This window comes from Schistocerca cancellata, chromosome 9, assembly GCF_023864275.1.
Source record: "Schistocerca cancellata isolate TAMUIC-IGC-003103 chromosome 9, iqSchCanc2.1, whole genome shotgun sequence".
NCBI lineage: Eukaryota > Metazoa > Arthropoda > Insecta > Orthoptera > Acrididae > Schistocerca > Schistocerca cancellata.
In genome coordinates this window covers 319,171,556-319,448,110 of record NC_064634.1, presented here as the reverse complement: position 1 = coordinate 319,448,110, position 276,555 = coordinate 319,171,556, and the positions used below count along the sequence as shown (strand labels likewise).

The 276,555-nt window shown below is 42.5% G+C and overlaps 2 protein-coding genes and 1 non-coding gene across 3 annotated transcripts; 2 read left to right on the top strand and 1 right to left on the bottom strand.

Moving 5' to 3' along the window:
* Positions 1-43,432: 43,432 nt before the first annotated feature.
* Positions 43,433-85,309, bottom strand: LOC126100937 (gonadal protein gdl). Its single transcript, XM_049911601.1, has 4 exons — positions 85,174-85,309; positions 84,832-84,992; positions 73,633-73,766; positions 43,433-44,805 (listed from the first exon to the last, which is right to left on the bottom strand). Exons 1-4 carry the CDS (start codon positions 85,278-85,280, stop codon positions 44,668-44,670), a joined length of 540 nt encoding a protein of 179 aa, XP_049767558.1. The 5' UTR covers positions 85,281-85,309; the 3' UTR covers positions 43,433-44,667.
* A 360-nt stretch (positions 85,310-85,669) lies between these two features.
* On the top strand, positions 85,670-249,830 carry LOC126100465 (uncharacterized). Its single transcript, XM_049911072.1, has 5 exons — positions 85,670-85,895; positions 190,159-190,310; positions 220,773-220,906; positions 238,230-238,404; positions 247,433-249,830. Exons 1-5 carry the CDS (start codon positions 85,872-85,874, stop codon positions 247,635-247,637), a joined length of 690 nt encoding a protein of 229 aa, XP_049767029.1. The 5' UTR covers positions 85,670-85,871; the 3' UTR covers positions 247,638-249,830.
* Trnas-cga (transfer RNA serine (anticodon CGA)) lies at positions 133,649-133,723 on the top strand. The gene has a single exon. It is a non-coding gene; the product is annotated as a tRNA-Ser (tRNA).
* Positions 249,831-276,555: the final 26,725 nt, after the last annotated feature.

The window sequence follows — 276,555 nt, the reverse complement described above, 5'->3', positions numbered from 1 at the left end:
GAAAATGAGAACCTGCTAGATGATAATGAAATATTTCAGTAAAATTTTCATTCACTGTGTTTAATTTCGTTGAGTGTCCCAGTGGCCGCTTAAATTTTTGGTTTTAGCTAAGAAATTGAGTGAAGTTTTGGTGGTAGTGGTATTACTTGTGGTTTGGCAGTGTTGATAAAAGTAGTTGCTTTCTTAGTAGAGAGAGAATTTTGAGACCACTATTGTTAATTCTTTGAATGTTCTACAGTCGTAACTGAACTTGGGTAATGTCGACATTTTGTTTTTTCAGTAACTGTCAAAATTTCATCATGAGTGAGAAGTGTGGGCTTTGTCATAGATTTGTGAGTAGTGGGTTACAGTGTGGGATTTGTTAAAAGTATTTTCATTGGAGGGAATGCAGTGGGTAAGCCACAGGGCATACTAGTGATATCCTCTCCTGGAAATGAAGAATTTTTAGGAGAAATAAGTTGATACAGGAGCAGGAGCTTGAGATCTGTGCCCATCAGGTGCAATTAAAAGATGCAATAGAGGAACTAGATAGATTAAGGAGGGTGAAGGGCACTAGTGAATGTGAACTGACAGTTGGTAAGAAAGCAGCTAGGAGGAAGAGATATTCAGACAGTTGCACTTTGTGTATAATCAATACATTTGACCAACTGTTAGAGTTGAATGGAGAGGAGCCTCTTGTAGTTGTAGGTGTAGGAAATCTGCAGCAGTCCTCAGCAGTTAGGGAGCCCAAGTCAGTTTCAAATTCTAACAGAAAGAAGAAAGTTCTGCTGTTAGGTAGTTTGCATGGCAGAGGTAAGGGCCAGCAGATGCAGGAAGTTTTGGGAAGTGACTACCAGGCCACCAGCATTGTGAAGCCTAGTGCAGTGTTGGCTCAGGTGGCTGCTAACGTAGGGGAGTTACGTAGGAACTTTACAAAAGAGGATCAGCTAGTGATTGTGGGTGGAGTAGACTTGATAGGAATGGGGAATGTGATGTAGGTGGTGACCTGGTAAAGTGGCACTAATGTGCACTTCGTGCAGCTGTTTCAGCATCATGATTGGCCTCATCTTAATGCTACTGTTAGGCATGTTAGCATGGGGCTGGGGAGAGCACTGATGGCAGGAGGCATGGCTCACACTGCAGTGGTGCCAGTTGGGTCCATCAATAGATCAGTTTCTCTAGGCATGGCCTGCTCCTTAATAGGTAGGGGAAGGGGATGTTGGCAAAGCTTGTAGGTGACAATGTAGTGGGTGATGGTGGGATCACCCATGGAAAAATTCCTGTAGTAGTTGGAGGTAGAGCTGCACCTTTTATAGATTGAAGTCAGCTGATAGGAATCCCTGCTTAAAGGAAGTCCCTCCAACAAAGGAATCACTTTCAGAGGATGTCAGGAATCCAAGTAGAGAAGGAATTAGCGTATTTCATCAAACATAAGAGGTATTAGAGAAAAAGTTAGTGAACCGCTTATAGATGTTAACTCTGGGATTATTGGTATATTGGAGCACCACTTAAAAAATTTGACAGTTCAGAGGCTTCCTTTACCAGGATACAAATTAGCTGGCTGTTTTTCAAGGAGTTCCTTGTGGATTGGGAGAGTGGCCATGTACATAAAAAAACAACAACATTCCATTTGAGTCCATAGACATATCACAGCACTGCAGTGAACAGGTATTTGAATGTTAATCTTGTTGTTTACAGGTCTCCTAACTCTGACTTCAGAGCATTTCTGCTCAAGCTAGAGAGGGTTCTTGATTCACTTCATATGAAGTACCAAAAACTAGTTATATGTGGTGACTTCAATATTAATTTTGTATGCAATTGTGCACGAAAAAGGCTGTTGGAAGATCTGATAAACTCATCTGATGCAGATTGTGTTTTTTTTTCAACCAGGGTGCAGGGGAACAGTAGCACAGCCATAGACAATATTTTTATTCTTCACTAATGGGCATGCTGTTAGCAAAAGGATGAATGGCCTTACAGACCATGATGCACAAATTTTAACACTAAAAGGTTTTTGTACTCAAACAAATGTTATATATAATTACAAACTATGTAGAAAGGCAAATCCAATGGCAATAGAGTGTTTTTTAAACCTTGTTAAGGAACAAGCATGCCAATAACATAGATGACAAATATAATGCTTTCCTTAACACATTTCTTATACTCTATGAAAGTTGCTTACCATTTTAATGTTCTAAACAGGGTAGTAACAGTAAAAGGCAGCCTGGGTGGCTGACTAGAGGGATAAGAATATCATGTAGAACAAAATGGGAATTATATAAAAATGGATGGATCTCAGGGTCGAATCGCGGCCAGGTTGAGGATTTTCTGTGGTGTCACCGCCAGACACCACACTTGCTAGGTGGTAGCCTTTAAATCAGCCGCGGTCCGTTAGAATACGCGGGACCCGCGTGTTGCCACTATCAGTGATTGCAGACTGAGCGCCGCCACACAGAAGGTCTAGAGACACTTCCTAGCACTCGCCCCAGTTGTACAGCCGACTTTGCTAGCGATGGTTCACTGACAAATTGCGCTCTCATTTGCCGAGACGATAGTTAGCATAGCCTTCAGCTACGTCATTTGCTACGACCTAGCAAGGCGCCATTACCAGTTACTATTGATGCTGTAAAACATGTACCGTCAAGAGCTATGTTCACCAATTATGGATTAAAGTTAAGTATTCCAACAGCTGCGACCTTTTTTGCTAAAGTCTAACTTCCTTAACTGTTCCAGACCTCACGCCAGCCTGTGTGAGCTTAAACGCGTGCCTTTCGGCTTCCTTCTAGTGGATTGATTGTCTTGCCAGTCCACAACATTTTCTCCACAGGGGGACTGGATGTTTGTGTTGTTCTCATCATCATTTCATCATCATCCATTAAAAAAAAGATGGCAAGATGGACTGAGTGAAGATTGGGAATTTGTATGGGCGCTGATAACTGCGCAGTTGAATACCCCACAAAGCAAACACATCATCAGAATCAAAATGGAAAATCTAGAATGGAAAAGGAAAGTTGCTGCTCACCATATAGCAGAGGTGCTGAGTCACAGATAGGCACAACCAAAAAATACCACACACACACACACACACACACACACACACACACACGATTGCAGCCTCTGATAGCTGAAGCCACACAGCAAGCAACAGCAGCAGTGCATGATGGGCGTGGCAACTCAGTGGTAGTAAGGTGGAGGCTGCAGTGGGGAGGGGGAGGGATAGCAGGGTGGGGGTGGGAGACAATGAAGTGCTGCACACAAGAATGAGTCAGAGAGAAGGGAGGGCAGCTAGCTGCAGTCGGGAGGTTAGATAATGAGCAGGGGATGTTGCGGGGGGGGGGGGGGGGGGGGGTTAGTGGAAAAGGAGAGGAGTAAAAAGACATGTTGTGGAATGAGGGCTATGTAGACCTGGAATGGGAGAGAAAAATGACTAATGGAGGTTGAGGCCAGGAGGGTTATGGGAACATTGGATATATTGCAGGGAAAGTTCCCACCTGTGCAGTTCAGAAAAGCTCGTGTTGGTGGTAAGGATCCATATGGCACAGACTGTGAAGCAGTCATTGAAATGAAGGATGTTATGTTGGGCAGTGTGCTCAGCAACAGGATGGTCCACTTCTTTCTTGGCCACCATTTGTCGGTGGCCATTCATGTGGACAGACAGCTCGTTGGTTATCATGCCCACATAGAGTGCAGAACAGTGGTTGCAGCTTGCTTGTAGACTACATGACTTTCCTAGATGTTAATCTTCACCTCAAAGATGGCTACATCAGTACCTCTGTCCTATCAAACCTACTAACCATGAGCAAGACCTCCACTTTGACAGCTGCAACCTGTTCCATACCAAGAAGTCTCTTCCATACAGCTTAGCCAGGTCATCACATCTGCAGTGATAAGTGGTCCCTCTTGAAATATATCGAGGGTCTTGCTTTGGCCTTCACAGACCGTTATTATCCTCCCAGCCTTGTATAGAAACAAATATCTCATGCCTTATCTTTCCAGTCGCCCACAACCTCCCAACCGTCCGGCTACAGAAGAGCATTTCCCTCATAACTCAATACCACGCAGGACTGGAGCCACTAAATTACATTCTCTGCCAGGGTTTCGACTACCTCTCATCATGTCCTGATATGAGAAATGTCCTGCCCACTATCCTTCAAACCCCTCCCACAGTAGTATTCCTCCGAACCTACGCAATATTATACTCGTCCATCCCTACACAACCCTTCCTCCCAACCCCTTACCTCATGACTCATATTTCTGTAATAGACCTAGATGCAAGACCTGTCCCATATATCCACCACCACCACCACCACCACCACCTACTTCACAAATATCACCTATCCCATCAAGGTAGGGCTACCTGTGAAACCAGTCATGTAATCTACAAGCTAAGCTGCAACCACTGTGTTGCATTCTATGTGGGCATGACAAACAACAGTCTGTCTGCATGAATGGCCACTGACAAACTGTGGCCAAGAAACAAGTGGACTACCCTGTTGCTGGGCATGCTGCCCAGCAAGACATCCTTCATTTCAATGACTGCTGCACAGGCTGTGCCAGCTTTTCTTAACTGTGCAGGTGGGAACTATCCTGCAATATATCGTATGTTCCCATAACCCTCCTGGGCTCAACCTCTATTAGTCATTTTTGTCACCCATCCAGCCCCTTCCCCGTTCCTATTACAGCACTACACAGCCCTCATTCCACTACACACCCAGTTTTTTGCTTCAGCCCTTTCCTGCTACCCCTGTCCCCCTCCCCACCTCTCTGCTCTCCATCTAACCTCCCAACTGCACCTAGCTGCCCTATCCTCTCTCCAACTCAGCCTTGCTTGCCCCGCAGCAGCACTTCACTGTCACCCACCCCTACCCTGCTATCCCTCCCATTCCCCACCCCAGCCTCCTCCTTACCCACACCCAGTTGCCACTCGTATCATGCAAGGCTGCTGTTGCTTGCAGTGTGGCTTCAGCTGCCAGAGGCTGCAAGTGTGTGTGTGTGGGGGGGGGGGGGGGTCTATTTTTTTTTCATAGGTCTTGTTGGCTAAATGCTTATATTGTTACAGTTTTTTTATGCCTATTTGCAACAGCATATCTGCTATATGGTGAGTAGCAACTTTCCTTTTCATAATATAATTATATCAAAATATTAGTAGTCACAATCAATCTACAGTATCCCATTACAAACTGTATTGTGAGGTGTTTAAAAATGTTATTAGGAAGGCAAAGAATATGTGGTATGAAACTAGAATAGCTAATTCACAGGATAAAATTAAAACCATATCGTCAGTTGTGAAGGAAGTGTCTAGTCAGTAGCACAAGGTTGACTGTATGAAGTCAATTCGCATTCAAAATATTTCTGTTACTGATAAGTCAGATATGTGTACAGTAACAATTATTTACTGAGCATTGTTGGCGAATTAAATAAAAACTTAGTTCCTACAGGGAATCGTATAACTCTCTTCAAAAATGCCTTTTTAATCTTGATGTCTGAAATACTCCTCTGTGATACTGAAAGTCGGCAGATTGAGTCAATAAGACTCAACACTACAGACTCTCATGGATATGGCAGAGTGCCTAGCAGAATATTTAAGTACTGTGCTGCACATGTTAGCCCATACATAGCCATATTTGTAATTTTTCCTTTAAAAGTGGTCAGTTTGCTGAACAATTAAAGTACTGAGTAGTAAAGCAGCTTTATAAAAAGGGAGAAAGGGATAATATAGACAATTTTAGACCTATTTCTATACCATCAGTGTTTGCTAAGGTTATTGAAAAGGCTTCGTATGTAAAGTTAATTGATCATTCTGTTTCAAATAATTTGCTATCAAATATATGGTTCGACTTAAGAAGTGGTTTAACAACTGAAAATGCTATATTCTCTTTTCTCTGTGAGGTAGTGGATGGATTAAACAAAAAGTTTCTAATGCTAGGCATCTTTCTTTTTTTTATTTAACTAAGACATTCAATTGTGTTGATCGGAAAATATTGCTCCGGAAGTTGGACCCTTATGGAATCGAGGGGTAGCTCACAATTGGTTCACCTATTACTTTAACAACAGACAGCAAAAGGTCATTATGCACTGTGCTAAGAATGGCTGTGATGTGGGGCCTGAGTGGGACAGGATCACATGGGGGGTGCCCCAATAATCAGTGCTGGGGCCACTCCTGTTCCTTGTTTATATAAATGAATTGCCCTCTAGTATTAGAGATAATAGATAGTAAACTGTTGTGGAAAACCCACATTCAGGGTCTTGTTCATAGACTTAATGGTGCCTTTTTGCTATTGAAATAGTATCGGAAGTAAGTGATAGTTTGACACGAAAACCCACATTCAGGGTCTTGTTCAAAGACTTAATGGTGCCTTTTTGCTATTGAAATAGTATCGGAAGTAAGTGATAGTTTGACACGAAAAGTAGTCTACTTTGCTTATTCTCATTCACTTATGTCCTATGGTATTATATTTTGGGGCAACTCTTCCCATTCTCAAAGGATATTTTTGTCTCCGAAATGAGCAGTTCGGGCAATAAGTGGTGCAAGTTCGTAAACCGTTTGTCGAACCCTGTTCATTAGTCTGGGTATTCTGACGTTGGCCCCTCTCTACATATATTCTTTACTGTTGTTTCTTGTCAACAATGTCAGCTTATTCCCAAGAATTAGCATCTTTCACTCAGTTAATACTAAGTAAAAATCCAATCTGTATTTGTATCCCACTTCCTTGACACTTGTGCAGAGAGGTATGCAGTTTACTGCTGCATCCATTTTCAGTAAGTCGTCACAAGAATTCAAAAATCTTAGCAGTAATCCATGCAGTTTCAAATCAAAACTGAAGAGATTCCTCATGTGTCATTCCTTCTATTCTGTCGAGGGGTTCCTTGCAAAATTAAGCTGATTCCTACGTTGTATTGTTCACTGTGTTTACATAAACTTTGGCTTTTTTTTGGGGGGGGGGGGTGTTTATAAACATTTTATTTTATCTGTTATTACTTTGATGTTGTAATTTCATGTACCAACATGTTCCATGACCTTGGACATTTGCTCCTCAGTTTGGTCCTGTGGAACTAGATGTGTAAAATAAAATTTAAAAAAACAATGGTCATCTCGCAGCAGATCAGTATGCGGCCATCATGATACAGGCCATGGCGATGAGTGTGAGGATGCGCTATCCCAATGGACTGATACTGTTCCAGCAGTAAAAGTCACTGGTTCAATTCAGTCGAATTGTGCAACAATGGTCTTTGCAACAGGTTGACGTCGACCTGATCAACTGCCCTTCTCAAGTGCCAGACTTGGATCCCACTGAAAATACGTGGGCCAAAGTGAAGCAACTCATTAAATTACAATGACTGACACTGGTCCCACACAAATCTGATCAAGTGTGAGACCTAGCGTCGAATACATGGAAGAGTTTCAAGAATGATGAGAAATATTTCCAGAGGCTGACCGTTACTATGCCACATTGGATGAAGAAGGTAATTGATTCCAATGGTGGGTGGACCTCGTACCAGCCTCATACCTAATGCGAAACTTTTCTCAACTTGCGTTACCCCACTTTATATTACAACACTTGAAATGAGTTATGTTTCGTAATTGGAAATGTTATTTAATTGGATAAATAATAAAATCTACTCACAAAGAGGCAGCAGGACACACAAATAAGACTGTTGTGGTTGACAAGCTTCTGGAGCCAGTGGCTCCTTCAGGCAGATGGGTTGAAGGGGAAGGAAGAAGGATGAAGGAAAAGGACTGGAGAGATCTAGGTGGAAATCATTGTACTTTAAATTTTATTTATTGAATTTGTGCTACTAAACAGGGGTTAATTTGAATAAAGTACAAAGAAATCATTTTGAATCAGAAATGATGTCCTAATTTGGGACAGCCAGAAAAAACTCTTAATGCTGACCAATATAAGAACAGGTAAACCCTAAAATACTAATAATATTCTCATACTTACTACCTCTCCAAATTTTGTGAAAAAGAAGTTCAGTCCCAGTACATGAAATTTCTTTTTCACATTAACAATGTGCAGGTGACCAAGGATAACATTCCATGTGCTGTGTCTGGTATCCCAGTCCGACAAGTTCAAAATCTCACCAGAATGCATGGAACTAGATGACAAATGCTAGGTGGGGGTCCTAATATTGGTGAGTGTTGCTATCGCCACCTTAGCATTAGGTGCAGCCCCCCCCCCCCTCCCCCCCCACACACACACACACCAGTGAACTCCGGACTTGGCATTCTATCATTTTGTCTTGTTCATCCTTCGCTGTTGTGATCTTTTGTGGTTTTTGGTGACTCACTGTTGATGCCATCTGGTGGACAGCCAGCATCTCCTAATCATGTCCAATTCTGGTTACTATAATTGACAACGAAGAAAAATGTTAACAGGGTCTTATGGTCATGAACCTCATGAAACAACACAGCAAAAGCTGCTCCTGCAGCAGCAATTGCAACAGCAATTCCAAGTTCCAACAGCAGTAGCAACAGGTAACTAATTTTTTACATCAGGAAATTCATCTTTTGTCAGCACACTTGCAGGTGCATGGTTGACAACCTGTTCACGCTGTGGTCACTTCATAGGCAGAATCATGCCCACCTATATTTCTACATGACAGCATAGAATATAGGAACACGTATTTGCAGCAGCTGAAGCAGCACTTTGCCACTTCTCAGGTTTCTGATGATGCTCTCCAATACTTGCTCTTCATTTCTTAGGCTTCCCAGGAGATATTTTTCATACTATAAAAATTGGCTCAAATCCAGTTGCAGTTGCGCCCAAGGAGATGTGTTCATTGCTGTTGAATTATTATTCACAACAATTCCACATGATAGTGATGCATCTTGAGTTCCATCTTTACCAAAAACAAATGGGTCAGTCATATCGCTCATGGGTGATGCTTTTGCAAGGACTGAATCGACATGATTTGACTTTAGCAAACCCAACTTTCACAACCTCATATACAGATTCCTCGATCTGAGGCATGGTGAACCAATTGGCCCCTGATCCAGAAGTACACATGGCAGCCCTCAAGCTGGACCATCCTTCCTTAGAAGATATTTTGAAAATTGTGCATTCTTTCAAGATCACGCAGGCAGCAAAGGAACATCTTATGACTTGTCCTCAGGTAGCAGCAGCTCAACTGCCACCAGAGGGTCAAGATTCTCATGAGTCCTTCTCCTGATGGTGGCTTTCTGATTCATCACTTTTGGACATCTCAGTGGCCTCTTTGGAACTAGTCATACCATGTCAGTGTAAGCTGCAAGGTCTCCCATCCTGTCCTGTTTGTTTCAAAACACACCAATGAACAGACTGACCAGATCACTGGGTGCACTGCATCCATTGTTGAAAGGATGGGCATCTCCAGATGGTCTGCCATAAAACAACAGGACAGTTGAGCCCCACTTCACACTTGCATTAAGGGCAGTGCAGGGACCCCAGGCCAATTCTGCTAAGAAGTTGTTTATTGATCTCATAATTGCATAAGATGATGTTCATTTCCAAGTAGACACAGAAGTGATGTTTTACCTTATGAACCTCCCAACCCTTGCCTGTGTTACCAAGCATTGGCCCCATCCTCCTGCAAGTTGGTTCCATATGGTGGTAGGTCAGTTCACAACTATGGCAACTTATAAGACAGTTATATGGCCAATAATGTTGTTTGTTGCCCATAGTCACTCAGCTGGCAACACTTTGGGCCTAGATGCCTTCTCACTTTTCAGGTTTTCCACCATAGATGAGATTCAGGTCATCCTGGACATGGTTCCCTTTCAGAAACTTGATGACATTTGTGCCTCTTTCACATCTCTGTTCAAACCTGGCCTGGGGAGCACCACCAATTTTGAGGTGCATATTTCTCTCTGTCCAGATTCAGTGCTCCATTTTTATGTCAGACACACCCACTTCCAGTCTCCCTATGGATAGCAGTTAAGTTCAAATACTATCGCCTTCATGGAGTGGAGTAATTGAACTTATCAAAACTAGTGACTGGGCTACATCTCTGGTAGTGGTTAAGAAACCAAATGGCTCTCTCCGTTTTTGTGGAGATTTTGGGTCAACAATCAGTGCCCAGGCACACATGAAAACCTACCCCATACCACATCTGGAAGACCTCCTCACAAAGCTTGTCAGCAGTTAATATTTTTCTAAGGTAGGCCTTGCCAGTGCTTATTTGCAGATCCCACTGGATGAGAAATCACAATGCATTATTGTCATCAATACACCCTTTGGCTTGTACATATACAACTTCCACTCTGGCAATCTTCCAGAGATATCTGGAACAGTTAACCATGTTCATTAAAGCTTGAACCACTCATGTGAATGACTTAATAATTACAGGTGCTGCATGCTAGGATCACCTATGCAACCTCTGCATCCTCTTTACTATGTTGTGTGAGGCAGGGCTCAAGTACCACCTAAATAAATGCTGTATTTTTTAGGAGCAACTGGAATACCTTGGACACTTGCTCAACAAAGATGGGATTCAGCATGCAGACTGTAACATTTTGGCTGTTAATTCTCTCCCACGTCCCCAAAATCTACGGCAGCTGCAGACCTTTTTGGGTAAAATGAATTATTATTCTAGGTTCCTCCTGCAAACAGCACACATTCAACCAGCTGTGGAAGAAGGGCATTCAGTTCCAGTGAGATGCTTTCACCCAGCAGAAGCACATATCGTGCTCCGCGCCCTGCCTTACGCCCTTTTTTTCCATTACATCCTCTTGTTTTGGCTGCTGATGCTTCCCTCTATGGCATTGATGCATTGTTGGCACCCTGTAACAATGGTGGTGCTGAGAAACCCGTCACCTATGTCTCAAAGACACTGATGCCTGCTCAGTGAAACTGCTCACAGGATCAGAACCAGAAAGAGGCTTTGGCGATCATCTTTGCCATCATGAAATTCCACTTGCATCTCTTTGGGACTAAGTTTACCCTCATTACTGACCACAAACCATTGATAGTACTCTCTGGCCCCACCTGTGGCTTCCACAATGGACAGCTCAAAGACTCCAACGTTGAGCTTTTTTCCTTAATTCTTACAATTACACTGTCAAGTACAAAGCTACTGCACAACATGCAGATGCTCTCTCTTGTCTACCCTCAGGACCAGACCCATCATTTGACCAACAGTACATCTCCTGTTTCCACACTGACATAGTATGACAATGCACCTTGGATTGATTTCTCATTACTGATACTCATATCACTGCAGACATGTGCCACAACTCTATCTTATGGCATGTCACAAATTATGTGCAACATGAATGGCCCACTTACTTTTCAAAATTGGATGATCCAGAGCTTCTGGCCTGGGTTCACCTTTATCATTATTTGTCTGTTCTCTTCAATGTCCTTCTCCTGGATATGGAGGTGAATACCCACTATGTTGTCATCCTGACCACCTTACGTGCTCATGTCCTGGAACTTCTCCATTGAGGGCACTGGGGAATGTTGTGAATGAAAGCCCTTGCCAGGTGACAGGCCTACTGACCAAAGATGTGGAGGCCATTGTGCACAGCTGTTCTGCATGTGCCCAACATCAGGCTGCTCCTCCTCAGTCTTTTGCCCCTGGGACTGCATTCATCCAGACTTTGCTAGTCTTTTTCTGGGCTCTATGTGGCTCATTGTTGTGGATGCTTACTCCATGTACCCATATGTGCATAGCATGGTGTCCACCACTACAGCCGCCACACTCAGTGCACTTATCCAGATTCTTGCTATCAGAAGGTTTCCCAGCACCCTCGTGTCTGACAAAAGGCCCCAATTCACAGCAACAGCCTATGAACAGTTCTGCAATGCCAATGGTATTAACTATCTATTTCGTCCAACTTTTCACCCGATGGCAAAGTGGAGTGTATGGTGTGAATGTTTAAACAACAAATGTTGAAAGCAGTGGGTATAGGCAGTGGCACTCAGTGTTCCTGAGCACCTACAGGATCACCTCCATATCAATGACCACAACCTGGCAGAGCTCCTCCATGGCCAACAGCCACATACTCTCCTCCACCTCCTGGCACCACAGCTCCAAAAAACCCGCTGCTAGACAATATCACTCCCTCCCCTTACCCCCCTTACCCCCCTCCTCCCAGTTCTGCTGTCTCGGTGCATTCATAAGGAGCCAAACCTCCATCCCAAATATGATGGTGGCTGAACCGTGGCTGAGAGTTTTGGAGCATCGGCACACCCACCAACTCCATTCCCCATCAGTGAGTTGCTCAGAGTTGGAGTGCCTGTACTTGCAAACCCTTCAACCCGTGGGTACAGTTTGCAACCCAGGGCACCACTGGTGATTCCCATGAATGCAGGTATGGAGGGTGAGATCTCACAGCAACTTCCATTCATTCAATAGTCATCTCCCATGCTGCCATTCCCCAGCACATTGCCCGATGTCCTGTGTTCCTTCTCCCAGCTGGTGAGCTGCTCCAATGATACACCAAACATGCCACCAGTTCACCTTCTGAAACATTGCCCAGGTGCTTCAGCCCCTATGCGCCCATTTTGTGGTGGATAGTGTGGGGATCTGGTATCCCAACCAGACAAGTTCAAAAGCCTGTCAGGATGCTTGAACGTAGACAATAGCCACTAGATGGTGCTCCTAATATTTGTAAGTGCTTTGTCACTGTTGCACCACTAGGCACAGGCCACCTCTCCCACATCAGCCTTTTGGCATCTGTGGCCTTGCTATAAGGTTAGCAGTGCAAGGGCCCATACCTAAGTTGTGTTCCGGATGAGCTATCAAATAGTTCCTTGCTTGGTTCCAGATGTTGCTACATCTAGGCTCTTGGTTTGGTTTACATTCCAGACTTGTCTCTCAGTTTTGTTGTTAATCGTTCACTGTTGCAGTCTTTCATGGTTTTCAGAGACTCACCATCGACACCCTCAGTTGGCGTTTCCTCATCGTGTTTGATTCTTGCTGCTACAATGTGCCTGTTTCTCTATGTTAGTCTGCAGGGAAATGGATGAGTTTTAAATTGTTGGACGCTAAACAGCACGGTCGTCCGCTGCTCGTGGTCACACGGTGGTTCTTGCTTCCCGAGCACGGGGTCCCGGGTTCAATTTCCGGCAGGGTCAGGGATTTTTCCTGCCCTGAGATGACTGGGTGTTGTTGTGTCGTCTTCATCATCATCATTCATCCCCATCACGGTCAAAGGAAGGCAATGGCAAACCACCTCCACTAGGACCTTGCCTAGTAAAGCGGTGCAGGTCTCCCGCATCGTTCCCCTACGCTCTGCAAAGAAGCATGGGACTTCATTTCATTTCAAACAGCATGGTCATCAACGCCCTTTGTGCTGGTGATTGAGTAATTAGATACTCTTGTTGAAATGAAAGACAAAAGCACAGTAATAAAAAATTTCACATTTAATCTAGATCTATTCATACCACTGTCAAACATCAAAAGAATTAATAAAACAATGGAAGGCAATAAGATGGCTGACTGATTGTGGAACTAATAGGGTGAACCACACACATTAAAACCTCTGACCAATTAAATTGGGCAGGAGTCCTAATGCCACACAAAACATCAGCCATTTTTTACTGTTGTTTCATCATTGCCTATAATTGAGGGTAAGTCCCTAGATGGACTAAAAGCTTCCCTTCTATCAGTGTACAAAACATATAACATTAAAACATGATTTACCTCAAGTGGGATGCCACAAACACTGCTTTCCAGAGGTCATCATGCTGTTAGAGATAAGCAGGTGTTAAAGGGCAGTGTCCGATAGGAGGGTGAGTGAGGACCAATTCGTTCTTTTAGGTAGTTCAATAGGATGTGCACCCTGGCCAAATAGTGGGTTTGACCAACTGCAGTCTGTTGCATCGCTGCCTTTCCTACTGACCGAAAATTTTCCTTTTCACCCATGATGTGACAGCCTGTAGGGCATGTTAAGTCAAACTGTGGTATATTCCTGGCAAGAGAAATGACCACTGTAGAATATGTATTCAGTATTTTTTTCTTCAGGTTTCACATCTGAAGTGCTGTGCTTAGTTAAAATTGTATCAGACTCTGAATGGCTGCAAGATTATATTTCCTGTATTTTTCTCTTTTCCTTTGTCAACAAGAAAACTTTTGCTTCTGTCTCATTTTATTCCACTACAGCTTTCTTCTCTTTGAATTGTTTCAAACATTCCCTGTATGGAGATAACATTAACTACTTAACAGATTCAGAACATGCTGTTTTTGCTGAAGCTGGTCGCACATGGTGTGGCTTGCTGATCCATAAGTTGTCCATATACCATTTGGACTGACATTTACTCTATTGTTTGCATCTTGTATGTCAAACTTCTTGTACATTGTAAAGTCATTGTCTCTAAGTATATGCCAGTTTTATGGGAAGTGCACCTTTTTCTGTAGGATGTTTATAGCATTTTTCATTGTTACTGTTCTTTAGTAGGCCACTCCAAATAACACCATACTAAAAAAGAGAATATTACTTGATCTGGGTTATTTTGCCAACAGGTTTCTATTTCTTGGACAGAATGCACTTTTAACAGTCACTTGGATTCCACACAAAATATGGTGCTAAACAAATGATGTGGACAGTTTTCTCATGTTTTGTCTATCACAAAACTGTGAAATGGTGCCCAATGGGTATCAGCACAACAGGATCATTACCATTCCACTAAACACAATTCGTAAAATTGTCAAACCATTTAGTAAAACTATGAGTCTCAATCCAGATACAGGAGTGGCAAGCAAAAGATATCATAATATGACATAGCATCCTAATATGCAGTACTGCCACATCTTAGTGTATGCATTGTATTGCATATTAGGTATAAGCCATCTTGCACTAGATCGCTAACCTCATAGTTATGCTGCTCGGTTTGAAGGACAATTCATTAAAGTGAATGAAAGTGTACTTTGAGAAGATTATAATCATATGAGTAGAGGGGAACTTTGATTTTAAATTCTCCGATTTTACGTTTTTCGTGATTCTACACCATAAATTTGTAGCCCTGTGAAAAACCCATAAGATCAATGCTAAAAATTCACTGATTTTACATTTCTTCTTAGCAAGGTTTACCTTGATTCTAAGTTCTTACTCGACATCTCACTTGACTTTGTCCCATTTTCTTCCTATTGACAGTTGATGTGACCAAACAAGTTATAAGTGGATCAAAAGACAGTTGGTTCGCACCACGGGTGGTGACACAATTAAGGGAATATTTTAGGCCTTTGTGGAGAGGGGAAATATGAGAGAGGAAATGCTGACATAATCCACAATCAGTGTTGCCAACACAGCTTGCAACATTTACCTTCACTATGCAATTACGATACAATTACTACTAGGTTGTAGTGGTAATGGCAAAACAAGACAGTTGACCCGAAGTGTTGCGGACCAAGCCAATATGTGACGACAGGACCCAGCCACCACCTTTTCTAGCACCAAGTATAACTCAATCTCATCTTTTCCCATGTATTACCTATGTAATGTATTCTGCAACAATATCAGACATCACCCATTTTTGGCTTGTGAACTGTTATTAACTGGCAACTTGTTGAGTCACTCAACAGTCATTGCAGCCATCACACCACACTAACACACGTAAAATGTGTTCATCTACTGGATGTCTGGAGAGAGGGATAGGTCCTTCAGCAATGGGACTGCAGGTAAGGGTGAAAGCATTTCGTGGAGTGCTGAAAATACACCTTTTGCACAGATGACTTCCTATGACAGAGATGTCACACGTAAATAGAACAAGGGTTCTGTGATATCACATTTGAAAGACCTTTGTGTTAAAATCTGACATGATAGAGTTGCAGCAACTACATACACTTCTCATGTACAAATTTTGCACCACACACTGTAGATTGTAAAGACTGGCAGCAGTGATAGAAGGCATGAAGCGAAACTGTAGTACCTGAGCTTTCTTTTCCAATTTACATTTTACGCAGAGCATAGAAATTCACCAAAACAACTTATAATAAGCTTATAACATGAATTGGGAAAGTAAACTCATGTTTGCATATCTCTGTTTCTCTCATCGAGCCAAAAATAACTTCAGCAGTGGTAAGCGTATGAAGTGTGGCTCATAAGAAAAGCGTTCAACAATACCAGCAATGGTGACCAACTGTTCATTAAGCAGATGTCCGCATTTAAACTTATGATTTAACCATGCAGCTGCTGTGATGTTTTTGTTAAATTCAACATGTCCACCAATTTTTGCTTCTTTTCACATTTGATACACTACACATTTGATACACTACACAGCCCTCAGTTCCACCAATGCACCCAGTATTTTCACTTCTCTCCTTTTGCTCTACCCCTACCCTCCCTACCGTCTAACCTGACAGCTTTTTTTTGAAAAACTCTCTTCAAAGAGGAATGAGAATTCAATTATGAGTACATTAAATTTAACATTAACCTCATCCATCCCATATACTTGGCTTCAAACCATCTGCTGCAGTTAATGATTACAGATTTCAAGGGAGTCTTCAGTCATTCACCTTATAGATTCATAAGTGGGGACTGCTTTCTTGAGAAATGTAGTGCCTTGCAGAGTGAGGAGTTGTCCATTATGGACAGATAGCCCATTCAAGACATGCAGGACATCTACAAATACACACATCAAAAAACATTTTGCGTCACCTCAGTTTTGAAAGTTCCAGAACCTGTGCAGAAAATTGGAGGAGGTATCAACATAAACAGTATTTCTGTCCTTTTTATTGCTCATTAAAACCACACATTGCATGTTGTACCACCATATAGCGAGGCCTTCAGAGGTGGTGGTCCCAGATTGCTGTACACACTGGTAGCTCTAATACCCAGTAGCACATCCTCTTGCATTGACACATACCTGTATTCATCATTGCATACTGTCCACATGTTCATCAAGGAACTGTTGGTCCAGATTGTCCCACTTCTCAACAGCGATCGGCCTAGATCCCTCAGAGTAGTTCGTGGCTCACGTCATCCATAAACAGCCCTTCACAATCCATCCCAGGCATGTTCAATGGGCTTCATGTCTGGAATTGTTATCCACAAAGACAAATGCCTCACCAACATGCTGCCAATATGGTTGCACTATCAGTCAGAGGATGGCATTCATGTATTGTACAGCCATTACGGTGCCTTCCATGTCCACCAGCAGCGTACGTCGGTCCCACATAATGTCACCCCAAAAACGCAGGGAACTTCCACCTTGCTGAACTCGCTGGACAGTGTGTTGGGCCTGTCTGTACCACACTGCATGGTGTCATGGTTGCAAAGATGGACCTCACCATGGACATCAGGGGTGAAGTTGCGCATCATGCAGCCTATTGCGCACAGTTTAAGTCATAAGACGACATCCTGTGGCTGCACAAAAAGCACTATTCAACATGGTGGCATTGCTGTCAGGGTTCCTCCGAGCCATAATCTGCAGGTAGCGGTCATCCACTGCAGTAGTAGCCCATGGGCAGCCTGAGCGAGGCATGTCATCCACAGTTCCTGCCTCTCCGTATTTCCTCCATGTTTGAACAACATCGCTTTGGTTCACTCTGAGACGCCTGGACACTTCCCTCGTTGAGAGCCCTTCCTGGCACAAAGTAACAATGCGGACGCGATTGAACCGCAGTATTGACCATCTAGGCATGGTTGAACTACAGACGACACGAGCCGTGTACCTCCTTCCTGGTGGAATGACTGGAACTGATCAGCTCTCAGATCCCCCCCCCCCCCCCCAATCTAATAGGTGATGCTCATGGTTGTTTACATCTTTGGGTGGGTTTAGTGACATCTCTGAACAGTCAAAGGGACTATATCTGTGATACAATACCCACAGTCAATGTCTATCTTCAGAAGTTCTGGGAACTGGGGTGATAAAAAACTGTTTTTGATGTGTGTGTATTGTCAGTCATAGTCTCAGATCTGATCCTAGAGGGAATGTCAACCACTGATATAAGATTTTATAAATTCATTGGGTGTTGAAGCTCTACTTTCTTGCTGCTTTCAGTTGAAAAGTTAACATTAAAATCCCCAAGTATTATAATGTCACTATCTCTACAAAACAAACGAGATAAAAATAATTCAGTTTGTACCAGAAAGACCATAAAGTTAGCCCTAGGTGCCCTGCACATTGTTAATACTATTACTGTGGTGCAGTCCGCTCTTACTTCTACTGCATATCCTTCAAACTGTTGTTCTAAGCAATATTTCCTTACATCTATAGGTTCTATTAAATTGAGACCCACCTGTGACTATAACATCATTCACGCCAGCTGTTTTGTAAACACTCTTCAGTCTTCTACACTAGTTATCAGTTAGGATGAATGGATGTAAACAGAGGTTATACTGGGAGCCCACAGTGTCCTTTTTTGCACTCTATAATGACACTCCTGATATCAGTGACTGTTTCACCAGATGTGCCATCTAGATTCTCCCTCCTATTTCTCAGAACTCCACCAGTGGGAACTGGCTTTGCAACATATGTGTGGTTCTCATCTTTTACCTGCTCTAAATTTATATTAGTTTTTCTGGCCTCAGCATTTCTTTTCAGTAAGAAATCCTTTTTTCACTCTCTTTTATGTTACTTTTTTCTTAATAGTTGACCTGGACATTTTCCCTGCCCCCATTGCCCAGTCTATCTACCGTGTATAATGCACTCAGCTTACTGCTCATATTAACTCACTCACAATCTTCTTTCAGTAATCTCTTTCTTGCTTATTACTGTATCTTCCATCTTTAAGTTCTTAGGTTTTCATTTCTTGTGTGCGCAGACACCAATAGTCTCTCTTCTGTATTGGCAGAAGTAAAACCGTGAGGGCGGGGCGTGAGTCAGGTAGCTCAGATGGTAGAGCACTTGAGGTCCTGAGTTCGAGTCTCAGTTTGGCATACAGTTTTAATCTGCCAGAAAGTTTCTCAGTCACTCTTCGTTCTGTCCTGTAAGTCTCCCTGACTTGGAGTTCTCGGTCATTTTTCTATAACTCTTCCCATTTCCTATACCTCATTCCTCTTCCTTCCCCTTCAACCCTTCTACCAGAAGAAGGAGCTATTGGCTTTGAAAGCTCACATACTTCCTCATCTTTTAATGTGTCTTCTCTTACCACTGTTGGAGTGTAGACTTTTGTTTATCAGTATTATATTGTACATTGAACAGATTCATTACTATTCGCAAAGGACACATACATGTATTTCACTGTTATGCTGGAAAAACATTTTGTCACTTAAAGGGTAAATTTGTCCCCACAACCAAAATCCCATTGCAGGCAGTGCATAGAACTCAACATTTCACTCACTGTCCTGGGCAGCTGATGTCCAGAAATGGTGTACATCGCAGCTAAAATGTGTTGAGGCCTTATGACACATATGAGAGAGATGCCCCCTTAAAAAAATTAAAAAATGGGAAATTCATCATAACATCTTTATTCTTAATATTTTTACACCAAATATGCACTTCTTCAAACAATCATTCCAATGTTCAAAACAATCTAAATATTGGGATGTTTTTCATGCCTTCCAGTGATTTTTACCTCCTCCATAATGGCAAAACCCTTTTCTTTCATGCCCCTTTTGAGTCTGAGGAACAAAAAAAATCACAGGCGGGCTGTTTTTGGTCAAAAAACTGCTTTACGGAGAGGGCGGTGTGAGACAGCGCATTGTCATGATGGAAGAACCAGTTGCCTGTGCACCAAATACCTGCCCTTTCCTCCTGGATACTCTCCCTCACTCTTTTCAAACCTTGAAATAGACCTCCTGATTGACACTTTGACCCGGGGGAATGAGCTCCATGTGCACAACACCTCTGCAATCAAAGAAACAAATGAGCATTGTCTTGTTGTTTGACTTCACTTGGTGAGCTTTTTTCAGACGAGGAGAGCCATTTGTCTTCCACTAGCTTCATAGCCACTTTGTTTCAGGGTCATATCCATAGCACCATGATTCATCACTAGTAATCACCTTGGCAAAACATTCAGGGTCCTGTATGAGCTGATTTTGAAGCTCAGAACATGCCTGAAGTCCGTTTGCTCACCTATGAGAAGGAGAGGAGCAAATTTGACTGCGACTCTTTTTATGTGCAAATCTTTGAATAAAATCCTCTAAAGTGAACTCCATGTTCCAGACATCTCAAAGAGTTGATCAATGGTTCAGCGATGATCTTCATGAATGAGGCACTGATTTTGTCGATGTTTTCATCACTTTGTACGTTGAGGGACTGTAAGGTGGCTATAATTTCGCACCTTACAAGCACTCGTCCATATACTTTGCCGTGAACTACAACCACAATTATATACAATTTGATAGGTTGTACATTATATATATGACTACTTAAAGGAGACTAACATTGTCACATACGCCTTGTAAATAATTGTTAACACTTATTGCAAGAAAGGTGAAGGAGTGTCTTTATTATAAAAACAGCGTAATGAATGATTGCCTATACTAGTAGAGGTTGGAACGCCAGTGGAGATGAAACGGCAAGCAGAAATCAAGCTCTGGGTGGAAGGCTCACACAGGTGTTGGTCCCGCTTAAACACAGGAAGTAGCTAGACGGACATCGTGGCACCTGAGCTCTGGAGCACAATAGGGTGACCGGTGGCCACTATTGTAGTAGGGCCAGAAGGATAACCGGATAATACTTCCGAACTCTGCAAATTTTGGATGCAGGTGATAGGAACAAAGAAGCAGTTTAGATGCACTTTCTCAAGAACTGCAGTGTTGGTCACATGGTTCTCCCTCTTAATGTTCAAGATGTATCTCATTTTTTGTTGGTGGAAGCGCTCAAAATTTTTTTGATATCATAAAAATAGTATGTCCTAGTTTCATAGCCATATAGGAGTGTGGAAATAGCAATGGCTCTGTACACATGAGTCTGGTGTGCAGCTTTAAGTCTTTATTCATGAAGATCCTATGTATTAACCATTTGAATGCTGCATGGGTAATCGCAATTCTTTGATCAACATCCTGTTCACAGGTACACAGTTTTGACAAGGTGCTTCCAAGATATGAAAAGTGATCAACTTGCTCCAGTGTTGTGTCTAGGATGGAGGTATTGAACTCGTGCAGAGTTAATCATGGAGCAGGTTGTGCAAGTACCTTCTTTTTTCCTGTACTGATGGTAAGATCAAAGTGATGACATGCAGTTTTAAAGCAGTTGATTGGTTGTTTTAATTCTGCTGGTGTTAGGGCAGGAAATGCACTGTCTTCAGCATACTGTAGTTCTGTCACAGCGGTATGCCTTTACGAATGAAATCTTGCCAGATTGAAGAGATTTCCATCAAAACTTGATTCCATGCCTTGGTTGTTCGCAGATGATTTATACAGCATGGCAGCCACATACTGTGAAAAGAGTATTGAAGCAAGCACACAGCCTTGTTTTGAACTATTCAGTGATTGGAAATTAATCCAATGCAGAGTTACCGTGAAGAACCTGCCCAGACATGCCATCATGAAGATCTTGAACCAGTTCCACTGTGTTACTATCTTCCACATGACAGAGCTAGGCATTGAGTCAAATGCTTTTCTCCATGTCATAGAAAAACAAAATGTAGAGGCTTCTCTTGCTATTTTCTTTGTCTAGCACAAAATATCATATCTGCTTTGCTTCTGGGAGTTTGGAAAACGAATTTAGATTCAGCAAAATTTTGTCTGAAATAATTTGGAGCCAATTTAATAGAATTTTTACAAGAATTGTAATTGCAATAGACAATGGTGATATACCATGGTGGTCCCCACTTGCACTATGGTTGCATTTCTTGAAGATAGTGATGATGGTAGTATTCTTCAAGTGATCAGGTACTTCTCAGGTTTCCCAAATTAAGAGGATCAATGTAAAAAGTTTAGTCTTCAAGGGTATACCTCCATTATGTATCAATTCCAGAGGAATGTTATCAGTTTTTTTGCTGACAGCAGATGGAGTTAGCTGATGATCATCCACTAATGTGGTCTACACAGTGAATACAACACCATGCCTCATCTGCTCCCAGAAGCTCATGTAACCTGTACTGAACTCTATAATTTTACCTTCACTGGACGATCTGCTTTCACTTAAGGCACCAATATCAATGTTAATTTGACCAAGCTTATGGGTTACAAGCACTGTTCTTTTCTCAGGCCTGTTATTGTCTTTCAAACCAAATAAGGTTCAAACATTCCATGTTCCTATCATTACAGTTTTGGTAATCTTGGTTTTTGGACTGCATTAGAGGTGACGCACTGGGTACAGTGTCCCAGCCAACTGAGAGTGAGAGTACCAATGTTTAGCCCACAATTTCTAGGACCTTCTGTATTCTGGCTGGGCAGTGGTGATCCTAAATAGGCCTTCCCAAACACAGACGCGGGGCTGAACGTCTGAGTAGTCAAGGTCTCAGGGAGACAACCATCACACATCTGCTGCCAACATGCATGTCTCACCTACAGGTTTCTAGTTTCACCAAAAAACCTCTCTCCATTATTGTTATCCCATCACCAATGGTCTTGGATTGAAGGTGTGATAACAGGAAAAAGTGCCACAAATGGTACTAGAACTTGCACATTGTAATCTCCTCCTCCCTTTTTTGTTGTTGTCACTGCTATTGTTGATGGTAATGTCTTTTCATAAAATATTAGAGGAATAAGATTTACAATAAACTTGTTATTTATCTTCTTTTCTTGTAATTGGCTTCAGTTCTTCATGTATAGGGGGCTGATTCTTCAATCTGACATTTTCACATTTTAGGTTCTCATGTTCCAATTCACGTAAATAAGTTTGATAAATGCCTGTGCAGATTTTTTTGTTTCTTGGTGTCTATTTGCTTCACATTTTGCCATATCACACTGTCTTTTCAATTTTCACATTAGATCACATCCGAGGCATGCCCACAACTACTTCCTCTCTCTATGGTAATAACAACATTCCAAATGGTTTATTAATTTTCTTGACAAATTAATTTCTATTAATTTATAAATGAATCCAGAAATAAACATAATAAACACTGCCAGATTGTGTAATTACTAATAAAAATTTTAAGTGTGCCAAATATTTCATAATTTCAAATGTTTCTTAAAAAAATAATTTTAATGGTACATACAATGAGAATAAAGTAATTCAGTTTCATAGTTTTTAGCTTGAAATATAAGATATTGTGTATAAAATTGTATGAATTTTTTCAGATAAACAATTGAGATAATATTGACCTGTCCAAAATTCAAAAATTAATTCTGGTATCTATGTACCGACTTGAGAGAAAATCCTAGGAAGTTCTGATCTTACGTTAAATCAGTAAGTGGATCGAAACAGCATATCCAGACACTCCGGGATGATGAAGGCATTGAAACAGACGATGACACGCGTAAAGCTGAAATACTAAACACCTTTTTCCAAAGCTGTTTCACAGAGGAAGACCGCACTGCAGTTCCTTCTCTAAATCCTCGCACAAACGAAAAAATGGCTGACATCGAAATAAGTGTCCAAGGAATAGAAAAGCAACTGGAATCACTCAACAGAGGAAAGTCCACTGGACCTGACGGGATACCAATTCGATTCTACACAGAGTACACGAAAAAACTTGCCCCCCTTCTAACAGCCGTGTACCGCAAGTCTATAGAGGAACGGAAGGTTCCAAATGATTGGAAAAGAGCACAGGTAGTCCCAGTCTTCAAGAAGGGTCATTGAGCAGATGCGCAAAACTATAGACCTATATCTCTGACGTCGATCTGTTGTAGAATTTTAGAACATGTTTTTTGCTCGAGTATAATGTCGTTTTTGGAAACCCAGAATCTACTATGTAGGAATCAACATGGATTCCGGAAACAGCGATCGTGTGAGACCCAACTCGCTTTATTTGTTCATGAGACCCAGAAAATATTAGATACAGGCTCCCAGGTAGATGCTATTTTCCTTGACTTCCGGAAGGCGTTCGATACAGTTCCGCACTGTCGCCTGATAAACAAAGTAAGAGCCTACGGAATATCAGACCAGCTGTGTGGCTGGATTGAAGAGTTTTTAGCAAACAGATCACAGCATGTTGTTATCAATGGAGAGACGTCTACAGACGTTAAAGTAACCTCTGGCGTGCCACAGGGGAGTGTTATGGGACCATTGCTTTTCACAATATATATAAATGACCTAGTAGATAGTGTCAGAAGTTCCATGCGGCTTTTCGCGGATGATGCTGTAATATACAGAGAAGTTGCAGCATTAGAAAATTGTAGCGAAATGCAGAAAGATCTGCAGCGGATAGGCACTTGGTGCAGGGAGTGGCAACTGACCCTTAACACAGACAAATGTAATGTATTGCGAATGCATAGAAAGAAGGATCCTTTATTGTATGATTATATGATAGCAGAACAAACACTGGAAGCAGTTACTTCTGTAAAATATGTGGGAGTATGCGTGCGGAACGATTTGAAGTGGAATGATCATATAAAATTAATTGTTGTAAGGCGGGTACCAGGTTGAGATTCATTGGGAGAGTCCTTAGAAAATGTAGTCCATCAACAAAGGAGGTGGCTTACAAAACACTCGTTCAAACTATACTTGAGTATTGCGCATCAGTGTGGGATCCGTACCAGATCGGGTTGACTTGAGATAGAGAGGATCCAAAGAAGAGCGGCGCGTTTCGTCACAGGGTTATTTGGTAACCGTGATAGCGTTACAGATGTTTAACAAACTCAAGTGGCAGACTCTGCAAGAGAGGCACTCTGCATCGCGGTGTAGCTTGCTCGCCAGGTCTCGAGAGGTTGCGTTTCTGGATGAGGTATCGAATATATTGCTTCCCCCTACTTCTACCTCCCGAGGAGATCACGAATGTAAAATTAGAGAGATTTGAGCGCGCACGGAGGCTTTCAGACAGTCGTTCTTCCCGCGAACCATACGCGACTGGAACAGGAAAGGGAGGTAATGACAGTGGCACGTAGAGTGCCCTCCGCCACACACCGTTGGGTAGCTTGCGGAGTATGAATGTAGATGTAGATGTAGAAATCTCTTCCACACTATTTGCTAATTGTTCACACAGACTAATCTACATACATAGAGGCCTAGAAAATTAATTTACAATTGACAAAAAATACATACTGATTTAAAGTTACATAATGTATTGGGAAGTTAATCCCCCTACTTGAAAAAACATACATTTATGTGGAATAACACTGTCCAGGCCAGTGAAGTTTTTTCCAAAAAAATAGTTCCATGAATTCTTCATATAGGAACAAGTATACAGGTTTTACGTCAGACTGGATTAAAGAATGTTCACATAAGAAACTTTAATAAACAGAGCTAAATGCAATGAAAAAATGAACTAGTAAGGTGATACACACATATATACTAAGATACTATTCCTAATTTTTACATACAAAATATGAAAATTTATTACTAGATATTTAATGGGACTGTCCCATTTCAAAATTTTAAAAGGATCTACTCATTTAGTATCATGGCATATATGTATCAAATTCTAAATAAAAAATCTATCACAAAACATAGTTATAGTTATACGACTCTGCAAATATAGTGTGCCATAGATTTAAACTCAATCAATAGATAAGACAGAACTTTTGAAATTACATCATCTCACAAACTACATTCCTGATGAACAAAACAGAAGTATATAGTCCTATGAATCTGCAAACACAGTGTACATTTTCTTCCAGACTACGGATCATTATGCATCCATGTCCAAAGGTTTTGTCTTCTATACTAAAATTTAAAAGTACCTGAGATTTTACCAATTTGCTTTACTTACCTGTAGCTCCTCTTATCTTTACACCTACAATGGGCATGTCCACAAAATTTTTACTATACTTGACCTTGTCTCTAAATTATTCAGATATATCACAAATCGGGCTACCTGTATCAATCAAACAGTTACCTTCACACTGATCAATCTTAATTTTAATGTGAGGGCCCCAAAATCTGAATCATCTTCTCTGTTGTCAGACACTTCATCCAAAAGATCACTTTCAATTTCATCAAATGCTACATCCACACTGTCTTCACAGGGTGTCATCAACTTCACTGGTATCATAGTATTACTTCGGTTACTCATCTTGTCAGGTAAAGATTGAACACAATGAATGGATTCCATGGCACAACTAACATGACTTATTACAGATGGAACACAAAACACATTACTGTCAAAATTACACTTCGTGCTTAGATCTTCTTTCACTTCATCCCACCAGTAGGGGTACAGATTCTGACTAACTCTAGCAAACTAATTCCAGCACGCACATTTATCTATGTTGTCATCAATTTGTCCCCAAACAGACTTCAAAAAGTTTTCATCTTTATTCTCTAGACTCTCAGATAACTTACCTTTACTGTTTGGATCATAACTCTGCATGACATTAATGAAAAACTGTTTTGACTTGACTGATATTCCATGACTCTCACTTACAACATCACATACATCACTTACCTTACCTGTACTATCAACATCATTCACAAATAACTCTCAAAATTCATTATTCTTAAACTCCACAAATACCTGATACTCATCATCATCATCATCATCATCATCATCATCATCATATTTCTCCAAAATTACTTCATCAACATCACTAACAAGACAAATCTCATCTACATCAAAGTCACTTACCTCACCTAATCTGTTTGCAGTAAGCCACTAGTTGCAGCTTTACCATCCTCAGTTATTTCACAGCTCTCATTCACATCTACACCAAAAATGTGACCTAGTTCAGATCCAATACTGTCTTCACCTGACTTACGTACATCAATAACACTGTTTTCTGATGATGAGAAGAAATCATTAGAACATACTACATCAAAATTCCAACTACTCTCACATTCTGGTTTGTGATTAGTGCCTACATCACCATACTTAAACATAGTAGTCCAAAACTTTTGATCGAAACATAAATGAGAAATCTGATATTCCTTCTGTTTAATTTCAGATACATGTGCCATATCATTAACAATGTTATTATTGTCTAATTGCAAGTGAAACTTGGGGGTTCTGTGCTTGTTGTGTTTCCTCACCTCAAAACTGTGGACCTTAACTGAGACGAACTGCCATTTCTCGAGTAGTTACGTCTATAATTGTTTCTTCTATTAAAATGCCCATGATTACACCCATTATCCCTACCTTGCTGATGTTCAAAATTTCTCTCTCTATTGACACTTTGATCCTGACAGAAGTTACCATTACTTCTGTTTCTGTAATTACTCCCACTGTGATTTCTATCATTCCAATTATTATGATACATACTTCTTTCTGCTGCCTATCCAGCCTGTCAACATATCGTAAAAATTGTTCACGACAATCATCAGGTCCATGTATTAAATCCCATTGCAACCTTCCTGGTAATCTCCTTTAAAATGTATCAATCAAGATCATTTTGTCGAATGGTTTGTCAAGATGTGTTAATTTTTTAACTTGGTTCTTGCAAAAAAGTACCATCCTATTCCCAAAATTAAGACCATCAAAAATTCACTTTTCATTCTCCTCTGTTCAGCTTCCTACTAAAATTTATTTAAACAACTTTTCTCGAAACTTTGATATGTTTCCCACTGACTTAAATTAAATTTACCCACGATACAGCTTCGCCTTCAATAGATCTTTAACAAATTTAGTTTTTTGATTGTCATTCATGCCTGACACAAAACTCTCTCTATAGTGGTGCAGAAAATCCACTGGATGTAAATTGTCTGACGGAAAACTTTTGATAGGAGTGTTGGACCACACAATACCATTGTTTGCAGACAGATTTTTGTGAATGCAATTTTCCTGAACTGTTGAAATTTTTTTATCTAAAACAGTTTCATTAGTTTGCATATTCTTTTGAACATTTCAAATTTTTTGGTTTAAACTAGCGATTTTTTGTTCCATTTTTTCCACTACAGCCTTCTGTTCAACTCTGATGTCATCAACATTCTTCGATTGTCTCACTGATTCAACTATCAACTCATTTTCTAAGATAATAAATCTATTTTCTAAAACATCAGCCTTTTCATTCACACTTTTTAGCCCCTCTGACAACCATTTTTAGCTCTGAAACTTCATTACTAAGTTGGTCCATTTGAGCTTGTACTTTGTCTAATTTACTATTTTTATCTGTCTCCATTTCATCTATTTTTTACAGTTTCTTAGCTGACTATGATTTCACTCAGCTCAGACATGGTCTGACTCGATCCTACAGCTTCCACTTCTACCTCACTCCTACCCTCATCTCTCTTCATTTTGTTAACAAGTATACGAGTTCACAAACAAATTAACTTCACAAATAGTTTGTACTTATCTTTCCTTTTTGATGTCCCTAGTTGTAGTTGTAAAGTCCTCTTTTGTTTGATCCTGTCTGTCATTGTTGATCATCACTGTTGATATGATTTATTTTGTTGGGCAGCCCTTGGTCTTCTTTCTTTGTGTCATCGGAAATTCATTCATAGATAAATTGTAAATGCAATAAAGTAATATCTTTTCTGCAAGAGACAAAACTTCACATTAGTCAATTGATTCCGGATGACACCACCACAGGTAACCTCCCCTTCCCTCCTTTGTTGTTGTCACTACTATTGTCGCTGGTAAATTCTTTTCAAAAATATGAGAAGAGTAAGATTTACAATAAACTTTTTACTTACCTTCTTTTGTTGTAGTTGCCTCCAGTTCTCCATGTCTAGGGGTCTCATTCTTGAAGCTGAAATTTTCACATTTTAGGTTCTCATGTTCCAATTGACGTAAATAAATTTGATAAGTGCTTATGCAGATTTTTTGTTTTTTGATGTTTATTTACTTCACATTTTACTATATCACACTGTCTTCTGAATTTTCACATTAACAAAGCCAAAATTACATTGTTCTTCCAAAATTCAAAAACACATCCGATCACATCAGAGGCATGCCCACTACTACTTCTTCACTCTGCAGTAATAACAATATTCCAAAGTATTTACAAACTTTCTTGACAAATGAATTTCTATTAAGGTGTAAATGAATTTAGAAATAAACAAAATAAACAATTCTAGACTGTATATTTAATGGCAGAAATTTTAAGTGTGCCAAATATTTTGTAATTTCAAATGTTTCTAAAACAAATAATTTTAACTGTACATACAGAGCTAGTGCACATCAATTGTAACAACGAAAACAAAGTAATTCAGTTGCATAGTTTATTTTGAAATATAACATACTGTGTATGAAATTATATGAAATTTTCAGATAAACAGTTGAGACAATACTGACCTGTCCAAAATTTGAAAATTAATTCTGGTATCGACTACTTCTGTTAAGAAAAAATAATGCTAGGGGAGGCTGTCCCTTTACAATGTCTCATTTCATTTGATCTGTAGAGTATAGTCCTTAGATCATAGTGTGTGGGTCATTTCCTTGTAGGCTATGATCCATCTGAACCAAAATTAGTAACAAATGCTTAAACTCATTCTGCACAGCAATTCATTACTTTGTCATTCTACAGTGTCATATAAATAAAATACAAAATGAAATGTACTTATGTCCAAGTTTGCAGGCTCTTCTCTGCTGGGTGTATGGGGTACTATTCATATAACAGTATATAAAAGCTAAAGATATTTTTTCAGTAAAATGCTTGTTAATATGAGTATGAATATTTTCAGGAAAAACTAGCACCATGATAATCAAAAACATGCAACAAGACACACATATCATGAGGATTAGCTTCTAAGTGTATATGAGAGTATCGTGTAAGTTTCTGGTGCCACAAAATATGGTCTCACCAGTGATAGCAAGCAACAATACAGCGATTTAAATGTTTCATCAATGTTGTGGTTGGTTGCAGTTCTGCGGAGTGAATGCAGTAATATGGAGCAGTTGGCCTCCCAGAGCAACAACAGTCAACACAGTGTAATGTTCACAATGACTCTTGTCTTTCTCTTCCAGTTGGTGGCCACTGCATCACTGATGCCTTGTGCAAAGTCATTATTACAAATGACTCATTTAGTACTCTGAATGCTAGTTGGACAGTTGAGGACTGGAAAATTGTATTATGAGTCACAGTTCATAATCCTGACAAGGATGGGAGTGCACACACTATGGTGACAACCTGGAAGTTGAGAATCCATTATTCACAGTGCCAGTGGCAGCTTTTACATGTTGAAGCATTTTTAGAGGGACAAAAACTTGGATTTCTTTCACCAGTAAAGAATCAAACTACTGGATTGCAGCATCATTATTTCATAGCATCATTGGTGCATCTGAAAATGTTACATTGTTTACAAAACAGATACAGCACGAATCAAAATTATGATAATGCACCTAGCCAGAATACTCCTTCGGTATACAAACTAAGTGCAGAAAACAGCATAGTCTTTTTATAATTTTAGATGACCTCCAAAGTTAATACCTACTGAGTACTTCTGAGACACTGCAGAACAGTACATTATCTCACTCTGCATCCAAATAACATCACCACTCCACAACCACTATACATATTGTGGTTAAGAAACAAGGTGCAATCGTATTATTCTACCCCCCAACTGTTCCATTTGTGCTGCATGGGAAAAATGACTGTTGGTATCCTTCTGTGTAAGCTTTCCATGATTTGATATTCATTACATCACATGAGATCTATTTAGTTAGATGTAATAGATTTCTTTACTTGTCCGAGAATATATTATGCTCTCAGAGTTTTCATGGCAAGTCTTTTGTTGATTCACAATATGTTTTCTGTGTCATGTACCACTTTTAATGGCATTGCCCCATTTTGTCTACTGTCATTGTGACATTAGGCATTGGGGATGCACCGGTGACTGTTCTCTGATTTAGAAATCGGTAATTGCAGTAGAACATATAACCATATTTCCCATCTGATGACTTTTCAGGAAAGATTACTATTAGGTCTGGCCAGGGCTAGTACTTTCTTCTATGATTTGATCCCAAAGCTGTTGGACTGTGAACTCCTCCAGTAGCAGTTGCAAATAGTGAGTTCCTTGTATACTGGCAGCTCGTTCCCAGTGGGAATTCTGTGTTGTACTGGAGGTGGAGATGGTAGTGGTCCAAAGGGTTAAACAATCCTGAATAATCTTTTAACAGCTTCTTTGTATGTACTCCACCACATCCTTTCATCAGATGCAACACTTTCCCCCTTAGTGCAGTTAAATCAACAGATTGGCCCAGCTTTTGGTTTTCTGCATTGAAATGCCTTTGTAATTCATCCTATAAAACTACTCAGTTAGTCGTCAAGATTCCTTTGGTACCCTTGCCTCCTCTGAACCAAAATTATCTTTACTGACAGGTGCTACTCAGCTACTCTGTAGCTCTTCCATATATGACAAACTTTGTCATACAAAGCATTTTACCTGATCCAGTACCTCATTCTCTGGCAAGGGCTCTAACATAGTCACCTGTTAACTGGCAGATCAGCACCTATGTTCATCCAGACCAGCATTCCTGTCACTTTCAGTATCATTTCCATGAGTTCAGTCTAAGAGACCATGTACACAGTTTAACTGGCTAACTCAATGTCTCACATTTTCCTTTCAACCTTAAAATTGAAATGGAACAATGTCCCATTCAGCTCTACCATGCGTTGCTGTAGGTCAACATTAATGTGATGTGTACTCGAGAAGTCCAGATCCAGAATGAGGTCATAGCTAATGCCCATGGGAGGCAGAACTTCCATACCCATTCAGAAGTTTCTTCCTCCCACTCAGAAAGCCAACAACATGGAATCGAGACAATTCATACTTTTACCACCCACAACACATAACCTACAGTATGGTGGGTATAAATTCACTGCACTCAATATAATCTGGCTAGCCATGGATACCTGTGATTTAGTATCCAACAACAACTTACACAATCTTCCGATGATATAACCAAGTAGACTAATGTCTGCCACTGATTTTGCACCCGGGCATCCCACAGTCAAACTCTCTGGGAACATCGCACAGCGGTCACACTGCCCCCGTTCCATTTAACGCAGGGGCGTGAATGTTATATTGATTCCACTATCTATGCACCTGTGAACATTTTCGAACAGAGTGCCCCATTTGCTTGCACCTGTGATGATGTGTTTTCGTACAGAAATGTGGTGAAGCACCAGACCTATAACACACAATCTCTGCATTAAACCCTGCCAACTTTTCCCTTGGTCTAGTTACACAATCAATTTCAGTCGAAGCTAATGCAGTTGCCACTGCTTTGTCCATGGTTCTTGGAAATTCCATGAGCACTTTCCATCATATATCAGATTGCAGACCTGACAAAAACACATCAAGTGCCCTTTGTTCTGTCTCTGCAAAATGGCTTTATTGGCACAATCATCATTTGTTAATTCATATGCATTAATATATTTAAAAACAAAGATGATGTGACTTACCAAATGAAAGTGCTGGCAGGTCGACAGACACACAAACAAACACAAACATACACACGAAATCCAAGCTTTCGCAACCAACGGTTGCCTCGTCAGGAAAGAGGGAAGGAGAAGGAAAGACAAAAGGATATGGGTTTTAAGGGAGAGGGTGAGGAGTCATTCCAATCCCGGGAGCTCCCGGGATTGGAATGACTCCTTACCCTCTCCCTTAAAACCCATATCCTTTTGTCTTTCCTTCTCCTTCCCTCTTTCCTGACGAGGCAACCGTTGGTTGCGAAAGCTTGGATTTTGTGTGTATGTTTGTGTTTGTTTGTGTGTCTGTCGACCTGCCAGCACTTTCATTTGGTAAGTCACATCATCTTTGTTTTTAAATATATTTTTCCTTCGTGGAATGTTTCCTTCTATTATATTCATATGCATTAACATTGATTTGCCTGATGCTGACCATAAAACCTTCTATCGATTCTCCCTGTTTCTACGTTACATCATTAAGTTATTCACTATCAAACTGTGACGTATTTTTCTTCCAGTAACAATCCACTAGTACATTCTGAAAGTTGTCAAAGGCCTGAGATTTTTGCAATTTCTCATTGCACTTCACATAAGTCATGGTATCTCCTACAAATTTTAAATGAGCTACATTTAACAGCTGTTCATCACCCCAGTTCCCTAATTTTGAGACTATTTCCAAACTACCCATGAATACAAAATTATCTTTTCCCAGATTTACTGGAAAATGGTGTCACAAATGAAGCCATACCAGCATCAAGGATAGGCAAAGACACACCCGAAGATGACCATTCCCTTCTTTCACCCTTCAAACAATTCACTTTTCTGCACAAAACTACATTGTCATCTCTAAATTTAGCTAACTGATTCACAAGATTCTGAATTGCCTCCTGGTTTGCTGTTTACTCAGGGTCAGCCATTGAAGTACCACCACAATTATATAGTATAGCCAAAATAGGAAGGAAAAGACAAGCACAGAAAGACAGGTCCAAACTAAGACACTTGTTGCCTGCATTTACTTGAAAACTTGTGGCAATGACCACCACTGCTGTTGCACCTCCTTCTCTTCAGGGCTTCATTGGATGATCATTTCCAGCTCCAGCAGGTATCCTGACAGAAATACTGTTTCAAGCAACCATCCATCAACTGTGTCTTGAGCCAAGAGGTAGGTGGGAAGGTATGTCCCATACCTATGCTAACCGGCAACTGAATAAAGCAGAAAAACTATTCACCTATGGAAAAGGAAATGCTGGCATTAATTGGAATCACATATTTTTGTGGGAGGAATTTTAAGATCACAGCAGATCATGCTACACTAAAATGGCTTCTATAATTGGTGTCACGAACAATGGTGGTCAAGTTTATGCTGTTTTGTGCACCTATGTCATATATTCTCAGACAGCCAATGAGCATTCAGTAGTGTTTTGAGCACTCTCCTTTGAATGCCATAGCTAACATGAGCATTAATCATAATCGTAACGAGTTGTTTAGTGAATTTTGATTCCATTTGTTGCAAATTGTCATTGCTGATTGTGGGGGTAAGTGATTCACTCTGCATAAGCAAGTGAGAGACGCTTTCTTCAAGCAGAAAACACACACATGCATGTACCACAACTGTCGCTTACAATCATAAACAATGCAATCCCGTCCATGACTCGACATGAGTGAGCTGCCTTTGTTCGTGAATTGAACTATAGTATTAAAGAATCCAACCAACAGGCTAATCTGCTGGGCCTTAAGGCTTAGCGAATTTGATTTTGAGGTAGTGCATCATCGAGGGAAATCCCATGGTAACACTGATTGATTAAGCCCAAAGAACATGCTGTAGAATCCACAAGAAGAGTGGTGCAGACCTGGCCATTGACCCTGATTGTCAGTGCTATGCAAAACAAATGCAGTTCAGCCTTAATGACAGAGTACTTTACATGCAAATATGATGTGGATGCCATATTACTGTGCCAGCCTGCTTACAGGATGAAGTGTTGAAGTAAGCCTATGATTCCAGCTGGGCACAGAGGATGACAAGCCATGGACTGCCGCAGTGCAGAAAATTTCTGGTGGCTATGGAGGAAACAATATGTTGAGCACTACTTTAAGAACTACATCTCTTGCACTCAAAGAGCCAAGATGAGTCATCAGCGAATACCACTGCAAAGACTGTTTGAGGCAGAGAAACCTTTGCAATTAGCCCAATGTCCTTGACTCTTCTGCATAAACACCAGCGAGTGTGGTATCTACTAACGCACTAACAATAATTGATCATTTTTTTTCCATTACTTGGCCATGTACACAATACCAAACCAACAAGGAGACACAGTGGCTCATGCTTTCATTAAGCATTGGCTATTGAAATTCGACGCTCCAGAAGCAATAATAACAGACCCTCTGTCATGGTTCATGTCAATGATTCATGTCTGAATGGTTTAAGCAGCTATGTTGGCTATAGCATGTTATGAAGTTACGAACTAGCACCCTTTGTCTACAAGTGAATGGTAGGACAGAGAGATTGCATATGACACTGAGCAAAATGCTAAGTTATTATGTGAACAGTAGCCATCACAACTGGGTAACCCTATTACAATATGTCATTAATGCTCATAATTCAAAAACCCATGAAAAAAAGGGTCTTTCACCCCACAAGGTTGTTTTTGCTAGAAAAGTGCGCTCACCTTACATCAACCTTCCCCCAAGAGAGGATGTATCCTCTGCTCAGGACTTAACTAAAAGCTAAAACGGATATGATGTCAGGTGAAAAAAATTAACGCAAAGGCTCTAGGCAGACGGAAGAACACAAAGCAAAATTACCCAAGTATCATATCTATCAGTAGGTTACATTATCTAATCCTCATGTTCCAAAGGAGAACACAAGGAAGTTCATTCTGTGGCACCAAGGACCGTATCAGATAGTCGATATGACATCCCTAGTTAATGTTAAACTACAACACCCCATCCGAACCATGGTTGTCCATATGAGTATAATCCACCCATTCCTAGGTGAACCAGAAGCACTCCTTTCAAAGGGGGAAGGGAATTGGGTAAAGAAAGCAGAAGAAAGAAACGTGTAAATAAGACTGTGATGCAGGACAGTACCTGACATTGTTCCAACATATCCACACATTAAGACCAAAAGGTGGTCTCATGAGTTGAATGTTTGTAATTACTTATTAGTTATTAGAGTTGCTACAAGTTTCCCTAAGTGAAAGTCCCTGATATTTCCCTGAGTTCCAGACAAGTTTAGCATTTTTTCCTGACAAATTTTGAGATCTCAAGGGTAATAAAAGATGTAAGATGGCAAAAAAAAAAAAACCTAAGGACTTCCATATTTCTAATTGTGCATAGGTTTGAGTGAACAGCAAGTTGTGTCCTTTACAGGATTTACGATCTGAAGGGTAAGTAAACAGGCCAGTTTTGTAAATTAAAGCCATTTTTAGATGAATTGCTGTTTTTACTGATGAGTTAACTCTAACTTCAAATTAACAGCAATCTCATAATTGCTGACACTAAATTAGAAAAAAATTGAGACAAAAACATTTTATTCGAGAACTTTTCTTCTCTTAGCTTACTTTTGTAGTTGCTTTACCAGCTTCTAAATACGTAGATGGTGAACATTACATTGTAAAACATTCAGGTAAAATATCAGTCCTCTTCAGATACAGAACAAATATTGACACACATCTGTAGGTCAATGATGTATCCTTAAAAACATAAAATTAATCAAACCAAAGAAGTATAGTGTGTACAGAAAATTTTACGTAGCTAAAACTGTTTTTCATCTAATAGCTATGACAGTGACATATTATGAAATCATAATTTAACAGAAACTTTTATGGCAGAACCCAATATTTAATTACAATTTATCACTTCAAAATTTCATACATCATGTCAAATACTTTGATTTTAAGGTGTTTATATTAAGTCCATGTGATAACTTCCATCAGTGCTTAAGGATAAAATATATTTTCCATGGACTCAAACTTTTTAAAGATATGTGATGTCATCAAATCATCATACAAATTGTTTGAATCACATGCAAGAATTTAATATGAACAGAAAAATTTTCATCAAATTAAAATTGATGAACAAATCTGAAGTCTGTCAAAACTGTTCTCATATCTAAAACACTCACAATCTTATAATTAAATGATCACTAAACGTAAGTTTTGCCTTTTCATCAGGGGTTACAATATGTGAAAATTCCATAATTTTCAACAAACTGGATGACACTTTTAGCCCTTTCATGTAAAACTCAAACAAGTTTTAAGCTGTGAGAAAATACACTATATGTATAAAACAAGTAATCAAAGGATTCAGGCATTATGTTCAGTATTAAATGATAGTGTGTGTACTTTTACATAGCTGCAGTCCCAATAATTAACAGCTGTCCCAACAATTACTATCTGGGAATGGAACAACTATATGCAAGTGCTAAAGTAATATAAAAAGACCAACATCCTTTGTAAACAAGGATTATCACATATTTTATTAGGTGCAGGCATAGGAAATTAAAAATTTGAACTTGAGTTAACTTTCAGCAAGTACTGAATGTTTACCTGCCCAACATCTGAAAAGTTGTTAAGGAAGAAAACAAGAATTTTTAACAACTGTTCAAATCGTAAGTATAGTACACATCCTTGTAACACATTGCTGTAATTTGCTATTCAGCTGTGCATTAAGAATATTTACTGCTGTCATATTTTTAAGTCTTGTCCCAAACCATATAAGTCAAATGATGGGGTGAGGATAAATATTGCAGCAGAGATGACATCAAAAACTATTCGTTAGAATACATCTTTCCTTCCACAGAGGATTATCAGTTGTCACGCACCCTCCTGACAAATTAGTAGTGTGTGTTGGGTTAGGACGCAAACCTACACTCTTACAGAGAACTGCAATTGAATTTGGAAAGTTAAGATAGGTACTGACAGACTGAAGCATGATATGGGTAACAACGCATGCCTGAAAAGGCTGTGAAGTAAGAGGTTCATCCACAAAATGGTTGTGAGGCTTCTTCACAACAGATGGAAATGGAGTAACAAATGTTTTAATATACATGTCTTGGAATACTTTTTGGCATCTGTTTTGTGTCACACATGTTGTAACTAATTTCTTTATGAATTTTCTTTTCTTTGTGTGCAAATTACATCTGGCACATAAGTTACCTGGTGATTATTTCCCTAAATTAGCATGGAATGTTATGGGCTGTCTGTTACGGTCAAGATTCTGGCACTAAATATTACAAGGGGTTTGGAAAAAATTGATACAAACCAAAGTGTATAAAATACGTATTCATATTCTGACAAGCCTGGCAAACTGAACATCAAAATGTAGACAGAGGTCTCTTCAGTCACCTTTTTTGTTAGGTTTCATGCTTTGATAACACCATCATACCATATAGTATTCATGAACTTTGCAGGCAAGTTAATGCATTGGACCAGACAAACATAAGAGAAATATGTTGTATAATATAACATTAAAGTTTTTAAAAAATAAGAACACTGGGATATGTTTGGTGACTATTCTCTGCCAAATAACAATACTCTGTACTTCCTGATGTGAGCAAAAATAACATCAACTTCTTTTGTAATGAACTGATTTTAGATGGAGAATACAAGCCAAATGGTATGTGTGTTAAGACCACTGATGTTATTTTATTTCCGTAAAACGAAACACATTTGGTGGCAAAAATATGGATTTCCTTGGAGTTGCAAGACAGTTTTAAAAAAACCTTCACTGACTTCAACAATAGCCTCAAAAAAAGTGAGCCTCTTGAAAGAAGTGTATAAGACAGAGTAGAGTTGTGTAAACCAACACTGTAGGAGACCACCAATACAATATTGGTTCTACTATGTTCATTATTGTCAGTTATTACCCCCTGCGCTACGTCTTTTATTTTACAGGTACTGTGTGATTTTTCTTTTGAGAAATATATGAGTACATAGCGTACAAAAGTGCCAGCGACTGCCCCAATTTTCTATTTCTTGTCATCCATACTTTCTAATATACAAACTACTTTCAAAGTGCCAAAATGCACTAGAATAAATAAAATGCAAAATGCCTATAAAAACACCGCAATGTACAACATACTTGCAGTGAGATAGTCATAATTCCTGGAATCTGTCGCTCATGACCTCTGGCCTGTTGAGGAGCACAGCAATCCTGGGTCCATGGATATACCATGCACATCCACTGCATTACACCACACACAAAGAAATCCGGTCTGCAGGCAGTTCAATGCGACTAGATCCAATGGGCAGGGCTTACGTATCAGTGGGAAATGACAGTCTTCTGATCAGCACGCCCAATCCATTGGAGATACCCACAGAAATGGCCTGCGGCTTTGGCCCATCACAGAAATCCATTCATATGACAAGCTATTCACGAGTCACAGCCAGCATGTTGTTGAAATGAGACCACAGTGACCAATTCATGTAACAGGTAACTTGTGCGAATACTCTGGGAATTGAGAATAATGAGGATATGCAGCAACTCGCCATGAAGATGATCACAGAGCTGCTGACGGACTTGTAGAAAAGACAATCATACTCTCACAACTAAATTTTCGGCCATGTCTTTGTCAAAAAACGAGTGCACTCGCACATTCACACAATCACTCAGACACAGCTCATGCACACATTACCGCCATCTCTGGCCAGTGTGTCTACAGTCTCTGAGAATCAGATCCAAACAAACCACTCCTCATGCTTCCCTGCCTCTCGTTGGTAGCTGCTAGGCTAGTGGCATGAAGCGGCGGCAGCACTGACTGCAAATTAAGAGGAGTTGTAGGGAGGGGAGAAGCAGTAGAAATGAAGGAGCAAGCAGTGCTCATACTCAGCTGCTCCCAGCCAGTGACAATGCATGACATCTCAGTAAACAAATCATTTCATCTACTCAGACAAAAAATGAGATTTTTCCACTGCTTTTTTTTCTTTTCTTTAATTCCCTAAACTTGTGGCAGCACTGGTTATGTATTATGGTTATATGTATGTTGCGTTATTTCTATGAGAAAGCTTTATGGGGAACATCTATGTATAGGCAGTAGGATATAGAACTGCAACTAAAACATTAGCATGTCTCATTTAAATCATTTGTTTTGTTTTAAATGTAGTTTGTATAGAAGTAGATAAGCAGACAGGAAGTAAGTTGGTGGTAAGTGAGAACCAGAACAGATGTATGTGACACACTTTAGCTTGTAACTTTTAGATTGAATATTCTTTATAATGAATGTCTTCTAGATCAGTTCCATCATTTAAGATGATGAGAAATTTGAGAAAGGACTACTCTCCACTGTGGAGTCAGTGCAATGCTGAGCCAGACAAGTCACTGTTCGTCCCTCAAAGTGAAAACACATCATTCCGGTATTAGGGGAATATACTCTGTTTCAACTAAACAGAGTATGCTTGCAACTAAATGCCCCAGAGGTCATTACAAGTGAAACGGAATTTTTCCACAAGATAGGGTCTGTCACTCATCACCACATCTATAACACTGCCTCTGCCAGGCAGCGAACCAATGACTGCAGCGTGAGTGTCCATTCTAGGCACAGGGATGCCGCCTCGCTGCCACACTGCAGCCATCCGCCAGCATGTTGTGGTAGCCACGCCACAGCTACCACGCACAGGAAACCCGTCAGAACAGCCATACTGGTGTGCTGAACCATGTCTGTTAGTGTTCATCAATAAAGTGTTCTGTCAACTGATTGACCACCACCTCCACCACCCACTCCATTGCCAACCTTCAGCCTGAACCACTCGCCCACTCCTACTGTGCAGTAAATGCCTGTTGTATGCAGGAGACTTCCAAGCATTTTTGTGACACTCTCCCTCTGACTACACCAACCTGTGATGAAAGATGCTGCTCTTGCCTGAATTTCACAGTTTATTTCATTAATCCAACTTGGTAATAGGTCTTATCAGGGAAATAACCATAATATGGTGAACAGAAGCTACAAAACGTAGTAACTTTGAGACACATTGTAATTCTTTTGTCAGTGGTTCATACCCCTCTGAACAGTTACTCTGTATAATTCTTAGTCAGTGACATGTGTAAACTATGCATTATACAAGATTTCTATGGTAGCAAACTTCTGACTATTAACATAGTATTTAAGATGACCTTAGTTTACAACACACGGAGTGATAATTGCTCCTCATATATTGTAACATACCAGTTATTTAACTTGTAAAAAGCTTTTGCATGCAAAACGTATCCATGAAAATAGAATTTATATTTCATTTTAACTCCCCCCTGTTCCAAAGCTGGTATTAAATAACTATCTCTTATGTGCACCTTCTCTCTAAATCCTCTTCTTGTTGACTTCTATTAAGCCATTTTTCACAACATGTTTCTTTCAATTTGCAACTCAAATGCCATAGAATGATTCCCTTCTTAGTACATGGCATGTAGTGAATAATGAAAAAAACACACACAATTCCAAATTTTTGTGAACACTGATTGGTACTTTAGCAGCCAGCAGAGAAGACAAATGGGAAATTTGAAGAAAGTTAGAAAATGTCCAGAATGAACAGAAAGGTAGGGAACTCAATTTAATCCACTTTCACAGTAGTTTCTCAGATCTAACTGATCACTAGTGCAGACTGTATAATATTTTCAAAATTTACATTAAATATGAAATTTTGGTATCTGAGAATTAAACTGATGTCACAGAGGTAGCTGTGTGAGAACTTTGTCGTTAAAATTTTTTGCTAAGTTTACTATCACTGCAATCTTAACTTTATATTATTTCTGTAACTTATCAAGTTTCCGTTCTGTTCGAAAATAATTGTCCAAAGACACCTGCTGGCTTAAGGCACCCCTATGAGTGACTGCTGCTGATGGAAAAGGGGTGACGTGCAAAAATAAAAATACAAGGAAGACATAAAACTAACATGAATTCTTTTCCTGTAGGTAGAAAGGAGGTAATAAATGTTCTCCTACTAGGTGTGTTTACCACACACAGTTCTGAATCAACTGAACAACCACTATAGATGGCGAAGTGTCCGGCTGAAGTACTTGTTTTTATAAGTGCTACTTCTACTTCTGGAAGTCTTTGCAACTGCAGACATTACACAACAAAACACTAACATAAGTCATCTATTTCCTGTTAGCATAATCAGTAGCTCAAGCCATATGGATACAACATAAAAATGAAGCAACAACTGACCCAAAGAGAGCGGCTGCCTTGTCACAACCTCAAGATCACATACAATTTGGTGATCTGGGACAGTATTCGTAATGTGGAAAATAACAGCCTGCTACATACTGCAAGTTTTTGAAAGAAACTGCCAGATACCTACAATAATTCATTTTTCTAACCATACATTTTCAACATTTTTTATTATTCTTCCTGATTTTAAGAAATGCAGAAAAGCCACAAGTGTATGATGGAAAAAGGGGGGGGGAAAGACAACAAAAACAATCTCTAAAGATGCCAGCTAAGCTAAGTTTGTGTTTCTCGAAACTACCACAGCAAACAAATAGCTCTCTAAAGGTTAAATATCAAACATTAATACAGAGCACAGCGGATGTTTCACTAAAAACTTGAATTCCTAAATTACTCTAATAGATAACATTCTGAAAAAGGTGCTACCTTCCAGCCTCTAAACTCGATTCCCTGGCTGTTGATGGAGACCTACAGTTAAAAAGGCATCCAAACTGTGGTTGGAAATGGTTTTCTGGTTTATTCCAAATATGGAAGTCGCCTCTTTCTTTAGAGACAGGCAGATAGACTGACGGAGAGAGGGAGAGGGAGGGGGGGGGGGGAGGGAGAGGGGGGGGGGGGGGAGAGAGAGAGAGAGAGAGAGAGAGAGAGAGAGAGAGAGAGAGAGAGAGACTGCTATATGTAACAGTTTACCAGTAAATGTGACACCCTTTGTTTGTTGTTCTTACACAAAACAGTTCAACAATGATGGATTTTTCATCGCACCATTAGGTAAAATAATTTATCCAGTTCAGATATTGAACTAATAAAAATAAAATTGATTACCAGCATATATAAAACACCACATTCATGCCAAATAAAATGACAAAATACTAAAAATATTTATGACAAAAAAGAAACCAATATACACAACCAAATCAGGAAAGTCAATACAGTTCTGTTGAATGATTCAGGTATGGTCTTTATTGAAATGGTCTTTCTATGAAGCACATCAAAGAATATGAATATAGCCAGAAACTTTTCATTAGATGTGTTCAGTCACTGATATCCAGTGGGTGTACCATAAATAGATCCACTTAAGTTGGAATTTAACTTCCACATTAGCCAAATAAACTTCACTATGTTTGGTGTTAGAAACCAGTGGCAGTTTCCACAAAGTGACTATATATTTGCTTCCAAGATCAAAATCAATCAAATTTTAATCATTTTTAATGGAAAATGTAAGACGCTCTTCACCATACTTTGCTCCTATTCACTCAAGTTCCAAAATGGCAATCTTTACGTGTAGCATGTACTAATTTATCTTGTTACAAGTTCTGTTGCAAAAGTAAATCATGTGAAATGTTTACATATCTGTCTTTGCACCCAGTATTATTTAATGGTTATCCTTAATTAAGATAATAGCTATCGTAACCATGGTCTTGCAAGTGCCCCTTTGTGAAGTGTAAAATACTGCCATGATGAAGCTGTTAGAAACAATTCAATGTAGTTTAATGTACAAGACTGAACTGGTACAAACAGACGGAAAAAGACCCGAGAGAATTAGGGTCTCAAAATCTACATGACAGAAATGAAATCAGAAAAATCACAAAAACATGGGGTTTTGAGGAAGAAGAGAGAAAAAATAACCGACATTAGTGGTTTGCGCAACAAAAACTAGCCCGTTCGTTGCATATGAAGGAATACTGAATGAAAAGGAAGGCCAAAAAATGTTGATTACATGTGGTCGTAAGTGATCCATCCATGAAGAAGAAGAAGAATAACTTCATGTGTTTGCTACTGCATACTTCTCTGCCAAATTTCTGTTGATCAAACAAAAGTTTCAAGGCACATAAAATTTTCATTATAGTCCTGCTAACCTCCATACGACCTATTTTTTAACCTATCAACTTGGCAAAAGAATCATCAGTGTCATCAAAACAGATTCCCTTATGCAAATTCGAATCCTGAAGACTGCGCTGTATCATAGCATCTGAATGTTTCATGTTCTTTCCTGCAAAATTTGTGCTCTGTCTGTTTTTCATCATTGTTGGAGATGCTCTCAATTAGGTATTATAATAGGAAAAACATTTATCATGAATTATCAGTTATTTATTACAATATTTTTATCATACAAAAATAATATAAAAATTTGACAGACTTAAAACAGCTGTATTAGTATTTACATATCTTTCAATTTATGTCATCATCAACTGGCAGGTTGCTAAGGTGACAAAAACATAACATTAGTACCCTGTTTGATGACATTAAACAGAGTAGGCTTGAGTCTGTATATTCATACGTATATACACACACACAATAAGAAATAAATATGTCAGAAACTAAATATAAGTCATCTAAAAATCACTGATTGACTATTCAGTAAAATATTTATTTAGCTTATGAACAAAATGCATTTCTTCAGGATAATTTAGTTACTCAACAAACAATTAAAGAGTTTTCGTGAAGTAATCTGAAATAATGTCTATGGTTTTGCTACAAATATGTTTCTTTTTTTCCACAAATGTTATATTACATCAATGTAGATAGACCATTGAAAATTTTAACATATACTCTGTCAAAAGTTAAGGTATGAAAAAATGTGTATTTATGTCTCATCCTATATTCCCATTGGTAACACAAAACAATGAAACAAGATGACAAGTACAATATGTTGATTTTGTAATTTGTACTATACATGTTACTTAGAAATACAAGCAAGTTCTCTACTCATGTACAAATAGTCCATCTTACTTCTATGGTTACATGACAAGTTGTAAAAGAACATGAACAACAATGTAACACTAATAACACTAATTGCTTATGCTCATTTAGAATTTTAAACCAAATATCATGATTTATACATATGTACGAAATTTGTTAAAAATAATATCCCAAATATTTATATTGCTATAGCACTTTAAAATGTCTACTTTTCCTTTAAATATTGGGTGATGTACTTTACAATTGCAAATGACACTGTTACATTCCAACACTAGTATGGATTTCTTAATGATTGTAGTTTATCTTATGAACAAGCAAAGAGCAATGGTAACGGCCCATTTTAATACAGTGAAAACTCCAAGCTTTTGGTTACTTGAAAATATAATCTCTCAAGTGAACCAAAACAAATTGGCTGTCTGCCTGAACAGCAAGTGATCATGCTTGTGCCACCTAACTGTAATCTATTGTCCAGTTTAATTCATAACTACTACTTAATACTTCACATTTACCATTCACGAGGATAGTCACAGGAACCGGAAAGATCCGATAGCTTCCACTGACCAATGGCATTCTGCAATGACACCACGAAGTGTAATCACAGCAGAAAGCCATGTTCATCTCGTCAGGTGGGTGTTTTCATCTTGCTAAGTCGTAAAATGAAGTCAAGTAGATGCATTTGCACTTTCACTTCAAGTGGATTGTTTGTAACATAAAAACCTGGAACTCCAGCCTTCTCCAGAACCACTTGTTGGTCTGAAACCTGACAAATTCAACATAAATGAGGAAGCATTCAACAATGGAAAATCAAGGATGGAATGTAACAATATTATGAAAAGGATAGTTGCTACCCACCATATAAGGGAGATGCCGAGTCCAGAAAATGAGGTTTCTGCCAACAAGACCTTTGTCAGAGATAGAAAACACACACACACACACACACACACACACACACACACACACAGTCTCTAGCTGCTGAGGCCAGACTGTGAGCAGCAGCCTGTCTGGATCCTTCCCACCAACATAAGCTTTTATGAATTGTGCATGAGGGAACTCTTCCTTTAATATACCCTACATTCTCTTAATTCCCCTGGCATCAACCTTCATTAGTTTTTGTCCTTACCCTCTAGCCCCTTACTTGTTGCCAGTCCAGCACTACATAGTTCTCTATTCCACCAATGCACCCACAGTCTTTTGCCTCTCTCCTTTTCCGCAAACCCTCTCCGGCCCTCCATCTAAACTCCTGACTGCACCTAGCTGTCCAAAACACTCTCCACCTCATCCTTGTATGCTCCTGCTAAGTAGCACTTTACTGTCCTCCACCTATATCCTGTCATCCCCACCATCCATGCCCCAACCTCCTCCTTGCTCCCATCATGCGCTGATGCTCGCAGTGTGGCCTCAGCAGCCAGTGACTGCAGTCGTGTGTGTGCGCGGACGGGCCTTGTTACCCGATAGCTCATTTTCTGAGTCTTTTTGTTGTGCCTATCTGTGACTTAGCATCTCCACTACATGGTGAGTAGCAACTGCTCTTTTCATAATATTGTAACAACATTAAGTTAAAATATTCTATAACTACAATTACATAATCTCCAAGTAGATTCTCATACAGATCCCCATTACCATTTATTTATCTCTATTTCCTCTGTTCCATAAACTTGAAAAATAGTGAGGCTCTATTGTTTTCTTTCTTTCTTCCTTCCTTCTCTGTCTACCACTGTTTAATGGGCCGCAGATAAAACTTAATGCCGGTATGGTTAATTTTATTTTTTGTTTAATTAACAAATAAACTTGGGTGGAAAATTATCCCATATTATAATCTATTAATTTTTATGGAATATTTTATCAGTACTTGGGAAATAACACAGTAACAACTGAAATATGCAATACTTATGTTACACAATAATACATATTTTACAGTTTCTTGTGAACCAGTTTTTTTGCTTTCAAAGCCACCCTCAAACAACTTAAGAATAAACAGGTAGTCAATACATTGTCAGTGAGTGTTTATAGCTGTACAGAAATTGTTTTCCCATAGACAGATCACCTCTCAATATTTTTCTATGCGAAAATCACAAGTATAATGAAATACACATAGAAGCTATGAACAAATTAACAAGTGAGTACTACTATGTTATATGGGCAAAATGATTAGTGAATGTGATGAATAGACAAACAAGGGACAGAGGGTAGAGAGAAGTCAATGAAATGTCAGTGGGGAAATTACACTAGTTACATCACCCATATTACCTAATGGCGAGAAAAGACTGCTGCTAGTTTAGCAAGGGTAAATAACTGGATGACATGTGATCATTAAGGATTCAGACAGTATTTTGTGATTGGTGTTTACTGATAGCCACTATTTCAAGTGACGTCAGTTTTCTGGTTTTATTTGCCATAAGAATGACAATCCCTCACAACATGTACAGCAAAGGTGTACTCTTTCTTTTTCATTCTCCAACTACTATGACTAGTAGTTATAGCATAACCTGACCGATCTGCATATAACATGCCATACAAATTTCAGGAAAAATCTACGAATTCCACTCGGTTCTAAACATTGAATCTTTCCTTTCTTTTGAAGAGACTGTGGGCAACAGTGTTCCTAACACAGAATGATAGTGTATATTGTCTAGATTTTAGTTTCTGGAAGGTACCTGTGAAGTACTATCTACATGTAACATGGGGATCCATTTGTTGTCAGTGTTATTTAGCAGAACCAGGTGCTGTTTGGCAAGAAGCACTGATAATATACTGTAGATGAGTTTGTACAAGTTACTCGTGACAGCCAATTCTGACTATTTGCAAATGTACTGCCTGTATTATGTGTCAATACTTATGATGAAGACGATTGTTTGATAACAGACATCGTGTCTGAAAGTAATCCCTGCAAATACAGGGTTTTTCTCATTGCTACTCTTGTAGAACTACAAATAACAATTTTAATAAAAGTAAATTGCTAACCCATTTTTCCTGTACCATGCTGGACGTTCATCAGTATTTATTTGACTTCAATGGTTCCATCAAACGGGGTGATTTTGGAAGGTTTTGTCGTTATTTTGATTGTAACTTTCATATATATTGTTAGATTAAATTGCTTGATATGGAAGTGGTAGGGTATATGTGTAACGAATAAAGTATCCCAGAACCAGAAAGTGTATGTTTAGGTATATTTATCTGAGGCAGTTAAATATAGTGTCCAAAGTCACTCCATGGATTGAGGTGATTTCGGACACGTCTGTTTTTTTTTAAATCTCTGTCCGAAGTTACAGTATATAGAGGGTAAATTCGGACAGTTACTGCCTTTTTTTCTAAATTCTACATTGATTTTAACAGGAGAGCTAAAACAACTTAGGTCTACCCCGCCACTGCCTGCACCGAAACTAGGTTTATTGTGCGGTAATTCTACATGCTTTGGTGATATTTTACACATTTTAAGGTAGCCCTTTGTTACGAATAAGTGGTATGGAATGATATAATGAATTTTATATATTACAGATAAGTTTTTATTTTGCAAGAATTTAAATAAAAAATTTTTACGGTTCTTAACTGAAATATTATAACAGACAGAAACAAACAAAGTAATTTAACTAAAAGGTCAAAATAATTTTTCTCACTCATCATTCTAAATTAAGTTGCAAACACTTTAAATAAATGATTGTCTTCGAGTCTAAAGCACATCTTCTCGAAAAATGAACATTCCTCTCTTGTCCACTGGTGTGGGAAGTATTCTCGAAATTTGCAATTTTTGTATTGTATTGTGTCTTCATCGGGGACATTAGGAAACACAAATATGTTTTTACTGTTCTTGTGTGGGCGCAAGAATTTCACACTTACTTCCGTAGCACCAACATTTGTGGTCACTCCAACAAACTGCCTTGTTTTCTCTTTATTTCCATGTTTATATTTGTACTCTACAACAAGAAAAGCCTCTTCTCTCAGCAGTAAAAATTCACTGGATGATGTGTCGTTTTCACTTTCACTACTGCTAGAAGCACTGTCACTTGTTTCAGCACTGTTTTCGTTTCCTTGAAAATCTCGGCCAGTGATTGATTTTCCAGGTTGAACGTCTAGTTTGTGGCAGCAGTTGTAGATACCAAGCTTATTTGGAGGATAACAGGCAATTTTAGTAAGACATGATCTGGATCAAAAGGGATTAGGCTCATGGCGCAAAATCCGCACTTTATGTTTTTCTTGGAGTTTGCTGAAATCTTAGTCAGTGTCTGCTTCAGAAGAGATGGGAAGGCATCCTTGTAAATGGTCCCACAAGTGTGTTTCTTCCAATCAGTTGGTACAGCTCGCCATGCTGCTTTCATTGGCCTGAAGAAGCTTACATCAAGCGATTGGAGGTGCGTGTTATTGGGGGGAAGGAGAATGAATGAAATATTGTTCCGCTAACATTCTTCAATAACATGTAAAGACACGTGACTCAATAAGTTGTCTCCAAATCATGACTGTTGGCCCGTTTTGCCTCTTCAAATAGGGCAAAGTGATTGTAAAGAACCAGTCTTCAAATACCAGCAGGTCAAACCATCCACTTTTGTTCCTCTTGAAACGGGTTCCACATGGTCCACCTTCTTGCCACATGTCCCACAAATGCTCTGATTTGAAAAGGACGTACGGAGGAAGCAGTTTACCATCAGCACTAGCTGCCATCATTATTGTGACACTAGATTTTCAGGAGTCCATCACTTTTTCAGCAAGCTTACTCCCTCATTTCGTAATTATCTGCTGCTTGCCTGGATCATCTGACATGTTGGTTTTATCATAGTTAATCATGTCATTAGGTGGAAGATTTACCAGCTTTGCCTTGATACTGGAGAAAAACATCTTAACAGTCTCTCTATTCACTTCAGCACAAGCTCCTTTAATATTTTTGCTTAAGCGAACGGAAAGATCTTCTGACTGTTGTTTGAGGAATAAATGCACCCATTCTCCTGGCAAATTATTACGAAATTTCTTCTCTTTTCAGCCAGATTTATTAAGGTAGCCTTTAACTAAATATCTAATATCCAATTTAGTGAAGGGAAACCCCAATGTGCAGCCCTCAACATACCTTGCTTCGACATTTCTTCTTCTTCTTCTTCTTCTTCTTCTTTATTTAGCACTGGCTGTCCTCCCATTTTTTTTTTATGTGCTTCCTGCACTTTATTTTGTAGGGTTGATTTTGGTATACCATACAAATCACACGCTTTTCTGTACAAATCACACGCTTCTCTTAATATCACGAACAGCTTTATCTAAAAGTTCCGGGTCATAATTACACCGTACTGTAGCACCTCTCCTGCTCTTATACATTCTTGGCATTGTCCGAAATCACCCCACACAATACACAGTTTTACAAAAACCGTCATTATTTTATAACCTTGCATGAGAAACTCGACAAACTTGTACAGAAATTGTCTCAATGCTGTTAGCTACTGAGTGCGTCGACAATTATGGTTACATTAACTTCCCACTCGGTGCAACAACAGAAAGGTTCCACTTTACGATAATGGATGGATTTTTAACACTGAGACTGTTCATCAATTATTCACCTAGGGAAACAATTGATGCAAAATAAAAGTTTTGGAAAACGATAAATGCAATCTTGCGATAAAATGACTGGCGCATGGACGTTAAAATAAGTAACTCTTTGTTTCTAAGCAGTGGCAAAAAGCAAATAAGCCATACAGTCCGAATTTGCCCCGGTGTCCGAAATCACCCCGTTTGACAGTACTCTTTAAAGAAAATAATCACCTAAAACTTGAAATACTGAGTTTTATTTATAGTACATTACTACCTGTCATGCAGCTTTACAAGGAGCATGATTACTATGTAGCTAACTTAAATTTTCAGTTCTTCTGGACATTCAGATAATTTGTGACTCACAAGATACGTTTTTAACTTTCTTTTAAAATGGTCAAGATTTCCAATTGCCTACTTTATAGAATGAAATTTTCACTTCAGTGGAGTGTGCACTGATATCAATCTACTAGAAAGCGCCTGCTTCATGTTAGATCACTGTTTTCCAACCTGCGGTTCATGAACCCCCAGGGGGTTCTCAAAATATTTCAGTGGTTTTGCCAAAACTCTTTTCATGATGGTGGGTTTTTATGTTAAGCCTTTTATTGATTCCTTAGGTTCTGCATTATTATTATTATTATTATTATTATTATTATTATTATTATTATTATTATTTTAAATTAACCCTATAATGCCCCTTTTTACATACATGTAAAATCGGGAATTTATCATGATTTGCAAAATATATATCTATTTACTGTGAATGCCTGAATTACAGTTATGTAACAACGTTAGGAAAGCATTTGATTTTGCTATTAGGGAAATTTAGTTTGCAAGCATCTTTGTGTTCAACAATACCAACAACAGTACTGTGACCCAATTAAGGAATGGTTACATTGTGGTCAGCCTTTGATTTTCAACAATAGCCTACTTACTCTTCCCTTGTGACAAATGCAGTACGTTGTTACTTGTGTATCAGAGTCCTTCCCGTTCACATTAAAACAGATAACTGGCTGGAAACTGGAAGTTTGAAAGGTAAACAGGGTTTAACAAAATTGCAAGTTAGTTTTGTGTCAATAAGTCATTCAGCTTCTAGTGATGTGTGTAAATCCGACAAAACTGAACTGTGTGTAAGGAAAAGAAAGTACATTAGGTTTGGATTTTCATATATAAGGGACAAGAACTGTCCAAGACCACGGTGTGTTATTTATGGTGCTATTCGTGGTAGCAGTAGGTTGACACATTTTCTACTTTAACACCATTTAGAAACTAAAAACCATACCCACGTAAACAAATGTGCTGACTTTTTCTTTTTTACACAAAATGCTAATGAGTGGAAAAATGATTCAACTACTTTTGTATCCACTGCAAACACTGACAACAAGAGTGCTCTTGCTGCATCTTATTGCATTAACTACAGAATTGCTAACATAAGCCTCACAAATCTTTCACAAAAAAAGGAAATATGGTACCACTGTCTAACAATATGATCAACTGCCAGATTAAAGACATGTCACATTATGCCGAAAACGAAATTTTGGGTGGAGTCCATGCCAGTTTTTCTTTTGCAATTCACACTGATGAATTGACTGATGCCACTTTAACCATTGTGTTATTTTTCACCCATTACATTAATGGGGAATGTGTAGAAAAGGAGCTACTATTCTGCAGGCCCTTAAAAGAGAGAACTACAGGAGGAGATATATTTAAGTGAATCGATGAATACTTTTGTGAAAATTCAATAGTCTGGACTCGCTGTGTAGGCGTCAATTGCGAAACCTATCAAAGGGTTTTACGACGGTTTGTTGCCAAAGTGAGATCGGTTGCGCCGAATGCTTCTTGGACACATTGTTGCATTCATAGACAGGCTCCTGTTTCTAAACACATGCTTGATGGATTGAAATCTGTGCTGGACAAGGCAGTCAAAATGATTAATTTTATTTAGGCTTGGCCTACAAATTCCCGCATCTTTGCAGTGCTTTATGAGGCAAAGGAAAGCATTGGAAAGTGTTTATTGTGTCATAATGAAGTTAGGTATCTATCTTGACGTAGAACTATTTCCAGACCGTATGAGCTTAAAGACAAAGTTTACATTTTCTCACCATCCATGCCTTTCATAAAGCAAAGGGCATGCAAGATGAAACCTGGCTTCAGACTTTAACTTATTTGGTACATTTTCTCAAAAATTGACAGTTTAAACTTATCTCTCCAGGGGTCATGTATAAACGCTTATATTGTGCAAGACTGTATTGAGTTATTCATAAGAAACTTAATTTTTGGGAAACATGTTTCAATAGGAATCAAACAGAATGCTTTGATACCCGTCATGACTTCCTGGTGGAAAATCATATTTCTTTGGACGAAAATGTCAAGAACACAGTTAAAGAATATTTGAAGGGACTTAGAAAAACCTTCAGAGAAGATTTCCCTGCTCTGTCCAATAATAAGAACTGCATTTGCAATCCCTTTGAAGAGTCAACAATATTAGAATCTGTGTTAAGTGTAAATGAAAAAGAATAGCTTCTTCAAATTTCCATTGCTTTTCAGTCACAGAAAAGTTATAAATCATTGTCATTAATTGGTTTTTGGTCAAGCTTAAAGGAGTTCCCATTGTCAGCTAATAAAACTGTAACAGTTTTATTACCTTCTTCATCCACATATTTGTGTGAAAAGTCACTTTCCTCCTATGCCTATTTAAAAAATAAATACAGAAACAGTCTTTATGCTGAAAGTGATTTGAAACTTTATTTAACTTCCGTGATTCCTGAATTCAAAGCTCTGTGCCATGGAATGCAGGTGCAACCATGTCACTGAATTCCAAGGAAGAAGTGAGTAATTGTCATGAACACTTGTCTTTATTATTGCAACTCAGCCTACACATTGTGTGACTGCCATAACTAGAGTAACTTTAGGTTTTAATCATTAAGGGTTAAGTTAATTTAGGGTTATTTATTACAACTTTCACTTGGAATTAAATTTTACACATGTTTACAGTATGTATATTTAAAAGTCAGTTGTTCACTCAACTCAGATCATTGTAGAAGGGATACATTTTTAGACAACATAGTTGTGCGGAGATGACAGCGATTAATTTCCTTATACAAAATGACAGTCACAATGACCCCATCGCGGGTTGAAACCGGTTGGTGGCAAAATAAATAATGTGATTGTGACTGTCATTTTGAATAATTGATTATTAAAGAAGGGATTCGTGGGTCGAAAAAGATTGGGAGCTGCTGTGTTAGATGGGAACTTGTTGAATATCTTTTCACCAGAGTAGAAGATAGCTGGGTAAAACAGGGTATGCTAGTCAAACTAAGTGACTATGCTGCTGACAGTGATCTAGTAATGCTCGTAACTACGAGCAGCCACCATTTCAGGAAGTTGTAGATAACTGGCAATAGCAGATGCCTATGCCTATTCCTTTTTCCTTCTATACATTCCTAATGTTCTCACTTAAAGATTCTCCAAAGTTGATGCATCTTGGTGCAATGTTTTGAAAAGAAACATTACTTGGTAAGAAATATGTAAGTAATTAATTCAATTCAGTGTGTTTTTCAGAGTATTTCAGTACCTGTAGAATGAACATAAAGTGAATGCTGACTTTCCATTGTCATCTTTCTACAATTTTGCACTGTGGGGCGAAATCGGGCACATGAGTTAGGGAAAAATCGGACTGAACCTATTTTGCCAAGTACCGTCAAACAGGGTGATTTCAGACACTGGGGCGAATTTGGACAGTATGGCTTATTTGCTCTTTGCCACTGCATAGAAACAAAGAGTCACTTATTTTAACGTCCATGTGCCAGTTATTTTAAGCGCAAGGTTGCATTTATCGCTTTCCACAACTTTTATTTTGCGTCAATTGTTTCCCTAGGTGAATAACTGACGAACAGTCTCAGTGTTAAAAATCCATGCACTATCATAAAGTGGAAACTTTCTATTGTTGCGTCAAGTGGGAAGTTATTGTAACCGTAATTGTCGACGTGCTTCGTAGCTAACAGCATTGAGACAATTTCTGTATAAGTTTGTCGAGTTTCTCGTGCAAGGTTATAAAATAACGATGGTTTTTGTAAAACTGTGAACTGTGTTGGGTGATTTCGGACAATGCCAAAAACGTATAATAGCAGGAGAGGTGCTACAGTATGGTGTAATTATGACCCGGAACTTTTAGATAAAGCTGTTCATGATACTCAGAGTGGTAAATTACCATACAGAAAAGCGTATGATTTGTATGGTATAACTAAATCAACCCTACAAAATAAAGTGCAGGAAGCACATCCGAAAAAAAATGGGAGGGCAGCCAGTGCTAAATAAAGAAGAAGAAGAAGAAGAAGAAGAAGAAGAAATGTTGAAGCAAGGTATGTTGAGGGCTGCACATTGGGAATTTCCCTTCACTAAAATGGGTATTAGATATTTAGTTACAGGCTACCTTGATAAATCTGGCTGAAAAGAGAAGAAATTTCGTAATAATTTGCCAAGAGAAGAATGGGTGCATTTATTCCTCGAACGACAGTCAGAAGATCTTTCCATTCGATTAAGCGAAAATATTAAACAAGCTCATACAAAAGTGAACAGAGAAACTGTTAATATGTTTTTCTCCAATATCAAGGCAAAGCTGGAAAATCTCCCACCTAGCAACATGATCAACTATGATAAAACCATCATTCCGTATCATTTATTTGTAACAAAGGGCTACCTTAAAATGTGTAAAATGTCACCAAAATCAAATAAAAATCATGTAGAATTTTAAAAAATGGGCAGTAACTGTCTGAATTCACCCTCTATATACCGTACCTTCGGACAGAGATTTAAAAAACATGTGTCCGAAATCACCCCAATCCATGGGGTCACTTCGGACACTTTATTTAACTGCCTCATATAAATATACCTAAACATATTCTTTCTGGCTCTGGGATATTTTATTTGTTACACATATACCCTACCACTTCCATAACAATTACTTTAATCTAACAATATATACGAAAGTTACAATCAAAATAACGACAAAACCGCCCAAAATCGCCCCGTTTGACGGTACTTTAAAAGGGGGTCAGGGTGGAGGAAGAAAGAAAGAACCACAAGGCAAAGCACCAAAGGAATAAGTATCAGTAACTGAGACATTTCAAGATGGTGTTCCTAAAGCCAACGTGATCCAAGCTAAAGTCTCCAAATCTCCTACAACTGAAAGGGTTCCATAGGATGAAAGGGTTTCATAGGACTTCAAAAATGACAGGAACTGCATGGCCTCTAGATGCCATGTCATCAGTTATCATGCTGACAGTATAGCATGCATGTGCACTGTCATGAATGAGATCATCACTAACAATACCAAAACAGTGTGATGTCCCAAGGAAGTGAGTAAAACATGTGAATATTGATACCTGTGATGTGTGCCAGTACTAACTTTGAATTTCATTCTGCAAAGCAACAGACAAGTTCTCATCTAAGTCCAAATGAAGAACTAATGTGTCAGTATTCTGGAATGTGGCTGATTTTACTTTTGCTATAGCTTGTCTCTGAATACTGTGAATACGATGGTGAGCTGTCCCCTTCGTGACCAATGCTTAACCTCTGTAACAAATGTCTCTGGCTCTGCTGTATTCTTCCCTCCCACAATGCCTAGGTTATATCATTGTCAGTATCCTGAAGGTGTAATGTTTCAACAGTCGTCACTTCAGCACCAGGGCACATTGCACCCTCCTACAACTAATATTTATCTTGCAGCTCTTGACATATACACAAAAGCATCAGGTCTATCTCTGTGTACTTCTTTCCTCTGACACAGCTTATGGCGAAACACACAAATTTCAAATTCGTGAAGTAAATACATGAGCATACTTCCTTCACTAGCTGGCATATTACCCATTTTGGTCATAAGGAGTGGAATTTTGTGAGACCAGTTTTTAAATTCAGGTTCTCTTTTTTCATATGTTCCTCTTCTTGATCTTGTTGTGTATCTTTTTACATTTTTAACTTTTTCACCATTTCTATTAACAGAGATAACATCAGCCTGGTTAGGACTTTGCCTACTGGAATCTTTGTCATCACTTAGGTAATACTCCAGAGCAACCCACCTGATTGATCACCACCGCAGTATGCATATCATCCATATCATCTTGCAACTGATGTCCACAGTAAGAATTTGGGCATGCCCAAATACCTCTCTCAATCTTTATTTTACGAGCTTTTGAAATCAAATAATGTGAGGAAGTGAATATGTATTTCCGTATCTGATGCTCAGATTAGCTACCTGGTATCAGTGTCGGCAAGTGTAACTTCTCAGGATAGGTGGCTGCAGTGACAGCAGTATTTAGGTTTTGAAACCACACATCACATTTCGTGCACTGTCTTCAGCTTCTGTACCAACTGCATCTACATTACACACTTCATAAAGTTTTGAAGACGTTGCTTGTGTAAAATTCTTTCAATTTCTTCCGCTTTTCTTTTTGTGCTTCCTACCTTTCCTGGAGGTTTGTGGGAGGATATAGTAGGGGCCACAGTAGAAATGCTAACATTTAATGCATAAACAACTTCACACCCAGGAATATAAACATTTGCACACTCTTCTTCAGTTTCACATTTGGGTGATTATGATCGTTCTGGTGGACTGTCACTAAATTCCTTCTTGTAGTGAGTGTAGCAATTCCTGCACAGTGGATGTGATGCTACTATCTTTACTTTAGGACCAAGCTATTTCTGAAATACCTCTAAAAGGTTTCCAACAACTGTGCATCAAACAAAAAGTTCAAACCAAATACAAGACTTGATGCAGAATGGTTTATGTACAAGTCTTCACTCATCTGTTATAAACGGAAGAGCACTGGAAACGGTGTTGCCAACATGCATATTTTGCATTAGAAATTCAATAATGCGAAATATGCAGACTTTTGAAAAAATTTTAACACTTTACACAGAAAAATGTTTTGTGCTTGCACTGACTACAAACATATTAACTAAACAATATTTTGTGTAATTCTCAAAAGTTTTCAGATAGGGGTTTTAGAGTTAATGATTCATAAAAAATCATAACAATACAATTTTCTACATTTTTATTCATAAATATTTACATAATACAGATAGCTGGAGCAGAGAAGATACTTTTTATAATTACATCAGTAGTATATGGTAATGTAACAGAAAAGGCAGTGTTCTGTGACATTCCAAACTAGGAAAAAGAGAGAATTAAGAGGAAAAATTAACTTATATTTCATATTTTCATCTTAAATTTGTAGGTTAAAGAAGGTCCATAAATGTGCGGATGTCAACTAAATTTCAACACACTAAGAGGCAGGTCTACAGTACTTTTGATTTAATAGCTTTTTTTGTTCTCTACTGTTTTAAGAGTAATTTATAAAAAATAAATTTTTCACGGAACTATACTTACAAAAATTAAGATAAAATGAAAATACTTTATTTTTTAACATTATATGGAGGTCTAACACACATTTTTTCCAGAGAAATTCCTGACTATGATTTGAGACGAAATCACCCAGACTCATTATCGGAGGATGCTTGGATCCAGTGTTTAGCTTGTAGTGGCCTTTATCGAGCAAGGCACAATGACACAAGGGACTCACATTTGGGAGGACAATGATTCATATCCGCGACCGACTATCCAGGTCTAGGTTTCGGTGATCTCCCTAAATCACTCCACACTGGGATGGTTCCACTGAAAGGACACAGCCGATTTCCTTCCCCATCCTTGAAGAAATCTAAGCTTGTCTGCATCTTTAACAACCTCGATGTTGACAGGAAGTTAAATCTTGATCTTTCTTTTGTCACAGATGGGATCATGAACAATAGTCCAATGCTGAGGGAGAAGACAACTACTTTGTGAAAAATTTATGTTCTCATTTACATGCATTTTTGTTTCTTATTACAATCAATTACTGATAACTTTGCCTACATTGCTGTAATGTTTCAAAAATTTTAAGTTCTTTCATCAAAAAAATAGTTTTGGTACTTAAAATAGGTTTATCGTGTCCTTTCATAGCATTTTCTTAACAATCTGTATACGTTTTCATATATTTTTTGCAGTAGACTAAAACTGTTTTCTTGTTTTCAATTTCTTCCTTCCATTTACATATGTTCCCCATTTTACCCCATAGGTGAGACAAAACTGGATATTTTGCACTAATGAGATTATTATTTTTATACTGAAATGGTTTATTTTACACTGAAACCAAAGTAGTACCATGTTGTTGATTATAGAAGCAATCCGAATTTAAAATTAAAAATTTGTAAATGTACTGATCATTTATAAGAGCTAAACTACCCCCCCCCCCCCCGCCCCATGAACCATGGACCTTGGTGTTGGTGGGGGGCTGGCGTGCCTCAGCGATACAGATAGTCATAGTCGTTCCATAGGTGAAACCACAATGGAGGGGTATCTGTTGAGAGGCCAGACAAATGCGTGGTTCCCGAAGAGGGGCAGCAGCCTTTTCAGTAGTTGCAGGGGCAACAGTCTGGGTGATTGACTGATCTGGCCTTGAAACACTAACCAAAACGGTCTTGCTGTGCTGGTAAAGCGAACGGCTGAAAGCAAGGGGAAACTACGGCTGTAATTTTTCCCGAGGGTATGCAGCTTTACTGTATGGATAAATGATGATGGCGTCCTCTTGGGTAAAATATTCCGGAGGTACAATAGTCCCCCATTCAGATCTCCGGGCGGGGACTACTCAGGAGGACGTCTTTATCAGGAGAAAGAAAACTGGCGTTCTACGGATCGGAGTGTTGAATGTCAGATCCCTTAATCGGGTAGGTAGGTTAGAAAATTTAAAAAGGGAAATGGATAGGTTAAAGTTAGATATAGTGGGAATTAGTGAAGTTCAGTGACAGGAGGAACAAGACTTTTGGTCAGACGAATACAGAGTTATAAGTACAAAATCAAATAGGGGTAATGCAGGAGTAGGTTTAGTAATGAATAGGAAAATAGGAATGCAGGTAAGCTACTACAAACAGCATAGTGAACGCATTATTGTGGCCAAGACAGATACAAAGCCCATGCCTACCACAGTAGTACAAGTTTATATGCCAACTAGCTCCGAAGATGATGAAGAGATTGATGAAATGTATGATGAGATAAAAGAAATTATTCAGATAGTGAAGGGAGATGAAAATTTAATATTCATGGGTGACTGGAAATCGATAGTGGGAAAAGGAAGAGAAGGAAATGTAGTAGGTGAATATGGAGTGAGAGTAAGGAATGAAAGAGGAAGCCACCTGGTAGAATTTTGCACAGAGCATAACTTAATCATAGCTAACACTTGGTTCAAGAATCATAAAAGAAGGTTGTGTACATGGAAGAAGCCTGGATATACTAAAAGGTTTCAGATAGATTATATAATGGTAAGACAGAGATTTAAGAACCAGGTTTTAAATTGTAAGACATTTCCAGGGGCAGATGTGGACTCTGACCACAATTTATTTGTTATGAACTGTAGATTAAAACTGGAGAAACTGCAAAAAGGTGGGAATTTAAGGAAATGGGACCTGGATACAAACATCTCAAAAATGAGATCGACAGGAAGTGCAAAATGGCTAAGCAGAGATGGCTAGAGGACAAATGTAAGGATGTTGAGACGCATATCACTAGGGGTAAGATAGATATTGCCTACAGGAAAATTAAAGAAACCTTGGGAGAAAAGAGAACCACTTGCATGAACATCAAGAGCTCAGATGGAAACCCAGTTCTAAGCAAAGAAGGGAAAGCAGAAAGGTGGAGGGCCTATACAAGGGCGATATTCTTGAGGACAATATTATAGAAATGGAACGGAATGTAGATGAAGATGAAATAGGAGATATGACACTGCATGAAGATATTGACAGAGCACTGAAAAACCTTGTCGAAACAAGACCCCGGGAGTAGACAACATTCCATTAGCACTACTGACAGCCTTGGGAGAGCCAGGCCTAACAAAACTCTACCATCTAGTGAGCAGGATGTATGAGACAGGTGAAATACCCTCACACTTCAAGAAGAATATAATAATTCCAATCCCAAAGAAAGCAGGTGTTGACAGATGTGAAAATTACCGAACTATCAGTTTAATAAGACATGGCTGCAAAATACTAACACAAATTCTTTACAGACGAATGGAAAAACTGGTGGAAGCCGACCTCCGGGAAGATCAGTTTGGATTCCGTATAAATGTTGGAACACGTGAGGCAATACTGACCCTACGACTTATCTTAGAAAATAGATTAAGAACAGGCAAAACTACGTTTCTAGCATCTGTAGACTTAGAGAAAGCTTTTGACAATGTTGGCATACTCTCTTTCAAATTCTGAAGGTGGCAGGGGTAAAATACAGAGAGCAAAAGGCTATTTATAATTTGTACAGAAACCAGATGGCAGTTACAAGAGCCGAGGGACATGAAAGGGAAGCAGTGGCGGGGAAGGGAGTGAGACAGGGTTGTAGCCTATCCCCGATGGTATTCAATCTGTATATTGAGCAAGCAGTACAGGAAACAAAAGAAAAATTCAGAGTAGGTAGTAAAATCCATGGAGAAGAAATAAAAACGTTGAGGTCCGCCGATGACATTGTAATTCTGTTAGAGACAGCAAAGGACCTGGAAGAGCAGCTGAACGGAATGGACAGTGTCTTGAAAGGAGGATACAAGATGAACACCAACAAAAGCAAAACGAGGATAATGGGATGTAGTCAAATTAAATCGTGTGATGCTGCGGGAATTAGGCCAGGAAATAAGGCGATTAAAGCAGTAAACGAATTTTGCTACTTGGGGAGCAAAATAACTGATGATGGTCGAAGTAGAGAGGATATAAAATATAGACTGGCAACTGGCAAGGAAAGCGTTTCTGAAGAAGAGAAGTTTTTTAACATCGAGTAATAGATTTAAGTGTCAGGAACTCGTTTCTGAAAGTATTTGTATGGAGTGTGGCCATGAATGGAAGTGAAATGTGGATGATAAACAGTTTAGACAAGAAGAGAACAGAAGCTTTCGAATTGTGGTTCTACAGAAGAATACTGAAGATTAGATGGGTAGATCACATAACTAATGAGGAGGTATTGAATAGAAGTGGAGAGAAGAGAAATTTGTGGCACAACTTGACTAGAAGAAGGAATCGGTTGGTAGGGCATATTCTGAGGCATCAAGGGATCACTAGTTTAGTATTGGAGGGCAGCGTGGTGGGTAAGAATCGTAGAGGGAGACCAAAAGATTAATACACTAAACAGATTCAGAAAGATGTAGGTTGCAGTAGGTACTGGGAGAGGAAGTACCTTGCACATGATAGAGTAGCATGGAGAGCTGCATCAAACCGTCTCTGTACTGAAGACCACAACAACAACAAACAACAACAACAACAACAAGAGCTAAAACTTAAGGCACCCAAGTTCTATCCTACATCACAGTTAAGCTGAGACTGAGTTTCATTGTCAGCAACAAAAACCATCAAGGAGTAATTATATTGTGAAATGTGTGTAAAGCCCATCTCCAATGGAGTAAGGTTTGCCGCAAGTTTGCTAGATGGCATGCATGACTGCCACCTAGCAGGTGGGAGTGATGGCTATCTCACATACTGAACCTCACACAAAGTGTATGATTCAGCACTATACCTAGCTGGCTGGCTTTACTCTCTCAACGGCAAGGCGAGCAAGCCGACTGAACTACAACCTTCTCCAATCAACTGTAAAGAAACTATTCAGAAAAAAATTGGATTCTCACCCAATATACAGATTCATTCGTCAGCTTCATGATGAACTGCCCATCATTTTGTTGATGGTCATACTTATTTTAGGATTCAATAAACTACTGCTATGAATTCACATTTGGTGCACATTAGGTCATATGTTGCTCCATATGAAATGTAGCTGACATATGGAATTTTTCTTTAAACTTTGAAGTATATTGCAGCATATTGCTATATATCTCTGGAAAATGGATCAAATATAAAGCACTTCATCTTGAACCCGCATGCCGGCAAGAAATCCAGAACGATATATTCACTCAATTCCTCGTAGCTCTTAAGCGGTTTCAAATATATAAGTAACATTTTGACAAAAAGTAGTACGCAAAGAGGAGAGTGTTTTGCCATATGATTAACATGCAAAACTCCCATATCTGCTGCAATATTCAAGCGACTACAGATTTTCTTCAATGAAAATATGTAAAATTTAAGTGTCATCAATAGCTAGTGAAACGAGAATTACTGTGGGTTTGGAACAACATATGTTAACACATTCTAATGCAACTGAAACTGTGACAGAATCATAAAATGGCAATTGATGGAAAGACAAGTCATTAGTTCATGACGATGCCGATTCTCAGTATAAAAATAAACTGTAATTTCTTCAGATACAGGGTGAAGAAAAATTTAAGCACTCGGGCTTTGCAGCAAACAAAAAAATGTCTTTCATAAAATTTCAAATGTGCATATTTTTGGCAGTAAATGGATGCTAAAGACTGGGAATCTGGCAACACTGTTATCACATGTATGGTAAACTACTCTTGTCAGCACGTAGCACTAGTGCCGCACAGTTGGTGGTCCAGTGGATAATGTTTTGGGTTAGCATGCACAAGGTCAAGGGTTCAATTCTGGGTCCAGGTGTATTTGCTTTTATTCACCAATTTCATTCTATCATATACCATTGTTGACACACCGTGTCTTAAGTCACACATATCCAACATTTACAAAACACAATTTTTGTAACACTGAACATAACAATAACATGGTCAGAGAAGTCAGAAATAGACCACTGAAACAAATGACCTGTCATAGGGCAGAATAACTATAAAAACAGCATTAATTTCGAGTAGTTTAAGATTATTGTGCAGTTAAATAACTCATCATCTACTTGTCATTTATATTACATGTGGTATAGATGCTTAGATGTAACACATCAGCAACCGGTAACAATAATAATTTCCATATTTCGTTGTAAAAATACAGCAACCAGCCACTTTTTAATGCGTTTTATTTATGCCAATATGCATTTCGGGTTTGCACCCATCTTCAGCTGGCAAATTACATTGATCTTCAGTTACTACAGTAGTACAATCTCGACAGCAGTTTGGATGCTGCAGCAGGCCTGTGCAAAAGCAACGATTCCTATCATTTACTTCAATTTCGCGAGTTTAAAGTTACGCACTATCAGTTGTTCATTTTACTTACATTCTTCTCTCCTTGTTTTTTCTTGGCTTTTCTCCTTTCTTGCAACAACACAAACACTTTTTATCACATATTTTGCAGAGGCGCACTGCGTTATCCGCCATGTTGTCGACTGACAGTTTTTGTTTACATACAAATGGTTAATCTATGGGCAGAGTTATATTCCCCCCCCCCCGAAAGTTTTGAGGTTATAAGATAAGCTACTGTTTTCTAAACATTGACCTGGGTGACAGACGCATTCCAAGTACAATGTATACAATTTTTTTTTTCTTTTTTCTTTTTCTTTTTTCTCCCTTGTAGTATTGAAGATAATAAAGTAACACAACACATTTATACAACGCATCAATTCATACATTTACAATACAACAAAGATAGAATTAAGATTTTTATGTTTTATACTATTACATGCATTTGTCAGGCTTATATTAGATTATGTTATTACTTGATTGTGCTTAGTGAGTGGTTTGATAAGTAGAGTGTGGAAGTTTTTCAGAAATATTCGGTTTGGTAGCTCTGTTTGGTCGTTAAGTATGTCAGAAGGGGATGCATGTTTATGTGAATAAATTTCAATTTCTTCTAGGAGGTTCATTCTTTTTCCTTTGTTGGCTAGGTGGAGAACTTGTAGGTTATGGGATATGTCTGTTACTTGATGTTCTTCTTCTGCTACATGTTGGGCGAATGTGGATTTATTTAAGTTTTTCAAACGAAGGGCATCCATGTGTTCTCGAAACCGTATGCTGAAGTTTCTCCCTGTTTGGCCTATGTATGTTTTTGGACAAGAGTTGCAGTTAAGTTTGTATATTCATGATTGATTGTACGGTTTGGTATTATTTTTAATGTTATGGATAGCTTTGTCCTTTATTTTGTTATTTGTATAGTAGCTGATTTTGATATCTGTTCCTCGGAACAGCTTTGCTATTTTATATGACAGCTTTCCTACAAATGGCAAGCTTACATATTTTTCTTTTGGCTGTGTTGTGGCATTCTTTAATGTTGTTTTGTTATTGTACTTGTTTATGTGGGGATTTATCTTAGAGTTTAGTTCCTCTATTAATTTTGGATTGTAACCATTATTGTAAGCAATTGCTTTGATGGTGTTTAGTTCTTCTATTTGGTCAGCTGGTTCTAGTGGTATTTTGTGCATTCTGTTTAACAGTGCTCTGTATGAAGCCGTCTTATGTTTATCCGGGTGGCAGGATGATTTATTAATTGTGTTATCTGTGTATGTTGGTTTCCTGTATATTTGAAATTTGTGTTTGTTGTTGGAGCTACTTATGCAGAGATCCCGAAAATTTAAACCTACTTCTGTCTGGTGTTCTACAGTGAAGATGATGTTCTGATGCATTTTATTCATTTCTTTTGCAAGGTTATCAATTTCTTCTGCTGTGCCATCAAATAAGATTATTATATCATCAACATACCTTTTGTAATAAATTATCTTGTTTACTATCTGGGGTTTTTCTTTAAAAAATTTACATTCTAAGTTATTGATGAAAATATCTGCAAGCAAACTGGCAAGGCAGCTACCCATAGCCAGGCCCTCTTTCTGCTGGTATATTTTGTTATTAAAAGAAAAATAGTTGTGTGATAGTACTAGTGTTAATAGATCAATGAATTCATATATTTCTGGTAATGCCAAATTTTTATGTTTAAGTAAATTGTTTTTAATTATTTCTATTGTTTCTTTGACCGGTATGTTTGTGTAGAGGTTTGTGATGTCAAGTGCTGCGAACCTAGCAGTATCAGGAATCTGAATTTCTTTTAGACAATTAATAAGTTCATAACTGTTCTTTACTGAGTATGTCTCTTTAAATTTGAATGTGTTGCTAAGGATCTCATTCAGTTTCTTGCTGATTTTATAAGTTGGGCTGCTCCGAGAATTAACAATTGGACGTATGGGACAGTTAACTTTATGGGTCTTGGGTTGTGCTCGTAGACGTGGTGCATAAGGGTTCATAACAGTGCACTCATGTATATCTTTTGTATTTAAGAGGAAATCACTTTTTTTCATCATATTTTTAAGTTTGTTCTGTAACTTAAGAGTGGGATCAGACTGAATTTCTACTATATTATTGTTATTGAAAAATTCAATGGTTTTTCTTACATATTCACTTTCATACATTACAACAATAGCATTGCTTTTATCTGCTTTTACTACTAAAGCTTTATTGTCGCTTAGTTTCTTATTAACACTTTTAAGTATTGTAGTGTCATGGTGCTTTATACTATTATTATTATTATTTGCTTTCTCTATTTGTTTGGTGATAAAATTGTTAACTTTGTGGCCTATGGCAATCTGATCATTCTGAGTTAGTTTTGCAGTATCACAGGCTATTTTGGTGCCTACTATTAATTCTTTAATATTATTTTCAGTCAGAGGTGGGGTGATATTATGTTGAAGCCCTTTATTCAGCAAACTTACTTCTTTATCACTGAAGATGATGTTTGTTGAATTTACTAGACGTTTGGAGAATTTATGCTTAGTGGAAGGTACATTGTCATTCACCTTTGGAATTTGTGACATAAGCTTTTTCAACTTATTGTTATGCCTACATCTGACTTTATGCTGTTCTTTCATAGCTATTATACTGACAAAATCTAATGCATGGTTGAATTGTGTGGGAGTAAGTTGTTTACCTAGCTCTAAATGTAATCTATATAACTGGTTGTTTAAAAACTGCTTCTTTCTGTGTTGGTTTCGGATTTCAGATTGGAGCCATATAATTTCACTTCTTTCTTTAGCTATTTTCGCTGCTTTGCTTTGACTGTTGATGTTCACTTTGACATATTTTGGAGTTACATGCGCACTTAAACACTTTTTATTGAACTTGATACTAAGAATTGTTCTTTCTAACTTAGTTTTGTACTTTCTGAAGTCATGTAAAGCTCTTAGTACCTGGCTAGGTAATGTCAATAACAATAACTGAAGATCAATGTAATTTGCCAGCTGAAGATGGGTGCAAACCCGAAATGCATATTGGCATAAATAAAACGCATTAAAAAGTGGCTGGTTGCTGTATTTTTACAACGAAATATCATTATCCATGGCCACGGAGCTCAACAGTCCAAATATAATGGACAAATTGTTAATAATTTCCATATTAATGACTGCACTATGTTTACAAAAGAATATGTTGTCCTCAGAACAGGTGCTCTAAGCAACCCCCTGCATGTTCGAATAATGCGCGACCCGCTGGATCATACAGATCTTGACTCTTCGCAAAGTGGATGCAGCCACAGGTACAAGAGCAGGATGAACACGCACTATCAGTTCTTCCGCATCTGTTGGCAGATTTCAATATATGTGCTCCTTCAAGTGTCCCCACAGGAAGAAATCCAGGGTACTTAGGTTAGGTAAACATGGAGGCCATACAACTGGACCTCTCCATCCACGCTATTTTCCTGAAAATATTCTGTATAAATATTGTTGCACATTAATTCCAAAGTGTGGATGTGGACCATCATACTGGAACCATAACCTCTGTCAAACATGAAGTGGAACATCCTCCAGTGTGTCAGGCAAATACATGATAGCTTTGTGGAGCCAACCGGTCACGCAACAAGAAGGGATCCAAACTCTTGTCTACCAATATTCAAACCAGGACGTTGATGCCAAAGCAAATTTGATATCCATGGTCATGAGTGACATGCCTGTTAACGTTACAACAATGGTGGGCGTTGTTCATATTGAAGACACCCTCACAAATGAACGCTGTTTCATTCGACCATATTAGAGTGTTTATGAAGTCATTGTTGGTTTCCTGTTGTTGTTGGATCCATTTACAGAATTGCATCCACAGACAGCAGTCTGCAAGATGCAGGTGTTGTGTTAAAGAATAAGGATAGGGATGCAGCCCACGTTGCGAGGCATGCAGCTACTTCGCTACGCCATGTGTACTTCACTGGGGACCTAGGCGTATGATCTCCAGAATAGCTTAATCAGTAGCTGGAGTACGGTGAGTCCGTGGATGAGCTCTGTCGCACGATGGTGGAAAGAGAGAACCTGTCTCCCAAAAGTGAAGCTCCATATAACAAAATATATTTTACCTGAATGACATAAAACCAGGATATTCAGCAGCATATTCATAAGCAGTAATACCAGCCGGCTTATCAGATGCACCAAAGAACAGAAGCATATCCACATATTCATCGCTTATGTATGCCATATGACTGCCACACTATTTTAGAATAACACAAGAAGAAAATACGATATGTGTACGTATGTACATGGAGTCTGTCATGGGCACATTACTCTGCTAGCAAGTACTTACTGTCTGGTGAACAACGTATGCAGTATCAACATGACATTAAACGCAACCATCTGTTCCAGCTACTGCATGTCACGCCTCTTACAGCTTTTGCTCTGCACAATTCATACCCACACTGGTAATTGCCACCCTACTGGTGACGCAAGGCCCAATAAAGTGTTCTGGACTTGAATGTGGCAAGAATAATAGTTGGTACTAATTGATGGGATCATTGGGAGAGGGTACACAGGAAACAGGTTTGGAATCTAGTGGATGCAGTGGTGTGAAACACTTCACCTCCACGATGAGCAAAAAGCTTCTTTAAAATCTGACCAATGAAAGCGACTGTACTTCCATTTCTGTGTTCATAAGTATGTAAGTGCAAATGTTTTGTAGAAGACCTGCTGTAATCACTGTATGATGATTAAGACGCCAGATATCTAACCATGCAAAGTACATTTAGCTAATAAAACCAATTGTGCCTCGACCCAGAATTGAACTCCTGCATGCTAACCCAAAACGCTGTCCACTGCAGTAACTGCACAGCACTACTATATGCTGACAGAGGCAATTAGCATGCATGTGATTACAGTGATTACCAATGTTTGACATACATTTACTGCTGGAAATATGCACAGGATGAAATTTTGTGCGAGACATTTATGTATTGCTAATATGTGAGGAATCGCAGTGCGAAGCCTGAGTGCACAAATTTTTCTTCACCCTTTATAATGTTCCAAACTCACAGTAACTCTTTGTTTCAGCAGCTATTGATGGTGTTTAAATATTACATTAGTTCATTGAAAAAAATCTGTAGGCACTTGAATATTGTTGTAGATCTGAAAATTTTGCATTTTAATCATATGGTGAAATACCCTCCTTTTCGTGTACTACCATTTGACAAAATCTTATTTCAAGATCCGAAACCATTTATAAGATATGAGGAATTTTATGAATATTTCACTCTGGCTTTTTCGTCAGCATGCGAGTTCGGGGCGAAGTGCTTTACATACAATCCATTTTCTTGAAATTGGTAATAGATAACAATATCTTTCATAGCTTAAAGAAAAATTAAATATGTTAGCCACATTTCATAAGCACCAACTTATGACCTAACGCACACTAAATGCAAATTAATAGTGATTTCTATTTTTCACTGCAAACTTTCTGATATTTCTGCAGCGATTTGCTTAATCCTCAAACAACACAATAAAAATATTACCACTAACAGAATGATGGCTGGCCGGCGTGTTACATTCTGTTTGGTTTCGATGGTTAATAAGCATTGTCTGAGAGTTCTCACCCGATATGCTGTCATTTCAGTCGCCAAACATGACTCCCGATTGGCCACTGTACGTAGTATTCAGGAAATACTACTAGACCTCACAAAAATAAAAACCAGCAATGGACCTATCACAGAAAATATGCACACCTCCCTGTAGGGCAGCCGGCTAGCAGATGACAGAGCCCCCAAGGGAGCTATCATGTGAGCCGGCAAGTACACTTGCAGCTAATCTTACACCACACGAGACAGGCTTAAGGATTCCAATGCCCCTAAAAAGGCTTCTGAAAGAAGATTATGGCATTCAAAACTGATTCTTCTTATTGGCTGCTTTGCAGGTGGTAAAGCAATGGGTAGCGGTCAGAACAAATTAGATGAAACAAAACATGAGAAGAAGCATGTATCACTAAAGGAGAAAATCATTTTTTATTAACTCAGTGCAACTGCTCACTATGCATTGGAAGAAGGAAAAGTTAATGGATCTGATATACCTTCATCCTATTTAACAGATTTGACGCCTTCTGATTTCTACCTATTCCCACATACAAAGAAAAATCATCTGCTAAACATTTTGGAGCCACATAAAAAAGCATCGCATTAAACTGGAAACAAAAAATTAAAAAACACAATCTTTCACTGTCCTACTGACTACTTTCCTGTTTCCCTAGTATTATGTAAGAATGTCACGCAGTAATAAAAAGCAGGGAAATAATGTTTGGACAAGAGAAGATAAATCAGTTATCGTATGAGCAACAGACATGTTTAGAAACATGAAAATGTAAGAGTGAAAAAGATAGCAATCGATAAGTTAGGGAGATATGGGATGGGCTGACTGAAAACATATATTAGAAAAAAAACTTAGCAGCTTCAAAACAAATTGGGAAGGAAAATGGAACTGTAGAGAAACAGCAGTCAGGAAACTGAAAGATGAGAAATTGTAAAATATAAAGGCAGAACAAAAAGCTGAAACACATAAATAGAAAATAATAGTGAAGATGATAGGGAAGAATGGAGATACAGGAGTGCTATGTATCTGCAGACTGATGCTTTTTTATGCCCCCTACATACTACATATGCTTTTTCACTGAGGGCTCACACAAGTCAGCTCGAAAGCTGTGCTAATACAAATATAAATATGTGAAGATCTTTCATTTTATCACTGGCTGATTTAAGACTTTTCCCAGCACTGATACGAGTTACCCCTGGCAATGCTTCATATATATGTGGAAAAGAAAAATTAGTTGTGCTCTGGATTAGTGTCAATGTTAAATTTTAGATCTCCAGATATTGACTGGGTGAGCAAGTTGTTAAGTTAACAGAAGGGCATGAGAATACCACATGCAATATAGCATAGTATAAAACTAAGGTCTTCACCTGAGTTGACACGTTTCTTTTACGCTGCTAGTTACTAAATTTGCAACTCCATGAAGACGGCATGAAACATACATCAAAATGGCGTGAAGACTGCTAAATGTTTGAATATGTAAATGATTAGCATTTAAGCACAATCACACAAAGCAGGCCTGAGCAACACCATCTATGTTATGTATATAAGAAAAGATTAAATTATGAGTTTATCATTCACAAATTGCATTTGAATGTTGACTGTTTTCGAGAAGATTTTGTTGTCTTGCATAGAAAGGAGAAATGTCCAGCAACACGTCGAAATTTGACACGGCAGGATCATGAACTGTACAGAATGCAATTTATTGTTCCACAATACTAGTGCTTGCGTTGGTAGTAATTCCAATATTGGCATGCAAATGTGGACAATGAATGGGCTCAGGAAGACCACAGTGAACACCATACAAGATCTCAGCAGCCCCACCCAACTAGTGCTCATCAGACATGTTGTTCACTCAGCTGTGCAGTATCATACCTAGAGTCAGGAGACAGGCTTGTTTGAAGCAAGACAAGTGTCAGCACTGGCAGTGTAATGACATCTGGAGCCCTACTGACTGTCAGCATGATGACCATTGTTGAGGTTTTCCTGATGCTATAGCAAGAAAATGTGCTGACGACAACAATGAACACAGGAGTGGCATCCCATAGCCCTCTGAGAAGAGGACGGATTCTGTGGTATCACAATGGGCATATCCATGTGTGGAGGCTCAGAGGTGAATGAACACTGCAAGATCACATTCGTCACTGTCATCATCAGATTGTCCCAGCATCTTCCACGACAGTATGGGATGCCACTGAATACACGTGTTCATCTCTAATTCACAAGATAATAATTCGGATAGAAGCAATCACATTTCTGAAAAATGGCATATTTCCCCAAATTTGGCCATGTTAACCCAACCTATGGTCATTCTTCTCCCCACTTTTAACCTTTACACATTACAATAAAAGGGTGGCTCTAAATAACTGTAGAATTCGTTTGCTTGAAAGTAATTTGTTCAAGCACAAGAGACAACAAACATACATAAAGTAGAAAAAGTTACACAACTGAGTTAACAAAAAATGTTGGCCTATAAACTACTTAAATCAACCTTCAGACAAATTTATTTTTTATGTGGGTCAATGTACCAAAGAAACTTTGTTTTTAGTGTCCGTCCATCTTGCATCAAGACTGGATATTGCAATTTCCCTAAAATATCTTCAGCTGTTATAGACAAAACCTCATTTTGAATGTATTCAAAACAAGTTTTTGAGCATTAGAACTTCTTGGGCAATGAATTTCACATTCTGAATAGGAAAGCATTTTGAAAATAACAGACACATACATAAAAACTGCCGCTTTAGTTGTTTTGTTTCCTGTTAAACATTTTTATCAGAACAAAAGTCCTTTACTTTCAAGTTTTCACTGGAAGATGCTTTCAAATTTTCAGGCATTTCTTACTCATCATTACTAAACTGCTTCCTCTGTCTGTCCATCTTCCATCCTCAGAGTAAAGTGCTGCTTGTGGCAAAAATGTTTGGATAATTTCAAGATTTTGGATGGATGAAGGATTAGGTCTGTCTGTGTTTGATGAAATTTTATCTGCTGGATTGTTAACAGGGATAAGGACTCTGTTATCTGGTAGAACCTGATCAGTGTTACCACTCGCTGCTTGCATTTCAACCTCAACAGTTATTTTGCTCTAGAACTTGAAACGTAATAATGCCTCTGGATTTCCTTCCCACTCATGATTCATTTCCTTGCTTACTTTGGATTCAATAAATGATGGCATTAATTTGGTTTTCTATACACAAAAGAGACTCTTTTACTCCTCATATGACTCAGTTCCTTGTTATGCTGTTATACTATGAATAACTATCTTCCTATGATCGACGCCGTTTGCATTAAATGGAAACAGACCAACTGCCCTGAAACCAGTACAAATATTTGACACCATTTTGGGTCCTGAAGTAATTTGTAACATAATACAAGGTACATTAGATTTTGAAATTTCATTAACATTATTGTCAGCACGCCATTTCTGAACAGTATGCTTCCACATTTTCTTCATTGATCCGAAGATTGCTACATCTTGTAGTTGCAAGATATGTGTAGAATTGGGATGGAGAGCATGTTTTGTAGCAGTTTTTAGAATGCAAAAAAACAGTACTCACATGATCCAATATGCATGGCCACGACTGAGAAACAAGACTAAATATGGATGTTCATGTCCATAGAAGTTTGATGAAATGTTTTTAGGTTGCATAATATTTAACGTATACGAAATGAAAATATAATCCTTAACTTCACCTATTAAGAAATTCAGTTTCTTCTGATGCTTCATATAACATGTACAATATCTAAAACAGATTTTAAGAACAACCCTCAATTTTTTCAAAACATATCTTTCCACAAAATAGTGACACCAAATGAGAAGAAAGAATTGCTCATATAGACAACTGAATAGCACCTTTCATGTTTATGGTAAATTGTGGTAGGATTGTCTGGTATTACGAAGAAGCTTAAAAATTAACCCATTACATCAAAGCAGCCATTAGTGGGATAATAGCCAAAACTAGAGCCCTGACCTTACTTGTCATTAATATGATCAGTGCATCAGATCCATGACACCTATGAATCTACATTCTACAGAGAAAATTCTGAGTGTTGCAGGAATATTCAAAAAGAAACTAAATTTCATGAACAGGAAGATAAATTTCGTGAACAGATAATCAAGCAAGTACTCAAAACTAATGCACTTACAAACATACTACAGAAAATATACAGACAATATCGTATACAAACAATCTGTTCACTGAGCCGTCAACTGGGGCATTCTCAATAAACTGGTGTGTAAAGGTGTCCTATACTTAATATATCTGAAAATCAGTCAAGCATGACAATGCCACTAAGGAGCTGATCGTTGAATTTTCAGACAGGAAGTCAACAATTTAATGCACAGTATGTCAGGAGAAATGGAACTAGGACAATGTTTCACAGTGAGTAAAGATCACATAATTTACTCTTCCACAGGCACATTGGTGCAAAAATTAACACTTGATTATAACACTGTGGCTTGTCTCTGACAGAATTTTGCCTATGTGAAAAATGACGAGAGTTTTTGGTTCCACAATATAAATTTACGCGCCAAAATAATCGGCTGAATAATCTGCTTTAACAGAATGCTTTCTTGGCAGTCTACCTCTCCCTTCATTACGTCCTTTCACACTTTCTATTCGACTATGTTCAACATAGTACTGCTCCTGCCAGCCTCTGCCCAGGGAAGCTCTCGTTTGTACAGTATTATTAGCTAGCTGTCACTCCCACTATAATGTCTCACCTCTCTCTCTTCCTTATTAACATCACCTGCTTCAGCTGACACTTCCATCAACCCAGTTAGGCTACAGTGCCAAAGAGGGAGAGGGAGAGGGAGAGGGAGAGGGAGAGGGAGAGGGAGAGGGAGAGGGAGAGGGAGAGGGAGGGCCTCGGGAGGGAGATTCTGTAAAGAAAAAACATTTTAGGAAATTTAAAAATCTCTATAATATCACTCAGTATTTCTGTAATTGTCACTGCATGTGAAAATATTGTTAATAATCTATCCTGCTTGGTAAATTTAAGTCCTGGTGTTAGCAAAAGTACTTATACTCTGAATAGAAGTGCCTGTTTGTTGTCGAAGAACAATCTAACCAGTCATTTGATGTGCTTTATGAAAAGTCACTTCTTCAACAATTATCCCAATAGATAACTACCACACAATAGTGGTTGTAATATTAATATAAAATATACTTAATGCCAATTTCCCACCAATAATATTTATTGTATTTGAGTATCTTTATTCAAAATGAAAAGAACTGTTCCTACTTCAGTCTCAAAATTCTGTAACATTTAGTTTCAGATAATAATTCAATTTTCTGCATACAGAACACAGCTTCTCATTCTTACAGTAGGAAAACCAGAGAGAAGATTGCTGAGTATCTTTACTATGTAAAACATAACAATGGTTACATTAAAATTAAGAATAGAAGATGAATATCTCACCTTCTGATCTAGCTGAAGCACTAATTTCATATCTGTTTGCTTCATTTCTTCGCGATGTTTTCTGATCAACAGTAGCCGTTGAGCATTTCTTATTGTCTCATCAGTAGTCTGGGTCGTGATCTCCTGTAATTCCACTGAAAATAAACATAATTTGTATTTCATTAAATAATTCAAACTTATAGATTATGAAAATGCATTTTTCTTTTTATAACTTCCACAAAGTATGATTAACATGTCAAATGAAGGTGGCAATATCTCCTCTAAATTGAAACAAATTTCACTCACAAGATTTTTATACAATGCAGCATCTGTGAGCCTGGGAGTGCAATAGATTTTATAACATTTTAATTCAATTTAATTTCTACTGAATTCAATTCAAAATGTTGTCAACATTGTGTAAATTTCAGTTCAGACAACAACACAATTAGCAGGTACAATTGCTACAACCATGCGAAGAAGTAAGAGATATGTTGTTTCTATGTGAAATGTGTCTGCTACAAAAATAAGGAAAAAGTGGCTCAGAATCTGGGTTGAGAGGAACCTATACTACTGCCCATTGAAAATCCAAAACTAGGAATGATAGCAAATAACAAAATTTTGCTTTCCATGAGCATACAGTAGAGTCAGACAAAAAAAGGATTAAATTTAAAGGTCCCCCCCCCCCCCCTCCCAGTATGAACTATATGGAAATAAGACATTTTACAAGTAATAAATTCCAGTAGCTCCAATATAATATTTATCTGCTTTTCTCTAGATATTTGTGTGCAACAAGGTTGTCTGTTTTGGCTTACAATGCCATTTCCAAGTGTACCTGTGAGTGTTGTGAATAATGAAACTTTTTCACATCTTACTTATGACCGAGAAAGTATTTTTATAGATTACATTTCTACTGAAATCTAGGTGGAGTTGACGATCATATGGCATTCAGGGGCCACCTGTGATCATTCAGCTGTTGTAACACAAATTTTTTTCATGATAATAGTGGTTTGACAGCTATCTGACAATTGGGACCCTTCGATGCTATACGCTTACAGATTTTTTATCTTTGAGAGTCACGGATGGCGTGTTTGTTACACACATATTATACGGTTAAATTTTTGTGTTTGTTATCTGTCCTGTTTATCCTTTCTCATCGCAACAAATTTCAATAAAATTTTCTAAGTAGAGCTTGTGTTTCACTTCAGTTTGTTCACTGAGTAAGTCATTCAAGAAATTATTTGTGTGAGAGTATATCTCCAATTCTTCCAAAATATTCGTAGTATGGTCTTTAGATATTTTCTCATTCTCCATCTTAAAAATGAAAAGGAGCCACCAAGGTCTTAAGACACTTCTCTCCACTATCAAGTTGTTATGTTCAGAACAAAACAACACAAATTTATCACAATTTCAGGTAAAACAGATTATGTTAAAAACATGCTATGTAACTATCGTAGTGAAAACTATTACAGGGGTGATTAAAATGGTTCTTCTTATTTTCAGTGATGGAGAAATAATTATTGCTGCAAATGCTGCTGCTTTGAGATTATTATTTAAAAATACCTAAGAAATGGCTGGAAAAATATCAAAAGGTAAGGACTAAAATTTTAATTGAATGGGTGTGGGTCCTAATTTTAAATTACTCATGAAACACGATTATTATTTGACTGGCTTCACAATGTGTTGTGATGTCTTCAGTTTCACAAAAGAGACAAATTGGCATGTTCATCATTAAGACTCTGCTGTTCTTTCTTTAGATCAAGAACGGTTACACTATTTGACATTTAATTCACACATTAATATACACGCCAATATTGCTGGCAGTTGACTATAATATGTGCACATGATAAAAATGCTGATTATATGCCTCTTAATCTATTTAATTTTCACTATTCCTCTCACCAAACAGTGGCAGAATACAAAACAAGGTTTTACGTATGTAAGCTCTCGTAGCCAGTGGCTCCTTCTTCTGACAGAAGGGTTGAAGGGGAAGGAAGAGGGGCGAAGGAAAAATGGATTGGAGTAGTTTAGGAAAAGCAGTAGAGTTTGGAAAAGTCACCAAGAACTCCAGATCAGAAGAGACTTACTGGACGGGATGAGAAGACTGATTTCATAAGGCCATCCTTCTCATCCTGTCCAGTAAGTCTCCTTTGACCCGGAGTTCTGGCACACTACCTCACTGTAGGGCCTTACTTAGTATCCTGTCTTGTCAACTGCAGATATCTGATGATGATGATGATACTGGTTTGTGGGGCACTCAACATTGAGGTCATCAGTGCCCATACAAGTTCCCAATCTTTCCAGTTCCAATCTCGCCACTTCCTGCATGATGATGATGATATAAGGGCAACAGAAACACCCGGTCGCTGGCAGGGGGGGGGAAAAAAAGACTGCGGATATCTCTCATATGTCCATTTCTACTGTTCTAATACTCTCCCTAACTTTGTTTCTGCACCTATATGATTACTCTGCAATACACACTTAAATGCTTGGCAGAAGGTTCAATGAACTATTTTTCACACACTATTTCTTGACAGTTACAATCTTGAACAGCACACAGACAAAATGAACTCTTCATTCACTCCATCAAGCTCCGATTTCTTGTATTTCATTACAATGATAATTTCTCTGTATGTAGCTGGACGTCAACAAAATATTTTCACATTCAAAGTAGAAAACTGAAGATTGGAATTTAGTAAAAAGATCTTGCCAAAACATAAACTACCTTCGTTTTAATAATTGTTACTCCCAACTCATGTACCATATCAGTGACACTCCCTCCTCTATTTCGCAACAGTACAAAATGAGCTGCCCTCCTTGGAGTTCTTCATTGTCCTCCATCAACTCTATTTGATAATGATCCCATACCGCACACCAACACTCTAACACAGGATGGATAAGCTTATTTTAGGCAGTCTCTCTAGAGAAGTTGTGGCATCTTCTTAGTGTTCTGCCAATAAAACACTGCCTTTGGTTTGGTCTCACCACAACATTACCTGTGTGATAATTCCAATTTAAATTGTCTGTAATTGTTATCCCTAGATGTTTAGTTGAAATGAGAACCTATAGGGCCAACAGCCTTGCTGCAGTGGTAACACTGGTTCCTGTCAGATCACCGAAGTTAAGCGCAGTCGGGCTGGGCTATCACTTGGATGGGCGCCCATCCAGTCTGCCAAGCGATGTTGGCAAGCGGGGTGCACACAGCCCTTGTGAGGCAAACTGAGACTTTACTTGATTGAGAAGTAGCGGCTCCGGTCTCATAAACTGACATACGGCTGGGAGAGCAGTGTGCTGACCACATGCCCCTCCACCTCCGCATCCACTGATGCTTTTGAGTTGAGGATGACACGGCGGATGGTCGGTACCATTGGGCCTTTCAACGCCTGTTCGGAGGGAGTTTAGTTTTACAGGGCCCATAGGGATAACCTCAAATTTTTCATTGTTTAGAGTCAACTGCACTTTTTGTATCTTGTCTAAATCATTTTGCCACTGGTTATGATATTCTGATGACATTACTGGATGTTAAATGACAGCATCATCCACAAATAATCTGAAAGTGCTGCTCAGACTGTCTCCTAAGTCATTTATGTAGGTTAGGAACAGCAGAGGGACTATAACATTTTCTTGGCCAGATATTACTTCAATTTTACTTGATGACTTTCCGTCACTTTCTAAAAGGAAATCCCAAATCTAATCATACTGCCGTATCTCGAGTGATCACAACAGTAACTTGTAGACTGGGAAGTGGGAGACAGATCAGGGTAACTGGGCACACTACAGAATGTCAATAGACAGTGCTATAATTAAATAATCATACACATTTATATATCTTTTGAGAACTAAACAAGTAGAACATGACAAGCATTTCCAGTCTCTGAATAAAGTCTTTTGTCAACTCAACAGTGAACTATCTTCCTCGGTGTGTCCGTTCTCCCAGGCCTAACTATGACGGCAGCAGCCATTATTGTGCGGGGCTGAGCTGTCGAACAGAGAAGGCAATCTGCGCTGATGAACTGGCCCACGAGCCCTGTCGTTGGCATCCATTATGCAATGCCTGAGAGGGTGCTGGTGTTGTTTAGTCTTCCCGGAGAGTGAAAGTGCGGCATCTCACTCCTGTATACTGCCATCCTGGCGCCGCCCTTCAGGGTCCACAGATAATGACATTTGCATGCTTCTGACAGCCAGCACCCGAATGGTGTCTTACAATGACACCACACCCCACAAGTAAGGTGATATCCAATGGCATGCAAGCTGTGTAGAAGATACTTGCAAGGAATGGCACTGAAAGCCTTCCAGAGAGCTAGGCAGTCAATGTCAGTGATATGGGTCTGTAATTCAGTGGATTAATCCTGTTTCCTTTGTTGAGTATTGGTATGACCTGTGCACATTTCCAGTCAACTGGCACATATCTTTTGTCACGATAGGATCTATCTGTGATTGATAGGCATGCAGCTCTTATATTAACATATTCTAAAAGGGATCCTAATTGGGATATAATCATCCAGACTTGTCTTCATTAAGTGGTTCGAGCTGCTTTTCTACAATGAGGATACCTATTTCTGACTTACTCATGGTTAGTTGGTTGGTTTAAAACTGGGGGAGGGGGGAGGTGGGGGGATAGGGGGGAGGGGGGAGGGGGGGGGGGAAGGGACCAAGCTGCTAGGACATTAGTCCCTTGCTCTGAATAAAACAATGCCACATGGGTGAGAATAAAACAAGTGAGATTGACAACACAAAATGGAGAGACAGCAAAAACCACAACAACGACAGAAGGGCAACAAACACTTAAATGGACAAAAGGAGAGAAGAAAACCACAGAAACACAAGAAACAGGTAGAGGAGATTAAGACAACAAAACAGATTACCATGGCTGGCTGACCATGAGAATAAAAAGGAGAAGCCAGCCACTCTTCAACACAATAAAACCTCCACCCTAAAAGCACTAGGGTGGAGGACACAGGGGAACAAAGGACATGCACTAAAACTTAGATCAAATGAAAAAACCCACCCTCATGAATAAAACGTAAAACTAAATCAGCCGATCTGGTGTTGTCAGATAAAATTAGCGGCAACGAGTCCGGTAACCGAAGATTTCATCGCAGGGCAGTCAAAGTAGGAAAGTGCACCAGAATGTGGGCTACTGTCAACTGGGCGCCGCATCGACACTGAGGTGGGTCTTCACGGCACAGAAAGCAGCCATGGACCGCCCAAGCACGGTCAATGCGGAGCCGGCAGAGAACCACAGAGTCCTTGTGAGAGGCCCACACTGAGAACTGCCACACATTCGTAGTCTCCTTCATGGCACACAGTTAGTTGTGTGTAGTGTCTCCCAAAGCCGAAAACCTGGCAGTGTAAAAACGAACGCAGGTCAGTTATTGGAATGTCAATCTCCATAAGCAGTTTTCGTGTAGCCTGTTTGGTCAGCCAGTCAGCAAGTTTGTTGCCTGGGATTCCAACATGTCGTGTGGTCCACACAAACACCAGTGAATGACCAGACCATTCCAGGGTACAAATGGACTCCTGGATGGTTGCTACCAAAGAATGACGAGGGTAGCACAGGTTGATAGCTTATAGGCTGCTCAAGGAGTCAGTACACAGAAGAAACAACTCCCCAGGGCATGAACGGATGTGCTCAAGAGCATAAGATATAGCCACCAGCTATACAGTGAAAACACTGCACCCATTGGGCAAGGAATGCTGTTCAATATGTCCTCCATGGAGATACGCTAAGCCGATGCGACCATCAGCCATCGAGCCGTCTATGTAAACCACTTTATGATGTCGGCACATGTCAAGAATCGAGAGTAAGTGACAACGGAGAGCCGCTGGGTGAACTGAGCCCTTTGGGCCATGTGACAGGTCCAGGTGTAGCCACAGCTTAGGTGTACATCATGGAGGTGTACGCGAGTGGACCTCGAGTATAGGTGGTAAAGCCAAGGACTCCAGTTCAGATAGAAGGGATTGGACATGAACTGCAATTGTAAGCCCTAACCTGGGCCACCGATGCGGGAGATGAACTGCCATGGGTAGGAAAAGGAGACGATAATTTGGATGCGCAGGAGAACTATGGATGTGTTCAACATAACTGGCAAGCAGTTGCACACGTCTGATCTGCAATGGAAGGACTCCAGCCTTCGCCAGGACGCTGCTCACCGGAATCATCCTAAAAGCTCCTGTCACTTGTCAAACACCACAGTGGTGGACTGGGCCAAGTAAACCCAATGCTGAGGGCACCACCAAATCATAAACCAGACTCCGATAGTCAAGGAGGGATTGAACAAGCACTCTGTAGAGTTGCAGCAGCGTAGAGCGATCTACACCCAGTCGGCGTTGCTCAGATAGTGGAGGGCACTGAGGTGCTGCCAGCACTTCCGCTTAAACTGAAGAAGGTGAGGAAGCCAAGTCAATCGAGCATCAAAAACCAGTCCTAAAAATTGATGTCTCCACTACGGTGAGGCGATCATCAATAAGGTAAAGTTCTAGTTCCAGATGAACGGTACGACACTGACAGAAGTGCATAACACACGACTTTGTGGCCGAAAACTGGAAGCCATGGGCTAGAGCCCATGACTGCGCCCTGTGGATGGCTCTCTGTAGGTGCTGCTCAGCAACACCAGTACTGGGGGAGCAGTATGAAATGCAGAAGTCATCTGCATACAGAGAGGGTGAGACGGATGGCCCTACAGCTGCTGCTAGACTGTTAATGGCCACTAGAAATAGAGATACACTCAATACAGACCCCATTCTCCTGGATATGGGGGGAACTATGGGAGGCACCAACTTGGACATGGAAAGTACGAAGTGGCAGGAAATTTTGGATAAAAATAAGGAGCGGGCCTCGGAGACCCCACTCGTGTAATTCTGCAAGGATACGATGTCATCAGGTGGTGTCATACACTTTTTGTAAATCAAAACAGATGGCAACAAGGTGTTGGCATCTGGAAAAGGCTGTTCGGATGGCAGACTCGAGGGACACAAGTTTATCAGTGGTAGAGCAACCCAGGCGGAAACTGCCCTGCCACAAAGCCAGTAGGCCACGTGACTCCAGGACCCAAACAAAACGCCAACACACCCTAAGTTCCAGCAGCTTACAAAGAACATTGGTGAGGCTGATGTGCTGATAGCTATCCACATCAAGTGGGTTTCTGCCGGGTTTGAGCACTGGTATGGTGGTGCCCTACCGCCAGTGCGATGCAAAGAGACCGTCGCATCAGATGTGGTTGAAGATCACAAGAAGATGTCGCTTGTAGTCAAGCGAGAGATGTTTAATCATCTGACTGTGGACCCACTCTGGCCCAGGAGCTGTGTTGGGGCAATGTGCAAGGGCTCTGAGGAGCTCCCACTCTGCAAATGGGGTGTGTAGTGAATGAGAGGACTTTCCCTCCCATCCATCATTTGAAAGTGCGAAAGGCTGAGGGACAATTCTCCGACGCAGAGGCACGAGCATAGTGCTCAGCAAAATACTCGGCAATTGCATTTGCTTCAGTAGATAACATGCCATTTATGTTAACATTGGGAACACCTGGTGGGGTCTGGTACCCAAAAACTCATTTGATCTTTGCCCAGACTTGGGAAGGCGACGTACGGCACCCAATGGTCGAGATGTATCTCTCCCAACACTCCTGTTTCCGTTGTTTGATAAGCTGGCGAACACGGGCACAGTGTTGATTAAAGGCTATGAGGTGCTCCAGAGAAGGGTCTGCTTATGCCGTTGTAGAGATTGCTCCCAACGTAAGTGCTCTGGGAGCAATGGAGGAAGATTTTCCCCTACCACCAAGGGGGCAGATGCATTCTGGTGGCCTGGAGGACCCACTGTTTGTGGCATAGAGTGAGAAACCACAGGCACTTGGGACTGCGATGGTGACGTAGCTGCTGCATATGTCAGCGTCAACTGAATGTGGTGTAATCTTGATGGTCTAAATTGGCCCGGAGCTCGTTGACAGATGTAAGAGGAGATTGTGATGGAAAATAATCCCCTGGACCATGTTGATGCTTTTATGGGGAGTGATGGAAACAGGAATATCACCCAGCCTGTCACAGGCGATTAACACTCGGGATTGGGCTTGGGATGCTGTCTGAACCAAGACTGCGCCATTTTGCATCTTGGACAGTGCTGTTACTTCTCCATACTTATCATCAAGGTGTTCAACAAAAAATTGAGGCTTCATACATAGAAAGGTCTGCTACAGCCTAAAAACCGAGGCGAATATGGTTCTCTCCGTTCTGCAGCCCTATGTTCCTCCCATGGTATAGCAAGGGAGGGAAACGATTTAGGGTCATGCCTGTCGGCATTGGATTTTATCTTGCCCTTCTTAGAGACTGCTGGTGTTGTATGGTCACCAGCAGGAGACTGTCTGCTTCATTGCAGGTCATCCGCCCTGATGCCACCCACTCCGATCAGGGGCACTCACCATGAGCGCCAACCAGCCACAGCAAAGGCCAACTGGCATCATGGCCGTTACCAGGAGTTCTGATGCCCCAGGAAGATAGGCATCTACTCCTTGGGATATGTTGGGAGTTTGCAGCTCAGGCATCAGCAGTGTGATCCCTGTGTTGTCAGGGGGGCTACCACCAAATGGGTACATGAGGGCCCCACCACAAACGGACTGGCTACCATGCTGCATATTGGGCGCAGAGAAATCCAATATAGTCATGGGGGCAAAAGAGGACAGGATACAATGGAAGAAGATGACATACCCCAAAAAGTGTCCTCACCCAAATAGTTGAATCGAAGGTGGAGATGAAAAGCCATGACAAGAGATCCAGGAGATCGAATCTAAGGGCACTATGACTAACTCATGCACCATGTAAGGTGTCCCTTCTCATATGGCCCACACTTCTGTAGAATTTTGAAAGTGGCAGGTCAAACCATAGAATGGGACCTGAACTCAGGGTCTAAAAGTGTGAGACTCCTTTTAGTCGCCATTAATGACAGGCAGGAATACCTCAGGCCTATTATAACCTCCAGACCCATAGGTAATATATACTACTACTTCTTTGGAGAAGGAATTTAAGGAAACAGTATTTAGTAACTGTGCTTTAATGGCACTGTCATCAGTAACATTACCATTGCTATTGTGCAGTGAATGTAGTGATAATGTCTTACCATATCTCAGTTCCATGTAGAGCTATGTTCTCCAGCGCATTGCAGAATATTCTTTTCTTAGTGTCCCACTATTATTATTCCATACCATCACATGCAAAGCTTTAGTTGTTCTCTTCAGCATTGCTAGACTGGATCTAATCTCCTTGTCATGTGTACTGGAGTTATGTATTATTGTTCCCAAATATTTGTGGCTTCTGTTGGATGTTATTTCGCCTTCACTTGTGTCAATTTCCATCAAATCCTGCCCCATACACAAACATCCCACCTTCTCCACTCTTTACACTTTCTTGGGATGTATTCCGTATCTGTATCATTAGTGATGTAAATGTTTATTCACTTGTCTGTAATGTATATGACTTGCGTTTTTCCTTTTATTAAACTGAAAAATCCTACAACACTGTAAAATGATTTTAGATGAATAAAAATTACTAAAACTAATAGTAACTAGATACAGGCGCAAACAGAGATAGACCAGCCAGTGTCAAGTTATATTTTGGACCTATAATGATTTCTGCAATATAATTTATTGTGACTGATTGATCAGGTGGGTAACCTGAAATCTTAATTAGATTGGAAAATGAAAGGTTGTAAGTAGCGATGCCAATGAATATGATGTCATGAGAATAACTATAATTCTTGTCATCATATATCTTCCGAGTAATGGATTTAAATGAATAGTTTATGTGCACCATTTTGATGATGTCCTAGGTCAAAGCTGTAATAATAAATTCTTATTTGGATAGCAGGTTTTGATATGCAGCTCTTAAAAGTGTACTGCTTAATATAATGCTAACGATAAATAAATTAGTGATGAGCTTCCCACATGTAGTTGGGCACCTGGCCAACCACTGGATTTACTCACAGTAACCCATTCCTCTGTAGCACAAACTGAGAAATGTCCCACCAACCTCCTCACAGAAAAGAAAATGAACCTTCAGCCTATATCTAACATTTGCTTCCAGACAAGAGTAATCTGATCAGTTTCTGAAACAATGCTGCATATTAACAGCTATCCTTAGATTTGAAGAAAACTTCAGAGGTGCCTACGAAGGACATTATTGGTCTACTACTTGCATTCTGATTGTTTGGCACAACATTTTTAAGAATTAGTTTCTAGCTGTTTTGCATCATTTCAACAAGAATTGATGATACACAAATATTGGACTCACAGAGACTGTACTGTACAAAAGCAAATATCTCTTCTTCACGAGGTTACAGTACTACATCCCCCCCCCCCCCCCACCTCTTGGTATGAGAGAGGGACTTAACTGTAACTCTAGCTTTTGCAAGGCAACACTGTATTGGTCAATTAATTGTTCACACTAAGAAGAGTTACAGTGTGCTGGCTGACACAAGTAGCTGTTCTGATGAAAGTCAAATGGATTCAGCCAGTGCTGATGAGTTCCTGGTGTAGCCAACCTACTCAACTATAACTAGCAGGTGACCATATTTGTGAACAAAAGTAGCAAATAGATGGAGTTACATTTCACAAAACGTTTTATCTAAATTTGAATTTATTTAAATTTTGTTTAATGAAGATGTCCATCACACAAAGTATTGAAAGCCATGACTGATAGCGACTGAAAAAGTGTAGGCCTATATTGGTCTGAAACCATACACCTATCAAAGTAGCTACTTCGAGCAGCCATTATATTGTAGCTCTTAATAGACTGCACAATTAGTAATCATTAGTCTGGCAACACTATATTAAGAGTAATTTATCACTGTTAGTGAGGCGAAGTTTCAGTTTCATTTTAATGCCTGTAAATCATAATGAACTTTCGAAATGTTCCTTTTTAAGAAAGTCATGACACAAAAAGAAAATACAACATTAGGACTACATATAGGATGAATTAAAGACATTTAAGTAAAGTGGACCAGAAAACTGACCCAACATGAAAGATCTTCAGTTATTAACGTTAGAGCTTGAGGGAAACACAAGTGTATCAGTCACAACACAATATGTATAGCCATGTTATTTTCTACGTCTACATTCATATATTCGTGTCTACACCTTCAGTTCAGTCACAACTGAACTGACGTTCTCATCTCATCAAAAGTTTGCAACTTTCGAGTTGTGTCAGCTTTCCAATCAAGGGTACGTATTCCAGTCTCACTTTTATGTCGATGGAGCACTTGTAGTCGTTGTTGGTACAAATGTTTTTCTGTAACGTGTTGGATCTCCATTAAACCTTTAACTATTTCAAAAATTGTATCATTCAAGAGACAATTTGCTAGTCCCGACAGTAGTTCGCAAGGCAAACGCTGCTGGTACTTCCTGAAATCAAATGTAGAAAGGAGTCTTTATCTTATACTTACTTGGTAATACGTACAGCACTATGCTATTTATCACACAAAACACAATTCTCAACATGACACTTGTCATGCTAGAAACAGTCATTTACAAAAGGAAAAATATTATTGGGTACCATCGTGTAGTTTCATTTTATAGTACTTACAGTGGCAAACTGCTTGCCATTTCTTGAAGTTGTTCAAGCAAAAAATAAACTTTCTTTTGTAAGTCTACTGGCGTTAGTTCTTGTTGTTGTTCGTCTCCTTCCGCCATAATTTACAAATACACTTCGTGAGTCAAAGATAACTCTGTTGCACAGGAGCCTAATTTCTATGACACTTCAAATTTTCTTGGGAAAAAAATAGTAGGATCAGCAGAAATTAAGAACTAATAAAGTATTTGTGTTTGTTTGTCTCTTTATTATCTCCAATATTAGAAGGTAGCGTTGATTGTACAGAACTCGAAAACAAAAATAGGTTTTGAGATAATCAATAACAATTACCCATTCATCAAAATATAATTTAATTTTGTGTACTAAATGCAATAATAATATTTATCCTGTGGTATACAAATAGACGTGCTTACAAATACTGTGATCTCTTTCTGGGACGAGCTTTGTATGTCGTCTGCGGGGCAGCAGGTAGTCAGTTGTCAGGCGTCCTACTGAGCGCTCGAAAATCTAAACACTAGTTCAGTGCAAGCGCAAGAGCGCTGTGGATGTCCAGGAAATTTAACTCGTTTTTAAGACCTCGAATGAAAACAGTGAATTTAGAATTTATTATCGTCACCTCGTGATGTATCGCGGTGATTGAAGTGTCCCCTTTTAATATTTATTTTCATACGAGCGGAACTACATTTTCAACAATGAACATTGAACTATTGCTGAAGGTGAGTAGAAACGTTTTTATAGTCCCGTTTGCAATAAATATGATAATTTATCCAAATACACAATTTTTCGTAGTAAAATTGTCTGTATTAATATTTATAACGGGCGTTTCATGCGTAAAAATTATGCAATGACAGAAAATTTACTAAATGGCTTAGCACTTTTGCTTCTTTCAGCGAGAATTATGTTAGGTACGACGCTGGATACTTCCAAAGCGAATAAAACAATTTGAATCTCGTACGGTAGTGTTCTTTTCAGCACTATGGTATCAGGAGTCTTCATTACCGAAAAATCAGCGCGTTCGTGAATACTTGTTTCTGTCTTGCATTTCTTATGTTCATACAGCCTTCAACCTACAGAAGACTTGGAACCCGTGGGCATCGTAACCGTCATTGGATTTTTGTGAATAGCATATATTTTTCATAAGTTAATACGTTTGTTACTCTACTCTTTCGCTGCAATCAGATAAAAAATGTAGACGGCTTGGTCTCATGTAGCACTGTGCAAGCAAAACGAAAAACATGTTGTAGTTATGAGGGAGGAGCTATAATATTTTTTTCAATATGACGCTGGTCACATGTACTCATATATTTTGAACTGTGTTAAATCCAGTTTCTGCTGTGCTGGGCATTGGCGATTGTCGCGAAAGAGTGCGCTGAAACGTTGAATTACAATTTCTATTGTTGCATTTTAGCTACGGTGATTTTCTTTTTCTTTTTGGTAAAGTGTTTTCACTATTAAAGTACATTAGCTTCTTGGGCTGAAATGTTTGTGTCATTTCAACAACGCTACTCTTACTGCCGAAGTTGCGTCTAGTTTATTTTGAATAGCAGGATATGCTCTGGCTATAATTATTTTCTCATTCCTACTATATCACTTTAGCGACAAGATGCCTGATCTTTACTATGTAACAATTACATTGGCTATTGTTTGAGATATTCTTTTGAGGCGCTCTTTGAGCCCCTACTTTCACATCTATCAAATATTGCTAGGTAAGGTACGCGAAGAGCGTACGAGCCTCGTTTTCAGGAAATTGCAGAACCTTTAACGTTTTTTCCTTCAAATGAGTTATGTTTCCAGCTTGATATAGGTGACGAGCCTACCTTATGCCATTTTGAAATAATTTCGTACTTACTTACAAGATTGGGTAGTTAGCGTTGGCAAGAAAATACGTCTTGGACATATTCAGTGCGCAATACTGGCTGGCATCCGCACTAATGGATTTGGGGAAAATATGTAAAATCCAAATCAGGATTGGGCTTTGACCCCACATCTTCAGTTTCTTAATAACTGCCACGTCGTTTAGCAGAAAAATTTCATTTCCGAAGAATCAAGATAGTCGTCGCATTTGGAGTCTTCTTACCATCAATGTATTACGTATCACTGTCGTTGAGAAACACAGTATGTTCTTCGAGGAAACAAAATGTTGAGCTGTGTTGTATAAAGAAGCCATTCTTGGCAGAATGTGCCACTTACCGATTCGCCAGTGATGCGCAGTATGTTAAAATTCTTGTCCAACTAGTGCTCTACTGGCGAAAAGCAGGATCCAAGTGTGTCACAGCATATACTCGGTAGAGTAAATCAACATAACAGAAAAGTTATTCACCTGATATTTGTCTTACTCGACCAATCATCTTTCGTTCGTGTAGCTGCACCTGGTATAACGCTCTTCGTGATGATTTTCGTGTCCATAGATTCCATAGAAATGCATCTGTGATGAGCTGCTTCTACAATATAAATTGTAAATTACGTTTAAGATAGGCGGGGTTACATTGTAATTACATGAAAAATCACTACTGCTTTTCTAATTATTCGTTAGCAATTAATCTACTACCACATAATTAACATTGAGAGTATTTGATGATGAAGTCTTCACGGGTTATCAGCCGAGTTAAGGCGTCGTTCTCCGGCAACGTTTCAACAAGTTTCCTACTTGATATCTTCAGACTTCGCCTGTAGATGACAGGTAGGAAACTAGTTGACACGTTGCCGCATAATGCCGTATTAACTCGGCCGATTATCCGAGAAAACTTCAATACGGAGATTCGCCGAGAAAGTCTACATTCGCATAATGAGCATACCGGTACTTATTAATGTTGAAGAATAAGCAAATGTCTTTATTGTATAAAGCCAATTGTCGCTAGCAGTTCTACCAACAATTGATAAACCTAGAATCACAATATTGGGGTAATTTATAGGAGATGTAGTTAATATGGTAAGATATTTCTTAATTACACAGCTAGTCTTACACGTTCCAGCCGAGTAACATCCAAAAATGTTTTAAGTCTGGTAATTTGCACGCGTAACTATTTAATATACCTCATCTTTGTTTTCTTGGCTTCACGTCCACGGCAACAGTTTAACGAATAATATCATAGTAAGGTCTCTCGCATGTACAGTAACTCAAGGAAACGCATCAATACAATCTTTTGCGCATTGCAAAGAGCTTCCTTCAGTAGCCGTGCACAAATGTGATCAGTGTTGCCACGTCACATATTTGTAATGTTACAAAGCGTATAATTATTTTTAAAGTATTTTATGTGACCTTTGTATGTTTACAGCTTAGCTAGTATCAAAAAGCTTGTTTTTCAGATTGATGTACACATTTAACTCAAATATGCACTAAGATTCGGGAAATGTGTACTTCATTGTAGGAAGTGTGTGCTAAACATACGTAGACTACGCTACACCATGACAAACCAAAATAAAACACACTTTATTAGCATTTTCCTACATCATAGCTATTGGTTTCGCGTTACTAACAGCAGTTATTCATGTATATGAATCACGTGTCTCCGTGACAAATTTTTGCACACAGTATAACAGTGAACATGTTTCGGACTAACCAGTTTTCATCCGCCGCCGTGATACAATACAGGTATGAGAGCGTACATTAGCTTGGTGCTATTAACTCGAAAATGCATGCATGCGACAGTCCCTTAGAAAGGGGAGACATCGTGTTTGCAATACGGACAACTATAAAGATAATATGGAGTCCAAAATGTATAAAAACAAGAAATACGTTGCGTTAACAGCTTACTTGAAGTGTAGCCTTGGTGATATATTCTCATTTTCTCGATTCAGTATCTTGGTCTTGTCAGACAAAACCGGTTTCAAAATTCAAAAGGTTGCTTGTTATTTCCATTGCACATGACAGAGGAAAAAGTCTATGTAACAACGTCGCTATTAGAATGGCCAATCTTCTCTAAATTTCCCGGTCGCTCAAAGGTGACACGACATCAGCAATAAAACCAACACCATATTCCTGGACTCATTTTAACAAAAACTGAGCCCCGTTTGTGGTAACGGAACCACATTTTCCAGGGTAGACAAAAAGACTTACTGGCACAGTCGTTCAATCAACCACATTTCCTAAACCTAGCTGACAAATAGAACAATTTTCCAAATTCCTTTTGAACATACAAGAATACGTAATCTGGAATCACTTTTTGCAAGCTATTAGCTTGGTGCATAAGCTCGTAGCGTTTTTCCGTAAGTTTAATAGACACAACAGAGATCTTGGTCATCATCAGTAATATATTCGCCTCCGCTATTTACAAAAGTCTACCTACGCAGAGTATACTCTAGAGATCACATGGTTTTAGGCGAAGAACTCGTCGAGGAATGTTCGGAGCGCATTTTCATACGTAAAGGAAGTTCCTTAAAGGTTGTTAGTTAAGAGATCAGAAACAGTGAAAATCCGAGGACGTGAGACCGCGTGAATAAGATGGGTGCGGAATGACTTCATAACCCAACTCCTGTATGGTGTTTTTATTTTTATTTTATTTATTTTTCAGTGTAGCAGAATGCGGAAGGCCGTTATCGTGAAGTAGCGTCACTTCATGCAGTTTACCTGGTCCTCGTTCTTGAATGGCGTCTGTAAGCAGTGATGGTTACAGTTCATAGTATACCACACCGTCGCTGTTCCACCAGGTGCATAACATTATCTTTTATGGAAACGTGCACATCTTCGTACGGGGAGTTCCTACATTGTTTGGGTTCAGCCATTTCTTTCTTTTCCTTATTTTAGCATAAAGAGACCATTTCCCGTCACCAGTAACGATACAGGGTAGGAACGGTCGGTGCTGTTCTCGAGCCAATTTATGACGAGCAAGCAGAGATGCACATAGCATCACCCGCTGATTTTTGTAATTTTGGCTCTGAGCATGCGGTACCCATACGCCCTGTTTTTAAATCTTTCCCACTGCACGCGAATTTCGCACAGTGGTGGAATGATCACAGTTCGTTACATTTGCCAGTTATAGGGTACAATGGCGTGGGTCATTGTGGCTTAATCCGTTTAAACGATCTACCTGAACGTGGAGATTCATTAATACTAGAACCATCCTCCTTAAAAGGAGAGAACCATTTTATTCCCGTGCTCTGTTCGATGGCTTTATCCTCACACACGACGCAAATTTTTCTGGCTACCTCCACTGCTGTCATTCCTCTATTGAACTCAGATAGAAGACTATGTCGGAATTGTCCCTATTCCTCCATTTGGCATGCTCTTGTCTACGTCCATAGCGCAACTCACATCTCCCTATGATAAAATGACAATATGTAAACGCAAATTGCAACAGTGAACTACAAATAAAAAGTGACAATCGATATATAAACCCGTAACAGCCGGAATGCCAACATGCAAAACAAAAACGCTACGAACTTATGCATTAGCCTCATATTTGCATTTCGGTCCAAATCGTTTATTAACGCTTGGCTAGAATGAAAACTCCACTCCAGTGAATTTCATTGCTGACACATTCAACACCGTAGTGTTTATTTTCTTTGATTGCGCACGTTAATTACAGTCATATATATAAACCCAACAACTTGGTGTGATTAACACAATGGGAAGTGAGTGTTCGAGAGGATTTTCTCACGTTAACATTTGTGCATTGTAATTGCAAAACGCTGAACATTAGAAACACAGATAGGTCAACGGTAGGTGTCGTAGTTACTCCATCTCATTGCCGTGAAGCCACCACAGTTTTGGCTTAACACCCTTTTTATGGTTAGACCAACTAGATTTCGTTTGTTCTGGCTCACATTACCGCTGACAATAGTAAATCGAACTGCGGCGTAGCCGGTCTAAATGGCTAAAAAAGCGTTGTACCGCCGGCACAGTTACTCACGCTCTTATTGCAGGCGATCGCGGTCTGAGATTAAACATCTTGAGAATACTGGTATCTTTCTGCACCGAAGAACTTTTCTTGTCGCCATCGCAACCACAATGAGGCGACCTTTGTAAAGCCATCACACGCAGCGAAAATGACATTTTACATCAATGTGTACGATTCGCCTACCACGTTCTCCGCCGGTAGGTTAAAACCAAACTTGACTGTCGTGGAATTGCAAGTAAGCAAGAAAGACGGACAAAACACATCACGTTTGCCTGACCATGTGAAGATGTCAGTACTACACACCTCTTCACTAGCAGAACAATAGAAGTCCGGAAACGCTCTGCTGTTTGACATATGAGCGACAAATTTTTGTTCCCTCTTAAAATACTGTTGACGCTTGGCTGGGGGCGGTGGCCGGGGAGCGCAGTATGATGAGGCTGATACTCGACGAAGACAATCTGATTGTCGAATTTCATCCGTAAGAATTGAAAAAATCGCAACACCAAAAAAGGGTTGTGCGACGTAACAGGAAGTTGGTAGGCGTGTTTCTACACTACTGGCCATTAAAATTGCTACACCAAGAAAAAATGCAAATGATAAACGGGTATTCATTGGACAAATATATTATACTAGAAATGACATGTGATTACATTTTCACGCAATTTGGGTGCATAGATCCTGAGAAATCAGTACCCAGAACAACCATCTCTGGCCGTAATAACGGCCTTGATACGCCTGGGCATTGAGTCAGACAGAGCTTGGATGGCGTGTACAGGTACAGCTGCCCATGCAGCTTCAACACGATACCACAGTTCATCAAGAGTAGTGACTGGCGTATTGTGACGAGCCAGTTGCTCGGCCACCATTGACCAGACGTTTTCACTTGGTGAGAGATTGGTGAATGTGTTGGCGAGGGCAGCAGTCGAAGATTTTCTGTATCCAGAAAGGCCCGTACAGGACCTGCAACATGCGGTCATGCATTATCCTGCTGAAATGTAGGGTTTCGCAGGAATCGAATGAAGGGTAGAGCCACGGGTCGTAACACATCTGGAATGTAACATCCGCTGTGCAAGTGCCGTCAATGCGAACAAGAGGTGACGGAGACGTGTAACCAATGGCACCCCACACCATCACGCCGGGTGATACGCCAATAGGGCGATGACGAATACACGCTTCCAATGTGCGTTCACCGCAAAGTCGCCAAATATGGATGCTACCATCATAATGCTGTAAACAGAACCTGGATTCATCCGAAAAAATGACGTTTTGCCATTCGTGCACCCAGGTTCGTCGTTGAGTACACCATCGCAGGCACTCTTGTCTGTGATGCAGTGTCAAGGGTAACCGCAGCCATGGTCTCCGAGCTGATAGTCCATGATGCTGCAAACGTCGTCGAACTGTTCGTGCAGATTGTTGTTGTCGTGCAAACGTCCCCATCTGTTGACTCAGGGATCGAGATGTGGCTGTACGATCCGTTTCAGCCATGCGGATAAGATGCCTGTCATCTCGACTGCTAGTGATATGAGGCCGTTGGGATCCAGTACGGCGTTCCGTATTACCCTACTGAGCCCAGCGATTCCATATTCTGCTAACAGTCATTGGATCTCGACCAACGCGAGCAGCAAAGTCGCGATACGATAAACCGCAATCGCGATAGGCTACAATCCGATCTTTATCAAAGTCGGAAACGTGATGGTACGCATTTCTCCTCCTTAAACGAAGCATCACAACATCATTTCACCAGGCAACGCCGGTCTCCTGCTGTTTGTGTATGAGAAATCGGTTGCAATCTTTCCTCATTTCAGCACATTGTAGGTGTCGCGACCGGCGCCAACCTTATGTGAATGTTCTGAAAAGCTAATCATTTGCATACCACAGCATCTTCTCCCTGTCGGTTAAATTTCGCGTGTGCAGCACGTCATCTTCGTGGTGTAGCAATTTTAATGGCCAGTAGTGTAAATCTGAAAGGTGACGTCTATTCAAATTTCGCTCCAATCGCATAAGATTCACGCACCACTATGAGGATGCAGATTAAGTTTGCTTTAAGTACATGCTGTAACGGCCGTGAGCGTGGGATTGGACGTGGTGAGTCGATATTAGTCAAGTGCCTTTAAGGCACTAACAGTAAGTTTGAATGAGGTTGTATAATAGGGTTACAGGAAGCTGTATGTTCCTCCTGCGATCTCCTAGAAAGACTTTGCAGGAATGTAGCCACTGTACATGATTCCTGCCAGCTGTGGCCAAGGGATGTATGGTCGCAAGAAGACAGGGCTCCGGGAAGGAAGACCATGTTTGGCGTATGGCTCTGACACATCTTACTGCATCAGCAGCTGCAATTTGAGCAGCAGTTGTCATTACAGTAACACAACAACTGTTACAAATCTTTTACTTCAAGAACAGCTCTGAGCCAGAAGCCCTGTAGCGTGCATTCCACTGACTCCAAACCACTGCCATTTGCGGCTTCAGTGGTGTCAAGTGAGAGCTCATTGGATGCCATTCTGAAATAAAAAAAAAGACGTGCTAAGATATCTCAATAATTTTTACATGAAAGCCTCTACCTTAATCTGCTTTTCTACGTAATTTCCTTCAATATTTACGCACTAGTCATAACGTTGTACCAATTTTTGAATACCCTCCTCATAGAAGTCTGTCGCCTGACTTGTTAACCACTGCATCACCACTGTTTTGACTTCTACATCCACATTTATACTCCGCAAGCCACCCAACGGTGTGTGGCGGAGGGCACTTTACGTGCCACTGTCATTACCTCCCTTTTCTGTTCCAGTCGCGTATGGTTCGCGGGAAGAACGACTCCGCGCGCGCTCGAATCTCTCTAATTTTACATTCGTGATCTCTTCGGGAGGTATAAGTAGGGGGAATTAGGGGGAATCAATGTATTCGATACCTCATCCAGAAACGCACCCTCTCGAAACCTGGCGAGCAAGCTACACCGCGATGCAGAGCGCCTCTCTTGCAGAGTCTCCCCCTTGAGTTTGCTAAACATCTCCGTAACGCTATCACGGTTACCAAATAACCCTGTGACGAAACGCGCCGCTCTTCTCTGGATCTTCTCTATCTCCCCCGTCAACCCGATCTGGTACGGATCCCACACTGATGAGCAATACTCAAGTATATGTCGAACGAGTGTTTTGTAAGCCACCTCCTTTGTTGATGGACTACATTTTCTAAGGACTCTCCCAATGAATCTCAACCTGGTACCCGCCGTACAACAATTAATTTTATATGCTCATTCCACTTCAAATCGTTCCGCACGCATACTCCCAGATATTTTACAGAAGTAACTGCTACCAGTGTTTGTTCCGCTATCATATAATCATAGAATAAAGGATCCTTCTTTCTATATATTCGCAATACATTACATTTGTCTGTTAAGAGTCAGTTGCCGCTCCCTGCACCAAGTGCCTATCCGCTGCAGATCTTCCTGCATTTCGCTACAATTTTCTAATGCTGTAACTTCTGTGTATACTACAGCATCATCCGCGAAAAGCCGCATGGAACTTGCGACACTATCTACTAGGTCATTCATATATATTGTGAAAAGCAATGGTCCCATAACACTCCCCTGTGGCACGTCAGAGGTTACTTTAGCGTCCGTAAATGTCTCTCCATTGATAACAACATGCTGTGTTCTGTTTGCTAAAAACTCTTCAATCCAGCCACACAGCTGGTCTGATAATCCGTAGGCTCTTACTTTGTTTATCAGGCGACAGTGCGGAACTGTATCGAACGCCTTCCGGAAGTCAAGGAAAATGGCATCTACCTGGGAGCCTGTATCTAATATTTTCTGGGTCTCATGAACAAATAAAGCGAGTTGGGTCTCACACGATCGCTGTTTCCGGAATCCATGTTGATTCCTACAGAGTAGATTCTGGGTTTCCAAAAACGACATGATACTCGAGCAAAAAACATATTCTAAAATTCTACAACAGATGGACGTCAGAGATATAGGTCTATAGTTCTGCGCATCTTCTCGACGACCCTTCTTGAAGACTGGGACTACCTGTGCTCTTTTCCAATCATTTGGAACCATCCGTTCCTCTAGAGACTTGAGGTACACGGCTGTTAGAAGGGGGGGCACGTTCTTTCGCGTACTCTGTGTAGAATCGAATTGGTATCCCGTCAGGTCCAGTGGACTTTCTTCTGTTGAGTGATGCCAGTTGCTTTTCTGTTCCTTGGACACTTATTTCGATGTCAGCCATTTTTTCGTTTGTGCGAGGATTTAGAGAAGGAACTGCAGTGCGGTCTTCCTCTGTGAAACAGCTTTGGAAAAAGGTGTTTAGTATTTCAGCTTTACGCGTGTCATCCTGTGTTTCAGTGCCATCATCATCCCGGAGTGTCTGGATATGCTGTTTCGAGCCACTTACTGATTTAACGTAAGACCAAAACTTCCTAGGATTTTCTGTCAAGTCGGTACATAGAATTTTACTTTCGAATTCACTGAACGCTTCACGCATAGCCCTCCTTACGCTAACTTTGACATCGTTTAGGTTCTGTTTGTCAGAGAGGTTTTGGCTGCGCTTAAACTTGGAGTGATGCTCTCTTTGCTTTCGCAGTAGTTTCCTAACTTTGTTGTTGAACCACGGTGGGTTTTTCCCGTCCCTCACAGTTTTACCCGGCACGTACCTGTCTAAAACGCATTTTACAATTGCCTTAAACTTTTTCCGTAAACACTCAACATTGTCAGTGTCGGAACAGAAATTTTCGTTTTGATGTGTTAGGTAGTCTGAAATCTGCCTTCTATTACTCTTGCTAAACAGATAAACCTTCTTCCCTTTTTTTATATTCCTATTAACTTCCACATTCAGGGATGCTGCAACGGCCTTATGATCACTGATTCCCTGTTCTGCACATACAGATTCGAAAAGTTCGGGTCTGTTTGTTATCAGTAGGTCCAAGATGTTATCTCCACGAGTCGGTTCTCTGTTTAATTGCTCGCGGTAATTTTCGGATAGTGCACTCGGTATAATGTCACTCGATGCTCTGTCCCTACCACCCGTCCTAAACATCTGAGTGTCGCAGTCTATATCCGGTAAATTGAAATCTCCACCTAAGACTATAATATGCTGAGAAAATTTATGTGAAATGTATTCCAAATTTTCTCTCAGTTGTTCTGCCACTAATGCTGCTGAGTCGGGAGGTTGGTAAAAGGAGCCAATTATTAACCTAGCTCGGTTGTTGAGTGTAACCTCCACCCATAATATTTCACAGGAACTATCCACTTCTACTTCACTACAGGATAAACTAACTACTACTAACAGCGACAAACACGCCACCACCGGTTGCATGCAATCTATCCTTTCTAAACTCCGTCTGTGCCTTTGTAAAAATTTCGGCTGAATTTATCTCTGGCTTCAGCCAGCTTTCTGTACCTATAACGATTTCAGCTTCGGTGCTTTCTATCAGCGCTTGAAGTTCCGGTACTTTACCAATGCAGCTTCGACAGTTTACAATTACAATACCGATTGCTGCTTGGTCCCCGCATGGCTTGACTTTGCCTCGCACCCTTTGAGGCTGTTGCCCTTTCTGTACTTGCCCGAGGCCATCTAACCTGTAAAACCGCCCAGTCCACGCCACACAACCCCTGCTACCCGTGTAGCCGCTTTCTGCGTGTAGTGGAACTTCATCATCGTCTTGAAGGTGCTGACCACCCAAGTGTTTCTTGAAGTGCAGGTACAGATGGTAGTCACTGGGCGCAAGATTGGGGCTGTACGGAGGATGATCTAGAGTTTCCCACCAAAAATATGTGATGAGATCTTTGGTCTGATTCGCCACATATGGACGGGCATTGTCTTGCAGCAAAACGATTCCCTTGCTTACCACATATTTTGTTCTGAATTGAACAGAGCAGATTGTGCAATGTCTTACAGTAAGCTGCTGCATTGATTGTCTCATTATGAGGCAGAAATTCCACAAGCAATACTCCTTTTCTGTCCCAAAAAACTGTGCACATGATTTTCCGGACAGAACTTGTTTGCTTAAACTTCACTTTACTGGGTGAATCTGAATGCCACCACTCCATGGACTGTTGGTTTGATTCTGGTATGACGTAGGCCACCCATGTTTCATCACCCGTAACAATTTGGCTTAAGATATCATCTCTGTCGTTGTGGTACCGCTCAAGGAAAGTCAATGCACTGTCTAAACGTTTGGTTTTGTGCACATCCGTCAACATTTTCGTTACCCAACGTGCGCACAATTTTCAGTAATTAAAGTGCTCGGTCACAATACCATACAAAACACTACGAGAAACATCAGGAAAGTCATCCCACAAGGAGGAAATCGTAAAGCGTCTGTTTTCTCTCGCCTTATTGTCCACTTCCTGCACCAAACTTTCATTAACGATCGAAGGACTCCCACTCCGTTGTTCATCATGCACATTTGAGCGTCCATCTTTAAATGATCTCACCCAGTTTCTTGCCATCCCATCACTCATAATATTTTCTCCGTAAACTGCACAGATCTTTCGATGAATATCGATCGCTTTTAGGCCTTTAACACTAAGAAATCTTATAACAGCCCGTACTTCACAGTCGACGGGACTCACGATTATCGGAGGCATCTTAAACACGCAGTACACAACGTAAACAAGAAAGAATCAGACTGTGATGGCGTCAGTCCGTAGACAACAGATGAAGGTACCCAGTGCGCATCCGCAGAATGCCGACCGCAGCGCTGCGGCCGCGGTGTGGCAAAGCGGTACTTACTTAAAAAAACATGCCTCGTATGTTGCCTTTACTGATGATTACTTGTTCTACCTCGGTGCCAGTGATGGCCTTGCGTTGGTTAGGAGACCAATTGAGGGCCTGGAACCAACCTGTCTACATGCTAGACATACTGGATCTACACCTGGAGTAATTGTTTGGGGGTGAGATTTCGTATGACACCAGGAGCAGTCCCGTGGTTATCCCACGCATGCTGACTGCAAATTTGTTCATCAGTCTATTGATACGATCTGTTTCTGCCATTCGCCCACAACTGCTGTTGTAACCCAACTTGTTCTACAGAGTGTCGACATGTTATCTCGGCCTGCTCGATCACTGGATCTGTCGCCAGTCGATTACATATGGGACATCATCGGACATCTCCAGCGTCATCCACAAACACCATTAACAGTCCCTGTATCGACTGACCAAGGGCAAGAGGCATGGAACTCCAGCCCACAAACTGACATTTGCCACGTGTACAACACAGTGCATGGACGTCTGCATGATTGCATTCAACATTCTGGCGGCAACACTTGTCGATAATGTACCAGCATTTCAAGTTTGCAATAGCTTATATCGCGCTTACATTAACCTGTGATCTTGCAATGTTAATCATTTAAATACACTCCTGGAAATTGAAATAAGAACACCGTGAATTCATTGTCCCAGGAAGGTGAAACTTTATTGACACATTCCTGGGGTCAGATACATCACATGATCACACTGACAGAACCACAGGCACATAGACACAGGCAACAGAGCATGCACAATGTCGGCACTAGTACAGTGTATATCCACCTTTCGCAGCAATGCAGGCTGCTATTCTCCCATGGAGACGATCGTAGAGATGCTGGATGTAGTCCTGTGGAACGGCTTGCCATGCCATTTCCACCTGGCGCCTCAGTTGGACCAGCGTTCGTGCTGGACGTGCAGACCGCGTGAGACGACGCTTCATCCAGTCCCAAACATGCTCAATGGGGGACAGATCCGGAGATCTTGCTGGCCAGGGTAGTTGACTTACACCTTCTAGAGCACGTTGGGTGGCACGGGATACATGCGGACGTGCATTGTCCTGTTGGAACAGCAAGTTCCCTTGCCGGTCTAGGAATGGTAGAACGATGGGTTCGATGACGGTTTGGATGTACCGTGCACTATTCAGTGTCCCCTCGACGATCACCAGTGGTGTACGGCCAGTGTAGGAGATCGCTCCCCACACCATGATGCCGGGTGTTGGCCCTGTGTGCCTCGGTCGTATGCAGTCCTGATTGTGGCGCTCACCTGCACGGCGCCAAACACGCATACGACCATCATAAGCGACTCTCATCGCTGAAGACGACACGTCTCCATTCGTCCCTCCATTCACGCCTGTCGCGACACCACTGGAGGCGGGCTGCACGATGTTGGGGCGTGAGCGAAAGACGGCCTAACGGTGTGCGGGACCGTAGCCCAGCTTCATGGAGACGGTTGCGAATGGTCCTCGCCGATACCCCAGGAGCAACAGTGTCCCTAATTTGCTGGGAAGTGGCGGTGCGGTCCCCTACGGCACTGCGTAGGATCCTACGGTCTTGGCGTGCATCCGCGCGTCGCTGCGGTCCGGTCCCAGGTCGACGGGCACGTGCACCTTCCGCCGACCTCTGGCGACAACATCGATGTACTATGGAGACCTCACGCCCCACGTGTTGAGCAATTCGGCGGTACGTCCACCCGGCCTCCCGCATGCCCACTATACGCCCTCGCTCAAAGTCCGTCAACTGCACATACGGTTCACGTCCACGCTGTCGCGGCATGCTACCAGTGTTAAAGACTGCGATGGAGCTCCGTATGCCACGGCAAACTGGCTGACACTGACGGCGGCGGTGCACAAATGCTGCGCAGCTAGCGCCATTCGACGGCCAACACCGCGGTTCCTGGTGTGTCCGCTGTGCCGTGCGTGTGATCATTGCTTGTACAGCCCTCTCGCAGTGTCCGGAGCAAGTATGGTGGGTCTGACACACCGGTGTCAATGTGTTCTTTTTTCCATTTCCAGGAGTGTATGTTACCGAACCACGTATTCCCGAAATTTCAGTACTCTACAGTATTTTTAGATGTTGGAAATGTTTTTCGTCAGTGCATAATAGTGCTTTTCCTTTTTTGATTGTGAACATTAACTGTAATTTAAAGTATAAAATAATGATTGTAAATTCAACAAACACAGCTCTAAACGTTGTGTATTTCGTTATCAAATGTTAAAAAGAAGGTTATTAAATTACTAGATGGAAAATGCCTGTGAAGTTGAGGATTTAATGTTGCAATGTACATTTCGAATCACATATTCATTATCAAAGCTTCATCTGGCTAAAGAAGACCCCCACTGTGCTATCGACACACTAGTAAATCGACAAAATTCACAAATAACGCTTTTTCGGCTTATTGATACCAAAATGAAAGCTCCCCAGAAGCTATCTGAAGCCCTGATGGGGCCTGGTTTGCCATGTGTTCCCTTTTTTTTTCTACCGGATCGTTCGGTATTTCAACAGTGTGTTCGGTACCGAAGTAAGAGTAATTCGGCATTTTTAGAATTCCACTCATATCACTAATTTACTATTGTTTTGCAAAATTATCAAAATAATGCCTCAGCTGAATGGAGCAATGTCTATGTGGAAAGAGCCTTTCAGTCACATGAATCATTAATGCTCTGATGCTAGAAATAAACTATGTCGATATGTTAAGAGCAGGATTATGAATTCTTTGTAATTTGAAGTTTGCAGTGTGCAATGACACCTACTAAAAATTTAAAGGTACAAAAATTTGTTGAAATATGTAACTAGTAATTACAAACGTAATTTTTAATGTTTACTAAGTGTTTTATTGTGTGCAACTTCAGCGCAGCGCCTTAGGGACCGATGACCTCAGCAGTTTGGTCCCTTTATTCCAAAAAATTTAGCTCAGCAAATCCTTTCCCCCGGCTATGTTCGGTAATTTTGTCCATTTAACCTGGCAACTATAGATGAAGCTTTGCTTAGAAATGTACGTTGGCGAAATACAAACTGTATCAAAGTCGTCAGGCGCGCTTTATTGCGAAGTTTTTCTTTCACTTGCCTATCCCGATGTTGTCAAAATAGCCGCTGCCACGAAAATTAATTTTATTAGCCCAGTTTTTATGCTTAGCGCTTTGTTGCATGTCTAGCAGCGACCAGCACCAGATATTCACTCTGTGGTTGAAGCTGTTGCTCCGTTAAATCATCGAGGAAATTTATATAAATTGCCCTTTCCTTAGCCATATATTGGTCAGCCATGAATAAAGAGGAATAAAGCTTTAAATTTTACTAAGTGTATACACTGTAATCGTGAATAGTCTACTGAATAAACAATTTTTTTAACTACAACAATGGAAATGAGCCCCTTACGGGGCAGGTCCGGCCGCCTTGGTGCAGGTCTTCGACGCCACATTGGGCGACCTGCGCTCCGGACGGGTATGAAATGAAGATAACACAACACCCAGTCCCTGAGCGGAGAAAATCCCCGACCCAGCCGGGAATCGAACCAGGGCCCGTAGGACGGTAATCCGTCACGCTGACCACTCAGCTATCCGGGCAGACACTACAATAATAATCGTATCCTATATTGCCTCACAGAACTCGCTTTTTGAAATTTTCTCCTTTGATTGTTCGGTGAACACTACAAAGTGCTGCTATTGATGCCGGAGTTTTAAATGCACATATGCGTCTTACACTAGATTTTAAGAGTATCACCGAGCGAAGTGGTGAAGTGGTTAGCACACTGGCCGCGGGTTTGGGAGGACGACGGTTCAGTTCCACGGCCGCCCATCCAGATTTAGGTTTTCCCTGATTTTCCTAAATTGTACCCGGAAAATACCAGGCTTGTACCTTTAAAAGGGCATGGCTGATATCCTTCCACATCCTTGAAACAATCAGAGCTCGTGTTCAGTCTCTAATGACGTCGTTATCGACGGGACGTTATACCCGAATCTTCCTTACTTTTGCTAAACACATATGCACTCAAAAAGACGCACCACGAAGAAATTGTCCGAACGGGACGGAAATCGGTGGATGTGATGGGCGTGTACAAGCAAATGACTACAATTTCAGAAAAATTGGATGATTTATTCAAGAGAAAGAGCCTGTCTTCCTGCTTGCCGAACCCTACCCTGGCCAGCAAGTTCGCCGGATTTCTCCCCAATTGGGAACGTTTGGGGCATTATAGGCAGGGCCCACCAACCATATCGGGATTCTGATGATCTAACACGCCATTTGGACGAAATCTGGGATGGTATTTCTCAGGAGGACATTCAACAACTCTATCAATAAATGCCAAGTTGAATAACTGCTTGCATCAGGCTCAGAGGTGGAACAATTCATTATTGACTTGCTCAGTTTGTGAAGCTCTTTCTCTTGAATAAATCCAATTTTTCTGAAATTGTAATCATTTGTTTGTCTGTACATGTGCATCACACTGCCAATTTCCGCCCCGTTCGGATAATTCCTTCGTGGTGCGTCGTTTCTTTATGTTGCAGTGTGTGTTTTCTAAAAGTTTTTAAAATGCCCATTCTACGAGGCGCATCTAGAAAGTAAGTTTCCCGATGTTTCCTTTAAAGTAGACGCATTTCTACATCTACATAGATACTCCCCAAGCCACAGTTCAAAAAATGACTCTGAGCGCTATGGGACTTAACTTGTGAGGTCATCAGTCCCCTAGAACTTAGAACTATTTAAACCTAACTAACCTAAGGACGTCACACACATCCATGCCCGGGGCAGGATTCGAACCTGCGACCGTAGCGGTCGCGCGGTTCCAGACTGTAGCGCCTAGAACCGCTCGGCCACTCCCGCCGGCCCCAAGCCACAGTGCTGTGCGTGGCGGACGGTACCATTAACCACTATTAGTCATTTTCTTCCCTGTTCCACTCCCAAATAGAGAGAGTGAAAAGCGGCTGTCTAAGGTCCTTACGCGCAGTGTATGTCAGCGGCAGTAGAATTGTTCGGCAGTCAGCTTCAAACGTCGATTCTTTAAATTTTCTCAAAAGTGTTCCTCGAAAAGATCGTCGCCGTCCCTCCAGGTATTCCCATTTGAGTTCCCGAAGCATCTAAGTAGCGCTTACTTGTTCGAACCTACCGGTAACAAATCTAGCGTCCCGCCTCTGAATTTATTAGATGTCTTCCTGCACTCCGACCTCGTACACATCCCAAACACTCGAGCTGTACTTCAGAACAGGTCGCACCAGTGTCCTGTATGCGGTCTCCTTTACAGATGAATCACACTCCCCTAAAGTTCTCCCAATAAAACCGAAGTCAACCAATCGCCTTCCCTACCACAGTTCTCACAGGTTCATTTCATTTCGTATCGCTTTGCAACGTTCCTCCCAGATATTTAAACGATTCACTGTATCCAACAGGATACTACTAATACTGTGTCCGAACGTTATAGTTTGTTCTTGCTATCCATCCTCATTAACACACATTTTTTCCACATTTAGAGGTAGCTACTATTCATTACACCACCTATAAATTGTGTCTAATTCGTCTTGCATCTTCCTGCAATCTCTTCGATACCTTACCACACACACCACAGTATCATCAGCCAACAGCCGCACATTGCTGCTCACCCTGTGCACCAAATCATTTATGTATATATAGAGAGCAGCAGCGGTTCGATCACACTTGCCTGACCGGCCGGGGTGGCCGATCGGTTCTAGGCGCTACAGTCCGGAACCGCGCGACCGCTACGGTCGCAGGTTCGAATCCTGCCTCGGGCATGGGTGTTGTGTGATGTCCTTAGGTTAGTTAGGTTTAAGTAGTTCTAAGTTCTAGGTGACTAATGACCTCAGAAGTTAAGTCCCATAGTGCTCAGAGCCATCTGAACCATTTTGAACACTTGCCTGGGGCACTCCTGACGATACCCTTGTCTCTGATGAATATTCGCCGTCGAGGACAACATACTAAATTATATTACTTAAGAAGTCTTCGAGCTACTCTTATCTGTGAACTTAGTATGTCCGTATCTTCGTTAACAGTCCGCAATGATTTCTGGAAATCTAGAAATATGGAATCAGCTTGTTGCCCTTCATCCGTAGTTCGCAGTATATCGTGAGAAAAGGGCAAGCTTTGAAACTTCGACTTTAGTTTTGCTACCTTCAGCTGCCACCGTAGACTGGTCAACAAGGGACTGAATGGAAGCCTTAGGCCCGCTTAGCGATTTCACGGCCAGAATTTTCTCGGTTTCTGTGCCAGATCTTTTGCTAAGGTATGGTGGTGGTAATTTTATGCTTCGCGCATATTTTCACAGATCACTAAGCTTTGTTAACCTTTGCTTTTCGTTATTTATTGGTTCTATTTTGAACCGTGAATGCAACGGCCTCTGCTTCCTCCGCATCTTACGAATTTAATTATTAAACCATAGTAGGTCTTTTCCATTCCTTATCCACTTACCAGGTACATAACTCTGCTTCAACTTTGCCCATAATTCGTTTACGTCCATCTTACTGGAGCGAAGTGATGCCAGTTCACTGTCTAAGGTGCTAATAACGGCTTATCTGCTCTACCTAGCACAAACAGTCTCCTACCCTTCTTGACTTATTTATTAACTCTCGTAACCATATTTGCTATATTGACCTCATGATCGTTAATCTCCGTTTCTATACTTACACAGTCGATAAGGTCCGAGCTATTCGTAGCTACAACGTCTGCTGAAGACAGTTTTCAGAAAACGTGTTCAGAAGTATTTTGCACGACTGTCTGTCTGTATCCCCCACAATGAAACCATAGGCATCCCATGCGCGTGCACATCAGATCCATGACGTGACTATCAAAGTCTCTGCGAACATATCCCACCTGCTACCAGTAAGCACAGCGCCCATCGAAATTCATCGTCAGCTCTGTCAGATGAGCAAACAGAGGGTGCGATGCCGGCTTTTTTTCCGAAGATCGTCAAAGCGACTGATGTACAGCGCAGTGGGTGACCGTCCCTCAATGATCGCCTGGTCGAGCTGGTGCAGCAGCACATCCTGGAGAGCGTCGCTTCACGATTACAGAGCTCAGCAACCATATTCCTCAGACATCGCAATCATTGAAACTTCCTGGCAGATTAAAACTGTGTGCCCGACCGAAACTCGAACTCGGGACCTTTGCCTTTCGCGGGCAAGTGCTCTACCGGGCGTGAGTCGTGCTTCGGTAGCTCAGTTGGTAGAGCACTTGCCCGCGAAAGGCAAAGGTCCCGAGTTCGAGTCTCGGTCGGGCACACAGTTTTAATCTGCCAGGAAGTTTCATATCAGCGCACACTCCGCCGCAGAGTGAAAATCTCATCGCAATCATTGTTGCATGAAAATATAACTAAGCATCTGCTGTTCAAGAAATTGTATGCCAAGTGGGTGAGCCGGCTACTGTGACCGAGCGGTTCTAAGCGCTTCAGTCCGGAACCGCGCTGCTGCTACAGTCGCAGGTTCGAATCCTGCCTCGGGCATGGATGTGTATGATGTCCTTAGGTTTAAGTAGTTCTAAGTCTAGGAGACTGATGACCTCAGATGTTAAGTCCCATAGTGCTTAGAGCCATTTTGAACCAGGTGGGTGCCAGAAAACCTTACTCCCAAGCACGAAACATTACGCTTTTGAGCTGCACTGACATTTCTGCAGCGGTGTCATGGCGACGGAGACGAGTTCCTCGACAGGATCGTCACGGGAAACGAGACACGGGTTTCTCACTTGACCCCGGAAACCAAGCAGCAGTCAAAGCAATGACGTCACAGTGGATCTCCGATCAAGACGAAATTCACACAGATTATGTCGGTGCAGAGAGCGATGTGGACGGTTTTCTGGGACAGGAAGGGCGTTCTGCTCATTGACTTCCTGCCCAGAGGCGAAACAGTGAACGATGACCGTTACTGTGAAACTGCGACGTGCCATTCAGAACGAGAGGCGTTTAATGCTCACTGCAGGTGATGCGCTGCTCCGTGACAATGCTCGACCCCATACGGCTCGGCGCACAGCAGCTGTTTTGCAGAAGTTCGGCTGCGAGCTATTTGATCATCCAGCACTCACTCCCGATCTTGCTCCCAGCGATTTACATCTTTTCTTGCACCTCAAGAAATTGCTATCCTCCGGCCAGCGTATTGGCAACGACGAAGAAGTCAAGACGACTGTCTCACGCTGGTTCCATTCACAGGCGGCAGACTTCTACAACATAGGAATACAAAAGTTGATCCCACGATATCACAAGTGTCGCAGTTCTTTTGATGGTTACGTCGAAAAATAGCTCACACGTTGCTGTATCTGTTGCCAATAAAGTTTTTCGTGTAACTATATTGTCTTTGTTAAAAAAAAAAAAAAAAAAAAAAGGGGGGGGGGAACTTACTTTCTGGATGCGCCTCGTGCATTTACACTTACATACATACTTCGCAAAATACTGTGAAGTGCATGGCAGAGGTTACTTCCCGTTGTACTACATATACAGTTAATTGTCAGCCGTCTGAAGTGATGAGTGTGTCGACTGCGATTGAAAATGTAGAGAAAAGAAAGTAGTTTAGTGTTTCTATTAAGCATTTTCATTTGAAGGGTTTGACTGCAGAAGTGGATGATGTTCACGTGGACTCTGCACTCACTGAAGACCATTTGCTTTTGGGTTAATGAATTTACACACGGCGTACAACCATCGAAGACGAAGCGCGCTACGACTCTCCTCTTTAGGTCACCACAAAGGAAAAAATTGACAAAATCCGTGATATGGTAATGCAGCGTCTCCGAACAAAACTTCACGAGATTGTTGAGACTGTAGGCATCTCAAATGAGTGAGTGCTTAATATCCTGTACGGAGAATAGGCTATCAAGAGCCTGTGTGCGAAGTGGGTGCCGCCATTGTTCATAGTCTTACAAGAGCGCTTCCGGACCACTATTTCAACCCAATGTTTAATCATAATCCGCAAGATTTTTTTGGGCCGATTTGTGACTGTTGAAATCTGCATCCATTGTCACACACCAGTCATAGTGCACTGACGGGGGAAAGACTATTTTGTCAGCTGGTTAGGTAATGACCACTGTTTTTTGGAATTACCAAAAAATAATCTTCATAGATTACTTTGAAAAAGGTAGAACCATAATTGAACACTATCATGCTTCATTTTTGAATCGTTTGAAATTTGCTTTCGCTGTCGAAAGACCAAGACTAGCACTTAAAAAAGTGCTCTTTCACCAGGATAATACACCATCTTTACACATCAGCGATAGCAATGGCAAAAATACGTGAATTGAGCTTTCAATTGGTTCCTCATCCGTCCTATTGACCAGACTTAGCCCCAAGTGACTTCTTTCTTTTCCCAAACTTGAAACTTAGGCTCGTTCGAAACAAATTTTCATCAAATGAGGAAGTGTAAGTGGCAATCAACGAGTATTTTGCAAAGTTTGACAGAGCTTATTTTTCTGAGGGTTGAAAAAGCTGGAAGATCGCTGGACCAAGTGCATATCCCCAAAAGGAGACTATGTCGAAAAGTAAGGCAAGCTGTGTTGCGAAACATGTTTTTTCTTGCTGTTTTACCAGACTAATCAAACCATCTTGGTATTATTTCAAAAGTAGTCGCCCAGACTGTTCATACATTTATCCCACTGTGAGATAAGATGGTTATACCTTAATGGAAAATGTTTGCAGATGCCTACGGAACCATAATTGTACCCAGACATGCACCTCTTCATGCGAAGCAAATCGATAACCACGGATTTGTTTCTTCTGAGCTCCAAAAATATGGAAATCGAATGGGGAGAGATAGGAACTGTATGGAGGATGTGTAAGGCCTTTGCAGCAAAACTGCTCCAGCGTATTCGAAACAGCCTTGACAACATGTGGGCGGCGTTGTCCTGTAACAGTCTGTCAACTTCACTAGACGTTTGGACTTCATGGCACGATTCATGTTTTGCAAAGTGTCCACGTACCGCTGTGCGGTAATTGTGGTGCTGTATTCCAATAGTCAATAAGCAGCAGGCCCTTGCAGCAAAGAAAAAGATCATTGTAACTCACCTGGAGCTGGCGTGCCTGCTGTTTCGACTACACTGCAGAAGTTTGCACATTCTCCACGCAGTACCGATCTCTCCCGATACGATTTCCATTTTTTGGAGCCTGAAGGAAGACGTTCGTGGTAGTGGAATTGCATCGGGTGAAGAGGCGCACGCCTGGGTATAATCATGGTTCCGTACGCAACTACACACAGTTTTGCATGAAGGCTTTGACCGTCTTGTCTCGCAGTTGGATAACTGTATTAACGGTTATGGTGATTAATTTTGAGGTAATAAACAGTTTACTTTTTTCCAACTGTCTCGTTTTCATTTGACTGCCCTTATAATTGTGGTTATTTGAATTCCGTAAGCGCGCCTTTGTGGGATATTTGGCTCCATTTCCCAGCGTGTGCCAGGTCATGTTTTCCAGCATCCCCCTGACTCTCTCTCGTGTACCAAACAAACCGATTCTATTGGAGCTGCCCTTCTTTGTATATATTTAATATCCCCCGTTTATTCTATTTGTTATAGACCCCTCACATACGTGACCACAATTCTAGGATGTTAGAAGTCTTCCCCATTCTAGGATGGATCGCACGAGAGTTTTTTTAAAGAGTGTCCGCTACGAACTGACTGCAATTTCCCAGTATTATACTTATGAACCGAAGCCGGTACTTGAACTGCATACGAGTGAGCCTCTGTAATCATTCCATTTCATATCCCCACAAATTATTACATCGAGGTATTTGTGTTAGTTGACTAATCGAAATGAATGACTAATTGAATGAATATAAAAAAGAGCCTTCATTTACGAGAAAAGTAGCTATACCATACCCTCGTCATATTTACGTTCTGTAAATAGATGATGTCTGTTAACGTTTTAGTACCTTGTATGCTAGTTTCTATTACAACGTTTTTGTACTGTTGAAGTGAACAATGAAACGACAAAAAGCTTTCACGTCAGTCTATGTAGGATACGAAACTACCGCTTGTTATTCAATAGACGTAGCAGTATTGCGGCGCTATCAGTTAAGGCTTTAATTCTCTTTATTTATAATTTACGATTCCACTTCTGAGAAATTGCAACAAAAAGGAATTTACATGCGACATTGCGTTGGAATAGTCGCTGCTTTAACGACGGGTTGAGTAGCAGTATACACCCTTTCTCGGGTTAATTTAGTAAATTTTTCTTTCCAAATTGCAGACAGCTTGCAAGAAGTGATTTCAGATTACGGGGAAATATCTAAACTTTGTTGCATATTAACAGGAAACAGAGAAATTCTTCCAGTTGCCCGTTAACTTTAGGAAATGTGGCTGTCTAGTGGATGAATGTCTTTTCTTTTTCTTTTATCTCCCACTCGTAGGAAGAACTACACACTGAGATAATCGTTATCTGTGGTCGTGTAAAGGATCAAGACTTTTTTTGTAGTGTGAAAGGTATAATGGACATTCCTGTCGTTGCCCAAGGACCGCTAAATTGCTGAATACTAGGGTCAGTCAAAAAGTAATGCCTCATGTTTCCCTCCATAAATAAAGTTTAACTGGGAAATTTGACTTTGGTGCCATTCCGAAATGTTTCTTATCCAATCTCTTGTAGTAGTAACTTCGTGCATCAACAGATGACAGCGCTGCAGTCGCTTGCAGAATGGCCGACATCAAATGTACGTATTAGACAGTGTTCCATGATACAATGCTTGAATGCAGAAGGTGAAACGCCCATTCACATTCACGAAAGACTGAAAAATGTTTACGGTGATGCAACAGTGGATATCAGCACCATTATAGTACGGCTTCGTCACTGTAACCAAGCTGAAGGGCAACCCTGTTGGCTGATGAAACGCGAAACGGCAGGCCGTTGGCCGCCGGCACTCAACACATCGTTCAACGAACCGATAACATTATTCGTGGTGACCGACTTGTTACTGCAGATGATTTGTGTCGCATTACCTCCCTGAGTAAATGTAGTGCGATGATGATTATTCAAGAATTTGGCTACTCAAAGGCTGAGCAACTTGGGTATCAAGAATGTTAACCGACCAGAACAAAGACACAAGAAAAACAGATGTCTCCCAACACTTGCAGCACTTCCTTTTTGAGGGAGTGGACTGTCCGGAAACATTGTGCCTAGAGACGAAACATGAGTTAAATTTTTGAACCAGAACCAAAGACGCGGTTAATGGTATGGGTCACAAAAAGCACTGAAGAAGTAAAAGTTCAAAACTTTGCAGTTGACAGGGTAAATTACGGCTACAGTATTCTGGGGTGCAGAAGATGTGATTATGGTTGATATTTTGGACCGGGTATGCACAAAAAATGCTGTTATATGTTAGGAACCGCCACCCACCCCCACCCCCAATTAACCATGGACCTTACCGTCGGTGTGGTGCATGCCTCAGTGATACAGATAGCCATTTTTTGGCTTGGCACGAAGGTAACAAAACAAGGCGTAGACTCCTGTGCTGTGCCGTAAGGGTGCCGCAGATGATAACCAAAACAGTCCTGTTAAGGAACGAAATAGCTCCCTAGACCACCACTCCTGGTTGTCGGACCGTATGGTGGGTGACCGGTTGTTTTTCCACCACTGTCTGGGGCGTCTCCAGACACATCTTCACTGGTCATCGGGACCTGGAATCTCATTGACTGTAGCAGAATTGTCTTCAGTGATTTGTCCTACTTCGAACTGTCCCCCAATGATCAGCGAAAATGTGTCTAGAAACGCCATTATCGTTGTTTTGCTTATGTACGTCTTATATCCTCCTCTCAAGACAATATCCATTCCATTCAACTGCTCTTCCAAGTCCTTTGCTGTCTCTGACACAATTACAATGTAATCGGCAAACCTCAGTTTTTATTTCTTTTTCCTGAACTTTAATTCCTACTCCGATTTTTTCTTTGGTTTCCTTTACTGCTTATTCATTGACATCGGGAATACACGACATCCATGTCTCACTCTCTTCTGGACTCTGATCACAATTGCCCCTGGAAATGTCTTACGATTTAAAAGCTGGTTCCTAAATCACTGGACATCCATTATATAATCAACCTGAAATCTTTCAATGTCTCCAGGTCTCTTCCACATATACAACCTTATTTTATAATTACTAAACCAAGTGTTAGCGATGATTAAATTATGCTCTGTGCAAAATTGTAGCAGGCGGCTTCCTCTTTCATTCCTTTCCCTTAGATCATATTAACCTACTACTTTTTCCTTCTCTTCCTTTTCCTACTATCGAATTCTATTCCCCCATCACGATTAACTTTTCGTCTCCTTTAACTGTCTGAACAATTTCTTTTTATCTTATACATTTCTCAATATCTTCATCTGCAGAGCTAGTTATCATATAAACTTTTACTACTGTGGCATGTGTTGGCTTTGTGTCTATCTTGGCTAAGATAATGCATTCACTATGCTGTTCATAGTAGCTTACCTGCATTCCTATTTTCTTATTCATTATTAAACCCACTCCCACGCTACTCCTATTTGATTTTGTATTTGTAGCCCAGTATTCATCTGACAAAAAGTCCTGTTCCCCCTGTCATCGAACTTCCCTAACTCGCACTATATCTGACTTCAACCTATCCATTTCCCCTTTTTAAATTTTCTAGTCGACCTACTCAATTAAGGGATCTAGTATTCAACGCTCCGATCCGTAGAGCGACAGTTTTCTCCTGATGACATCCTCCTGAGTAGCCTCACCCGGAGATCCGAATGGGGCGGGGACTATTTTACCTCCGGAATAGTTTAGCCAAGAGGACGCCATCATCATTTAACCATACAGTAGAGCTGCATGCTGCTGCTGCATCCCCTTGTTTTCAGCTGTTCACATTACCAGCACTGCACGGCCATTTGGTTGGTGTTACAAGACCTGATCAGTCAATCACCCCTGCAACTACTGAAAACAGTGCTGCCTCTCTTCAAAACCACGCGTTTGTGTGGTTGTTCAACTAATACCTCCCCATTGTGGTTGCTCTGAGCACTATGGGACTTAACTTCTGAGGTCATTAGTCATCTAGAATTTAGAACTACTTAAACCTAACTAACCTAAGGACATCACAAACATCCATGCCCGAGGCAGGATTCGAACCTGCGACCGTAGCAGTCGCGCGGTTCCAGACTGTATCGCCTACAACCGCTCGGCCACAAGGGCCGGCCGTGCCAAGCCATCCTGGGCTTCCCCCCTGTGGGTCCGGGGTAAGAATAGGCCCGAGGTATTCCTGCCTGTCGTACGAGGCGACTAAAGGGAGTTTCAACCGTTTCGGCCTTCCATGTGATGGTCCCCCTTGGGGTTTGACCTCCATTTTTCTAAATTTCTACAGAAGTACGAGCCTTTTGGGGAAGGACACCTTACGTGGTGTACCACTGGTCCTAAGTGCACTCAGACCTTGGCACTCAGCATTGCACCGGCGTTGTAACCATACCCACTATTACTCAAATTGGGCCTAAACGCCTTTTGGGTTGTCCCAGTTACGCCCATAGTGCGTCTCCATCTGCACCAGCGATCATGATGGACTTTCCATGGCACCAGAAATCCAGCACGGTAGCCAGCCCGTTGTGGTGGGGTCGTCATGTACCCTCTAGGTTGTAGCCCCCTGACAACACAGGGATCGTACTGCCGATACCTGAGCTGCACCCTCCCCACGTCGGCCAAGGAGTAGATGCCCGTCTCCTTGGGGCATCAGGACTCCCGGCAATGGTCATCCTGCCAGGTGGCCCTTGCTGCGGCTGGGTGGCGCCCGTGGGGAGAGCCCCTGGTCGGAGTGGGTGGTATCGGGGCGGACGTTTCGCAGATGAAACGTCACCACGTATCGGGTCGCTCTGCGGCCGAGTCTTTCAAAAGAAAAGGTACCGTTTCTAGTTCTGGTTCTCCTGCCCCTTCCCCCTTGGCCACTCCATGGGAGGAGGGACAGGCCCGCCGGCTTGGAGCGAAGTACTTCCCCCGTTATTTGGTCTGTTCTCGAACCGATGGGGGGACATTCGCCACCTCCAAGCCCATGTTCTTTGTTCAGCACATTGAGGACATCATCGGGGAAATCGAGGCTCTCAGCAAGATGCGTTCAGGGTCCGTTCTTATCAAGACCACGTCCGCCACACAGTCGGCGGCGCTCCAGGCGTGCGACCGCCTAGGGGACATCCCAGTCTCCATTGTCCCACATCTGGCACTCAATAGGACGCAGGGGGTTATTTTTCATCGTGACCTCCTGCTACAATCTGATGAGGAGCTCAGGGCCAACCTGGAGCGCCGAGGCGTGCATTTCGTCCGGCGAGTCCAGCGCGGCCCCAAAGACCGTCGCATCGACACTGGGGCCTTTATCCTCGCTTTCGAGGGGGACGTTCTCCCGGAGAAGGTAAAGGTAATGTGCTACCGGTGTGACGTGCGACCTACGTTCCGCCTCCTATGCGCTGTTTTAGGTGTTTGCGCTTTGGGCACATGTCGTCACGGTGTGAGGCTGAGCCCCTCTGTGGCGATTGTGGACGTCCTCTTCGTGAGGAACATACATGCACCCCACCACCTCGGTGCGTTAATTGTCCTGGCGTCCACTCGCCTAGATCCTCAGACTGCCCCGCATATCAGAAGGAGAAGAAGATCCAAGAAATCAAAACTTTGGATCGGCTGTCTTATTCTGAGGCCAGGAAGAAGTACGACCGCCTCCATCCCGTGCCATTGACCACTTCGTTTGCCTCAGTTGTGTCCACTCCTTCTGCGGTATCCTCACCCCTCTCCTGTCCCCCCTCCGCCTCCGCCCATCAGGGGGCTCTGCCTCCGCCTCCCAAATCCCTCCCTTCCAAATCCTCCTCCCCCGTGGCCCCCACCCGCTCTGCCCCAGGGGCCACCCTTCCTCCTCCTCCTCCCCACACGCCACCTGAGAAGCGATCCTCTTCTCAGGCGTCCATCGGGGAAACGTTCCGGACCCCGGCTTCCGAGGTCCGGCGTTCCAAAACGGACCCCGCGCGTGAGGACCTTCTTCGGGTCCAGCCCACCATCCCTGTGCCTCCTCGGCCTTCCAAGAAGGCCTCCAAGAAGAAGTCTCTATCCCCCTCTCCACCCCGGCGCGTTTCGACTGACGCTCCATCCGTGAGTCGCCGCTCCCGGCCGTCCTCAGTTTCGCCAGGACGCTCTGCTGCCAGGCGCTCAGCTGGCCTTTCGTCGGCAAATGATGCTGCCCCTCCTACACAACCAGGGACAGCGGCCGCAGCTGGCGACCAGTCGATGGAACCGGATCCGCCTCCCGTCGGTTGTAGCGTTGTTCCCTCGCAACCTGGCCCTCCGCGGCCGTCGAGGTGACCAGCTCTTCCCCCGTCTCGTTCCCCCAACTTTTTGACTAGCGATGGCGTTGTTTCATTGGAACATAAGAGGTATTCGATCTCATCGGGAGGAATTACAACTGCTCCTCCGCCTGCACTGTCCGCTCGTGCTTGGACTCCAGGAAACCAAGTTGCGCCCGACTGACCGTATTGCCTTTACCCACTACACCTCGGAGCGGTATGACCTCACCCCTGTGGACGGTGTCCCAGCTCATGGTGGGGTCATGTTGCTCATTCGGGACGACGTCTATTACCATCCCATCCCATTGACCACCCCACTCCAAGCAATAGCTGTCCGCATTACTCTTTCTGCTTTTACTTTTTCAGTTTGTACCATCTACACTCCACCGTCGTCTGCTGTTAGTCGGGCTGACATGATGCACCTGATCGTTCAGCTTCCCCCGCCGTTTTTATTGTTTGGCGACTTCAATGCCCATCATCCCCTTTGGGGCTCTCCTGCATCCTGTCCAAGAGGCTCACTCTTGGCAGATGTCTTCAACCATCTCAATCTTCTCTGCCTCAATACCGGCGCCCCGACTTTCCTCTCGGACTCCACTCATACCTACTCCCACTTGGACCTCTCGATATGTTCTATCACTCTTGCCCGTCGGTTCGAGTGGTATGTCCTTTCTGACACCTATTCGAGCGACCACTTCCCTTGTGTCGTTCGTCTCCTGCACCACACCCCATCCCCACGTCCTTCGAGCTGGAACATACTGAAAGCTGACTGGGGACTTTACTCATCCCTGGCGACCTTTCCGGACCACGATTTTCCCAGTTGTGACAGTCAGGTCGAATACCTCACGGCTGTTATCATCCATGCTGCCGAACGTTCCATTCCTCGTACTACTTCTTCACGTCGCGTTTCCGTCCCCTGGTGGAACGAGGCTTGTAGGGACGCTATCCGTGCTCGACGACGTGCTTTACGCACCTTTCGCCGCCATCCTACGTTGGCGAATTGTATTGAATACAAACGACTCCGAGCGCAATGCCATAGAGTCATCAAAGACAGCAAAAAAGCTTGTTGGGCCTCTTTCACCGGCTCCTTTAACAGTTTTACTCCCTCTTCCGTCGTTTGGGGTAGCCTGCGCCGGCTGTCGGGCATTAAGGCCCACTCCTCGGTACCTGGCCTGACCTCAGGTAATGCGGTCCTTGTTGATCCGGTGGCTGTCTCCAACGCCTTTGGCCGCTTTTTCGAGGAGGTTTCAAGCTCCGCCCATTACCATCCTGCCTTCCTTCCCAGGAAAGAGGCAGAAGAGGCTCGGCGACCTTCCTTCCACTCGCTGAATCTGGAAACCTATAATGCCCCCTTTACTATGCAGGAACTCGAACGTGCGCTTGCACTGTCCCGGTCCTCTGCTCCGGGGCCGGATGACATTCACGTTCAGATGCTGGCACACCTTTCTCCGGCGGGCAAAAGCTTCCTTCTCCGTACCTACAATCGCGTCTGGACCGAAGGTCAAGTCCCCATGCGTTGGCGTGACGCCGTTGTTGTTCCTATACCCAAACCCGGGAAGGATAGACACCTTCCTTCTAGTTACCGCCCCATTTCTCTTACAAGCTGTGTCTGTAAGGTGATGGAGCGCATGGTTAATGCTCGGTTAGTCTGGATTCTTGAATCTCGACGGCTACTTACTAATGTCCAATGCGGCTTTCGTCGCCGCCGCTCCGCTGTTGACCACCTCGTGACCTTGTCGACATTCATCATGAACAACTTTTTGCGAAGGCGCCAAACGGTAGCCGTGTTCTTCGACTTGGAGAAGGCTTATGACACCTGTTGGAGAGGAGGTATCCTCCGCACTATGCACAGGTGGGGCCTACGCGGTCGCCTGCCCTTTCTTATTGATTCCTTCTTAACGGATCGAAGGTTTAGGGTACGTGTGGGCTCCGTATTGTCCGACGTCTTCCTCCAGGAGAACGGAGTGCCTCAGGGCTCCGTCTTGAGCGTAGCCCTTTTTGCCATCGCGATCAATCCAATTATGGATTGCGTTCCACCTAATGTCTCAGGCTCTCTCTTTGTCGATGACTTCGCGATCTACTGCAGTGCCCAGAGAACGTGCCTCCTGGAGCGCTGCCTTCAGCGTTGTCTAGACAGCTTCTACTCATGGAGCGTGGCAAATGGCTTCCGGTTCTCTGAAGAAAAGACGGTTTGTATCAACTTTTGGCGATATAAAGCGTTCCTTCCGCCATCCTTACATCTCGGTCCCGTTGTTCTCCCATTCGTGGACACAACTAAGTTTCTAGGGCTCACGTTGGACAGGAAACTGTGTTGGTCTCCACATGTCTCTTATTTAGCAGCCTGTTGTACACGTTCCCTTAATGTCCTCAGAGTTCTTAGCGGTTCATCTTGGGGAGCGGATCGCACTGTCCTGCTTCGCTTGTATCGGTCCATAGTCCGATCGAAGCTGGATTATGGGAGCTTCGTCTACTCGTCCGCTCGGCCGTCCCTCTTACGCCGGCTCAACTCCATCCACCATCGGGGGATTCGTCTTGCGACCGGAGCCTTCTACACTAGTCCTGTCGAGAGTCTTTATGCTGAAGCTGCCGAGTTACCGTTGACCTACCGGCGCGACGTACTGCTGTGTCGGTATGCCTGCCGGCTGTCGTCTATGCCCGACCACCCCTCTTACCAGTCCTTCTTCGCCGATTCTCTCGACCGTCAGTACGGGTTGTATGTGTCTGCCCTGCTGCCCCCCGGAGTCCGCTTCCGTCGCCTGCTTCGACAATTGGATTTTGCCCTCCCTACCACCTTCAGAGAGGGTGAGAGCCCGACACCACCTTGGCTCCAGGCTCCGGTTCATATTTATCTCGACCTCAGCTCACTCCCGAAGGATGGTACTCCGGCTGCAATGTATTGCTCACGGTTTGCCGAACTTCGTGCTCGACTTGCCGGTCACCCCTTTATTTACACCGATGGCTCCAAAACTGACGATGGTGTCGGCTGTGCCTTTGTCGTCGGGGCCGCCACATTTAAATACCGGCTCCTCGACCAATGTTCCAGCTTTACGGCCGAGCTTTTTGCTCTCCATCAGGCCGTTCAGTATGCCCGGCGCCACTACCATTCATCATATGTACTCTGCTCTTCAGAGCCTTGGAGCTCCCTATCCGGTCCATCCCTTGATTCAACGGATACAGCAGTCCCTCCATTCTTTCGCTGATAACGGTGGTTCTGTCAGCTTTCTGTGGGTTCCCGGACATGTGGGAGTGCCTGGGAATGAGGCTGCGGATGCTGCAGCCAAGGCTGCAGTCCTCCTGCCTCGGCCAGCCTCCCATTGTGTCCCGTCATCCGACGTTCGTGGGGATGTCTGTAAGAGGCTTGTGTCGTTGTGGTGGGATGCTTGGTCATCCCTCCAAGGAAACAAGCTCCGGGCAGTAAAACCGCTACCAACTGCTTGGACAACATCCTCCCGACCATCTCGGCGTGAGGAGGTCCTTCTGACCAGGTTGCGGATTGGGCATTGCCGGTTTAGCCACCGCTACCTGCTCTCCGGTGACCCAGCCCCGCAGTGCCCTTGTGGTCAGGCATTAACAGTGCGCCATGTTTTATTGTCGTGTCCCCGTTTTAGTCAATTTCGTGTTGTCCTGTCCCTGCCATCTACTTTACCGGATGTTTTAGCTGATGACGCTCGAGCAGCTGCTCGTATTCTGCGTTTTATAACTTTAACTGGCTTGTCCAAAGACATTTAATCTTTTTACTTATTTTGTGTGCATCTTTGTCGGGTCCTTCTGGTGTCCCCTCCATCCCCTTGAGTTTTACCAGATTCCATGTGCTCTAACAACAGTGACTGGGCGCTAATGACCTCAGCAGTTGAGCGCCCTTAAACCCAACAAAAAAAAAAAAAAAAATCCTGGGCTTACATTTCAGCAATAGAATGTCCGCCCGCACACGGTTAGAGGTTCTATGCTTGTTTTCGTTCTTGCCAAAGTCTACCTTGGCCAGCGAGGTCTCTGATCTCTTCTCAATTGAGAATGTTTGGAGCATGATGGACAGAGCCCTCCAAACAGTTCGGGATTTTGACGATCAAACTCGCCAATTGCCCAGATTTAGGTACGATATCCCTCAAGAGGACATCCAAAAATTCTGTCAATCGGTGCCAAGCCGAATATTTGCTTACGTAAGGGCCCTTGCTCAGTTTGCGAAGCTGTTTCTTTTGAACAAATCATCAAATTTTTCTGACCTTTTAAGCATTCGCGTGTCTCGCATTTTTTTAAGTGTGTGTTATGTTGTTGTTATGGTCTTCAGTCCTGAGACTTGTTTGATGCAGCTCTCCATGCTACTCTATCCTGTGCAAGCTTCTTCATCTCCCAGTACCTACTGCAGCCTATATCTTTCTGAATCTGCTTAGTGTATTCATCTCTTGGTCTCCCTCTACGATTTTTACCCTCCACGCTGCCCTCCAATACGAGTGTGTTAAAGTCGGATCAAATGATGGCTATTACGTTTTTAGCCTTCTCGCTCTTACTGTTATGAATTTCCGGGCTAGAAGGCATTTTTACCCTGTAACCGTATTCGCCTTTAATCGGGTTGGCGGGAGTTCGGCTGCGAGTGGGGTTTCACTCGCCACAGATGAGCATTGGGAGCGATCCCTCGTCTGTTCTTACCTACATACTGGCCCGATCCATATACTATTGCTACTCGTTCAGTTAATTCTCAGCTCTGAGCTTTGGGGAAAACCCCTCGTCTCTTTTGACCTATGTACCGGCGGAACACACATACTTTTCTGGCAGATTAAAATTGGCGGAAGTAAAGCTGTGAGGACGGGGCGTGAGTCGTGCTTGCGTAGCTCAAATTGTAGAGCACTTGCCCGCAAAAGGCAAAGGCCCCGAGTTCGAGTCTAGGTGTGGCACACAGTTTTAATCTGCCAGGAAAGTTTCGTATCAGCGCACACACCGCTGCAGAGTGAAAATTTCATTCTCGAGACATATTTTTCCTTCTCCTTAATTAATTCTCAGCTCTGGCATCAATGTTGCTTTCGATGCCTCCGATTGAACCACTTAAGTTTAGTTTCATAATCCGCAGAAATTTCTAGCGGACGTCACTATCTCTAGATGAACTACCTCTTGACATGGGGACTGATGACGTCGCTGTTTAGTCCCTTACTCCCCCCAACTCTCGCGCTCTTCTGGGGTCCGCGCCTCTCCCCTGTAGTGTTCAGTCTGTCGAGATGTAAAAGCTATGATGGTACTTGGTCCAGCCGCCGTATTTGTCGAGCACGGCCGCCAGCGGAGCCGGCGAGCGGCGCGTCGGCGGTAATCCCAGGCTGGTGGTGAGGCGAGGCGGCGGGTCCCGTTAGGCGCCGGCATAGCTAGCGGGTAGCGGGCAGCGGGCACTCGGACAGCGCGCGTGGCTCCGCTCAGCCGTCCCGTTGCCTCCGCCGGCGCGCGCGGCTGCCTACAGCCCCACCGGCAGCCTGTCGCCGGTTCTGCGAACACCGCACCGCGCGACGCCTCCGTGGCATACTTACACACAGCCGCAGCACAATTCCACGCCGGCTACTCGCTTCCGCCATACTCGTTTCGGAGGCCGACCCTCCTGGCGACAACGGATCTTCCACCGAGATCAGCGGCATCACCCGCTACCACTAGCAAGTCGAGTGCTGCAAGTTGCTTTCAGAAGGTACTTCGGTGTACAAACAACACGAGCAAATACGCGGAAGCGCCAAAGAAACTGGTATAGACATGCGTATTCCAATACAGATACATGTAAACAGACAAAATATGGCGCTGCGGTCGGCAACACTTATACAGGGTGAAGCGCAGCGCGACTCCTCACATGCCAGCGATAAAAAAAATGTCTGTCACAAAATTCCATCCGGCGAGTACATATGGCAGAAAAAGGACGTTAAAGAGTGGCAATCTGGCAACACTGTAACTACATGAAGGGTAACTACCTCTGTCAGCACATTTTACTTGTGCTGTGCTGATGGTGCAGGAGGTTGAGGGTTCAGCCCTGGGTTGGGGTGCATTTTTTTATTTGCTAATTTCATTCTGCCATTTCATACTGTAATATATACCGTTTCTTATGTCATTGTATCCTAAATTTACAACATTTTGTAATGCTCAACACAACAGATAAGTGGTTAGACAAGTAAGAAATAGACAGTTGAAACAATTAATGGGACCATGGTGATAACGCATAGAAATAGTAACAGAGTTTGGACATTATTTGCAAAGCACGTTGCTAGTCCTACTGGTAACGTAAGGCCCTAACGAAATATAATTGACCTGAACGAGGCAGGAATAATAGTTGGTACTAACCTGTGTGAATATAGAGGGAGGTACAGAGAAAACAGGTTTCGCATCTAGTAGATGAAGTTGTGCGAATAAATTCGAGCCCACGACGTGGAAAGGGCTTCTTTTAAAGATGACCAGTCTCCCATTTCTACGATTGTAGTATGTAAGTGCAAATGTTTTCCAGAGGACCCGCTGCAATCGCTGTTGACGATTAAGATGTCAGACACCGTACCACTTGGACTACATTTACCAAATAAAAACATATGCTTGAACCCAGCATCGAACCCTCCTGCATTCTAACCCAAAACACTATCCACTGCACTAATTGTACAGTGCAAGTGATCTGTCTTGACAGAGATAGTTACTATACATGTGGTTACACTCTTAACGCCGTTTTTCTGCCGGATGCACTCGCCAGACGAAATTTTGTGATAGACATTTTTTTTATCGTTGGCATGTGAGGAGTCGCACTGTGGACCCCTAGTGCGCGAATTTCGCTTCACCCTGTATAAACAACTGTCTGGCGCAGTTGTTAGATAGCTTTCTGCAGCTACAATGGCAGGTTATCAAAACTTAAGTGAGTTTGAACATGCTGTTATAGTCGGCGATGGGACACAGCACCCCGAGATAGCGAAGAAGTGGTGATTTTCCCATACGACCATATCATGAGTGTACCGTGAATATCACAAATCCGATAAAACATCAAATCTCTGACACCGCTGCGGCCGGAAAAAGATCATGCAAGAACGGGACCCACGACAGCTGAAGAGAATCGTTCAACGTGACAGAAATGCAACCCTTGCGCAAATTGCTGCAGATTCCAATACTGGGCCCTCAAATGTCAGACTGCGAACCATTCAACTAAACATTACCGATATGGGCTCTCTGAGCCGAAGGCCCACTCTTGTACCCTTGATGACTGCACGACACAAAGCTTTACACCTCGCCTGGGCCTCTCAACAGCGACACTGGACTGTTGAAGACTGGAAACATGTTTCCTGGTCCGAAGAGTCTCGTTTCAAGTTGTATCGAGCGGATGGACGTGTACGGGTATGGAGACCACCTCATGAATGCATGGACCGTGCGTGTCAGCAGGGGACTGTTTAAGCTTGAGGAGGCTCTGTAATGGTGTGGGGCGTGTGCAGTTGGAGTGATATGGGATCCCTAATACGTCTAGATACGATTCTGACAGGTGACACGTACGTAAACACCCTGTCTGATCAGCTGCATCCATTCATGTCCCGTGTGCATTTCGACAGAGTTGGGCAATTCCAGCAGCATAATGCGACACCCCACATGTCCGGAATTGCTACAGAGTGGCTCCTGGAACACTTATCTGAGTTTAAACACTTCCGCTGGCCACCGAACAGACATAAACATATTGAGCTTATCTGAGATGCCTTGCAACGCGGTGTTTAGAAGAGACGTGCACCTCCTCGTACTCTTACGGATCTATTGACAGCTCTGCAGGATTCATGTGTCAATTCCCTCCAGCACTACTTCAGACATTAGTCGAGTCCATGCCACGTGATATTGCGGCACTTCTGCGTGCTCGCGGGGATCCTACAATATGTTAGGCAGGTGTACCAGTTTCTTTGGCTCTTCGGTGTATGTTTACACAAATTTCATAAGCTTCCGCAAGTTAGTGGAAACAGTTCCTTTCATATTGCTCCAATTACTTATCAGCTGTCGAAAGAGTGCGGAAAACTTGCAGGACTTTCGTGTATTCACTTCCGGCACGAAAACGTTAGTGTCGGAAAGAAGAATGTTAAAAGATAGATGGTCGGAAATAAATGTACCATTGAAACCCCTGATCATACCTAGCTGGCCACTGTTAGCCAAAGAAGTGCATAATGAATTTATCGATTTCTTTGTTTCACCAGAAGTAGTTTACCTACCTTACCACGCTACTTGCTGCAAGTTCCTGAAATTAAATTGCCCACGCGACTTGCAGAAATAAAGCTGGGCAAATTTTTTTCCAATGTAAATATCTCCGCAAGTACTTGCCGAAGTTACAGGTTATTGGGCACACGACTCCTTCAACCACACCCATATTACTTTATTTCTTAATGCATCCAGCGGCACGTCTCTATCAACCATGCAAACCCTTCCCGTAAATAGGAATTTGCATTTTACACCTTCGAACCATTTCACAGAAGGCTAAAACTATCAAGTGACCGAGCATGGGGACTAACTCCAGCGATCATCATTCGCACGCAAAAATCCTCACCTGCCCCATTCCCCTCTATACAAATGCTGCATGCGCCTCTGTTCTTTCGAAGTTCTGCCACACATTCCAGATCCGTGAACTACAAACAATCTGCAAGGAAGAAGTTTAAAAATGCTATCCTACAATCACAACGTAGGTTTCCTGTGCTCTTCCTATATTTGATGAGTGCCCGGATGGTTTTTGAAATGTCGCGGCCGATTTTCCGTTTCAACCTCATCCATTCCAAGCTTGTTTCCCTTCAATTGACCTCGTCGTCAATAGAATATTAACCCCAATATTTTTTCTTTTTACTCATTTTTTTTTGTTTTACTAGAAATGTTACACACTTCGTAACACTTACCTCTCATGTATCAGTTCGTTCCTACATACACATTCTACATAACTTTTCGTATAAAATGCTCGCATATTCGTGCAGCGTTCTTCTGTAGATGGCGGACAGATGGATCGTCGAAATGGCGAATCATGTTGATTTTAGGATCTGGCGGCAAACCCGAGGAGACTACAGAGAATTATTACGCCGAGAAACTCTGCAAAGTCACACAAATATGTACCTTGTTCTTTTCGAAACTACAGCTAACCGAAACTTACATTCGTCCAATTGGCACCACAGATTACGCTTATTGATGTTGCAGTACTTTGCTTTGAGAGTTCTGGAAGTAATAACGCCTTATCATAATCCTCTAAACTACTAGACAGCCTTTTTAATCATTTTAACGCATTACCAGAATTCTCCAAACCACTGAACAGTCTTTATTATGATTATTTTTTTATTATGAACACGAAGCAACAGAGCGTCTTGTTGGGTGTAGACATTAACACATTATGTAAAGAGTTGTATTGATACTCTCTGGATTTTACTACATCGTGTAATTTTTGTTTCGTATTCCGGTCCCCCTGTTTTGTGATGCTTTTTCAGTGTAGTTGCCATTCAGTTCAAGCCCCTTCTAGTCGCTCTCCACGCATGTCAATCTGAAGGAAAGTGCTACTGTGTAGCTTACCTAATTTTGTGAAATAACGTTTAGGTACCGTGGGAGGGCTTCAGCCCTTACTGAAGCATACACCTTGTTTCTTTTTTCCCTTCCTCCTCTTTGTACCCCCGTGGAATAGGCCAGAGAGTGGTTATCAGTAGAACAAATCACCTCCTCCTCACGATGAGAGTAGTGAAATTCATATAGATGTTAAATGTTTCTAAACAGAGTATTATGAGATAAGGAGCTAGTGGTCGAAAGTGAATAATTTCAGGCAGTACGAGGTCTTTGTATTGCTCAGCAGCTAACAGTTTATCAGTCTACAAATTTATAATATTTAGAGTATAAAATCTTCTTGTTGTTCAGGCCGCACAAAATCGGAGTTAAAACTCATGCTTTCGAAAAGCACCCTCATTTTCTTCGTCAGGAGATGACTGTCTGCTAGGAAAGAAGTCTACTTACTTTATAAGTGACGTTCAAGATTGTCATTGATCGGGTGACGCAAAATATACAGCTGTTGTAAAATCTAATTTTATAGAATTTGTGCAGTCCTGTGCCAGCGATATTCTGGCCTTAAATGTGGATACCTGCGGCAACAGTGAATCACTAAATAGCGTGGAAAAATCTATGATCCTTTGTTTCTAAGAAACCCGTCTCGCTGTTTGGCAAAGTACGACGAAGCTTCACAAGTTCTTGTAACAAGACTGTAATATATTCATATAGTCTGGCGCACCGAAATAAAACACGATGTGCGTCCTCTTCTCCACAAGAGCAGAAAGGCCTATGTACGATTTGCTTTAGGTGAAGATGTTTACGAAAACATCCGTAATTAAATTTGAGTCTGCCTATCGGAGACGCTAGGGTCTTATCTTTCGAATTTATATGAGATCGTGGAATAAAGGACCGACGGGTGAATCGTTCCGTACTCCTTGCCTTTGAGTCTTGTTTCCCCCCATGCCCATAGCAAGTCTTTTTGAGCCCACAAGTAGAACCAGCACACCGCTGGAAGTTGATTACGGGAAGGGAAAGACCTTTAATTAAGAAAAGCGTAACAGATCGGGTGACTAAAAGAAACTGCGTCCCCTCCATTTACAAGCTCGCGTTGCCGTAGTCTGCTGATCTGTGTTCACAGTCGTAGCGCTAAGAGAAAAATCGATAATGAGTGCGCACGCCCGCATCTCGTGATCGTGCGGTAGCGTTCTCGCTTCCCACGCCCGGGTCCCCGGGTTCGATTCCTGGCGGGGTCAGGGATTTTCTCTGCCTCGTGATGGCTGGGTGTTGTGTGCTGTCCTTAGGTTAGTTAGGTTTAAGTAGTTCTAAGTTCTAGGGGACTGATTACCATAGATGTTAAGTCCCATAGTGCTCAGAGCCATTTGAACCATTTTTGATGAGTGCGCACTAAATGATGACATTGTCAAAGAAGTGAAAGCTCATTGTTATTATAATTCTTCGATGGATTTCATGACATGTAAATTTCAAATTTGCCGACGAATGCTTTTCCAATTATGTATTTTCCTGACTTGTAATTTCTTGGAAGTCTTGTTAAAGGATCTGAAGTAAGCAAATAATTATTTTAAAAGTCACAGACATCTGCGACATATTGAAATAATGGGTGACTGGAAGTAATATATGGTGAGAGATAGGAGGCGTGGATGAAGAGCCAGTAACACAAATATAGCTCCCTCCTCCCTCGCCATAGTATCGATCCTGAATCCGAGACACACTTAAATCCAGAGTTCACTTCTGTTAATGGATCATTCGAGTTCTGTGGTCCCAAGCTTACTTCATTCTGTTCACTGACGAGGTTGTCATGATGCGTATATAATTTATCTTCTTGTTTTTCCTTTCTTCTTTTTCTTTTACCTTTGTTCCATATCTACGCGAGGTCGGCAACTGATTTGGCAGGGTTCATTTAAGGGGTGGCCATATGTCCTTCCTGTCGCCAGCTGGTTACCCCTCCGGGAGGAAGATGTGTACCCCAACTATTTGTTTATAGTGTTTTCCACGTGAAAGTGTTTAAACGCTTTTCTAAATGTTTGTGAATCGTGTAGCTGAGGCGAGACATGAGTACTAGCCTAGTATTTACCTAGTATGATGTGGGGAAACAGCCTAAAAACCACATCCAGGCTGGCCGACACACCAGCCCTCTTCTTGAATCCGTTGGTGCACCTGCCCAAATCCCGAAAGCGTTGCGTTAACACGTGCGGCTGTCCTGCTAGATGAGGTGTATATAGTTTACATCAATACTAAATTAGGAGGTTGGTTTGAAAAGGTAAAAAGCAATAAAAGTGTCTATTTCGTAAACAACTCACCTTACTTGCCGACAGTCTCCTTCGAGTGATATACACTTGGTCCAGCGATCCACCAGCTTTCTCATCCCATCCGAAAAAACGTTTTATCAAACTCTGCAAAATACTCATTGACTGCAACCATCACTTCATCACTTGATGAAAATTTCTTTCCTGCAAGACAAAGTTTAAAGCTGGGAATCAGAAGGAAGCCACTTGGCACTACGTCTGCTGAACAGGGTGGATGATGAACCAATTCACAGCCCAATTCAGGCATTTTCGCCATTGTTAACGCTGATGTGTTGGATGGCGCATTGTCCTAGTGAAAGAGATTACTTTTTTGCGTGCCGACCTTAGTCTTTCTTCAGCCAGCTCAAGTTTCAAACGATCCGTCAATGAAACGGAATAGGGTCCAGTCATGGTTCTGCTTTTTTCCCAGGGTCTGTGAGGATTATTCCTTGGGTATCCCCACCCCGCAAAAAGGCCACCTCTTCAGTAGCTGACAAAATGGTCTTTGCCTTCTTCAGTGCAGTTTCATCAGCCTTTGTCTGTTGTTTTAACTGCCATTTTGACTCTGATGTCTAATGATAAATCCAGGTTTTATCGGCAGTCACAAATTTGCGCAAAAAGTCTTACGGGTTGCGCTGAAACATCGCCAGACATTATGTTGAAATGTGCCTAATGCGCTGTTGACTGTTAGCAATCGCGGAACCCATCTCGGACACAGCTTCTGTATAACCATTTCTCCGCACACGATATTATGCACTCGTTCAGCTGAGACGCCTATAGTCTCAGCAATCACGAATTTTTATTTGGTGGTCTAACATTAGCGTACCATTGATTTTGTTAGAGATTTCCTTTGTGATAACATCAACTGGGCGGCAGGAGCGCGGTTCGTCTTCGGTGCTTGACCGACCACGTCTAAGTTCATGAATCCGAAAGTAAATGGTTTTCAATAATTGTGTAGAGTGTTTGCGTGAGCTTCCTCCAGTTCTGTTTTGATCTGTGCATCAGTCCAACCCGTCAAAAGAAAATGTTTAATAACAGCACGAAACTTGGTTTCTCCAATTTTCAATCGCAGTCGAGACATTGAGGTGGCTGTCAATAATGAACGTACGCTGTACATTGCTAAAATATTTTATACGATGCATGGAATAATCAAGCTTACCAGCCATGAAGGTGCATCAAAAATGTTCAATACTTTTACGGAAATTTACCAAACTTATCACACCACTCTCGTAAACGTTAATTCCGACCATTAGTTTTTGATCTCAAAACAGTTTAGAAAACTCTACCATTTGTACGCTAAAGTTCTGGGAGCCTTTGCTTGTAGGTGTGAGGGAGGTATGTTCGTACAATGTTCTGACTCAGGCCTTCGTCTCGTTGTTGTTGTTGTTGTTGTTGTTGTGGTGGTGGTCTTCAGTCCTGAGACTGGTTTGATGCAGCTCTCCATGCTACTCTATCCTGTGCAAGGTTCGTCATCTTCCAGTACCCACTGCAACCTACATCTTTCTGAATCTGTTTAATGTATTCATCACTTGGTCTCCCTCTATGATTTTCCCTTTACGCTGCCCTCCAATACTGAACTGGTGATCCCTTGATGCCTCAGAATATGCCCTACCAACTGATCCCTTCTTCTAGTCAAGTTGTGCCACAAATTTCTCTTCTCTCCACTTCAATACCTCCTCATTAGTTACGTGATCTACCCATCTAATCTTCAGCATTCTTCTGTAGCACCACATTTCGAAAGCTTCTACTCTCTTCTTGTCCAAACTATTTATCGTCCACGTTTCACTTCCATTCATGGCCACACTCCATACAAATACTTTCAGAAACGATTTCCTGACACTTAAATCTATACTCGATGTTAACAAACTTCTCTTCTTCAGAAACGCTTTCCTTGCCATTGGCAGTCTCCATTTTATATCCTCTCTACTTCGACCATCATCAGTTATTTTGCTCCCCAAATAGCAAAACTCCTTTACTACTTTAAGTGTCTCCTTTCCTAATCTAATTCCCTTAGCACCATCCGAGTTAACTCGACTACATTCCATTATTCTTGTTTTGCTTTTGTTGATGTTCATCTTATACCGTCCTTTTAAGACCCTGTCCATTCCGTTCAGCTGCTCTTCCAAGTCCTTTGTTGTCTCTGACAGAATTACAGTGTCATCGGCGAACGAAGTTTTTATTTCTTCTCCATGGATTTTAATACCTACTCCGAATTTTTCATTTGCTTCCTTTACTGCTTGCTCAATATACAGATTGAACAAGATCGGGGAGAGGCTACAACTCTGTCTCACTCCCTTCACAAACACTGCTTCCCATTCATGCCCCTCCACTCTTGTAGTTGCCATCTGGTTTCTGTACAAATTGTAAATAGCCTTTCGCTCCCTGTGTTTTACCCCTGCCACCTTCAGAATTTGAAAGAGAGTATTCCAGTCAACATTGTCAAAAGCTTTCTCTAAGTCTACAAATGCTATAAACGTAGGTTTGCCTTTTCTTAATCTAGCTTCTAAGATAAGTCGTAGGATCAGTATGGTAGCAGTGTAAATAGCAGTTGGAGCTATCTGCAAATGGGCTGCAAACAATTTTCTTCCCGTAATACGCGGATTGAGTCTCGGATTCAGAGCCTAAAAAGCAGTAGGATGGTCGCCCGCTTATGTGCGGAAAATGAATGGCTTTGGCTGTCGACGCGGAAACTTGCAATCCGTTCCGCTAGCAGAGCTGTCGCCTCGTGCGCCCGTGTGACGTTTTCCGCTGCTCGAGCGGATGGCGGCGACCCAGAAGTGTGCCGCTGCGCCGGACTGGCAGTCGGTAGCGTCCGGGTCGCCTGTCGGCTCGCGGCTTGGCTAGTCATGACGCATAATTGGCAGACACGACTTCCCTCTGGCAGCAGACGTCGCCGGAGGCGCCAGTTCCGCCAGCCCGACCAGTGGAGCAGCCTAGATTTCGATTTGCATCGAGGTTCTGCCACAGTTGCTGTAAATGGAATGAAATGGCTGCGTCTGGCGTTCCTCTGGGGCTACGTGTTCAGCGTGACGCGTAAAAGCCCCAGAGGACCACTTCCGATGTGCTGTAGACCTCAGTGCGCGAGTCATACTCGGACCTGGCCAGTATTTTCTGTAGACGAAGTCATCCACCGTGTAACTCAGCTGGATTCAAGCTGTTGTTGCGGGTACCATTTAACAACTGTAAACGTGTATGTTGTAATTTTACGCACGCTGTAGCGATAAAAGTAAAGTTTTGATCCCCACAATCCATCGGGAGATCGGCACTGCCTCCATGTTGTAGTTTTCGTTTACTTTTTTTTTTTGATCAGGTCTTCACTACTAAGACACCTTTTAATGCTTGTAAAGTTCACATACGAGGGTCACTCCAAAAGAAATCCACACTATTTTTGAAAAATACAGTTTTCATTCTGCACGTGTGAAAGTTTTACTGTGTATAGATACATCCTTCCCGCTTGTTTTCAAACTTAGTTCAACCTGTCCCCGTGAGTGAAGCCGTCACAGCATGTCTTCAAGATGGCTGCTACACGTGACGTTCGTCAGAAGCAACGTGCTGTCATAAAATTCCTGTGCTGTAAAAACGAGACTGTGGGAAACATCCACAAGAGGTTGAAAAAGGTGTATGGAGATGCTGCTGTCGATCGCATTACAGTTAGTCGGTGGGCAAGCAGGTCACGTGATGAAAGTGGGCACAGCAATATTGAGGATTGTCCTCGCAGCGGCTGGCCTCGTACTGCACACACTCCAGACAATGTGCAGAGAGTTAACGAATTGGTGACTGCTGACAGACGCATCACAGTGAACGAATTGTCACTCTGTGTTGGGATAGGGGAAGGAAATGTTTGCAGAATACTGAAAGTGTTGGCGTTAAAAAAAGTTTGTGCCAGGTTGGTTCCCAGGATGTTGAGTGACTCACAAAGAAAACAGAAAAACGGTATGCAGCAAACTTTTGGAACAGTACGAAAATGGTGGAGATGAATTTCTTGGAAGAACTGTGACAAGTGATGAAACATGCCTCCATCATTTTTCACCGGCGACGAAGAGGCAATCAATGGAGTGGCATCATGTAAATTCACCCAAGAAAAAAAATTGAAAACCACACCTTTTGCTGGAAAAGTTACGGCTACGTTGTTTTTCGATTTCGAAGGACTCTTGCTTGTGGACATCATGCCAGGTGGAACCACCATAAATTCTGATGCATATGTGACGACACTGAAGAAACTTCAAGCTCGACTGAGTCGTGTTCGACCATATCGGCAAAAGCAGGATGTTTTGCTGTTGCACTGCCACATGTCAGTCAAAAAACCATGGAAGCGATACAAAACTCGGATGGACAACACTGAAACACCCACCTACAGTCCTGACCTGGCTCCATGTGACTATCATCTGTTTGGGAAACTGAAACACTCACTTCGTGGAACAAGGTTTGAAGATGACTCCCTTGTGCACGCTGCCAAACAGGGGCTCCAACAGGTTGGTTCAGAATTTTACCGTGCGGGTATACAGGCGCTGGTTCCAAGATGGCGTAACGCAGTTGAGAGAGATGGAAATTATGTGGACAAATGAAAATATTGTTCCTAAAGGATGTATCTACACACTGTAAAACTTTCAAACACAGAATAAGAAATGGATTTTTAAAAAAAGTAGTGTGCATTTCTTTTGGAGTGACGCTCGTACATTTTCTGATAAACTGTGGAAAACAGCCTTTACTTTCCGTTAATGTGATCCACTACTGTGAAACTACACTATTGATGACAAATTGCTGAAAACAGTATCTACCGTAAAATATCTAGGAGTAATTATCTAGAGCGATCTTAATTGGAATGTTCACATAAAACGAATAGTAGGAAAAGCAGATGCCAGGCAGATTCATAGGAAGAATCTCAAGGGAATGTAGCTAATCCCCGAAGGAAGTGGCTTACAAGATGTTTGTTCGGCCGATTGTTGTGTATCGTTCATCAATCAGGGATCCTTACTAGGGAGGACTGAAAGATGGGCCAGAGGAGAACCAACGAAAAACAGTGTGTTTGGCTATGGGATCGTTTAGTCGGAGCGAGATCGTTATAGAGATGCCAACAAATTCAAGTTGCAGACTTTATAAGAGAGATGATGTGCCATGTGCATCAGGGAGATGCTCTCTACTGAAATTTTAACAGCTCTTTCAGCAAGAGCTGGACAACATATTACTTGCTGCTACATACATCTACGAGAAAACCACGATGAGAAATGAGAGAACACAGAGGCTCACCGAAAATCATTCTGCCCATGCGCCATTCGCGAATAGTACAGGGAAGGGGAATCAGTTAGTGGTACCAGAAGACCCTCCGCCACACACCGTCAGGTGACTTTTGGAGATTGATTTTCGCTCAGGTGGAGCTAACGTAAAAATATTCATTAAATAATGCAACTCCTAAATAGCACAAGTTTTATGCCGTGGTATATGATAGTTTCAAGAAGTTTCTATAAGTAAAAGATGGTATTACACGGAACCGCCGAAATATATATGATAATACTGTACCATTTTACTTTGATGAACTTTAAAAAATTAGTAGTTAGCTTTGCTATATAACAGAGGATATGTCGATTTTTTGGTAAATCGACACTTTCATGGAGTGACATATAGTCAGCGTAGAAAAGTTAAACCAGCCTGTCAGAATCTCTGTGGTAAACGTTTTCAATAAAAAAATTAAATGTGCTTCAATTTAATCGATAGACGTCCAGTTAATCTTTTGCGGGTAAACTTTTTTCTTCAAGTCAGTCAAAGTACTCCACTGCGGGTGCAATAATTGTATTCTTTTAGAACGTGCTTTATACAGGCTTTTACCTAGTTGAAATGTAAATAGGTTCAGTGGCGGAAGTAAAGCTGTGAGGACGACTCGTGAGTCGTGTTTGGGTAGCTCAGTCGGTGGAACACTTGCCCGCTAAAGGCAAAGCTCGAAGGTTAGAATCGTGGTCCGGCACACAGGTTTCACCTGCGGGGAAGTTTCATACCGGCACACGCTCCGCTGCAGAGTAAAAAACTCATTCTGCAAAAAGTTACTTCGAAGTAAACTCGAGAGTGATTCAAAGGGAGGTGCCTAATTTTACTTCTCCCTAATTTTTTTTTACTATCTTAACAACTTCTGCAGTTTCCGCAGTCGGTCGAAGCCGATCTTCTCGTAATCGCAGACTCGCGTCACACATTTGTCTGACGGGAAATTCTGGTGTTTGTTCTGGATGGATGTCGCTCCGCTGGAGTTTTGGGCAATGAACATGAAACAAAACACACAAATCATCTGCAACGGTAAACATAATAAAAATAAAGCATGTTGTTGTTGTGGTCTTCAGTCCAGAGACTGGTTTGACGCAGATCTCCATGCTACTCTATCCTGTGCAAGGTTCTTCATCTCCCAGTACCTACTGCTACCTACATCTTTCTGAATCTGTTTAGTGTATTCATCTCTTGGTCTAAGATTTTTACCCTCGACGCTGCCCTCCAATACTAAATTGGTGATCCCTTGATGCCTCAGAATATGCCCTACCAACTGATCCCTTCTTCTAGTCAAGTTGTGCCACAAATTTCTCTTCTCTCCACTTCAATACCTCCTCATTAGTTACGTGATCTACCCATCTAATCTTCAGCATTCTTCTGTAGCACCACATTTCGAAAGCTTATATTTTCTTGTCTAAACTATTTATCGTCTACGTTTCCCTTCCATACATGGCTACACTCCATACAAATACTTTCAGAAACGACTTCCTGACACTTAAATCTATACTCGATGTTCACAGACTTCTCTTCTTCAGAAACGCTTTCCTTGCCATTGGCAGTCTACATTTTATATCCTCTCTACTTCGACCATCATCAGTTATTATGCTCCCCAAATAGCAAAACTCATTTACTACGTTAAGCGTCTCATTCCCGCAGCATCACCCGATTTAATTCGACTACATTCCGTTATAAAGCATACCGTTACCGAATTTGGCGGAAGCGGGAAAGTGTATCGCACGCTTTACGTGTTCTGACACTGCAATACGCAAAAGGGACAGGGTGAATTTTTTGAAGGTGTGTTATAACGAAAGTGTAGATAATGTCTGACTCTCCCTCGTGTATGTGTATCGTTCGGTACATCAGTGCCGTTCCACTTCTGACGAATGGGAATGACACTCTTGCTTTAACGATTAAATGGGATACCAAATGTAGAAAAGAAAATAGTGCCCACAGTGCGACTGGGCCAACCGCACCTTTGGTAGATGCGAAAGAGGCGAAATCAGCTTTCACTGTCACGGCCACGTAATCCGTATAAAACGTGATGGGCAGAGTGGAGTGAAGTGCGGTGAAACAGCGGACGTGCCATGTGGCTGGCTCGGCCGCGCGACTGACCCAGTAACGGCCGGGGTTGCTGGCCTAGCGTGGCCTCGGCCGTGCGTCCAGCCAGCCACCTCGCTCCGCGTCTGCTCGCGTGTCCGCGCCGCGGAAGTTGCCACACTTCTTTCCAGAACTCAACTGCGGGGTGCGAAATTTTGAACGTTAGACTTGTCAACACTGTAGTGGCGGCAGTTGTTCGGAACCGCTGCGTAGCTGTGGACGCCATTGCCACTGGAGTCGTACGGGACGTGTAATTGCTGTGAGAGCTGCGACATAATGTTCCGTTCCACCGGATCATCTCGCGGTTACTTTTGATGTGGAGATCGACGGAGTGGAGTGTAGATTGGAAGCAGTTCCGTGCGAACCTACAGCACTCACTTGACAGCGTTCCTGATCCTAATGATGTCGAACCTGGTGTGGCTAAGGCTGTGGCTAAGCCATGTCTTCGCAATGTCCTTTCTTTCAGGAGTCGTAGTCCCGTAAGGTTCGCAGGAGAGCTTCTGTAAAGTTTGGAAGGTAGGAGACGAGGTACTGGCAGAAGTAAAGCTGTGAGTTGTGCTTGGGTAGCTCAGTTGGTAGAGCACTTGTCCGCGAAAGGCAAAGGTCCCGAGTTCGAGTCTCGGCCCAGCACACAATTTTAATCTGCCAGGAAGTTTCATATCAGCGCACACTCCGCTGCATAGTGAAAATCTCATTCTGGGAACTTCATGTCAGTTGATGATGTTATCGATGAAGCACACGTCCAGCCAGTGTAGCAACGTTTGACTCTCTTCCTTGCGACATAGCCGGCACCAGAAGATCCAATAGAAGCCATACTTTAGGAGGAGGTACAACAACAACTCGAAATCTTAAATCCCAAGAAGGTTGGAGGCTGTGACAAGTGGAGCATGCCATGCTTAGGCAGTTGTCACTTGCTGCTCTCCGACCTCTGGACAATATTTTCAATCATTTTGTAAGGACTGGTGACAATCAATCTGCATGGATACATGCAGAGCTGGCTACCGTCCCTAAAATCGGGAAGGACGCATTGCTGCAGAAAAATTACAGGGCTATAAGCTTTCTTTTCAAAAGTCTTTGAGCACCTATACAGCGTGGTCCATTTATCGTGACCGGGCCAAATATGTCACGAAATAAGCGTCCAACGAAAAAACTACAAAGAACGAAACTTGTCTAGCTTGAAGGGGGAAACCAGATGGCGCTATGGTTGGCCCGCGAGATGGCGTTGCCATAGGTCAAACAGATATCAACTGCATTTTTAAAAATAGGAACCCCCATTTTTTATAACATATTCGTGTAGTACGTAAAGAAATATGAATGTTTTAGTTGGACCACTTTGTGATAGATGGCGTTGTAATAGTCACAAACATATGCCTCACAATTTTAGACGAACAGTTGGTAACAGGTAGGTTCTTTAAATTAAAACATAGAACGTAGGTACGTTTGAACATATTATTTCGGTTGTTCCAATGTGATACATGTACCTTTGTGAACTTATCATTTCTGAGAAAGCATACTGTTACAGAGTGATTACCTGTAAATACCACATTAATGCAATAAATGCTCAAAATGATGTCCGTCAACCTCAATGCATTTGGCAATACGTGTAATGACATTCCTCTCAACAACGAGTAGTTCGCCTTCCGTAATGTTCGCACATGCATTGACAATGCGCTGACGCATATTGTCAGGCGTTGTCGGTGGATCACGATAGCAAATATCCTTCAACTTTCCCTACAGAAAGAAATCCGGGGACGTCAGATCCGGTGAACGTGCGGGCCAAGGTATGGTGCTTCGACGACCATTGCACCTGTCATGAAATATACTATTCAATACCGCTTCAACCGCACGCGAGCTATGTGCTGGAAATCCATCATGTTGGAAGTACATCGCCATTCTGTCATGCAGTGAAACGTCGTTTAGTAACATCAGTAGAACTTCAGGTAGGAAATCAGCATACATTGCACCATTTAGATTGTCATCGATAAAATGGCGGCCAATTATCCTTCCTCCCATAATGCCGCACCATACATTAACCCGCCAGGGTCGCTGATGTTCCACTTGTCGCAGCCATCGTGGATTTTCCGTTGCCCAATAGTGCATATTATGCCGGTTTACGTTACCGCTGTTGCTGAATGACGCTTCGTCGCTAAATAGAACGCGTGAAAAAATCTGTCATCCTCCCTTAATTTCTCTTGTACCCAGTGGCAGAACTGTAAACGACGTTCAAAGTCGTCGCCATGCAATTCCTGGTGTATAGAAATATGGTACAGGTGCAGTCGGTGTTGATGTAGCATTCTCAACACCGACGTTTTTGAGATTCCCGATTCTCACGCAGTTTGTCTGCTACTGATGTGCGGATTAGCAGCGACAGCAGCTAAAACATCTACTTGGGCATCATCATTTGTTGCAGGTCGTGGTTGACGTTTCACATGTGGCTGAACACTTCCTGTTTCCTTAAATAATGTAACTATCCGGCGAACGGTCCGGACACTTGGATGATGTCGTCCAGGATACCGAGCGGCATACATAGTCGCCCGTTGGGCATTTTGATCTGAATAGCCATACATCAACACGATATCGACTTTTTCCGCAATTGGTAAACGGTCCATTTTAACGCGGGTAATGTATCGCGAAGCAAATACCGTCCTCACTGGCGGAATGTTACGTGATACCACGTACTTATACGTTCGTGACTATTACAGCGCCATCTATCACAAAGCGAAAAAAGTGGTCCAACTAAAACATTCATATTTCTTCACGTACTACACGAATATGTAATAAAAATGGGGGTTCCTATTTAAAAAAAACGCAGTTGATATCCGTTTGACCTATGGCAGCGCCATCTAGCGGGCCAACCATAGCGCCATCTGGTTTCCCCCTTCAAGCTAGACGAGTTTCGTTCTTTGTAGTTTTTTCGTTTGATGCTTATTTCGTGAGATATTTGGTCCGGTCACTATCAATGGACCACCCTGTATATTAAGATACTTATGGACCACGTCAACAGAAATCTGACACCAGCCGAACTGTTTGCTTTTCTGCACAGGCGTCGCACGCAACAGCAACTACTGCGGCTTGTGGAGGACACTGTGGGCGCCTTGCAGCGTGGGAAGTACTCAGGGGCGGTACTTCCTGACATCTCGAAGACATTCGATAGTGTGCGACACTAGGGCCTCCTTTAGAAACTTTTTCTACTGGTTATACCGACGCGGAAAATTCGGCTTACCGCGTAACATTTGCGTGATCGCACTTTAAATGTCTGTGTCAAAGATGGCATTTCAACAGCTTGGCCTATACGAACAGAAGTGCCACATGGGTCTGTCCTTGCTCCTCTGGTGTACATCCTATATACCTCTGACATACGTAAGCGAAGAGAGCGTCGTTAGTGCTGTATGCGGACGATACCGCTCTTTTCGCGTGGTGCATATAGGAAGTTGTACCCCTCCGCCTATAGGCGGTGTCCGCAGCTCGTGGTCTGGTGATGTCAGTCCCACGATTTTTACCGGCACGATAGCTCAGCGTGTTCCGTCAGAGAGCTGGTTAGCCTCTGTAATTTAAAAAAACGAACAAAAAAAAGAAAAAGTGGCTAGCGTTGTTGCATCTGGTTCACGGGGTCCCGGGTTCGATTCCCGGTGGGTTGGGGATTTTCTCTGCTCGGGGACTGGGTATTTGTGTTGTCTTCATCTTTTCATCATCTTCGTGACAGTGGCTACATTGGACTGTGTAAAAATTGGGAGTTCGTACTGGTGCTGATGACCACGCAGTTGAGCGCCCCCCAAACAGATCATCATCCTGTAGGCAACCTGTGACGTCCTTGGGAGCCTGGGCCACGAAGTGGCAACTTAAGTTTAATGCCAACAAAAGCCAGGCTTGATTATTAGATCTTCAACCAGTGCGGATCATGGGAGACCTCATCCTGTTGTCTTGCACGGTGAAGTATCTCGGCGTAATATGAGACAGGCACCTCACTAGAGGGCCACATATCAGAGAGGTTAGGAGAACAGCGCTTAGCCGTTTGCAGGCACTTTACATACTATTAAATGCACCACACTAAGGAAGCACGCTGTATCTAGCATTGATCCAACCAGTGCTGCTACACGCGGTTTTAGTGTGGGGGAATGCAGCTGACACGCATATTCGGCGACTTCAAGGTCTGAAAAACAGCTTTCTGTGCGTCGCTTTGCATGTACCACGGGAATTACCTGTACTGGACCTGCATGAGGCCACAGCTGCCCCTCTGTTAAGGGACCATATCAGACTGACGGGGTAGCAGTTTTACGACATGTTGCGGCAGTCACGCAACAGGCTCTCAAATCTGGGCAACCAGAGGCACAGGTGAGGGGCCACTAGGTGGCCCGCCCTACTCCGACTGTAACCGCTGCCGGTTCGTCAGCAGTCCTCCCAGAGCATACATGGGCTATAAAAGACACACAAATCACTCTAGTGTATAGATGTCATACATTACAAGTTAGGACTCACGAATATACACGTAGGAAATGCAGGCGTAATACAGAGGGGTCCAAAAAAATGTATCCACTGTTGTCCATAACTTGCAAACTAATTGACGAAGTTGTCTCATTTTTGGTGAAAGTGTAGCGTAAAGCGCAACTTAAAGATATCACTGTAGGTGTTCGAAATGCTCACCATTAACATCCATACACAAAAGATGCCGCCGAATCGCAGCATGAACTACTGACTGCAACGTGTTCAGTTGGATATTCGTGCATGAATGTACGATGGATTCTCGAAGTTCATCCAATGTGCGCGGCTTTTGTCGATAAACGACGTCCTTCAGTGTTCCCCCACAGGTAAAAGTCCACAGGAGTTAGGTCTGTGGAACGTGGTGGATACACCATAGCATCTCTACGGCCTTTCCGTCTTCCTGGTAGATTTTCGTCGAGATACGCCCTAACACGATTTTGGTAGTGGGCTGGGGCACCATCTTGTTGAAAGTAAACTCTTCCGTCTCCATACAAGTCTCGGATGGCAGGTAAAATGGATGTCTGAAGCTTCTGAAGGTACATCTCACCGGTAAATGTGCCGTCAAAGAAGAATGGCCCAATCAAGCCCCGGTAAGACAACCCACACCACACATTTACTCCTGGCAAGGCCGGCCGGTGTGGCCGAGCGGTTCTAGGCGCTACAGTCTGGAACCGCGCGACCCTCCGGTCGCAGGTTCGAATCCTGCCTCGGGCATGGATGTGTGTGATGTCCTTAGGTTGGTTAGGTTTAAGTAGTTCTAAGTTCTAGGAGACTGATGACCTCAGTCGTTAAGTCCCATAGTGCTCAGAGCCATTTGAACCATTTTTTACTCTTAGCAAACTTGAGCGATTCACTCCAGTTAAACGGGCACACTGTCTCACAGACTTCTGTGGTGAGCGAGTGAATTGTAACACACGACGGGAGTTACCTGGACGTGTTACTGTTACAGGTCGTCCACTTCGTTGTTTGTGTACATCTTTAACACAGCCTTCGGCTTCAAATTTGTCTCGAATGCGACGAATCGTTAAACGTGTCGGTGGCTCTGTTTGATACTCATTTCGCCATTGCCATTGAACCTCATTAATGTTTTCGTACTTAAAATACCACTTCAAAACTGACTTCCTTCCATCGAACGTAAGCCTTGCGCCAGCCATGTTTAGTCGAGTAACTAGGTGCAACTAAGAACAAAACACTGACTATCTGGCAACTGTCATCTGACAAAACAAAACAACACATTACAACGCTTGTGTGGCGATTGCCGGAACTACAGACTATTACACTGCCAAAGATGAGACAACTCCGTCAATTAGTTTGCCAGTTAAGGACTTTTAAACAGTGGATATATTTTTTTGGACCCCTACGAATTCTCCATTTAACCTGTATAGCCGTGAGGGCAGTTTCTTTTGATGTTTCTGTCATGCCTCATTGGATTGGTACAGAACGTGCAATTGCTGCGAGAGCTTTTACAAGCAGGGTGACAATGTGATTGCTGCACAAAGTATTTCGACAGCAGTACCACCTAGAACGTCATGGACGTGTGTCCCATCTGCTCATGTGATTGCAAGGTGGGTGTGCGGTTCTGAAAGAAACTGGTTCAGCCTTGGAAAAGAAGCCTCTAGATGACGTTCGAACGATACGTATAGCCCAGATAACATTGCTGCTGTTAGTTTTCATCTAGACAACACGCATCTGCGTTAGTGTTCTTGCAACGAAGCTCATATAGAATATTGCATAAAATAAAGTTCCACCCTATAAGTTACAGATGTGCAAGAGACCTTGCGTCGGGTGGGGTGTTCAGCGAACCGGTCTTGGCCAAAATCAACGACGACGGCAAGCTTCCTTAATAAAATATGGACGTCAGACGAAGCCCACTTCCACCTTAACGGATACGTTACTAACGGGATTTCCGTTGCTGCGCACGGAAAAATCAATGGGAGTCTCACGAACGTCCGTTACATAGCGCCAAGGTTACAGTATGGTGTGCTGTATCATGTCATGGTGTCATTGCCCGTACTTACTGAACGTGAGGACAGTCATTGTAACAACAGTAACATAATGTCGTCTAAATTTATGAATAGTAACATCCGCTCGGTATGTTGATGTTTTTTACACCGAGGCTGCCCGATTTCAACAGCACGGAGCTACGTAGCATACTGCTCAATGATGAAAGCCATTCGCCAGCTGTTTGGAATGCGCGTCATTTCACGTAACGGTAACATTTCATGACCTGGGAGATCCGCTGATCTTAGTGTGCGCGATTTCTTCTTGTGGGGACATCTTAAAAGCAATGTCCGCCTCCTTAACTGAGTGATCAGCGCGGCTAACGGCGTTCCAGCAGGCCCGAGTCAGTTCCCGGCAGGGGCGGTGATTTTAACTACCCGAGGACAAGCTGTTGTGTTGTCCTCATCATCGACACTCAAGTCGCCGAAGTGGGTCAAATAAGAAGACTTGCACTGAGCGACCGAACAACCCCAGAGTGGCCTCCCGGCCAGTGATGCCGTACGATCGTTTTCGTCTTAAATGCAGTGTCTACTATCCAGGAGGTTGAAGAACGAAATCACCATCATTCGCCGGGGCATGCTATAACGAGCACTCCGGAGTTTCCATTGCTGGCTGTTAGAATGTGAACGCCAAAAGGGAGCACATCTTTCCAATTTCATCTTTAGGAAGTAGTCAGTTTATCATTTTGTAATGATAACGCAAGTGTTGTATCCTATACATGCGCTTTCCCAAATATTCTTGTATATTACGTTATTTCAAAATGTCTCGTATCCCTGCACAAAGGCCGGCCGGAGTGGCCATGTGGTTCTAGGCGCTACAGTCTGGAGCCGGGCGACCGCTACGGTCGCAGGTTCGAATCCTGCCTCGGGCATGGATGTGTGTGATGTCCTTAGGTTAGTTAGGTTTAATTAGTTCTAAGTTCTAGGGGACTCATGACCTCAGAAGTTAAGCCGCATAGTGCTCAGAGCCATTTGAACCATTTGAACCCTGCACAAAGAGAGTGCCCCTGCGGTAGTACAGACATTTTGAAACCACCTATATGGTGTGCTAGGTCACGGTCTCAGGTATCACACCTTGACCGTCCTTTTTTACAGGTAATCGACAAAAGAGAATTTTTCGTTACCCTCTACCCACTAAAGCCTTGAAAACAACGTATCCGTCGCTTGGGTGGTATATTAAAGATTATGGATTCGAAGCCCAACGAGTGTCACTTTTATAATTTTTTACATCTTTATCAAAATCACTGTGATCGTAATTTTTATTGAATTAATTGGTTTAAATATAATTTTGTTTGTTTATACGACTTTGCCGCGTTATTATAATTATCGTATTAACTTCATTTGGTCATTTTTTCTTCCTTTTATTCTTTTTAGTAGATTGTGTCGAATGTCGTGAACTATTGAAGCAGCGTTGCGTTTGTGCGTTGAAGAGTATCCAGGTCGTGTCTAAGCACTCACAATTTTTTTTGCATACATTATAGGAAGAATTCTAGAAGTTGGTAGTGTAAAGAATAAAACACGCTCAGGAAAAAGAAGAGCAGATGATGAAAGAAAAGAAACTCGCATTTTAGCAGCAGTAAAACAATGCAAAACTCACTAACAGGCATCTCGGAAGTACGAAAGCGATCCCAAACGAGTGTTCTGCGAACACTGGATTCCATCGCATTTCATCCTCTTCATATTTCGTTGCATCTACAGCTTCATAGCAATGTTTTTCATAGGTCTAATTGGTTACAGTTCTCCGAATGTTGTCTAGGAAAAGAGCGAAGTGAGGCGGCGTATCTATGCTAAATTTTGTTCAGGGAAGAAGCATCGTTTACAAACCATGGGTAAGTCAATCTTAGCAGTATGCACTAAGCATCAGGTGAAAATACACGTTCACTCACAGAAGTGGATGAAAACAACGCAACAATGTTCAGTGCTCGTTTTTCAAGACTCGTATTATTGGTCCCTATTTTTATTGATGGGCACCAATATGCACTCAAGTATATAGTTCGTAAGATATGCTGCTGCTCTTATGGGGAAGAGTTCCCACTGGAAATGAGAGTCAATATGGTACCAAGAAGATGAATGTCGCTCCCATTCAGCACATGTAATGAAAGGCCCCCTTAATAGATGATTTGGAGAGCACTGGAAAGATCGTTCAGAAAACTAAAAATGGCCTGCACACTATCCAAACATAAAACTTCTATACTTTTTATCTGCGGCGAAAATTAAAACAAGATGTCTATAATGAACAAGGACAACCCCTGCAATCGTGAAATGTCTCGTAGAACAGGCCTGTGTTACCATTGACTCCAGGTGAAATCCAACGTGCGGTAATGTTTCTCCAAAATCACTTTATAGCATGTAGCTGTGCTCAAGGTCATCATTTTGAACACTTTGTATGACAGCGGTGGTAGTAAACAAACGAACCGGATCTGAGTTAGATGTTTCGTTATATTTGGTACGGGACAGTGGCTTGTGGCGCTGTTATCTTGATACTTTTTGATCAATTCTCGTACATGTTATTTTGTTGAAGTTCTCTTACAGCTTGTTTCAAAATCCACATGAAGAATATAAGATTCCAGTAGAAAAAAAAGTGCATTCATTGGGCGACTGTAAATTGTAAAAACTGCTTGTGAACGTCAGCAAATTCTCCCTCTATAACTTGACGATAACAGCACCTCGATATAGACTGACGGGAAAAATTGCAATCCCAAAAAATAATTAATATAGAGTAATGAAATTTCGCGAATATGTTTGTCTAGGGAACATAGCAAAGCGATTAACATTGCAAGATAACATGTTATGGAAGTGCGAGATAAGCTACTGACGGTTAATACTAGCCGGCCAATGTGGTCGAGCGGTTCTGGGCGCTTCAGTCCGGAACCGCGCGACTGCTACGGTGGCAGGTTCGAATCCTGCCTGGGGCATGGATATGTGTGATGTCCTTAGGTTAGTTAGGTTTAAGAAATTCTAAGTCTAGGGGACTGATGACGTCAGATGTTAAGTCACATAGTGCTCAGAGCCATTTGAACTTTTTTTTTTAATTGTAATTGTGGACGACGCTGGAGTTCGATGATGTCTCGTATGTGGTCGATTGAAGACTGTGATCTAGCAGGCCGAGGCTACATGTCGAGTTACAGCAGCGGTATGTGGGCGAGCGTTGTCCTCTTGGAAGACATCTCCTGGAACGCTGATCACGAACGGCAACACAACGGGTGGAATAACCAGACTGGCGAATAAATCTGCAGTCACGGTGCGTGGGATAACCACGACAGTGGCCCTGCTGTTACACGTAATTGCACCACAGGCTATTGTTCCACGTATAGGTCAAGTGTGTCTATCACGCGGACAGGTTTGTTGCAGGCCGTCACTGGCACCGCAGCTGAACTAGCTTTCATCGTAAAATACAATGGACGTCCACCTTACCCTCCAATGAGCTCTCACTTGACACCACTTCAGTCGCAAGTGGCTGGGGTCAGTGGAAAGCACGCTACATCTACATCTACATCTACATTTATACTCCGCAAGCCACCCAGCGGTGTGTGGCGGAGGGCACTTTACTAGCCACTGTCATTACCTCCCTTTCCTGTTCCAGTCGCGTATGGTTCGCGGGAAGAACGACTGCCGGAAAGCCTCCGTGCGCGCTCGAATCTCTCAAATTTTACATTAGTGATCTCCTCGGGAGGTATAAATAGGGGGAAGTAATATATTCGATGCCTCATCCAGAAACGCACCCTCTCGAAACCTGGACACCGCGATGCAGAGCGCTTCTCTTGCAGAGTCTGCCCTTTGAGTTTGCTAAACATCTCCGTAACGCTATCACGCTTACCAAATAACCCTGTGACGAAACGCGCCGCTCTTCTTTGGACCTTCTCTATCTCCTCCATCAACCCGACCTGGTACGGATCCCACACTGATGAGCAATACTCAAGTATAGGTCGAACGAGTGTTTTGTAAGCCACCTCCTTTGTTGATGGACTACATTTTCTAAGGACTCTCCCAACGAACCTCAACCTGGCACCCGCCTTACCAACAATTTTATATGATAATTCCACTTCAAATCGTTCCGTACGGGTACTCCCAGGTATTTTACAGAAGTAAATGCAACCAGTGTTTGTTCCGCTATCATATAATCATACAATAAAGAATCCTTCTTTCTATGTATTCGCAATACATTACATTTGTCTATGTTAAGGATCAGTTTCCACACCCTGCACCAAGTGCCTATCCGCTGCAGATCTTCCTGCATTTCGATACAATTTTCTAATGCTGTAACTTCTGTGTATACTACAGCATCATCCGCGAAAAGCCGCATGGAACTTCCGACACTATCTACTAGGTCATTTATATATATTGTGAAAAGCAAGGGTCCCATAACACTCCCCTGTGGCACGCCAGAGGTTACTTTAATGTCTGAAGACGTCTCTCCATTGATAACAACATGCTGTGTTCTGTTTGCTAAAAACTCTTCAATCCAGCCACACAGCTGGTCAGATATTCCGTAGGCTCTGACTTTATCAGGCGACAGTGCGGAACTGTATTGAACGCCTTCCGGAAGTCGAGGAAAATGGCATCTACCTGGGAGCCTGTATCTAATATTTTCTGGGTCTCTCGAAGAAATAAAGCGAGTTGGGTCTCACACGACCGCTGTTTCCAGAATCCATGTTGATTCCTACAGAGTAGATTCTGGGTTTCCAAAAACAACATGATACGCGAGCAAAACACATGTTCTAAAATTCTACTACAGATCGTAGTTAGAGATATAGGCCTATAGTTTTGCGCGTCTGCTCGACGACCCTTCTTGAAGACTGGGACTACCTGTGCTCTTTTCCAACCATTTGGAACCTTCCGTTCCTCTAGAGACTTGCGGTACACGGCTGTTAGAAGGGGGGCAAGTTCTTTCGCATACTCTGTGTACGGTTCTACAGGGTGTCTGGCTCGGAGCTGTCATTGAAGTAAAAGATCTGTAACATTTCGTTGTGTCACCGTGGTGCCAACTACTGCTCAAATTGCTGCTACAGATGCAGCGAAGCCATACACCAAACACTATGGTCTTACCTCTCGGTAGTGTCACGCGGCCGTCTGGAGCCTGGTCTTCTTGCTACCGTAGATTCTCGTGACTATCGTTGCCAGCAATCGTATAGAGCATACTGTCAAGTGTTTCTGCAGTACCGCAGAAGGAACATCCACTTTCTAGTAGACCTGTTAGACGACCTCATTCAAACTCCATGAGATATTGATAACGGCGTCTTTGACACCTTTAAGGCATCCTTGACTAGCATCAACCTACCACGTCCAGTGTCAAAGGTACACTATTGGCCATTAAAATTGCTACACCACGAAGATGACGTGCTACAGACGCGAAATTTAACCGACAGGAAGAAGATCATGTGATATGCAAGTGATTAGCTTTTCAGAGCATTCACACAAGGTTGGCGCCGGTAGCGACACCTACAACGTAGTGACATGAGGAAAGTTTGCAACCGATTTGTCATACACAAACAGCAGTCGACCGGCGTTGCCTGGTGAAACGTTGTTGTGATGCCTCGTTTAAGGAGGAGAAATGCGTACCATCACGCTTCCGACTTTGATAAAGATCGGATTGTAGCCTATCGCGATTGCGGTTTATCCTATCGCGACATTGCTGCTTGTGTTGGTCGAGATCCAATGACTGTTAGCAGAATATGGAATCGATGGGTTAAGGAGGGTAATACGGAACGCCGTGCTGGATCCCAACGGCCTCGTATCACTAGCAGTCGATGACAGGCATCTTATCCGCATGGCTGTAACAGATCGTGCAGCCACGTCTCGATCCCTGAGTCAACAGATGGGGACGTTGGCAAGAAAACAACCATCTGCACGAACAGTTCGACGACGTTTGCAGCAGCATGGATTATCAGCTCGGAGACCGTGGCTGCGGTTACCTTTGACGCTGCATCACAGACAAGAGAGCCTGCGATGGTCTACTCAACGACGAACCTGGGTGCACGAATGGCAAAACGTCATTTTTTCGGATGAATCTAGGTTCTGTTTACAGCATCATGATGGTCGCATCCGTGTTTGGCGACATGCGGTGACACATTGGAAGCGTGTATTAGTCATCGCCATACTGGCGTATCACCCGGCGTGATGGTATGGGGTGCCATTGGTTACACGTCTCGGTCACCTCTTGTTCGCATTAACGGCACTTTGAACAGTGGACGCTACATTTCAGATGTCTTACGACCAGTGGCTCTACCCTTCATTCGATCCCTGCGAAACCCTACATTTCAGCAGAATAATGCACGACCGTATCTTGCAGGTCTTGTACGGGCCTTTCTGGAGACAGAAAATGTTCGACTGCTGCCCTGGCCAGCACATTCTCCAGATCTCTCGCCATTGAAAACGTCTGATCAATGGTGGCCGAGCAACTGGCTCGTCAGAATACGCCAGTCGCTACTCTTGATGAACTGTGGTATCGTGTTGAAGCTGTATGGGCAGCTGTACCTGTACATGCCACCCAAACTCTGTTTGAGTCCAGGCGTATCAAGGCCGTTATTACGGCTCGAGGTGGTTGTTCTGGGTACTGATTTCTCAGGGTCTATGCACCCAAGCCGGCCGAGGTGGCCGAGCGGTTCTAGGCGCTACAGTCTGGAACTGCGCGATTGCTACGGTCGCACAAAGGCCGGCCCGAGTGGCCATGTGGTTCTAGGCGCTACAGTCTGGAGCCGGGCGACCGCTACGGTCGCAGGTTCGAATCCTGCCTTGGGCATGGATGTGTGTGATGTCCTTAGGTTAGTTAGGTTTTTCTGTCCTAGGGGACTGATGACCTTAGAAGTTAAGTCCAATAGTGCTCAGAGCAATTTGAACCATTTTTATGCAGGCAAATTGCGTGAAAATGTGATCACATGTCAGTTCTAGTATAATATATCTGTCCTATGAATACCCGTTTATCATCTGCGTTCCTTCTTGTTGTAGCAATTTTAATGGCCGGTAGTATAACTAACGCTCACGGTCACTACAGCGTATATTTGAAGCAAACCTCATTTGCATCCTCGTAGTGGCGTTAATAGCGTCGCTCTTTGGGACTGGCGCGCCTTTTTAATAGACTTCATCTTTCAGATGTAGAAACATGCCCACCAACTTCCTTTTATGACGCACAACTCGTAGTGCTGGAATTTTTTTTCCCTCATTGTGTGAACTCGTGCTCGAGGTGGCCTGTCTCAGCTGCGTCGCCCTGTATAATGCGGAACGCGCGTGCAGCAGTGTGTAGCGGAAGGTGAGTGTGCGCTGGTGCGCCCGTGCCGGCCCGGTGTACCCTTGACACGGGTGGCCGGGGTCACGCGGCGCACCTTGCCGGGCTGAGCTCAGCGGCGAGCCGTTGACCGTGCGGCGTCGCCAGGAACGCCGGGCCTTGGCGTGGGACCAGCCGCATGCCTCGGCGCGGTCGTCGACCCGGGCACGCCGCCGGGCCCCGCCTCGCGCCGATAGCGAAAGTGCCGGCCCGGCCGGAACCCGCCCCCAGGAATGCGCCGGGGGTGGCGGCGACCCTCGGCTCGCGGGGATCGTCAGGGCCCGCTGCAGAAAAAACGGCTAATGACCTGACCTGCCTGCTGGGGACTGCCCCACTACCCTTTCTCAACTCTCGCCTGCTCCAGAGCGCAGGTTCAAAACGCGTCTCAGACACTGTCTGATTACAGTAACACCAATGCCTACACCCAAAGAGTCACATTGGCTACCCGCGCAAATTACTGGGAAAAGGGTGTGACGTCATTAGGAATATGGGAAATGAGAAGCAGGAAGCGAGAATACTACACGCGGGTTGCTAATGGAAACAAGTTCTCAAACTGAATGCTGTCGCTTCTTCGCCATTCTTGTTGCTGGCCGTTTTGTGGAACTATCGAAAAAGCAGAAAACATTGTGCTATTGCTAAATCCAAAAATGCTTCATGTGCGGATGTCGTTTATCATCGATCTCCGAAAGGGAGAAAACTACAGCGCAAATGGATGTGACACTGTAAAAGAGCTGATTCTGTTAATGCGAATAATTCAAGTATTTGAGGAAACAAATTAAAAACTGAAATACATCTGCTGAGGAAAGAAAACTGCTATATGAAATGAGGTAACAAGTTGCTGAAGCCAGTTATTCGAAATATGTTCTGGAAGTAAATAAGACGTACTTCTTCTGAAATAAAACAATAACAAATGGTTCAAATGGCTCTGAGCACTATCCGACTTTACATCTGACCTCATCAGTCCCCTAGAACTGAGAACAACTTAAACCTAACTAACCTAAGGACAGCACACACATCCATGAGGACATCACACACATCCATGCCCGACGCAGGTTTCGAACCTGCGATCGAAGCGGCCGCGCGGTTCCAGACTGAAGCGCCTTGAACCGCTCGCCCACTAAGGCCGGCAATAAAACAACAAAGTAGAGATAATGTACACTACTGGCCATTAAAGTTGCTACACCAAGAAGAAATGCAGATGATAAAAGGGTACTCATTGGTCAAATATATTACACTAGAACTAACAAGTGATTACATTTTCACGCAATTTGGGTGCATAGATGCTGAGAAATCGATACCCGGAACAACCACCTCTGGCCGTAATAACGGCCTTGATACGCCTGGGCATTGAGTCAGACAGAGCTTGGATGGTGTGTACAGGTACAGCTGCCCATGCAGTTCATCAAGAGTAGTGACTGGCGTATTGTGACGAGACAGTTGCTCGGCCACCATTGACCAGACGTTTTCAGTTGGTGAGAGATCTGGAGAATGTCTGGCCAGGGCAGCAGTCGAACATTTTCTGTATCCAGAAAGGCGCGTACGGGACCTGCGACATGTGGTCGTGCATTATCCTGCTGAAATGTAGGGTTTCGCAGGGATCGAATGAAAGGTGGAGCCACGGGTCGTAAGACATCTGAAATGTAACGTCCACTGTTCAAAGTGCCGTCAATGCGAACAAGAGGTGACTGAGACGTGTAACCAATAGCACCCCATACCATCACGCCGGGTGATACGCCAGATTGGCGATGACGAATACACACTTCCAATGTGCGTTCACCGCCATGTCGCCAAACACGGATGCGACCATCATGATGCTGTAAACAGAACCTGGATTCATCCGAAAAAATGACGTTTTACCGTTCGTGCGCCCAGGTTCGTCGTTGACTACACGATCGCAGGCGCTCCTGTCTGTTATGCGGCGTCAAGGGTAACCGCAGCCATGGCCTCTGAGCTGACAGTTCATGCTGCTGCAAACGTCGTCGAACTGTTCGTGCAGATGGTTGTCTTGCAAACGTCCCCATCTGTTGACTCAGGGATCGAGACGTGGCTGCACGATCCGTTACAGCCATGCGGATAAGATGCCTGTCATCTCGACTGCTAGTGATACGAGGCCGTTGGGATCCAGCACGGCGTTCCATATTACCCTCCTGATCTCACCGATTCCATATTCTGCTAACAGTCCTTGGATCTCGACCGACGCGAACAGCAGTGTCGCCATACGATAAACCGCAATCGCGATAGACTACAATCCGACCTTTATCAACGTCGGAAACGTGATGGTACGCATTTCTCCTCCTTACGCGAGGCATCATAATAACGTTTCACCAGGCAACGCCGGTGAGCTGCTGTTTGTGTATGAGAAATCGGTTGGAAACTTTCCTCATGTCATCACGTTGTAAGTATCGCCACCGGCGCCAACCTTGTGTGAATTCTCTGAAAAGCTAATCATTTGCATATCAGAGCATCTTCTTCCTGTTGGATATCTTTCACGTCTGTAGCACGGCATCTTCGTGGTGTAGCAATTTTAATGGCCAGTAGTGTAGAACTGAAGTGTGCGCGCACTGCTGCTGTCTAGCGGGAACCATGGAAAACTCGGGAGTTTGCACCTTCCAACAGTACGTTTTTTACGCACATATCTCAAATAACATAATAGTGCGCCATGTCGCGGATTGCGCGGCCCCTCCCGCCGGAGGTTAGAGTCCTCCCTCAGGCATGGATGGCTGTGTTGTTCTTAGCATAGGTTAGTTCAAGTAGTGTGTAAGTCTTGGCACCGATGACCTCAGGAGTTTGGTACGTTAGGAATTCACACACATTTCAACATAATAGTCCTGATTTTTTTTAAAAAATCGGACGATTCTTTTTGGTACACCCTGTATAATCGAACAGAGCACTGCAGCCTTGGGGAACCAGTGATTACAAGATAATGCCACGGGAGTTTTGGATTTGGAATTCTACGTTATTATAATGCCACGTCCAATGTAGGTAGATCTTAAAGCAGTAGCTAGTTTATTGTAACTGCAGTACTTATTAGGTGAAATACTTTGCGGTATTCGGGACGGGACGGGCTCTTCCCAGTTCTGCGGTTACACTTCGCCTTGCGGCAAGTTTAGCTGGAAAGGCTGGATGGGCACTGCATGGTGACCCCTCAGGCCGCCTGCGTTAACCATCAGCACTTCCAACGATGTAATTACACGCCCGCTGCTGCTGTTTTTCACGTCACACGTGATGTAGCTAAAAAATATCCTGTAATTAAAATCCCGATCGGATAAGAAACCAATAACGATAGTTCGTTTCCCAAGCCTTGAAAATGGTATACTATATGTAGCGTATAAATGGAGAACATTCGAAGTTCAAGGTACGCGTAATTAAGTGTTTGATAACCGGAACTTAAATGATAAAGGTAAAGTGCTGTAGTTTCAAAAACACATTTGTTTACTAAGGGAGGCAGAAAGTAACAAGTAGAACCGAATTAAATTTTAGTTTTCCTCCAGTTTTCTATTTTTTTTTATTTTAATACTGCATCTTAAAGGCATACTCACGTGGCCGAGAATATATAAGGAAACTCCTATGTCAATTTTTCTTTGCTGAACAAAGTGTCTTCAGCTTTCGCCTTTTCTCCACAAATTATCTTGAAAACGAAGTTCTCTCTTTTAAGTTAGCACGTCTCTCCTCGCTTATGACGGACCCTCGCTGAGACTAACAGCGAATGACTCATTCTGTTCTAAGCGTATCACCTCGGACAGATATGTTTTATCCTCTCCACTGACTAACCCGTTTCAGTAAGTATTCAAGGGATCAAAACACCTCACCGGGCCGTCTTACTCACTCCATATGATACTTGGGGCAATCGTACTTTTCTGCCTCAGGGTTGTAGATATCATAGATGATGGAATACCGAAACTTTTTGTTGCCTTTTTTTTTCACTCCGCATCATTACACAGGTTCAACAACCGCATCTTGTCTGCAAAAGTCTGACATTTTTACTTGTTTTGAAGTCTCTTCTTTCTACAGCTGATCATATAATGTGGCATTGTTGAGACAAAGGAGTACCGCGAAGACTTAAATGACGAAACAATTATCATTACCATATGTTACCTGCAATTTCGAACAAGTGTGTTTGCGGTGCGGCCTTTTCGCAATAATCCCTTAGAGTTATCGAGGTTTCTTCAAAGGGACTTGTTAACAAGTTATATTTATCGACAAATTCGATTTATCGACGTTCGAATAACAAGGTTCTACGTTTACGGGGCCGGACAGAATTCCACCAGATTTTGACGTATTCCCAAAGCTCCAAAGATCTACTCATGGACGTCGTTTTCCTTCTCTTGAAGAGGCTCCTGCTTCAGTTATTATTACCAGACAAAAACGAGTAGTTTTTTGTATGGCATAGCAACGCCGCTCAGATCTTTGCAATACGAGAGATACGCAGATATCACGTTGAAGGAATACAAAGAGATATCGTAAAGTAAAAATGTTAGTAAACAAAACAGCAGCTTGTAAAAAAATGGACCTTCTAATTTTGGATTCTCCAGGTAAGAGTACGAGAGGCGTTTGAAAAGTCCGTGCAAAGTGCCAGGGATGAAACCACTGGCGCGTATCGATGTCATGTTTAGTTAGTAGCATCTTTGGAAGGAACGCACACCAAGTTTCAGCCATATTGGTCTATTTCTTTGTGTTTGGCATTCGTGTGAATCAAGGAAGTCGAGTGATTGTCAAAAAAATGGACGAAAAAGAAATTCGTGTGGTGATTAAACATTACTTTATGAACGACAAAACGCCTCTGGAGACTAAAGAGTAGCTTGATAAACATTACGGTGACTGCATCTTCAATTAGGACAGTTTACAAGAGGTTTCAAAATCATCGGAGTGACCATATGGTCACAAGTGATGCTGAACTTTCTGGACGCCCAGTGGAGGTTAAGACTCCAGAAATCATTGATAAAATGCATGATATGGTCATGGGTGACAGAAGAGTTAAGGTTCATGAGACTGAGACTGTTAGTGCTGTGGGAATCTCGGATGAATGGGTACATAATATTTTGCGTAAACATTTGGACATGAGAAAGCTATCCGCAGGATGGGATCCGCGATTGCTCACGCTTGACCAAAAACGGAATCGTGTGAAGTGTTGCAAGGATGGTTTGCAGCTGTTCAGGAAGAATCCGTAGGACGTTAAGCGTCGGTTCGTCACTGTGGATGAAACATGGGTACATTACTATAGCTAGCCGGAGTGGCCGAGCGTTTCTAGGCGCTACAGTCCGGAACCGCGCGACCGCTACGGTCGCAGGTTCGAATCTTGCCTCGGGCATGGATGTGTGTGATGTCCTTAGGTTAGTTAGGTTTAAGTAGTTCTAAGTTCTAGGGGACTGATGACCAAAGAAGTTAAGTCCCATAGTGCTCAGAGCCATTTGAACCATTTTTTTTTTTACATTACTATACTCCTGAGAGCAAACAACAATCCAAACAATGGGTTACCAAGGGAGAATCTGCACCAAAAAAGGCGAAGACCATTCCTTCGGCCGGAAAGGTTGTGGCGACTGTCTTTTGGGATGCGCGAGGGATAATCCTCATCGACTATCCGGAAAAGGGTAAGACTATTACAGGTGCATAATATTGATCGTTATTGGACCGTTTGAAAACCGAACTGCAAGAAAAACGCCGGCGATTGGAGCGCAAAAATGTCCTTTTCTATCACAATGCACCAGCACACTTCTCAGCAGTTGTGGCCGCAAAATTAATGGAAATAGGATTCCAACTCATTTCACATACCACCTGTCCCCAGACTTGGCTCCATCGGACTACTATTTTTCCCCAGTTTAAAGAAATGGCTGGCAGGATCAATATTTTATTCAAACGAAGAGGTGATTGCAGCAACTAATAGCTATTTTGCAGACTTGGACAATTCCTATTATTTGGAAGGGATCAAAAAATTAGAACAGCTCTGGACGAAATGTACCAGTCTAAAAGAAGACTATGTCGAAAAATAAAAAACGTTTACCCCCCAACACGGACTTTTCAAACGGCCCTCGTACTCACAGATACGCGTTGTTTAGCACATGAAACATACTGATGTTGAAAGTAGAAATCAGACCTGTAATCGCGTGGCGTGATAATTTTTAGCGAACAGTGTTGATAGGGGAGAGTGCTTCCACCTGTCTTGTTCCATCGCTTCAGTCAATAACCTCTGTTCTTTGCACCTGCGAACCGGCCCAATTCTTGCACCTGCGTACACCACGTTTACTCTGTAACTTTTTCACAGCAACCACACTAAGGTCGACGGCAAACTTAGCATGTCTTCGGTATCACCTAGTCTGCTTTTATCTCTCTCGCGTATAAATGACTGGAAATCGTCGAAGAATAAGAAAAATATTTCTAAAATTTCGCACCTCGCCACCTATAGCTCGTTTTACGAAATAGGGAAAAAGCCTTGATCAAAAAGTAAATGTTTAATTCTTTTATTAACTAGTTTCATTTGTGTTACGTAGATTTTTATGCTGTACAATGATATGAGGATGACAGTCGAACCCGCCAATGTTAACAATGAAACGATTATCGTCGTCTAGTAAATAAAGCAGTTTGGCTTGATAATCCGTTTCCAGTCGGACAAGACCAGGGCACGGTACCTTTCTTTTAGGAAGGATCCACATCAAAGGAAGGAATATCACATTTGACAGCGAGGTCGTCAGACACAGAGCTCAAGCTCGGATTACGAAAGGATGGGGAAGGAAATCGGCCGTGCCCTTCTCAAAGCAAACATCCCGGCATTTGTCTGCATGGATGCTGGGGAACCACAGGAAACGTAAACCTGAATGGCTAGACGGGGATCAGAACTATTGTCATAATGAGTCAAGTGTGTATCCATATGCGTATTGGTACATGCTTGCCTAACTTCCCTTAGTGACAAGACAGAGTTTTGTTTACTACAAAGTGAATCAGGAGAGATCCTGTATTTTGCCTATTCAAAATCATTCATCAGCCCTGTTCTCCAAGTATAAAGGACAGCCAAATGAAAACGATGCAGATGGAAAAAAAATAAGTAAACTTTTTATTGTTTCAAAAGTAATCGCCATCACTGTTAATTCATTTATTCCTTTATGAGACAAGACGGTCAAAGCCTTCATGGAAAAGGCGATTGTCAACGGAACTATGATTGTACCCATTCGTGCACCTCCGAAGCTGCTCTAAGGCCAAGGATGTCTTTCTTCAGGTCTCCAAAATTATGAAAATCGCGTCGAGAGAGTAGAGACTGAATGGATGTTTAAGGGCTTCCCAACGAAGCGTGGCCGAGCGGTTCTAGGCGCTTCAGACCGGAACCGCGCTGCTGCTACCGTCGCAGGTTCGGATCGTGTCTCGGGCATGGATGTGTGTGGTGTCCTTAGGTTAGTTAGGTTTACGTAGTTCCAAGTTCTAGGGGACTGATGACCTCAGATGTTAAGTCCCATAGTGCTTAGAGCCATTTGAACCATTTGAACCCAACGAAGCTGCTTCAGCAAAGTTGAAACAACCTTGGCAACATGTGGACGGGAATTATCCTGCAACAGTCATGTAGGCCGTCAATATTGTTGGGCGTTTGGATTTAGTGGCGCGCTTCAAATTTTTCACGATGTCCATGTACTGTTGTGCGCCAATTGTGGCGCTGTGTTCCAGAAAGGCAATAACCAACGGGACCATGCAGTCAAAGAAAAAGATCTCCATGACTTCCCGCAGCCGGCGTGCACGGCTTTGCATTGGTGGGGATGAATCCATGTGCTTCCATAGTTAGCTCTGACGCTTGATATACAGCTCAAAAGGACCCCGTGTTCCATCTCCCGCGGCGATACGGGATAGGAAACGATATTTTTCATCGTGGTAGCGTTTCAGGTGCTGCAGCGATGTCTACATTCTGTTCAGTTTCTGCCCTCCTGACAATGCCAACAGATTTCCCAGAACTTTGATGGTCTGTCAATATGCCTTGAGCGGTACCGTGACTGATGCCCAGTTTAAGGCGATTGTCTTCCACCAACCGCCGTCGGTCTTTTCTGACCGGCAGCATCCACCACAGCAGTGACAGAAGGGGTAATGACACGATGGCCCTGCCCTGAACGACTGACATCCTACCTTCACGATATGTTTTATTTCACGGAAACACACGCGCACATGGTGTACTGTGTTCGTCATACTCAGCAGAAAATGGTTCAAATGGCTCTGAGCACTAAGCGACTTAACTTCTGAGGTCATCAGTCGCCCAGAACTTAGAACTAATTAAACCTAACTAACCTAAGGACATCACACACGTCCATGCTCGATGCAGGACTCGAACCTGCGACCGTAGCGGTCACACGGTTCCAGACTGAAGCGCCTTTAACCGCACGGCCACACCGGCCGGCATACTCAGCAGAGATAAGGGTATGAGTTTCTCTTCCTGACACTCCTTCGGCAGTCAAAAAGCACACTACACCTCGCCGTTCCTCTTTCCCGGCCTCCATAGTGAAGTCGGACACACGACGACTCGCTGATCTCACGTAGAGCATGTTTAACACACAAATGGCACAGCGGTGACCGTCGGCGCTATCCCTTCCTTATTCCCAACAGATGACAGTTCTGTACACTCACTCACCTGCATTCCCAACGAATGCTCCATGCTCGTTATATAGTCTACTCATTTTCATTTGGCTGCCCCTTATACTTGTCCAAAGCTCAAATGAGCTATTCAGAAGTACAATTGACCCTCCTGCCGAATCTCCACTTGCGGAGGAAACAAAACCGTGTTGTATCCATAGCCCGATTGTTGTCTATCATATTTACAGGAGTAGATGATCAATAAGCGTGAAGAGTCCGTGCAGTGGGAGAAAGAGAATACCAAATACTAGTATTGTGGGGCAGTTTTTCTGCTTAGGTCGACCTGCTTTTTTGTCGGTTCATTCAGTTTTAAATACTACATATTTTACATTACTGGTGCATAATGCAACACATATCAACATTGCTAGATCAAAAATCAAGGAATTTTTCTGGAGCAAAAAAAATCTGTTTAGGCTCGATAAGACAGTATTCCGCCCGAAAAACTTGAAAGTCGTATTATAGAAAGTGAAGAGAAAGTAGAGAAATGCCGCACACGTTGAGTTTAGCACCACCGTTTTTTATTTACGAGCATGATCACACATTACTGATGTCGATACAAACACCACCGTACACAGCTTTCACTCTTCTAAGGATTTCAGTTGTAGGCACAACAAAGAAATGTAATACATTGCGCATGAGTTGGCGAAGATATCCATTACTGTTCCATTACAATATAGGCGAAGACATATTGGAAACAGCAAGTACAGTGAAATACCTGCGACTAACTATCCGGACCAACCTAAAGTGGAGTGCCACATAAAACAAATAATAGAAAAAGCAGATGCCAGGCTGGGATTCACTGAGAGAATGTTAAGGAAATGTGATTCATTCACGATTCTTGAATATTCCCGAATGAGATTTTCACTCTGCAGCGGAGTGGGCGCTGATATGAAACTTCCTGGCAGATTAAAACTGTGTGCCGGACCGAGACTCGAACTCGGGACCTTTTGCCTTTCGCGGGCAAGTGCTCTACCATCCGAGCTACCCAAGCACGACCTCACAGCTTTACTTCTGCCAGTACCTCGTCTCCTACTTCCCAAACTTTACAGAAGCTCTCCTGCGAACCTTGCAGAGCCTTTCCTTTCTTTCAGGAATGCTAGTTCTGCAAGGTTCGCAGGGAGCTTCTGTAAAGTTTGGGATGTAGGAGACGAGGTACTGGCAGAAGTAAAGCTGTGAGGACGGGGCGTGAGTCGTGCCTGGGTAGCTCAATTGGTAGGGCACTTGCCCGCGAAAGGCAAAAAGGTCCCGAGTTCGAGTCTCGGTCCAGCACACAGTTTTAATCTGCCAGGAAGTTTCTTGAATATTGTTCACCAGTCTACGAGCCGTACCATGTAGGATTAATAGGGGAGATATACAAGGTGGGTTCAAAAATTAAGGTAACTTTATATTTTTATGAGAAATTCAGTTAATTATCAACTTCCATGTTGTCCCCTTAAAAGTAATCCCTCTTAAATAATACACTTGAGCCAAAGCTTCTTCCAACCGTGGAAGCACTTCTCATTAGCCCTTTTTGGCGCAGCCTTGAGTATTTGCAGCGATGCAGTTTTTATTTCCTCAATCGTTGAAAGTCTTCGTCCTTTCCTAGGTCTCTTCAGTTTTGGGAACAGGAAGAAGTCGCAGGGGTTCAAATCCGGTGAATATGGTGGCTGAGGCATGATTGTCGTGTTGTTTTAGGCCAAAATATTTCTCACAAGTAACGATGAATGAGCAGGTGCATTGTCGTTATGCAAAAGTCATGAACTGTTTTTCCACAATTCCGGACTTTTTTTGCGTATTGCTTCTCAACGGCGCATAACATCAAGGTACTGACCGTACGGTGACAATTCATGATGCACTATGCCACAGTAATTGAAAAAAACAGTGAGGAAAACTTTGACACTTGCTCGAACTTGGCATGCTTTCTTCGGCCTTGACTCTCTGGGATGCTTCCATTGAGGCGATTGGGCTTTGGTTTCGATGTCATAACCGTCAACCCATTTTTCGTCACCAGTTATGACCCTTTTGAGCAAATAAGGGGCATCATTGACGTCATTCAAGAACTGACGATGCTCATGCGACGGTTCTTCTGATTAAAATTGAGACGTTTTGGAACAAACTTCGCTGGCACACGTCTCACGCCCAAAACATCCGAAAAAGCTACATGACACGAGCCAACCGATATGCCAACATCCTCAGCATCTTCTCTTGCGGTAATTCAACGATTTTCGAAAACAATTTTCTTCACAGCTTCGACGTTATCATTTGTCGTTGATGTGCTGGGGCGTCCAGAGTGAGGTTCGTCATTGGCATCTTCTCTGCCATCTTAGAGCTTGTAACACTTTTAAACTTTTTTTTTTCTTAGAGCAGACTCACCATATGCCACTGTCAGCATTTCAAGTGTTTTAGAGCACTTGATTCCATTTTTCACACAAAATTTGATGCAAATTCTTTGCTCCAGTTTTTATAATAATAGAAAATGCCAGAGGACACTAAAACACGTCTAACCGTTCTATCTGTCAAAAACAAACGAAGTAAGGTCGCGCACAAAAGCTCCTGCAAGATCTTGACGGGAAGCGCCACTTTACAGTAGTTCCGTTAGTGGGAGCAGGAAGTGGCCAATGGAAATATCTACATTCTGCTGCTGATACTGATTGGCTGGAGGGGCCACATGTGAAATAATTTCGCGGAGTGGTCCGGGAGCTTGCAAATTCGGGGTGGTCGAACAGAGCCCTCCTAGGTGTTGGAGGTGGACTTCGTGGAACGGAGGAGCTGATTCGATAGCAGTGCTGATTTCTCTGTTCGGAGACTTAGTGGTATACGAAGTATTTCTTCCATTACAGAAATGTGAGAGAACTGGCAAGGGCTATTCCCGTGCGTGACTGTGCAGTACTCAACATTTTAGTAGCAAAGTGTTGCCATTTAGCCGGCCGGAGTGGCCGAGCGGTTCTAGGCGCTCAGTCCGGAACCGCGCGACTGCTACGGTCGCAGCTTCGAATCCTGCCTCGGGCATGGATGTGTGTGATGTCCTTAGGTTAGTTAGGTTTAAGTAGTTCTAAGTTCTAGGGGACTGATGGCCTCAGATGTTAAGTCCTATGGTGCTCAGAGCCATTTGAACCATTTTTTTGTTGCCATTTAGCGAGAGTGCGCAGTAGGTAGAGGCCGCAAACTAAGACTTTGGAACTAAGAAAGTTGTAGGACTGTTGGGTGATGTGGTGAATACCAGACTTGGCGAGCTTCTCATTGGAGTCAATAAATTATATTCGGTTCTGTGGAAATAAGAGCGTACTGTTTTGTTACTCTTTCCCTATTGACTTTGAACTGCGTTACTGTTTCGTGGTCAAGAAGATAATCGGCGTGAGTTGGGAGCAAGTCGGATGCGGTGTAGGAATAGTAAACGACGTACATATTCCAGTCCAATGGCCAGATCTCAGAGTCTCTGATAGTAGCTGGATTGCTGCAGAGCTTTGATTATTGACTTTGAAGTAGCGAGAAGTTTAACCCAGACTCAGGGATCAAAGTGAGGCTGGTCACCCTCATTTAAACTGATTTTAGGTATTCAGCAGTACAGAGAATTAATATGGGTCCTGTAATAAACGTTTCCAATTAAATCCATGGAGAACTGCGCCGCCTCATTTGTCACGCTCAGCCGCACCTCGCAAAGACGGCCAGGGCTGCGCCCGCGCAGCGCCAAGGAAGCTCAGAGGAAGGAACATTTCAGGAAGAAGACTCGTAAGATGGCCTGAGGAGAACACATGTCGCAGCTGGGCAGATCATGTCCAGAGATGGAGACCCGAGAAGCGATTCACTCTCTCCCTCCATAGGCAATCCAGCTGCTTGAGTGGCCACGCGGAAAAGTTGCTTCGCTTTCAGCACTTGCGAGATTCACCTGACGGAGGTCAGGCCGTAATACTCGCGGCGGTGCGTCGGGTGCTACTTTCGCTGGCGCGGGCCGGAAGTCTGTTGCGTTCTGGCGGCGGCCGAGGTAATGAGGTCGCCGTGAGCGAGGTGGCTATCAGGAAGCGCTGATCCGCTAACCGCCTCAGCCCACTGGCACACTTGGCTTACGCACTAACTGTACTGTCTCGCGGCCACCACTGTCCTCAGCATCCCGCAGAGCTTGCCAGCAAATACCGGACACTTCGCTCGGCATTTCCAGCTATTCAGGCCGCATACCTTGCCAGCCCGGTATGTCTCGAGTACTTTTACCAGCTACACGAAACGTGAGCATTCGCAGAGCTTACCGTTACTCCTCTTCACGCCCAAACAGTTCGGTGCTTGAACAGAGTGACCCCTTCCAGGCCAGCTGGCATGGATTCCAAAAACTTCGAGCATGTGAAATCCTGCTGTGGCTTTTCTCGCAGGGTATCTTGAAAGCCATGGATCGAGGCAATCAGATGGACGCAGTATTTGTTAACTTCTGAAATGCATTTGACTTAGTACAGCACCAACGATTATTAATAACAAGACGTTTGTAGGGGCTATAAAACAGTTGTGGCTGGAATGAAATTTTCACTCTGCAGCGGAGTGTGCGCTGATATGAAACTTCCTGGCAGATTAAAACTGTGCGCCGGACAGAGACTCGAACTCGGGACCTTAGCCATTCACGGGCAAGTGCTCTATCAACTGAGCTACCCAAGCACGACTCACGACCCGTCCTCACAGCTTTAATTCCGCCAGTAACTCGTCTCCTACCTTCCAAATCTCGCTGAAGCTCTCCTGCAGCTCTTATGACCGCGAAAGGCAAAGGTCCTGAGTTCGAGTCTCGGTGCGGCACGCAGCTTTAATCTGACAGGAAGTTTCATATCAGCGCACACTCCGCTGCAGAATGAAAATCTCATTCTGGAAATATCCCCCAGGCTGTTGCTAAGCCATGTCTCCGCAGTATCCTTTCTTCCAGGAGCGCTAATTCTGCAAGGTTCGCAGGGAGAGCTTCTGTGAAGTTTGGAAGGTAGGAGACGAGGTACTGGCAGAAGTAAAGCTGTGAGGACGGGGCGTGAGTCGTGCTTGGGTAGCTCAGTTGATAGAGCCCTTGCCCGCGAAAGGCAAAGGTCCCGAGTTCGAGTCTCGGTCCGGCACACCGTTTTACTCTGCCAGTAAGTTTCAGTTGTGGCTGGATTGAGGGTTTACTGGCAGGGAGCGCGTAGAATACCATCTTGTATGTAGATGCGTCGGATGATGTGAAAGTAACTTGAGGCGTGCCCTAGGGTGCCACACTGCTCATGTTGTGCGTTGTTGATCTGGCAGAGAATATTAACTGAAACGTTAGATTTTTTGCAGATGATGCTGTTTTCTATGATGTACTGTTTGAAAATAGCTGCACAAACTTAAGTCAGATATTAATAAAATTTCAAAGCAAACCAATTTTAATGTTCAGGAATATAATTTGTACACTTCACAAAAAAAAAGCCACCGTAGTACCCGACGACTATAAAATCAGTGCGTCACAATTCGAATCAATCAACTGCTGTAAATACCTGGGTGTAACAATTTCAATATCTTTATCTACGCGAGCCCCCATACGGTGCAATGGCGGAACATACCTTGTACCACTGCTGGTCATTCCCTTTCGTGTTCCGCTCGCAAACAGAGCGAAGGAAGACGACTGTCTGTATGGCTACGTACGAGCCGTTATTTCTCTTTCTCTTGTGCTCGCAATCCTTACGCAAAATGTACGTGGACGACAGTAGAATCGTCATACAGTCAGCCCCAAATGTCGGTTCTCTAAATTTTCTCAGAAATATTTCCCGAAAAGAACGTCGTCTTCCCTCCGGGGATTCCCATTTAAGTTCACGTAGCATCTTCGTAATAATCGCTTGCTGATCGAACCTGCCGGTGACAAATCTAACAGGACGCCTGCGAACTGCTTCAACGACTTCCTTTGATCTGACCTGTTGGCGCACCCAAACACTCGAGCAGTACTCAACAATAGATCGACCTAGTGTTCCGTACGCGGTCGCCTTCATAGACTAGCTACACCCTACTAAAATATTCTCAGTAAACCGAAGTCTTCCATTCGCCTACCCCACCACCGTTGTTGTGTGTTAGTTCCCGTTTATATCGCTTTGCAACATTACTGTTAGATACGAGGGTTGGAACTTTTATAATAGTGGCAACTATTTATTTACAGCTCGTACAAAATAGATAACGTTTTTCAAAGTTTTACTGACCTTCAAAGTAGTCACCAGCATTGTGTATAACCCTATGCCAGTGACGTGGAAGTCGTAGGATACTCTTAGCAGTGCCAAATCGAGCAACGCGGTCTATTGCCCGACGAACTTGTAGGTTCTGAAGCGAATGCCGTGAAGTGTTTCCTTCAGTTTAGAAATAGAGTTGAACTAAATGGTTCAAATGGCTCTGAGCACTACGGGACTTAACTTCTGAGGTCATCAGTCCCCTAGAACTTAGAACTACTTAAACCTAACTAACCTAAGGACATCACACACATATATGCCCGAGGCAGGATTCGAATCTCCGACCGTAGCGGTCGCGCGGCTCCAGACTGTAGCGCCTGGAACCGCTCGGCCGCTCCGGCCGGCATCGAGTTGAACTCACGAGGCTTAATTCAGGGGATTGCAGTGGGTGATAGAGCACTTACCAGCCCCATCAGTCAAACAGATCAGTAACAGGTTGCACTGTACGTGCTTGAGTATTGTCCTGCAAAATGATGGTCAGGTCCTGCAGAAAGTATCATCACTTCTGTCTCTAAGCTGGTCGTCGGTTGTATTCCAGAAATGAACAGCATAGTGACAGAAGTGATGACACTTTCTGCTGGACCTGACCATCATTTGGCAGGACAGTGCTCAAGCACGTACAGTGCAAGCTGTTACTGATCTGTTTGACTGATGGGGCTGCTAAGTGCTATACCACCTACTGCACTCCCCTGACTTAAGCCCTCGTGAGTCCAACTCGATTTCTAAATTGAAGGAAACACTTCACGGCATTCGCTTCAGAACGGCTACAAACTCGTCAGGCAATAGACCGCGCTGCTCGAACTGTCAACACAACTGGCACTGCTAAGAGTATCCTACGACTTCCACATCGATGGCAACGGGTTATACACTATGCTGGTGACTACTTAGAAGATCAGTAAAACTTTGAAACACGTATCTGTTTTGTACGAGCTGTAAATAAATAGTTGCCACTATTAAAGTTCCAACCCTCGTATTTAATCGTCGTAACTGTCAAGCGGCACACCACCAATTTGTAGGGATATGAAACAGAACGATGAGACAGATTCAGTAGTAGGAAAACAAGTGTCACAATTCGGTTCACTGGTAGAATACTGGGAACGTGACATAAGTCGTCTAGGGAGACTGCTTCTAAAACACTCTTCCGACCCATCCTAGGATATTGCTCAAGTGTCTCGGGCCATCCCAAATAGGACTAACAACGACGTATTGAACGTATACAAAAAAGGGCACCCGGTATGGTGACAAGTTCGTTTGGCCCACGAGAGAGCGTCACGGAGATGCCGAAAGTCCTAAACTGACCGATGCATGACACCGAAAGTCTAAAAGTTTGAAGAACCAGACTTTGTGCGGAATGTAGGAAAGTGAAAAAACTCCCTATGCTTCGCTCCCGCAGCGACAGTGGAGATAACACTAATTACATCGCGTTCAGAGGCATTTCAGCAATTATTCAACCCGCGTAGAAAAAGGGATGATGCTTTGATTAGTTTGAGTAGGCACGCAGATATAGGGCCTGGTTGTCTAACAGTAAAGCGTATGCATGGAATCTGAGAGGTCTTGAGATCTAATTTCGGACGGACCACGGATTTTTCAGTGTTCGTTTTAATGTGGCTTCCAACGATGTGAGGAATCGCCATAAACATTACGTGATTCGCGTTCCACGTTAAACTGTAGGTCTCCTTTCCCCGTTTTTTTCTTTTTTCCGTGTCTCACTGCCGTGAAATAAAACCAGCAAGACATACTGATACTTGATTTCAGACGCATGAGCAGCTTAATTCTGAAACACTGTTTAACCTACCAAAAGCACGCCAGGCCATTTTTACTTTGTTGTTTGTCTTTTGCTGTCCATCCAGGCTATTTCCTCAGCTATACAAAATACAGAACTCATGATCTAATTCTTTGAATACACTCTTAATTGGTACCACTGTATTTTCTTTTGATGCGTTCATTATACATATTTTAGTCTTAATATTGATTTACAGACCTATTTGCAAACTTCCTTTACCACTTTCTTCAGTTCCTTAGTGATCATCACTAGAGGTAAACAGTTCAATATTTTAACGCCTAAAAATGTTCCTATGAAACTTTTCCTAGCCTTTCTTTTCCATCCTGTGTGTAGAATACGCCGTATTTTTTCTGTTAATAACATCCCTTGTGAATTTCATTTTGGCTCTTAATACGCTGAATGAAAAAATTACATCACCGATAAGTGGTTCTGCAACATAAACGAAAGTTGATAGGCGTGTTTCTACGTCCGAAAGACGGTGTGTCTTCAAATTTCGCGCCAGTCGCATGAGAATGACGCTAGTAGTGCCACTATGAGGATGCAAATCAGGTTTGTCTTAAATGCGCCGTGCAACGGTCGTGAGCGTTCTTTACTTCGAGATTGGACACCGTGAGTCGTCAGTCTAGAATTTCTTTGACGCGTAAAAGACGCCATTATCAACATCTCAGTGAGTTCGAACTAGGTCGCATAATAAGGCTACGAAAAGCTGGATGTCCCTTCTGCGATACTGCAGAAAGACTTGGCAGAATAGCCACTGTACATGATTACTGGCAGTGTTGGTCGCGGGAATATACGCTCGCAAGAAGACCGGGCTCCGGACGCCCACGTGGCACCACTGAGAGGAAAGACCATTTTGTTCGGCGCATGGCTTGGTGCATCTGCAGCAGCAGTTTCAGGAGAAGTTAGCGTCACAGAGACAGAACCAACTGTTGCAAATCGGTTACTTCCAAGAACAGCACCGAGCCAGACGACCTGTAGCGTGCGTTCTACTGTCGCCAAACCACCGCCATTTGCGACTTCAGTGGTGTCAAGCGAGAGATCATTGAAGAGCAGGGTGGGGGTCTGTTGTGTTTCCTGCTGAAAGATGGTTCTACCTCGTTGCCAGTGGTAGCCATGTGTTGGTTAGGAGGAGGCCAGTTGACGGCCTGTAACCAACCTGTTTGTGTGCTAAACACACCGGATCTTCATCTGGAGTTACGATCTGGGGTGCGATTTCGTATCACAGTACGAGTAGTACTCTCGTGTTTGTTCCACGCACCTTAACTACAAATTTGTACGTCAGTCTGGTGTTTCGACTTCTTGTTGGTGAGGCGAATGCACACTAACCTTGTATACCAGTAACACAACCAGTTTGTAGTTGCAACACTTCTTTATTGATTACACATAGACATGAATTCATCAGCAGTAATAATCAATTAACAACATTTGCATATCAAAGCCCTATCCACAATTAGTATTTACAATATTAACCGTCACACTTTAGTGACAAGAGCCCCTTTACGTGCTGGTGACAACCAAATGTTTATAATGTCGGCTATCGCCTTTCTCTCAGTTTTACACTTACTGAAAACTTAAAATTAATTTGATGCTGTCTGATCTAAAGGGTAGTATTAATTGTTCTGTTTACACTTAGCATTCTACTACACTCAACGTCCGGAAGATTCTAGACTTTATGTAAAAACGTCAATTTGATGACGATGGACGCGAGCAAACGTTAATCTATTACGATTTCACAAATACACGATCAAAAGGGTGAACTTAACTTTGGGCAGTAGGAAATCTTCTGCCTAAAACAAGCCTCTCGTTGAATGGAATAGAGAAGTTGCACGTTAACGGGGTCCGGACGGCCCTGAGTTCAAATCCTGATATTTCCGTCATACTGCAAGCTCGCGGGGCGAGGTTTGCTCGCGTCGACCACTATACACGTTTCTGAAAACAGTAAAACATGAGCGGCAGACACACTGCAGTATGTACAAGTTACATAAATATATATATATATATATATATATATATATATATATATATATATATATATATATATATATATATATAGTTGTTGTCTTCAGTCCTGAGACTGGTTTGATGCAGCTCTCCATGCTACTCTATCCTGTGCAAGCTTCTTCATCTCCCAGTACCTACTGCAACCTACATCCTTCTGAATCTGCTTAGTGTATTGATCTCTTGGTCTCCCTCTACGATTTTTACCCTCCACGCTGCCCTCCCAATGCTAAATTTGTGATCCCTCGATGCCTCAGAACATGTCCTACCAACCGATCCCTTCTTCTAGTCGTGCCACAAACTTCTCTTCTCCCCAATCCTATTCAATACCTCCTCATTAGTTACGTGATCTACCCACCTTATCTTCAGCATTCTTCTGTAGCACCACATTTCGAAAGCTTCTATTCTCTTCTTGTCCAAACTAGTTATCGTCCATGTCTCACTTCCATACATGGCTACACTCCATACAAATACTTTCAGAAACGACTTCCTGACACCTAAATCTATATTCGATGTTAACAAATTTCTCTTCTTGAGAAACGCTTTCCTTGCCATTGCCAGTCTACATTTTATATCCTCTCTACTACGACCATCATCGGTTATTTTACTCCCTAAATAGCAAAACTCCTTTACTACTTTAAGTGTCTCATTTCCTAATCTAATTCCCTCAGCATCACCCGACTTAATTTGACTACATTCCATTATCCTCGTTTTGCTTTTGTCGATGTTCATCTTATATCCTCCTTTCAAGACACTGTCCATTCCGTTCAACTGCTCTTCCAAGTCCTTTGCTGTCTCTGACAGAATTACAATGTCATCGGCGAACCTCAAAGTTTTTACTACTTCTCCATGAATTTCAATACCTACTCCGAATTTTTCTTTTGTTTCCTTTACTGCTTGCTCAATATACAGATTGAATAACATCGGGGAGAGGCTACAACCCTGTCTCACTCCTTTCCCAACCACTGCTTCCCTTTCATGCCCCTCGACTCTTATAACTGCCATCTGGTTTCTGTACAAATTGTAAATAGCCTTTCGCTCCCTGTATTTTACCCCTGCCACCTTCAGAATTTGAAAGAGAGTATTCCAGTCAACATTGTCAAAAGCTTTCTCTAAGTCTACAAATGCTAGAAACGTAGGTTTGCCTTTTCTTAATCTTTCTTCCAAGATAAGTCGTAAGGTCAGTATTGCCTCACGTGTTCCAACATTTCTACGGAATCCAAACTGATCTTCCCCGAGGTCGGCTTCTACCAGTTTTTCCATTCGTCTGTAAAGAATTCGCGTTAGTATTTTGCAACTGTGACTTATTAAACTGATAGTTTGGTAATTTTCACATGTGTCAACACCTGCTTTCTTTGGGATTGGAATTATTATATTCTTCTTAAAGTCTGAGGGTATTTCGCGTGCTCACCAGATGGTAGAGTTTTGTCAGGACTGGCTCCCCCAAGGCCGTCAGTAGTTCCAATGGAATGTTGTCTACTCCGGGGGCCTTGTTTCGACTCAGGTCTTTCAGTGCTCTGTCAATCTCTTCACGCAGTATCGTATCTCCCATTTCATCTTTATCTACATCCTCTTCCATTTCCATAATATTGTCCTCAAGTACATCGCCCTTGTATAAACCCTCTATATACTCCTTCCACCTTTCTGCTTTCCCTTCTTTGCTTAGAACTGGGTTGCCATCTGAGCTCTTGATATTCATACAAGTGGTTCTCTTCTCTCCAAAGGTCTCTTTAATTTTCCTGTAGGCAGAGTCTATCTTACCCCTAGTGAGACAAGCCTCTACATCCTTACATTTGTCCTCTAGCCATCCCTGCTTAGCCATTTTGCACTTCCTGTCGATTTCATTTTTGAAACGTTTGTATTCCTTTTTGCCTGCTTCATTTACTGCATTTTTATATTTTCTCCTTTCATCAATTAAATTCAATATTTCTTCTGTTACCCAAGGATTTCTATTAGCCCGCGTCTTTTTACCTACTTGATCGTCTGCTGCCTTCACCACTTCATCCCTCAGAGCTACCCATTCTTCTTCTACTGTATTTCTTTCCCCCATTCCTGTCAATTGTTCCCTAATGCTCTCCCTGAAACTCTCTACAACCTCTGGTGGTTTCAGTTTATCCAGGTCCCATCTCCTTAAATTCCCACCTTTTTGCCGTTTCTTCAGTTTCAATCTGCATTTCATAACCAATAGATTGTGGTCAGAATCCACATCTGCCCCAGGAAATGTCTTACAATTTAAAACCTGGTTCCTAAATCTCTGTCTTACCATTATATAATCTATCTGAAACCTGTCAGTATCTCCAGGCTTCTTCCATGTATATAGCCTCCATTCATGATTCTTGAACCAAGTGTTAGCTATGATTAAGTTATGCTCTGTGCAAAATCCTACAAGGCGGCTTCCTCTTTCATTCCTTCCTCCCAGTCCATATTCACCTATTATGTTTCCTTCTCTCCCTTTTCCTACTGACGAATTCCAGTCACCCATCACTATTAAATTTTCGTCTCCCTTCACTACCTGAATAATTTCTTTTATCTCGTCATACATTTCATCTATTTCTTCATCTGCAGAGCTAGTTGGCATATAAACTTGTACTACTGTAGTAGGCATGGGCTTTGTGTCTATCTTGGCCACAATAATGCGTTGACTATGCTGTTTGTAGTAGCTAACCCGCACTCCTATTTTTTTATTCATTATTAAACCTACTCCTGCATTACCCCTATTTGATTTTGTATTTATAACCCTGTAATCACCTGACCAAAAGTCTTGTTCCTCCTGCCACCGAACTTCACTAATTCCCACTATATCTAACTTTAACCTATCCATCTCCCTTTTTAAATTTTCTAACCTACCTGCCCGATTAAGTGATCTGACATTCCACGCTCCGATCCGTAGAACGCCAGTTTTCTTTCTCCTGATAACGACGTCCTCTTGAGTAGTCCCCGCCCGGAGATCCGAATGGGGGACTATTTTACCTCCGGAATATTTTACCCAAGAGGACGCCATCATCATTTAATCATACAGTAGAGCTGCATGTCCTCGGGAAAAATTACGGCTATAGTTTCCCCTTGCTTTCAGCCACTTTTATATGCCGCACCCAGTATATATACGGAAATACTGCATGTTGTTAACAAACCCTCCTAAGCACTTTAACCCAGATTCGTCTATTTCCCGGGCAATGCTGGCCGAAGTAGCCTAGTAAAAGTTATTTATACATCTGCAGAAACCAGACTGTGTGTGTGTGTGTGTGTGTGTGTGTGTGTGTGTGTGTGTGTGTGTGACTTGTACATACTACAGTGTGTATACCTTAATATAAACATATTACAAGTTAACCAATCAACAGAATTAAGGACCTTAGTATTTCCTTTGATAAAAAAAACCTAGATACTACGTGAAAAGACGTGTCAGTCCACACCCAATAAGTTAAGGTCCACCTTACAAGATAATCTGTCTTTGCTGAATGGCTGACCCCACATAAATCAAATGTGCAGTACCTAACGTGACAATCAACCTTCAGATAGGCAATAGAAAACTGTCACTTCAGTAGGTCGCTAATGCAATAAGCACGGCCCCTATGGCCGCAGACCAAAATACACATGGCCTCGATCCGACCATTAAACACAATGTGACCTTTATTTATCATGGCTACTTGCCTTCCATACACACAAGAAGTTACTAAGAAACAGCAACTGCCACTAATTCGTAAAATCAGAAAATTCTAATTTTATAACTAAATGACGTTCAAGTGAACCAGCTACCTTCAGCGTGCCACTAAGCACCAAATCCAAACTTACAAATGCGAGGCGCTATTTCTAGCCTCTTTAGTAACATAATTTCATGGCCGTTCCAGAACATAACTCGTCTCACCACCACTGCAGTGACTGTTTTGCTGGCCACTAGCACGAGCAACTGCAACAGTCAATAGTCCTTAGGTACACAATAACATTCACTATATATAGAAGGAGGAACCCACCACGAAAGCTTGGCGATTAATTTTTTCTTCTTCATGTGAAATTCAGACGCCATCTATCCACATAGCTCTCGAGGTATTAGCAAATCCTGGTAGCCACTGGCCAGCCGTGTCAATACAACTTTAATACTTTCCGGCAGCGGCCCATGCTTCTTCGTTGCTCCAACTCAACTGGTCCTCACGGCATACGGCCTTGCCACGTGACATGGTGTCGCCAACTCCCCACAACGACAACATCGAAAGCACGTCACGTCGCGGACTGACTCGGCTCATGCGTGAACCCACCCTCTTCCGATCTGTTGTAAGACGGTTGGTCCTTCTCCGTACTTTCAGTTCAGTAATGAGCAGTGTAACGTAATATTGTGATGTCGTTCAATGGCAGCAGGTATAGCGTTTGAATCGACCGGAAATGTGCCCGCAAACTGCAACGAATGCGGTTTTACCCCGGTAGATATACCAACCTCACTCGCCCTTCCACTTCTCCATTCATCGTGAGAAAGAACGGTCCCGACTGCCCGAGACCGGTCCATTTCCTGTTTTGTGGTCTGGACGCGCATCCTCGCTCTCCAGCAGTTTTTTCTGTTCACTTATTGCAAAGAGCAACTCTTTTGTTGCTGCAACTCCCTCGGTATTTCCTGCACGATGCTGCAGGGCACTTTCTCACATAATTTACTTTTCAACTTAAAGATTGTGCGACATCCTTTATAGTACAGGGCGGGGCAAATAAAAGTGGCACGGAGAACAGAGCTCCAGGGTACAAATAAACACAGCAGAGGAAAGGGTGTAAGTACTAACCTGACGATAGCGCATGGTTAACGTCACCACCATTTATCTCTTGACACTTTTGGGCCCTGGTCAGCAAGCTGCTGAAGGCGGTTCGAAGCTGGACTGCCGAAATTACGGCAGCCTCATCGGAAATGTTCAGCTGCAGCTCTTGAAGACTGACGGTTGTTGAGATACACCTCGGACCTCAGGGCTCCTCACACAAAGTAATCGCTCAGTGACAGATCAGATGGCCTAGGTGGCCAGACTGACCTCTGCTAACAGCTCTGTGGGCGTGAAGACTGTGTAAATGTACCCCAGGGAACCGGTGTGGATCACGTGGCGGGCGTACACGCGGTGCTCGCGCCACGGGGTGTGGTTATATGCACACATTCACGTCCAGTCGTATCCATTCGTGCGGGCCACTTTTGTATGCCGCACCCAGTATATATACGGAAATACTGCATGTTGTTAACAAACCCTTCTAAGCACTTTAACCCAGATTCGTCTATTTACCGGGCAATGCTGGCCGAAGTAGCCTAGTAAAAGTTATTTATACTTGTGCAGAAACCAGACTGCAGCTGTTAAGAGGCTAAGCGCATGAAAGGGTAACTAAAGAGGGAGGAAGACGGCCTATCTAGCACGTTATTCAGCCTGTATATAGACCAAGCCTTACAGAAAACCAAGAGATTTCGAAACTAAATTAAAGTTCAATTTTTTGACTTGTAATTCCATAAGGTACGGCAAACGAGTAGGAAGATCAGTTGAGCGGAGTGGATATTGTCTTAAAACAGATGTTATTACATGAAAATCGACATGGATATCTACATCTACATCCATACTGCGCAAGCCACCTGACGGTGAGTGGCGGAGGGTACCTTGAGTACCTCTATCGGCTCTCCCCTCTATTCCAGTCTCGTATTGTTCGTGGAAAGGAGAATTGTCGGTATGCTTCTGTGTGGGCTCTAATCTCTCTGATTTTATCCTCATGGTCTCTTCGCGAGATATACGTAGGAGGGAGCAATATACTGCTTGACTCTTCGGTGAAGGTATGTTCTCGAAACTTTGACAAAAGCCCGTACCGAGCTACTCAGCGTCTCGCCTGCAGAGTCTTCCACTGGAGTTTATCTATCATCTCCGTAACGCTTTCGCGATTACTAAATGATCCTGTAACGAAGCGCGCTGCTCTCCGTTGGATCTTCTCTATCTATTCTATCAACCCTATCTGGTACGGATCCCACACTGCTGAGTAGTATTCAAGCAGTGTTTCCGAATTGCATTTCCTTAGGATTCTTCCAATGAATCTGTCTGGCATCTGCTTTACCAACGATCAACTTTATATGATCATTCCATTTTAAATCACTCCTAATCCGTACTCCCAGATAATTTATGGAATTGACGGCTTCCAGTTGCTCACTTGCTATATTGTAGCTAAATGATAAACGATCTTTCTTTCTATGTATCCGCAGCACATTACACTTGTCTACATTGAGATTCAATTGCCACTCCCTGCACCATGCGTCAATTCGTTGCAGATCCTCCTGCATTTCAGTACAATTTTCCATTGTTACAACCTCTCGATATGCCACAGCATCATTCGCAAAAAGCCTCAGTGACCTTCTGATGTCATCCACAAGGTCATTTGTGTATATTGTGAATAGCAACGGTCCTACGACACTCCCCTGCGGCACACCTGAAATCACTCTTACTTCGAAAGACTTCTCTCCATTGAGAATGACATGCTGCGTTCTGTTATCTAGGAACTCTTCAATCCAATCACACAATTGGTCTGACAGTCCGTATGCTCTTACTTTGTTCATTAAAAGACTGTGGGGAACTGTAGTGAACGCCTTGCGGAAGTCAAGAAACACGGCATCTACCTGTGAACCCGTGTCTATGGCCCTCTGAGTCTCGTGGACGAATAGCGCGAGCTGGGTTTCACACGACCGTCTTCTTCGAAACCCGTGCTGATTCCTACAGAGTAGATTTCTAGTCTCCAGAAAAGTCATTATACTCGAACATATTACGTGTTCCAAAATTCTACAACTGATCGACATTAGAGATATAGGTCTATAGTTTTACACATCTGTTCGACGTCCCTTCTTGAAAACTGGGATGACCTGTGCCCTTTTCCAATCCTTTGGAACGCTACGCTCTTCTAGAGACCTACGGTACACCGCTGCAAGAAGGGGGGCAAGTTCCTTCGCGTACTCTATGTAAAATCGAACTGGTATCCCATCAGGTCCAGCGGCCTTTCCTCTTTTGGGCGATTTTAATTGTTTCTCTATCCCTCTGTCGTCTATTTCGATATCTACTATTTTGTCATCTGTGCGACAATCTAGAGAAGGAACTACAGTGCAGTCTTCCTCTGTGAAACAGCTTTGGAAAAAGACATTTAGTATTTCGGCCTTTAGTCTGTCATCCTCTGTTTCAGTACCATAATGGAGTGTAGTCGCATAAAATGAGGGGATGTTGACGAGATTAGAACAGGAAATGAAGCACTACAAAAGTAGACAATTTCGCTGTTTGGGGAGCAAAATAAAAGACGATGACAGAGGTAATGAATATATAAAATGTAGACTCGCAATAGAGCGGATTTCCCGAAGCAGACAAAATTATTAACGTCCAACATATTTCAAGTGTCTTTGCTGAAGGTATTCGTCTGGAGTGTAGCCTTGTACGAAAGTGAAACGTGGACGATAAACAGTTCAGGCAAGAACAGCATACAAACTTTTGAAACGTGGTGCTACAGAAGAACGAAGAAGACTAACTGAGCAAATCGGGTAAGGAAGACAGAGGTACGAATTGGGGAGAAATAAGCTTTGGCACTACTTGACTAAAAAGAGCGGATAAACTTATACGGAATGTTCTATTTGGTACTTGGTGAAGGGGGAGATGACTTAGGAGTGTAAAATAGTGTGTGCAAAAACTTTGAAGTCCAGCAACATTGTCGTGGCTTAGAATGGTTGTCAGATGGCTGTGAATCCCATAGCGTGTTTGGTCAGATGCCTCAAACGACTGACAACTGCCATTAACCACTACACCACGATGACTTAGTGTGTCTTATTTCCCTACCCCTTCTATTTTTTAATCTGTCCAGTGTCTAGCCACAGGAACTGTAGCATGGTTTCCATGGTAGTTAACCCTAGAACACTAAGAGGGGGGGGGGGGGTGTTAATTTACTATTTAACAATCGTAAAGTTTACTATTCCACATTTTATTGAAAGGAAGTCATTATTTATTGGTTAAGCGTTAATTGCAATTATTAGATCTCCAATGGTATGTCTCATACCTAAATTAAGTACAAAATGCCCTGTTCTGTATCCTACTGCAATCGTAAATAGTAATCCAGGCCATAAGCTTGAGCATGACTAGTAACAAAGTTTTTGTCTTGAAGAGGAGCTTATAAAATTGCTTTTTCTGTGGGAGAAACATGCTGTTTCCTGAGTCTACACCTTATGCTGATCGTTTCTCGCTAAATACTTGTCATTACTTTTGGTAGACTTCCACTTGTGCAAGCCCTGGCTGTGAGGTGTGTAGGCCTTCATTGTCAGCAGTATGTAGAGCAAGGGTCGGCAAGTAATTATAGGTTGGATCTGGATACTTCTGCTCATATTCCTTACTAATTTTTATTTCAATTTTCACTCGCAAACTACCATATGTAAGTATAGCTGTATTCAAAAATCAATGGCAGAAATTACCGGTCGCTGCTGCCTCCATGTACTGCAGTCCGAAAGTTAAAATTGCCATCTCACATCAAAGTTTTTAAGTAGCGTAAAATTCTAGTTCAAGTTACCAGCACAAAAATTGGGTTGAAATGAATATGCCTTCTGCTGTTAACCCTAAAACACTGAAGGAGGGAAAATGTTACATTGTTACTAAACCATCTTAGAGTTTACTTTTTCACATTGTATTCAAAGGAAGTCGTAATTTATAGGTTATGCAATAGTTAATTGCAATTAGCGGATCTCCAGTGGTACGTTCCACATCGAATTAACAACAAAATGTCCTGTTCTATACACTACTGCAGTCGTAAATTTTTACCAGGATTTAGTAATCTTGGTACTAAAGGAGGTTCCACATTTTACCAGAGTCGAATTTATAAAACTTCCTACTTCACTGAACAAAATACTTCTGTTGACTTTGGCGGTACAGAGCTTCTGTGTGGAACAACGTTAGCAGGCTGTGTTGACTGGACGGCTTGCTCCCCTCCGCCCCCACTATTCCGCGCACTCTCGTGCACTACATAGCATAGCAGCGTGTAGACTGATGGAAAAAAAGTGCAACTCCAAGGAGGAGTTATGCGACATAAAAGAAAGTTGGTAGGTGTGTTTCTACATCGAAAAGATTATGCCTGTTCAAACTTCGCGTCAGTCCTGTAGCAGTGGCGCTAGCAGACGCAAGAAGATCGGGCTCCGAACGGCTAAGTGACACTACAAAGACGGAAGACCAACGTGTTCGGCGTATGGCTCTGGCACATCGCACTGCATCTGCAAAGGCAATTTGAGCAGAAATTAGCACCGCAGTGACACAACCGACTGTTATAAATTACTTCAAGGACAGCTCCGAGCCAGACGCCCTGTAGTGTGGATACCATTGATCCCAAACCAACACCATCTGCGCCTTTAATGGTGTCAAGCCAGAGCTCATAGCTCATTCAAGGTCTTTTACGTTTTCTGATGAAAGCTGGTTCGGTCTCGACGCCAGTGATAGCTGTGTGTTGGTTAGGAGGGGGGCAGTTGAGGGCCTGCAGTCAACCTTTCTGCGTGCTAGGCACTCTGGAGCTACACCTGGAGTTGTGGTCTAGGTGCGATTTCGTATGACAGCAGGAGCACTCTCGTGGTTATGCCACTCACCCTGACGGTAAATCTGTACATCAGTCTGGTGACCCGACCAACAGTGCTGTCGTCCATGAACAGCATTCCAGAGCGCGTTTTCCAACAGGATAAGCTCGCCCATATACCTCAGTTAAAGCCCAAGGTGCTCTACAGTGTGTCAATATGTTACCTCGGCCTTCTCGATCACCAGATTTGTCTCCAATCGAGCGTGTATGTTAAAACATCGGACGGCGCCTTCATCTTCATCCACAAACTTTAAACTTCCCTGTAATGACCGTCAAAATGAAACATTCGTGCAAATCCATCCCACAAAATGACGTTCGGCACCTGTACAACATAACGCATGCCCGTTTGCATGGTTGATTCAGCATTATCGCAGTTACACCGGTTATTAGTGTACCAGCATTTCACATTTGCAATGTCTTATTTTGCGCGTACATTAAGCTGTGATCTTGCAATGTTAATCACGTAAATACGTTCCCGAAATTTCATTACTCTGCATTAATTATTTTTTCGTGATGAGATTTTTTTTCCTTCAGTGTATTTAATCTACGTGCTAATTCTTAAGAATTCAAATAAGATTACTTGTAAAATACTGTAAGCAATGAATGAATGGCTCACAAATGTATTGGTATCTACAGAGATATAATTTTTAAATTATTTGCTTTTGTAATTTATACTTCCAAAAATTTTTGGCAGCCCAATTTATGACTTTCCGCAGCCCGACAGTTGCCGATAATGGATCTAGAGTTACGGTTGAGTGTTTTGTTGAAGTTAATCTTCCGTCCTCCATTCATCTTCCTCTCATCTCTTAGTTCACCATAGAAGACCTTCTTCCACAAGCTATGTTGGGTCCAGACCTCATGCCCCGGCGGCGTAAGTGGTTTTTCAGCAACATCGTCTAAAGACAAGGCAAGTGTGCCCTCCTCTGTGTCCACTTTACCTGAAGTGTCAACCTGACTCATTTCAGATTTTCTGGACATTATTCATATAGTGTCATGATGTTTTAAAGTGAACAGTAGTGTAGGGAGAACTGCTGTGTACACAGAGAGCTAGGTACATAACAGTGAACATGATGGAGGAAGTTTTGCAGACCAGTTTTTCCAACCACAACAGCTGCTGCTCTTACGCGGCCAGTGACGCCGATGTGAAAAGTATAGTTTCTTGTCGTCTGAATATTTCCCAGCCGGCCGGTGTGACCGATCGGCTCTAGGCGCTTCAGGTTCGAATCCTGCCTCGGGCATGGATGTGCGTGTCGTCCTTAGGTTAGTTAGATTTAAGTAGTTCTAAGTTCTAGGGGACTGATGACCTCAAATGTTAAGTCCCATAGTGCTTAGAGCCATTTGAACCATTTTTTTTAATATTTCCCAGATACTTCAATGTATCAACGTATTCCAGTATATTGCCATGGCCATTTTTTCGGATAGTCTGTCTTCTGATCGGTTTGATGCGACTTACTGTAACTTTGTTTCCTATACCAATCTCTTCATCAAGTGAAGGGACCTGTACCAAACGGCCTAGGTCATTTCTTGGATATATTCCAATCACTGTCTTTCCATACAGTTCTTACCAAGTACCTTACAAGTCATTCCCTGGCGTCTTAATACATCTCGTCTCATCCTGTTGCTTCTTCTTCTTCTGTTCTACACATCTTTCCTCCCCGATTTTATGGAGATACTGCTCACTTCTTTTCTTAGGAGTCGAGCTACACTGAGGTCATGGAATGGCCATATGCTCACATGCAGATGGCGGTAGTATCGAGGTACATCGCCGAAGCTGTCATTTGTAACCAGGTAAACCATGTGAAAAGGTTTTCGGCGCGAGATGGCCGCACGACGGGGAACTAAGATTTTGATTGCGGCGTGGTAGTCTGAGCTAGGCGTATGAGACAGTCCTTTTCGGAATTCAATATTTCGAGATCCAAAGTGTCAAGAGTGACCCAAGAATACCAAATTTCAGGCATTCTCTCTCACCATGGACTAAGTAGTGGCCGACGACCTTCCCTTAATGACCGAGTGCGTAGTCAGTACTAACAGACAAGCAACATTGCGTAAAATAAACACAGGAATCAACGTGAGACATACGACGAACGTATCCGTTAGGATAGTGCGATGAATTTTGGCGTGAATGGGCTATGGCAACGCCCGCCGCGGTGGTCTAGCGGTTCTAGGCTCTCAGTCCGGAAACGCGGGACTGCTACGGTCGCAGGTTCGAATCCTGCCTCGGGCATGGATGTGTGTGATGTCCTTACGTTAGTTAGGTTTAAGTAGTTCTAAGTTCTAGGGGACTGATGACCACAGATGTTAAGTCCCATAGTGCTCAGAACCATTTGAACCATTTTTGGCTATGGCAACAGATGACCGACACTAGTGCCTTTGCTAACAGCACATCGCCTGCAGTGCCTCTCTTGGCCTCCTGACCACATCGCTTGAATCCTAGACGACTGAAAAACGGTTTCCAAGCGAGATGAGCACCGATTTAAGTGTAAGAGCTGACTGTAGGGTTCGGTGTGGCGTAGACCCCACGAAGCCTTGGACCCAAGTTGCCAACGAGACACTGTACAAGCTGGTGTGGCTCCGTAACAGTGTGGACTGGGTACTCTGATTCAAATGAATTGACCATTGTCTGGAAATGGTAATTTTCGTTACGTGGACACCATCTGCAGCCATTTGTTTTATGAATCACAATAAGCTATGTCACAGGGCCATAATTGTTCGCAATTTATTTGAAGAACATTGTGGAAAATTTGAGCGAATAATTTGGCGGCCCAGATTAACCGACATGAGTCCCATCGAACATTCACGGGATATAATCGAGAGGTCAGTTGGTGCACAAAATCCTGCACCGGCAACACTGTCGCAAGCATGGACGGCTGTAGAGGCAGCATGGCTCAGTATTTCTGTAGCGGACTTCCAGCAACTTGTTGAGTCCATGCCAGATAGTTCCTGCACGACGTCGTGCTAAAGGAGATCCGACACGATATTAGGAGGTATCCCATGACTTTTGTCACCGCAGCGTAATTGTCAACCGCCTTCTTCAGCTTCACGTCCCAAACTCCTCAATATTCTTCTTTTCCGGTTTGCTCATCGTTCATGACTCACAGCCACACCATGCTATACTCCAGACGTACATTCTCATATTTATTCCTCAAATTGAGACCAATATTTGAAACCAGTAGACAATCTTCTGGCCAGGAATGCCTTCTTCGCCTGTTTTAGTTTGCGTTTTATGTAGTCCATGGTTCGTCTGTCCTGCCATATTTTGATTCCAGGTTAGAAGAATTTCTTCTCTTCGTCTACTTCGTGGCCCCTAACTTTGATCTTAAATTAATCTCTAATTTCACCTCTCCTACTCATTACTTTCGTGATAATCAACTGGTTTCGTTTTACTCAGAGTATCGTGTATAAAACCCTACTGTACTTGAACGTAGTTGGAAAAAAGTTAAACATTAGATACTTCTTCCCTTTAAGACATCATCTCCTTTACTATAGTTAAAGGTTATCAGAGAAATAATTATTCCATAGAAGCGTTTGAAATGTGATGTTTCAGGAGAATGCTGAAGTTTAGATGATGGGTGATAGGATAACTAAGGCGGAGGCACTGAATCCATTTGAGGAAATTTATGGCATCGTCTGACTTAAAGAAGGGATCAGGTGTTGGATACATTCTGAGCAATAAAGAAATCGTCAGTTTGGCAATGGTGAGAAGTGTGGAGGCCAAAAACTGGATCCAAAGCTTGAATACAGTAGTCAGGTTCAAATGTGTTCAAGCAAGGAAAAATAGGCTTGCACAGGATAGATAGGTGTGGAGAGCTGTATCAAACTAGTCTTCGGACTGAAGACCCCAACTACAATAACAATTACTTCGTCCGGTTTTTCTTTCTGGAGAGGGATTTTACCTGCTTTGATTATGGTGCGGCAGACCGCTGCAGCCGTTGAGAGGGGCGCAGCCGTTAGCAGGCTTTACAGAAGGCGGTTCCAACTGCAAAGGATCTGGGATACTCCTTTTATTGACAGCCTGAAGGGGGCTTTCATAAAATCCGAGCACAACACGGCACTTGGGAAGGGTTTCATCCCACGAAGTATATAGAACATTTTTTCTCTGACGTGACAGGGTCTTTTATAGTCGGTAGTTTGCCAAATATGATCAGGACTGTAATTTTGTTGCGAGCTGCAGGGGGGACTTAACAAACAAGTTTGCCCATGGGCGAGAAACAAGCTAAACATTTTGCAGCAATAACGCTGGTTGGGTGAGAAGCCTAAACGTCTAACAAATTTCGAGAGTTGTTTTGAACTCGCGAAATAGGCGACTTGGTCGCGCTTGCGCATGGATTGATGAAGGCAGGTCCGTCGAGACATGGATGCAGATGTTATCGGCAATTAAGTTTTACGGGCGGGCTTTATCATTTTAGTTGAGGCGGGCGTTTTTTTTTTTTTTTTTCACGGCATCAGCTTCTATAGTAGTAGTAGTAGTAGTAGTAGTAGTGGTAGTAGTGGCTGATTGGCAGTCGTGATCCGCAAAGCAGAGTCCCAGCGCCGTGTATTTACGGTCCATTGCTCTGAGCTTACAATTTAAGTGCAGTCTAATTGCTACAGAGAAGTTATCCGTTATCGATGTTATGACCTTTCAACCTTGTCTCGCGAGTTAAGTCAAAACCTGATTCACTGACGTAGTAGCACAGAAAACCTATTTCTATCCGACGGTTAATATTAACATAGCCGGCTGCATTTTAGTTATCATTACTATCTTAGGATAAGCAGTAAACACGATTGACCGACAAACAGGAGCCGCGCGGGATTAGCCGAGCTGTCTTGGGCGCTGCAGTCATGGACTGTGCGGTTGGTCCCGGCGGAGGTTCGAGTCCTCCCTCGGGCATGGGTGTATGTTTGTCCTTAGGATAATTTGGGTTAAGTAGCGTGTAAACTTAGGGACTGATGACCTTAGCAGTTAAGTCCCATAAGATTTCTCACGCATTTGAAATTTTTGACAAACAGGACTTGACTGTAACTTAGGAACAGTACATGCATTACTGACACAGCACGTTCTTTGCGAGTTGAATAAGGATGCAGGCAATACGGCTAGTCGCCATCGTCGCGGAGGACCGCCGAAGTACGGTAAGAGACTGCCAAAATAAACTGCTATAGCTCTACGTTCAATTTCAAGATCTCCATGCCCGGTTGACATTGGTGGGGGAACTATCCGGCCATCTACATCTGTACTTTGCACAGCACTGTAAAGTGGTTGGTGGAGGATGCTTCTCACTGTACCAGTTATTAGCATTTTTCTCCGTTCCTTCCGCGTTTGCAGCGTGGAAGAATGATTACTTAAACATCTTTGCGCACACAGTAAGTCTTCTAACGTTCTCATCGCGATCTCTATGGGAGTGATATATACGGGGGTTGTAGAATATTCCTAGATTCCTCACTTAAAGCTGGTTGTCGAAATTTATTAAGTGGACTTTCACGGAATAGAATCAAACTATCTCGAGTTTAGTTCTAACAAGGAGATGTCCTCAGTGGTGGGATCGACTTTTTGAAACCATCTATACGTTACTGTAGATTAAGGTCGTAGCCGTCACATTCTGCAACCATTCACCTTGGTGGGCACTCATTTGCTGTTAATCGACGAAAAAGAAATTTCGGAATGTCATGTTATGCTTTATAGGTTGAAAAACGAAATGTCATATGAACTGGTTGTGTAGCGTAATGGTTATACTATAGGCTTCATAGGTAAGAGTTTGTGGGTTCGACTATCGTCAGGTGCTTCAAAATTTATTTTTAAATTTTTAACGGGATGACTTCGACCGTTGTTTTTATTCAATTAATGTCTTTAAATGTATTTTTTTAATTTCTGTCCCTTCGTCGCACTATTTTAATCGCCATACTAACTTTCTCAATTGCTCTCATTTTTTCTTCCCAAGTTTCTATTTCTTGTTGGAATCTTTGTGCATGTGAATTTAATTCTTTTATTTATCCATCATAATATTTAAACATTTGAAAAAGCTGATCTATCTGTTAAAACACAAATGGCGAAAATATCTATCTATTTGCGAAATGGTTTCAAACATGTAATTTTCGTTATAAGACGTACGTTTTCTTGGGTTGCAATCGGTATAAAAACATTTAAATCATAGATTAAGGCAGCTGAAGATTTAAACGAAATGAGGATTATAAGTAAAACGAAATTCAGGTAAAATCAGGAACAGAAATAATGACTGCAAGAACATGACTGTAGATTTAGGAAGGGAAATTGAATCGAGAGTAAGACATGGAAATACTAAATTCATATGCACAAAAATTTCAACTGGAAAATGAGATAGGAAGAAAAAAATGAAAGGAAACGAGAAAGTTAGTACGGTGATTAAAATTATGTGACAAAGGAATAGAAATAAAAAATTACATTTAAACTATTTAATTGAATTAAAGTAATTATCAGAGTCATTTCTATAATGATTTAAAAATAAAAAACGCCAAAGCGCTCGATGAAGTTCAAACCTACAACGTCTTGCATATGTGGCTTGTGCTGTAACCATCAAGCTACGCAACTTGTCTGTGTAACACGTCTTTTTAAAAACTATACAGCATAACTCAAAATTTCGAAATTTTGTCATGGATTACACGCAAACGAAGGCCCGCCAGGGTGAATGGCTGCAGAGTGTTAATAGCTGGGACCTTAACCTACATAATCGTTTAGGTGGTTTCAATAAGTCGAACCTACCGCTGCGGACCTCTGCTTGTGAGTGCCGATGACTGAAAGCAACGGGAACGTTTCCAAAAACATTTCTAACGCCAGTATACCGTTAAGCGGAAACAAAGAACCTGGCGACTTTCATGAGGTCGTCGCTCTTCCTGTAGACACCGTGTCAACGCCACCTGAGCAAATAGAGGAATGCTGCTGACTTGGCGTGTATATTTCGGAGAAAGGTTTTTGTGGTCGGTGGGCTGAGTCACAAGTTCGCTCCGCCACCCACGCGGCTGCAGTCCGCTTCCGCCAGCGAGCCCGAAACACTCCGGGGTCACTCGCCACGGCACCGGCCCGTGTCACTGACCACCGTGGTCAGTAAAGCACCTACCGCCGGCAAACTAGTTGCGCCGGTCATCGCCGCCACCGGCCTCGTGGCATTTCCTTTCAGACAACCACAGGCTCTGCGGGCTTGCGTGCGAGGCCAGGAGCTCTCTCACTCACTGATACATGTTATGGCCATTACCAGAGTGACATCACTGCACTTCTCCAGTCTCGGAAGTAGTGTGTATTATATATTTGTCGACAGCAACGCCACTAAGCGATAATCATAGGAATCATAAAATGAGAGGTGCGAATAACTTACACAGAAACAAATCTCTGTATATAAAAGGCAATGTCCTGACTGACTGATTGACCTCATCATCGCCCAGCCCAAACCGATAAGGATAGAAACTTGAAATTTGGATAAAGTTTGGATCTTATACTGTAGGCGTGGTTTAAGGAGGGATTGTCCGAAATTCTGCTCCTAAGGTGACGAAATGGGGATTAAAGGCTTTTGAAAGTGTGTCGCTGTTAAGGAATTTTGAAGCTAGAACTACAAAAATTGGTATTTGGTTTCTCTGTCAGAAAATAAAAAAAATACGTATTTCAGTATTTTTGGAAAGCCAACCACTAAGGGGTAAAACAGTCGGTGAAATTTTTTTGAAAATAAATAATTCTTAAAGAACTATAAAGAATTTTTAAGGCTACATTTATGACAGTATTTGACTTCTCAATTACAAATAAAAAAATGTTTTTCAGGTTTTCTGGAAATTCAATCCCTAAGAGAGTACAATAGGGGATGGAAATTCTTAAGAAAATATTTCGATACATTAAAAAAAAAATTAAAGCTAAATGTATGAAAACTGGTATTAAAGCTAAATTTATGGAAATTGGTATTTCACTTCTCGGTTAGATATAAAGGAATACGCGTTAGGGGATGAAAGTTGCTATGGAAATATCTCCACAAGAACGCAAAAGGCACGATCAATAATAACTTTGAATTAACCGGTCACTCTGATTAAAAGAAATTAGCTATCGACTGTTTTTTAATAATACATAATTGAAAAAGTCGGTCGCAAATTTCTTTTAATCGGAGTGACCGGTTTCAATCTTTAAGGATCATCTTCAGACTCTGAAATAACATACGTGCAGATAGAGGGAAGTCCACCTGCCGTTCTGAGTATATGTAGTTTGGAATTGTATTTCAGTGTATATATGATACTGTAAGGATCTCTCTATCTGTACGTATGTTATTTCAGAGTCTGAAGATGATCCTTAAGGATTGAAACCGGTCACTCCAATTAAAAGAAATTTGCGATCAAGACTGTTTTTAATTATATATATTTAATTCTATAAGATCGCTGATAATGTTTTCAAACATTTTAAAACTTTGGACTCCAGCTACCAGAATCGCTTTTTGGTTAGAAGTACATTTGGAAAAGACCATGCTTGTATGGCTTTAACTAGCGTGAAAAGCTTAGAAGGTGCAGCAATTTATGAACAACATAAACATTAGATTAAATAAAAACAAAAAACAAAATCTCTGCACATCATATAGTCTACGCGACACTAGCAACGGGTGCGAAGCTAGTAAGCAACAGAAACTGCAGCTCTTCTAAATTTATTAAACACAGCCACAGATAAACAGTTAACTGCCACCGCTTTTGGAGTGGACATAGTGCCTGCAGTAAAAATGTGTTGCACTAACGTGGCAGAGAAAATTATAAACAAAGTAGTCTATAAAGTACCACATAATGACGGAGGTTTCTCTGGGGATATGCATAAAGAAAATGGAGTGTGTATTTTATTTTGCATTTTATGTAAGGTATGCTGTATAACGGCTTTGTTGCTTTTTTTAACCACAGCTAAAAGAAAACACGTTGACAAAAGGAAGAGAATCTTACTCTGAACGTTAGGAACACAGACGTAAAATTGTGCACTTTTGAGCAGAATAATGGTAGCAGGAGGCAAGGAGATTGACGGAACACACTTTTATTGATAATGTCGCTTGTTCTTTGATACGTCCTTACCGTTGCCACATGGCACATACATATTTTCTTGTGAGACTACACGGAGTACACAGAATAAATGTTTGCAGTTTATCACAGTAGTGTAGAGGAAGCCCAGACGAATGGTTTGGTATAGGCCACTTGTGCTCCATCAAGTCGGGAATCTACGACAGTTTGACTTACAAAAACCACGTACGCTACAGCGCATGCGCCATGCGTGGGATTTTCAATATTCTCTTGCTCCCTGCGAGCAAACTACTAGTCCTGAAGAAAAAATGAGTAGGTAGTTGTCTGTAGGAAATTTAATATGCAGTTCAGTTTTCTACAGGACACGATTTCGCTAGAGGTCGCAGTATGAGTTACACAAGTGAAACGTACAAAAGTGGTCTTCAAACGCAATTCCACCCGCGCTCTCTCCGCCCCCATGTCGGGTTTTTTAGTATGTTGTTCGTGGCACCCCCTCCTACCACTTCTCACAAATTAGTGACACCGGAATTGTTTCCAGTATTAGATCTTCTTTTCTCTCCATTCTCTGGGGTAGACGCCACTGGCTTAGCCGTGCACTTGCAACTTGCAACATTGAAGTCTCTGTAAATTTTACCTCAGTTTTGTGAAGTTTGACAACATAAAATTATCAACTTGTTTGTCTGGACTTCTTACTATGGAACTGAAACGTTTTATGCTAAACGTGTAGAAGTCTTTTTTCTTTCATTACTTTCAGGGGGAAGATTAATTTAATAATATTAACGAAATGGCCGATTATGCCAGTGGCGTGATAGCCCTGTCATTGACGATCAAAAATATTCTTTCTTCCAAAACTGCTAACCATAACGGTATGTAGCAGAACTTCTGCGGATTTTTGAAGGTGGGAGACGAGGTACTGGCGGAACTGAAGCTGTCACGACGTTCCGTGAGACGTGCTTGGGTAGCTCAGATTGTGGAACACTTATCCGAAATATAAAGGCCAGGTTTGACTCTAGGTCTGGCACAGTTTTAAGGTGCCAGAAAGTATCAAGACCGAAAAAGTCGCCGGCCTTGGTGGCCGAGCGGTTCTAGGCGCTACAGTCTGGAACCACGCGACCGCTACGGTCGCATGTTTGAATCCTGCCTCGGGCATGGATGTGTGTGATGTCCTTAGGTTAGTTAGGTTTAAGTAGTTCCAAGTTCTAGGGGACTGATGACCTCAGAAGTTAAGTCCCATAGTGCTCAGAGCCATTTGAACCATTTTTGAACCGAAAAAGTCGAACAAGAGAAACAATTCATGTAGTCTCAAATTTTTGTACAGTTGTAAGAGGGAGTCCTGTGAAAAACATAATAAATATTCTGAACGGTGGGAGGTGTGTGAGGATGGGGTGCATTTGAAAGTCACTTTTGAACGTTTCTTTTGAATAACTCGAAAACTGCGTCCTCTAGCGGAAACATACACCAGTGGAAAATTAAACTACATTAAATGTCCAACAAAAAGATCATATTGTTTTTTTTCTTCTAGGATAAATTATTTGCGCACAAGAACGAGAGAATATTGACGATCTCAGGCACTGCGCGTGCCCTATAGCTTAGGTGCTTTTTGTATGCCAATTCGTTGTAGTTTCCAGATTATTTGGACCATAAGTGCCACATATGGAATTGTTGGTCTCGATGTTCTCTATACCGCTGTGGTATATTATAAACAATTATGTTCAAATCCTGTATGTGCTTGTACAAACTGTACTATGTTATTGAAGTGGTACGGATTATTTTTAAGTTTCCTTCAGATTCTGATGCAGAGAAATGAATGTGAATGCGTCATCAGAGATTGCTGTAAATTCTTATCAGTTACGCTTATAATCAGCTGGCGTACTAGATGGAAAAATAATTAACTCCAGGATATTGAACGAAGAGATTTACGTCCCCCGCCAAGAGCGATTTCACCTACATATACATCTAATACTACCTATATATACCGCACGCCACTGTACAGTTCGTGGTAGAAGGTACTCCGTTACGAATTCAGTGCTGTTCTATTAGTGTACTGAGTGAGGAAAAAATTACTGCCTATGTGCCTCCTTAGTAGTCCTTGGATATCATAGGAGATATTGAGTATAATCAACGAAAGGAGAAAACGTGAAAATGCAGCAAATTGCAGATTGGATGTAGACAAAATGAGATAGTCAGGAACTGCAAATGGCTAAGCAGAAATGGCTAGAATACAAACGTAAGGATATAGGTGCACGTATCTCTAGGATAAATGTAGAACCTTTGGAGAAAAGAGAAGCAATTGTACGAATTTAAAGAGCTCAGATGGAAAACCATTATTAAGCAAAGAAGAGAAAGCTGAAAGGAGCATGTATAGGGGCTGTAAAAGGAAAATGAGCTTGAAGGTAATGTTATAGAAACAGATGAGGACGTAGATGAATATGAGATGGGAGATACGATACTGGGAGAATAATTTGACAAAGAACTGAAAGATCTTGGTCGAAACAAAGCTCCGAGAGTAGACAACAGTTCCTCAGAATTATTGAGATACTTGGGAGAACCAGCCATGACAAAACTGTTCCATCTGGTACGCAAGAAATGAGACGGGGGAAATAACTTCAGACTTCAAATAGAATGTAATGATTCTAGTTACAAAGAAAGCAGGTGCTGATAGAATAAATATTACTCAACTATCAGTTTAATTATTCATGGTTGAAAATGTTAACACGAATACACGAATTAAGCCTTATTTACAGAGGAGTGGAAGAACTGGTTGAAGTCGGCCTCGAGGAGGATCAGTTTGGATTCCGGAGAAAAGCAGGAACAAACAAGGCAATAGTGACCCTACGACTTACCGTATAAGGTGGGCCAAAGAGAAGCAAACCTACCTTTATAGCATTTGAAGACTTGAAAAAAGCTTTTGACAATGTTGACTGAAAGGCACCCTTTTGATATCCTGAAGATAGCAGGGTTAAAATGCAGTAAGCGAAAGCTTGTTTGTAGCTTGAACAGAAACCAGACTGGAATTGTAAGACTCGAAGGACATGAAAGGAAAGCAATGCTAGAGAAGGGAGCGAGACAGCGTTGTAGCGTATCCGCGAAGTTATTCAATCTGTACATTGAGCAAGCAGTAAACAAAAGAAAAATTCGGAGTAGGAATTAAAGTTCAAGGGGAAGAAATAAAAACTTTGACGTTTGCCGATGGCATCGTAATTCTCATACAGCAAAGTACTTGGAAGAGCAGTTGAGCGGAATGGACAGTGACTTGAGAAAAGGATGTAAGATGAACACCAATAAAAGCACCAGTTTCGGAAACCTATGTCCATTTTCCAACCATCCGTATCAAAGTATGACAATACTGGCAAAAGCCTGAGTACAAAAACTGCATCTGCAGTGATGATCACATCTGCAATGATGATCAAAGCGGCACTACGGCCGACTCATCAACATTAAATAAACCATCTAGAGCAGATTTCGGACAGAGCGAGGTGTCGCAGTGGTTAGCACACCGGACTCGCATTCGGGAGGACTACGGTTCAAACCCGCGTCCGGCCATTCTGATTTAGGTTTTCCGTGATTTCCCTAAATCGCTTCAGACAGATGTCAGGATTGTTCCTTTGAAAGGGCAAGCCCGACTTCCTTCCCCGTCCTTCGCTAACTCGATGGGACCGATGACCTCTCTGTTTTGTCCCTTCCCTCGAATCAACCAACCAACAGATTTTGGATTTCTCCAGTGTCTGCTGGAGTATGAAGTCAGGTTGCATGGGTCCCAGTTGTCGCAAGGCAAACGCACTGAACACGTCAAGTTAAACATAACTGTTGACGGTACTCTCGGTGAAAAATGGTAGACCAATGAAGTACACTCCTGCTCATAAATTAAAGATAATCGCAGAATATGGTGCCGCACAACGTGGCACTACAAAAAACTGGCACTAATAACATAGGCACATAGGGAACACACACGACACAGATCTGTAAGTGCACGGTATTGGTGATAAGTTGAGAAAACCGTCCCGAAACACATGTGCTACAAAACGCCACTGTTTCCTGCGCATGTACCTCGACATCAATATGGGATATGATCACCATGCACACGTACACAGGCCGCACAACGGGTTGGCATACTCAGGATCAGGTGGTTGAGCAGCTGCTGGGGTATAGCCTCCCATTCTTGCACCACTGCCCGTCGGCGCTCCTGAAGTGTCGTAGGGGTTTGAAGACGTGCAGCGATACGTCGACCGAATGCATCCCAGACGTGCTCGATGGGCTTTAGGTCTGGAGAACAGGCAGGCCACTCCATTCGCCTGATATCTTCTGTTTCAAGGTACTCCTCCACGACTGCAGCTCGGTGGGGCCGTGCGTTATCATCCATCAGGTGGGACCCACTGCACCCCTGAAAAGGTGGACATACTGGTGCAAAATGACTCCCGATACATCTGACCTGTTACAGTTCCTCTGTCAAAGACATGCAGAAGTGTACGTGCACCAATCATAATCCCACCCTACACCATCAAACCACGACCTCCATACAGGTCCCTTTCAAGGAAATTAATCGGTTGGTATCTGGTTCCTGGTTCACGCTATATGAAAACCCGGCGAGAATTACTGTTCAAACTATACCTGGACTCGTTCGTGAACATGTACTGTGTTCTTGACACCAGGCTTTAAGGGCTCTCCTGTGACCAGGGGTCAGTGGAATGCACGTTGCAAGTCTCCGGGCGAATAAACCATTTCTGTTCAGTCGTCTGTAGAGTGTGTGTCTGGAGGTAACTGTACAGTGGCTGCGGTAAGATCCTGAGCAAGGCTACCTGCAGTACTCCGTGGCCGTCTGCGGGCACTGATAGTGAGATATAGGTCTTCTTGTGTTGTTGTACACTGTGGACGTCCCGTACTGTAGCGCCTGGACACGTTTCCTGTCTGCTGGAATCGTTGCTATAATCTTGAAATTACACTTTGTGGCACACAGAGGGCCCGTGCTACGACCTGCTGTGTTTGATCAGCCTCCAGTCGCCCTAGTGTTCTACCCCTCATAACGTCATCAATATGTGTTCTTTGAGCGATTTTCAACACACAGTCACCATTAGCACGTCTAAAAACGTCTGCACACTTACTCGCTGCACCGTACTCTGACATGTAGCAACACACCTCTGTGTATGTGGACTGCTGCCTGCGCAACCGTGCGACGACCGCAGGTCAAATGCACAGCTTGGTCATACCCCGAGGTGATATAAACACACAAGCCGCCCACCAGAGCGATGTTTCACCATGTATCAGCATCATGCTTAATTTATGAGCGTGAGTGAGGTTGTGAATAAGTCCGCGCCACACAATGACACACTCTTTCCATCGCTCATGTAACATGAGGCCGCTCCGATTCACATATACAAAAATTACTATAGTTCAAAGTTGCTGAATAATGAAAAAAATGACTCCTTTCCCAAAAAGTCATTGTCTTTGCCAGTCTTGACTAGAACAACCACTGCAAATTATCAACGCTGAGGTCTGTCCATCGACTTCAGTGCCTGAAGCAGCTGCGCCTTGTAGGGACAAAGATGTAAGTTCGTATGGGAGACAGCGCACTGTTAATCGTGGTATTTCCAATTCTCTGGCCGCCATACGTACTGATTTTGTCGGATTCGTTGCAGACACCCGTCCACGATGGCGTCTGAAACAAATGGGTAACTCTCTCCCTGGTTAAGGGCAACGCTACTGTTCCTATAAATGGCGTATGCCAAGCCGGAATAGTCTGCTAGGACGGTGGTTTCTTTCCGTTCTGTGTCCCAAAGTCTCCTTGCACTTTAGTATCGGACTTCGCCTCTATGAACCGGGCTACACATTGAGCTTTCTCCTATGACGTCCACAATTTTGCTCAGCTCTACGGCAGTTGGTAAACATACAAAAAAACTTTTGAATCATGTTGTCTCATGTTTGCAAATGAGTTATTATCTGGTACACTTCTGAAGTTATTGAAGTCTAAAGGCCAGCCGCTGTGGACGAGCGATTCTAGGTGCTTCAGTCGGGAACCGCGCTGCTGCTACGGTCGCAGGTTCGAATCCAGCCACGGCCATAGATGTGTGTGATGTTCTTAGGTTAGTTAGGATTAAATAGTTCTAAGTCTAGGGGACTGATGACCTCCCACAGTGCTTAGAGCCATTTGAAACATTTTTTAAAAGTCTAAAGTCGTAAAGATAGCATATGACCATCTGTATGTGGACAGGGGTTTGCAGTGTCTTGTGCTTGCAGGTGTGCTGCTGGAGCGCCGCGGTGGCGCTGGTAGGCGGATCGGCCAGCCCTTGTCGAGGGCCGGCGGAGGGCACCCGCCTCAAGTACGTGTGGGGCGACGCGCTCACAGACCATCCGGACTGCAGGGGGCCCACAGGGCAGGCCTACCCCATGTGAGTACTGTTGCGCCGCCATTGCAGTGGGAAACTCATATCACTGTGCTCACTTTCTTCACCAGTCCCGTATTTGCAGCGTTTTTAAACTGTGTTAAATCACCATCTTGAAGGTCCTTCATACATAGAGGCCTTACAGACAGGCCAACTTCCATTTCCTTCGTACTTACAGCATTTGAAGGTCGTAGCTTTTGAAGGTCAATACCCGGACATCAATTCCTAAAGCACTACGAGAAACCTCTCTAAACATCTGGGAAAAAATCTGCTTCGAAGATTTGAGTATTTGCAAGCACAGTCAACTTCAAAAAATTTCGAACAACGTATACTCTAAGACAAAAAAAAAATTAAGACACACCACGAGGGAATTACTCGAATGGAACGGAAATTGGTAGCTGTTATGTACGTGTACGAACAAACAAATGATTACAATTTCAGAAAAAACTTCATGATTTATTAAAGAGATAGAGCTTCACAAATTGAGCATATCAGTAACGCATTAGTCCACCTCTGGCGCTTATGCAAGCAGTTATTTGTCTCGGCATTGATTGGTAAAGTTGTTGGATGTCCTAAGGATATCGTGCCAGAATCTGTCCAATTGGTGCTGTAGATCGTGAAAATCCCGGCATGGTTCGAGGATCTTGTCCATAATGTTCTCAATTGGGAGTAGATTCGTGAAACTTGCTGGCCAAGATAGGGTCGGGGAAGCACGAAGACAAGCATTAGAATCTCTTGCTGTGTGCGGGCGGGCATTATCTTGCTGAAATGTAAGCCGAGGATGGCTTGTGTTGAAGAGCAATAAAACAGTGCATAGAATATCGTCGACCTACCACTGTGCTGTAACAGTACCGTGGATGACAATCAAAGGGATCCTGCAGCGAAAGTAATCGCATCCTAGACCATCACTTCCGATTGCAGGCCGTATGGCGGACCACAGTCATGTTGGTATCCTACCGCCATCCTGGACATCTCCAGACACGTCTTCGGCCTGACATCTCAGTGTCTGGAGTAGAATTGTCTACAGTGATGAGGCCGCTTCTAACTGAACTGTGGAAATGCCTCGGACAACGGGGAATACCAGCCTGGCTGCCGCCCACTATGCGGTAAGATATCCCACAGGACATCCAGCAATTCTGTCAATCGATGCCAAGCTTGCATAAGGGCCAGAGGTGGACTAACGCGTTATTGACTTATTCAGTTTGTGAAGATCTTTCTGTTCACTAAATCATCCGTCTTTTTCTAAAATTGTAAGCAATTGTTTGTTTGTACACGTAGATCACAGCTACAGATTTCCGTCCCCTTAGGCTAATTCCATCAAGGTGTGTCGGTTTTGTTTTAGAGGGTACAAGAGCCTCTGGTAGCTGAATGAACAAATCACTTAAATTATCAACACAAATATCCACATTTTTACTTATTTCTAATGGACGTAAATTTTTAAGTTAAGGCTGTTCAAATAACATAGTACTGCCCGGGCGGGAAGGAGTGCCAGTCCCCGGCCGAATCCGTCCGGCGGATTAGTGTCGAGGTCCGCTGTGCCGGGCAGTCTGTGGATGGTTTTTAAGGAGGTTTTCCATCTGCCTCGGCGAATGCGGGCTGGTTCCCCTTATTCCGCCTCAGTTACACCACGTCGGCGATTGCTACGCAAACACTGTCTCCACGTACACGGTAATCGCTCTACCATGCAAACATTTGGGGCTACACACGTCTAGTATGAGAGGTTCCCGAAGGCAGGAGATGTCCACTGGGGGCCGAACCGCACAATAACCCTGGGTTCGGTGTGGGGCGGCGGTGGGGTGAGTGGACTGCTGTAGCCTGTTGTGAGGTTGTGTACAACTGCGGGCTACGGCGGCGACGAAGCCTCTCCGTCGTTTCTCGGTCCCCAGTTCCATGCAATACTATACAACATAGTACTGAGAAAGTGTTCTACAAGAAAATGTCATCAATTTACGTCCTTTAATATTCGATATTACGTATACGGCATGCTATCCCATATGTGGGAAACATCTGAGGAATGGATAGCTTACCTAAGAAGTAGTAAGAGAATTCATACATACGTATTATCAGTTAACAAAAAAAAAATGGTTCAAATGGCTCTGAGCACTATGGGACTTAACACCTATGGTCATCAGTCCCCTAGAACTTAGAACTACTGAAACCTAACTAACCTAAGGACATCACACAACACCCAGTCATCACGAGGCAGAGAAAATCCCTGACCCCGCCGGGAATCGAACCCGGGATATCAGTTAACATTTTCGTTCGTAAATTTTTGTTTTTTCCACGTCTGTTCTACAAGTATTTTTTCTTTTAAGATTTTGTTAAAAAAAAGAAAAAATTACAAATGGCTCTGAGCACTATGGGACTTAACTGCTGAGGTCATCAGTCCCCTAGAACTTAGAACTACTTAAACCTAACTAACCTAAGGACATCACACACATCCATGCCCGAGGCAGGATTCGAACCTGCGACCGTAGCGGTCGCGCGGTTCCAGACTGTAGCGCCTAGAACCGCTCTGCCACTGCGGCCGGCTCAGATTTTGTCTTCTCATGGCTAAATTAAATATTCAAAATGCATACCGTTAGTTCCAATACACGCTTGTAAACGCCGCATCTTGGATTGTCGCTCCCATATTCCAGGTTTCTGCTCGACTCTTCTTTAACTCGCTGGCGTAGAATATCAACATTAGCAATAGGTCTCGTATAAGCTACGCCCTTTAAATGTACCCCAGAATAAAAATGTTAGGTGCTGAGATCAAGAGATCGGGCAAGCCAAGATGTTTCCGCCTCACAACCTGTCAAATTATTTGCGGAACGCTGATTTAAAATTGTTCTTGCTTGCAGAGCAAAATGAGGTAGTACCCCATTGCGCATAAATCACCCGTTCTGACGCAAGTTTAGCGGAACATCTTCGAGCAACACGTTTAAATGTCCCATTGAAAAGTCACTGTATGATGCTGTAGTGAGTGTTCCATGGAAAATGAAAATCCAGTTAATCTGTATCTAATTACGGCAGGTCATACATTAATGTTAAATTGTTGTTGATGTTTTGTTTCCAAAGCATACATGTATGTTGTGAAAATTCTGCACTCCAATTCTGGTAAACTTTGCTTTATCAGTGAATAGAATGATAGACAGAAAGTATGGTCCTGAGCACACATCCCCAGTAACAAAGTACAAAAGGCTTTTCTGGACTGACAATCCGTTTCAGTAAGACCTTGCACTCTATGAAGATGGTATGGATAAAAAAGTTCCTCTTGCAACACTTTTCACACTGTTGCACGCCTCACGTTCTCAGTTTCTGCTAATTCTCTGGTACTGCAGCCATTATTCTCCCCAACATGATAAAGTACTCAATCTTCTAAATCAGGTGTTGTAACACTGTTTGGTCTTCCACGAGGAAAAGCCCTTTTATTTTTCTTCAAATAAGCCTGCCTTCGCAAGGCGTACATGTATTATGTGAAAGATCTTATTGTTCGGCAAATGTGTATTAGGAAATCTTTCAGCATATAAACATATGGCTTCAGATACATTGCAGTTTGCGAGTCCATACATCCTTTGCATGTTCGCCATGTCCTGATTAAAATAAATTTTACCCATAAATGTACAGTACAATAAGATTACGCCCGACCTGGCGTCACACCCGTGACTGGTAGCCACACAACACGCCGCTCCCCAGCTGAGGTTGCAACTCACGCTTGTTCTGTGACGCTTGTCTCGGAAATAGCCGATTCGATTCCTGGTGGCGGAGGCATTTCAGTACACACTAAACGCGAGTCCAGTAAGAACTGTAGAGTAAGTTTCCACTACTGACTGTGTTCTCGATACTAGTCATTTACTAGTAGACCTGCCATGACAACTAAGATAAACATAAGAAGGCTTTGGCTTAGCGCTTCCCGAAACGAACAACACTTGAAAAGAAAAATATCTGCAGAATTAAGCTGGAAATTTTGAAACAAAAAGGCACAAACGAAGCAAACCTATAACGATAAAAATGTCTCTGTAACTAAGACATTGTAAAAAATTGACCATATGCGTACATGAACATTTTTGCTTTTTTAACTCCTCTATCCATCCCCCAGAAGTTTCGCACATTATTTAACACCCATGTATATATAGTTTTGATACAACGTAACCACACTAACAAGTCCAAATCCGAAGGCAAGGTCGTCAGCGAAATAGAATACTTAGCACTGAACACCAACGCACAGCCAGAACATAACTGCCTTACTGGACGGAAAGTGCAGATATTTATACAAACATCGAACATTTCAAAATACACAGACTTTAAAATCAGATATTTCAAGAGCCTACCAAAAATTATAAATACTAAATAATGAATTATTGCTTACGCTCTGGTTTGAACAGGCTCGCTAAACCAGTGACGCTGACGACTACGCCACACTCCAAGCACCACAACTTCACTGTGATCAGCTTCTAAGGTAGACCCTCGTTGCGAAGCTTCGCGGTCGTCGAGTGGGTCTTAGGTTTCACTGAACCTCCCATAGTCGAACTGCGTCGCTGTACTGTAATGGGGCTTTGATACAGAGGACATAGACGACGTCTCTGCGCTTTTGTTTTCTTGATGGAGGGCATAATCCTCGACTTCATAAATGACGTCCGACAAGCGACGAAGCATACAGCAGGGCCCAAATTAGAAGTTCAGTAATCTTCCCGATAGTCCTACTTTCCGCACAGGTGTAAAAATCCACACTAAGTCCTCCCCCCTGTGCCGGTGCTTGGAATTCTAGCGCTCTCGATCTTTCTCCTGGGCGTCCGGTGTCCGTACGCGAGCCAGCGGTCTTGCTTATTCAATTCTGGTGGTAAGGTGTGACACGTAATCATAGCAAGCATCGCCCTATTGAAACGGGAACAGTGTATCTATTGGTTAGGCGTCGCGGACTGGGACCTGTAATGTCGTGCCTTGCCGTGTTGTGTGCGACTGTCATGACGGGCACTGTTGTATCCCAGTTGACCTGTTGAAGATCAACGTACATCGATAGCCAACATCTAACTAAAGCGTTCTGTGAGACCATTCGTATTTGGGCGGTAGCCAGTTGTTATCCTGTGGATGATGTCGCAACGTTACATTAGCTCTGATATTAGTCTGGATTGGATAACTTTTCCACGATCAAAGATAATTAAACAAGGTGCTCTGTGTTTCATAATAATGTTTTCTACGAGGAGCGTCATGTTCCAGAGCTTTGGCATTCGGCACAGCTTTGATGGTAGTGTGGTGGGTGAGGTAGTCAGTGCAGACTATTATCCATAAAGTCCAGTTGGTCGACCGGGAACCTCTCAAAGAGGTAGATTCCAGTTCGGTGGAATGGCACTGCTTCAGGCGGGATAGGTACCAGATGCCCCGGAGGTGATTTCGGCACTGCTTCCGTCGGTGGTATTTCTTAGAACGGCTCACATTGTTTCTAACGGATCGGCTAAGACCTGGTCAGTGCTACCTGCTTCTCATTCTGAGTGGAGTCTTAACGAATCTCAGGCGCCCAGATGTCGCAGCGTTGTGGACATACTTCAGGATATCTGGTCGTAAATGAGCTGCGATGACGAGCAACTATTTCCACTCCACTGGATGATAGTTCCTCTTTTACAGTGCTACGTTTACTAATTGTAATTCTCATTTGGTCGGTTGCTTCTCCAAGGCTCCTATAATTTTCAGCATTGTTAGATCTTGCTTCTGTTATGCAGCAGTGTCATTTAACGCAGTGATGACAGATTTCGTCATAGCTGCCATGTCCCGTCAAAGGATTACTTGACAGGCAGTCGGGATCCTTGTGTTTGAGTCGTTTTGTATAGCACTGAAACGTCATACTCCTGAAGCCACAGTGCCTGTCTCGCCAGTCGACCCGATGGGATCCTTCAGGCTAGTCAACCAGTGTAGAGAATGGTGGCGCCGTCACAGTGGTGAATGGTTTGCCAAATAAAAACGGCGGGAACTTGCTGACGGCCCAAACAACTGCAAAGCACTGTTCCCCGACTATCGAGGACTTGGAGAATACTATAGAAACATAAGCTATCACATTTCCAGAAGTTCACAAGAAATTGCTCGAGAACTACATCGATCCCTTAGCCTCTAGCGTCTTTGTGAAGTTCTGCCTTGACCTTCTCGTCATACAATGCTAGAACTGGAGACGATGTTAGCGCCTCGTTTCTTGCACCTAGTTCTAAAAAACCTTGGTGCATCCGTGCAAGAGTTGTTGCAAGGGACATGCCTTGGTACACAATTCCTTTATGAATCGTCCTTAGTACTGCATATTCCGAGAAAACTTCTCACATCATGAACGTGCCAAGGAGTCGAAAAATCTGTGACACACATACTTTCTCTGCACCGCCAAGAACTGCATCGCCATTCAATAGATCTTTATTTCTTGAGTGACCATTTTTTCGGTTTCGAGCAGAGACCTGCAGTCTAAACACAGTTGAGCATGTTCGTCAGTCTGCTTAGATCTTCAAATGTCTTCGATAAAAACGGCAATCTCATCCATATAGTCCAGAAACGTCGTCCATTTAAGGTGTCGAAGAAGGTTGCCCATGATACGTACAAAGTTGGCTGGAGCGTTACACAGTCCAAACGGCAAAACTTTAAATGCATAAGAGGCCGGTACTACCTGCATCACAGCTCGTGGCATATCATGTTTCTTCCTAAGAATCATCAGGCCCGTTTCTGTGGTGTTTCGGCAAGTGTTCGCATTTTGTTTTCGTAACGTGTGGATGGATTCGACCCATACAAATACTGCTCATCACGTAGTTTCGACGATTCCCGGTGACAACGGAAAACCTCGGTTTGTTTCCCGTTTTACAGAAAATTGTTTCGAAGCGGTATTTTACGAGTTCATTCGATAGAGCTGTCTCAAATTAGTACTATACGATATCCGATTTAGCGAATTGTGTTGAAAAGTGACAGTAAAACAAGAAGAATAACGTCGTCTCATATGCTATACTATAACGTCGTCTCATATGCTGTTCTGCTACATGCAGCTGCACTACTAAGTCGTTGCTACACTGAGCGTCGGATGAAATATCAGCAGTATTTGTCTGGGCCGACTCCATCTGCAGATTGCAAAAAAAGAAACTGCAAAACATCAGATGCATCTTCACGACTCTTAGGATATATATCTCCTAAAGCAGTACGATGCACTTACAAATAAAAAAAATCGCCGTTAATGCTTTGAAGATTTTGAGCTGTCGTGTCCTGACATAGGTGGGAGAGGGAGAAAAGGGGTTACTGGTCAGTCTGCGCTCCGGAGCGGTGCAGAGCAGAAGGCAGAAGGACAATTCACAGTGCAGACATTTGATTGTTTTCTTCTACCTGAGCAAACACTGGTACAGGCATTTACTAGAAATGCAGATGGTGAGACTTGGTAGGGAACTCGTTGAGGAGACTCTTGGACAAACAGGGTTTTGAAATAGTTGTTTATTCCAGACAGGACTAACTAATACACTGGAGGCTAGTTCTAGGGTTAGAAAAAGTATGAGTAACACTGTTGCAACAGAAGCCAGTGCAGAAGTCCCGGGAGTGGATGCTAACCACAGTAGCAAACACTAGCAGCATCTTAAGGCAACAACTTAGTTGCAAAACAAAACATACTGAATGTGATACTGTTCACTGAGGCACTCCAAATGAGAGAGCAGACTTAAGCGGAGCTGGACCGAGGCTGGAATCGACGGACGCAGATTCGGCGCCCAGATCGTCTGAGAACTCCGCCAAAATGCGGAATCTAGGGGTTTTAAAGAGTCGCTTGGGGGCACTGTTTCTCCCACTTAAAGCTACCCAGCCAATCCCGCAGGTCCCTTGCAGGCGCCTGCCAATCACGGTTTAGTTAGGTCCCCTCTACTGCTCCTAAGGCGGGGATGTTAATGCAGTTGCACTAAGTCCGTATTTGGTATCAACAGTGTTAGCTGAAAGCTAAACGTAACTGCTCTGCCAAACAAGGCTTGCAACATTATTTTTATACGTCAACAGTTTTTTGGCGTGTTCGCTCTCTTTGTAACCCTTGTGAGCCTACTGACGTTGCTGTTCTCAGGGCTGGTATCAAGATGGCTTTATACGCTAATGCGTGCCTGTTGGTTAAAAGTTCTACGGTGTCAACCTACCGCAGCGTCTAGACGACATATGAAGCTACATGTTAATTCCTTGAAGAGTCACTAGCGCCCTGGGACCGCTTCTGGGGGCGTCTGCATTTTCGCAAGGCTCTCTCCTTACTCTTTAATTCATATAACGATATATTTCCTAGTTTCGTCTGCCCTCAGCATTGTCTCTGCTTCCACGCCTTGGAGCGCCTGTCCTCCTTTCTCACAGCTTTAAGATAACACTACAGTAGCAGGGAATAATCAGTATATAACAGAGCGCTGTTGCGAAAAAGACATATAGCAGAGCAGTCGTTAGCTGAGTGTGCAGAGCATAAATTTGTGATCGCTACATCGCTGGTTCGATTCTCGCCAGTAGCAACATTTCTTCACTTTCATTTAAGTTAAACTTAATCAAATGTAAACGCTAATTAACGAGTATTGCTTCATATATTTTTAGTAAAAATGTTTTGTAATTAGTAATTATACGACAGTGCTACTATTAACAATAAATATAAATTTGATTATAAACATTTGCTTTTTTATAATAAATATAAAATTCGAATAAAACAAAGTAAAAAATGAGTTGTTAACTACCGAGAATCCAATCAGCGACATCGCGATTACAAATTTATGCCCCGCGCACTCAGCTAACGGCGGCTTTTCTGTAACGATAGAATCGTCTTCTACTTAACAGCACTCGAAAATCTTCAAGTCATTAAAGGCGATTTTTAAGTTTTTAACTGCATCGTACTGCTTTAAAAGTACGGGATCCGAGACTGCCTCTCAAATGAGTATTCAGAGAATCAAAGAGGGCTAATACGTAAGGCCATTTGTGGTGCGGAAGACATCGCCAGGGCCTACAGAGATATGCATGCTTTTATAGACAACAATAGCAAGAACAGCTAACAAAGTCTTCGAATTATTCTGGTGAATGTTAAACATTTCTTCGTGGACTCTAAGGATGTTTCCCATAGCAGAAGTGGAAGGTTTCAGACAGAAAATATGCATAATACGGAGGCCTACGACTCTAAAACCACATGCCATCAAGAAATATCAACATCTGTTCCACTGACCAAGTCTTAGTGGACGTGTTTTACCGTTGACATCCTTTGACCTTTCGTTGCAAGGCGTGGATTTTATAACATAGATGGCCGACGAGTGCTGCATTAATGTTGTCACAGCTGATGACCGAAATACAAGGAACAGGGACGGTGAAATGCAGCACCAGTAGTTATGCCATCCTCTCGTAGAAGTATATTTGTTTGACGACTGTCTGTGATGGGCTTATGCTTGCATACATGTAATTTTCAACGGTTTACTAATGTGCAAGACGACCTGGTTAAAGGTCAGAGTACCTTTACTCCAGAGAGCCTATTATGCGTCAAGACTCGAGAAACAGGTTCCAGGTCTGGGAGGCTTTATTTAAAGAGTTGAATGCGCACTGCAGTGCGGCCTGCTCCCTCATTTGTTGCAAACCCTGCAGGTTGCAAGCTGTGTTTATTCTCAGACTACTTTATGGTTCTGACTTGTATCTTGTTCCTTATGCTCACACTGCGGTGCGAACCACAGGACAGATTTCAGTATAATGGTGCACTTTCTTAATATTACTACATCATTATCCATTATCGCTCGTTTCATCTCTTTCTGTAAAATGCCACCTCAGTTTTTATATTCGTTATGGGTACAGCGTGTAACTGAATCTCCGCTGGAGGCCAGCTAACGGCGTGTGGCGGAGTATAGTTCTTCATATACTAGTATCACTTCCTGTTCCAGTCGCGAATGGTGCATAGGAATATTTAGCGAGCTATATGCCGAAGGAAGCAATACGTCATTGGCGTCTTCCAGGAAAGGACGTCTCGGAATTTTAACGGTGAACCACACCGTAATCCACAACGGCTCTTTTGTGCAGTCTGCACTACTGGAGCTGGATGAATACCTCCGTGACGCTTGAGCTTACTAAACGATCCCGTCTCAAAACACGCTACTTTTCATCGGCTGTTCTCTACTTCTGCTATCAGAGTCCCAGAGTGTGGAGAAATACGAGGTCTGTTCAAAACATCCCGGAACATTCATAATTTCGCGCCAATGGTGTGTTGGAGCGAAATGCTGTTGGCATCCCTGCACACGCCTGTGTTTGAAATGTAACTGCCCGAAGTTACATTGTTGTCTGTCTGTTAGTTGTTGTTCAGCGCTGTATTGAGTAGAACGTTGTGTCGCACAGTTTGCGAGTTTTGAGATGGCAGAGCTAAAAGAGCAACGCATTTACATTATATTTTGTGTGAAACTTAATAAAACCTTCAGACACACACCAAACCATGCAGGAAGCCTATGGTGCTTAAGCCGTAATCGGTGTTAAGAATGGTTCACACGGCTTAAAAACTGCCGGACGGAAGATACGTATGAGACTCGTTCAGGATGTCATTCGACGTCTGCCGGCGACGCTCATTCTGGACGTCAACGAAATTGCCAGTCGAAGACTGACCACTCAAGAGGTTGCAGAACAATGTAACATTTCATTTGGCTCATGTCATCAAAGTCTGACACAACATCTTCGAATGCATCGTGTTGCCGCCAAGTTCGACCCACACCTCATGAGTCAAGACTAGAAAGACTTTCGCCTCGCAATTTGTGAAGAGCTTTTGGGCCGCAGAAATGCGAACGAGATGTTCCTTAATAGAATCATTACTGGTGATAAAACGTGGGTCTAGGTTAAGATATTGAGAGCAAGGTTCAATCTTCACAATGGATCGGGAAAGGGTCTCAAAGACCAAAAAAAGCTTGTGAGCTTAGTTCAAATTGTCAAAGTGACGCTGACTTTTTTGTGACTCTGAAGAGTTCATCATGAATTCGTGCCACAGGGTCAAACGGTTAATCGATGGTGCTATCGGAAGTGCTATCGATGCCTGGGAGAAAATGTGAGAAGGAAATGGCCTGAATTTCATGGCTCTTGCATCACTATAATCCATCCGCACATTCATCCGTGTTGGTGCGTGACTATTGCACAAGAAACGAAATCACTGTACTGCTTCATCCTCCGTACTCTCCAGACGTGGCCCCTGTGAACTCTTTTTACTTCCAAAGTTGAAAACCCCGTTCAAAGGACGAAGATTTGCAACCATAGACGAGATAAAAATAACCTGCAGATGGCGGTTCACGCAATTTTGAACTGGGAACGATGTCTAGAATCGTACCGTTTCCGTGTTACGCTGTTCGAAAACTTATTAGCTAGCTAGCTAGATGTGCAACAGGGTAGTCACGGTGTGGAGAAGTTACGTCAGATCAGCTCAAGTCATTTGACGTCTGTGGTACCTCTCTGACCTGGTTCGAACGTCATTCACGCGTCTACACTACCGGCCATTAAAATTACTACACCACGAAGATGACGTACTACAGATGCGAAATTTAACTGACAGGAAGAAGGTGCTGTGATATGCAAATGATTAGCTTTTCAGAGCATTCACACAAGGTTGGCGCCGGTGGCGACACCTACAACGTGCTGACACGAGGAAAGTTTCCAACCGATTTCTCACACACTAACAGCAGCCGACCGGCGTTGCCTGGTGAAAAGTTGTTGTGATGCCTCGTGTAAAGAGGAGAAATGCGTACCATCACGTTTACGAATTTGATAAAGGTCGGATTGTAGCATATCGCGATTGCGGTTTATCGTATCGCGACATTGCTGCTCGCGTTGGTCGAGATCCAATGACTGTTAGCAGAATATGGAATCGGTGGGTTCAGGAGGGTAATACGGAACGGCGTGCTGGATCCCAACAGCCTCGTATCACTAGCAGTCGAGATGACAGGCTTCTTATCCGCATGGCTGTAACTGATCGTGCAGCCACGTCTCGATCCCTGAGTCAACAGATGGGGACGTTTGCAAGACAACAACCATCTGCACGAACAGTTCGACGACGTTTGCAGCAGCATGGACTATCAGCTCGGAGACCATGGCTGCGGTTACCCTTGACGCTGCATCACAGACAGGAGCGCCTGCGATGGATGTACTCGACTGACCTGGGTGCACGAATGGCTAAACGTCATTTTTTCGGATGAATCCAGGTTCTGTTTACAGCATCATGACGGTCGCATCCGTGTTTGGGACATCGCGGTGAACGCACATTGGAAGCGTGTATTCGTCATCGCCATACTGGCGTATCACCCGGCGTGATGGCATGTGGCGCCATTGGTGACACGTCTCGGTCACCTCTTGTTCGCATTGACGGCACTTTGAACAGTGGACGTTACATTTCAGATGTGGCTCTACTCTTCATTCCCCGCGAAACAGTACATGCACGACCGCATGTTACAGGTCCTGTACGGGCCTTTCTGGATACAAAAAAGTGTTCGACTGCTGCCCTGGCCAGCACATTCTCCAGATCTCTCACCAACTGAAAACGTCTGGTCAATGGTGGCCAAACAACTGGCTCGTCACAAAACGCCAGTCACTACCCTTAATGAACTGTGGTATCGTGTTGAAGCTGTACCTGTACACGCCATCCAAGCTCTGTTTGACTCAATGCCCAGGCGTATCAAGGCCGTTATTACGGCCAGAGGTGGTTGTTCTGGGTACTGATTTCTCAGGATCTATGCTCCCGAATTGCGTCAAAATGTAATGACATGTCAGTTCTAGTATATTATATTTGTCCAATGAATATCCGTTTATCATCTGCATTTCTTCCTGGTGTAGCAATTTTAATGGCCAGTAGTGTATGAGTGTTAGAGCAACATTGTTGAGTACACGTTTGCAGAATATACCGAGATGATCCTTGTTTATGCCGAAGCTTTCGGCAGTGGAAGAGCTGCTTGTCGCCTTTGTTGAGATCGTTATACACACCGTCAGATTCCATAGCACACCCTTTTCACCATAATTACCCAACGGTTTCGAGAAAGGGATATTTCCCCAATCAGAAGGCGTGACAGTGGTGTCACAAGGAGGTGCTGCAAATAGAGGGGCATCGCTCCACATAGTGGGTTACCTACATTCAGGGGCAAGTATACATTCAGGAGCAAACCTATTGTTCGCTTTAGATTGATAGGTTCTTAACCTATTGTTCCACTAAGAGGATTATGACATCATGAGGATAATCTGTCCTTTTGATCGACAGGTCTTTAACTTACTGTTCAGTTAAGTGGTGTTCCAAGAAACCCCATCGTCTCCCCCAGCCCCACCCCCATCCCTCTGCAAACTCCACTCGCCAATACAAACACACTTTTGATACCTGTTTGATTGAGTAAATTGTTAAAACGAACAAATAATTAACCCATTTGTCTCTGGGAAAATCGGCAGCCCCCCCTCACCTGGAACTTGATGGGAGAAGACAGTTGATTGGCCGTTTGCTGGGAAAACGATTGCTGTATATGGAATACTGTTTAAACAATTTAGACAGTGTCTGAAGTATTGTTTATTTAAACATATAGGATAGGAGGCAATGTATGAAATATAGTTTATTTAAAGAATTCGGCGGGAAATCGATTTAGTGTATGGAATATTATTTAAACAATTTAGACAATGTGTGAAATACTCCCATGGGCTCACCGCTCTTTGGTGTGTTCGTGCTTGGCTACCACCAGGCCCCAGCCTCTGCAAATCTGTCCTCTTGCTATTCTTTTTTCCCTCCCTCGGGGAATATGTTTGTGGTGTTTTCAGGAATGTAGCTGACATACGAGCTGTCTCACCGCTGTTATTCATTCCTTTTTTTCTTCCTTTGTACGCCTTCTCCTATCCTTCCTCCACTTCAACGTTTCATGTTCCATTTTTTCTTCTTCCTGCCTGTGCACTCCGGAAGGCCAGCCACATGTCTGACGTGTAACAGGTGACTGGGAAAAGGACAGTGCCCAGCCCCTGGTGGACAGAAGGGTTTGCACGTACCCCCTGGTACAGACCAGGCCCAGGGAGAGGTGATTGCCTGAGCTGTTACCATCCCAAACTGCTGATTGGTCCCTCTCAGGTGTTGGGGAGGTGTGACCTAAGGTATGAACAATCACCTAAGGTGGGTGAGCCCACCTCTGAGGGGGTGGGTGAGGGCCCAGTTGGAAGGAGTGCACCATCAGGGAGGCTGGCAATCGTGGGGTATTTTCTCGCAGTGAGCCAAACATCATTTCACCATCAATGTCTACCAAACGTAAATAGAATGAGGCTAATGATTCAAAGACTCTCCCAGCTGCAGAATGATTCCTCGTGGTTTCAGGTACTGAAGATGTTCAGTCTTTGCTACGGTAAATCCGTTCATTATTTGGAAAGGTGTTGATGCAATTGCTGGGCATGTGAAATCCTGCCCTCATTTATGAAAAGGCACCTACTTCTGATTCTGAAGCACAAAAACTGCTTGCAGCTTCGTTCCTTTGTGGCTATCCTGTCTGTGTCGCGGCCCATCGAACACTGAATTCTTCTCATGGTGTTACTTACACTAGGCTGCTTGATGGTCTGACCAAGGCAGAAATCCAAAAGTACCTCTGATCAGGGTGTCATCGCAACCCATCGGATGGTGAAAAAGATAGATGCTTCCTTAGTGCCGATACGCACACTTTTTCTCACATTTAATAGAGTCGTGCTTCCATTCAAGGTCAAAGCAGGTTATTTAGTTATCACAGTCCGACCATACATTCCGAACCCGATGTGCTATCAGTGTCATCATTTCAACCACCCTCGAATGTCCTGTCAACACCCAGCCAAATGTGTAAACTGTGGTATGGATGCCCATGAGGGCGACTGTCTGCATCCTTCTCCCCGCTGTATCAACTGCAATGGCGATCATGCTACTTCCTGTCGAGATTGTCCCGTTTATCTCGATGGGTAGGCTGTCCAGAGAGATGGCTCTGAGCACTATGGGACTCAACATCTTAGGTCATAAGTCCCCTAGAACTTAGAACTACTTAAACCTAACTAACCTAAGGACATCACACACACCCATGCCCAAGGCAGGATTCGAACCTGCGACCGTAGCAGCCTCGCGGTTCCGGACTGCAGCGCCAGAACCGCACGGCCACCGCGGCCGGCCTGTCCAGAGAGATCTGGGTAAAGGAAAAAGTGCCTTACCTAATTGCTCGCAAGTTATTGGGTAGTCGCAAACCCTGTGTTCTACCATATGGCACTTAGAGTACTGTTTGTGCTCCATCTCGCTCCATGGAGGATATGGTCATGCAGGCATACGACCTCAAATTCAGCACTGCAGTTGTGAATTCGACCAGTGTCATGGTAACATCACCGTCTCCTCATCAGGCAACCGGCAACCAAACTTTCAGCTCATGGGGCAAAGTCACCTGTTACACAATCGGCAGGGCAGAAAGGACAGAAGGACTACTCCTGCCAAGACTTCCTACGTTCCTCCAGCCAACTGACATCTGAGTCTTCCCCTGTCAGCCGAAAAGGCTCCAAGAAGTCAAACAAAGGCAAATGGTCTTCTCTTTCGCCGACTGGGAGATCCTCTCCAGTGGTGTCGCCATGTGATACCCTCGCCTGCCCAACCTCTGTGTCACCTGAGCGCACCACCAACCGTTTTTCTGCCCTGGTCTCTGCAAATCGACAGAGGAAGAATACTGACGCCTCTGTAGATCTCGTGGAGCATGAGCCTCCAGCTTCTGTGCCCTTTAGCAGTAGTCTTTGAAGGCTGACACTCAGCAGCCGCCAAGGTGACAATCCTTCATTTTCTCCTTCCTCCCCTTTCCTCGTTACGACTCTTCAATGATTCAATGGAATGTTTGTGGTCTTCACTCAAACAAAGAGGATTTATGGCTGTTTTTAGAATTGCAGTGTCTGGTTGCCTCCAGGAAACAAAAATATGTCCTCAGGACCACTTTGAGCTCTCGCATTTCTTCCCGGTCCATTTTGACCTTCCCCAAGGACGGAATTCCATCTCTTGGGGAGTCATACTGCTCATATGGTATGACGTTCATTGTCAACCCTTTTCTCTGGCTACCCACCTTCAAACTGTTTCAGTTCTCCTTTTCCTTCCTCACTTGATCTTTTCCCTTTGTACCATTTACCTACCTCTGTCATTCGGTGTCACAAGGGCAGACTTCCTCCAGCTTATTAGGCAGCTACCTCATCCCTTTTTGCTGCTTGGTGACTTTAATGTGCATCATCCCCTCTGGGGCTCGCCTAGGAACTGTCCAAGAGGTGACCTCTTAGTTGACCTTCTCAATCAACTTAACTTCTGCCTTAACACAGAAGCACTCACGTTCCTTTCAGACTCCACCGTACCTATTCCCATTTGGACCTATCCTTCTGCACTGCCCAACTTGCCCATCGTCTTGAGCGATCTGTTCACTCTGACACATACTCGAGCGACCATTTCCCGTGTGCTATCCGTTTACTGACACCTACCCCATCTACCTGCACACCCAAATGGCAGCTTTCTAAGGCCGATTGGAGGCTTTACTCCTCCCCAGCGACGTTCGACGAACAAAAATTTCCCCAGTTGTGATGACCAGGTAGAATATCTTACAAACGTTATCCTTAGCGCATCTGAACGTTCCATTCCTCGCACTTCTTTATCACACCGTGTCCTGATCCTTTGGTGGACTGAGACGTGCCGCGACGCAATTCGCGCATGGAATCGTGCTCTGTGTTCTTAACCATAATCGTAGATGACAAACTGCGTTCATTATAAACAGTTGCATGCACAGTGTCGTCGCATTCTTCAGGATAGCAAGAAAGCTAGCTGGATTTCATTCACTAGGTCTTTTAACAGTTCCACTCCCTTCCGTCGTGTGAGCCAACCTCTGACAGCTCTTTGGGACCACAATCCATTCCCCAATCTCCAGCCTGACTGTAGAAGACGATGTCATATTGGATCCTATTGCTATCTCCAACACCTGGGGCTCCCATTTGCGGAGATTTAGACTTCCTCCCACTATCACCCTGCCTTCCTCTCCATCAGAAACGAGCGGAGAAGGCCTCGGCGATACCCTTCTCTTCTCAGAATCGTGTTACAATGCCGCCTTTACTATGAGGGAGCTAGATTATGTTCGCATCTCATCCTGCTCCTCCACCCCAGGGCCAGACGATGTTAACATTCAGATCTTGCAGCAACTTCCTCTTGCAGGCAAGCACTTTCTGCTGCATACATACAACTGCATCTGGACAGAGGGTACTTTTCCCAGACGCTGGCGTGAAGCCACTCTCATACCCATACCTAAGTCCAGTAAGGACAAACACCTACCTGCCTTCTAGCTACTGCCCCATTTCTCTCACCAGCTGTGTTTGCAAGGTGATGGAATATATGATTCATGCCCGACGCATGGTGTCTGGAGTCTCGCAATTTACTAACCACTGTACAGTGTATATTTCGAGCGCGCCGTTCTGCAGTTGACAATCTCGTCACTTTGTCAATCCGTGTCATGAATGGTTTTATGCGGAAATCCCAGACTTCCGCCATGTTTTCCGATTTGGAGAAAGCCTATGGCACCTGCTGGAGGACTGGTATCCTCTGTACTCTCTAGACATGGAACTTCATTGGTCGCATGCCCTACAGGAATTTTTAAAAGACAGAGTTTTCAAGCTACATGTGGGATCTGCCTTGTCAGATACCTTTATCCAAGAAACCGGTGTGCCTCAGGGTTCCGTCTGAGCGTCGTCCTCTTCGCTATCGCCATTAACCCTATATTGGCCTGTCTCCCGCCGGGCAGGTCTGGCTTCCTTTTCGTTGACGATTTTGCCATCCTTTGCACTTCTCCAAAGACTTGTCTCATTGTGTGGCGTCTTCAGCGATGTCTCGATCGTCTTTACTTGTGGAGCATCGACAATGGCTTTAGTTTCTCCACTGAATTTCCGGCGGCGCAATTGGTTTCTTCCACCGTCTTTACATCTTGGGCCTGTTGCTCTTCCGTTAGTTGAAATTACAAAATTGCTGCTCGATAGGAAACTTTCTTGGTCCTCCCACATGTCTTTCCTGGCAGCCTGCTGTATGCTGTCTCTCAATGTCCTACGTATCCTCAGTGGTACTTCCTGGGAAGCAGATCGAACCACCCTCCTCCGTTTGTACTGGTCTCTTGTCCGTTCGAAACTAGACTATGGTTGTTTCGTTTATGCATCTGCATGTCCGTCCCTGTTACTCCGTCTCAGTACTATCCACCATCATGGCATCCGTTTCGTCACCAGTGCCTTTTATCCTAGCCTGGTTGAAAATCTGTATGTAGAAGCTGCCGAACCATCGCTCTCCTACCGCCGTGACCTACTCCTCAGCAGATATGCATGCCGTTTGTCTGCCAAGCATTCCTGCTAGAATAGCTTTCTGGCCAAATGGTCTTTTAACCTAGGGAACAGGTGATAGTCACTGCGCGCCAAGTCAGGACTACAGGCTGGGTTGGTGATTGTGTGCCACTGAAACTGTTACAGGAGAGCAACGGTTTGCCGAGCGATGTGTGGGCGAGCGTTGTCATGGAGAATGTGTACGCCCTTGCTCAACATTCCTTTTCTCCGGTTCTGAATTGCCCGTTTGGATTTTTTCAGAGTTTCACAGTACCTGTCAGCGTTAATTGTGGTCCCAGCGATCAGCTCCGACGACGAGGTGAAAGAAGAGGTTCATAACTTTCTGAACAGCATGGCGGCGAGCTAGTATGACATGGGCATACAAAAACTGCCACAGCGTCTACAAAAATGCATCGACAGGAATGGTGATTATGTCGAAAAACAGTTAAATGTTCAAGCTGCAAACTGATGTAAACCATTGTAGAAATAAACAGGTCTATGTGCTTATAAAAAATAGGAGACCTTACTTTTGGGATTACCCTCGTATTAGGAAGGCAAATAGAACAGTTAATTCACAGGATCAAATTAAAACCTTATGGTCAGTTGTGAAAGAGGTGTTAGCAGCGTAAGGTAGATGATAAAAACTCAGTTCGCATTAAAAATATTTCTGTTACTGATAAATCAGATATATGTTCAGTATTTAACAAACATTTTCTGAGCATCGCTGGTGATTTAAATAAGAATTTAGTTTTTACAGGGCATCATAAAACTCTAGGAAAATGCCTTCCTGAGACTGATGTCTGAAATACTCCTGTGTGATACTGGCAAGGGGAAGATTGAGTCTATAATTAAATCACTGAAGACTCGGACTCTCATGGATATGATGGCGTGCCTAACAGAATATTAAAGTACTGTGCTGCACGTGCTAGCTCTGTCTTAGCCATATTTTTCCTTTAGGAATGGTCAATTTCCTGAACGATTGACGTACTCAGTAGTAAAGCCGCTTTGTGAAAAGGGAGAAAGGGATAATGTAGACAATTTAGACCTATTTCTATGCTATCAGTGTTTGCTAAAGTTATTGAAAAGCCTGTGTATGTATGGATAATTGATCATTTTATATCACATAATTTGCTATCAAATGTACAGTTTGGCTTTAGAAGTCGTTTAACAACTGAAAATGCTACATTCTCTTTTCTCTGTGAGGCACTGTATGGATTAAACAAAAGGTTTTGAACGCTAGGCATATTTTTTGTTCTTACTAATGTGTTTGTTGTGTTGCTCACAAAAATATTGCTCCATAAGTTGGACCATTACGGAATATGGGGATTAGCTCACAGTTAGTTCACATCTTAGGTTAACTACAGACAGCAAAAGGTCATTATTCAAGTGTTGAGAATGGCTGTGATTTGGGGTCTGAGTGGGGTACAGTCAAGTGGGGGAGGGGAGGGGGGTGCCACAGGGATCAGTGTTGGGGCCACTTAATGCGTTGGCCACACAAACTACAGTCGGTCTTTGGCCTCAACAATCAGCCTCCTCCAGCGTACTCATATCCTCTGACCTCATCAATCCATCGGAGTCATGGTCTTCCCCGTGATCTTTCGCCTCTAATATCTCCCTCCACTACCTGCCTGATGATCTGGCCTTCTCGATGCATTACTTGTCTACACCACTTCTGCCTTGTTTCTGTGATCACTGTCACGATGTCCATCGACATATATAGCTCCTGCAATTAACAGTTCTTTCTTTTCATCTCCATCCTTCACTGGCCAAAAAATCTGTCTGAGAATGGCATTCTAAAATGTCAGGAGTTTTCTTTCCATCTTTTAGGTGTTGATCCAGGTGTCTGCTCCATATAAGACTACAGCTTGTATCATTGTTTGTAGATCTTGGTCTTTGAGGATATCGATGGAAGCCGGGACTTTAATAGCTTTCCCAGAGCAAATCTTCACCTGCTTCCTGCTGGTAATCGTGGAGTGGTGTTGGGACCACTACTGTTCCTTATTTACCTACGTGATATGTCCTCTAGTATTACAGGAAATTCTGAAATATTTGTTTGCTAATGACACTAGCTTGGTAGTAAAGGATGTTGTGTGCAACATTGGCTCAGTTTCAAATAGTGCAGTTCATGATATAATTTCATGGCTTGTAGAAAATAAACTAACACTAAATCACAGTAAGACTCAGTTTTTACAGTTCTTAACACACAATTCAACAATACCAGACTTTTTAATTTCACAGAATGGGCATATGATTAGTGACACTGAACAGTTCAAATTTCTTGGTGTTAAGATAGATAATAAACTGTCGTGGAAAGCCCACATTCAGGATTTTATTCAAAGACTTAATGCTGCCATTTTCACGATTCGAATGGTATCTGAAGTAAGTGATAGTTTGATACGAAAATTAGTCTACTTTGCTTATTTTCATTCGCTTCTGTCGTATGGTATAATACTTTGGGGTATCTCTTCTCATTCTAAAAGGATATTTTTGGCTCAGGAACAGGCGGTAAGTGGTGTAAGTTCGCGGACGTATTGTCGACCTCTGTTCACCAGTCTGTGTATTTTAACAGTGGCCTCTCTGTGTATTCTTTACTGTCGTTTCTTGTTAACAATGTCAGCATATTCCCAAGAATTAGCAGCTTTCACTCAGTTAATATTCGGCAGATATCCAACCTGCATTTGGACAGCACATCCTTAACTCTTATGCAGAAAGGTGTGCAGTATACTGCTGCATCCATTTTCAATAAGCTACCGCTAGAATTCAGAAATCTTAGGAGTAATCCACGCACTCTTAAAACGAAACAGAAGAGTTACCTCATGTGACACTCCTCCCATTCTGTCGAGGAGTTCCTTGAAAAATTTAGCTGATTCTTATGCTGTATTGTTGATTGCGTTTACTTAAACTTATGGCTTGACTTTTTATGGGTTCATAAACATTTTATTTTTGTCTGTTATTACTTTTATGTTGTAATTTCATGCACTGACACGTTCCATCACCTAGGAAATTTTTGACTTTGTGTTCACGATCCACATTTTTATTAAACTTATTGTAAATTCACATACACTTCTTCTTAATTGTCACATCATCAAGAAAACAGTTTTGCATCAATCTTCATATATTTAATTTCCACTTTAACCAAACACAAGACTTGACTGTTCTTTTACAAAGCGAAATAACAACTTAACGTCCGCAAAGTTAAACATAGACTGCTCTGTGCGCATCCATGCCAAAACGGTTACAAGTAAGTCAAAGTTTATGACAATCTCACAGAAATGAATACACACAAGAACCATATCACTGTTATATATCGATACATCGGAGTGCCTATACATTAATAAAACCAAATGCGAATATTGTCACAAAAATATGTCTGTTACTTAGCAGAAAAGTAGTACTGTATTACTGGTATCGTGAACTGAGGTTCGAGTGCCGTAATGGTCACGTAAATAAAGAACCATTACAACAGGTATTTGTTGCTGTTTATGTTACTATCCCCATCACGTGGTTGACACTTTCTTCCCTCTATCTTCGTCCTGTTGTAGCAGAGAGAACCAATTTAGGAATTCTGTAGCGCTTTAAAAAGAAAATACACTTAGCAGACCTGTAGCAGTCAAAATTCCACAACCGTGATTGTATAAATTCACGTCGTAATTTGAAATTCCAACTGTCATTTCATACATCACCGCCTCCAGTCGTGGTGACACATAATTACAGGTTTGGATTATTTAATGAAACTTCTTGTCAAAAACATTACACTGTTGTTTATGTTTGAGTACTTTTAAATTGTGTGCAGCAAATTGTTTGAAAGCCTATATTAACGATTTAATCAATATTTTCTGTGCCACATTCTGAAGCAACATTTGCGACATCTTCAAGATGTGATATTCCACACCACATTTAATAACTCTGGAACAGCGTTCTTTTTTTAAACTGTTGCGACATCGTCAGTATGTGTGTGTGTGTGTGTGTGTGAAGTAGCTACTGCGTCCACCTTACATTCCATACATCAGAATTATGTCACCACAAATTAACTTCAACTGTGTTTCAGGATCGATTCGCAGTCAGGTGTGTTTGCTTTGGAAGTGTGTCTGACACGCGCCGGTATACGTCAGGATGGTTCACGCATGCAGAATCAGGACATGACTACTTTGAGATGGAGGCCAACAGCCGACAACGGCGAGCCCGGTGGTGCTTTAAAGTCTGTCCTGATAATCCATACACTGCAATAGATTCCCCGCCAAATGGCCAGTGAACCGAGTCTTTTCCGGCCAATTTCCAGGTGGGGGAGGGCTGGGGGGTTCCCAGAGGTGGAGGGGTTAATCAATTCATCGATTCAATTAATTAGTCAATCAAACTGATATCCAAAGTGTGCTATTGTTGGCGAGGGGCGTTCCCAGAGGGGGAGGGGGTGGGGGGGGTGAAGGTTTCTCGGAAACCCACTTAACTGAACAATAGGTTAAGGACCTACCTATCAAAAGGATGGCTTATCTCCAGGCTGTCAGAATCCTCTTGGCAGAACAATAGATGAAGCATTTGTCAATCAAAAGATAACAATAGGCATTCCCCTGAATGTATACTTGCCTGTGAACGTAGGCAATCCGCAATGTGAGGAGATGCCCTCGTTGTTCCATTACTGCCATATACCCTAATTGGAAGACGCCATACTGCATCCCATTGAAGAGAACACGTCAATAGTACAAGAGCAATTGCGCTAGTTTCTTTGCTGATAAATCAGTGTAATTGTAAAATAAGTGATGTACCGGGTCACACCTAATAAATTAGTTGTAAACGTGGTCGCATTACTAACATGTTTTCAAACTGCTGTAGCAGGTAAATGCTACGTTTCCAGACATGGGTTCCAATTCAGAATATTATCTATTCATTCCCCTCTACAAATCATAGAAGTTTTAACGGTAATTTCCGAACACTGTGTGTAACAGTATTGTTCGCAAACTGCATCATGCAGTTTCCATAATCTATTAGATTATTTGTATATATTGTGAACGGTAACGGTCTTCTAACCCTCACCACGGTTAGGCTGAACAACCACTCCTCCCCCCCCCCCCCTCCTTTCATGAACAATAGGCCTTACCGAGATGGGGTGGCCCGCACGTGGTCAGCGATACACACAGCTGTAACGTACGTGCAACCACAACAGAGAGGTATCTGCAGAGAGACCGGACTGTCCAGTCGTTTCTGAAGAGGGCAGCTGTCTTTTCAGTAGCTGCAGGGGTAACAGTCTGGAATCTGGCCTTGTAACATTAGACAACGTGGCCTAGCTGTGCTGGTACTGCAAACGGTTGAAATCAAGGAAAACCTACAGCCGTTACTTCTCCAGATGGCATGCAGCTCTACGCTATTGCTAAATGATCATGGCATCCCCTCAGACAAAATATTCCAGATGAAATAGTCCCACATTCGGATCTCTGGGTGAGGACTGCTCAGAAGGATGTCATCAGGAAAAACAAAACTAGCACACAATGTTAGATCCATTAATCGAGTTTATAGGTTAGAGAACTTGAAAAGAGAAATGGATAATTTGAATAACGAATAGTTTAAATTTGCATGTAGTAAAGTGCAGTGGCGGGAAGACTAGGACTTCTGGTCAAGCGAGTACAAGGCTACAAATATAAAATGAAATAGGAGTAGGTCTAATAATGAATAAGAAAATAGGAATGTGGGTAATCTTCTTCCTACGGGTTAGATGCTGGCTGCTACGGATTCCTCCCGTGTGCCATCTTCATCTCAGACTAGCTCTTACACCCACATCCTCTATGATTTGTTGGATATACTCCAGACTCTGTTTTCTCTTCCAGTTTTTACCCTCTATAGCTTCCTCTAGTACCATGGAGGCTATTCCCTGGTGTCTTAACATTTCAAATCATTTTGTCCTTTTTTCTTGCCGGTGTTTTCCACATAATCCTTTACTTAATGATTCTGCAAGGGACTAATTTTCGGTATTCTTATGTAGCATTCCCAATTTTTCCCGTTTTCCTACGGTCTATGATTGACTTCCATACAATATTGTGCATTGAAAGTGCATTCTCAGAAATTTCTTCCTCAGATTAAGGCCCTTGATTGATAGTAGACATCTTTTCTCCAGGGGTGCACAATTTGCCTATGCATGCCTGCTTTTAACTATCTTGCTTCGTTTGTATTGTACCATTTTGCTTCCAACGTAGCAGAATTCCTTCACTTCGTGGTCCCTAATTTTGATAAGTTAATAGCTATTTTCATTTTTGCTACTCCTCGTTACTTTTTTCTTTCTTCGGTATACTCTTAATCGCTGCTGCTCACTCATTAGACCAACGTGTCCTGAAATTTTCCCGCACTTCCACTGATGATAGCAATGTTATCAGCGAATCCTATCATTTATATCCTTTCACCTTTGTTTTATTTCCGTCATTGCTTCTCTGAGGTGCACATTGAGCAATAGGGGCGAAAGACTACAGCCCTGCCCTACAGTTTTTAATCCGAGCATTTCACTGTTGGTATTCCAACCTTACGATTCCCTCTTAGTTGTCGTACATATTGTGTATTACCCATGTTCTTCCTATAGCTTATACCTATTTTTCTGACAATTTCAAACATCTTACACTATTTTACGTTGTCAAACACTTTTCTCTGTCGACAAATCCTATAAATGTGTGTTTATTTTTGTAATTATTCTTTCTATTCTCCAGCGCAACTCGAGAACCGATTCATCGTCGTAGTATATCAGTATACAATAACTCACATTCATCATTGGCAAAGTGCAGTGGAGCACCATCCTGTTGACAAATGAAATCATCACCGTCCTCTTGCAAGTGCGGCATAAACTACGCAAAATGCCTTCTCCGTTGGTCTGGCAGCCATGTTGCTCAAGATCACTGGAGAATAAACTTACTGAGTGCATAACCATATAGTTGCTAACTTGAATACTGACATTCTTTTATCAACATCTACATGGATACTCTGCAAATCACATTTAAGTGCCTGGTAGAGGGTTCATCGAACCACCTTCACAATTCTCTATTATTCCAATCTCGTATAGCGCGCGGGAAGAACGAATACCCGTATCTTTCCGTATGATCTCTGATTTCCGTTATTTTATCGTGGTGATCGTTTCTCCCTATGTAGGTCGGTGTCAACAAAATCTTTTCGCATTCGGAGGAGAAAGTTGGTGATTGGAATTTCGTGAGAAGATTCGGTCGCAATGAAAAACGCATTTCTTTTAATAATGTCCAGCCCAAATCCTGTATCATTTCAGTGACACTCTCTCCCATATTTCGCGATAATACAAAACATGCTGCCCTTCTTTGAACTTTTTCGATGTACTCCGTCAGTCCTATCTGGTAAGGATTCCACACTGCGCAAGCAATATTCTAAAAGAGGACGGACAAGCGTAGTGTAGGTAGTTTCCTTAGTAGATCTATCACATTTTCTAAGTGTCCTGCCAATAAAACGGAGTCTTTGGTTAGCCTTGCCCACAACATTTTCTATGTGTTCCTTCCAGTTTAAGTGTTGAGATTACTTCCAATAACTCTGCGTATACACACTGTAAGCCACAGTACGGTGCATTGTGCAGAGCACCTTGCACCGTCATTTCATTCGAGTCAGGAATGAGTTTTGTGCATCACAATAACTCTAACATATTCAGGGCTGCAAAATTGCTTTCTTCTTTTTCTTTTCTTTTTCATTACTTAACTTCTGACGAGCACGCCAGGGCAGTTTTCTGCACTTCAGAGCTGTAAAATGCGAAATCTGTATGTTGTTCAGTGACGTCGTTGAGACACATCGACAAGCGTTTAGGATTTCGTGAACTGTATGCAGCTGGTTATTAATAATAACCAATGGTCATAATCTTTCATCTTCACCTTAGAAGTTCCTCTAATTCCACGGATAACTCTTAAATTGCGGTGTATGCATAAGTCACTTTGCTGCAGAATTTTTGCTGTAGTTTCAGAGCTGGATTTATTTATTGGATTAGTTTTAACGTTAACTTGTGAGACAGACTCAGATGCCTCAGTGGGCGGGTAACCTAGAGGCGTCCGAGAAAGCGGTCTAGGAGCAGAAACCAGCAGAGGAAGTTGGAGATCGTTTCACAGAACTTCAGTCGCGTCCAAGCTGGCTTTAAAGCTCTGGGTCGAGTCATAGAAAGCCTTTTTATTGGTAGTGGTGAAATAAATTGAGGAATACGGGTGACAAGGCATCTGATGTATTGTTACAGTGTGCTTTATGTGCTGTCGTCGGACTTTGTGGATAGGCCCAGCCGCTGCTAGTAGATTGTTGATGGGTTCTTTTGCGAAATGCTCCAGTCGCCAGTCCCACGCCACTGTTGTGGACTGGATCGAGCAAATTTAATACTAATGGAACTGCGGATGTGTACTTCTAATGGGGCGGGGTTAGTGATTTGTAAAAGCAATCAAAGTGAAATGAATACCCTTAGCTGCTTACAGGCGTTGATATATGTCAACGAGGACAGTTGAAAATGTGTGCTCCGACCAGGACTCGAACCCGGGCTCTCCTGCTTACATGGCAGACGCTCTATCCATCTTGTTTATTTTTTTTTAATCTCATTTTGTTCGCTTTTGTTCGTTGCATCTGCTCGGGGCGGACGTCGTAAGACATCGGTTTTAAGTTCGTTGTTGATTGATTAACTCAGTTTTTTATTACAGAGGGCAGCTAACCCTCTGACCGAACACGCTGAGCTACCGTGCCGGTTGGTCCTTCTGAGCCACCGAGGACACAGAGGATAGTGCGACTGCAGGAACTTACCTCTGGCACGCCTCCCGTGGGACCCACATTCGCAAAAGTTATTGTCCCGCACTATATTCCTAGTGCCCCTGCCCATCATACTCATTACTTGCGGCTTACCCGCCGATTTACGTAAGAATTTGGGCACTGTTTGTGCATCCCCACAGAAGATGGTCAAATGGCCGGTGAGCCTTATATATATATATATATATATATATATATATATATATATATATATATATATATATATATATATGACAGTATCTGTTCTTTCGGACATCCAAGATCCATATTGTAACACCATATACTATAGCCAGTGACAAAACTACTGATACTGAAGAGAGTGGGTGGAAGGATGACATCGCTGTTAGAATGTCATGTTGTAATAAAACAAAAGCTAACCCAAATAACAGCATAAGCCAAAAAGGTGTACTTCTGGAATGTTCCAGAATACTAGTTCCTTGACACTTGGGCCTATAAAATCCTAAGAACTATAACGCTAACCGCATAAGAAATACCGCTGTTGAACTAAAACCAAGCCAAACCAACACCAGGATGGGCTCTGAGCACTCCAAACCTTATCTCTGCATAAAATTAATTTGCGGTAACAGGGGGTAGGGGTACAGTGTGGGAGGGAAGATGAGGTATTGCGCCCGGGTGCGAAAAAAAGGATCGGGATAGGTTGGACCAAGCAATCAACTAACACTAAGAAGTGATTTCCACATTTGTATAAATTATCAAATTCGCCACCCGGGTTTAACATCTTATGTGGCTCACACAACGTAACTTCGCTAGAATCTACCCCAATCGTAACAACCATGAGATGTGGAACAGGTTCGCAAAATACGTCGTAGTAAAATATGCAATGTCCATATCCACCAAAGGGAAGCACTAGTGGAAACAAATGCCAAAAGCATTAAAAAAGCGTACGTTACTCAGCACCTACCCACACTAACAGATGAAACACACACATCTTACTCACAACTGCCAAAATGTCTACAGAGACCTGGCAGAGAATAAAAGCACGACGAGTTGTTGGGCGAGGCGTCTGTCATCACCGCAGTAAGGTCTTGCAAACCTGTCCGATTTCCTGCGTGGTGGCCGGTCGCACAGACCTGTGACTGCTGCAACGTTGGGACGTGCGAACACTCTCGTTCGAGGTGATCGACGGAGCCGGCCGGAGTGGCTGAGCGGTTCTAGGAGCTACAGTCTGGAACCGCGTGACCGCTACGGTCGCAGGTTCGAGTCCTGCCTCGGGCATGGATGTGTGTGATGTCCTTAGGTTAGTTTGAACTACTTAAACCTAAGTTCTAGGGGACTGATGACGTCAGATGTTAAGTCCCATCGTGCTCAGAGGCATTTGAATTTTGATCGACGGATCACAAACACCTCGCTGCCCAACAAGACGTGTCTGTTGGTAGTGCTGACATACTTGTACATCAGTTTGGGTACTCGAAGGTATGTGCCCACCGGGTTCTTCACCGCCTAACAGAAGACCATAAAGAGCGACGGAATTGATTGCGCGTTGCGACGCTGATCGTGACAATTTTTATCGAACATCGTCACAAGCTATGAAACATAGATTCACCACTTCGAACCTGAAACAAAACGGCAATCTGTGGAGTGGCTTTGTGCCACACTTCCTCTGAAGAAAGTGTTCAAAGCCGCACCCTCAGCCTGTCATGGTGACAGTTTCCTAGTACTCAGAAGGGGTGATTCTGTTTGATGTACTCCCACATGGTGCATTGATTAGTTGTGAAGTGTATTGTCATTGATTAGATGTGAAGTGTATTGTGCTACCCTCATGAAATTGGAGAAACGACTTCAGCATGCTGGGCGCCAGGAAAGTGCAGATGAACTTCTCCTAGTCCATGACAACGCAAGGCCTCACACAAGTCTACGCACCCGAGAGGAGCTCACAAAACTGTTTTGGGCTGTTCTTCCTCATTCACCCTACAGTCCGGATCTCGCACCTTTCGATTTCTATCTGTTTGGCCCAATGAAGGATGTACTTTGCGGGAAGCAGTACGTGGGTAATGGGGAGGTTATTGATACAGCAAGACATCGTCTCCGACGTCGACCATTAAAGTGGTACCATGTGGCCATACAGGCCGTCCCTGTACGCATTGACGGAGATAATGTTGAAAACTAGGATTTTGTAGTCAAAAGATTGGGGAATAATATGCTGTATTCGATTCCTGAATAATATCAACCTTCTTTCAGAAAAAAAATGTGTGCATCTCTTATTGAACGACTCTCGTACTTTCTTCTCGTGTCATGTCACGATACTTCACCATGTGGCGATCGATCTCCCGGTGAGCAATGGTCATGAACAGTATGGATATTTTGAAATTAGCTCTGTTCTGCCTCGGTGGCTACCTCCCGTTGCACGCAATCTGCTGCCCCATGCGCTTTTGTTAACATTTAGATGAGTGGTCCCCAACCTTTCTTAGACTGTTACCCCTGAGTGCAATCAGACATTAGCTAGTATTCCCTCCCTCCCTTTCCATCAGATTATGATCAACTTCAGCACCTAACTAAAGACTTTTCTTGAGACGCTTTTCTTTATGAAAAATGAATGGTGTGTGTGTGTGTGTGTGTGTGTGTGTGTGTGTGTGTGTGTGAGAGAGAGAGAGAGAGAGAGAGAGAGAGAGAGAGAGAGAGAGAGAGAGAGAGAGAGAATGATGAAGGAATTAGCAGTGTATCGCAAGTGCTACCCACAATTCCTTCTTAGATGAAAAAATCCACTTTCCCTGCATTACTTCTCTCCATTGCGGCATTTGCTCGACCGACACACTGCATCCCCATTTAAAATCAAACAGGGTCAGATGTGTGCACTATGCTTACTGTTTGTGAATCACTTTATTGCTGAACCCCTTACTTCTGAACTGGCGCAAATTGTACGACTTCAGACTGTTAAAGCTTTGTGTCTAACCAGTCTAATAATAATAATAATAATAATAATACTGTGTACACAATTACGTGGTTACTGCTGCGTTGTGCTGTCCATTAATTCATTTATCTGTTTCGAAGCGAGTAAGGAAGCAATTTCCGGACGACTGCAGGTACTATCTACAATTTGGAGAAGGCATTGTTGTGAAACATTTAGCATTTGTTACGTGTATGTCTCACTTTTTATCATCAGCGATATACGGGACAAAGCCCAACATACGTGCGTAGAGGGTGGACTATGTGAAGGAACCTCTAACCTCCCCCGGATTATGCTGCCAACTGAGAAAAAGTAATTGTCGATAACTTATATAAATAGTATTAGTCTTATAAAATTGTGATTGTGGTAATAATGATATTTGGGAAATAATTTAGTTTCGTGACTGAAAGAGATCGAATCGTTTAGTTTCTATCCCTCAGAGAAGTTCATTTTACCCTCCCCGGGCTGGGAACCACTGATTTGGATGGATGTATACTGGTGAGAGTGAGCCCGCGACGGTTCTGTGTTGGCAGCTCTGCGGTGACGCGCGCCTTCCGCGGCTCTTCGCGGTCTGGACGCGCCGCCTTCGGCCCACTGGACCCGCAGGTGACGAGGAGGGCGCTGTTGCAGGCGCACGAGGCAGCCAGCAACGTCTCCATGCGAGCGGGTAAGTAGCCGCAGGCAGCAGCGGAGAAACCGCCATCCCATGCGACTTTACATTTCCCCCGTTTTATCGAAACCCACTGCCAGATTACGCCAGAGCGGGCCCCGTAGTAAATGCTAGGAACAGCCCCTCGATTTGCTTTGGGCCTTAAAGTTTAGGATATAAAATACGAGGGCTATCCACAAAGTACATTACGTTTTGGAATTAAAAATAAATAAAGTATTGAATTTTTTTTTTATTATATACAGATGAAAGCTACACTTAAATACTACTTTTCTACATAGTTGCCATTTAAATTAATGCACTTATCATAGCGATGGACGAGCGTGGAAATTCCTTCGTCGTAAAATTCGGCCGCCTGCGCCTTCAACCACGTGGTTACCTCTTCTTGAAGCTGTGCGTCGTCATCAAAACGCTGCATAGCCAACCACTTCTTCATTGCTGGGAATAAGTGGATGTCGCTCGCTGCCAGGTCGGGACTGTACGGCGGATGAGGAAACAACTCCCACTTAAAACATTCGAGAACTTCACGAGTGGCATTTGCCATGTGGGCCCGGGCGTTGTCGTGAATCAGCAAGATCTTTGAGCCCAACTTTCCCCTGCGCTTATTTTGTATTGCTCTTCTGAGGTTGTGCAGAGTTTGGCAATACCTTTGAGAGTTTATTGTAGTGCCTCTTTCCAGGAAATCCACAAAAATCACACCTTTTCTGTCCCAAAAGACAGTCGCCATCACCTTCCTTGCCGACATTGTCTGCATGCATTTCTTGGGTTTTTGGGGGGAATTTGTGTGCCCCCACTGCATTGACTGCAATTTTGTCTCGCAGTTCACATGCTTAACCCATGTTTCGTCACCAGTAACGATGCGCTCGAGTAATGAGTCGCCATCTTTCTCGTAAGCGTCCAAAAACGTTAACGATGCAGCCATTCGCTGATTTTTGTGAATCTCTGTCAAGATTTTTGGTATCCATCTTGCACAAAACTTGTGGTAACCAAGCTTTTCGGGAACGATTTCGCGCAACAAACTTCGTGAAATTTGTGGAAAACTCATAGCGAGTTCCGTTATTGTGAAATTACGGTTTTCACGGACCGCGGCATCGACTTTTTCGACAAGTTCGGCAGTCACTATGTTGGGTCTTCCACTTCGCTCTTCGTCGTGAACGTTAGTTCGGCCATTTTTAAATTTTGTGACCCATTGACGCACTCCACTTTCAGTGATTATGTTGTCCCCATACACTTCACAAAGCGGCCAATAGATTTCTATCGGTGTACAGTTTTTTGCAGTCATAAACCTTATTACAGCACGCACTTCACACTTCGCGGCATTTTCAATTAACGCTGACATTTCAAACTGTCACAGTAACTCAACGGAGTACAGCACGAACCTCTCACCAGCATGGCAGGATGCCGACTGAGCGGCGGAATGCCATGACACCAAGATGGCCGCGCTACTCCCCGCCTCTAACGGATACAAACGAAAACGTAATGTACTTTGTGGAACGCCCTCGTAAAACAACTCTTTACTTTGGTCCCAAACGGATATGTGCATTTTCTTGGACGATTATCGTCACTTCACGCAGTCTTCCTGGTTGTTTTTCTTGGATTGCGTCTGCAAAAAATCTCAGTTGTTGACAAAATAAATGTCAGCAATGATGGTTACACCTCGGGGAAGCAATTCGTAGGACACCACACCGCCGCTGTTCCACCAGTTGCATAACATTATCTTTTGTGCATGCGTGTTGGTCTTTGTACGGGGAGTTGCTGCTTTGTTTGGGCTCAAACGTTCCTTTCTTTTCCTTATGTTAGCAGAAAGACGCCATTTGTCTTCACCATTGGCGATACAGGATAGGAATGGCCGGTATTCTTCACGAGCCTACTAAAGACGAGCGGCCATCAAATGGCTCTGAGCACTATGGGACTTAACTGCTTTAGAACTAATTAAACCTAACTAACCTAAGGACGTCACACACATCCATGCCCGAGGCAGGATTCGAACCTGCGACCGTAGGCGGTCACGCGGTTCCAGACTGTAGCCCCTATAACCGCTCGACTTTTTGTGATTTTGACTTTCAGCATGCGGTAACCACACATCCGATTTTTGAACCTTCCCCATTGCACACAAAATCGTAGCAACCGGCATACCAATATGCAAAACAAAAACGCTATGAAGTTATGCACCAACCTAATGTAAACGCTATCTTACTGCAATTACATTTTTATAAAAAATCCACTTCATTAAATTTGTGCAAAATAATGAAGTTAATACAGTGATTGACAGGAGGTATTCAAGGATCAGAATTGGAATTTAAGAAAAGAATTTTAACTAAAACCAAGTTTAAGAAATGAAGACCACAGTCTTTTTGATAACGATTTAAAAAGAAATTAGCCTCCTGAAAGTACTGAACACTGGCCCTTAGTTTCCAAGCCTGCAGCGTTATAGCTGTTTTAGTTATTTTTAATGGTTTAGTGTCTCACGGCAAATCATTTTAATTACATTTTCACAAACGAGGGTCCAGCAGGGTGGATCGAACCACGGGTTGAAAACTGGCATCCATTCGTGCACCATTTTATGGGTGTTATCAGGAATACAATCCCACTCCTGTTTTCTCAGGGGCAAATAAATATTTATGTATTCGTAAGTAAATGAATTATAATGATAACATTATATGATCAGATCAAATACCGATATTGATACCTACAGTGTTATGTACGTTGCTCATAGAACCTCCTTGGCTTTTTTTAATAACTGTGTAGCATATATAAACAATTCAAATACGCTTACCTTGTTCTTCAGTGCTTCCCTTTTCTTGTCGGCAAATTACGCAATCACTAGATAAAATTAATTATATTTCACTCGTTTAATATCTTCTACTGTTGTCCTATTAGTCCACAGCGGCCGGCAAAGAAACGCCGACACGAAAGAAACGCAGAAGCCGCGTTATACAATAGTCCTCCGACAAGAAAGCAAACTTTACTCTAGACGTCTCGTTTCAAAATTACTGTAAGAAAAGTAAGTACTCTAGAAGGTGTGAACGACTGTAATAATAGACTTACATAAATAAACAGGATATCCAATATTTACTTTCTTATTGGTAAACGAGAAGCATATTCTAACTGATCGTGTTATTACGACTAGATTTGAAAACGTTCGGGAATCCCCTGTAAATTTTGCGATGGTGTTAAAAAAAAAAGTGTGTGGAATCTTATGGGACTTAACTGCTAAGGTCATCAGTCCCTAAGCTTACACACTACTTAACCTAAATTATCCTAAGGACAAACACACACACCCATGCCCGAGGGAGGACTCGATCCTCCGCCGGGACCAGCCGCACACTCCATGACTGCAGCGCCTTAGACCCGGTATTGTTACATTAAGACACACAATGTATGGTGTTTCCAGAGCTCACTTTTAGAAATTACCTGCAATTGTTATTACTCATCGTAAATTTGGTCGCCACCATTTTTCCGTTGGACAGTAGACAGAATATCTAAGTTTTTTTACACCCAGGCGCGGGCCCCATAATGCACGGGGCCCCGTAACATTTACTAACTTTTATTACGCGGCTAATCTGGCACTCCCAAAACGATTAGAGGCGAATGCTGGGTGGCTCTTTCGAGAGAAGAGGGAAAAGGAAAGACCACTGGCGTTTTCCTTCATCGTCGGCCGGCCGGTGTGGCCGAGCGGTTCTAGGCGCGTCAGTCTCGAACCGCGAGACCGCTACGGTCGCAGGTTCGAATCCTGCCTCGGGCATGGATGTGTGTGATGTCCTTAGGTTAGTTAGGTTTAAGTAGTTCTAAGTTCTAGGGGACTGATGACCTCAGATGTTAAGTCCCATAGTGCTCAGAGCCATTTGAACCATTTTGAACCTTCATCGTAGAGTTATTCAGTGGACTGAATGCTCCATAACTTGTCCAGAAGCCTAAGTGATACACAATTCATACACAAACTGTTGCAGATACACAAACGGCAATAGAAAGTGTTACACCACGAGCCATCAGTCCGATATTTACCAAAATTTGTGGAGACATTCCTCAAGGCGTTTTTAGTGTGAGACCTTACGTTAGCCTTTCCACCAACTGCTCTATGCGCTTTGTGCTCATCGCTCAACATCACAGAGCCCACTTAGCACCCCAGGTGACTCTAGCTCTGAAACAGGGGTGTCAAACCTTTCAGCTTACCTGAGTCATATTGGAAGAAATGAGTATTTTTGGGCCGCACATAATATACTCGTACTTCACACTAACATAACCGCTGGCGGGGGAGGGGATGGAAAGGACGCTCATAGGTGTATATATTTAATACATTTAAGTAACTTAGAATTTATTAATTTATGATTCATTATTCTAAAAAAAACATGGAATTAATTTTGCCATTTTATATATGAGCTTTCATTAATAATTTTATATATAACTAATTACAAGTCATAGAGCTAATGAGGCATTTGAATTTGGAAACTGAAGTATCAGTTTATATTCGACCAAAGTGGCTGTTACTCTGAGATTTTGATTCTATTTTTACTCATTGTGTGCCTTACTCTTGAAAGTAAATGTTCGCAAACGTTATGAGCTTAAAAAAAAAAAAGACATACGTAATGCATAATGCATGACTGTGTAGCAGGGGATATTTGTTTCTGGTCAGGTACGATTTGTTAAAAGTCCAATAAAGATACGTGATTAAATTTTTCTTTTTATTGGATGGCAAACTGCAACAGTGTCGCTTATTCAAATGGAAGCCGAGCGGGATTAGCCGAGCGGTCTAAGGCGCTGCAGTCCTGGACTGTGCGGCTGGTCCCGGCGGAGGTTCGAGTCCTCCCTCGGGCATGTGTGTGTGTGTGTGTGTGTGTGTGTGTGTGTGTGTGTCCTTTAGGTTAAGTAATGTGTAAGCTTAGGGACTGATGACCTTAGCAGTTAAGTCCCATAAGATTTCACACCCATTTGAACATTTTCAAATGGAACTAAGTAGTATCTGTTGCTAATATTGTCTAAGAGATGAATTCCATGGCATTTCGCACCTCAAAATTCGGTAAGCAGTCTCTCAGAAATTGTAATGTTTAGAACTTGGCGCTTATATTTATCAACATGAAATCAGTTGCCTGTTACGTGGAAGATAGTGGTTTTGCAGTCAAATAAGGACGAGCACTTGCACCATCGCGGTGCTGTTAAACACTGCAGTGACAAAAGTAATGGGATAGCGATAAATATACGAAATCGTTATGGAATACAGTATTCCAAGATCCACAGTGCCGGTTGTTTGCCGAGAATACCAAATTTCAGGCATTACCTCCCACCACATGTGTGAAATAACGCAGAAATCAATGTGGGACGTGTGACGAACGTATCCGTTAGGACGGAGCGGCGATTTTGGCGTTAATGGGCTATGGCAGCAACTATTGACTCGAGTATGTCTGCTAACAGCGCGACATTGCCTGCTCTCGTGGCCATCTTCTGAGATCTGTCGATCTTATGGTGAGTCAGGTTTATCGGTGCTGTAGGCCCACATTTTATATATGAAAATTTGCGAAAAGCTGTCTCGCTGGTTTGTCTGATATTCACGTAAATGTCGAATCGATGGCGGTGTGCTTTAGGCTCCTATGGATCTCAGCGCCTCTTTGTACTCTAGTCAAGTGACCATGTTGGTAGACATTACTATTTGCGTTTAACCGTTTCCACAACGGCAGTTCGTGTTTGGAATTTGTTGTTTACTGTGCGGGAATCGGCTTTCGTGAACAGTGTAAACATGAACTATGTTGAATCTATTTTAAATGTTAACAGAAAAGAGGACGGGTTGTGATCCGTGCTTGGGTAGTTCACTCGGTAGAGCACTTGCCCCCAAAAGCAAAGGTCCTCAGTTCGAGTCGCGGTTCGCCACACAGCTTTAATCTGCCAGGAAGTTTCATATTAGTGTGCACTCCGCAGCAGAGTGAAAATCTCATTCCGGGAACAGAAAAGTAAATTAACAGGAAAAGTTAGCCGCAAAGGAACTAGGGTCTCTGATAACAGATTTTTGATTAAGAGAGTGATGAAATCATATAATCGTGACTACCAGCGAACATTTAACAAGGAAATGTATGGTTAGCACATGCTGTTGTGCGGGTGCATAAATTCGTGAACTAATACAAAATGGTTCAAATTGCTCTAAGGACTATGGGACTTAACATCTGAGGTCATCAGTCCCCTAGACTTAGAACTACTTAAACCTAACTAACCTATGGACACCATACACATCCATGCCCGAGGCAGGATTCGAACCTGCGACCGTAGCAGCAGCGCGGTTCCGAACTGAAGCGCCTAGAGCCGCTCGGCCACAGCGGCCGGCGAACTAATACATTTGTAGGGAATACATTTATCTGAAAAAATAGAAAAGCAAGAAAACTTCCACTTTTACAAAAATGCGAAACAGAGAGCTGCGAAAGCATACAAATTATTTCGTTATTGTCCTAAACTGTGCTTAACTATCTACAAAACAACAAAAATTGAAGAGAACAATTTTTTCTTTTGCCAGGCAAGTTATGCATATTATTATTACTGTTTTTATTATTTTTGGCAGTGGCCGTAGTTGCATTAACTTGTTGATAAGTGTAACTCTTATACAGAATATGCAATAAATTTCACATTCTCAAATTTATTTGAACCGAAAAATTTATGAACACCAGGAATGTATACTAACGAGCCGCCACTGGTCGCAATACTTGCTTTGGGCCGCATGAGACTCACGGACTGCTGGTTGGACATCCCAACTCTAAACCATGGAAGTCTGTATTGTGTGTGGTGTAGTGTTTGCGCTAACGACAGATTACAACTGGACATCACAGCCCAACTTGCAGTGTACAACTGGACATCACAGCCCAACTTGCAGTGATCCGTTCACGACAGTTGGTGGTTTCTGCCAGTAACAGGAGCCCCGATTTCTTCTGTTGCCTCTCGTATCTTCGCCAGAGTCAGTCGGACGATGTTACCTTCCTCTCGTGGTGTCTTCCTTGTGGAACTCTTCTTACTACACTGCTCTTCTAAGTGCATCTCGTCACCACTCATTTAGCAGTCTGTCGGTTTGCTGTCCCCGTGTCCCTCAAACCAAGGATTCGATTGTTCTCAGAGTCCGAAATAAGGCGTTAAGCTGCCCGTGCACGTCCTCTGGACATGCTGTGTTAAGTTTTCCATCTGAAGTGTCAGTAACAGCCATCATGTATTAACACCATTTTTCATCCGTAACAATACCCTTTTTCATGTACTGAAAATGGGCTCGCATAAGGATGCAATTTTAATCAACCAACAGTGAGTTGACAAAAGTCATGGGATATGCACATAAACAGAGGGCAGTAGTATTGCGTACACAAGGTATGAAAGGGCAGTGCATTAGCGGAGCTGTCATTTGTACTCAGGTGATTCATGTGAAAAGGTTTCCGACGTGATGGTGGTCGCACGACAGAAATTAACAGACTTCGAGTGCGTGATGGTAGTTGGTACTAGACGTGCGAGACGTTCCTTTTCAGAAATGGTGAGGGAATTCTGCATTCCGAGACCCACAGTGTCAAGAATACCAAATCTGAGGCATGATCTCTAACCACAGACAACGCAGTGGCCGATGGCCTTCAACGACTGAGAGCAGTGGCGTTTGCCCAGAGTTTCGGTGCTAACAGACAAGCAACACTGCGTGAAATAATCGCAGAAATTAATGTGTGACATACGACCAACTATCCGTTGGGATAGCGCAGCGACTTTGGCGTTAATGGGCTATGGCAGCAAACGACCGACTCGGCTGTCTGTAGCGCCTCTCCTGCGCTCGTGATCATATCTGTTGGACCCTAGACAACTGGAAAACCATGGTCTGATCAGATGAGTCGCAGTTTCAGTGGGTCCGATCTGATGGTAGGTTTTGAGTGTGGCGCGGATTCCACGAAGACATGAACCCTAGCTGTCAACAAGTCACTGTGCAAGCTGGTGGTGGCTCCATAATGGCGTGGGCTGTGTTTACTTGGAATGGATTAGGTCCTCTAGTCCAGGTGATACGCTCATTGACTGGAAATAGTAATATTCGGCCGCTTGGCGATCATTTGCAGCCATTCATTTTATGGATGACAATACACCATGTCACTGGACCATTTTGAAGAACATTCTGGACAATGTGTGCGAATGCTTTGGCCATCCAGATCGTCCGACATGAGTCCCATCGAACATTTATGTGATATAATCGAGAGGTCAGTTCGTGCACAAAATGCGGCTCAGTATTTCTGCAGCGGACTTCCAACGATTCGTTGAGTTCACGCCACGTCGAGTTGCTGCACGACGTCGGGCAGAAGGAGATCCAACGCGATGTTAAGAGGTATTCCATGACTTCTGTAACCTCACAGGCGTGGAAATACTGGATCATCAGTCTGGTAGCGTTCGGCAAACACTTTCTCTTTCTGTCAGTGTATAAATTTTTTTGTTTAGGAATAAAAAAAATTAATATAGGTGCTACAGAATGGCGTCTGTGATTAGACTGCGAAATTAATATTTCTGTGAAAATCCAAAATATCTGATTAATTAAATCTTTATGCCATCACTTAGGCCTTGTTCCCACTCAGTCGCATCTGTTGATTGAAGAAGTATATCAGCTCTCCGTTACTTGTAAGTTTCACATTTGTAACCATCTAACTAATACATTAGGAACACTCATTGTTAATTTACAAAGGAAACGGACAGTACTCTCGTGTCGTGTCAGTCATTGGTCGTCTCGTTTTCCGTATATAGGCCCAGTACCATTATACTAAAACAACGACGATTAGCATTGGGCATTTTTAATCGTATCAGTCTTATTTTTATTCAGGTGGACATGGGCGTCATTTATAAAAGTTCATACAACTAGAACTTATGTAAAGTAAAATCAGAGTAATACGTTGAATAACAACATTCCAGACAGGAAATAATAATTAAGAAGCCGTTATTTGACTAATCAGCCACATGCGCAACCTGATAAATTTCAGTCCTCATTCTGATACTGGCCCATTTATCCTCATGAGCCAGTTTTATATTAAGTTCATCTCTGAAATTCCCTAAGTCATGGTAGTTACTCTGAAGAAAGTTGTCATGTGCGTCTTCTGCTCGTATGCCCATTTCTTCAAGATCATTGACGACATTTACGCCTCAGGGACTGTCGTTTGTTTAGAACCAAAGATGTATATTAAGATTATTTTAGTCAACTGGGCGCTGCCACTCCGAGATCCGACAACTGGGCTGGCGAAGGTTCACCGCCAACAGTTCAACGCATCTCCTCCAACTGGCTGGAGGCAACTCCAGCCGACAATAACAACAAAGAACAGTTCAAAGTCAATACGGAAAGAATCACACAAAAACATACTTTCAAATATCCACGAAAAAAAGTGCAACTTATTTTCTTCTACTTAACATCATCGAGTCCGCCTCGCTCTTTAAAATACCGTCCAGCTAGCTGCTGGCTTCGACATCTGATATGCAAATGCTCTGCCTACCCAGTACGTGCATTTCCACTTAAAGATAACACTCGTCTAAGACAACGAAACGTACAACCCGAAATCCATGCCCGCGTTCGGGAACAAACTTTGGAATCTCCGAGTGTAAGAAATAACTCGGTTAATGGCAAAGGATCCACTTCCCCTCCGAATTTTTTAAATATACTGCAAAAACACCACTTCCGCCGCTAGAGGAAACAAGACTGCCACAACCCATGAGGACGCTGTCAGCTGAGTCTCTATCTCGCTAGTTGCAAACCGCTTCACGGAATTATTTAAAACTGAGGTGGTCTACTCAGTCAGAGCAGGACGTAGGTATTTTCATTAGCCGTTTCCCCCACTTAACAGCGCTTCTGTTAACTTTCTCTGCAAAGAGAATTGGCAAACACTGGCCGTAATAGGGAAATTACTCACCCTTAAAATCAGTCAAGTCGGTTCCGTAGGATTAGGGAAAGATCGCAGAGCACTACTATTCTAGTACACAGGTACGACCTGGAAATGAAACGCAGACAGCAAGATACAAATAGCCTGGTGGATCACTCGCCCAAAGAGAAATGTTAAGTGTAGTATCATGAAATTTGTATGGCATGATTGATAAATCAGTTAGAAGCGTTGACGATGAAACTGGAATAAGCGGTATGTGAAACAGAGCTGCAGACGGCAGGTGTTAAGACACACCGCACTCTGTGACGTAGGCACATCCCGCGTCCGTGTAACGGCTCATCGCTCCAGCGTAGGACTCGCCAGCTAACGGTCCGAACCGCTCCAGGGAGCGACGAACGCACCACACGCCTACACTCTCGGTTTTCTTCTGGGGTATTAGGCCGCAGTATTCTGTGCTGAGTTGTCAAACTCACGTCGACAGAAACAGTCAGTAACTGCTGTAATATGCAATAAAAATTATTTTCAAAGCAATATGAGCGACGTGATAAGATCGAGAAGATTCTTAACGTGCAAACGAATTATTTTTTATCCTGTCAATATTAGGGCCATCTGGCTCTCATACATCTTACCGGTCATTCTTCATATTTCACATTATATGTTGGGTCTTACATATGAAATGGTGTCCAAGATTTACAAATAGTTATACTTCATTATTCATTTAAGTTGTTTAAGACGACATATTTGTTTCCATCCAGACGAATTGTGAGAAAGCCCTCACCAAATGACGTGCAGTATCCTTCTGTAGTAGCTACATTATAGTGTTATCGGTATAAAAATAACTGTTTCAAATGGAGCTATTATTATTTCTGGTGCTAGCATTGTAGTTCTGAAAGTGGCGATCTCAACAGCGTTTCGCTCTTCAGAATCCGGTTATTTGTTTCGGAAGGATTACAGTATTTATAACATAGGATTTATCTGTTTTGAACATGAAACAAATTGCTTTCTTTTGTAGAAATACCTCAAATCCTTGTTCCTTTTACAATGAGATAACAATACTCATAGGATACCTCCCAATATCATGTCGGACCTACTTTTGTGCAACATAGAGCAGCAACTTAATGTGGTATGGACTCAACAAGTCGTTGGAAGACCTCTTCAGAAATATTGAGCAATGCTGCCTCTATAACCATCCATAATTGTGAAAGTTTTGGCAGTGCAGGATGCTGTGCACGAACTGACCTCTTGATTATGTCCTACAAATCTTCATTGGCATGGCCAGATGATCTGGGTGACCAAACCATTCACTTGAATTGTCCACAATGTTCTTCAAACCAGTTGCAAACAGTTGTGGCCCAATGATGTAGTGCATTTTCATCCATAAAATTCCATTGTTGTTTGCAAACATGAAATCCATAAATGGCTGGAAATGGTCTCCAAGTAGCTGAACATAACTATTTCCTGTCAGTGATTGGTGCTGTTGGACCAGAGTACCCAGTTCATTCCAAGTACCGGGTGATCAAAAAGTCAGTATAAATTTGAAAACTGAATAAATCACGGAATAATGCAGATAGAGAGGTACAAATTGACACACATGCTTGGAATGACATGGAGTTTTATGGGAACCAAAAAATTACAAACATTCAAAAAATGACCAACAGATGGCGCTTCATCTGATCAGAATAGCAATAATTAGCATAACAAAGTGAGACAAAGCAAAGATGATGTTCTTTACAGGAAATGCTCAATATGCCCAACATTATTCCTCAACAATAGCTGTAGTCGAGGAATAATGTTGTGAATAGCACTGTAAAGCATGTCCGGAGCTATGGTGAAGCATTGGCGTCGGATGTTGTCTTTCAGCATCCCTAGAGATGTCGGTCGATCACGATACACTTGCAACTTCAGGTAACACCAAAGTCAATAATCGCACGGACTGAGGTCTGGGGACCTGGGAGGCCAAGCATGACGAAAGTGGCGGCTGAGCATCACCAAACGACGCGTGCAACAGATTTTTCACACGCCTAGCAATATGGGGTGGAGCGCCATCCTGCATAAACATCGTACGTTCCAGCAGGTGTTTATCAGCCAGGCTGAGTATGATGCGATTCTGTAACATATCGGCGTACCTCTCACCCGTCACGGTAGCAGTTACAAAACCAGAATCACACATTTCCTCGAAGAAAAAAGGCCCGATGACTGTAGATGTGGTAAATCCAACCCATACCGTGACTTTCTTGACGTGCAATGGAGTTTCCAGGACAGTTCTAGCCTAAATTTGCATTGGGCGTTGACAGACCCATGGAGCGTGAAATGAGCTTCCTCAGTCCTCAACGCGTTACTCAACCAATCGTCATCTTCCATCATCTTTTGAAACGCCCACACCGCAAATGCCCTCCGCTTCACTAAATTGCCAGGTAACAGTTCATGATGCCGATGGATTTTGTACGGATAGCATCGGAGGGTACGCCTCAGTGCCAACCGAACAGTAGTGTATGGAAAGCCGGTGCGACGTGCGACTGCACGAGTGCTGACTTCCCCGTGCATAGACGAACCTGCTACATTCTCCATTTCTTCCTAAACTGTCTCAGCAGCATTATGCCTTGTGCTTGGTCTGCCACTACGGTGTCTATTGTCTAAACAACCCGTGGCTTCGAACTTCGAAATCTTTCTCGCCACAGCTGCATTTGTCAACGGGCCTTTACCCGTTCAAATTAGAGATGGGCGATCCGCTCTTGAACTAATTCATAGACTTCAATCTTTCAAAGGAGTGAACAATCAGTGATTCAGAAAAAAAGAACGGTAGCTCCAAACGTTTCCCACGGCAGAGAGAGAGAGAGAGAGAGAGAGAGAGACGGAGCATATCAGCAGCGCCTCTGCTGGTCACAGCACAGTGCACGCCACACAACACAGCCAGCGCCGGCCTCTGCCCTGCTTCTACCTTGGCTGCCTGCATTGTGCAGTGCCCCATTGGATTTTGTGTTTCACATATGCCGCGCAGTGTCTGGCGCAGCGTAACTTCGCGTCGCACTCTGTCGGCGATCGTTTCAGTCGCACGTCCTGCCCTCTGGGCAGTTGATGCGAGCAACAGGACAGAGAGCCACCTAGCGGATAACATAGGAACTACTTGCAAAAACCCGCTCGCAAGTGAACGAACTATTTGTCTCGGAGCGGGTGAGTTCACCGCTACCCCCTCCCTCGGAACTCGCCCGCTCAACGCTCGCCCCACCGTCTCGACTCTAGCCAGAGCGTCGAGCAAAGCGACTCAGGTGTCACGGCTGGTCTCTGCGGTCTCAGCTCACGCAGTAATACAGCTCGCGGCTCGACCTGCTCGACTCAGCGCCTCTGCATCGGAGTTCGTCCCCACTGGATATTGTTCTTCGTAGTAATGCCTCTATGTATATTACATTATTATGTTATGTATACATCAATTGTTTTTATTTTATTTTTATTTGTTTAAACTGATTAGATTAGGTTCCTGATGACTCCTCTTACTATAGGATTTTTATTATAGACACTCGAATTTACGCTTTAATTACGAGCGAACCGATAAACGTATCGCAAAATGTGATACACCAATATTTTCCTTGTTTTATTCTGCGTAAGGCTATAAGCAGCACTTTCGTTTTACAGTCAAATTTATATTTTTTTTTCTTATTCTGGTACGGATTTTGCGATTTTAGGCGTCTTCGAAAGGAAACGTTCACTTTAAAAATATATGGCTTGCGATGTATTTGTATGAGGTTAATGAAATTTTAATACGTTATAGCCAAATATATTGTTAATGTAAATCTCAAGTTACAACATTTTCCGATCACCCAAAAAACCACGATAGTGCAAAATAAATCAATAATCAAAAACTTTGTCATATCGTGGAAATTTCAATAAACAATACGAAATTCTTACTGATTATCTGTGTTACTTCAAAATAGGATCAAATAAGATCAAAATACAGGTATAGTACTGGAATAAACCAAGTTTAAAGGGCAATGTGCCTTCCATTTATTTTATATTGTAAATGAGTGGTGAGTCATGAAAAAGAGCTAATTCATTTCAGGGAGTGAACAGTTCTGATCCAATCTCTGAAAAGAACAGTTTTGCCCATCTCTAGTTCAAATCCCCTTCCTATGGAGACAGGATCGTAATGCTGAACTAGCACATTCCCTATTCTGATAATACAGCTTCACTAAAAGTGCCTTTTCAGGTTACATCAACATCCTGCGACTGCTGGTGCATCTGATTCTCTCTCATTACAGCTCCTTAAACACGATTGTCTTGTGCAGTCACTGACGTTTTGCTGTCGAGTGCCATCTTTTGGACATTTTGTGAACTTTTTTTGTTTTAATAAAACCCCATGTCATTCCAAGCATGTGTGTCAATTTTTATCTCTCTATCTACATTATTCCATGGTTTATTAAGTTTTCGAATTTTTGATTACCCGGTATATTCAGCCCACACCATTATCAAGACCACACCAGATTGCACAGTACCTTGTTGACAACATGGGTCCATGGGTTCGCAAGGTCTGCACTAAACTTGAACCGTACCATCAGCTCTCACCAAATGAAATTAGGACTCACCTGACCAGGCCACGGGCTTCCGGTCTAAGGTCCAACCGATAAGGTCACGAAAGGCTCTGTCCTGCTGTTAGCAAACATACTCGAGTCAATAGTTGCTGCCATAGACCATTGATGCCAAAATCATTGCACCGTCCTAACAGATACACTCGTCAAATGCCCCACATTGATTTCTGTAGTTATTTCATACATTGACTGTAGTGAGAGGTAATGCCTGAAATTTGGTATTTTTGGCACACACCCGACACTGTGGATCTTGGAATACTGTATTCCATAATGATTTCCTACATGGAATGTCACATGAGTCTAGCTCCAACTACCATTCTGCATTCAAAATCTGTTAATTCCAGTCCTGTGGCCATAATCATGCCAGAAACCTTTTCACAAGAATCACCTGAGTACAAATGATAGCTCTGCCAGTGCACTGCTTTTTTTATATTTTATATTTGTGGTACTACTGCCATCTCTCTGTATGTGCACATTGCTATCCCATGACTTTTGTCATCTCAGTGCATAACAGTACTGCAGTGGTGCAATATCCTGTTTCCTCCTTATCTGATGGCAAAACCACAATCTTTCATATAAGACAGGCAGTTGATTTCATATTCAATAACATAAATCCTAAGTTCTAAACATTGTAATTCTGAGAGACTACTAATTGAATTTTGAAATATGAAATGCCATGGATTTCATCTCTTAGAGATACAACATATACCACTATAGGCCCTAGTTACATTTGAATAAGCAATATTGTTGCTGGCAGCTCAGCTTAGCTGAGTCACCCTGTAATGGGAAGAGTAACAGCAACAGTAGGGAAAAAACATGGCTTATATTTCTTTAAAATCCTTGTTGGTGTACTGCAATCTCATCTCATAAAATGCTAAAATAGGACTTACCGGTCATGATGCAGTAGCTTTCCTCAAGACATTCACTAATTTAACAAGTCAGTGCTTCAGTACAGTGCATTTTTAACAGTGCTGTAAGACCACTAACGTCGCATTTCTTAGATATTATTGGTCCTAAAATATGATTGGTCAGTGTTAGGATTTAGAAGTGTGCAAGAGAATACAAGGCATACCATTCATGGCTTACATAGCTTTCTGGTAATTAGTAGCCCACTACGAATATGCAACAAGCTTATGGGTGCCATGCTTTCCTGCTATTAGTTGTTTAACTAACTGTTGCAGTGTTTGGTAAGGCTGCTGCCCTGCGATAACACTTCGGTTCGTTATGCTGGGATTGCCAAAAACCCGGATGTAGGAAACTTTTGGTATCTTCTATATTGATGCCAGGCTGCTTCAGAGTTTAATTGCCTCTCTCATTTTTCCTGTGAATGTCCATGGGTATCTTGCAAATACTCACGCTTCCTGAAACTTAACAGACTGCCCACAATTGCGGTGGTATCTTGCTAGTGTCAATTGTTGTGCTGTCACCATCGAATGTAGCACTCGTGTTCTGCTGCACAGGTGTTAACAGGCCTCACTGTTCCCTGCACCAGCCACAGAAGCCTCTGTATTTATAAGTTTATACTAGTATTTGTGTGTGAAAAGCAGTCAAAATGAGTTAGAGCCAAGTAGTTTCAAACTGTGAATATTAGTAGAACTGTATTTCAGAGAAGGAACAGGACAGAAAGGGAAACACAATGAAAACAAGTAATGGAGAGGGGAGTGGGGAACAGCAGAAATAGATTTGTAACTGACTGAAAAACGAAAAGACAAAGAAGTTTGACTGGTGAAAAAGATGTGAGCATTCCTTTGTTGTTTGATAAAAATACATGTTAATTCTTTAGGAAAAAGTTATGAGATTGACAAAAGCAAGTGTCTCAACTTTTTCTTAAATACAACTGGACATTGAATTGGGCTCACAGTGCAGGGAGCTACTGGTAAGACTTTTCCACAGTGGAAATGCCTGGAATGATATTCACTTAGCCTTTTGAGGCCGAATAAATAGTTAAAATTCAAACAATCGAAAATCCAGGATGGAATGTAACAATATTATCAGAAGGGAAGTTGCTACTCACCATATAGCAGAGATGCTGAGTCACAGATAGGCACAATAAAAAGACTTTCACAATTAAAGCTTTCAGCCATTGGCCTTCATCAGCAATACACACATATGCATGCCCCCCCCCCACCCCCCCCCCCCCCCCCCCACACACACACGCGTGTGCAACTCACACACATGACTGCAGTCTCAGGCAGCCATCCAGCCCCTTCCCTGTTCCCATTCCAGCACTACACAGCTGCCATTCCACCACCACACCCAGTCTTTTTATTTCTCTCCTTTTCTGCTACTTCCCCACCTCTCCTCTGCCCACCATCTAACCTGTAGCACTTCACTGTGCACCAGCCCCACTGTACTATCCCTCCCCCTCCTCGCCCCAGCCCCCTCCTTACCCCCAACCAGTCACCACTCCCATCATGTACCGGTGCTGCTGCTCGCAGTGTGAGCTGCATTTGCATATGCACATGCGCACACGTGTGTGTGTGTGTGTTTTTTGTTGAAAGTTAATGACCGAAAGCTTTAATTGTGAAAGTCTTTTTGCTGTGCCCATCTGCAGCTCAACATCTCCCATTTTCTTTCTCATAATACTGAAAAAACAGTTGAATTAACTCACAAGCTGTCGAAGTGGCATCAGATTCAAATGCTGGGAGCTGCATAACATCTGTTAATTACATGCATTTGTTTAATTCCTGACACAATCATAATAAATATTTATGCCCTATGTTATGTGCTAGGGGAAGACACAATATTTAAATATTTTTCAACTACCTTATTTTCTCTTGTCTGAAATATGTTCCATGTCTGTTACTAACAATGCTAAAATGGGTTCTTATATAAGATTTTTGCCTTTAGTGCAATTAAAAATAGAAATATACCTTGTAACATTTGTATGTCATGTAGGGCGGGCTGACACTGGGAGCTGCAGCAGTATGGGAAGCTCAAGTTCTCGACTGTGTCGCACACGATACAACACGACAGCACCGATGTATGGTGTCAGTCTCACCTCAGGACAGCCTGTTACTATTGTGCAGAAGTTTCCAGATCTTCTCCAACAGGTTGTCTTCGAAGTTTGCGAGTAAGTTATTCCTTATGTGGCCAGTTTTGCCTTTAATGTGTTAATGCTAATTGCAGGACAATGTTTTTGGTGATACAAAAAGAAATGCAGTGTATAAATGCATGCTGAAATGTATGACAGAGCCTATGAGTTGTTTGTGTCACCCAGCTACTTGGCCAGCCTCTTATCTGGTTGAGTACACACTCTACTGCGACTATTGATCTTGAGTACCTGTTGTAGAGGGAAATAATATTTGTGGAAAAGAAATCTATAATTATTACCTACACTGCAGTATAACAAATACACGAATTCCTTACTTTATAAAGTGCATTATTTAACTGCCCTTCCTATGTTTGTTTGAGATCTATTTCATCTCTGCCACCACTAGTTGCCCCGGCATGGCTTTTTCCTGTTTTGTGCATGAGTAGTTACCTAATCATTTTTACTCAGGTTTTTGTAAAGATGGGAGAACTCTGGAATTCTGAGACGTGATCTTTACCACATACATAGTTATTCTTTATGTATTCATAACATCCCACCAACAGATTGTGCTAAACAGTGAGATCACCATAGAGTGTGTCAGTCTTGGCTGAGTATCTATTTAGTTAAATGATGATCTACTGCTGGTGTTAGATTAGCAGGACTATTCCCATGTCTCATGATTGTGACTGCATGCAGTGACAAATTGTTGTGTTGCAGGAGTATAAATCGTGGCATAAAAGCCCTCATTATGCCAAAGATACAAATGTTTCTGTAAATCTGTAAAATGATTTGGGGGTGATTGAGTGTTGAGGTTCAATACTTGTTAAGATGCAACACAGGCGATCTAGTAGATCTAACTTTATTTACATTACCAAAGTACTTATACCTATTCCTGGACAAACAGCTCCATCTTAATTGCTTTCAGGGGGAAAATAGACTTATATTGAAGACTGTAATAATTCCAGCAATTCTGGTATGTACCTGGATAAGAAAAACAGTGACTGACAATTGCTTTTTACAGCACAGCAGCTATGACAGCAGTAAGAAATCAGAAAATGAGCTTGGTCGCATGTCCTTTTAAATTTCATTTTGCTCTGTTACGTTGGGTAACAAGAAACCAGCCCGCCCGGTTGGCCGTGCGGTCTAACGCACAGCTTTCTGGGCAGGAAGGAGTACCTGGTCCCCGGCATGAATCCGCCCAGCGGATTTGTGTCGAGGTCTGGAGACCCGGCCAGTCTGTGGATGGGTTTTAGGTGGTTTTCCATCTGCCTCGACGAATGTGGGCTGTTTCCTGTTATTCCGCCTCAGTTACACTATGTCGGTGATTGCTGCCCAAACAAGTTCTCCACAGATGCGTACACCACCATTACTCTACCACACAAACATAGGGGTTACACTCATCTGGTGTGAGACATTCCCTGGGGGTTCCACCGGGGGCCGAACCGCACAATAATCCTGAGTTCGGTGTGGTGTGGCGGAGGGGTGAAGTGGACCACTGCGGCTGCGGTGGGGACGGAGCCTCTCCATCATTTCTAGGTCCCCGGTTAACATACAATACAATACAACAAGATACCAAACTCAGTTCAGGAAAATGCTTCCACCTAGAGTAGATCTGTTGGTATTGGTTTTCACTGAGTGCTTTTACACAACAGAATGTCTAAAGCAAGTAGAAAACTATGCACAAAAATAAGACTGTTAAATTCCTAAGATAAATGAATATGGAACATTTATTGTAGCTACCACTTACTCTCTCTTAGTGTATTCATCTCTTGGTCTCCCTCTACGATTTTTACCCTCCACGCTGCCCTCCAGTACTAAATTGGTGATCCCTTGATGCCTCAGAACATGTCCTACCAACTGATCCCTTCTTCTAGTCAAGCTGTGCCACAAACTCCTCTTCTCCCCAATTCTATTCAATACCTCCTCATTAGTTATGTGATCTACCCATCTAATCTTCAGCACTCTTCTGTAGCACCACATTTCGAAAGCTTCTATTCTCTTCTTGTCTAAACTATTTATCGTCCATGTTTCACTTCCATACTACCATCATCAGTTATTTTGCTCCCCAAATAGCAAAACTCCTTTACTACTTCAAGTGTCTCATTTCCTAATCTAATTCCCTCAGCATCACCCGAGTTAACTCGACTACATTCCATTTACCTCGTTTTGCTTTTGTTGTTGTTCATCTTATACCCTCCTTTCAAGACACTGTCCATTCCGTTCAACTGCTCTTCCAAGTCCTTTGCTGTCTCTGACAGAATTACAATGTCATCGGAAAACCTCAAAGCTTTTATTTCTTTTCCATGGATTTTAATACCTACTCCGAACTTTTCCTTTGTTTCCTTTCCTGCTTGCTCAATATACAGATTGAATAGCATCGGGGAGAGGCTACAACCCTGTCTCACTCCCTTCCCAACCACTGCCTCCCTTTCATGTCCCTCGACTCTAATAACTGACATCTGGTTTCTGTACAAATTGTAAATAGCCTTTCGCTCCCTGTATTTTACCCCTGCCACCTTCAGAATTTGAAAGAGAGTATTCCAGTCAACATTGTCAAAAGCTTTCTCTAAGTCTACAAATGCTAGAAACGTAGGTTTGCCTTTCCTCAATCTTTCTTCCAAGATAAGTCGTAGGGTCAGTATTACCTCACGTGTTCCTACATTGCTACGGAATCCAAACTGATCTTCCCCAAGGTCGGCTTCTACCAGTTTTTCAATTCGTCTGTAAAGAATTTGCGTTAGTATTTTGCAGCTGTGACTTATTAAACTGATAGTTTGGTAATTTTCGCATCTGCCAACACCTGCTTTCTTTGGGATTGGAATTATTATATTCTTCTTGAAGTCTGAGGGAATTTTGCCTGTCTCATACATCTTGCTCACGAGATGGTAGAGTTTTGTCAGGACTGGCTCTCCCAAGGCTGTCAGTAGTTCTAATGGAATGTTGTCTACTCCCGGGGCCTTTATTAAGATATGATCACAGATTACAATATGTGTTATATATGGTCTCCTTACTCAGCAACAAGCTACATCATAACACAGCATGGTCGACAGTTGCTCGCAGCTTATCCAGTATAATCATAGCCATAAGTTATTGTATGCTAGCCTTTATATCTGAATGAGTCTGTATACATCTCCGATAGCCACAATGAATTCACATGAATTTAGGTTGGGGGATCTGGGAGGCCACACATCCTGAACTTGCCTAGAGATGATGCAGTCATTACCTAAGCAACGTGTGTCGTCCCATATTGCATAAAAATAGTGGTATGGATATAGTTGGGTTCTTGCAAAGCTGGAATCAGCTGTGGCACACAGAGCGCCTTATAACCTGCATATGTCACTGTGTACCTAACAGGCTCGAGACTGCAAGGTGTCTTCTCCTTGAAGAAAAATGGACCGAGGATAAAGGAGCTTGTAAAACCACACAACACAGTCACATAAGGTGAGTGCAGTGTACGTTCCTGCACAATGTGATGTGGCTAGAACTCCATATGTGACAGTTTTGTGCATTCGTAGAACCGTGCCAAGTAAAATGTGCCTCATCTGTCCAAAGAATATTCCCTGGCCACATATCAAACATTAGCCGCAGAATTTGTAACATATGCTACATGATTGGCTAAAACTACAGCAACTTCATCAGCAACTGCCATGGGAATGGGCCACCTCTCTTTCCCTGCTGCACCAACTAATTAATTTGTTTCTTCAAATTCCTTTATCTTCTTTAGCCCATTTATGGACGTGGGGTCTTGTCGCAGATCTTTTTCTCGGTGATTATCCTGCCAGGCAGCCCTGATGTTTCTGGCATTCTGATAAAACAACTTTACCAGGAGTGTGTTGTGGCTATTTATAGCCACCGTATTTCTTATGGAAAACTTTCTTAACCCTTTATACCAACAGTCATTTCACAAAAGAAGTAAACATGCTTCGCCAAGTGACAAAAAGCATACTGACATTGAAACAAAAAAGTTTCGCATTCTGAAGACTAACAGTGCCATATTTTCACCTGGGGGCAGGAAGTGGAATTATTATTTTTCCAGCATACTCCCTAAGTGCACAGATTAATAAACATACCTACGATGTTTGTGTCCTGTGATGTATACAGCCTGCCCTGCAGCATTTGGAACACTATCAGTTCAATAATAACCACCCAATACTTCATGTACGATGGAGCTCCTCATTTCAGTGTTAATGTTCACAGATTTCTAAATAACAGATACCATCACAGATGAATAGATAGTGGTCGACCAATTCCTTGGCCTCCACACTCTCCAGACCTAAAACCAGTAGACTTATTTGTTGGAAGATGTCTACGTGCCCCTGGTACAATATGTACGGCATCTCCATGAACAGAATGTGGAAGGCTGTGAAACAATACAAAATTCTCTAGGGATGTGTCAGTGCATAAGGGGTTCAAGGTGACAGTGGGTTGATGTGTGCATCCTTGTTAATCAATAGTTTGCTATTTTGGATGAGCTTTAAGAAAGTTTCAAAAGACTGTTGTTAAGGCATTGAGGGAGAATGGACAACAGCAAGGAGGGAGAGAGAGCACACAAATAGGATAGGAATGTGGCACAAGTGAGCTCATTCTGGCTGCAGGCACGGGAGTTGGGCATAGAGCACAGAGACTTGAAGGAGTGGATTGGAAGGAGGAGGGAGAGGAAGATTATGTAGATGTGGCATGATTGAAGTTATTGTCAGTGTGCAGGGACTAACTCTTGGCCACTCATTCAGTTGAGTAATTGATAAGAGGTAACGTAATATACAATGCTGTATGGAAATTACAGCATATCTGGTATATGACTGCTTTCATGGATGTCCCTGCCTCAGACAGGGCAGTATAAGCCTGTGACAGGAGTTTATCTCATCATTTCACCAGTTTTCTAATATGTATGGTATACAGAACAGTAGATAAATTCACAACACCACATGCAACTGTTCTTTCTTCGGTTGGCCATCCAGGTATCAGTTTTCTGCATTCACCCAGGCCACTCGATCGAAATTCCAGGACTGTCTTCAAAAGACCCATAGCTGCTTCCTTCCTCTCCAGTAGTAAGAAATCAAGCAAAGCTCCATCCTCATCTTAGCTGTAGAACAGATGTGAAACACCATTCATCCTTCCTTCCTACTTGCATTGGGATATTGAATGAGAAACATTTCAGGCAAGTCATTCTTTGAAAATTTGTTCCCAAGAAACTACCAACTCGACAAATTAAGATTGTATTGTGGCATGATTAGATTGGATTAGATTTACTTTCATTCCAATTGATCTGTAATGAGGAGGTCCTCCAGAATGTAGAACATGTCAGAAAAACAACAATACATGACAAATATTTACAACTCAAACAAATAAGCTAATGTACCATTCCACAGGTCACAAGTGGCATTGTAGTCATTTTTTAATGAACACTATATGAAAGAATCGTTTTACAAACACTAATACACTGAATTTAAAATAAAAAAGTTTTTATTTGTTTATAAGGTAATGAATAGTTTACTGCACTGAACTGGGGCAGAAGTTAGATTGTACTTACACACACTTACACACACACACACACACACACACACACACACACACTCTTATTTTATTTACAATGAACACATTACTGCACTGGAATTGTGCAGAAGTTTTATATATATATATATAAAACGAAAGCGTTGGTATGTTGATAGACACACAAATAAACACAAACACACACACAAAATGAAAGGTTTCGCAACCAACGGTTGCTTCATCAGGAAAGAGGGAAGGAGAGGGAAAGACGAAAGGATGTGGGTTTTAAGGGAGAGGGTAAGGAGTCATTCCAATCGCGGGAGCAGAAAGACTTACCTTAGGGGGAAAAAAGGACAGGTATACACTCGCGCGCGCGCACACACACATCCATCCGCACATATACAGACACAAGCAGACATTTGGCCTTTACAAATGTCTGCTTGTGTGTGTGTGTGTGTGTGTGTGTGTGTGTGTGTGTGTGTGTGTGTGTGTGTGTGTGTGTGTGTGTGTGTCTATATATATATCCACCAAGAGTGTCTTTCCGCCGTCCACCCAACCTTCGTAACCTCTTAGTTCATCCCTATGAAATCCCCAAACCACCTTCCCTACCCTCTGGCTCCTACCCCTGTAACCGCCCCCGGTGTAAAACCTGTCCCATGCACCCTCCCAACACCACCTACTCCAGTCCTGTAACCCGGAAGGTGTACACAATCAAAGGCAGAGCCACGTGTGAAAGCACCCACGTGATCTACCAACTGACCTGCCTACACTGTGATGCATTCTATGTGGGAATGACCAGCAACAAACTGTCCATTCGCATGAATGGACACAGGCAGACAGTGTTTGTTGGTAATGAGGATCACCCTGTGGCTAAACATGCCTTGGTGCACGGCCAGCACATCTTGGCACAATGTTACACCGTCCGGGTTATCTGGATACTTCCCACTAACACCAACCTGTCAGAACTCCGGAGATGGGAACTTGCCCTTCAGCATATCCTCTCTTCTCGCTATCCACCAGGCCTCAATCTCCGCTAATTCCTAATTTCAATTTGCCGCCGCTCATACCTCACCTGTCTTTCAACATCATCTTTGCCTCTGTACTTCCACCCCGACTGACATCTCTGCCCAAACTCTTTGCCTTTACAAATGTCTGCTTGTGTTTGTGTATATGCGGATGGATATGTGTGTGTGTGTGTGTGTGTGCGAGTGTATACCTGTCCTTTTTTCCGCCTAAGGTAAGTCTTTCCGCTCCCGGGATTGGAATGACTCCTTACCCTCTCCCTTAAAACCCAAATCCTTTTGTCTTTCCCTCTCCTTCCCTCTTTCCTGACGAGGCAACCGTTGGTTGCGAAAGCTAGAATTTTGTGTGTATGTTTGTGTGTCTATTGACCTGCCAGCGCTTTTGTTTTATATATATATATATGTTACAATAGAAGGAAACATTCCATGAAGGAAAAATATACCTAAAAACAAAGATGATGTGACTTACCAAATGAAAGTGCTGGCAGGTCGACAGACACAAACGAACACAAACATACACACAAAATTCAAGCTTTCGCAACAAACTGTTGCCTCATCAGGAAAGAGGGAAGGAGAGGGAAAGACGAAAGGATGTGGGTTTTAAGGGAGAGGGTAAGGAGTCATTCCAGTCCCGGGAGCGGAAAGACTTACCTTATGGGGGAAAAAAGGACGGGTATACACTCGCACATACACACATATCCATCCGAATACCATTTTGTGAGGGTGGAAGGATTGTGGGTTGTGTTCCTAATTTCCAAGCATGATAAATAGCTGACCCTGCAGCCAGTGGGGATGACTGAGTTGTTTTCATCTGGGATGATATTAGGTGGTGTGGATTTTTCTTTGCAATTAGTTATTTTAGTTGGCTGGAGAATTATTATTTTGTGGGTATAATTAATGTCTGTTTGCGAAGACCTTAGTGTGACCTTCAGCATACAGGGTAAGATATTGCTCATCACTGCAAATTGAACGTAAGTATGGCAGAATTAAAAATGTGAGGTTTGAGATAATAGATAATGGCTTCTTGTATTCACAGAGGAATAAAGATGTTGGCTGAGGCATTTAAGTCAGCCAGGTTTCAGGAAAACTGCTGTGTCAAGAAGAAGGAAACACAAAAATGCAATAATCACTTCACTTCAAATGTTGCTTTGACCACAACAATGTATCACTAAACATGCTACTTTACCATCAGCTGACTTGTTAACTACACTACCACCTATAAAAATTTCTGCAGCAGTGGTTTATAGGTCTACAGTTAAATTCGTATAACATATTAAATGAAATTAATAGAATTACATAATTGGATGATATAACTTAAAAATATTCAGTGTTGTATGAATCTCTCACTTACTGCAACTAAAGTTTCTAAAGTTCAAGACATGGAAGCTAAGAGGACCTGAATATGTGTCTGAAGGACCTTTTAGGTGGTTTCTAGCATCAGTAGTGGTTCCTGGCAGGCTGTGATGGTCAGGTTAACAAGCAAATGTACTCCTGTTCGATGGATGACTTGTTGGGAAAGGCACCTGTCAGCTATAACACTCAACAAAATAATCTACCAGACTGTGGTCACCTTGATAACATCTAACACATGTGGCTATAGTTGTAGGGCAGGTTAAAGTGAGTCTTTTCAGAGAGCACTACATTTTTTACTAAGATATCAGTGTTGGCTGTAATGTGCCTGTTGCACTAATCCATTTGTGGGTTTTGGACAATGGAGGGCAATGCAATGGCTTGCGTGCCACCAGACCACCCAACAGCAGATGATGCTGAACTGTACCTGCAGACTGGCCCGCACCCATTGCTGTGCTACAAAATCTGTCCAACACTGTAGATAAAACAGAAGTGGCCATTATGATCATCTGAACAAAATAGAAGTCATTTGGTGCTGTGGTCACACATTTGGTCCAATTCCTATTTACCACTATGTACAACTTTGTGCTCTTCATTGGTCTCTCTCTTTCTAGACCACTACTACCACCACCACCACCACCACCACCACCACCACCACCACCACTGTTTTACCTCATGCCATATACGAGTCAAAATGCAATGGTGCATACTTGGAAGTTTCTACCACTCAAGCATTTAAGTGAAATGTTAGTTACTTTAGATATCATAGTTTCTGTGTGGGCAGAGAATTGTGCATGACTGTGTCCAGGAATGAAAATTTTTTCTTGTGTTTCTTAACCCATGAATTTACAGTGAGTTCGCAATCTTTCGAAAACCTTTCGACAGGCATGTACCATCATGTTTCTGAAGATGGAAGGAGAATATATGAATATATACACTCGAGACATTGTAGATTCACTGTGAACAGGAGCAACAAGAAGCCATATATGATTTTGTTATATTGGCATGCCACAAAAATCTTTCTTTTCTTACTCATTTTTATTACTACTGGTTTGCAGTTGCTTCGAAAAATATATAACATGTTATGGAAACATGTTCACTGTATTTATCATCAAATGGCTCAAATACAGAAACTCTGTTACCCTTTTCTTCTGTTTCTTGAAATTAAGTATGTGCTTTAAACTGTATCATTTCTTTTGTTTCAGTGCAAGTGAATGTGAAGTGGTTCGGGGAGAATGTACACAGACCTATGTGCCATACTTATTTCTTGTGATACCTCTTGGCCCTGTGACATTGACTGGGCAAGATTATGTACTAGTGGAGAGTGGGTGTGTGTGCAAACCAAAATTCAGTGCTAATTCAATAGAGCATCAGCCACCAGATATATCTGCACTACCACCTCTTCTTTAGAAGCAACAGGTGCCTTTAAGAGGACACACGTGTCATGGAGGTGCTTAATGATACAAAACTCTGTATATTGTGAGTTGAGTTAAAGGAAGTAACATGTCATGACAGACCATTTTGTACTAAGAGACAAGATTTTATCTGTGTTGTATATCTACATCTTTGCCTACTTGATGGCATGTAAGGTACAGTGAATGTGATTGTACCAGAGATATCAGTGACCTATTTCTGTTTGAAACTGATGAGTGTCAATAAAATAAAATTTAGAAACAGTGAAGATCTGAACCTGACTTATTAACATTTCAATTGGACAGTTACTTACAAATAGTAATATTTTCAGTCTGTATCAACAAATTATGTAATAACATTTGAGTCGCTTAATGTGACCAAAATGCTGAATTACAGCTGGGGAAAAATGTGTTTAAAGTATTTTAATTTTGTGAATGCTAATAGATGACTTTTGTCATTCATTCTCCAATTATGTGATATTTTATTCAATGTTAATGCTTTTCTTTATTCTTTAAGATATGTATTCCTGAGAATAGTCAACATTTATGTTGTCAAGTGCTTAAGAGAATGAGTGTGCAGATAAACCCTTCTGGCTACAATCAAACATTGAACCTCTTGTCAGCAGATAGTGACAAAACCCCTTAGACTATGCTCAGTTTGTTATTCTTCACATGTATATGTAGCCATATCCTGCATTTTAGTCATCAGAAGACAGCCTCAAATTGTACTTTTAAGGATGGTAATTTAAAGAAATGAATATTCCAGCTTATATTAACCAATGAAGCACAAGTACAACTTAAAATTGCCAAGAGCTGATTTTGTATAAGGATAATTGCTGGTAGTATGTATATTGAAGATGTTATTATTTGTATTTATATCAGTAATTTTAAGAACTATATTGTTTTTAAACCTGTATATTTTTTCACTGCCCTTGAGTTATTTTAGGCACTGTTACATGTAACTGTTCATGGCATTTTGTTTGTAATGTAATAATGATATGGAACAACTTCCAGTAACATGATTATTTTGAACATACATAACATACATCAATTATTATTTATATATGTAATGACTATTAAAATGTGTATTTCTTATTGTAACTGTGATTTAAGAATATGTACATAGATTTATTTTAAATTAAATCTTTGAGTCTAATGGTCTTAATCTCGAAAGTTATCCTACAGCACTGAAGAGTACATGACAACAAAGTTTCATACCTCAAACAGTTCAGAGAATTCTCACAATATATCACTCTTTTCTCACACTTTGTGTTAAAAATTACATACTTCAAATTAATTCTAATTTAAAGGTTAAGAAATAAGCACATATATGCATCACAAAGCCACTTACTATTAAAGTCATATGTAAAGATTTTCACAGATCACTGTACAATTAACTTCTTCAGTTAGAACAGTGTCCTATTCTACATTTACACTCATGATGTACCAAATGCCAGCATATTGGACCTCACTACATTCGGGTTTATTCTGACCAAACAAGAGTGAAGGGAGTGGGAATTAAGTCAGAGGCAGTAGGCAGAGGGCTCATGTTACACCAAACGAAATGCTCTGGCACATCAGAACGTTAAGTTATTTGGGATCAACAGCAGCACCATTTGCAGAGAAGGTGCCGTACACTGAATATCTATCAAGATGCTGTGGTGTTTGCACACCTGTCATTTCAATCTGGGTGTTGTAACAGTCTTAAATCTAGATTGCTCTTTGATGTAGCTCTCCACGCCAGTCTTATCCTGTACGTGCCTCTTCACCCCTGCATATCCATTTGAACCTGCTTACTCTGGTCAAGGCTAGGACTTCCTCTATTATCAAACTGGTGATTTCTTGATGTCTTAGGATGTATCCTATCAAATGAATGTTTCTTTTAGTCACGTTGTGGCATACATTTTTTCCTACCAGTCTGATTCAGTGCCTCTTCATTAGTTACATGATCTAACCATATAATCTTTAGCACTCTTCTCCAGCACCATATTTCAAAAGCTTCTATTCTCTTTGAGTGTGGAGTGTTTATTGTCTGTGTTTCACTTCCATACAAAACTACACTCAAGACAAATACACTACGTTCAGAAAATACAGTCTAACATTAAAGTTTGTGTCTGATGTTAACATTTTTCTCCTTTTCAGAATGGCTTTCCTTGCTGTTGCCCATCTGCATTTTATATCCAATCTTCAACAGTAGTTGTTTCGCTGCCCGAATAAAAAAAAAAAACCCTTGTGTATAACATTGTGTATCTCATTTCCTTATCTTATATCCTTGTTTTAATTTCTTGAATTCCATTATTCCTGTTTTAATTTAATCATTATCTGTATTGCATTAAAGTGCTACAGAAACTGTTATAGGCATGCAAATTCAAATTCAGAAATATGTAAACAGGCAGAATATGGCACTGTGATAGACAACACATATATAAGACAAGTGCCTGACACAGTTGTTAGATTAGTTACTGCTGCTACAATGGCATGTTATCAAGATTTAAGTGAATTTGAATGTTATGTTATAGCTGGTGCATGAATGATAGGACACAGCATCTTCGAGGTAGCGATGAAGTGGGGATTTTCCAGTATGACCATTTAACAAGTGTACCGTGAATATCAGGAATCCAGTACAACATCAAATCTCCATCATCTCTGTGGCCACAAAAAGATCATGCAAGAACTGGACCAATGATGACTGAAGAGAATGGTTTAATGTGACAGATGCAACCCTTCCACAAATTGCTGCAGATTTCAACACTGGACCATCAACTAGTGTCAGTGTACAAACCATTCCACAAAACATCATCAATACAGGCTTTTGGAACCGAAGGCCCACTCAGATACCTTTGGTGACTGCATGACACAAAGCTCTATGCCTCACCTGGGCCCATCAACACTGACATTGGACTGTTGATGACTGGAAACATGTTGCCTGGTCAGACGAGTGCCGTTTCAAATTGTATCGGGCGGATGGACGTGTATGGGTATGGAGACAACCTCATGAATCCAAGGACACTGCACATCAGCAGGGGACTTTTGAAGCTGGTGGAGGCTCTGTAATGGTGTGGGGCGTGTGCAGTTGGAATACGACTGACAGGTGACATGTACATAAGCATCCTGTCTCATCACATGCATCCATGGACAGCCCTGCAGGATTCATGGTGTCAATTCCCTCCAGCACGACTTTAGACATTAGTCGAGTCCATGCAACATGCTGCAGCACTAGTGTGTGCTCGTGGGGGCTCCACACGATATTAGGCAGGTGTACCAGTTTCTTTGGCTCAACAGTGTATAACATCTTTTTCAAGGCACTATTCTTTCCATTCAACTGATCTCCCAAGTCCTTCGCTACCTCAGGGAAACAGTTTCTATTTCTTCTCCCTGAACTTTAAGCCCCTTTCCAAATTTCTCCTTGGTATCCTCTCCTGCTGACTCAATTTATAAATTGAATAAAATTGGAGAACCTAGTCTTCACTTTTGTGTTTCTGAAGAAATGTACCTGTGTACCCAAATGAAAGGCTCCACAAGTTGGGAGCAGATAAGAATCTTAAATCAATGAAAAATGCCTTTGTTTTAAATATTGCTAACTCACTTATCATGTCTTCCCTATTTCGTGACAATACAAAATGAGCTACCCTATTTTGAAATTTTCTTGTCATTTGTCAGTCCTGTCTGGTAAGTAGCACTACAGAAGAGGATGGACAAAAGTAGTGTAATTTGTTGCAGCTTTAAGTGTTCTGCCAATAAAATACAATCTTTGGTTCACTTTCCCAACATTTTCTCTGTGGTGATTGCAATTTTATTTGTTCATAGTTGTAAACCCCAAATATTGGCAGCCTTTAAAATTGTGACCTTTATTATACAACTAAAAGTTAACAGAATTTCTTTTGGTGATAATGTGGAGGACCTCACACTTTTTATTGACTAGGATCAATAGACACTTTTCACACCATGGAGAAATCTTGTCCAAATCATTTTATCATTCCTCTTGACCTTCAGATAATCTTGCTAGATGGCAAACAACAGTGTCATCTGAAAATAATCAAAGGTAGCTGCTTACATTGTCTCCTAAATTGATTATACAGAGTAAGATCAGTAAAGGGCTTGTAACAGTTCCATAGCGAACCCCTGGACGTAACTTTGGTTTTGTTACACAACTTCTCAACTTTACTTTTAATTGTGACCTCTCTGACAAGAATTAAAGAATGCAATTACACAGGTGAGATGATACTCTATAGGCACACAATTTAATTAGAGGCTTCTTGCAATACATGGTGTCAAAAGCCTTTTGAAACTCTAGAAATATGTGATAAACTTGAGATATCCTGTCGACAGCATTCATTACTTCCTGTGAATAAAGAGCCAGATGTGTTTCACAACAACAACAACATTTTCCAGGTCTGAGCTGGTTGTTTCTCTACAGATCATTTTCTTTGAGGTATTTTAAAATGTTGGAATACACTATATGTTCCAAAATCCTACTACAAATCAGTGTCAGTAATATGGGTAGTCTGTAATTCAAAGATTACTTCTATTTCATTTTTGGTGTGATCTGTGCAACTTTTCAGTTCTTAAGCACAGATCTTTCATTGAGACAGCAGTCAGGTTTTGTGAAAGAACTGCGTGCACGCCACACTGTATCATTTCAGGGTGAAAAAAAGACAGTCAGTTGCTCAATCAATGAATGCAATGACTCATATACAATAACGCCAGTGATAAGTAAGAGTGATTTACTGGTTCCGCAGCTGTATTTCTCTCTTCAAGAACTGCAAGGTAAATCGGGACCAAAAATAAAAAATTGACTGTTTAGTTGCAAAAATCTTGTAATTGATGTATCAAAACTTGGAAAAATGGGAAAGAATAATTTTCAACACTTCATTTGAAACTTATTCCTACCAGCTGCAGAAACTAATTCATTGCTTTTGTTGGATACATGGTCTGGACATAATGACGTCTCTGTTTTTGTGGAGGATGATGAAAAATTTGTAGAAGTAATCAGGATTCCACCTGGAGCTACTAGTGCGAATCAGCCTCTCGATATAGAATTTTTTTTGACAGTGGTAAGCAATTTTTCAGGAAATTATCAGACAACATAATTTCCAATACCTCTCTCGTTTCAGGTTTATCCGTGGAACAGTATTCTTAAGCTACAGTCATTTGTGCATTACCAGTTTTGTTCACCACACTTAACACATTTGATCAAGCATGCCTGGTATGCAGTGCAATATATAGAACAACAGCTGGGACCATTTCTAACTCCATTCCAGTTGTGTCTAAATAAATCTAGTTGTTACTGTGAAGTGCCTGACTGCATCAATTTTTCCTTTGTCCCGTGTGCCTGGTGCAATAAAAATGTTTGTTTTTGTCATGACTACTGGGAATAAACAAAGAACTGTTTCACTGATCAAATGTGCAAAATTCAAACATTATTATAAGGAATAGCCTACAGGAATTGTTATAAAATATAGCACTGCAAGACAAATTTCCTTTCACCAAATTACAAGTACTCATTGATGGAAGTCGACTGTGACGTCAAACACTGCCATAATTTTATTTCCTCTGCTAGCCACTTTTATCAGAATTACATGTGCAAGAATTGAACTGTTGATATGAAGTTATTCAAAAAAATGTTTGTATAGTTTAAGCCAGGTTTTCAGCAGGGCAAACAAGCATGAACAAACCAGAATTCAGTCTGGTGTACTCGGTAGGCCTCTTGCAGGTCTTTAAGTGGACGCCACTGCAACTACTTTACGTGTCCCTAACCTTCCCCACTTACCTAATCGGAAAATGAAGACCTGCAGTTTAATGTGGAATCTGAACCACAAGTCTTTGGTGGCCACTCCAACATTTGTGAGAAGTGAATGCTCGGTTAAAAATCATAGTGAAAAAGTTATGGTCTGAACGGGATTTGATCCTACACTCTATGGATTACGAAGTGCGTGCTTTGCCACTAGATCACTGTGTGTGTGTGTGTGTGTGTGTGTGTGTGTGTGTGTGTGTGTGTGTGTGTGTGTGTGTGTGTGTTTTCTTTCTTTCTTTCTTTAAAAAAGAAAAAAAATTACTATTAGACCTTACATGCATAGTGGAAACGCTAGCTGAGTCACCTCTTGAGATGAAAATTTTGGACCAGTGCTAAGGAGAGATGGAGATGCAATTCCATGTGAAGTGCATGATCTCCATGCATGTCACACTTCCATACAAACTGATACACTTAAATTCTTCCTTCCTTGAGCCGTTTTGCATACTTTGTCAACAACAGTACACTCACCATGCAAAATAATCCTCACTGAATAGCAAAGTTTCGCATTGTGGCTCTAACAAGATATAGTTGTATCCAGTATGCTGAATATTAGCTCCAAAAACTAAAAACAAATAACACAGAATTCATAGGCAATGTTCGCTACCTCATGTTTTCTTCCGTTCCCGCTAGTATAAACGATTCTACCCATATACAAGCGAATGGCAGTGAATTTTCTGCAAATGCTCATTTGTACATGTTCACTTCCATTCACTCCATTGCAAACCAGACTTTATGTGCTTAAAATTGGTGTGTGTGAACTCCGGATAGTTTCACTGCACAGTGCTGCCTGAGTGATTCACAGAGTCGTGCGCTAGGTGGGCATGGCTGTACAAACCACTGTTATAAGCTGTTCTTCATGTGGCAAAAATGTGTAACTTCAACATTTTTTACAAAATACTTGCAGTGCCTCTTAGCAGCTAAAATTTTGGCAGTGCATTTCTTTTGTTGTCATCTTCCTGTGTAAAAAAAATTTCAGGGTAGGTTTTGATATTTCTTATTGGACCATTCCCTTGTAAGTGTTTTATTCAACTGATGGTTGTTCTTGTAAATGATTGTGGAATAAGACCCTTGATTAGCAGTTGTACTAGAAAAACAGTGTTTGGTTAAGAGTTACTCAGCATCTATGGAGCACAATATGCATAAAATCCTTAAAGTTAAAGCTGGCTTCACATACACACAAATCAGCAGGTGCAAAAGAGAAATAGGGTAATGGAATTATGCCTTCAATAACTTCCACACCAATATATGGGGTACCTCATTATTATATGCTGACTTGATGTGAGAAGATCCTTTGGGATAAATAAATAGAGAAATATGAATAGAATATGGAGTTACATGCACAAACAGATGGCAACTCAAAATGTGTCATTTAATGATAAATTGGTAACTGCTTGCAGTAAAGCAGTAGAAATTTTCATACTATCAAACCTTCGGAAGATACATTACCATACAACATGGTGCTGGGCTACTACTACTTCCTTATTTCATGCATTAAAAATGAGTCTCCACCTTGAAATGGCTCAGTACTCTGTAATCAGCATTTGAAGAAAGCTGACAAAATAAGTTAGGAGCAAGCAATAAAAGTGATGTCTTTATAGGAAGTAATATTCCTCACCATTTAGCACAGCAAGCACGTGTTTTAGGTGGGAAGCTAATAGAGGGGGTCTGAGAGCTGCGCAACCTCTTCTATAGTTGAACTTGTGTGAAATGATATCCTGGTTGTTTCTATCTCTCAGTGTGCTGGATATATAACTGGCGAATAGATTCATGTTTTTGTCCTACATTTGGACAAAAATATGGATACAGGTAATTAATCTCTTACTAAATGAGGGGCTACCTCAACACATTTTTTCAGTATTAGGGCTTTAGCATTTTCTTTCTAACACTGTTACAACATGTGTTTAAAATGTAACGATATGCAAAATTGTAAACTTTGGGAATATATGGATGAATGTGTGACACTCCAGCGCAATTTACCATGCAACTGGCAAGGATAGTAAACAGTATCATGTCGATATCAGGACGTGAAGTCTTTGGAAACTTCATTCCGTGTACTCCTGTCAGCTGTACAGCTGGAGTAATCGACAAATCACTAGACATTTGAATAGGAGCAATACCACTTACCAGGATTGGGTGGAACATGGCTGAACATAGCTTCATGAGACAAGTGATTGACCTAGAGAGAGGGCAGTATGTGAGGGCCAAGTAATCAGAGAGGCACTCAGAGCTCCAATTTCATCATTATTATTGATTCGACATGACTAGAGTGACTACAAGGGCCATTCATAACAGCTCACAGGAAGGCGGCTGGGCTCACTAACATTGACCTCTGTACACCAATAAGCCCATTTGCAGTGGTGTCGGACACATTTGGCCTGGAATCTCATTGACTGGAGTAGAACTGTCTTCAGTGATCAATCCCACTTTGAACTAGACCCTGATGACCAGGGAAGACGCATCCGGTGATGCCCCAGACACCAACCTGACTGTTGCCTGCCATACGGCCTGACAGCCAGGTGTGATGGTCTGGGGTACCATCTCATTTCATAGCAGGACCCCTTGGTTGTCATCTGTGGTGTCCTTACAGCACACTTGTATTTGAATGCCCTGTTTTGTTGCCCTTCATGGAAGCTATCCTGGGCTTGCATTTCAGCAAGATAATGCCTGCATGCACACGGAGAGAATTTCTAGTGCTCATTTCATGGTTGCGAAACCCCCACCTTGGCCAGCAAGGCCACTGATCTCTCCCCAACTGAGAATGTTTGGGGCATTATGGACAGGGTCTTCTAACCAGCTTGGGATTTCAACGATCTAACATGCCAGTTGGACAGAATTTGGCATGATACCCATCAGAACATCCAACAACTCTATTAATAAGTGCCAAGCTCAATAACTGCTTGCATAAGGGCCACAAATGGACTAACTTGTTACTGATTTGCTCAATTTGGAAAGCTTTTTCTACTCACTAAATCATCTAATTTTTCTGAAATTGTAATCATTTGTTTGTCTGTCTTGTTCTTCATGATCTTAATTTGGGTGTGTATCTTATCTCCACATGTAGCAAAATCTTAAGACTCTCAGTACTGCCAAGCAGTTTGCAATTTATTAATCAAAACAAAATAGTGGGGCCAAAACAGTTAATTGCCTAAGCATTATTGTTTGTTCACATCATAAACTGACACAGATTTTGTGTCTGAATAATGAGGTAACAGTGACCTGCTATGCCTACCACTGCTACTGTTTATATATGTTTTAACAATTGAAATATGAAAGCATTCTTTATTTCAAACAGTAATTCTGAAGTTCACATTTAAAAGCTGACTTGCTTTTTAAAAGAGATTACTGTTATCACTGCCAAAATACATGAAATACTTATTTACATTAATCTTTCATCTTAAAACAATTAAAACTTTTTTAAAAATATGGGTTTGCTTTCGATGCTAACAGAAATCCTGGATCTTTACGCATCACCGAACAGTATCAACAATCAGGTTTTTGTGTACAAATTTTGTACATACATGTTTTAGTATTTGTTTACATTGGTTACACACATTTTTGGATAGAAGCTATATTTCATCCTAATTTTACTGTTTCATTATTATTATGTTCCAGGTACTTTAATTTCAATAACTGACTAAACTGTCATTGCAATGTGTGCTCATTAAATTGTACAGCTTTGAATATATGTTGGGAGTTAATATACGATTCTTCCATATGGTCTGTATTGCACTCTTTGTTACGTCATCTCGTTCTGTTAGTTTACATGTTCCAAGTGAGAGCCACTCATCTACTTACGCACACAATTATGAGACTCATGTGATTAACACACATAGTGCACAGGGATATTAGCTTACACACATGCTACAGCAGGCATCCTGAATACGATGTTAAGAGATCCTCTAATTTTAGATTACTGATTTCAGTTGAATACACTTGTGCCTATAAGTGACCACATCAGCAGAGTCAGTCTGGTTTATGTCTTCTGATCTGAGTGGCCAATTAGGTAATCCTCTGTCCTGGATATTGTGCATTCATCCACTTCTTTACTGTGTAAATAAAGTGTACAGATACAACACTATGTGCATACATGTCTCTATGTAGATCAAAACATCGCACCAATAATGCTTGCAAAACAGTTTTAGAGGAAGCTTATGGTGGAAATGCGAGTCCTGTATTGCATACAGTTTGTGCTCATTGTGGTTGCTTCATCATAAAAACTTGGGACTTAGCTAATTTGACAATGCTGGTTAGGGGAGAAACGTACCTCGTAGTACTCTCCGGATATGCTAAGTGCACAAACTGTCTCACTGTAAAATATGCCACCCTGCAGGATGTGGTGCACACATTGCATTAGTAATGCTACACACAAACATCTATTAAATGCAAGGAAGTCGCATGCATCTGATAAACACAGTTGGCAACTTTTCCGCATATTAATGATGTGTAGCTGATGCATTAAATTCTATTTCACCATATATGAGACAAATGACCATCAGTTCCTTGTTTTAAACTCCATAATATGAAAAAATGACTGATCTACAAACTGCCATCAAAATACTAATGGAGAGGTAACATTGATGCCACTTAGGAACCAATGAAATTGACACTTGATGGTAGCAACTACTTAGCCTTCAAAGGCTGTTATTTTGGGGTAGGGCTGTCCGCTATTAGCACGGATACTAATTCACAAGACACTAGAATGAACAGTCTAACTTCCAGGCAATCATCTATTCCCTTTATATATACACAAAAAAGTGATTTCTAGTGATCAGCCCTTAGCCTGGAGGCAACTATTTTTATCACATTTTGCAAACTGCTTCTGAAGATGTCATTCTTCAAACTCAAGATTACGACGTCTGTCTAAAAAGTATCTGACCTTTGATTTTCCCACACAAAATAGACAACAGCGCAGCATCACTGTACACTATAAAGGAAGAGACCTGTAAGCGCATGCGCGAATTTTGTCCCTGCCTTCCAGTGCATCAGTCTGCGCCTGTCGGTCGCTGAGTGAGGTGCTACACAACGTGTTTGACAGATTATCGATTCTCTCAAGATGACTGAATGTATTGAGCAAAGATACTGCATCAAATTTTGTCAAAAGCTTGGTGATTCTCAAAGTGACAGAATTCATAAGATTCAGCAGGTGCTTGGAGAAGATGCGATGGGTGTAACACAAATTAAGTAGTGGTTCAACCAATTCAAAAATGGCCACACATCAGCGGAAAGTGACCAGCTTTCTGGCAGGCCCCAAACTGCTCAGAGTGCAGCTGTTGTTGAGAGGGTACAAAATTTGGTGATGGCAGATCGTCATTTGACTGTGCAGAAGATTGCCCAAGAGGTAGGAGTGAGTAAAGATTCTGCACATGCAATTTTGTGTGATGATTGGAACATGCACCAAGTGGTTGCGAAATTTGTACCCAAGTTGTTGCCAGAACAAAAATACCTCCGTTTTGACGTTGCACAGGGCTTCTGGGTACCACCAACACTGATCCTGGGTTTCTGAACACCGTGATTACTGGATATGAGTCATGGGTGTAGGGTACAAGCCAGAAACAAAAAGATAGTCGTCGCAATGGAAGCATCTCGTGTCTCCAAGGCCAAAGAAAGTGAGGCAGGTGCAAAGCAAAATCAAGGTGATGCTGACTGTCTTCTTTGATGTCTGTGGAATTGTGCATCACGAATATGCGCTAGGAGGACAAACAGTAATAAAGGAGTACTATCAAGATGTTCTCCGGTGGCTCTGTGACACAGTTTGGCGCAAAAGACCAGACATGTGGACGGCGAAAAACTGGCAATTGCGTCATGACTATGCCCCCGCACATTCATCCCACTTGATCCAAAATTTCTTGGGCAAACATGGAATTACAGCCATTTCAACCTCCCTACTCTCCAGACATGGCTCTTTGTGACTTCAGCTTGTTTCCAAAATTGAAGACGCCACTGAAAGGATGCCCTTTTGAATGTAGAGAAGAGATAATGTGGAACACAATGACAGAGCTGCACACCATTCCATAAGCCAGCAGTGGAAGGATCGGTGAGCTAAGTGTGTGCAAGTCCAAGGGGTCTACTTTGAAGGGGATTAGGGTCCCAACCCAATCAGGTATTCGAAATATTTTTTCTGGCCTCGTACAATGTCCTAAGCAATTTCAGTGTGCGACTTCATGTTTACAGCATTATCTCCATACCAGTGTGTTCTGTGGCACTCTGTCTTGTGGACATCTGCTTTTTTTGACAATTTTTTGTTGCTTTGTTGCAAGTAGGTTATTTATCCTTGTATAATGCACAATGTCATCACTTTTTCCCTCATTTTCCCTTTTACTTGACTTCAGGGATCTGCTCACAGCAGGCTAGCATATAACAATGAAACATCCTGCAGAATCTAGTCTGGAAATCCTAGGAAATTTTGGGTCAAATTCAGGGCTGTTGGTGCCACTAAAGTTAGTATTCAGATACCTGTAGAAAATACAGAGATTGAGCCAGATAACAGGGAAACAAAAAAACACTGAAGTATTTCTTGAAATGTTTCTTCTCCAAAAAACAAGTATTTTGCCACCATTAAATTGTCATACCAGTTGAAAGGTAAATGACATAATGATGTTAAATAGTTGATAAAACTCAACAATATACCAAGTTACAATCCCCGTCAGGTTCTATATAGAATTTGTGAGTTAGTTAGTTTACTCTCAATCATGACTTACTTTAGACCACTTGAGAAAGGAACCATTCCCTGTGACTGAAAAAAAGCACAGATCACATCTGTCTACACAACAGCCAACAAAATTTCTCCACACAACTACCATCCTGTATCAGTTGACTCTATCTGTAGCATAGTTTTAAAAAAAGATTTTGACTTCAAATTAATTTCTTGATGAAAACAATTGTGGATTCTGAAAATGTTAATAATACAAAATCCAAATCATCATTCTCACAAACAATATATTGAGTGCCATAGGAAGAAGTGACCAGATGAATTCAAGTTTCTAACTTTTAAAAAAGCTTTTATGTCAATACCACAAGAATACCCACTAACGGAAATAGTTTGATAAGTGATATCTATCCAGGTTTACAATTTGAGGCAAAATTCTTTAACAAGTTAAAGTTACATGATGTCTTGGATGGGGTGTAATCTACGCAGAAATAATATCTTGTGTGCCCCAGGTACATGTAGGGCATTTATATTCACAATGATATACCTCAAAAACTGGACATTTTGGCATATCTTTTTCACCACTGCCTTGGAAAACCATCCTATTCAATGACAAAGCATTGGAGCCCCTATCTTTAACCATTCTGGGGATAGTGTATAGCATATCTAAAAATTCACTTTAATGTTTAATGTCAGTATAGCATAATGCCTTTTATATCATTTTGGCTTCTTTTGCAGTATCACGGAGTTAAATGATATAACAGCATACCTGCAAATAGATTGTTTTGTCATTAAACAACGGCTGTGGGTTTTTAAATCTATATAAAAAATGTGGAGCAGTCTGTAGCCTAACATACTGATTGCCGATGCAACACTTGCAATAAACCCCCCAGGGGGCTCACCACTCTTTGGCGGGTTCGTGCTTGGCTACCATGGAGCCCCACCCTTTGCTTTATCCTTCCGTGCTGCATGTCTATCCTCTCCCTTGGGGATCATGTTTGGGGTATTATTGGGAATGTTCTGCATTCTGTTGCTGACATGTGAACTGTGGTGTCACCGCCAGACACCACACTTGCTAGGTGGTAGCCTTTAAATCGGCCGCGGTCCGCTAGTATACGTCGGACCCGCGTGTCGCCACTGTCAGTGATTGCAGACCGAGCGCCGCCACACGGCAGGTCTAGAGAGACTTCCTAGCACTCGCCCCAGTTGTACAGCCAACTTTGCTAGAGATGGTTCACTGACAAATTACGCTCTCATTTGCCGAGACGATAGTTAGCATAGCCTTCAGCTACGTCATTTGCTACGACCTAGCAAGGCACCATTATCATTTGCCATTTATCTTGTGATGCATGTACCGTCAGACCGATGTTCACCAATTATGGATTAAAGTTAAGTATTCCAGCAGCAACATACCTTATTGGCTATATTAATTACATTGTCCTGTTCCAGACCTCACGCCAGCCTGCGTGAGCTTAAATGCGTGCCATTTGGCTACCGGTCATAGTGGCTTGGCTGTGTCATGAAAAAGGTCGATTCTTCCTTGGTGCCCACCCGCACTCTTTTCCTCACCTTTGATAGGGTGGTGGTGCCGTCCAAGATTAAAGCAGGCTACGAAATCATCACAGTCTGGCCGTACATTCCGAATCCAATGTGCTGTTACCAGTGTCATCGGTTCATGCACACTAGAACATCTTGTCGACACCCAGCCAAATGTGTAACCTCTGGCAGGGTTGCACACAAGGGTGAATGTCTGCCTCCCCCCCCCCCCCCCCCCCCCCCCCCCCGGGCCACTGTATCAATTGCAATAGCGGCCATGCCACCTCCTCCCGGGATTGTCCCATGTATCTCGACGAGTGGGCTGTTCAAGAGATTTGGGTAAAGGAAAAAGTGCCTTACCCAGTAGCTCGCAAGTTACTGGCTAACCACAAACCCTTTGTTCTCCCGTCTGGCACTTATAATTCAGTTCTTGTTACCCCTCAATCCATAAAGGACATGGCTGCACAGACATGCATCCTCAAATTTGGCTCTGAGGTGACTTCGCCCAGTGTCAAGGTAGCATCACTGTCCACCCGTCCTGCTGTGCAACAAATTGTCAAACTCTCACCTCACGAGGTGAAGCTACCCACTACACAAACGGCAAGCAGGAAAGGCCAGAAGGAGATTTCCTCCGTCCCTCCAGCCAACAAAAACCTCTATGCAGAAGGGCTCGAAGAAGTCCACTAAAGACAAATGGTCTTCCCCTTCACCAACTCGAAGATCTTGCTTGATGGAGTCACCACATGGTCGCTTAGCCCGGCCGGCCTCTGTCTCACCAGTGTGCACCACCAACCGTTTTTTGGCATTGGACTCCACCGACCGACCGACCGACCGCACAAGCATGCTGATGCTTGTGTGGACCCTATAGAGCAGGATACTCCTGCTTCTGTGTCCTGTAGTAGCGACTCTCCACTGCCTGTCCCTCGGTGGACTCTGAGTTGACACCCCTACATCTCTTCCTCCACATGGCTGTCCTACAATGGAACGTTCGTGACCTTCAGTCCCACACACGGGATTTACAGCTGCTTCTAGCATTGCAGCATCCCCTTGTACTTTGCCTTCAGGAAACAAAATTGCACCCTCAAGACTGCTTTGAGCTTCCACATTACTTTCTGATTCGTTTTGACCTTCCCCCTGAGGTCGGCATCCCATCTCTTGGGGGCGTCACGCTGTTTATACGGGATGACCTTCATAGTAAACCCATCTCCCTGACTACCCGTCTTCAAGCTGTTGCCGTTCGCCTCTTCCTTCCCCACCTGTGAGGATAGGTACCATTTATGTACCTCCATCCTTCGATGTTACTAGGGCTGACTTCTTTCAGCTTATTGGGCAGCCTACCTCAACTATTTCTGCTACTCGGTGACTTTTATGCGCATCATCCCCTTTGGGCTGACATTCTTAAGCAACTCAACCTCTTCTGCCTTAACACTGGTGCACCCACTTTTCTCTCTGACTCCTTGCACTCCTATTCCCATTTGGACCTATCCTCGTGCACTGCCCAGCTTTCCCATCGTCTTGAGTGGTCCGTTCTTTCTGATGCCTACTCGAAAGACCACTTCCCATGTGCTCTCTGTCTGCTGACTCCTACCCCATCCACATGCATGCCTAAATGGCAGCTTACTAAGGCTGACTAGCAGCTTTACTCCTCCCTGGCGACCTTCGCAGAACAAGATTTCCTCAGTTGTGATGACTAGATGGACTATCTCACAAATGTTATCCTTACTGTTGCAGAATGTTCCATTCCTTGCACTTCCTGTTTACCACATCTTGTACCAGTCCCCTGGTGGACTGAGGCATGCAGCGACGCAATTCACGCATGGAGACATGCTCTATGCATTTTTAACCACCACCCTATGCTGGAAAACTGCATTCATTAGAAACAGATGCGTGCAAAGTGTCATCGAGTTCTTCAGGATAGCAAAAGAGCTAGTTGGATCTCGTTCACTAGTTCTTTTATCAGTTCCACACCTTCCTCTGTTGTGTGGGCCAACCTCCGATGGCTCTCTGGAACTGAAATCCATTCCCCCATTTCCGGCCTGACAGCAGGTGCCGATGTCATCATGGATCCTGTTGCTATCTCCAACACCTTCGGCCGCCATTTTGTGAAAGTTTCGAGCTCTTCCCACTATCACCCTGTCTGTATCCATAGGAAACGAGTGGAGCAGGCTCGGGTGGCACCCTTCTCTTCTCTGAATCGTGAGTACTACAATTCCGCCTTCACTATGAGGGAGCCAGATCATGCTCTCAGTTCATCCCGGTCCTCCGCCCCAGGGCCAGACGCTATCCACATTCAGATGTTGCAGCGTCTTAAGGACAACCACTTTCTGCTTAACACATACAAACGAATCTGGGCTGAGGGCACATTTCCTGGACGCTGGCGTAAAGCAACACTCATACCCATACCTAAGCCTGGTAAGGACAAAAACCTTCCTTCCATCTCTCTTACCAGCTGTTTTTTGCAAAGTGATGGAACATATGATTCATGCCCAGCTGGTGTGGTGGCTCTAATTTACTCACGAATGCACAGTGTGAATTTCGATCACAGTGTTCTGTGGTTGACCATCTCGTTACTTTGTCCACCCATGTCATAAATGGTTTTCTGTAGAAATCCCAGACTGTGGCAATGTTTTTCAATTTGGAGAAGACCTGCGACACCTGCTGGAGAACTGGTATCCACCATACTCTTTACATGTGGGGCTTCTGTGGGCACCTGCCCTGAATTCTTCAGGCATTTTTACAAGACCGAGTTTTCAAGGTGCGTGTGGGTTCTGCTTTGTCCGACACCCTTATTCAGGAAAATGGTGTGCCTCAGGGTTCCGTCCTGAGTGTCATCCTCTTTGCTATCGCCATTAACCCTATCATGGCCTGTCTCCCACCGGGCGTCTCCGGCTCCCTTTTTGTCGATGATTTTGCCATCTATTGCAGTTCTCCATGGACCTGTCTCACTGAGCAGAGTTTTCAGCACTGTCTTGACCATCTTCACAGCTAGAGCATCGCCAATGGCTTTCGCTTTTCCAATGACAAAACCGTCTGTATGAATTTTTGGCAGCGCACATGGTTTCTCCCACCATCTCTACATCTCGGGCCTGTTGCCCTTCCATTCGTTGATGTGGTGTCACCGCCAGACACCACACTTGCTAGGTGGTAGCTTTTAAATCGGCCGCGGTCCGCTAGTATACGACGGACCCGCGTGTCGCTACTGTCAGTAATTGCAGACTGAGCGCCACCACACGGCAGGTCTAGAGGGACGTACTAGCACTCGCCCCAGTTGTACAGCCAACGTTGCTAGCCATGGTTCACTGAGAATTACGCTCTCATTTGCCAAGACGATAATTAGCATAGCCTTCAGCTACATTTGCTACGACCTAGCAAGGCGCCGTATTCAATTGCTATAATACTTCTGTATCATCAAGAGCAAAGTTCTACAAATGTGGATTTAAGTTAAGTATTCCAGAAGCTACGTACTTTTCTTTATAGCATTCATTACGTATCCTGTTTCAGACCTCACGCCAGCCTGCGTGAGCTTATAGCGTGCATTTCGGTCTCCTCCAACAAAACAGTGTTGGCACGTCTGTTGACACATCATATTGGCGACGAGGCTTAAAAGAGGATTTCGCGTTCGTATTGCACTAATTTACTTGTGTCATGGCTTCGCCACATTCTCCAGATGTACTGTCCAAATTTTATTGCTTGCAGAATCAGCAGACGCAGGCCTTATTGGATGCCCTTGGACAGCTCGTCCAGTGTCAACGTGCGCTGCAAAACGATGCGGCCACCGCCGCTTCATCGCTACCGCAGCCACAACACGCAGTTGCACCACCCTTCCGGCCTTTTGAGGCAGCAATGGAAACGTGGACGGAGTGGTCACGCCAATTTGGATTCCATCTCGCCGCCTACAGAATTCAAGGTAACGAGCGGCAGCTTCACTTATTATCTTGTGTCGGCGTCCAGACGTACAGAGTGATAGTGAAATTGTTTCCCCGACGCGACGTAGCAACTCTGTCCTACGAAGAAATTTTGTCTGCTTTAGATGCCTATTTCAAAGAATCAGTTAATGTAGTTGCAAAAAGGTATACGTTCTTTCGTACAAAACGTACGGCCGGTCAGACTAATCGGGAGTGGGTTGCAACTTTGCAAGGACTTACAAGGGATTGTGCTTTTGAGTGTGAATGTGGACTCCCTTATTCAGATACTATGGTGCATGATGCAATTGCACAGAACGTTTCTGATGTTCACCTAAGGGAACAGATTTTGAAACTAGTCAATCCCTCCTTTCAACAAGTGATAGACGTATTGGATAGGCAAGACACACTTGACTTTGCTCAGGAATCATTTGAAACTTCGCCAGCTGTGTGTCACATTAACCGGCCCGCCGGGCGAGCTGCACGGAACTGTAAACAGCCCTCGCGCACGTCTGCGCAGCCACGTGTGCCGCGCAAGCACGCAAATGCAGTGAAATCATGCCCGCGGTGTGCTACTAGACATTCGCATGAGAATTGCCCGTCACGCCAAGCTATTTGCTTTTTCTGTAATAAGAAAGGTCATGTTCAAAGTGTTTGCCAGAAAAAGCTTAGAACGGACACTCACAACCATTCCAGGCCCTTTGCTTCACGCCGGAATCGAACCACGAATACTCGGGCTCGTGAACCTTCGCCCATGGAAATTCATGTTGTTAATGCCACTCCGCCCAGTGCTCATCTCTCGAACGGTGACTGTGTTCGTCCCACAAAAAGTGTGCGTCGACATCGACGGAAATCACGTCAAGTCGCACGTGATTCTGTACCAGTGTCTGTTCATGTTGCACAAAACAGTCGCTCTTGTCGTCAGCACGACAATAAACTTTTTGTAGACTTGGAAATTAATGGCAACGTGATACCATTCCAGCTAGATACCGGACCTGCAGTTTCATTGCTCAATAAAGACACGTACAAACAACTGGGCGCACCTCCGTTGCATGCTGCAAATGTTAAGTTACATAGTTATTCAGGACAGCATATCCCTGTGTTAGGACAGTGCAGCCTTCTTACAACATACAAGGGACAAACAAAACTTGTGTCTTTTTACTTCCTTCGTTCTTCTTCTGCTGTGAACTTGTTTGGTCTAGATTTATTTCAGTTGTTTAACTTGTCTATAGTCAATCAGGTCCTATCAGTGAACCAGACTGTGCCTTCAGCCAGTGTTTCTCGTCTATGTGAAGAATTTTCAGACATTTTTGCACCGGGCCTTTGTTGCGCTAAGAACTATCAAGCACATTTGGAACTGAAAGTAAACGTGCAACCGAAATTTTTCAGAGCGCGCAATGTTCCCCACGCATTGTGTGATGAGGTCGCAAGAACATTACACGAATTGGAATCACAAGGTGTAATTGAACGTGTGCAGGCTTCTCTCTGGGCTTCACCCTTAGTAATTTTGCAAAAACCTTCCGGAAAGTTGAGACTTTGTGTGGACTTCAAGGCAACAGTGAATCCACAACTAGTGACTGCTACTTTTCCTTTACCCCGCCCGGAAGATCTTTTTGACAAACTGTGCCCGGGTACCTATTTTTCAAAGTTGGACCTAGCAGATGCGTACCTGCAAATACCAGTGGACGAAGAATCCCAGCGCGTGTTGGTGGTTAACACGCATCTTGGTTTGTATCGGTTCAAAAGACTGCCATTCGGGTGTGCATCCGCCCCTGCATTGTTTCAGCAATATTTACAAACTGTTTATGCATCGGTCCCTACTGCAGCAAACTATCTGGACGATATTGCGATCTCCGGAAAGACGGCAGACGAACATTTAGACAATCTCCGAACATTATTTCAGGTCTTGCGACAAAATGGTCTTCGCTTGCGGAAGGACAAATGTGGGTTTTTTGCTCGTGAATTGCCATATCTGGGACATGTACTCAATGCCCAAGGCATCCATCCCAGTTCAGAGCATCTTCGTGCCATACAAGACTTGCCTTCGCCGCAGAATTTGAAGCAGCTACAGAGTGTGCTGGGAAAAATTAATTATTACAATCGCAACTATCGCGGTTCACGGCGTTGGCTCGCAGGGCGCATTCTTCGCTGCCTCGGCCGCGCTATGTATCTGGTTTTGGGGGCCTCTGGTGAGGTGCGTCGGCATCTCAATCAGCTGCACCTCTGTCGTCGCACGGGTTCTGCTGCTCCCCGTCTGCTTTCAGCGATGGTGCCGTCCGGTCAGCGCCCTGGGGACCCATCTACTGGCTCGCCTCATCCCCAGGTGTTACCGACGCTGCCTTCCATTTTGCCCCATGGCGTCGCACCGCCGCCGCCGCCGCCGCCTGTTCTCTCGCCGGCGCTGCCCGCAGTGGACGCGTCGCTGCAACCGCTGGGCGCCTCCCTGGGTCACGCGCCGCCGATCGCTTCCCGTGACCAGCTGTTCTCCAGCATGGAACTCTTGCCCGCTCCGGACCATCTGTCGTCTTCGCCAGTCGGGTGCTCCGACTCAATGGAGGTCGACCCTTCAGCCCCTCCTGACTATCTACGGGCGCATACACCTCATGTTGGCGTGCACCCTGGACTAGGTTTTCAGGCGTTTCCTAGCTCCCCTCGGACCGAATGGCCGGGTGCGGGTGGCACAGCCTCGCCTGTTGTTAGGCTCCCCACCTCGTCGCATATGTCAACATGGGGTCCTCCCCACGGCGGGCGGAAGCCTTATAACACAACCGTCCGCCAATTTCCGAGGGAGGAATGTGGTGTCACCGCCAGACACCACACTTGCTAGGTGGTAGCTTTTAAATCGGCCGCGGTCCGCTAGTATACGACGGACCCGCGTGTCGCTACTGTCAGTAATTGCAGACTGAGCGCCACCACACGGCAGGTCTAGAGGGACGTACTAGCACTCGCCCCAGTTGTACAGCCAACGTTGCTAGCCATGGTTCACTGAGAATTACGCTCTCATTTGCCAAGACGATAATTAGCATAGCCTTCAGCTACATTTGCTACGACCTAGCAAGGCACCGTATTCAATTGCTATAATACTTCTGTATCATCAAGAGCAAAGTTCTACAAATGTGGATTTAAGTTAAGTATTCCAGAAGCTACGTACTTTTCTTTATAGCATTCATTACGTATCCTGTTTCAGACCTCACGCCAGCCTGCGTGAGCTTATAGCGTGCATTTCGGTCTCCTCCAACAAAACAGTGTTGGCACGTCTGCCGACACTTCAGTTGACACTATGAAATTCCTGGGTCTCATGCTCAATAGGAAACACTCTTGGTCCTCCCATGTCTCTTACCTGGCAGCCCGCTGTACACAGTCCCTCAATGTCCTCCGTGTCCTCAATGGTACTTCTTGGGGTACCGATCGAACCACCCTCCTCCGTTTGTACCGGACTCTTGTCTGTTCGAAACTCAACTATGGGTGCTTTGTTAATGCATTTGCACACCCTTCCCTTTTATGCCGTCTCAACACTATCCACCATCGTGGCATCTGTTTGGCCACGGGTGCCTTTTACACCAGCCCGGTTGACAGTCTGTATGCTGAAGCTGCTGAACTACCACTGTCCTACCGCTGTGACTTTCTCCTGAGCAGGTATGCATGCCGTTTGTCTGCCATGCATGGCCACCCTTCCTGTGCCTCCTTCTTTGATGATTCCTTAGATCGTCAGTATGGGGCTCGTCCCTCTTCCCTGTTACCTCCTGGCATTCGCTTTCGTCACTTGCTATGGTGGCTTAATTTCACACTACCTGCAACTTGACCCATGGGTGTGAACCCTACACCACCCTGGCTTCGTGAAGTGTCCCTTGTTAACCTTGGCCTTCATTCGCTTCCTAAGGACACTACTCCAGCCTCGGTCTATCGCTTCCAGTTTCACGACCTTCGCATGGAACTTAGTGATAGTACCTTCGTATACACTGATGGCTCTCGGACTGACCATGGGGTCGGGTGTGCATTCGTCATTGGCATCCATGTCTTTTGATATCGGCTTCCGGCCCACTCCTCAGTATTTACAGCCAAACTTTTTGCCTTATATCAGGCCGTGCAGTACATCCGGTGACACAGCCTTCCCAATTGTGTCCTCTCCTCAGACTCACTCAGTGCCCTCCAAAGTCTCTGTGTGCTGTAAACTGCTCATCCCTTAGTGCAGTGGGTCCAGGAAAACTTATTTGCTCACTCTTGGTGGAGCCAATGTCATGTTTCTGTAGGTCCCTGGTCATGTTGGTCTGTCAGGAAATGAGGCTGCTATCAAGGCTGCAGTCCTCTTACCTCAGCCGTGAGTACCTCTATTCCTTCCGATGATCTCTGCGTTGCCGTCTGTCAGGCGGTGGTGTCCCTTTGGCAACCCCAATGGTTCTCCCTTCACGAGAATAAGCTTCGGCTTCTTAAGCCTTTCCTGGTGCCTTGGACGACCTCCTCTCGGCCATCCCGCTGGGAGGAGATTATTTTAACTTGGCTGCGTATTGGACACTGCCAATTTAGCCATTATCATTTGCTCACTGGCACTGCCTCACCACTTTGTACGCATTGCGACCAAATTTTTGCTATCCGCCACTACTTGCTGGAATGCCCCTTTTTTCTAATTTGTGTTCCATCTTGGGTTTGCCATCTGATTTATCAGCTGTTTTAGCAAATGACGCGCGGGCTGTCGCCCCCATGTTTTACTTTTTATCTGCCAAAGCAATAAGATGAAGACCATTTAATTTTTAGTTTTGGATATCCATTTTTTTAGCCCTTTTCCCACGTGCCTTGTTTAGATGTCTCCTATTCTTTCCATTGGGACTGACATATAGTCGTTTCCCTTGTCTCTGTGTTTACGTTCTATAGTTCTGACTTGGGCGTGTATGACCTCAGTTTTTTTTTTTTGTGCCCTAAAACAAAACACAACTTGCAATAAACAGTGTCTACAACACTGTATATCGATTATTTTGTTGCATGGAACACATGAAGTCATTTTCAGTACTATGCCATTCAATCCATTGCTGTCACACTATCATCATTTCTAGAGGAAGAAAGAATCTTATGAAGGATCAAAAGTGTGCTAAGGAAAAAAAATTAAAGTTCACTTTTCCTACAGTAACTGCTTTCATCATCAGGTTGCAACGCTGTTGCAGGCTGTGGTAAGTTATGTTTCATTACTCACAGTACATATCCCTTTACATAATTAATAGATTAAACACAGATAATTAAGTGGGTTAGACACAGTAATTGTCAAGTTAAAGATATTTACTTTTGCATAACTTGGTAATCGCACTGCAGAAGTCAGCCATATTAAAGGACAACTCCCTGTGAAATCTGAAGATGCCAACAAGCTGTTCATCATTGTCAGAAGTTCATTTCTGGATTTGTGATCTGATAACTCCTTAAAGGAACCTAATTATCAGCAAAAAATGGCGATAGTGAAGACAGTATGTTTTTACAGCTCATGAAGCATTAATACAAGAAAATGATCCAAGATAAAACAACTATTTATACATAAATACGAACCTACACCGTTTATACAGAGTTATTAACACTGTATTTCTCAGTATATGCAACTGTATGAAATGGACTAATGTGGACAGAAAAAACTTGCAAATAGCATTTTTTCTTCTCTAAAAAACTATCAAAATATTTGTACCTTTCATCTTCGATTAATACTTACCTCCTACACTTAAGAACATTTATTTGGTTAATATATTTTGTGCCTCTACATTATATTTCATAGATAAATTATAGTTATAATTTTTTCAGATCTGTTTCAGCCTGTTTACTTATTCATTCCTTGATCTCCGTCTACAATTTTTACCCCTCATACTTCCCTCCATTACAAAACTGATGACTCCTTTATGCCTCAGAATGTGCCTTATCAGTGGATCTTGTCTTTTAGTCAAGTTGCGGTACAAATTTCTTTTCTCCCAAATTCCATTCAGTACCTCCTTATTAGTCATGTTATCTATCCAACACATTTCAAAAGCTGCTGTTCTCTTATTGTCTGACCTGCTTATTGTTCATGTTTCACTTACAAGGCTTCACTCCAGACACATACCCTTGAAAATGATTTCCTAACACTTAAATTTATATTATATATTAACAAAAGTCTCTTTTTTTCAAAAATGCTTCCTTTGCTATAGCCAGTCTGCATTACATATTCTCTCTACTTCTGCCATCATCAGTTACTCAGTTACTTTGCTGCCCAAATAGCAAAATCTATTTTCTACTTTGTGTATCATTTGGTAATCTAACTCCCTCAGCATCATCTGACAATTCGACTGTATTCTCATTACACTTGTTTTGTTTTAGTCGCTGTTCATCTTATTATCTCCTTTCAAGACACTGCCCATTCTGCTCAACCATTCTTCCAAGTCTTTTGCTGTCTCTGGCAAACTTACATTGCCATAGGCAAACCTCAGATTTTTTATTTCATCTCCCTGAACTTTAATTCCTGCTCCAAATTGTTCTTAGGTTTCTTCTACTGCTTGCTCAATGTACAGATTGAATAAAAATGGGTATAGGCTACCTTGTCTCACTCTATCCTCAACTGTTGCTTCTCTTTCATACCCTTCACTTCTTATAACTGTCATCTGGCTTTCAGAAGCTGTAAATAACCTTTCAGTTCCTTTATTTCATACCCGCTAACTTCAAGATTACAGAGTGTAGTCCAGTCCACATTGTCAAAAGCTTTTTTTCTAAATCTACAAATGCTTTAAACTCAGGTTTGCCTTTCTTTAAGCTATCTTCTATGACTATGATAAGTCATAGGGTAAGTATCACCTCCCCCATTTTCCTACATTTCTCTGGAACCCAAATTGATCTTCCCTTTAGTGGAATTCTACCAGTTCTTTTTTTTCCATTTTCCTGTAAATAATTTGCATCTGTATTTTGCAAACATGACTTATTAAATGGTAGTTCATTAATACTCACACTGTCAACACATGCTTTCTCTGGGGTTCTTTTTGACGTTTTGGGGGTATTTTATCTATGTTGCATACAAATGGAAGTCTCTCCCCTTAATTATCTACTTTTTTGTAATTTCTTCACTTATAATATGCAGTTCATAATGAATAAATAATGATCAATATCCACATCTGTCCCTGAAAATGTCTTACATTTTAAAATCTGGTTCCAACACCTCTTTCTTACCATTATACAATCAGTCTGAAACCTCCCCAGGTCTCTTCCATGTATGCAACTTTCTTTCATGATTCTTAAACCAAGTGTCAGTGATTTTTAAATAATTCTCTCTGCAAACTTGTATCAGGTGGCTTTCTCTTTCATTCCCTTCTGTCAGTCCATGTTCTCCTACTATTTTTCCTTGTCTTCCTTTTTCCTGCTATCAGATTCCAGTCATCCATTACAATTAAATTTTAGTTTCCCTTAAGTATCCGAATAATTTCCTTCCTCTCATCATACATTCTTCCAATCACTTCATCCTATGTGAAACTAGTTGGCATATAAACTTGTACTACTGTGGTGAGAGTTGGCTACGTGAATATCTTGCCTATGATATTGCATTCACCATGCTGTTCATAGTAGCTTACCTGTATTCCTATCTTTTTATTCATTAGTAGACCTACTCATGCATTACCCCTGTTTGATATTGTATGTATAACCTCATAATCACCTGAAGAGAAGACCTATTCATCCTGCTGTCAAACTTTGCTATTTCTCACTACACCTAACTTCAGCCTGCTCATTTTCCTTTTAAAATTTTCTAACCTACCTACCTGATTAAGGGATATGACATTCTGCACTCTAACCTGAAGAATGCCGGATTTCTTTTTTCTGATGTCAACTTTGTCCTGACTTCACAAAATGAAAAATGTAGTACATTATGATTGGAATATCATTGAGTCTCAATTGGAATCAATCAAATCATACAAATATCTGGGTTTAAAAATTTACAGGGATATGAAATAGAACGATCACATAAGCTTTCTCACAGGTAAAGCAAGTGGCGAAATCAATTCATTGGTAGAATACTAGGGAAATGTAATCAATCTACAAAACACTCATGTGCTTACAAAACACTCCCATGGTCCATCCTAGAATATTATTAAAGCATGTGGGATCCATAAAAACAGGATAACAGCTGATATGGAATACATACAGAGAAGGACAGCATGAATGGTCACATTTTTTTAGCTCATTGGAAACTGTCATGGAACTGCATACACTTGAAGGTAGACACAAATTGTTCTTATTCCAAGAAAGTCTACTTACAAAATTTCAAGAACCAGGTTTAAATTATGACTAACAGTATACTACAACCACCTATGTAATAGTCATGTAGGGACTGTGAGCACAAGATTAGGCTAACTACAGCATGCACAGAGACATTTACATGATCATTCTCCTTGCACTCCATATGTGAATGAAATTGAAAGAAGCTCTAAAAACTGGTCAAATGGAAAGTAATCTCTACCATGCACTTCACAGCTGTTTGCAGAGTCTAGATGTAGGTACATATATGAAATTTTAGTCTGAAGCTGTGTCATATACTTAAACCACCTGCCTGGAATTTCTGATGTTCTGGAGAAACAGAAAAAGTCATCTCCATGATTATTCAATTTTACACTTATACAATCTAAATGTCTGGCTGTATTGACTTCCAAATCGAACAGCAATTATTGTTTTACAAAAGGAACTACAGACATTAAATGTTCACACACACTGTTTACAGCAAATAATGGAAGAAATAAACACTGGTGTTTAATATCCAGTCAACAATTAAGTCATTAGAGACAGAGCAGTAACTCGGATTAGGGAGGATGAGGAAGTAAATCAGCTGGGACCTTTCAAAGGAACCATCCCAGCATTTGCCTTAAGAGATTTACGGAAATCACAGAAAACCTAAATCTGGTGGCGGGACATGGATTTGAACCGTCATTCTCCAGAATTCGAGTCCAGTATGGTGACCATTGTGCCAGCATGCTCAGCCCAACCAAATAATGTAATCTAGCAATATTATCATTGAAACACTGGAAAAATGGATTAGTGTAGAAAATAATGATATGCTCATACTTAGTGTTACGTGAATCAAATCTAAAAATGATCTGGTATTTATCAAGGCACAGAAACTTCTAGTAATAACAAAGATTAAATTTACTGTGGATCAGTACAGATTAGAGGATAAGTGTCAGACTATGAAATCAAAGGTCAGGGGTTCAATTATCGGTTGGTCTTAGCCTTTTCTCTCTCACATATTAAGGCTTTCAGTTCTGGCAATGATTTGTTAATATGAAAAATGGGAAGTTGCATTGTGTTTCAGAGTCCATGTAAAATTGTAAGTCAGTTTGGGGTTGGAAAAAATGGTATACTATGTCCAGAAGGACCACGCCCAGAAGTCCTTGAAGAATTGCAGTCAATTTTCAGCTGTACAAAGTTCTCTCTACAGAACTGAGAGAAAACTGCAGTGGAAATGTATGTGTCAACTCATTTCCAGTGGGGAACAATTTTTATGCAGCTGATGTTCTTGTTTAGGACATTATCATGGAACTGAACTGTAATATACTCTGGAAAAAGCAACAGAGTATTGATATAATGTGTAATATAAGCTGCTGTAGAATTTGGAGCAACTAATAACACAACCAGTGACAAACACTGTATAGTTAGACACAGAGTATTACACTGTAAAATGCCTAATCAAATACCAAGAACGCATTTGTGACCTACACTTGTGCAGAACAGTAATATATTAACAGACAAACAGTAGAAGGAGTAAAGACAACAACTTATCACACAGATGAGATGTTGAGTGATAAGCAAGTAGGTACATAAACAGGATTGAGATTGTTGCTAAATTTTTGGACTATGTTCTTACAAAGCTACACTGTCATTGTGCAGCAACCTGACTGAATGTGTGTGATGAAATATAACTTATTCAAGAGTGGTATAATGCAAAAGTAATTACAATAAATATCCTCCAGCAGAGGTTGGACATAGGGCTGACAACCCACTCTGTAAAAAAAGAACATATTGTGAAAGCCGGATTTAGTAATGAAGACAGACTTAGCACAGAAATGATTGATGGCAATGAACAATTAAGTTGTGGGAGGAAAAAGAAAACAAATTATAAGTCACATTTATACTGGGTAAAGAAAAATTCACGCACTTGGACTTCGCAACACGATTTCTCACATACTGAAAATATGTCTCACAAAACTTCATCCTGCATGTATTTCTGGCAGAAAATGGATGTCAAAGACTGGCACTCTGGCAACACTGTAATCACACGTACAGTAACTACCTACATCTACATCTACATCTATACTCCGCGAGCCACCTTACGGTGTGTGGCGGAGGGTACTTATTGTACCACTATCTGATCCCCCCTTCCCTGTTCCATTCACGAATTGTGCGTGGGAAGAACGACTGCTTGTAAGTCTCCGTATTTGCTCTAATTTCTCGGATCTTTTCGTTGTGATCATTACGCGAGATATATGTGGGCGGTAGTAATATGTTGCCCATCTCTTCCCGGAATGTGCTCTCTCGTAATTTTGATAATAAACCTCTCCGTATTGCGTAACGCCTTTCTTGAAGTGTCCGCCACTGGAGCTTGTTCAGCATCTCCGTAACGCTCTCGCGCTGACTAAATGTCCCCATGACGAATCGCGCTGCTTTTCGCTGGATCATGTCTATCTCTTCTATTAATCCAACCTGGTAAGGGTCCCATACTGATGAGCAATACTCAAGAATCGGACGAACAAGCGTTTTGTAAGCTACTTCTTTCGTCGATGAGTCACATTTTCTTAGAATTCTTCCTATGAATCTCAACCTGGCGCCTGCTTTTCCCACTATTTGTTTTATGTGATCATTCCACTTCAGATCGCTCCGGATAGTAACTCCTAAGTATTTTACGGTCGTTACCGCTTCCAATGATTTACCACCTATGGCATAATCGTACTGGAATGGATTTCTGCCCCTATGTATGCGCATTATATTACATTTATCTACGTTTAGGGAAAGCTGCCAGCTGTCGCACCATGCATTAATCCTCTGCAGGTCTTCCTGGAGT

Excerpts from the sequence above, each read along its gene's own strand:
- LOC126100937 (XM_049911601.1), bottom strand. The coding sequence starts at position 85,280 with ATGGCGGAAGGAGACGAACAACAACAAGAACTAACGCCAGTAGACTTA. Across the intron at positions 84,993-85,173 it reads ATGGCAAGCAGTTTGCCACT|GAAGTACCAGCAGCGTTTGC; the intron begins GTAAGTACTATA and ends ATTTGATTTCAG. Across the intron at positions 73,767-84,831 it reads AGTGCTCCATCGACATAAAA|TGGAATTACAGGAGATCACG; the intron begins GTGAGACTGGAA and ends GTTTATTTTCAG.
- LOC126100465 (XM_049911072.1), top strand. The coding sequence starts at position 85,872 with ATGAACATTGAACTATTGCTGAAG. Across the intron at positions 190,311-220,772 it reads ACAGGGCAGGCCTACCCCAT|CTCTGCGGTGACGCGCGCCT; the intron begins GTGAGTACTGTT and ends CTGTGTTGGCAG. Across the intron at positions 238,405-247,432 it reads GTTGTCTTCGAAGTTTGCGA|TGCAAGTGAATGTGAAGTGG; the intron begins GTAAGTTATTCC and ends CTTTTGTTTCAG.